The sequence below is a fragment of the Camelus dromedarius genome, chromosome 34 (genome assembly GCF_036321535.1).
Source record: "Camelus dromedarius isolate mCamDro1 chromosome 34, mCamDro1.pat, whole genome shotgun sequence".
Lineage (NCBI taxonomy): Eukaryota > Metazoa > Chordata > Mammalia > Artiodactyla > Camelidae > Camelus > Camelus dromedarius.
The window spans coordinates 17,201,394-17,449,006 of record NC_087469.1 but is presented as its reverse complement, the minus strand read 5'-3'; the positions used below and the strand labels follow the sequence as shown (position 1 = coordinate 17,449,006).

The 247,613-nt window shown below is 46.4% G+C and overlaps 3 protein-coding genes, 2 long non-coding RNA genes and 4 other non-coding genes across 14 annotated transcripts; 3 read left to right on the top strand and 6 right to left on the bottom strand.

Moving 5' to 3' along the window:
* Positions 1-23,688: 23,688 nt before the first annotated feature.
* LOC116150163 (uncharacterized) lies at positions 23,689-34,099 on the bottom strand. The gene is made up of 3 exons (XR_010378981.1): positions 34,039-34,099; positions 33,651-33,829; positions 23,689-25,689 (listed from the first exon to the last, which is right to left on the bottom strand). It is a non-coding gene; the product is annotated as an uncharacterized LOC116150163 (long non-coding RNA).
* On the top strand, positions 32,189-106,759 carry PRDM10 (PR/SET domain 10). The gene is made up of 23 exons (XM_031443376.2): positions 32,189-32,493; positions 37,807-37,880; positions 54,166-54,350; positions 56,726-56,890; positions 58,567-58,626; positions 66,035-66,260; positions 68,061-68,302; positions 69,667-69,870; positions 73,168-73,240; positions 75,446-75,563; positions 78,189-78,318; positions 79,060-79,302; positions 84,331-84,678; positions 86,122-86,277; positions 90,750-90,929; positions 91,836-91,946; positions 92,946-93,146; positions 93,772-93,915; positions 94,595-94,765; positions 96,004-96,144; positions 98,451-98,607; positions 101,616-101,719; positions 103,783-106,759. The coding sequence occupies exons 3-23, from the start codon at positions 54,282-54,284 to the stop codon at positions 103,978-103,980; spliced, it is 3,441 nt and encodes a 1,146-aa protein (XP_031299236.1). The 5' UTR covers positions 32,189-32,493; positions 37,807-37,880; positions 54,166-54,281; the 3' UTR covers positions 103,981-106,759.
* LOC116150262 (U6 spliceosomal RNA) lies at positions 36,506-36,612 on the bottom strand. Its single transcript, XR_004133978.1, has one exon. It is a non-coding gene; the product is annotated as a U6 spliceosomal RNA (small nuclear RNA).
* On the bottom strand, positions 89,665-89,771 carry LOC116150264 (U6 spliceosomal RNA). Its single transcript, XR_004133980.1, has one exon. It is a non-coding gene; the product is annotated as a U6 spliceosomal RNA (small nuclear RNA).
* Positions 106,760-107,733: 974 nt separating the features above from the next.
* Positions 107,734-147,932, top strand: NFRKB (nuclear factor related to kappaB binding protein). Of its 5 annotated transcripts, none has more exons than XM_031443380.2 (27): positions 107,734-107,807; positions 110,060-110,215; positions 112,584-112,785; positions 114,770-114,897; positions 115,543-115,717; positions 116,153-116,290; positions 116,858-116,931; positions 117,681-117,765; positions 118,124-118,304; positions 118,544-118,652; positions 118,881-119,007; positions 119,233-119,298; positions 122,541-122,620; positions 122,710-122,756; positions 123,986-124,046; positions 124,477-124,651; positions 125,524-125,630; positions 125,996-126,119; positions 126,298-126,377; positions 126,499-126,719; positions 126,819-127,071; positions 127,490-127,702; positions 130,661-131,428; positions 134,255-134,361; positions 135,524-135,659; positions 135,753-142,966; positions 146,226-147,932. In XM_031443380.2, the coding sequence occupies exons 2-26, from the start codon at positions 110,081-110,083 to the stop codon at positions 135,876-135,878; spliced, it is 3,918 nt and encodes a 1,305-aa protein (XP_031299240.2). In that variant the 5' UTR covers positions 107,734-107,807; positions 110,060-110,080; the 3' UTR covers positions 135,879-142,966; positions 146,226-147,932. The 5 variants fall into 5 exon arrangements, with proteins under 5 accessions (XP_031299240.2, XP_064338292.1, XP_064338291.1 ...); XM_064482222.1 differs by having other exon boundaries at positions 135,753-146,295; positions 147,763-147,932; XM_064482221.1 differs by having other exon boundaries at positions 135,753-146,295; positions 146,449-147,932.
* LOC135319915 (uncharacterized) lies at positions 133,578-135,799 on the bottom strand. The gene is made up of 2 exons (XR_010378980.1): positions 135,735-135,799; positions 133,578-134,303 (listed from the first exon to the last, which is right to left on the bottom strand). It is a non-coding gene; the product is annotated as an uncharacterized LOC135319915 (long non-coding RNA).
* On the bottom strand, positions 139,404-145,239 carry TMEM45B (transmembrane protein 45B). 2 transcript variants are annotated; one of them, XM_010986277.3, is made up of 5 exons: positions 144,963-145,143; positions 142,903-143,109; positions 141,917-142,101; positions 141,285-141,430; positions 139,404-140,278 (listed from the first exon to the last, which is right to left on the bottom strand). In XM_010986277.3, exons 1-5 carry the CDS (start codon positions 145,141-145,143, stop codon positions 140,167-140,169), a joined length of 831 nt encoding a protein of 276 aa, XP_010984579.3. In that variant the 3' UTR covers positions 139,404-140,166. The 2 variants fall into 2 exon arrangements, with proteins under 2 accessions (XP_010984579.3, XP_064338293.1); XM_064482223.1 differs by lacking the exon at positions 142,903-143,109 and having other exon boundaries at positions 144,963-145,239.
* A 35,997-nt stretch (positions 147,933-183,929) lies between the features above and the next one.
* Positions 183,930-184,002, bottom strand: TRNAT-AGU (transfer RNA threonine (anticodon AGU)). Its single transcript has one exon. It is a non-coding gene; the product is annotated as a tRNA-Thr (tRNA).
* Positions 184,003-204,968: 20,966 nt separating this feature from the next.
* LOC116150270 (U7 small nuclear RNA) lies at positions 204,969-205,030 on the top strand. Its single transcript, XR_004133986.1, has one exon. It is a non-coding gene; the product is annotated as a U7 small nuclear RNA (small nuclear RNA).
* Positions 205,031-247,613: the final 42,583 nt, after the last annotated feature.

The following is a 247,613-nucleotide window of genomic DNA, read 5'->3' as shown; positions in this document are numbered from 1 at the left end:
AATATTTACTCTTTGAAAACATTTTTATCTTCCTCTACTCGCCTGAAGGTAAAGTCTTCTGCTTCTGAATCCCCGGAATGTCGTTTTCCATTGTGCGCTTGATCCCCTGTTTATTTCTATAGCTCTCTTCTGCCACTGACCAGACATGAATTTGTCGTACTGCAGGGCCCTTCGCCCTGGAGACCCCAGCATGTGTGTGTGCAGAGTCACTGAAACCAGTTCTGCTGAGTTCTGGTCCTAGTTCTGAAACTGTTGCTATGGACTGAATTGTGTCCTCCCCATCTTACGTGTATGAAGTCCTGTCTCCCCAGTGGGATGGTATTTGGAGATGCAACCTTTAGGAAGTAATTAGGGTTAGATGAGTTCATGAGGATGGGGCCTTCAAGAGGGGATTAGTGCCCTGATAAGAAGAGACCAGAGAGCTTGGCTCCCATCCCATCCCCACCCGTGTGAGGAGACAGTTCTCATCATGGGGAAACCAAGTTGGCCAGCCACGCTCTTGGACTTCCCAGACTCCAGAACTGTAAGAAAGAAATTCCTGCTGTTTAAACCACCCAGTCTGGGATATTTCATTACGGCCGCCCAAGCTGACTAGTGCAGCTCATGACCATGGGCAAGCACTTCATCATTTGGACTGCCTTTCCTTCTCTGTCAAGTGTCAATATTAAAAACCTGTGTTATTTCACCAGTTTCTGTGACTCAGTGAAAAATGAATGTATAGAAGTGAAAAGCATGAAGTGCAAGTTTCTGGGAAGATATGTGTGGAAACAGTGCCAAGTGACTGGAAGTCCTAATTCTGTTGTGGAGCCTTGGATGAGTCCTACAGACCCTCTGGAACCTGTTTCTGACCCACAAAGTCAGGGACTCAAACTCAGGGGCGTGTAAGTTTCTATGAATCTAAATGCTAAGAGAAAAGCAAATGAAATTCCTTCAGTTCAGCACGGTGGCCTCAGTATTCACACTTTGGGGACTGTATTTTCAAGGCTGGGCTCTGACATCATGAGACAGGGCAGGGAAATATAGAAAAATGATTTAGGGTGTTTTCTGCCTAAAATTAATTAGGTCCTGAAAGAAGTTTATTTGCATTTTCAGTTCACTGAAGGAGCATTAATAAGTTCGTTGCCCTGTTCATCAATGTTCTTGACTTTAAACTGCTACCCTCTTTTTGTTAAGTGACAATCACAGGAACATGCCTCATCTTGCAATTCTCAAAGAATAATTTTTCATCCTAAATATGCTCATGTCAGTGAGCAAGTCCTTTGAAGAGTACTGTTTTCAGTTTATTACCCTTTGTGCACAAAAGTAAAAAGCCTAAAATAACCCCTTGCTTCCTATCTTCTTAAGAATCACACTCTCACTTAAGTTATCTTTCATGTACACTTAAGATATGCATGTTTCATTTTGGGGGGGAAAAGCAGTTTATATCCTTAAGTGTATCTTTATATGAGCAGCATCTGCTCATCCACTTGACACTTACTCATCCAACACCTATTCAGGTAAAGTAAATCCGGCTAGAGTAGTTGCTCCCAAATCAGGATGCTTTTCCAAATCAACCAAGAAGTTTTATGAAAAGGCAAATTCCTCAGCTCCTACCTCAGAAATTTTGAATCACTAAGGCTAGTGGCATAAGGAACTCAATTTCTTTTTTTTTTTTTTTTTTTTTTTTAAGTTCTCCAGGGAATTCCAATTCCAAGACTGAGAAAGGATCACTGAACTTGGAGGCCATTGAACTTGGGCACTGGTCATTTCTTTGTACATTTAAAAGCTACGTGCGGGAAGTGAAGGTCTCAGTGGCTGGGGAGGGAGAGCTAACAAGTACGGCCGTCTCCTCCAAGAGGTTTCCCATTGAGAGAATGAACTAGCAGCCCTCGTGCGGTTGTGGTGGAGGGTTTTGTTGTTGTGCTGTTGTTGCTGTTTATCATTGATGAGAAGCCACTGGGGAAGGGGAGAAACTGATCATGCAAGAGAGACCATTCAGATTTGTGAGATGAATATTACACTCATTTTGCCCACGAGGAAACCGAGGCTCAGAGAGGTTAAATAACTCACCCACAACCAAAACCAGTCACCAACAAAGAAGGAAACTGAGTGTTGGTTTGTGCTACTCAGAGACTTCAGGTTTCCTGCTGGAATCATGCTAACCAGCTCACTACCAGATACCAGTAAGCATTCACCTAATAAATCCCTCGATGGATACAAGGAAAATGTATCCACGGCTGGCCATCCTTTTTGGCTTGCATTTGTGATGGTCTGTAAAATCACACTTCTATTAATAAACAGAGAAGCCACTCTATAAAAATGTGACTCGAGAGGGATTAGAAATTTACCTAGCCATCCACCTTTCTCTCCTGCTTAGAAGGCTTCTGTGTTCCCTCTGCCACTGACACTGAGCAGGTGGAATCTCTTCTCAGAAGGATGCTCTTCTAGAAGAAGAACAGATTTAACTTTACATGAGTTTCACCTTCATCAGATGAGTAGGCAATTAAAATTTAAATATTTTGATTTATAAAGCCTTTCTTATACCTCTTACTGGTCTAAACTAAAATGAGATCTGATTTTTAAGCAAGTCAAACAGACAAAAATATGAAGTACTTCAAATCAACACAGGGCCCCCAAATTTCAATAATGCCAAAGCAGGATCTAGACATAAAAAAGAACCTGGCCCTGGAGGATTCATGGAAAACATTTTTTGTTTTCAAAAATAATATTGACTTAACTGATTACAACCTGGGTATGTAGGTGTGGCTGAAGTACAAGGTTTGAAAAAATAACTTTACACACACGACAAATGTGCTGCATTTTGTTTTGCTGGTAAAGTGGCTTACCAGCTTGGAGGAAACAAGTTCTGTAAGGTCTAAAACGTATACAATCTTGGGTGCCCCCGTAAGGACAAACATGAAAATTTTAGGGTCCCTGCAGGAGCCTGGGAGGACACTGGGGCAAAAAAGTGGTCCTGGAGTTTAATCTTCATTAGCTCTGCAGAAAAGCTGCCTCTAGCTGCAAATCACTTTTGGAGGAGTTGTTATTGCATGTGGCCCTGCCTGTTTGTTTACCTTCCTTTATTTGTTGTTGGCCCTGAGTCTTCATCTGAAAGGCGTCACCCCGTCCCTTGGGCTGTTCTGCCCCTACACTGTGGCTATGAAGCCGCATTTTTTTCAGAGTTGTTGTTTGGTGCTTCTTTGAGTGATTTCCTCTGCCTTCAGCCCAGAAAATACAAAATGATGATAAAAAACCTCAGTGCTGGGAACTGCTTGCACTAAAACTTCTTATTGTTGGTGATTTCTATATAGTACTTGCTTTTCAGAAAAGTGGATGTGAAATTTCTCAGCTTGAGAGGCTTGAAGTGTGTGAATATATTTGGGTAACTTTCTACTTTGTACCGAACTCCTTTCTATGATGTCTGTAACAGAAGGATGGAGAAACTCACAGTTCTGTGATTAGACATTTTGACTTTATTGAGCTAATCTTCATCACGTATGTGAAGAGGGTTGTCATTACCCATCCTGCCCTCCTCATTCTAAATTCTTTAATGTAAAGAGACTCATTTCTGTAACCATTTTCCATGCAACATTGTTACCAGACCTTGTTACCTTCTTTATACATCTGTGTGCATACCAGTTTACCAATCAGCCTCTAAAAATGCAGACTCCAGAACTGAGTACAATATTTCACATGCTATATAGGCCACAATGTTGTTTTTCTGCACAGTGTGCATTTTATTAATACATCCTAACATTTCCTGGTGAGACATCAATACCAAAGTCACTTAAGAATTCGTCTGGCAGATATTTATTTAGCACTTACAGCATACCATGTCCTTTGCTTGAGATATAAAGTGAAATAAGGTCTACTTCTCGTTTTCAATTTGCTTAATAAATAAAGGCTCTTTGTTCAATGTCAAAAAGTGTGATGATAACAGGAAACACTTTCCAGAGAAAAAGATGCTTTAACTGAGTTGGGAAAGATAGGAATCACCTGAGCAAAGTAGGCAGCTATGGCTAGTCTTGGGTCTGGGCGTGGACAGGAAAGTGTGAAGCAGCCTGACACCATATGGGAACAACAGAGAGAGGAGGGATCATGAGAAGAAAGGATGCTCACTAACGATTATGAACTTTATCTTGACAGATACGGGGAAGCACTAAATGATGGTCAGATTTGCATCTTCGGAAAATCACTCTGCCAGCAGGAGGACAGACTGGGGATTCATCAGAGCAGGAGACTGTTGAAATCATCCAGGGAAGACACAATGAGAGCCTGAACCAGGGCAGAAGAAGTAGAAACGCAGAGAAGGATGACACAGGGGTCAGAAAGTGCCCCACTCAGTGACTTGAGGGATACAGAAATGCATACTGGGGAAAAGGCAGGGCCTGATGGCAGATAACAAGTGGTTAAAGCAGGGACTTTCGACTCAGATGAATTTTAGGATTCGAATTCCTGCTCTACAGTTTCTGGTTGTGTGACCTTAAATGATTCAGCTTCATCAAAGCTCAGAATTCTCTTTGTAAAAAAGGATAATGTCACCTCTTTAGCAGGGATCTTACAAAGATGAAAAGGAATAATGGATGAAGTAGTCACAGGTTTAGCCCAATGCATAGCGTATGATAAGTACTCAATACAAGGCAGTAGGTAATTGCGGCTGGTTGTTTATGGAGGCAGCCATCACACTAGTACAATTCAGCAAGATAGAGGATTCAGACCGGGAGCAAGTTTAGGCAAAGGGATAATGATATTACAATAATAGCTCATATTTGTATAGTGCTGTTCAATTTTCAAATGTCTTTTGGATCCATTATCTCATTTCATGTTCAAAAGAACCCTATAAATCTCACTTATTTCATTTCTAGGACTCCATCCTAGGGAAATAACCCAAAATGAGAGTGAAAGATGGAAAAATGCTTATGGGATATGGTAAAATTTTTAAAAGCAGAGAATGCAAATTTGTATATATAGAATAATTTCAATTAGACCTTTAAATAGACTTAGAGAAAATAAACCAAAGTATCAGTTTTTTTCTAGAGAATAGGATTGTAAATGATGTTTGTAGTCTTCTTAATGTATTTCTGTGTTTCCCAATTTTCTGTAGTGGATGTGTATTACTTTTACAGTGGAGGGAGGAACGATGCTCTCCTCTTTCATTTTCCTTTTGTTAACAGTGCAACCTAAATGTCCATCAACAGATGACTGGATAAAGAAATTGTGGTATATGTATGCAATGGAATACCACTTAGCCATAAAAAATAATAAGATAATCCCATTTGCAGCAATGGATGGACCTGGAGATCATTGTTCTAAGTGATATAAGCCAGAAAGAGAAAGAAAAATACCATATGATATCACTTACATGTGAAATCTAAAAAGAAAAGAAAAGAAAAGAAAAGAAAGAAAGAAAGAGAGAGAGAGAAAGAAAGAGAGAGAGAAAGAAAAAGTACGTAAATGAACTTACTTACAAAATGGAAACAGACTCACAGACATAGAAAACAAACTTATGGTTACCAAAGGGGAAAGGGGGCAGGACATGATAAATTGGGAGTTGAAGGTTTGCAGATACTAATGACTGTATATAAAATAGATAAACAACAAGCTTCTACTGTGCAGCACAGAGAACTATATTCAATACCTTGCAGTAGCCTGCAATGAAAAAGAACATGAAAAGGAACATACGTATGTGTACATATGACTGAAGCATTATGCTGCACACCAGGAATTGATACAACATTGTACACTGGCTATACGTCAATTAAAAAAACTAAAAACAAAACAAAACGATGCTTTGTTAAGTTGATAAGTTACTCATTATTATTTTCTCTGCTTTGTGATACTAACACTTCCACAGTAATAATAACTATAACTACATTTCTATAGCTTACTACACGTCAGGCATGGTCCTACGCATCTTAATAAACATTAAGCTTCAATTTGAGTTTAGAATTTATTAGAATTGTCTCATTTTTATGTTTTTGGCTGTAAATAATAGAAATGTCTACTCAATCTGGTTTAAACAAAAATGGTAATTACTGGCTTATGTAACTGGGAAAAATCTAGAGGTGACAATGTAGAGCTCAGGCGTGCCTCCAGTCAGTACTGCAGCTCAGATCTCTGTGAGTCTCCTGGTCCTCCTCCTCTCCTCATCCACAGACTAACAATGAGTTGTCTGCGACCGTTGGCTTCCGTCCTACATCCGCTCAGGAAATCGTCCAGGGGGAAAGACAGCTCTGCCCCGGCCCTCCAAACAAGTGTCTTGAGATACTCTGGCTAAACAACTTAGGTCACATCCCCACTCCTGAATCAATAAGGGGGGGGGGTGGGATGGGAAGAAGGGCAGAAATAAAATGTGCTGAGTGTCTTAAGTCAACCAGCACCTCCCGAGGAATTGAAGGGCTGGGAGATGGGGGAGAGTGATAACTGAATGAAAATCAAATAGGAAGGGAGAACTGGGGAGAGAGAGTTCGTAGGAAATAGACAGTGGCAATTATTCTGTGTCTCAACTTTCAGTTTAGGTTGGATCTTACTGCCAAGGTAGCTACAAATCTCATCCCTTCCCAGCTGTCCTTCCTGGGATCCTTATTTTGGTTCCCTATTTGTTATTCTGTGCATTATTAAATATACGTTGACTAAGTAGTCTGTGAACCCCTTGGCTTTAAATTACTTAAAAACCTTTGAGTTAAAGGTAAGATGTAGAACAAACTAATATGCCATTTTTCCCCCTTTGGCTTATATTGACAATGTTTGCCTGTTGTTTCAATTAAGAAATGCCGAAGAGGTTAGCCCCTATATATAAAAATAGATTTAAAGGGGGAGGGTATAGCTCAAGTGATAGAGTGCATGCTTAGCATGCACAAGGTCCTGGGTTCAATCCCCAGTACCTCCTCTAAAAATAAAGAAATAAATAAACCTAATTGCCTCCCTCACCCCCTCCAAAAAAAAAAAAACCTAAATAAATAAGTTACTAAAAAAAAAGAGTTAAAAAAATTTCTTCCATATAGTACAGGGAACTATATTCAATATCTTATAATAACCTTTAATGGAAAGAATATGAAAATGAATATATGTATGTACATGCATGACTGGGACATTGTGCTGTACACCAGAAATGGACCCATTATAACTGACTGTACTTCAATTAGAAAAACAGAAGTTCAAAAAAATAAAATAAAATAAAATTGATGATACCTAAAAAAAAGAAGAAAGAACTGTGGAAGAGTGAGCCCAGCCAGCTTCTCAGGTGGAGCCTCACAGGGTGAGAGGGCCTGGGTGGGACCCCAAGGTCTGTTTCAGGTTTTTTGCTTGTTGTTTTGTTCTATTTTTATATATAACATCTTTGAGATATAGTTCACATTCCATACAATTCAGCCACTTGGAGTGTACAATTAAATGGTTTTTAGTATAGTCACAGAGTCGTGCAACCATTTTCACAATCAGTTTTAGAGCATCTTCATTTATGCCAAAAAAAAAAAAAAAAAAACCCCACCGTACTTAGTAGTTACTCTCGGTTTCCCCCACCCTATTCCTCCCAGCCTGAGGCAACTCCTAGTTTCCTTTCTGGGATCTCAAGATTCGCCTTTCTAGACATTGCCCATAAAGGGGATCATAAAATATATGGTCGTTTGTGACTGGCTTCTTTCTCTAAGCTTTATGTTTTCAGACTTAGGCTAACCACGTTGCAGCATTTAATTAGTACTTTATTCCTTCTTTGTGCCAGATAATATTCCATTACATGGACAGAGACCATGTGTAATTTATCCAGCCATCAGCTGATGGAGACTTAGGCTGTTTTCACTTTTGGACTATTACGAATAACACTTTCATGGACGTTTGTGCACAAGTTTTTGTGTGGACACGCTTTTCTTTCTCTTGGGTATATACTTAAAAGTAGAAATTCTGGGTCATATGGTAGCCCACTGTTTTGCAGTTCAGAAACTTGATCTTAACAGAAACTTTAAAGGACTATCTTAAGGTCACCAAGCTCAGAGGAGAGTGCCACGCAGAACCAGAAGACAACACATCAGTTGACAACAGGGTTACTGTTTTCAGGAGACCCGCATCCTCATGCTAGCTATTTGGGGAACATCCTTTCCAACTTCGAGGTATATGAGAAGCTGGAAATTACTCTATTTAATTTTTAACTTAGTACTCACAACAACTCTCTGAGGTTTAGAGAGACTAGGTAACTTGTTTCAGGTTACATAGAAAATAGGTGGAAACAACAGAGTTTGAACCCGAAGCTTGCCTCTTTCCAGAGGTCTCTCTGAAGAACAAGACTGGACATACACTGCTCAACGCCACCAAATATTTGTCCAGTTGTTGAAAATGAGTTGTTTCCAGTGTTTTCCCTCGCAACACTATTCTTTCCGCAAATGGCTGCTTGAGATAAGTGTACACTAACGCTCAGTACTTTTATTCTCAGAAGGTGAGCTGGTAAGCCGAATTCTGAAGGTGTCTGCGTGGCTCTCTCCCTGCCGACTTTTTATGAGAAGCTGTTCCCGATCACATTTTCTGGCACATCTTAAAAGCACAGTTAGCAGCATTCAACACAGGTCCTGGATGCCTGCCCTACAGGGACCTTTGATGATGTCTGTACAATTTTGAGGTAAAAAGGGTTCTGCGTCCAGCAGTCCAGAAACGAGGTCCAAATCACCTTTTAAATCCCTCATTTCATTTAACATGAAGGAGGTTGCTGGAGACTTGACATATTTCCAGACCTGCCATAGTAGCTCACTCTGGGTCCCACTCCTTTTGAGGGGATGGGTTGCAGACCAGACAGGGTGCTGATCACGGTGTGGTGACTAACCCCACCATCACGGCATCAGCAGTTGCTCATCTCGGAATGACCAGATTTACTGATTATTTGGGGAAACCAAGGATGTATCACCTACACTTTGCTGGAACTCACACATTGAATTACAGAGCCACAGTAAAATATTATGAAATGAAGGCTCACTTGGAGAAGCTTTGTTAAATTTGTTTGATGGGACAATGGTATTGTGATTAGGTGAGAAAAAATTGTCTTCTTTTGAGATGCATGCTAAAACATATATTTATATATATATATAATGGTGAAACTGAAGAATAAGAGGTTGCCCCAAAATGGAGAGCCTGTAGGAGACAGACAGAATTGAGTATTTGATAAAAGTAAATTTTTAAAAATGCGTAACTGTGATTCAAATCATTGAGATTGGACTATGGATGCAGCCTTTCAGATCTGATAGAAATTATTTACACCCAAGTGCTCAGAGAACATTAAAGATAAACAATAAGGCAAACATATCAATTGACAAATTTGGTGAGGATAAGTGATAACTCGTGTATCGTGAGATCGAGTTAACATCCCCAAATAAAAAGTTTGCAACCGTCTCAAGCAGTAAAGACTGACGTATGGGGCAATAACCTATCCTTGCAGGAGAAGTGATTCTTGTACGGGTTGTTTTTCATCTTTTGCTCTTGGCTGCTGCCCTCGATAGATCGAGGTTGACACTTCCAGGATCTATGAGGTTGAATTTAGAGACAAAAGGTACAGATGGGGTAAAGGAGTCTTACCTTTGAGAAAAGGTGAGAATGACTTTCTAATTCTTCATCATGCCATTTTGCTTAGTTCTTTATAAAACATTTTTGGGTGTTCAGTCCTGCCTTCCGCTATTTTCTATCAGCCAGCTATAAGTAAATACCTTGAAACTTTCTTATAGTTAGTGGCTATTTCTGCCTGCTGCTCAGTCACTTTGAATCATTGAGCATTAACAAATGTTAAAGAAAACTGGAAATTCTTCAGCCATTGCTGACGCCTGCAACACTAACAGGCTATAGCTACTGAATTCCTGGGCTGATGACGTTCTATATTTTTGTGGTGATTATATTTCTAAAGCAAAGGCATATGATCCGATAGTACGACCAACTATTTCAAGTCAGAAGAGTTAGCCCCATACATACTTGACAGTTAAAATAATATTTTCCCAAGCTGCCCCTGTTCATTATTGCTTTCCTTGTTGTGTATTGGGCAGCCTTGACCTTAATCAAACCCTTGCATAAAGATAGAAACCAAAACAAAGAACATGCGTTAAAGAGGGAAAAAAAGCAAATAGCAGTCAAATAACTAGAAATCATGGTGCTTAGATATTTAATATTCTTCAGCAGTTAGATCATTATATTTAATAAACTACTTTTTAGAGCTGTTGTTAGACCGTTTTTGAAAACTGGCTTATAATTTTGGCAGATCTGATTTGCAAGAACAAAAGAGAGAAAAGCGATCTTGCTATATTCAGCACTGGCAAAATTATTCTCAGCGTATTGTGTACAATTTTGGTTTCCCTAATTGAAGAAAGATGTGTACAACTTGGGAATAGTCCCAAAAAATCAACCAAAACATTCAGAGGCTGGAAAAGAAGCCATATGGAATTTATCTTCCAGACATACTCACACAAATGGAAAATAACGAATGTTCAGGTTTATTCACTACAGTATTATTTATAATGACAAAAGATTGGAATCCACCTAAAATTTTATCACAGTGAGACTGGTTAGATGAATTATAGCTCAGCTATTCAATGGAATTTACTGCAGTTGTGAGAAAGATCGAGGAAACTCTTTATCCTGTGTTAGGGACAGATCTCCAGGATCTATTGTTAAGTGAAGCATGCAAAGCACAGAGCCGTGTATGGAGTCTGCTGCCGTAGTGCGGAAAAGCGAAGGAGGGATGGTACAGATTTACACTTGCTTGTGTACGCGTGAGAGCCATCTCCGGAAGTATACACAGGAAATCAGTGACAGCAACTGCTTACCAAGGTGGGTGGGGATTATATGGGTGGGAGATGGAAGTTTAAAGAGACCTGTGGGGAGGGGATAGCTCAGTGGCAGAGCGCATGCTTAGCATGCATGAGGTCCTGGGTTAAATCCCCAGTACCCCCATTAAAAAAAAAAAAAGAATATCATTAAAAAAAAATCATGAAGTTAAAGAGACTTTTTATACCTTTTGATTTTTGATTCTTACAAATGTATTACTTATTTTAAAACTAAATAGATAACTTAGTTTTTTAAATTTTATTTTTGATTGAAGTGTAGTTGATTTACAATGTTAGTTTCAGGCGTTCAGCAAAGCGATTCAGTTATCCATATGCATACATACATATACACGTATTTTCAGATTTTTTTCCATTATAGCTTGTTACAAGAAATTGAATATAATTCCTTGTGCTGTACAGTAGTCCTTGTTGTTTATTTTACATATAGTAGTGCGTGTCCATTAATCCCAAACTCCTAATTTATCCCTCCCCTGCGCCCTTATCCCTTTGGCAACTACAGTTTGTTTTCTATGTCAGTGAATCTTAAACAGATAATTTCAGATGCACGGCAGAAAAGAGACAAAATAAAGGACGCTGAGAGGGATGAAGATTTGGATTGTGTCTACATTTGTGAAGAGCCCTCAGTAACACATCTTATCTGAGTGTCTCCACAATCAGTGTAAATTACCACATGTTAACTCAATTGCAAAGACAAACAATGAATGAACTGATTGTGCCATAATATAGTTCACTCATGATCCAAAGACATAGCCCTAATTCACGGAAGAGAAGATTGAATTAGTAACTGATTTTCCCAAAATGATGAAAAATTAGCCAATGAAAAAATAATACAATTCACTATTCCCTGGACCTCATCATGTTTGTAAAGCACTTTATAGTTTGCAAACTGCTTTCACATGTCTCATTCGATCCATCTCTCCATCTTTACAAAAACATTATGTGGTACACAAGACAGGAATTTCTATTTCTCACTTTACAAATGAGAAATGGAAAGAAAGAGAAGACAAATGCTTGCTGGTGAAAAGATATCTGAACATGGAGCTGGCTTGGAAAATGAGGGACAGAGGATGACCAAGGGCTTGCCAAGTCACTGAACTCCTTAAAAGTATTTATAGCTTTAAAATTCTTCTGCTTCCGCTTTTTGCCCAGAGTTATTTCTCAATTATTAATTTTCCTTTGTTCTGGTTCAGAGATTTAGCTGCATTTCTGAGTCATCTTGTTTCTTCATAGCAAAAGGCATAGAAACCCTCTTTATCTTCCATCCATTCTGTCTCAAATTTGCAAGAAGCTCATGGAAGACAGCCGATTAGAATGCAGATTCCTGGCACCTATCTCCAGAGATTCTGAGCCTCTGGGTCTCAGGTGGAGCCTGGGAACATGCTTTTTTATAAGCATGTGACTGTACTTAGTCAGGTGGTCTGAGCCCCGCCCTGAATAATATGCTCAACAAGAAGTGAGGTTATTTGTAACCAGTTACTTTGAGTGGCTGATTAAAACCAAAGAGGCTTCTCAGAGCCTCTCTTTCCGAGCTCATTATTGTTACAGCAAAGAGGCGAAGGCGAGGACCTAGGAAAGGTGATGAGCCTGTAGTGAGCTGCAGGGAAATCAGTGGTGACAACACACGATGCTAATGTTTGCCTGGCATTCAGGGAAATGAAAACTCATCAGATTTGTTTTCCTCACCTCTGAAACTCTCAAAATATGAGATTGAACTCGTCTTGGAGAGTCTGAATAAGCTGCCAATTGCTTCTACGGAGAATTGTAAGTGTTGACCATGCCTGTAAAGTCCCCAGTGGCTTGAGATCGGGTTACCCTAGTGACTGCCTCTCTCCCTCTGCAGCACTGCAGCAGTTTGAGCTCCGGCGGGGCACGCCTACTTACAGGTCCCAGATGCCACCTGGAGAAGAGGGACCTGGAAGCCGCAGAGGCCTCTTCATGGAAAACTCTTGTTCAGATTAATCAGTCCTTCTGCACTTCAGTCCTGGTGAAGGCCCTAGTTTGGCTTCCTTCAGAAGATGTTGTACCAACAACTCTCTTTCTTCAGCTGAACTCTCCGTAAGAGGGTATTTTGTAAAAGCTGCTTTAAAATTACTTAAAATGGCTTAATGCCTAAGGAGAACATTTGTCATTGGCTGAAGGCTTTTATAGTTTTATATAACTTTCTGAGTGTTTTAACTTTGTAGTCATGCCCCAAAGCAATCAGTGAAAAGGATATACTTTTATTAATTGAAATAATGAACACTTTATAAGACGTTCTAATAAAATGGGGTGATTTAAGGTTAAAATGGTATATGGAATTATTTTAGAAAAAGCTATAGTGCTCAATTCTGTAAAAACCAAATGGAAAAATACAGAGGGAGAAGAAACCCAATGAAAAGTTGAATCACAGTGCAGTAGGTGCATAGAAACAATGGGGAAAATTTTAAGAAAAATCTCCTTATTGGTTTTGGAAAGCTGCTTCCATGAGAAGTTTCATTTGCTAACTCTTTTTCCTCAATTCAAAGATTTACAGGTGTTAGCTTATCTTGTTGCCTTATTTGTCAGTAGAGTTTGTCCTCTGCAAAAATAAGAGTGTTCCTGAGCTGGGACCATTTATTGACCTCATGGAGTCACTGGATGCATACTGGCCAACTTCCTGCCCGCTGTACGCTGTTAGTTGACCAGTAGTCTGCCCTCCAAGAAGGAAGCAGTGACTTAGAAATTTGTCTAAAGACAAAACTGGATTACCTATTACATTTGCCTCAAATCCTTAAACTTTGCTTCATAAATAAACACAATAGGTGAGTAGATCCACTTCTGTCTCTTGGTAAGATCTCTCTCTGAAAATCTTACAACTCAGAGATGTGGGTCAGGACAGAAGCCTGAGTCGCGGACGAGAAGTAGTCTCCAGGGAAGAGTGAGAATTCTAATTAGCGACTTCTGTCTCCATCATTTGTGTCTTGTCCGCAGCTTCCTCATCCAGAGTTGCACCCGCACAGGTTTTTCAAAGTTAGGAAGATGACGGCGGGGAGTTTGGAAAGTGTGGGCAACGATACAACTGCTGGCCTGGGATTCTAGACCGGCACCGCGTAACTGCTCTTTCTGGGACACGGACGTGTTCTACATCTGGGCTTCCAGCTTGGAAGCCCCGGCCACGTGTGGCTTTTGATTAGATGGAAATGTGCCTAGTGTGATTGAAGAACTGAATTTTAAATTTTATTTAGTTTTAATGAATTTAAACCTAAAGAGCCACATATTCCTAGTTGTCCTATATCGGACAGTGCAGTTCTAGAATTTCAGGTGATTTTCCCAGCTAGGAGAGGCCAAATTCAGATTTCCTGACTGGTTGGGTATTGAAACCTTGATCTTAACCAACTCCTGAGTTTGATTCAAACTCAGAGAAGTAGGTGGTTGAAAAGTAAAAGCATGGAGAGAAAAAAACACCTTCATCTATTATTGGAGCACAAGAAGAACATGTAAACAATTCTAGCCCAATTTGACAGCAAAATTCAGTTGATCACCTAAATATTTGGTATTTATACAACACCAAAAAGCTATTGTGCTTTTTCCCCCCCTAAATTGAATGGAGTGAATTGGCAGATGAATTTGGCATTATGTAACACGGTGAAATAGAAATGAAAAACAAACACCAGGCAGGCCTAAGTGGATGTGGATTAAATTAAATATTTACACCCTACACAACAGATCTTTTGTAAAGAACAATTTTATAAACCAGAAACTTCAATGATAAAAGGGTGGTGGTTGATAATGGTGCAGATGGTGAGTGGATATGCAAAAAACAGTTGAAAGTGGTATTTGAAAGACTAAAGTTTGTGAAGTTAAGAAATGTGCCTTAGAAATAAATGTTACCTGTAATGAAAAAGAATATGAAAATGAATATATGTATGTACATGTATGACTGAACTATGCTGTACACCAGAAATTGACACAACATTGTAAACTATACTTTAATTAAGAAATAAAATAAAATAAAAAGAAAGAAATGAGTTAAATTGAGTGACGGCAGGTAATGTGTTTAAAGTAGCTTTCCAATAAATGCTTATTAAATGTTGGTGATTTGCTATAGTATTGAGTATCTACCACATGCCTGGTGGGTTTTAAAAAACAGCTTTATGGAGGTAAGATTTAGATATAAATTTCCACTATTTTAAGTGTATATTCAGTGACTTTTAGTAAATTTACAGTTGTGTTCATCCATCCCCACAATCCAATTTCAGAGCATTTCCATCACCCCGGAAAGCTCCCTCCTGCCCGTCTTCAGTTCCTCTCCCCCACCCCCACCCCACCCCCCGCCCCCAGTGGCGCTCAGCCCCAGGCAACTCTAACCTACTTCAAGTCTCTATAGATTTGTCTTTTCTTGGTTTGCCTTTCTTCGTGTAAATGGACTCATCCAACATGTGATCTTTTCTGTCTGGCTTCCTTCACTTGGCATAATGTTTCTGCGGTTCACTCATGAATAATGCTGCTATGAACACTCACACATAAGTCTTTGTGTGGACATATGTTTTCATTTCCCTTAGGGAGATGCCTAGGAGTAGAATTGCTGGATTGTATGGTAAATTTATGTTTAACTTTTTAAGAAACTGCCCAACAGTTTTCCAAAGAGGCAGCACCATTTTACATTCCTACCAGCAAAGTCTCAGAGTGCCAGGTGTTGTGAAATTATTTTGCTAAGGTATGTGCAGTCAAAACATAATCACCGTTTTATAGGTGGGAAACCTGAGGCTGAGAGAGCTTAACTGACTTAGAGGAAGTCACACAGCCTTGACAGAGCCAGTGTTCAGCCAGGTCTGATTAGACAGCCCAGCCTTTTTCTACTGGGGAGCTGGGCTCTGTGCAAGGCGTTCGCTTTCCCAGGGGAGTTGGGGGAGGGTGGGGCAGTCACTTTGCTCTGGGTTCCCTCTAAGGAGCCAGGTGAGTAATGAGGCCTCAGGCCGGGGAAGGTGTCTGGTCTTTTTGCCACCTGGCCCTGGACACCAAGCCCCGGAAATGACTGACGTGACTCACTGACTTCTTGAAGTTGAGAGTGAAACTTCTGTCCTGCTTAATGAATGACCCAGCAAATGAGGAAGCTGGGAGAAAGAAGGAGGGCCCCATCCCTGTGAACTTTGACAGTCTCATAATCGCTTGGCTGGCGCAGGCACGGGGAGAGGAGAGTTTGGCTCTCCCCTTGTCTCCGAGCCGGCAAGTCGTTAGTTACTGAAATCACAGCCAATAACAAGTCCAGGCAACTGCTGACTGCATTGTTCCTGGTGCCTTGTTTTGTATGGTTGGTCAAAGCCCAAACAGCAGGGTGTGTAAAGTGATTACATAAAGACGTGGGAGACAACACAGTCAAACTGAGGAGATTAAGCAAGAATGATTGCTTTCGTATACATATATATTTTTATTGAAGTCGAGCCAGTTTACAATGTGTCAGTTTCTGGTGCACAGCATAATGCTTCAGTCATACACGAACACACACAAATCCAGATTCGTTTTCATATTCTTTTCCACCATAGGTGACCACAAGATGTTGAATATCACTCCCTGTGCCAAGAATGATTGCTCTCAAGCTTGGAGTTTTCTTGGGCGTGAGCCACCCCGTCCACCTTGCTCAGCCCTGCCTTAAAGCTTCCTCTGCTCCAAACAAAAACCAAACAGACAATTATTGCTTTCTATAATCTTTACCTTCAGCAGAATTTTAATAGAAGTCCATCTTTTCTTATTCATAGCTTTCTACCTGACCCACTCCTGGGGCCTCATGTTCGGGGAAATGAGCATGGGGCTTGGCATTTCCCTCCGTCCCTCCTCCCCAGCAGGGGCCGTGTCTTGTTCTGCTTCTGTTCCCTGCAGTGCTAAATGTGATGTCTTGTAACCTCAGACCTTCATCTTCTCTCACCTGGACTATTGCAATCCGCCTCCCGGTGGTCACCCTCCATCTGTATCTCCTCTCTATGGCCCATTTTCCACTGTCTCCTGAATTATCTTTCTAAAACACATCTTTTCATTCAAAGAGAAATGCTGACTTGTTATTATTGAATGAGATTCATGGTGCTGCAAATACGGCCAAGGCAGCACACCATGCGTGTCTGTGCATTTAAAGATGCCCACTGATTTATGGAATGGTCAAAATAAAAGAAAAAATAGATTTTTTTTAAAGGTTTTTTTTTTGGGGGGGTTAGTTAGTTTTATTTAGTTATTTTTAGAGGAGGTACTGGGGATTAAACCCAGGACCTCCTGCATGCTAAGCATGAGCTCTGCCACTTGAGCTACACCCACCCTCCCCAAAATAGAAGTTTAAAGGCAGCCAATTGCTGGCAATCCATATTCTTCAGCAGGTTGTAAAAGACGGTCTGCATCCTGGCGCAGGAACTCACTTCTCCCTACTCTCTCCCCGCTCCTGCTCTACCTAAAAGGACATCTTACTCACCCTCCTTGTGTTTTCTAGCACCTGTGGCGGGCCTGGGCATAAAGCAGTGTTCACTAAATACCGCGTGGTATTATTAAATGTTGGTGATAATAGATGACAGTTGTGTTGACCTGTTAAGGGCTGTATTCATTTCACAAGTCTTCAAAGGAGACATCTACGAGTTCCTAGGAATTTATTCATACCAGAGGAGGTATAAGAATGGTATATAAATGACATTTAGTTTTTCTTCCCCTCAGAGTGAAACCACTAAATCTTTCAACCTGAGTCTTCAAAAATGTTAAAGGCCAAATCTTTATTTTAAAATTGCAGAAATACCCACCCCTCAAAGTAGACAAAGCTTATAAAAGAAAGAGCGGGGTGCTAAGTTTCCTCAGGTTAGACAGTGTGGTGAAACGTAATTAGAAAGGATTTAATGGTCATTTAAACTTGACCTGCGAGCTGTTTTCTTAGGAAAACAAAAATAAATAAATAAAGGAAAAAAGAATAAGTGAAAGGTCTCGATAGGATATCAAAGTTTGCTCAGGCTTACAGGCTACTTGGGAGTTGGCATTCCACAGTTCCATCAGTGCTGTTCTGGGAAATGGATGAGTTAAAAGACCACCAAGATAATCTTAAAATTTAGCTAATTTCAGATTAGTATATACTTTGTAAATTTAATGGTATATTAATGATTTTATCATGAAAATGTTTTATTCAGTTACGTGTATGACCACCCGCATTAGCAAGTTGACATTATAATAGAACTAAGTATTAAACCCTTTCATTGTTTATTGACAGGCATTATTTACAAACTAAACTGTGGACCCCCAAAAACTAGAAAAAAGTTGTAGCAAATTTGACAACAAATTAATATATTGTTATATCAAAAGCTATTAAGATGGGATAAAACACTGTCTCAAAAGGTGTTGTTGGGCGAAAGTCATGAAAGACAGATCACAAAGGAGATAATATGTTTAATTGATAATATGGAAAAATTAACCAATTCCAACTTCCCCAGAAATCAGGGTGCCACCTTTTGCCGAGCAAACTAACTGAAGTTAAAGAAAAATGTAGCAATATCCACAGCTGGTAAAATGTGTGATAAAACAAGGAGCTAATATATTTCTGGTGGCAATATGAAATTGGCACAATCCTTTTGTAATGCTGTTTGGTAATATATGTCAAGAATCTTAAAAATCTTCATGCTTTTTTGGTAATTTCACTTTGGGGATTTATACAAAGGGAATAATCCTACATGAAGAAAAAGATAAAAAATGCAGAAAGATACTTGTCAAAATATTATAGGTGCAAATTAGTGCAAATCACTTAAATAGTCAACACAAGAGATACTATTGTATATTTATTTGATGAAATATGATATAGCAAATATGACTTGACGTGGATGACTCCCAAAACAATATCGAGAAGGAAATAAAAGCAAGTTGTAGAATATATACTGTGTGATACTAACTACGCAAATTTTGAATCATGCAAATATCACTACATGTGACTTTGGGATACATACATTTGTGGTACAAGTATACAGACACGCAAGAACTGAACAGTCACCAGATTTAAGAAAGTAGTTAGTATACTAGAGAGAGGAAGCTGCAAATGAGGAAGATTACACAGAAGGTATCAATTGTATTGTATGTTCTTTTAATTCATTCTTAAGCTCCAGGAGGTTATGTGGACTTTCATTCTATTATTCTTTATGTTTTTGTATGTCTGAAATATTTCATGATACATTTAAAATATTATGTAACTATCAGAAAGTTACACATAAAGCCCATATAATAACATGGGAAATAGGTGTGCTATAACTTTACATTAAATTCAAAATGATTATGACTATGTTCAAGCCACCAAAAAACCTGGCAAAGGAAGACGCCCCCAAAATGAACTCTTTTCCCTCCAGATGGTGGTGTTAATACTTCCTTATTTAAAAATGTTTTCGTCTATTTTTCTTTTATGACCAGAATTGTACTATAATTTAAAAATAGTAAACCTGTTTTTAAAAACAAGCACAACATTTTAATTGGGTATTAAACCATCTGGAGTATTATAGTGCCTCTGATTTGTAAATTAATGTGCTGCTTAGCTTGGAATCTAGCATCACGTGTGAGCCGTAGAAGGATGGAGAAAGCAGAGATGAGGTTCACAGGTACCCATGTTTGTTGACAAAGGTGTGTGAAGCCGGGTGGACCAAGGGTTGCTCTAGGGGTCCGTGAAGTTTATGCGGATTATTCTGACGGTTGTGGCTAGCTGAAGTTGGCTTCCAGTGAGACTTGAAGTAGCAGCAAGTTTCCTCACACCCAAAATGTGCAACATAAATTAACTCTGTTGCAAGAAAGAATAAATGAATAAGAATAGGTCAGGGCTGACATTGAAATTGAGGCTCTGAGCTCAAGCTTAGATATTAGAACCTTTTCGTAATTCCCAATGACTTTGAGAACTCTAGAATGCTCACAGGTCTTTGAGAGCATCTGCTTTAACTTGCTCATGTGACAACTGAGCAAACTAAATGCCAGCCAAGTAAGCAAAGGAATCAACTACTCTTGACTTTAATCGTATTAGTTCCAGTGTCAAATCAAGAACAAACAGTGCCCTAACATTTTCACAGAGAAATATGCTACAAATTCCTTGGCCTGCTCTTTGCCAGTCACTGAAAACCCTTGACAATCTGGCTCCAACCTGTTTTTCTACCTTATCTCACACTAATTCTTCAGAGAAGCAAGGAGTTTCTGTTACACTCTGCTTCCCAGCCTCCCCGCTCTGTGTTGACACTGTTTTCCCCCTCTCAGTAAAGCCCTCATCCCTTTTCTCTGCCTATTTCAAACAATCCATCTTTGAAGGTACAACTAAAACCCTTGGTGGGTTGGTTATTAGCCAGATGTAACATAATGAGTGTCTTGATTTGGCTGATGGGTGTGGAAACAGAGTATAATGCAAAACGCTTGTGAAAGATGGAGAAGAATGAAGGAGCCATGGGAAATAATAATTAAAAAAATAATAATGGTGAATGCTAATTACTAACATTGATGGCATGCTTACTATGTGCTAGACCCTGTGTTAACCATTTACAGATTCATTATCACACTTAATAATAATCTCAGTAACTCTGAAATGGTGTATCAGTTGGGATTGCGTTACAGGTTACACATAACCAAGAGTTTAAAGAAGTCAGGTTGTGGGGTTTTTTTTAATTGAGTAATAGTCAGCTTACAATATCGTGTCAATATCCAATGTAGAGCACAATTTTTCATACATATATTCATCATCGCATTCTTTTTCACCGTGAGCTACCACAAGATCTTGTATATATTTCCCTGTGCTACACAGTATGATCTTGTTTATCTATTCTGCATATGCCTTTAGTATCTACAAATTTCAAACTCCCAGTCTGTCCCTTCCCACCCCCCTCCTTCCTGGCAACCACAAGTTTGTGTTCTATGTCTATGAGTCTGTTTCTGTTCTGTATTTACGGTTTTTTTTTTTTTTTTTTTGGATTCCATATATGAGCAATCTCATATGGTATTTTTTTTTTTCTCTTTCTGGCTTACTTCACTTAGAATGACATTCTCCAGGGACATCCATGTTGCTGCAAATGGAGTTATGTTGTTGTTTTTTTTATAGCTGAGTAGTATTCCATTGTATAAATATACTGCATCTTCTTTATACAGTCATCTGTTGATGGACATTTAGGCTGTTCATTTTGTTTTTTTGGGTTTTTTTTTTTTTTTGCTTCTTCCATTTAATAAGGAGCCCAGTCCAGTTTTATGTGTGACTCAGTGATGTCACCAAGAATCCAGGCTTGTTCTGTCTTCTTTCTTCTCAAGGACCTCCAGCAACATCTTTTTGGTCAGAACTATGTTTCATAATTACCTCTAGCGGCAAGGGAGGCTGTGAGATCGCCAAATACAATTTCATTAATAAGGAAGGAGGAGGCTATTTTGGTAGGCAATCTGCAATGTCATCTTCTTTCTACAGATAAGGGAAGTGAGTAGAAGAATGCTGAGAAATAGTGTTGGAAGTAGGTCTGACAGTGGAGCCCAAATTATTAACCATTTACATTACATGGCACTATTTAAAAAATGGCTTTAAAAAAAATTAAAAATAAAATCAAATAAAAAATGGCTTTGGCCCTGCTCTCCGCTTAAGATGGGGTGTGAACAACTGGAACACACTTCGTGCTACCTTTTCCTCCTTTGGTACCTTCCCTTCCCCTTCGCCGCTTTCTTTTCCCCTGGAATCTCAGAGGGGAGGCTGCAGTTCTTGGTAAGGGCTGGAGGGAAGAAAACCTGTGTAGTTCTTTATTTTCTTTCCCATTTGAAATCCTTGATAATTGTTTTAGTAAACAAGAGAAGGTGACTTAATAGGATTTGGTAAATGATTAAGTGTGGAGCTTGACATAGAGTCAAATGAAACCTTAAGATTTGATCACAAGTTGTTTGGATCATGGAAAATGCATATGAATAAGACAGGGGGAGGGTAGGGGTGGGAAGGGATAAATTTGGGAGTTTGAGATTTGCAAATGTTAGCCACTATATATAAAAACAGATTTAAAAAGCAAATTTCTTCTGTATAGCACAGGGAACTATATTCAATATCTTGTAATAACCTTTAATGTAGAAGAATATGAAAACAAATATATGTTATGTACATGCATGACTGGGACATTGTGCTGTGCAGCAGACATGGACACATTGTAACTAACTATACTTCAATTAAAAAAAAGAAAAGAAACTCTAAAAAAAAAAAAAGAAAGGAGGGATGGTAGAAGTCAGTGGCAGAGTACATGCTTAGCATGCACGAGGTCCTGGGTTTCAAAAAACTAAATAAGTAAATAAATAAACCTAATTACCTCCCCCAAAACAATTTTAAAAATAGTGTTAAACAAAAGAAAGGGGAATTATTAGTTTAATTTCTTGCGTTAAGCTTCAGGTGTTGGCAAAGCTTCCAGATAGGTATTGATCATCGAGGGTGAGTCAATCGTAAAAAGCAGATGAGAAGAAAAGATGAACGTTCCAGAAAGAGATGATCCTGTCCCCACTGGAATAATACAGTATATTTGTTTTGCTGATTTCTACACCTGTTTGTATCAAGGCTTTGTATGCCTGAGGATGAAAAAAGAGAGGGCAATGATTCACAGCCATGAAGACAGTGAAACAATAACAATCTTTTCCTTTTTAATGACCAGAAGCATCCATTTATATCTATGTCTGCTCTTTGGGAACAGACAGCATCTTATGAAACTCTTTCTATGAACCAATTCTGTGGATGGGGGGAGGGATGGAAGAAACACAAAAATAGGGAATTCAATCAGAGAGCTCCCATGAGCTATGACATCTGCAAAAATCAGCTTCAGACCTCGCAGCAGTGGGAAAGGGTGTGACTCATCATCTCATGAATATATTCTTTACTCCAAGGATGGTAAAAGTCAGCGCTGTGTTTACTCTCCTGTCTTTGTCAGACACTGGGTGTTCTGACACACATGGTGTTAGAATCTTCTCAATGGGTGAGACTTCTGAACTCTCTGGCCATGTCCTATTTTTTGCTGTTACTTAAAGTAACAGCAGCAGCAGCATCACCTTAAATTTTGTTAGAAATGCAGAATCTCAGACCCCACCCAGACCTTCTGAATTCTAATCTGCATTTTAAACAGGATCCCCACGTGATCTGTATGTTTTGAATTAAAATTTCCGAAGTGCTGATGCAGCCAGTTAAGAAAGTGTATGGAATGCAATGTGAGGTCCCTGGGTTTTCAGTAATTGTCATAAGACAGTGATCGTTGGTCTTAATGGAATCGTGGGCTCCCTGGAATGTGCTGGAAGCCATGAAATCTCCTCTCACAAGAGATGCACATAAGAACTTGAACGTGGTTCTTTACCTGAAGGTTTTTAGAGGGATTCATAGTCTCAAGGCTAAAAGCCAGGATCTAACTTTCCTTGTCTAACCTGGGGGAACACTTTCCAACAACTGGCATGTGAGAGGGCTGACTGAGGCATGAACACAACTGTATTGTTGAGATGCTTTCATGTGTGTGCGACTTTTGTGAAAAGAAACAAAACTAAAAAGTATTTTTCCTGGAAACCTAGTCACTAGCAACTGACTGCATTTGTAGGTATTAGTGGTTCATGTTACTTCCTGGTGAGGAAATAAAAACATTTAAATGTAAAATAATTTGATTTGGTCTGGACTAAAATGAAAAGAAATTTGATACCAGACTAGAATTTGAAAGCAGCCTTGAGGGAAAAGACTCCAGCTTAATTCTCAAGCTCTTGGTTGGTTATTTTAATGTGATAAGAAAGAGAAGTTGAGAGAATATTTACATTCCATGACCACAGGAGTAGAGTAAATAAAAAACACTGTGAAGAAACAGAAAAGGTCTTACTTAAATTTAAATCTGTGCAGGACCTGTCTCTTGTTAATATTTTCTGAGAAGGAACAAAAATCTTAAGCACCTTAAAATCCACACATCATGGTCGGCATTTGAGCACAATGGAGTTTCCCCCTCTTTTTTTTTTTTTTTTTTTTTTTACTGTCTCCTACTTTTAATCATCAGAGAAACGTGGTCCTCACTAACAGAGGATTATTTCTCTAACCAATGGCACTCGCTTAGTTTCCTCTCAGTCTTCAAAATTATTCATCCATGGCCCTGGTAACAGTATCACTGTATTTTACTCTTCTTTATTGCCATATGTGCTGGAAAAATCCACCCCAATTTTTTTTCATCTGATTTGCATCAGCAATATCTATTTCTGAGGATTATTCATGGATTACCCATAAATATTCAGAAGAGTGTTTCTGTGGATCTTAATCTTTGCTACATTAGGCTTAGGGTTTTGTTTTCTAAAAACATTTCCATTTCCCTTCTCCCACTCAGCATAAGACTAACCCCAGTTTGCTGTCTGGTCAGCCAGTATATCTGCAATCCACATAAAAGGCTCAGCAAGCCGAAGTGCACATGCGAAAAGAAGGGCTTAACTCAAAATAGAAATTGCCCTGCATTTATTTTTAAAAATTAAGCTTGAAGTAAACCTAAAAGGGTGCTCTGAAGGTTTCTTTGTGAAAATTCTTAGAGAGTGTTTTCTTTCATGTTTTCTGGGAGCTATCTTTTTGGTCATTCACATCTCCTTGGCTTATGCTAGTGAAATTTTTGTTACCATCATTATTTGTTTTGTTTTTTTGTGTGTTTTTCTCCCCTTTTCCTCCCCAATTCTTTTTCCCCATCAAAATCCGCAGATGTCTGTCTCCTCTACCCAGTGCCATGTCCTTCTGTGATTTTCGCCCATGATTGTTCAGCTGGAGGTGAAGCCAAATCACAAACAGGAGGAAAAAGTTGGCAGAAGGCCACGATGTGTTTAAAACGGCTACATTTAACACTGCTCTTGGCTTCTGCCTAGAAAATGACCTTCTCTCATGAACAACCAGGAATCCAGCTACTCCAGCGGGCTAGTGACAAGTGAAAGCATCCAGGGGGCTTCTGGGCTGCTACCTACCCAGCACCTTGGAACTGAACAGAAGAGATGGGACAAAGGAGAGTCATAGATGGCCCCGCTGTGTTTCCTGCTGTCAGTGAGGAGGCCAGAGAGGATCCAAAGTCATCTTGGCAAGTGAGCAGACCACAGGCAACGTGGTAAAGCAGGTCAGGTGTGCCTGGAGCAGAAACCTCGGTCCCTGGGATCCAGAAAATCCTTCTTAATTACTGAGTCATCTCACTTTTAAAAAATTTTTTTGTTTGTTTTTTTGTTTCTGGTTCATCTTTCTGAGTCATCTCACTTCTTCAAGGACAAAGCTAAATGTGTAGCAGGCTCCCCACACCTGCGTATTTTTCTATGGTGCTTCCAATGATCTTAGTTACTATTAAGGAAAACTGTTGATTTGTATTCAATTATTCTGTGTGTGGTCACCATTTCAAACTCTCTTACAGACTTAGTTGTATAGCAACACATATTCTCTGGATTTCTGCACACAATGCTGATCCCGGCCCAACCCTTTCCAATAATTATGTCTTATTTTAGTTTTATATTTCCTTGCATTGGTTTGAACTTTTGGGGTAGTGTTAAATAGCTGTAATAAATGTGGCATTGTTGTTATCTCCTTTTAATAGGAATGTCTTAGTCGATGATCGTAAGTTGTACACTATAGTGGGTTGAATTGTGTCCCTCCAAAAGATGTGTTACGTCCTAACCTTCAGTTCCATGAATATTAATTTTGGGGGGGAATAGAGTCCCTGCCGATGTAATCAAGTTAAGGTGCGCCCTAAATGCAGCGATCTTTGTCCTTTTAGGAGAAGGAGATTTGGAGACACGCACACACAGAGAGAAGACAGTCACGTGATGGCTGAGGCAGAAATTGGAGTGATGACTCTACAGGCCAACGAATGCCAAGGGTTGCTGACCACCAGCGGGAGCTAGCACAAGGCAAGGAAGGACTCCTCCCCAGAGCCTTCAGAGGGAACATGATCTTGCCAGTATCTCGTCTTCGAACTTCTGGCCTCGAGAACTGTGAGAGAACAGATGTCTATTATTTCAGGCCATCCAGGTTATGGTAATTTGTTCCTAGGAAAGTGATACAGATACCGTTTGTATTTTAATATAGATATTTAAGAAGAAGAACACTTCTTTGATTACATTTTAGAAAATTAACAATGAGTATTCTATTGAATATTTGCTAAATATGTATTTATTTATATAGTTTTTAAATCTCTCTCTCTCTATATATATATATATACACTCATTTTTTGGTTGGGTGGGGAGAGATAATCAGGTTTATTTGTTTATTTTTAATGGAGGTCCTGGGTCCTGAACCCAGGACCTTGTGCATGCTAAGCATGCGCTCTACCACTGAGCTATATACCCTCCCCACTGAATGTCTTTATATTTTTTTATGCACAGAGATTATTTTATGTTTTTTATACTGCAGTCTTTTTCTTTTTCTTTTTTTGCTTGGCACTCTCCTCCGTTTTCCCGTTCCTCCCTGACTCACATACCCGAGTAACTGTTCAATATTTTTTCTCCATGCTCAACCATATGCACAACACATAGACATGTATTCATAAAGGTACAGTTATTCACATACACATAAACACACGTAAACATACCGGGGTTTTGCCATTATTTGTTTTTTTCAAAAATGAGCTATGACACATGTGACAGTCTGTTATATGTGTCACCTTGGTTACTCCGTCAAACACTAACCTAGGCGTTGCTGCAAAGGTATTTTGTAAATGTGATTGAAATCCATAATCAGTGACTCAGTAACACGGGTGGGGCCCCCCCAGCTGAAAAACCTGAAGAGCAGAGCTGGAACTTCAGGGGAAGAGAAGAAATTCCACCCTGGAGAGCAGCTTCAACCGGGGTCAGGGGCTTCCAGCGGCCCCTCTGGACAGCCTGCCCTCTGGACTCTGGACCTGTCTAGACAGCCCCCACCGCTGTGAAAGCAAATCCTGCAATAAATTCCTTAACATATGTCCCTGCTTGTTCCGTTTCTCTAGCTGAGTCCTGACTGATACAAAACACTCTTCTCATTTTGCCTTCCTAGTTCGACGATACTCGCTCCCAGACCATTGATTCAGTTATAGCTCATTCTTATCTAAAAAAATTTTTTTTAGGGGGGAATTAGACTTATTTATTTTTGTAATGGAGGTACTGGGGATTGAACCCAGGACCTTGTGCATGCTAAGCATGCATTCTACCACTGAGCTACACCCTCCCCCACTGTAGTTCATTCTATTTAACAGCTATATACTGTTCTATGGTGTGGATGTACCATTATGTTTTAACTATTGCCAGTTTTTTTTTTTTTTTTGTCACTACAGAAAATGCTACATTAAACATCTTATATTGGTGATTTTCTTTCCTGTAGATAGAATCCAAAGATGGTGAGTGCTGAGGTACGTAATTATGTAGGTATCTCCTGTCACTGGTCTATACGTATATACACAATTTTAATTGATGCTACTACCTTGCTTTCCAAACAGACTGGAACAACTCACAACAGTACCACATTGTGTGGAGGCACTCTAACAATAGAGTTAATTTTAATTTAATTTTTTTCTGATGAATATAAGGTAATATCCAATAATTACTTTAATTTCCATTCCTCTGATGCCTGTCTTCATATACCCCCCACCCCACCCCCATGCCCGTGTCTCTACTTTCTCTTCTTTTAAGGACACCAGCCACTGGGTTAGGGCCCAGCCTATCCAGAGTGACCTCATCTTAACTAATTATTTCTGCAAAGACCCTACTTCCAGATAAGCTCACAGTCACAGGTCCCAGATACGGACTTGGGGAAACACTACTCAACCCATGACTAGTGTCAAACACCCAGTAACACTCCCAGTCACCCACACCGGCCCCCCCTCATGTTCCTCCTGCCCCAGCCCTAAGCGTGAAGCTCTGAACTACTCCGGCCGGGTCACAAACTCCCTATTTCTCTGCAGCCCACCCCGTTCCAGCACCAGACATCCCCCTTCCTCAAAGTGCAGACCTGAAGCCAAATGACTGGCCTTTTGCTTTTTATGGACTGTTGTTTTGTTTTATTATTTTGAACTTACACAGAAAAGATGCAAAAATTGCACCTGCATTCCCACACACCTCTCATGCAGGTTTCCCATATGCTGACATCTTAGCCGTACATGCACATATATTTTCTTTCTGAACTGTTTGAGAAAACAGTGCAGATACACTTCCCCTTTACTCAGTGTATATTTCCTAAGAGCAAGGATATACTTTTATATATCCACGGGACTGGGTACTGGGCAAAATCAGGACATTGATATTTATATAGTATTATTATGTAACCTACAGATTTTATTCCAACATGACCAGTGATTCCACTGGTGTTCTTTATATATGTAAACAAATAAATTTTTTTTTTCCTGGTCCAGGATCCAGCCCAGGGCACACGTTGCATTTAGCTTTAGTCTCCTTCAGTCTGGAGCAGTTCCTTAGGGTTTGTCTTTCATGACATTAACTTTTTTTAAGGTGAGTACAGGCCAGTTATTTTGTAGAATGTCGCTCAGCTGGGGTTCGCCCATGGTTTCCTTACAGCTAGAGTCAGGAGACAAACTTCTGGCAGGCGTACTGCAGAGCGGCATCCTTCTCAGGGCACCACATGCAGAAGCACATGGTCTCCATGGTTCTATTCCTGAGGACAGTGACTTTGATCACAATGATGGTATCTGCCAAATTTCTCCACTGTAAAGTCATTATTTTTTCCTTTGTAATTAATAAGCACCTTTTGTGGAGATATTTTGAGGCCATGTTGATATCAAACCATCAAATTTTCATCCATTAGGTTTAGCCCCCATGGCTCTTGAACAGCTTGAAAAAATTTAATAATTGTTAACGTTGCTGCCAAATGATGTTTTCTTTTTCCAGCATTCCTTTTTCTTTGATTAGTTTGCTTCTTTCTGTAATGATGAGCTTTCCCTTTTTACTCATTGACTTTGTTTTCAGCCTTTGTAGAGTCCTCCTGCGTTGCCAGCTCTGTGATGCATTCAGAAAAAGTCTTTCACAAATAGCGCATGGGGCATTTTCGTTGTTTTTATTGGCCTGTCTGATCTGTTATACTGTTGGCAACACACGTCACTCTTTCCCTCTCGTTCTTTCTTCACACTGTTCTTACTAGGCTTCCTAACCCTCCCCTGAAGCTGCTGCTGACCAATGACTGGCTACGTCCACCTCCATCTTTCCAGGCCCACAGGTTACCTGCCTTTATCTTTCTTTACCTCTCAGCATCATTAGCTGCAGCTGACAACTGCATCCTTCAAACACTCGCTTCCCTGACTTCTCTGACACCGTCGTCTTCTGCTCCCCTCCTGTTTTACTGGCCTTCACTATCTCTGCTTGGCTCCCCTCCTGTCTCTCACCTCTAAATTCAACAGCTCCCAAGAGCTTAGTCCTGGACCCTCTCATCTTCTCTATACGCTCTCTCCCTCATCTCATTAGGTGACCTTATCTAACTAGACTTCATATAATCCTGTGTATTTGAGTACAATTTATAGTGTGGTGAATTCTAAAGTTGTATTGCAGCCCCGATCTCTCCTTGAATTCCAGTTGCCTCTACAGTATGTCCAATTGGATTCCTAAAAGATATCTCAAATTTGACAGGACACAATAGAACTCTTAGTCCTGTCTTCCCAACCTCAGTTAAGCCATCCACATTTACTTGGTCACTTGAGTCTCAACTTTATAAGTCATTCTTTTTGTTTAATTGAAGTTTAGTTGATTCACAATGTTGTGTTAGTTTCTGGTGTAGAGCATAGCGATTCATGTAAGTGATTCTTGATCACTCTCTTTTCACTAGAAACCCTGACTCTGTTCCATTATCTTATCTATTTGCAAGTTCTTTGGCTTTGCCTCCAACAGATACCTGCTGTCCACACGAATCCCCCCTTTACACGGGTCCTATTGTAGTCAAGATCACCGTCATTTCTTGCTTAAAGCATACTGCATCAGACCCTTAACTATCCTCCTTGCCTCTTGTTTCTCATCCCCTCCTCCAACTGGATAAGCTTCCTAGAGCAGGGGAGTTATCTTTAAACAAAATAAAACAAAACATTGTATCACACCCTTGCCTAAAACCTCCAACTATTTTAAATTACACTTAAAATACAATAACAACTCTCATACTATGGCCTCCAAAGCTGCTTAAGATCTGGCCCTTGCCTGTTTCCCCAAGTTTCCTTGAATCACCGTTATTTCTTGTCCTGTGTTCCAGGGACTCAGGCCTTCTCACGTTTTCCAGTGTGTTGGAGCGAAAACTTCATAAAGGCAGGATTCTTACGTGCTGTGTTTTCCCTTGTGTCTATGGTGTTAGCTGTCAAATCTCAAAGCACCTAGGACAGTGCCTGGCATAGCATAAGCATTCAATGAACATTCATTCACTGGAAGAAGGAATGAATATATGCATGCTTTTTTTTTTCTCCCCATGCGTTTACATTTGCTGGTCTCAGACTGGAATGTTCTTCAAGATCTTAGCATGGAGGGCGTTTTTTTTTTTCCCATCAAGTCTCAGCTCAAATGTTAGCATCTTAGAAAGGATTTCTTTGACACCCATATTTAGATTGCCAGCACTCTCCTCCCCTTTGCGTTTTCTTGCTTTATTTTCTTCATAGAACTTATCATCACCTGAAATTATCTTATTTATTTATCAATTTTCTTCTGTTACCTCCAGTAGACTGTAAGCTTCGTGAAAACGGGGGCTTTTTGTTTTGTGCTGTTTCGTTTTTTGGTTCCCCATCCCAGCCTCATTGTTTAGAACAGCGCCTGGTACAATAAATTCTTGTTGTATACCAAAAGATGTGAATTTTGCTGTGTGCAAATTAAGAAACTTACATAAAAGGCAGATTCCTGATTCTCATTCCAAATCTTATGAATAAAAAAAAAAAAAAAACAAAAAAAAAACCCTGGGGTGGTGTCTGCCTGTCGTAGTCATGCCCTCTGAAGTTTTAGACAATTTCTCCAAGTCCATGAGGGTAACTTGTTCTCTTTAGTCCAGACAGCCTCATTCCTCATGGCAGTTTCCCCTTTTGAAAGGGTTCCTTGGTGTCATTTCTGGTCAGCAGATCTGTTGTGAGGATCCTAACCCATTAGAGAGGATTTAATAATGTTAAATCTCAAAAAGGGAGTTCTCTCTTGAGGCCGGGGGTAGGGAAATAGATCTGTCCATCTCTGGCATCGTTTGCCTGCTCCCAGTGACCCTTAACCGGTATCATCTTTCCCAAGGCAACTGACTTCCATGAGTCTATACATCCAGTGAAAAGGTAATAGCATCGCTCACTATAAAGTCTGCCTCATCAGGCCCCAATTTATGCTTTCTCTTCAGTTCGATTCAACAAGTGTTTACTGACAGCCTGCACAGAGCCTGCGGACTAACAAGACACAGGCTAGTCATCAAGTTGCTTACAAGGCAGTCAACTGCCTTGAAGTTTGAAAATCATAGTGTTCTCCCAAATTTTCAACTTTGTTTCCAGTTTTTAAAATAAACGAAACAGTAAAGAGGATATTGTTGAAAGACTATTAGACCCCGCCCTCCGCCCTGGGTCTTTTCTATTCTTAAGTCTTTTACTTAGCTGTACTTTTTTCCTTGGTTAGCTAACAGTTTGGAAATTTTGTATGTTTTACCGTCATTAATACTTTTATCTGTTTAAATTCTAGTGTGCTAAGTATTTTACACGTAAATCTCACTTAATCTTCAAAACAAGGTAGCAAGGGAGACGTCACACGGACGGGATAACCGTCCCCTGAAGGTCCAAAGGCTCAAGGTCTCAAGGCCTAGTTGCCATTCGTATCAGGGGTGGGGACCTGGAGCTGGTTGTCTTGCTGCAAAACCTGACCTCGTTTGTCTGCATCTGGCTGCTTTGCGAAGGCAGTTTTAAGGGATGGGAGGATGTGGAAGCCTGAGGTTAAGAAATGAGTGAGTCAAGCACTTGGTTAACCAGTGTTGATTAACACTTAATGTTCCTGAAAATCGCTCCCTTTCAGCACGGTAAAGGGAAAAGGAGGACGCGCGCGGCGCTCCGGGGTTCTGCAGGGGCTGAGCTCAGACACTGAGGGCCGGGCCGCAGGGGCGTGAGGCCGCGCTGCGCTGGGGCTCCGAGCGCGGCGTGGGTTCTGCGGGGCGCTCCGCGGGCGGCCTCCCGCAGGGGCCCGCCCCACCCCAAGCCGGAGCCTGCTCGGTCCGCGGGCTCCCGGGCGCAGCCCTCAGGACGCGGGTCTCCCGGGGCTGTGCGGGGCTGGCGGGGCACCCGAGCAGCAGCCCCTCCTCCGCACCTGCGGCTCAGAGGCTGCGAGTCTCCCCACCTGGGCCGCCGCCGGTCCAGCCCAGCGGTCTCGACCCTGAATCCGAAGAGTCGGCTTCTCTGATTGGCTTAGAGCACAAACGCAGGTCCGCGCTGCCTGAGACCCGCTCTTTGATTGGATTTTCAACGAACATCAGAGCACGAAATAAAGAGGCCTTCAGTCATTGGGCCATTGTGTGAATCTCCTTTTGGCTTCTCCGCCGACTGAATAAGCGTCTCAGGATCTTCGTCATGAGTCTTAAATCTGGGCCTGTCAGTTCGCCCCAGAGTTACTTGTCTCTAGGCAGGGCATGGAGTTTACAGAGTCCAACCAATCATAAAGCGCCAAGATCAGGTTGCCAGGCAGGTTATGCTAATAAGGCCCCGCCTTTTATGCTGCTCCCACTCTGCGGCGGGAAGAACCACCTGGAGGTGGCGGGGGGGTTTGATTTCCATCACCCCTAGGGAGAGAGGATCGGGGACCCGCTGATCTTCCAGCTCCCCTCACCCAACGTCGTGTAAGTACCTAAAGGATTAAGGGAACCGGATAAGCCAGCGGCCAGAGTACCCCATCGACTGGGAGGGTGTTTCGTCTTTGCTTAGTCCCACCCAAAATGGCGCCAAGCTCTTTCCGCGTCTCAGAGCCCGGCCGGGGCCAACCGACCGCGGACCCGGGTGGGGGGGGAATTGATGGTGGTGGTGGTGGGGAGAAATCCCGGCGGCACCGCCCGATGGTACAGTCCAGCCGGGGCTGGGACAAGGCACCTCCGTCGGGGTGGGGGGTCAAACCATCTGCACCTTCCAAGGGGAAAGGGGCAAAATGCCCTGCAGGAGCCCGTCCTGGCGCTGCGTGCAGCCATGGCCCCGGCGCCGCTTCGCCCTGCCTGCCTCGCGCGCAGCCTCCCCCTGCGACCCCCGAGCGGCTCGCACGCTCCGCCGGCCGCGCGCGCCTCTCCTCCCCTGCCCGCGTTGGTTGGGCCGGGACGGCAGTTGGGCGCCCTGCGCGCTCCTGCGGCGGCGGTTGGGCCGGCGCTCGGGGTGCGGAGGGCGCTCGGGGTGCGGCGAGCCGTCTCCGCCGGCGGGCGCGGGGGCGGCGGCGCGGCCCGGGCTCGGGGCGCCCTGCTTTGTCTCGGGAGGCCGCGCCGCGGTCCTGCCATTGATTGCTGGTCCCCCATCCCTTACGCACGAGTTGGCGCCCCGGGACCCCGCGAGGCCCAGCTCGGAGGGGTTGGGGGTGGCATGTCTGGATCAGTCTCGGTGGACAGTGTCCGCGGAGCGCAGGGCGCAGGCCGAGGTCAACCTCGCTGGGGTCGCGAGCCGAGGCCTTTAGGGAGCCGGCTGGCAGTGCATGGTTGCCGGCCGATCTCGGCCCTCCTTAAGCACTTTTTAGCCTGTGGCCAGGTATTAGGTGCTCTATTAAGTACGGTGAACGCAGCGCTGCTGAATTTTGTACGCGCGCGTGCTTAGCCTTGCCTGGCAGATTTGCTGGGTTTCGATCAATTTTCAGTGTTTTGCTTACGTTTAAGCACTAGGTGGGCTGGTTCTGGGTCTGAAGTTGAGGGTTAGACGTGTGAGGAGTCCCACCCAGCTCGGCCTGTGCCACCAGCGCCGAAGCCTGTTCGGATCGTGTCCGGCTTATCGCCCCCCAAAGTTCTTTAAACTCAAAAGCACTTACCTTCATTAAAAACAAAAAAATCCCTCGTGACGGTTTGTGGTCTCTTTTTCTGATCCGTTTCTTTGTTTATCACTCCACCTTTTGCTGTAAGGTCTTTGAAGGCAGGAAGGTGTACGTGTGTTTTTAGTATCCCCCTCACTCCACCCCCAGCACTGCAATAAAGCTACTTGTATGAGGCTCTAGAATTGAAAAAAAAAAAAAAAAAAAAAAGAAAGGATTAGTTAGGGCAAAGCCATGCTTAAAGCAGTGCTTACTCAATCTGACATATTTAGAAAGTAAATAAACTTAAGGGTTTACGTTTAAAGTGAAGTGAAATTGACATAAAACCAACCAACACTTTAGAAGTAGATGCACGTTTAAAAATTCTGGACCAAGACGTTTATCCCACCTTGCGACTCTTTCGTATTCCTTGAGCACCTACTCTTGGCTCTGCTCTGCTATGTGTTTTGTGAGGGCGCTAAACTGCTGTTTGTTTTTCTAAATAAGCTATTTATAGTTTCTAATGTTTTGCTACGTGCTCGGCCAGGCTTTCATGTGTGCGCCGTGTATTGTACGTGTGAATGTAGTCGAGTGTGTGTTACAGAGGCAAAGTCCACGTCTTCAAGGGCCCGCCGGGCTTTTTACTAAGAGATTACGGTGGTATGCGGGATAGTGTATCGATTTAGTGTAATCCTAAATTGGTTGGCACTGCCTCAGTTTCCATTTGTCCAAATTTATTTTTTTCTTCTAGTTTTAACAGTAAAACTTGATCATAGTAGAAAGCATAGAAAATATAGAAACAGTATAAAAAGTAAAAGTTAGCTGATGTACAATTACCAGAGATAATTTCTACTGATGTTTGGACGTCTGTTTTGTGTGTGCATATGAAACATTTTTACAAACTTGACATCGTGGTACGGTTTTCAAGTCTAGGTCTTTTTGTTTGGTTGGTTGAATTTTTTGCTTTTAAAAAAAGGTAAATAGGTACCTAGTGACTCTACTGATGATCTGTCAATTTCAGTAGTTTTCCCCATTACTTGAAGGGGCATGTCATAAAATCCTCTGAACTAAAAGAATTACAGTATTTGATTCCTTCTGTTTTTCACAAGCAGAATTTATTGATTACTGTTTAAATTTAGCATAGGTGACCCAATGGGATAGTTTCTGAATAACAAGCAGAATTGTTCTAAGTGTTGAGACATATTGAACTGTAATTTTGATTTCCTTAACAATTTTTACATATTAAGCATGTGGTTACCACATAATTTCATTTGGTACAAATGATAAACTGTTAAAACATCCTGTCATTGCAATGTTGCAATTGTTTAGCCAGAGTCTGTTTTAAAATTGAAGTGCTGACGTACTTTGACCTATTACCACTAAAATACACAGTCTTCCCCCAGCCACCTCCATCCCAGAGAGTGTGGACACACCCTGTCCAGCCATTTGTGTGATTTTCACAAATAATTTATTGATTACTGTTTAAATTTATCATTGGTGTTTTAATAGATTAGCAAATGTGAGAATTTTGTTTGGTGTCTAGGAAGAGACAGTGAGTTAAGAAAAAGGAAGTGTTTGCTACAACTGAATCTTTGCAGAGTGGTCCCACTGGAATTCTCCTGGAGTATTGGCTGAGGGCAGGAAGATGAGAGAGAGCTTTTCTGACTCTGTTATTTTGGTCATTCTCGTTGAAGCATTCATCTCCCTCTCTGACATTATACTGTTTACATGAATTACTGCTAAAGGGTATCTGGCCTCTGGCCTTTTTTTTTTTCATTCTTAAAGTTATAACCTTAGTTCAGAACTTAAGCGGAACATTCTGAGCTGGTGCCTTTCTAGTTAATTTTTTGCAGCCTCTTCTGTGACACTAATGCTTCACTGTTAGTACTGAAACTTCATTTCCACTCCCTCTCCAAAGTCCTTCAGTGGCTTCCCACTGCCCAGACCTGTATAGGTTTTTAATTTGTTTGGGTTGTAGGAAGCAGCTGGAAGTGGGTTCTTTTTGGATGACTTTGAAATATTTTGGAGAATTGGCGTTGGGGAAATTGAGAGGGAGGAGAGTGGCTATAGATAGTCCCAAGTCACAATTACAGCAAGACTAGTTAAAATGTGGAAAAACACTCATTATAGAATTGTAAAATCAATACTGGGCAATGCTTTAAGAACCCCAAACATATAGATGGCTGAAAGGTTACTACCTGTGAAAATAGTCTGTATCATTATCCATGTCTTAGCTGAACTCTCATTTCAGCATCAGAACACTGGGGCCAAGCACTCGCTTTTGTTACCCACATGCTTCACTCTAAGGTCTGGCTCTCTGGTTGCTACCACAGCCTCTTTCCTGCCATCCCTGAGATCTGTGTTATCCAGTATGGTTACCAGTAGCCACGTGTGGCTGTGGAGCACTTGGAGCATGGCTGTGAGTGTGAAATACATGCCAGATTTTGGGATGTAGAATGAAAAAAACCAAGAAATATTTCCATTTCTGAAATACTGATTACATGTTGAAACGATACTATGTTGCATATACCAGGTTACATAAAATACATCATTGCAATTAATTTCGTGTTTCTACTTTTAAAAAATGTGGCTGCTAAAATTTAAAATTATGTATGTGTCTTGCCTGATACATCCACTGAACAATGCGGCCTTGGGCTTAGTCCCTGGGGCGGGGCCTTCCCAAGTGGTAGTATCTCTGTACAATGTATCATCTTTTTGTTTCCACAGTTTCAATAAACAGATGCTGCTAATATGTAGGTGTGTCTGTTTCTTTTTTAGATCTTATGATAGCTCTCACAGAAACATTCTTATTCTTTTATAATTTTTTTATTTATTGAAGTACAGCCAGTTACAGCATGTCAGTTTCTGATGTACAGGAAAATATGGAATGCTTCACAAATTTGCATGTCACCCTTGCGCAGGGGCCATGCTAATCTTCTCTGTATCATTCCAATTTTAGTATATGTGCTGCTGAAGTGAGCACCTTATTCTTTTGAAGAATACCTTAATCTTTAAACCACTTCCAGGTAATTGAGTTAACTGTTACTGAATTAATACATTCAATTAATCATTTGAACTTAAAATAATGAAATGATATCTGTTAAGCACATAATCCATTAAAAAAAAGTTGAGCTAAGCATAATCAGCTGAATTTTCCCACACTTGGTTGGCTACTTATTCATTGTTTTTTTTTTTTAATAATGTACTATTTTTCAAAGATTTAAGAAATATTTCTGGGAGGAACTTGAAGTTGAGAAACTCAAGCTCACAATTTTTTTCTCTCCTGTGATTAAAGAAAAGACCACAATAGTTTGCTTCTAAGTGTGGAACACTTTGGTGCAGCTCATGGGACAACTATCCTTTTAAACACAGAATTGTAACCTACAGATAAAATCATGTTCTTTTTATACCAGTATTTGATAACATTCACTGTGTTGCCCTCCCTTACCTTTGTGGATGTATTTCCCTTTGCTGCCCTGCACTGGGGCTTCGTACTGGGTAGCACTGGTAACGGCTGGGCCTGGGGGGCAAAAGATCCTAGATTCAGAGCCCATCTCAGTCCTAGAGGCCAGCATCTGGGGCCCGTTACTTAACTTCTGTAAGCCTTAGTTTCTTTATCAAATTATTAAATGAATTTCTTGATTATTAATGGGGATGATAATAGTGCCGACCTCAGCACTCGGTGTGAGGGTACCTGTGATCACTTACCATGGTCGTATTATTGGCTCAATAACAGAGCAGATAGTCCTCAGTAGCTCAGTAATTGTTTATTGATTTTGGAACTTCTGCTTCAGCCAAACCCATCTTCCCACTCCCTGCAAGATTCTGGAGCTTTCCTTCATGTTTTCATACCTTGATTTCTCAAATAGGATGTTTGTTCCTTTCTCCCCCAGTTCTGCCCACCAGAATCCCTTTCATCCTTCTGGAGCAGTGGTCAGTAAACTTTTTTTTGGTAAAGAACCAGATAGTAACCATTTGCCGCTTTGGGGGCCACCTGGTCCCTGTCACACACTACTCTCCACCCCTTGTGGGAAAGCATCCCGGGTTCCAATGAAACTTTATGGATCCTGAAACTGGAAGTAATATAATTTCCATGTGTCATGAAATATTCTTGAGTCTTTTCAACCATTTAATTTAAATTTAATTTAATTTTTCTTGATTATGCTTTAATTTGCAGAATTTAAAGCAAGAAAGTATAAAGAGTAACGAAAACAGAGCATCGTGGACCCATGATCCCAAATTGAACCATTGGTAACCTTTCTTTTTTTTCATGTTTGCTTTAGATTTTTAATGAAATAAATAAAACATTCCAGATTAATATGACCCTTTGTCTTAACATCCCCTTCCTATTCTGCTTTATCTCCTTTCTGAGGTAAGAACTATTGTGACTCTTCTGTGAATGCATTTTATATTTTCTATACTTTTATGTATAAATATATGTATCAATCCATATATAGGTGGAGTTAACAAACTGTAGCCCATGGGACAAATTCAACCTGTGGCCTGCTTCTCTAAAAACTCCACACTAAGAATGGTTTTTATATGTAAAGAATTGTTAAAAAAAAAAAAAAGACAACAGAAAAAAATACGTGACAGATATCATATATGGCCTGAAAAACCTAAAATATTGACTGTCTTTTGCAGAAGAAGTTTGCTAACTCCTGATACACAATATTGTCTTTGTTTTATGTTATAAAAGGGTCCTATATCCTAAAATCATTCTGATAAAGTTTCAATCATTTTAGAATGTAAAAACCATTCTTAGTTCATGGGCCATACACCGACAGGTGTCTGGGGCAGCCCTGTCCTGGAGCAAGGTGAAGTCACACGTTCCTTGCTGGACTGGGTGGGTTGTAAGTGATCCCTGTTGTCTCTGAATGTGCTCCAGGAGTTTTGTACTGCTTTGTAATAATTGTAAGTTTTCTGAGTATTTAATTAGTATCGTGGAGGAACTGTTTGTGCTTATTTCTTGCTTCCTAAACATATTATAGGTTCCTAGAAGCTTTGGATACCAGTTAGTCCTCTCATGTAGAATGCAGGACAAAAATGCCGTTCGCTTGTTGGGATGCTAAGATGTTCAGAGGGATAAAGGAGTGAATACAGTTAACTTTAGACATTCAAAGTGATTTCTGAAATTTTCCTCCTTTCCTTCAAAATTCTTATTTTTTGTGTGAAAATCTCACCTTCTTGTTGGCATGGCTTGAAGGTTTTGGGGCCAATTTGTTGGGGGTTATTATCAGTCTTGCCACAAGCCATGATTATAGACAACGTTATAGTAATGTTCTTCTGAGAGAGGACTAGCTATAATCCTGTGACTAATTATTGCTTTGTGTTTGACTGACTTTTTAAGTGTCCTTTCTAAGGCATCTGTTTACATTTAATCCTTACTGTGTGATAGTGACAGAACAGTGTTGTAACTACTTTACAAATGAGAAAAAGGAGGCAGAAGTTTAGTGAATTATGTGAGAGAGGCGGGAGCAAGGTGCCTGGGCAGGTGCCTGGGCCGTCCCAGGCAGTGGTGTATACATTTATAAGATTTTAGCCTCTTACTCATCATTTATTCATCTTCTCTTTTATTCTTCTTCTCTTGAAGTTGATGAATTGAAATTATTCTGGATTTCCAGGACTTCATAACTTGACAGATACAAGGACCTCTGACCAATAGATTTTTAGGACACTTGTTATGTGACACACAAGTTTTCTCAAGTATGTTAAACCACTGCAGTGATGTAACCACAAAACAATGATTCTAGAAGTAAAACCAAGTTATGGAGCAGTCACTGTGCTCTGATGAACTTTGTTTCATTTAAAAAATTTAAGAAAGTTGATATTCATATTTATATATACTTTCCCCAAACCTTAGGTATTGTATCAAAAGATTATATATATTTGTACATCATTTAAAAAATCATGGCTCTTTCAGATTCATGGTTTTTCAACAGTTATAAGATGTAGGCGATGTATTTTAAATCTAAAAAATATGCATAAGACCTTTACAGAAAAAAATTCTAGAGCTTTATTGAGTGACTTTAAATAAAATCTAAATAAATGGAGAGACACACTGGGTCGAGGATTGGAAGATTTAATATTGTAAGGCATAAATTTTTTGGAAACTGACTTATGGATTTAATGTAATCCCAGCAAATTAAAAAAAAAAAACTAGACAAGCTGATAACAATTTTTGCCGAGGCCAAAGAAAAGGCAAAGCACTCTTGACAAAGAAAAAGAAGTTGGAAAAACTAGTGTCCTAGGGCTCAGGAAGAGCTACAATAATTAAGATAGTGTGGAGAACTGTATTCAGTGTCTTGTCATAGTCTGTAAGGGAAAAGAATGTGAAAGGGAACATACGTGTATAACTGAATCAGTGTGCTGTACACCAGAAATTAACATAACATTGTCAATCTACTATACCTCAATAAAAAAGGTAAGACAGTGTGATACTGGCACAAAGATAGAGGAATAGACCAATAGAGCACCACAAGGAGTCCGGACAGTCTCACACATACTCAAACACTTGATTTATAATCTAGGAGGCATGGAAGATAAAGGCCAAATAATAAAACATTTAGAAGTTGACACAGGAGTGTAAGTTCATGACTCAGTGGAGAGAAAGGTTTTTTTGGGGGGGGGCAGGAAGGAGGTAAATTAGGTTTATTTACTTTTTAGAGGAGGTACTGGGGGTTGAACCCAGGACCTCTTGCATGCTAAGCACACGCTCTACCACTGAGCTGTACCCTCCGCCTTAGAGAAAGGTCTGTGATGTAAGATGTTACATGCCCTAAGAGTAATGGGCAAAACTCTTGAACAGGCACTTCAGAAGAGGAGAAATCCAAAACTCTGATAAACATATGAGAAGGTGTTCAACCTTGTTAATAACCAAGGAAGTGCAAATTACAACCACAGTGCCGTGTTACTGTGCCCCTGAATTACAGCTGGCAATAGCAAGTTCTGAAGCTGGTGAGCGATAGAGCGGTCACACCGCTACTGTATAGCACAGGGAGCTATATTCAGTTTCTTGTTAATGAGCTATAATGGAAAAGAATCTTGAAAAAAAAAGTTATGTCTATGTATAACTGAATCACTTTGCTGTACACCTGAAACTAACATTGTGAATCAACTACACTTCAATAAAAAAATAAGAATTAAAAAAAAAAAAAGAACATAGTCATAGCTGGCTGGTAGGAATAGAAACTGGTATGACTACTTAGGAAGCAGCTTGGCATTGCCTAGAAAGTCAAAGATGCTCAGACTCTACAGCCTGGCGATTGCTCTGTTAGAGAACTGCATACGCACGAGAGAACCAGGAAGAGTATCTGGAGTAATTAATTTTCCTGATATGAGCTGATTTAGTTAACATTTGAGGGCTGCTGTGTTCTGTACACAAACAGCTTTCTTTTTTTCAGTGCAATGGTAAATAAATGTTATTTATATATTTTCTCATTCTGCTGAATATGTTAATAAAATCTTCCATCCAGTCTGTTCTTCATTTCCCAAAACAATGCTGGGCACAGAATAGGCATTTGATAAATACATTGTGTTGAAAAAAAATTGTTATATGGATTTTTAGAGGGAATACCCTTCACCATAGCTTTCTAGTTAGTTACCTCAGCTCTCTGGCTATTGAATCCTTTGCTTAATTAAATCTGTTTGTGGGTCTGGGAGATTACAACCTCTCCTGGTTCCTTTGAGATCAAGCCTCGCCCAGTGATTGCATCATCTGGTAGGAGGCCGAGCCGGCAGCCGGTGCAGCCGGCTTGGTTCTGGCAGCTTTGCCTCAGAGGAAAGGTGCGCAGCAGAGAAGGAAAGAGACGTTTACGCTTTCTCTGTAGTACAGGGGGCCTGGGGTCACATCCCACTTCTCAGCGCTATGACCTTGGAAAGTAATAACTTTTGGTTGTTGTGAGGATTCAGGGAAACTGAGTATTTAAAGGCCACCTCACGACGCCTGGCGTGTGATAGGTGCTCAGTGAGGGGCAGTCACCACAGTTATTACTGTGCTGCTGGTTACGTCCTTCAGTGACGTTGAATATCCACGGTGTGTGTTTTCTGTCAGATGAACTGTGATTATGCTGATTTCTAAACTAAAGAGCTGCATCTGTTAAGGGATTCTAATTTTGTGGTCTCCCTTATCTCCTCTGGATTTGCAAAGAGTCCAACATGTGTAGCCTACACCTGAAGGAAGTGGTCCAGTAAGTGTTCGCAGAGTAGGTATGACTGATGGTTCCAAACAGGAATAAAATTCTGGATATTTTTGTTTATTTGTTTTTTTGGGGGAGGAGGGTAATTAGGTTTATTTATTGGTTTATTTATTTAATGGAGGTACTGGGGACTGAACCCGGGACCTCATGCATGCTAAGCACGCACCCTGCTGCTGAGCTACACCCTCCCTGCTCTAAACAGGAATAGGATGCCACTGTTTTGTCTCTCCTTATGGAAGAAAGTGCTAATCACATAGTTTTAAAATTCTATCAAAATTTTAAGTTGAAATATGCATATTATCTAGTGAAATACGTCAGTTGAGAGAACCCTCGCGTACAGTTAAGACATATTTATTCTCTAATTAATTATTTAATAATGAAAATGTATTAAGTCATTCTTCTACTTGGAAATAAGACTTTTCTGGATTACAGTGCCTTTATGATCTAATACTCAGCTTCATAAGTTAAATAGTTACTAACACTGGGAATACACCCTTTACCACTGTAGTAACTGTAACCAACATCCCGCTCCCTCTCATCGGTGGGCCTGGGAGCAGGTAAATCAGCTGTTACTATTCCAGCTGTCAAGATAAAGAACTTTCACTTGCCTTCGCTTCCAGTATTTTCCCACTACTCTGTACTGAGAAAACACTTTAAGAAACGTCCTGGCTTGTAGAAGACATCTCTGAGTACTAGGCCAGTGGATTGCTGGCCTTTTGTAGTAGTTTTATTAAGATGGAGGAGGTTGAAATTAGATCACAATTGTTGATTATATGCCATTAATACAGAGTTTTTATGAAGGCAGTAACTGCCTCATTGTGTCGTCTGTCTGGGCTCACCACCTTGTTCATTAAATGCTTGCTTTTGACCATCCTATGTTTCATATTTAACTTTGCAGACAAGTGACTGAGGTTGAGGAATGAGAATTTGGAAATGAACAGGAGGTCAAGGCCCAAATTACCTGTTCACAGGGGAACTGAATTGGATATAAAGGCAGTTACTTCAAACACTGTCACTTTGCTTCTTAGTCCCGGGCAGGGCCATGGTCCAAGTCTCTTTGAAAAGAGGCTGTGCACGTTTCAGGAGCTGTATTATAGACTCTTACATTTTAAAAATTGTGCTCTAGAATAGTTTCCTCTAAGCAATCTTAATTTTAAATTTCTTTTTTTTCCAGTTAAAACATTTTAAAGCCCTTGAATTTACTGAGGAAATAGCTTAGTACTTGAGATTATGCCTCTTTACATTATCAAATATTTTATCCTAATCTGGATTTGTGATTGTCGAGTCAGTTACCACCCAGAACCATCTGTGAGAAAGGCTTTCAGGGCCCCAGAAGACCCACCTGCAAGTCTCCTATTTAGTTACTGCAATTGCTAGTTCAACAAAAGAGCTGGAGATAAGTGGGCCAGATAGCCTTCTGCGTAACCCCTTCTTAAGGGGTGCCCGGGCCGCAGCTCGAATTTGTACCCCCGCCAGCTCTCTTGTGAACAAACACGACTGTGGAAAAAGGGGGCTGGAGGGACTGTGCTCAGGGCTACACAATCTGTTACTTACAGCCGGAAAACATGGGTGCTTAGTGTTACGTGATGAGTCATTTGTATCAATCTTTCAGTCTTCAACTGTTCCTCATAAATCCATATTTGCATACAAAGCTTATTTCAAATATTCCTGGTTAAGTGCACGGGACAGATTTGCTTGTTATCATGTGGCGAAGGGAAGCTAAAAAATCAAATGTGCTTGAGACTAATCTGATTGGCGAGGAAGACCACCCTGAATGAACAACCACCCAGTCTTTTCAGAATTCTGAGACGTACGTAGCACACGCATATTAGAGAAGCTGGTAAGTTGCATGTTTTGAAGAAAGCTGTAAGGATTCTTGCTAAAGTTCTGTTCAGTAATTTTAGAAAGTCTCTTTTTTAAAAGGTGACTTTGAGCACTGAGAGTCTGTGTGTTAATAGCTGTTAGTATCATGAAGTTGGAGTAAGAATTCAGTGTTCACCTTTGTACCCTGCTTCCTAAAGGCAGTTTGTGGCCTTGATATAATCAGTTCCTCATACTGCTTCTAGAATGATTTTCTAAGAAGTGTTACTGCCATGATAAAAACATTCTTCTTACCCTGTTGTGAAAGGTTAGCCCGGTCTGACTGACTTCAGATCATCTGGAGAGGTTTGTAAACAAGGATTCCTGCTCTCCCCTCTGCCTCTGCAATTGATGGAATACAAAATTCCAGGGTGAGAGTCTGGAATTTGCTGATTTTTTTTTTTTTTTTTTTTTGCCTAGGTTCTTAGGTGAATGTGATAAAACCAGTTCATAAACTTTGGGAGCTGGACTTCTTCACCTTGAAGTCTTCTGTAGGCCTGTCCTAACTGTCGTTTGAGGCTTTTCTCTCTTATGGTTACTAGTGCCTGAGCACGTTCTCAGTTTTCCTTGCCTCTGGAACTTTCTCAAGCTGCTTTCATCAGAAATGCCCAAATATTATTCTCCCTTTCTCTCTGTCTGTCTCTCTATATATTAAGTTCTTGATGTTTATCACCAAATTGCTTCCTAGAAGGTTTGCATTGATTTAAATGCCCATCTTTTTTTTTCCTAAATGCCCATCTTTTTTTTCCTTTTAAAAAACAGCTTGAGATTTAATCCACATACCATACAATTCACTCATTTAAAGCAAACAATTCAGTGGCTTTAGTATACTCACTGTTATGCAGCTGTTGGCACAATCAATTTTAAAATATTTTCATAACCCCCACAGAAACTCCACACCTCTTAGCCATCACCCCTTAACTCCCCATTTCATCCCAACCCCTGGGCGACCGCTTACCCACTTTCTATCGCTGTTGATTTGTTTTTCTGCATATTTCATGTAAATGGAATCATTCAGCATGTGCTCCTTTGTGACCAGCTTCTTTCGCTTAGAGTTTTCAAGGCTCATTCTTGCCGTAGCATGTAGCAGTTTCATGCCCTTTTTTGCTGAGTGGTATTCCATTACATGGATACTGCATTTTCTCTCTGTGTTCATCAGTTGATGGATATTTAGGTTGTTTCCATTTTATAGCTGTTATGAGTTGTGCTGCCATGAACATTCAGGCACAAGTTGTAATGTGGACATGTGTTTTTATTTACTTTGGGTTTATTATACCTTGGTGACAAACTGCTGGGTCATTTGATAACTCTGTTTAGCCTTTAGAAATTGCCAGACTGTTTTCCACAGCAGCTGCACTATTTTGCACTCTCACCAGCAGGGTGTGAAGGTTCCAGTTTTCCTTCTCACTCAGCGACACTCGCTAGTGGTCGCTATGCCACTGGAATAGCATTAACAAAGGCGGCTTGGTGCGGTTAGCTGACATGGCGTGAAAGATGTTGCCGCTGTTAAGCAGATTAGTATTTTGCTGAGAGTGAGGCCATGTAAGTTATGTTCAGCTATAATTCTGAAGCTACGATGTACGTTTCCTTAGCAGGAAGAACCTTTACTGGGAGTGGAGAGCTTACCCTCTGTGTGAGTTGAAGTCCAGGAATGTGCTGCTTACATAGTAGCAGGGCAAGAGCCAGAGGCGCCCCTTCCTGTCCGCCGTAGGAGTGGACACGAACTGTTAGGGCGCATTAATGATTAATATCAGTAACCAGAACAACCGCAGCAATGAGCATTTCCAAGTGTTTCCCAGACGCCAGGTGTGGTGTTTCATGTCACTGATTTCATGGTTTCATTGCTGTTGTTCCTGTTTTATAAATGAGGGAGTTAAGGCCCGAGAAGTAAAGTGACTTGTCCCCGGTCTTGCAGTGAGCAGGTGGAGGCTGAGGAGCCTGCATCCCGGCCGCCTGACTGTGGGGCTCTGTTCCTCTCGTGCGAATTCATGCAGCGGCATTGGAGGTGGGGGAGGAGGGAGTGGGTGGATGGCAGGCAGCGGAGGGTCAGGGTGAGGCACCAGGTATTGTGTAAGGACCTACGTGGGGGAATACTGTTGACGTGTGACTGCCGACACTTCTGACTGTCATCCCTGGATTGCTGTCCATCCTGTTAACTAAGGCAGGTTGCACGAGGCCGTGGGGAAGGCGTGAGATGTACATTCTAGTCCCGGAACTGCCCTCCCCCTGGCCTTGGCCATGCCAGCTTGAGCCTGGGTTTTAACCACTGTAAGGTCGGCTCCTCCAAGTGTGATGGGGATGGTGGCATCTGAACTAATCTCACGGTGCTGTCGTGATCATGACCCAGGTCGGGGATACAGACATTTCAGACACTGTACAGTCACCCGGCAAGATGAACATCTTAGGTTATAATGAGTGGGCTTCTCAGAGAATTCCTTTAACTACCATGTTTGGCTTGCACTGTACTCTGTGCATTTACAAGGACTGATTTTGATTTTGTGTAACATGAGAGCAGCTGAGTTCCACGTACCTTTGTAGTCATATAGTTGGCATGAATATTTGTATTTGCTCGTTTACAGTACTGGATGATGTCATGAGTCGTTTGCTTTTTCTCCTCTTTGTGTTTTTTTTCCTTCCTGCTCATTCAAGTTCAGTTATAAGCATTGATATTATATGTGTAGTTAGTTACTCACCCTTGTAAGCAGTAGTGCACTGTCATTTTTAATGATAATACACTTTTTATTGATGAGAATTCATCCTTAAAGAGTTTTCATTCAGCAGCAGATTCCCTCCTAAGGCAGGACTGTTCCATGTGTTCATTTAAGAACTAGCTGTGGGGAGGGGTGGGTGTAGCTCAGTGATAGGGTGCGTGCTTAGCAAGCACTAGGTCCTGGGTTCAATCCCCAGTACTGCCATTAAAAAAATTTAAAAATAAATAAACCTAATTGCCCCCCCCCAAAAAAAAGAAAGAAAAAAAAGGTGGAAAAAACAAGTGCAGCCTGGGGTGGTGGGTGGAAGGCCAGCTGGGGAGGGAATGTGGGGGAGGGAATGTGGGGGAGGAAGTGGAGGTGGCCGTGTGTGAGAAGGAGCAGAGAGAGGTGGAGGTCGGTGCGCAGGTCAGTGGGCTCAAGGGAAAGTTTGTTTAACATAAACATTTTATTGAAATATAACCCGTGCATAATAAAGATGGGGGGTGCCGTGCACATGTGCCGATGTGAATGGTCCTACAGGGAGGTTCTACAGGGAGTGCAGAGGGCGGGGTGTGCAGCCCTGGAGGGACCAGCCGGACCAGCACAGAGCAGCCCGAGCCGAGAGCTTGGTCTTGGGTGGGACTGGGGACCTTTCCTCCATTGCAGTGCATGTGGAGGCGTGTTTACTTTCAAAGTGGGGAGAATCACATTTTAATAACAACACGGTGTTTTAAGATCCCGCTGATATTCCAAAGCTTTCTCATTGCTTTCTGCTCCTTGATAAAGCAATGACCTGTTTAGTGATTCTGTTATATCTTGATGACACTGTCATATTAGACATGCCCCATGACAGTGCTCTTCTTACCAGGGTCTACCCGTAACCGGTGCCCACAAGTTCTCAAAGTTTGATAAACAGAGACACAAGGTCAAAGGGGGCACGTTTCCCACCGTCTCATCCCCTAGGATTGCCCTCAGTTTCCTACCAAGGCAGCCAGTTCTGAGAGGTCAGATTCTGGAGAGAGGGGATGCTTTCTGAAATAAGCCCAGTGTTTTGCACCTGACTTTCCCCTTGGAGCATTTTCTGACTCCCAGGAGGCCGGGAAGCTGGTAGGAAAGGGCGCTATGAGGGGCTGGGGAGATCAGACATTTCGGGTGAAGAGCTGCGAAGGCTGTCAGAACAGAGCAGCCAGCACCCCCGAGGCAAGGAGGGAGCCTGAGGTCCAGCCAATTTTCCCCTAGAGCTCTTGCTGCCTAGGCTGTGCCGGTCAGGAGGCTGGCGGTCCAGCCAAGAGCAGCTGGCTAGCAGAGTGGGATTTAGGGAGTCTCACTTTGCTGGGAAGAAAACAATGGAATTCAGGGCCCACCATAGAAGAGGTTCCCTAAGAAGCACCTCAAAATTTCTGCTGCCATCCCTGGAAGTTCAAACCTTGGAGCAGGCTCTGGCTTAGAGTCCTACAGAGGCGCAGACCAGCCTGAAGTCATCTTGGTGGGATGGGGGACCCTGCCTTCTGCAGCCCGCTGGCGGGTGGGGGCGGATGGCGGCAGTGTCTTTGGGAGACCGTGGTGCTCTGTTCCTTGGTCCGTGTGCGTTTACTCTGTGAACATCCCTCAAGTCGGATGCTAATGGTCTGCAGTCTGTGATAGACCGCTGTTTGTGGTTTCCCCCTGAAATCTTGTAAGAGCAGAAGGGGGGACTCCTGTTAGATTTCTCTTTGAAACTGCTGCCACATTTTACCAGCCAACCAGCTGTTCTCTGTAAAAAGGGAAGAGGCAAACATCAAGGCTTCTCTCTCTTTAGAACTCACACTGAGTGCTGGTTCCTTTTGAACTCTCAAGGATATTCATGTGGGATCGTCAGGCTCAGACCCCCAGCATGTCCTTAGCCTGGGCTTCTCCTTGAGGGAATGGTGAGAGTTATTTTGAATGACCTGATGGGGTTCTGGTGCGTTGCTGCCAAACTGTCAGACGGGATGGGAGGATCAGTCTTTGTCTTTTGGTGCGTGCAAAGGTCTTACCTGAACTAGGAAAATAAAGCCCACGTTTCTTGGGTGGTCATGAGGAAAGATTTGCTTGTGTGCCTCTTGTGAGGCATGAAGAAAGGAGTACCACAACCTTGGCTGGAAAAAACAACCTTTCAAAGAAGAGGACCCTTAGCTGATAGTCTCTGAAGCCCTTTTTGTGCGCAGGAAAAGTCGGAGGAATCATCACCTGATGTGCAGACTTCCCAGCGGCTGGTGCCCATTCTGGGAGTTCTGATCCCGGTGTTTTCTCACTTGGCCTGTGGCAGGCCCGTCTTCCCACGTGGCTCAGAAATCACAGCGCCCAATACCAGCACCATTCGCACTGCCGTCTCTTGTACCCGAGTCCCATAGGTTTGGTTGGCAATGTCATTTTTCCAGTGGTGGATGTCTGCTTCCCTAATCAAATTCATGCCCAGCTCCTGTTCCCATGCCTTTCAGTTTTAATGGCAAATTATCATGTCATCTTTTCGAAGACATTTAAAATGGCAGTTACACTCAGAGTGTCTGCTGCCGACAACACACGTGATTCAGCGAAGCAGGGGCTGAAGTCATGAAGGGCCGTGAGCAAGGTCACACACAGGCGGGCGGTGCATCCACATCCTGACCGCCCCTGGGTGACAGCGACCGCGGGACCCAGTGTTGTAGAACAGACCTCGTTCAGAGATGTTAACATGTGAGAAAAGTGCGTTAGAGACTTGATGAGATGCAGACTGTTAATTCTTACAGCAGCCACGCTGGGCAGATAATTTGGATTTCCCAGTGAGACCGAGCATCCGTTTGTGGCTGACTGACATCAGGCCTACTAAGCACATGGTAGATTTGGAGGCATAGAACCCAGACTTATCTGATTCTAAAGCTCATACTTTCAACTGTCTAACACTATTCATTCATATGTGCGTGTGTGTGTAAAATGCATATATAATACATATATATGAATATGTTTCCTAACATACATATATATGTGTTTCTTAAGGACCCAGGACAGTACCTGGCACATACTAAGTATTTAATAAATATTTGTGAATAAAATCCCTAGAGAGGATAGAAATGCTTCTCTTCCTGGAGATGAAGTCTCTAACATTTTGGACAGTGGGTAAAAGGAGGGAAGATGGACGACCATTTTCCAGACAAGGTAGAGCCTGAGGTTCTGGGTTCTCTCAAGTCTGTGGCAGAGGAGTGGAAGGAGGCCTGCCCCTCGCTAACGGAGCCTGTCAGCACCTGCCTGTTGGACAGCGCTGGAGTCGCTCCTGGACTCCTCCCTCCCCGTCTCCTATAAACCAGGATCAACGGGGCTCTATAAATTGTGCCATTAAAAAATAAAAAAGGAAAACAAATATGACAAGCTTTGCTATAAAGGAAGTTCAGGTCCGGGGCATTTGTTATTTGATGAATTACTAGGCTTGAAAAATATGACATGTTTTGAAAATTTTGAAGCTCTTACAGCTCATCTGTAAAATACGGAAGCTGACGTACTGGAGCACTGCTGTGTGCTGGTCTGGGCCTAGATCTTTCTGTGTGTCATGTCGCCCTCTCGGTGTCACCAGGACGTGATTATTATCTCCGTTTTGCACAGACTGCTGTTGAGGCTCGGGGAGTTTTAGTGGTTACACCAGGGGGTGTGACTGCTGAGCCCTGGGCCAGTCGGGAAGCCGGGACGTTCACTTCAGAGCCTGTGGACTTCCTGCTGTGCTCTGCTGCTTCCTGTCTAAGCTTAAGGCTCGAATAGACTTTAGAAACCGCTTCATACTCTCATTTTACAGACGAGGTCTCTGATGCGAGAGGATTTAGAGCCACTTATGTAGTAGTCGAGTCATGACTGGAGTGCCGTTTCCTTCAACAATGTATTATACAGTAAATAAATGCAGAATGTCACACTGGTGTTTCAAGTAGTTTCATAGTTACAGAAGCTCCATGGGTCTTGCGATTCTGTCCTAAAGAACAAGATCTGGGTATTTGGTATCGCTGTTTTAGATTCCAGGCACTTTTTGAATTAAAGAGTTTTCACATCTCAGGCTTCTTTATTTGCTAACGGTATTCTGAAATTACTGGGCACTGCCATTGTGGGCCGTGTTTCACCCCTATTTAGCTAATTTTACCTGCAGACTTTCCGTGTGGATTAACTGTTCTGTAATTTTTCTCCACATCTGCTGAGCAGTTATTTCCTTTTTTCTCCCCCTTTATCCTTCCCTTATGCAGTTTCTGCTATTTTATGTCTTGTAATGCCTATTTCCTTATTTTGGCAAGATTAGAAAAAAGGTATTTCAGTCTGGAGTAAATATGCTGTCCCTTCCCACCTCTGCTTGCTTCTTCCTCTTCCTCCTCCAAGTGTCACCTTCTCCGAGAAGCCATGCCTGGACACCCCCGTTGGGATCAGATGTCTTCTGTCTTCCCACTGCACTCTGTGGTGTCTTTCAGCCAATCCATACAAATCACTGAGGATCTTCCACTAATCTAGATGCCAGGTCTAGAGTTACTCACTTTCCTTGACCTGAAGGAACTTAGAGTTGAGATGGGAGGCAGACAAACAGAACCATGTGGTATGATTGAGTACTTTTTTTTTTTAAAGCTAATATGTGAGGGCTTATTCTGTAGCAGGCATTGTGTTAAGCATTTTACGTGTGTTATTTCATGCTGTCTCAATAACCTTATGGTCCTCATTTTACAGAGAAGCAGAGGACTTTAGAGAACTTCCAGGTTTTGCCGAAGGTCAGTTAAGTCACAGAACTGCTGCCCCACCCCAGGTGCAGAGCCTGAGCTCCTAACCACTGTGCCTCTTGTACCGAGTGCTGCCTCTGCACAGGTCAGAGCACGCGCTTTCCCCCCGTGTCCCCCGGCCTCACGCTCTGGGCACAGGGAGAGGAGCGCCCCGGTGCCGGAGTTCAGAGACTGACAGTTGCTGAACAGTCATTCAGCCACTGTAACTCACTGTGTCATCCCTCAGAGACTTGGCAAGAATTCAAGATGTAACACATTGTATGTCCAAACTTATTCATCACAAAAGATTAAAAATAACCTAAATGTTTATCAACACAAGATTGATTAAATACATTATGACGTGTTCATGTAATGAAGTGATGCAGTTGTAGTAAAGAATGAAGAAATGATACATAGTATGAACAACTTAAAAGGGGTGGTATCATGGGGCATAAATCAGGTTTAAAAGAGACGCTACTTTGTATAGAATCAATAGTACGCTGCTGTTTGTGGTCGGAGAGGCAGAGAGTGTTCATATTTTTGCCTGTATATGCATAAAATATCTTTGGAAGAACAGATGGAAAATCGGTGATATAGGGTGCTTCTAAGGAGTGGCTGAGAGATTCCAGGTGGAGAGATTGCCCGCTAAATACCTTTTTGTACCTTCTGAATTTTCAGCCAGCTGAATTTACCAACTACCAGAAAATACATAAATAAAATTAAAATGAAAGAAATAATAAGCACCTTTAAGAAAGGTGCTCTGGGCTGGTGTGTTTCCTGCATGCGTGGGGAAGCCTGCCTTGACCCTCGCTGCATCCCAGTGCCTGGACACTGTGCACTTGAGTATTTGTGTGATCAGTAAACCAAGCTGAAAAAAAAAAAAAACCCATCAAATTCCTGTATGGGAAAAGAAGAGCATCTCTCTTGTGGTATTAATTCCTGCTAAAAATACGTGTCCCAAATCTAACCATGAGGAAACATCAGACAAACTCAAGTTGAGGGACATTCTGAAGAACAAATGGCCTGCGCATTTCAGAAATGTCAAGGTTGTGGAGAACTAGGAAAGACTAGGGACTGTTTCTGATCAGAGGGCACTGTCGGGATGTGACAGTGGGACGCACCGTGTGCGATGCCCGATTGCATCCTGGGCCAGAAAAGAGGTGTTTCCTTCTCGACAAAGGACGGTAATCAGACAATTGGCAAAATTTGAATGTGGTCTATAAATGAGGGAATAGTACTGTTTCAATGCTAATGTCCTGATTTTGATAGTAGGACTGGCTATGTGAGAAAATGGCCTGTTTTTAGGAAACAGGCACTGAAGAATTTAGTAGTAAAGGGGCTTTGTGCCTGCAACTCACTCTCAAATAGTTCAAGGTTAAAAAAAAGGAGAGAGGGAGAGAGAAAGAGAGAATTATAAGGTAAACATGGTAAAATGGTAACATTCGGGGAACTTGAGTGAAGAAACACAGAAATTCTTTGTACTATTTTTGCTGCTTTTCTGTCTGAAATTATTTCAAAATACAGAATTAAAAAAACAGTTCTGATTTGGAACATTTTATGATTTTGTGATACTGAGCCCTTCGTGTTTTTGTCAGTTTTGTGTTTTTCTTCCTACAGATCTTTGTATTATTGTTGATATTTATTCCTAGGTTTCTTAATATTTTTGTTCCTTTTAAAAAATATATAACCGCTTTGTTGGGATATAATTCACATATGAGACAACTCACCCTGCCTTTTACGTGTGCTTAAATTGTACTACTAGATAAGCATAGTATGCTTAAAAAAACAACAACTGTATTAGGGTATAATTTATACAGGAAAAAATTCACATATTTTAATTGAATAGGTTGATCACTTTTGACAATGAATTCCCCATGTGACCACCACCCCAATCTAGATACAAGATGTAGAAGATTTCCATTTCTCCAGAAAGTGCCCCCGTGGCCCTTTGTTTCTGTGTTCACCTGTTGATGGCGTGGGCATTGTTTCCAGCACCCTCTGAATGGAGGGGAGAGGGCAGGGTGTGTGCAGGGCAAGTGTGTGTGTGTGTGTGTGTGTGTGTGTGTGTGTGTGTGTGTGTGTGTGTGTGTTGGGGGTGAGGGTGGCAGCATTGAGGCCGACCAGGAGCAGGGGCCTCAGTGTCTCAGAAGAAGCTCCCAGGCGATTTGGACACAGCTCTACTGTGTTCCAGACGTAGGCCCAGAGATTAGGTGTTCCAGTTGCTTTTCTGTCTTCTTCGGCCCCTATTCTTTTTGGAACATGCACAGTCTAAGAATGTTGCTCAGCTTATTTCCATTAATAATGGAGGAAATTCTGGCTGGGTCCTGGGCAGTGCTCTTTCTTACCCCCAGCTGAGTGGTGTTCCCATCTGTGTGCTCCTTCAGGGCGGTACGGGAGGAGGTGATCAGGCATGGCTGCCCCGTCTGCAGCAGGTCTCATGTGACCTTTAAAATGCCAGTGTTTTACCATCACTGAAGGGGAAGGTTGAGTAAAATGCCTATTTGGAAAGCAGTGATGTTCCCAGATGCGGATTTTGTGCATGTCGGTGTTTCGTAGGGCTTTTGATTTGTTCACTGATCACTCCTGTATTGACCAAATGGGAAAGCGAAGTTTATGTTTGTTTTCACCAAGTTGTGGCCCAGAAAATTCATCCACTTTCCTTTGCTATGTGGCTTTTCTCCTTCTGCTATTCATTTCGAGTAGGTGGTACAGGAAGTCAGTGTCTAAACAAGTGTGCAAGGGAGGGGTGAGCTGGCCCTGCAGCAGTGAGACGTGGTGTGAACCCGTCCCTCACCTGCACTGAGCGTTGGGGGCCTCGTCCTCCTCATCAGGAGAATTAAGAGGACTGTTGTTAGCGTTCACGATGAGGGGTACATCCACCTAAGGTGCGCCCAGAACTGGCAAGCGCGCACTCCACTGTATCATTATTACACGTGATTTCTCCATTTCTACCTTCTGCCCAGGTGTGTTATCTTTTACAAAGCTCCCCCCCCCCTTTTTGTGGATGAAACTGTAATTTATTAAAATGTATTCATTCATGGGAAGTCTTGGTTCCTGTTCTCTCTTTTTACAGGCACGTTGCAGAGAGGCCTGTTTGTCCTTCGCGAACATGCACGTGTAGACAGATGACTGTCCCCCAGCCCGCGCGGCTCTAGGTGCCCGGCCCTGGAGCGGTCCAGCAGGGAAGGGATGGATTCCAAAGACGATAGCTCACACGTGTGGCCTCCGTCTGCAGATCACGAGGAGAGCGCTGCACAGGTGAAGGGTGGTCTTCTAGCTTGGCGCTGGTGGCAGTTTTCAGCTGGGCTCAGTTTGCTGACAGCTAGAGAAATGGTGCCTCTGTACATGGGAGGAAGCTGACGTGCGGAACTGGTGTGTAAGGAAAGGGCAGCGTTTCAGCACTTTGAAAGCTCCGAACACAGTCACTGCCGTTTAGTGGGGTTACTTCCTACCCACAGACTTCCCTGCCTTCCCCCCACCTTGTTGTCATCAATTGTTTCACTTCCAGTTTTATTTCCTGGTATTGGTGCTGAAAGCCTTGAGCTGCAGTGTTTCCTTTATGTTATCCAGGAAAGGGCTTTGGTTCTTCCTGGGTGAGGAAGTACAACTCTGTCTATAAAGTGAGTGGCTTTCCCTTTTCTTTCCAAACGCAGAACATAAACCTCTAACTGAAAGTTGTCCCACTGAGTCAACAGCTCTGGAGGTTAGTCACCTATTGAAAGCTGTGGTATTGGGTGATCTCTGCCTTTCAAATGGCTATCGTAACAAGCTACACACTCTTCTGTCTGTTCTTGGCAAAGGCCAACCTCTACATTTTGGATATTGATTTGGATTTTGGGAAGAGTCAGCAGTCCTATGGAGCCATGCTTTATATGGGACCAAAGTATAAAACTTCCTTTTAAAGCATTATAATACAAATGTCATTGTAATTTAATTTTCATCAAATTATATAACCATAGTATTATTATCAAAATCAGGAAGTTAACATTGAAACCTTTAAATATATACATTTTATTTAACTTAAGCAATATAATAAATATTAACAATAAATAAAATCAGTCATCAGGTCTGATTTTAAAGTCTGAGTCTGAATATTGGGAAAAAAAATTCCAGAGATGATACTGTCAGAAGAACTAGAGATGCTGTTTTTGTTCTCATGGAAACTGTTTGGAAGTCTGTTTTCATGTATATTTTTCTATATATTTTGGTGCATTTTGTTTATAAACAAAAATGTAGTCCATTAATAAACAGGGCCCGCATTTGTGGGCAGCCAGGCGGTGGACAGTAGAGCTCAGCACCCCCCCTTCTCCATGTTCCTCCTCCCAACGAGGAGTTCTGATTTACTAGAAAGCAAGGTGATGCCAACCAAGCTGGAAAGCGTGGATAACTCTGTTCTTGAGCAGACATTTTTTCCCCTTTTCTAAGCACTGAAACTAGTCCAAGATTTTAATGTTAATGGACAAGCCTAAACTCACAAAATTATCTTGCAGCACTCGAAACAGCACAAATACCTTATAAGCCTCCGTCTTCTGATTTCCAAACCATGTCTCCACGGGCAGACGAGATCTGCGTAGGAGCTGGACGCAGCCCTTCGCACAGAGTGGGAGTTGACTTTACTCCTGGGGCTCTTGGCCGTGTTTGGCCTCTGGTTTTCTTTCTGGGGATTGAATTAACTTATGTCCTTCTGGGGACTGAATTAGCTTATGTCATCTTTGGGATCTACTGTTCCCCACTGGAAAAAACTGAAATGGAAAGTTAGGTGTTACGCCAAGACAGAAGAAGAGATCCCACCCTAAGCGGGCCTAACTTCAATATCAGCACAGAAATCATTTTTCTCCCAAACGTGGACTTTGGCCATCAGCTTCCACACCTTCAACATCAGACGTCAGACTGCGTGCCAGACTCGCCTTCAAGAACTCAGCCTCCAAAGCCGACTATTCAGAAAGCATTTCACAAAGTCCAGTTTCTGCTTTAGTTCTTGGTAGATAGAAAATTATTTCCCCTGGTGACAAGTGAAATAGTTGTCCAAAACCCCTCAAAAGTACTTTCTTAAAATTTTTTGTATCTTCACCTAGTTGGCAAGGTCACTGAGTCCAGCAAATGGTCACCGATACCCCTCCAGAACGGCCTTGAGCGTGAAATAATTTGTCAGAAAGTGACCTTGTTTATTTTAATGTTTGCCAAAAGGCACTGTTAGTTATAAAGCAGAATTTTTATGATGTGTTGCAAGCAACTGGCTTTTGAGTCTTGACATATTTTTTTTTCACATTACAGGACAATTGGTATTTTGTATTCCGATAATGTCAACCAGGAACCTTCTGTCACATTTCCAGCATCAGTGAACCTCTCCCTCATTATTCCTCCGCAGAGATACCTGTACTGGACATTGGAGGCAGAAGGGAATTGAAATCGGTTGCCTCATATTAAGCAGTGAATCAGTCACGGGGTCCTTGGATCCCATCCCCCAGTCACTGACTTGCTGTAGACAGAGGTGTATCCGTTGCATCCTCCTTTTACTGGGGATCATTTAAAAATGCAAGTGTGTAGTGTTCTCAGTCACTTACGCACCTTTGTGAGACAGGTGTCACTCCACCAGGATGGTTGCTACATACATGCTGGCTTTTTTTCCCCAGGTGCACTTTGTTCCAGACGCTGGCACTGTAGCCCAGATCGTCTACGCCGATGACCAGGTCCGCCCCCCGCAGCAGGTGGTGTACACGGCAGATGGTGCCTCCTACGCGTCAGTGGATGGGCCGGAGCACACGCTGGTCTACATCCATCCCGTGGAAGCCGCGCAGGCACGTGGAGCACTGCTGCTCATAGCTTGTTAGTCAATTAATTCACCAGCTATTTAGGTTTATTCTGTAGTCATGGTGCTGTTTGCTGTTGATGATGCAGAAAATGGTCAGATAAGGTCTGTGCTGTCAAGGAGCTGATAACCAACTTGGCAGAGGAAGACGTGGCTTGTTTATTTAAATTTAAGTGCAGTAAGGAGTTAGTGCACCAGGCTCGAATGAGTTCTCTTCCCCACTGACTATTGACTGACTAGATGATCAGCTTGGTGCTTTTCCTGAGTTACCAAGAGCCAGGCCAAAAGTGGCATTTAGTTCTGTATAGTGTTATCATAGACAGCCCCGTGAAAACATACGGATCATTTCCCTTAAACGTGTAAACATGGGGTCCTGCCAACTGCTCTTAACTGACAACTGGCTGGTCTGTAGGACTGTGTGGAAGCACAGCTAAAAGTTACAGCTCCTTTTTTTTTCCCAGTGACTCTGAGTGTTAGTTTCCAAATGCATGACATGAATATTCCCCAGTATATAAATGTTAGTTCGTTATTGTTAGCACTTTACAGTGTACAAAGCACTTTTAAACATATTTAAAGAGAAATCCGTTCCATGCTTTTATAGTAGCGTCCTGGTAATGAAAATGTGCCCTCACGTAATATTTAATCAAGAGACTCAAATCACTCTCAAGAAGAAAGGGGACCCAGCTAATAAGTACCTTTCAAGTCTATACAGAGGTGAAGTCGCCTAATAGTCAGCTGGTACTTTTGGAATGTCCCTTCTCCGTTTTTAATCCCCTACCAATATTAGCAGAGATTATGTAAAGGGTGACCTGTGCTTAGCTTTTAGTTCTTTCCTACGTTACTAAGTGTCCGAATTATGATAATTTCTTAATGCCAAATATAAGAAATCTGACACTGGGCTGAAATTCCCTTTTACAACCTTCTGGAATCAACACTTAAACTATAGTTCTTAAGCCCATGGGTTTGCTAAAGCCTTGGACAAATTAATCTTTTAAAAGCTTTAGAGAAAAGAATATTTTTCTGGATTGGAGATACTCTGTGGTACCCTGGCTAAAATAATTCTGAAGATTTTCCTTCCTCTAGTTAGCTTTGCTGCATCATTACCCAAATTATGTGTTTATAATGAGAACTTTTAAAATTATGATTTTACTGGCTTTGTCCAAAAAATAATCTCGGGACGTTCAATTCAATTCATCTTCCTTCTACTTCTCTTCGGTTAACGAGTGTGCATTTGTGTTTGAAACAGTTGTAGTCCTTGGGCACAGAGTACTCTTCTGCTGGTGTACCTCCAGCCACCCTCATTTAATTACAAGTCTCCCCCTGTGATACAGGGTTACGTGTGAACGCATGCACCCTCATTCATGGATGCCTTTGTCATTGGCTGCGACGTTCAGTCTCAGGAGAGACTTCGCTTTAGAGTAAAATCGTGAAGTAGGAAGTATGTTCGCCAGTTGGGGTGGTTAGCTTACGCAATCTCTTTGGAGCCACCTGAATGAAAGGCTTTTAATGTATGATTACTCTTTGTTTCTTCTTTATTAATGAAAGTGTTACTAGTTATGTGGGAATTAACTCTCTCAAGACTTGGTGCTTAGCAGTAGGATAATTTTTTCCGTGTAGACAAGTTGTCTAAAGATCTATTGATAATTTTTTGTTTTTTCGCTCTAGACTCTGTTTACAGACCCAGGCCAGGTAGCTTATGTCCAGCAGGATGCTACAGCTCAGCAGGTAAGGAGTTGCTTTTTTGCCTTTTTGTTGTTTGGTGATGCTGTGAAGTTACCCTTCCCTGGAATGCCCCAGCCCTCTGCACTGTGCGTTCTCTGGGTGTCTGTTTCTCATGTATTTAGAATATTCTCTAGTTCCATTAGTGAAAACAAAGCAGAACAGGACACTTAACACACTTCAGTCAGGATATATTGAGATAGCCTGGCATTGCAAAATGGTTTGTCAGGGAAATTAAAAAATAAGCATATCAACTTGATATTGGTTCAGGTTCCAAAGAATAATCCCGAGTGTTAAAAGTGTCACTTTGTGGAAATTTGGAAACATTTTAGTACTTGTTCTATTTTTGAATGTTGGGGGGAAATTCCTGCTTAACTTGCAAAGGCATGTGGCGGCAGCCTTCCTCATTGTAGTTTCTGAAGCTGAGGTTCTTCTTGATTTCCTTTTAAAACGTTTCTTCCCTTTTATCCATGTTTCTAATCTACCCTATTTGACTTGGAGGGACTCGTTCCTTACTTCCCTCCACGCTGTGAACGTGTTCCCGAAGGTGCAGAAGCTGCGTGCTGTCGGTCTCACCCTGGAGGGGACGTGAATCCAGATACTTTTATTTTCATGTTGGCTGGTGTGATTGCTGTTTGGCCGCACCACTGAGTGTCACGAGTGATTATCAAGTAAATTCGCATTAGTAAGCGCTTCCTGCTTTTTAAATTTTTTAGAAGAGGATTCGGATACTTCTATTTTAAAATTTGAAAAATGAAAATAGTTGTGTTAGTGTCATTTATGAAATCTAGAGAGAATTAGGGCTCCTTGTCATGTCAGTTATGGTTGCATTTATTCCTGGTGGGTAGTGATCTACAATTTGGGGGGGAGGTCAGTGTATCAGCTAGTCCATCCGGGCTGCTATCACAGAACGCCAAACACTGGGTGGCTTATAAACAACAGAAGGTTATTTCTCAGAGGTCTGGAGGCTGGGAAGTCCAAGACCAAGGTGCCAACAGGGTTGTTGTCTGGTGAGGGCCCTCCTCCCGTTCACAGACGGCTGCCTCCCGCTGTGCTGTCCCAGGGCAGGAGGCGTGCGGCTGCTCTCTGGGTCTTGTATGAGGGCACCAACCCCATTCTTGTTGAGGGAAATTTCATTACAGAAGCATCCAAGTAATAAATAAAGGAGGGGGATGATTGGCTTAGAGCATCACCATTTTTCATCTCCTGCTGTCAGGAAAAAGCTGATGAGGCACTTTGTAATGAATAGATCAGCTCACCCCTCTGCACGTTGGAGAGCATTCATCACAGGCCTCCTGGTGTAATGAACCTCCTCCTGCATATTAACCACGTAAAAAGTGTTCCTCCCCCAAAACTGAACCTGAATCTGACTGAGTCTGTAGCTTTCACTGCCACCTCGTAGGAAGCACAGACAAAGTGGGACAAGTTACAAGACGTGCAGGGATGCATCCAGCACAGCCAGACTGTGGGATACCCTACAGGACAAATGGCCTGGTTTCGCCCACAGACAAATTGTGGAGAAAAAGAAGAGAAGTGGGAGCTTACAGATTAAAGGAGACTTTAGAGATGTATCAGTCAGATGCAGTATGCGGACCTTGTGTGGGTCCTTATTTGAACAAACCAACTGTAAAAAAAAAAAAAGTTATGAGACAGTTGGGGAAATCCTAACAACAACTGGATATTGGTGATATTAAGGAATGACTATTTTTTAGGTGCGACAGTATATGAAGTCTAGAAATCCTTTTCTTTTAGACAGAGCTACTGAACTACCTAGAAATGAAAATGTATAACGTTTAAGGTTTGTTTCAAAACAGTGTCGTGAGGGGGACAGTGGCTGGGAGGACAGGTGAAGTAAGGTGAGCCATGAGTTGACCATTGTTGGGGCTGAGTGATGGGTACGTAACATTTATTCTACTGTTCTCTCTATTTGAGGCACATGTGAAATTTGTCATTATACATGGAAGAGTTATTTTGATATTCTAAATAGCTTTTCAGATGCTGAAAAAATTTATATGAGACCGCCTACTTCCACATGCCCTTGCCACATTGGGCATTTGCTTTCTTTTAAAATTTTGCCAATCTGATGAGCAAAATGGTATTTTGTTGCTTTAATATTAAGGCATCGTTTTAATGAGAGGTTTTGTCACCTTTTGCACCTCAAAGGGCCCTTCATCTTCCCCAGTCTCCAGAAACCATCTACCTATTTCATGTTTGTACAGAAGGAAAGTTGCCCTCAGATGGCTCCGTGAACCCGGCACCCCAGGCGGTGTAACTGTGGGCTTAGCCTCTGTCTCCGCTGCAGCTTCCTCTCAGCTGGCACGGTTTCATTTCTGGCTGTGGCACTTCGGTGACTGTCAGTTTATTCCATGACCTGGATAAATTCTGGATAGAAGTTGGCATGGGAGTTTAACCTAGATGACAGGGGCTTTTTCTTTTTCTTTTTCTTTTTCTTTTTCTTTTTCTTTTTCTTTTGCAAGAAGGTTCCTATTTTCAATTATTTTAAGTGGTGGCAAAAATCCATTGGAAGCCTTTTTCATATATGCGTTCCCCCGTCCGTAAGGAAGGCCCCGGTTCTCTCCAGACCTAGAAGCACGGTCTCCGCTTTGTTTCTGAAAAGGAGCATGTGTGACTCCCCACACACTGGGAGGAAAATATGCTGCCCTCAGCACTGGTCTCAGCAGGGATCCAGAGCATTCTGTTGTGTTCGCCGCCGTCTGGTGTAGTCTCATATTTCACTCTCAGATAAATTGTATCCGGAAATGCATTATGCAGTTCAGAAATAATTACAGAGAATGATGTTAAGTGGGAAGGAGAAAATGTACCGTGAGTCTAACAAATTCCTTTTCCTCTCGCCACGTTTTATTGTCTGTGACAAAATGCACAGGAGTAAACTAATTTCTGTTACCGTTCTCTTCCTTTAAGTAGAACTGCTCACCGCCCTGCTGCCTGGCGGTTGCCCCAGGAGCAGGTGTGTTGCCTGGTTGCTCTGGTACTCAAGGTGTGTGTGGTATTCACCTCCTCCCTGAATAGACTGGCCTCTGCGGGGGCAATTGTGATGGACTTGAAAAGCAGGGCAGAGTCAGTATGTGAGTTTCATCTCTGCCACCCAGGAGCTGTGTGGTCAAGTTATCTGGCCTCAGAGGAATTTAGAGAATTTAGATACATGCCTGGCACTCAGGAAATGTCAGTTGAATTTGAATTGTTAGTTTAAAAAATCGGTAATGCATACCTACCGTGTGCTATGGTCTATGCCATCTGGAATTCCCAGTTCTTACCTAGAAACGATTATCACCCACACTCTCCATGCCTTTTCAATGGTAGTTTGCATAATGCAGGTATACCTTCAGCTTGTGCTTTAGCTGCAGTGCCTCTAGGTGATGCTGGCGTGTTCCAGCCTGTGCCTTGCCACAGCCTCTGAGGAGGGTTCCAGCCCGGGGACGAGGAGGTTGTCGGTCTGTTTTAATGTCAGCTTTCTCAACAGTGGCCAGGAGCCAGACTTGCCCGACCACAGTCTTTCCAGCAGCATCTGTTGGTAGAAAATACAGTGCAGCTTCTTGGGAGTAACTCTGAGTTGCTGAATTCATTCTTTCAGGTTGGCTCTGCAAGGAGATAGAGAATGTATGCGGATAGCGGTTGGATCTACGCTTTGGTTTGTTCAGTGTGTGATAACATTCGTCACTAATGCTGGTGTAAAACTGAAGTGGCGTAGAGTAAAGTGTGATATCGAAGCTGCGCTCCGACGCAGCCCGTGGGAGCCGAGGGTCAGTGTGGATGCAGAGTGGGGCAAACACAGTTTCATCACCAGAGGTCCCTGCTCGTTTCCTTGTCGAGTCCTCACCTCAGTGGGCATTTTATTCTGTTGTGGTTGAAGTTGAAGCAGAAGCATCTCCCCGAACGTTGTCCTCCTGTATAGACTTCTGAAAGGCCCTGAGCTACAGGTGGAATGTCACGTAAGAGTCTGGGCTCCTAGGTCACAGGAATGCATGTTAAAACATGCACATGCGATATGAGGTAACTGGTTTTATCTGCTTTCCGGAGCCTGAGGGTTTCAGGTGTTGGGCAGTGACCTTTAACTGCCATAGCAGGTCAGATCCTGTAAACACACACATACTGTTTCTCTGTAGAATTTAAGTTCTTAGATGCAAAACGTAGATTCATGGATGTTTCTGTGAATAGCCCCAGAGTTCCTTTAGATGCCTAAAGGGATTGATGTCATTTCCCAGAGGGCCAAATATATTTCCACATAGTACTTTTCATTGAATACATGCTACCTGCCCAGCGGCCTTTTTTTTTTAATTGAAATATAGTTGATTTACAATATTGTGTTGGTTTCAAGTGTACAACAAAGTGATTCAGTTATACATATATTTAGTTTTTCAGATTCTTTTCCATTATAGGTTATTACAAGATATTGAATATAGTTCCCTGTGCTCTACAGCAAACCATTATTGTTTATCTGTTTTATAAATAGTGGTGTATGTCTGTTAATCCCAAACTCCTAATTTATCCCTCCCCTGCTTTCCCCTTTGGTCATCATAATTTTTTCTATGTCTGTTTTGTAAATAAGTTCATTTGTATCACACTTTAGATTCTACAAAGAAGTGGTATCATATGGTATTTGTCTTTCTCTGTTTTACTTCGACTCAGTAGGATAATGTCTAGGTCCATCCATGCTGCTGCAAATGGCAGTATGTCATTTTTTATGTCTGAGTATTATTCCTTTGTGTATATAGACCACATCTTCTTTATCTATTCATCTGTCCGTGGACATTTAGGTTGCTTCCATGTCTTGGCTGTTGTGAATAGTGCTGCTGTGAACATTGGGGTGCATGTATCTTTTCAAATTAGAGTTTTTGTCCTTTCCAGATATGTGCCCAGGAGTGGAATTGCTCGATCATATGGCAACTCTATTTTTAGTTTTTTGAGGAATCTCCATATTGTTTTCCATAGTGGCTGCACCAATTTAAGTTCCCACCAGCAGTGTAGGAGGGTTCCCTTTTCTCCACATCCTCTCAAGCATTTATTATTTGTAGACTTTTTGGTGATGGCCATTCTGACTGGTGTGAGGTGATACCTCATTGTAGTTTTGATTTGCATTTCTCTAATAAATGGCGATGTTGAGCATCTTTTCATGTACCTGTTGGCCATCTGTATGTCTCCTTTGGAGAGATGTCTGTTTAGGTCTTCTGCCAATTTTTTTGACTAGGCTGTTTGTTTTTTTGATATTGAATTGTATGAGCTGTTTGTATATTTTGGAAATTAACCCCTTTGTCAAATGCATTGTTTCTGAATATTTTCTCCCATTCTGTAGGTTGTCTTCTCATTTTATTTTGTTTTGCTGTGCAAGAGCTTTTAAGTTTGATTAGGTCCCATTTGTTTATTTTTGCTTTTGATTCTTTTGCCTTGAGAGACTGACCTAGGAAAATATTGTTACAATTTATGCCAGAGAATGTTTTGACTATGGTTCTCTTCTAGGAGTTTTATGGTCTCATGTCTTATATTTAAGTCTTTAAACCCAGCAGCCTCTTAAGGTTGTAGATTAAATACATGATGTCACCTCAGTCCTTTGAAGAACTTACGATGAAGACAACGATGATGATAATAATAAAAATAAATATTACGCACTTACTCAATGCCAGGCATTCTACTACTGGTCTCATATACACATTGTTCCATTTAATCCTCACAACAACCTATGAGGTAAGTTGTGCCCATTTTACAGATAAAGAAACACAGGTTCAGAGAAGTTTATTAACTTGCTAAGTAGTGGAGCCAAGATTCTGAGCCAAATCTGACTCCAAAGCGCATGGTCTACTTCCCTGAGTGCAGTTGGAGAGGCAAGCCGGGCTCAAGTGAAAATGCACTGTGATTGAAGAGTAGATGTGGTTTGGCAGTAGGTACAAAGCCATGAGGGATAGCTAAGGTGTGAGATGTCAGAACCGAGATTCAAAAGGATCTTGGCAGACGGGAAGGACGGAAAATGCAGTAAAATGAAACTTACTGGAGGTAAATGCCCATTTAAGTAAAAACCAGCTATCTAAGTCTTGAGGAGGAGACACATGGTTCAGTACGCTCTTTGAGAGGACACGAGGACTCAGGGGTTTCAGTTACCTGCACCCGCAGAACGGGTCTGCAGTAGAACATGGCAGTTGTCAGCACAAAGCAAGGTTGGCCATGTGAGAAATGATTCAGTGAATTAGAGGTTTTGGTCTTGACATATTGGAGGAACTGTCTTCACGTGGCAGAGGGTAGACTGGCTTTGTCTAACCTGAGTGGAAAGTCGGGGAGGGCTTGACCCCACCTGAACCACCCGTGAGCTAGTCCAAAGCCATGGGGCTGCCTGCTGGGTGCAGCGGTGAACTGCGAAGCCAGGCTGCACGGTGTCGTGGAGCGGGAGGTCAGAGCAGAGAACAGAGATGGTTCAGGAGAAAGCGGAGGATGACGGGGTTTATTTAGAAGATTGCTGAGGGGAGAGCATTCTAGGTGGGCAAAGATAAAGAAAAAGGGAGTAGACATTTGGAGACATGTGTCTTATTTATTGAACAGGAAGGGGACATGGCTTGAGTATGACTAATTATGCTAACGGGGCAGGGGAAATTGGCTGCGTAAGAGGAATCTGGGCGGTATACAGCCCCTGACACTTATTTAGGAGGAGAGAGACCTTTTTAAGGTGCCATTTATTTTCTGCCAGTGTATTTGGTAAAGTTGCATTAATCCAATGCATGACCCAAACCGTGACTTATTTGCAAAAGACCACCTTCAGCGTGATGAAACAAACAGGCATCTCTGTCCTTCTTACTTACAAACCTCTGCCTCTGGAGTGTGTGAAAGGAGAGCCGTTACCCATTGAATCTCACCAGCTGCATCCTGGACCACGTGTTCAGTTTAAAGCCACGTGGTTGATGGTGGGTCAGGTCTCTCTACCTGCGCTATGTTGTGGCCACCCTGCAAAGGCAGGAGGGACCCCCCCCCACCCAAAACCGAGTGCCACTGTGGAGACTAGTGATGGCACCTGTGTTCTAAGAGGTCATGGAAAGGGTGACTTCCATATTCAGAGTCTCTGGGGGGACAGGGCAGGCCTGTCAAGCAGGTTTGGAAGAGCTTGAGAGAGCAAGGAAATGGGACTTGAGGTGAAGGGGTGGGGTCAGCATGTGGGTCCCGAGCACATGGCCAGGGCCTTGTGGGGTTTGAATCTCTCGCTGGCACCAGAGGAGCCCAGATGTGGGACTGAAACAGCGAAGATGAGCACAGACTGCTCATTACCACCCAGGATGGGAATGGTGATGATTTCTCCAGGGCCTGGAAGGGAGCTGGTGTGCAGAGCCTCTTCCACCGAGACCTGGGTTCTGTGTGCACGGGCGCCCGCTGACTCAGACGGACAGTGCTAATGGCTTTACGATTAATCGTTGTCCAGGCCTCATTGCCAGTGCACAACCAGGTCTTGCCTTCAATTGAGGGTGTGGACGGCTCAGACCCTCTGGCAACCCTGCAGAACCCCATGGGTAGACTGGAGGCCAAGGAGGAGGAGGAGGAGGAAGAGGATGAGGATTCTGAGGATGATGAGGAGGAAGACGGTGAAGACACTGACCTGGACGACTGGGAACCTGATCCCCCCCGGCCCTTCGACCCGCATGACCTGTGTAAGTACGAGCTGCTCCCTGTGAGAGTCTGCACCCGGGAGCAGGCGGGCTGACCTTTGCCAAGGGCACCCTGTGTGCAGTCATTGCCCCTCGGCGTGCATCGCCTCCCCCCGTCCTCAGGCAGCAGGTCACGCTGGAGTTGTGACTTCACTGATGAGCAGACTGAAGCCCGGAGGAAGCCAGGCAGCCTGCTCTGTGGCCCAGGGGTGGGGGCTGGGGGGTCAGGCATGTGCCTCAGCCTCTGATCCCAGAGCTCCAGCTACTGAACCATGACTCTGTCGCATCCAGGAGATCCAGCCATTTCCGCTTTCACAAGTTCCTCTGCTACCGAACTCTCTTTGTAACAACCTTTAAAAACTGTTATAAAAAGAAGCCTGTGAAACTCCGGGCACTAGCATTCTACATTTTTTCTTTTCACTTTGTTTATTTTTTTAATGGAGGTGTTGGGGATCAAACCCAGGACCTCATGCATACTAAGCATGTGCTCGACCACTGAGCTACCCCAGCGCTCTGCATTTTTTAACTCGAGTAATGCTCTCTATGGTCTTGTGAAGCCAGCAGCTTTCCTGAGGTCATGCTTGGCGGTTGTACGGATCAGGATTCAAACTCAGGTGGTCTGGCTCCAGGTGCCGACGGTCATCCTGTCTGTCCATACTGCCTGCTTGTGGGGTCCTGCTCCCACCTGCCAAGTCATTGCTGCTGGCCATCAGTTTTCACACATATGTGGCAAAGTCCTTATCTCCTCTTTTGTGTTACTGTGGCTCTGCCGAGCTTTGTGGCCTCACCATATTTCTCCCGGGACCGTCTGTGTGGTGGTGGTGAGCCAGTGTGTATGGGGCTGGTGTTCATCTCCACGCCCCATAGAGAACTTCCTCATTCCGTTTTTCTTTGAATTCGTAAATTTTCAAGGCAGCGCCTTAGTCAAACATACATAAAGTTACTTTGTCCTGTAAGTATTAATACAAAGGAGCTCTCCATTGTCAGAGAACCGTAGAAACTGAAAATACCTCTCCCTAAGCTGGGTCATCACGTGGCTAGGGTTGGGTAAAACATGTTTGGTTCATTAGCTTTGTTAAGGGTCACGAGTGTGATCTCTGTGTGGGCCAGGCACTCTTCTTGTTTTGCAGCTTTACATGTCTCGTCCTGGTGGTCAGCTGACAGAGGGGTGACATGGGGAGAGAGGGGCTGTGTGGGGGTGCGAGGCTGGCTGATCACTCCCAGGATGAGCTGCAGATGCGTGTCAGGGCTGGGCTGACTGTGCCATCCAAGTGGACGAAGCATTGTCTGGCTTCACCCAAAATGCATGGGAGTCTCAAACTCCACGGCACTTTTCCTGTGTGATTTAGACCCCCAGGCAACACGGCTTCCACTCTCCTTTTGAGGAAACTGATTAGAAGTGTTGTCAGGTTTCCTAAAAACCGCTTTACTGAGATATAATTTATGTACTATAAAATGCACCTATTTCGTCTCATCGGAGTTTGCAACATTTAGCCGAATAAGCTCTTCTTTTCTGACATGTTATGATTGGTTTGTAAATTTGGTGCCCACTCTTCCAGTGAATATCTGGTGCAGAAATAAGCCACGGCCTGCGTATGATTTCTGACAGGCCATGAGCTGGTTCCGCCTGGCTTGAGAGGAAAACCGCAGGATTTTACGGGTCTCTGCAGAGTCACGTGTTACAACTGAGCTGGCAGGGCCGTCACAGGCGTTAATGAATTTTGGCTTGAAAACGCAGATTTGGGGATTTTTCCGCTTCGGGCTCCCCGAGGCCGCCCCGCTGAGGATGTCTCTGTCGTGCAGGGTGCGAGGAGTGCAACAACGCCCACTCTTCCGTGTGCCCGAAGCACGGCCCGCTGCACCCGATCCCCAACCGGCCGGTGCTGACGCGCGCGCGGGCCAGCCTGCCCCTGGTGCTCTACATCGACCGCTTCCTGGGGGGCGTGTTCTCCAAGAGGCGCATCCCCAAGCGCACCCAGTTCGGCCCCGTGGAGGGGCCGCTGGTCAGGGAGGCCGAGCTGAAGGACTGTTACATCCACCTCAAGGTAATCTGGGCTGCGCCCGAGTTCACCCTTGTTCTCGTGATCTGTGCGGGGCGCACGCTTCCCCACCTCATAGCTGTTCTTGGCTGCTGCTTTTCTTTCCAGGCTTGACTTGTTTTGAGTGGAGACGTTTTCTGTCTCTCGATAGAGCGGAGGTTGTAGTTTAAGCCCCCTAAGCATTCTGTGAATAATTCTGGGAGGTGTGGTTCTTAGGAGCTGGGTCCTCTGCGGGGGCTGCCTTAACCAAATCCACAGACTGGTAGGCAGACCATGGTTTTCTCAGTCCTGGAGGCTGGAAGTCTCAGAGCAAGGTGCAGGCATGGATGGCCCCCTCTGGGGCCACTCTCCTTGGCCTGCAGGTGGCTGCCCCCTGGCTGCCTTGGCACATGGTTGTCCCTGTCTGCAAGGTGCCTCTGATGCGTCTCTGTGTGTCCTGATCTCTCCTGTGAGGACACCGGTCAGATGGGGTTGGGACCCACTCTAATGATGTAATCACCCACGTCAAAATCCTCCCTCCAAAAACAGTCACATTCTGAGCTCCTGGGGGCTTAGGGCTTCAACATTTGAATTTTGGGGGACACAATTCAGCCCATAATAGGGGCTTTGACAGCTTTTTTTTTTTTTTCCAAATTAACTTTGGAATATAAAGAGAATTGCAGAGACTCATGTTACCTGTTAAGTGCCCACAAAGTTTTCAGGAAAAGCTCTTTTCAATTTTTGAAACAGGTCTGTCTTGCTGAATCTTTTGTTAAAAAATAGTTTGCGGTATTTACACTGATGCCCATTCCTTATATGTGATGCTTTTGCTTCTGTCCAACCCCTCTGCTGTCTGCTTCCTGGAGAGCCAGGAAGCGGAGTGGGAAGGGAGAACACCTGGGGTGTTTTTTGAGAAATCAGCAGCTGTTGTGGGGAGATTTCCTTGGTGAGTGCTCAAGATGGCCAAGAACGACAATTCTTCTGTAAAGAGGAAGACCTGCCACCAGGCTGCACCTTGTAAATGAATGCAGTTGAATCCCTAAGGGAAGCAACTTGCAATGAACTAGAGAGCAGGTTGCTTGCATTTTCTGGCTTGTTAGTAGCTTTTTTTTCTTTTTTGACGTGTTAGTTGATGACGAAATACCAACCAAAGCTATAGTCAGCGTTAACTTTTAGATTTTGCTGGGTAATCCTCCTGCAAGTTTGTCTTCAGAAAGTGTCCTTTCCCTTTTACATTTGGCAAGACACAGTTCCAGTATCTTTCTAGACACGAAGGGAAGAAGCAGCGTATACAGCTAATTCAGGGAGCAATGTCCTGTGTGGTATTTCGTGAGTGTGTATCGTATTAAAGCTTTTGTGTGTGTGGCTTTTTATTTCCCCTTTGGCTGCAGGTTTCTCTTGATAAAGGGGACAGAAAGGACAGGGATTTGCACGAGGACCTGTGGTTCGAGCTGTCCGACGAGACCCTGTGCAACTGGATGATGTTTGTGCGCCCGGCCCAGAACCACCTGGAGCAGAACCTGGTGGCCTACCAGTACGGCCACCACGTGTACTACACGACCATCAAGAATGTGGAGCCCAAGCAGGAGCTCAAGGTGCGGTGCGGGGCCGGCGGGGCCTCTGCGGGGAGTAGCGATCGCTTCATGCTTTTCATACTTTTAATTTTTTTCCTTGAAGTGGGATTCTTAAAAAAAAACCAGTCCTTTTCTTATAATTCACTTGCTTGTTGAGGACCTGCTGTGTGCTGTACACTTCTGATAATGCCACAAATAAAACAGGGAGAGAAGTATTTGACTCTTGGGTCTGTCAGAGGCCTTCCTGAGGCATTAGGCCCAGCGGTAAGGAAGTCCTTGCTCTGTGGAGCAGACGTGCATGTGGATAGCGTGGTTACAGGTGGGGTCACGTACCACCTTTACACTCTAGAGGGGAATTAGCTGGGAAACAGGAGAGCCTGTAAAATGGAATTCAGATGTATGAGTAAGTTTCTTTTCTTTATCTGAACACTCATTTTACCCCCAAAATTCTGTGCACTGACTTCTGACTTGAGGAATATGTTTTTCAAGGATAGCTCTCTGTAGGAGTTTGTCTGAGTATTAACTCTTGATGATATAATGGAAGTTCTGCTATGATTCTAAGGGAACATTCCCCATCCTCTTTAAAGCTATGTTAGGAACATGGTCAAAAGAAGGGGTCAAAATATAAAAGATGTAAACGAAAAATATGTGAGATATGATTGCTTTGGTGCACGGACACTATTAGCACCGTGCCTCGGTGTTGCAAAGTGAGAAATGGGTGCCTCTTTAGGGGAGAACAAAGACCTGGACTTCGTTAAAAAGTTGTACAAAACCTGTGTCTTTGAAACCGCCTGGTAGTCAATCTATAAACCCCAAAGAAGATATGTGGGAGATCCACTTCTCACACCTGGATCCCAGCAGATTCTTAACACTTCCCAGCTGGAGGGGAGAATGTTTTCTCTTTTAAAGCAGGAGGTAGAATCGTAGAGGTCCAGACAGATAGAAACAATTAAATAAGGATGTAATATCTCAGTATAGTGAACAACCCAAACAAGAAAGCAGCAGAATGGGGGAAATATTTGTAATATACATTAGAAGGTTTGAGTATAAAAACAGAGAGGGTTGTCTGTCTCTAACCTCACCACATCCAAAGGAGGAACAGACAAATGTGGAGAATAGACTTTATGTGGAGGAGGAATCAAATAGTAAAGAAATGTTAACATTAAAAAAAAGTCGATAATTTAAAAACCCTTAAAACAACTGTGAGTTAGTTTTTTTGTTAATTTAAATTAGCGAAAATAAACATATAGTACAAGGAATGTGAGGGTTTGAAAAATAGAGATATTTGTTACAGAATTGCAACATTTTATAGAATATTTCTGACAGTAGGCAGCAAAAATGTTCTTGACACAGAAACCCAATCCTTGGAAATTAGTCTGAGGAAATAATTATAAGCAAAGATAGAGCTAGATGTGTTAGAATTTTGTGCTGTCACGTTTTACAGACTCAGACATTAAGATGCACCATTATTTTACACACCATTAAGGAAAGAAAACGCTGCCAGTGAAGCTATGTTCCAGTGCTTATTTTAATCACCAGAAGTAGTTATTTTATATTTATTGCAGGAGCTGTTTTGGAATTATTTAGACATAATTTTGAAATCACATTACACATATGCATACGTAAAAAAGCACATTATAGGCAAAATAAATTGGTTAAGGTGTAACTGCTTTGCACGCAGCCTGACTTTTTTCTTTGACTGAATCCTGTTTTACTTTGTCATGGATGTTAACGCTTCTGTAAATCTGTCACCTCTGCCATCAAGGTCTTGATGATGACGCAGTGTTTTTAAAGTGAGTGCCCCGCTGTTGCCTCTGGGCTGTTTTTCCAAGCCCCTGATAGCCTTTCTACAGGTTTTCATGTTGTGCCTTCCCTTTGACTGAGCCCATTATGTGTCTTTTTGCTCAACTGAAACATATGACCTTGGAAGTTAACTGTTTTTCAATTAAGTCAGTAGGAAGTTTCTGAGCACCTGATGTTTGATACCTTAATGAGAGGTCCTGCAGGGTGATCACACCAGCCTTGCACTGCTCTGAAATGAAGGAGCAGATAACCGGAGAGGCACCTGTTTAGCTGGGACGATAGGGGAGGCCTTGCTGAAGAGGTGACGGTGGGGCTGAGAACTGGGACATGAGGGTGCTGGCAGCAGGGAAGGATGGGGGGAGGACCCAACACTCCTGCAGTGGAACAGCCAGAGCAGAGGCTGGGGTGGGAAAGAACTTGGCACGTTTGAGGAACTGAAGGCGAGCCCTCCCGGCTGAAGGTGGTTCAGGGAGAGCAGGGGGAGCCCTTGGACCTCACGGAGCCCTTGGGAGACCAGGATCGAGCATGTCAGGTTTTTTACCAAACAAGAAGCTGTCGCAGGCTGTCAGGCACGGGAGGGACGAAATCAGATTGTGGTTTAAGGAGACCACTCGGGCTCCTGTGTGGGGAACGGAATGGAGGGAGCAAGAGTCGGGAGAGAGGCACGTTAGAAAGCCAGGTCAGAGCTGTCCTGGCCTGCATCTCGGTGCGTGCATCTGAGCAGACCTCGGTTCTTACTAGAGGACCATGGGAGAGAACTGAGAAAGAAAAGAGCCACTGGGTGGGAGGTAGGCTCTTTACTGAGATGGGGAAGGTGGGTGGGGGTGGGTGAGAAGTCAGTTCTGGACACGATGCATCAGGCAGGCAGTAGAGTCTGGGATGGCGTGGTGATTTGGGGGTCATTAGCATAGAGCTGGTTGCAAATGGATGTGCTGACCGTAGGGAGAAATAAGAAGGCCCTGGACTTGGACTGTTGAGAAGTGAGGGCAAGGAAGGAGGGGCAGCCCAGGAGACTGAGCAGAAGCAGCAGGGGCAGGGAGAAGGGGGGCAGGACGGGACAGAGCCTCAGGAGGGCAGGGTAGCGCTGGCAGTGGTCATTGGTGATCCCGGCGAGAGCCGTCCGGTGACGTGTCACATGGGAGCCTCGATGATCACAGCTGTGTAAAACCTGTGTTTAAATACAGAGAAGAAAATCTGAAGAGGCTATGTTTTGTTTAGATCAAGAGACTATTAATATTATTATCCCCTGTGAAGTTGTTCTAATAACAAAAACCATTTTTTAAAAAGGAAAAAGAAAACACGCAGTGCATCGTGGCGAGTGCACCGCACCGACCGTCCATCTGCAGCAGGCGCTAACGGGGTGGGCTCACAGGGCGGTTTTTTTTGTTGTTGTTGTTTTTTTCACGGGCTGTGAAAAAGCCTGAACTGTTTTATGTGAGCAGCAGAAAGAATTTCAGCCCGTGAAGCACGTCCCGTGACGTCCTTGGTCCTTGATGCCGTCCTTGGTTCTTGCAGGTGTGGTATGCGGCGTCCTACGCTGAGTTTGTGAACCAGAAAATTCACGACATTTCTGAGGAAGAGAGGAAAGGTGCTGCGACTTTTTAATACTTTGTATTTTATATATTGGTTCTAAATTGTGTGTATTACGTCTTGATGCAGTCTCTAGTCTATCTATCTATGTGTACTTAAGATACTCCAGTAGGTTTTTCAGACCTACACATCCCTGTCTAATTCTAGGGTCAAATGACAATGACGTATTTACATTTCTCTCATGGGGAGCTGGAAAGTAGTATTTAATATAATGAAAACCTCCAAATACTAAATTAGGACCTAGATCAAAGGACGATCCCTGTCTAGACTGAATCATCTCTGAGGACATGGCAGGGTAGACATTGACTTCGTTTTCAAAGTAAATGTCACAGAAGTACAATCTATGCACAGAAAAGTGCACCCATCACAAGTAACAGCCCAGTGAACCTTCACAGCATGGGCACACCTGGGTAGCCCACCCAGCTCCAGATCCAGAGCATGGCTGCGGCCCCAGGAGTCCCCCACACCTTCCTCCGACTGCTCCTCACTCCCCAAGTATAACTAATCTCCTGGCTTCCAACACCACAGGTAGGATATGCGTGTTACTGACCCCTGTACAAATGGAATTATATGACACGTACACTTCTGGTGTCTGGGAATCTTTTGTTCGTTTGATTCTTCCATGCTGTTGTGTGTGACTGTAATTTGTTCATTCTCATTGCCATTTGGTGTCCTAGTGTACCACAATCCATTTATCTATTTTACCGTAGAAATTTGGGTTGCACAATGCAGTTCTGACACTGACTGCCTGGAGTTAGGTTGCATTTCATGGGTCAAGGGTAGAATCCCCCACAAGATTCTCCCTACTTCAGACACCAGCCTCAAGCTGGTCCTGTGCCCCCGGCACTTCTGACCAACTAGCTATAATTTAGGGAGTTCCCACCACCCCCTTCGGTGTGATAATTCACTGGAATGACTCACAGAGCTCAGAGAAGTTCTACACTTATGACCATCTTATAAAGGACAGGTATTAGGACCAGCAAATCACTTAGGGCAAGGTTTGAGAGGGTCCCAAACGTGAGGCTCCCCTGCCCTCAGGCTGAGTCACACCCCTGGAGCATTGATGTGGGCCTACCAACCGGGGAGGCTCCCCCGAGCTCCTGTGTCTGGAGCTTTTACCTAGGGTATCTTCACACAGGCATGGTTGATTGGATCGCTGGCTGGTGACTGAATTTGCTCTCCACCCCCGCTCCCCTCCCTGCAGACACCACCTGGTGCAAAGCCCCAACCCTGCAATCAGGCAGGTGGTCTGTCTGGGACAGCCAGCCCTGTCCTGAGTTGTCTCATTGGCATGAACTTGGACGTGGTCACTGATCACCAGATCACCAGGAGTAACAAAAGACACACCTATCACTTGGGAAATCCCAAAGATTTAGAGGAGGCTCCCTGCCCCCGTGCTAGGACAAAAGTCAGCAAAATTCTTTTTTTTTTTTTTTCCTCTTGATGGGTAACTTTATTGAATCAAAAACCAAATGAGAAACAATTGTCGCTCTTATAAGCAGCCCTACAAATTGCCAAAGCTATAACCATCAAGAGAATCTCTAATTTTTTTTTCATTTTTTGAAAATATGACAGCATCCCTACCTACATAGTATCTTTATCCACTCTTAAAATTCTTTATTATGCAACAAGTCGTTTGCAGTTTGGGGATATTTTGAGGGTGCCACTGTGAACATTCTTACATGTCTTTAGCGAATTTGTGTGCGCATTTATATTGGGTGTACACGTGGGAGTGGAACCTGCTGGTCATAGGGTTTGCATATAATCAGCCTGAATAGGTACTTCTGAACATTTCCTGAAAGTGATTATACTGGGCATTAATTTTCGAGTTATTTGTGATAAAATCTACCCTCTGATTATGAAACTTAGATCTGAATCACTAGGCTCTTTGAATACAGGTTTCCAGTGTAGCATTTTGTCTTTCGTGTGTGTGTGTGTGTGTGTTGGGGATGGGAGAGAGGGTACAGGAGGGTGTTTGTTCCCTTGATGTCTTATGTGAATATATCAGAAAGGAAGATCCTAAAAACTGCTGTCTGTCAAGCTCTAGCCTTTGAGTTTTTAACGACGCAGCAATGCGAACAGCGGACTTTGGGTGTTTGCGAGCACTGGGCTGTGTGAGATGAGAGTCGGGGAGACCGGGCTTTGGAGCTTTATTGGTGCCTGTTGGTCACCAGCCTTCATGGTTCCTCCCCTGTGACTGCAGTTCTTCGAGAGCAGGAGAAGAACTGGCCCTGCTACGAGTGTAACCGCCGCTTTATCAGCTCGGAGCAGCTGCAGCAGCATCTCAACTCTCACGACGAGAAACTGGATGTGTTTAGCAGGTACGACGAGCGAGGAGGGGTCACAAACCCCGTCTTTAAAGGGCCGCAGCCATTTCCGGATTATCGATGAGCTGATGCGCGCGCATGCATGTGCGTGCACGTGTGCATGCGTGCGTATACATGTGCGTGTGTGTTTATGTGTGCGTGCATGTGCGCGCGTGTGCATGTACATGTGCGTGCGTGCACGCGTGGTGCGTGCGTGTGTATGGACAGGTAACCGGGTCGGCTGCTGGGGGCCTTTGTCACCCGTCATTTCCCCGTGTCCCTCTGGTCCTCATTACTGCTCCCGTCTTCTCCGGCATAACCGGCACCCAGCCATGGGAGATCTTTCCACCGCAGTAAGATCTCCCCTGGCTAGAGATTCTGAAATAGGAACTTGTGAAACGGTGTACCCCTTTGACATAATCTGCATTTCGGATTTTCAAAGTCTTTACAGAAGTAGGACTCCTTCATCAGACTAAGTCATGTTTGATTTCCACTGTGTGAGAAAGATGGAGGAAGGAGAACCCGGCAGGCGGGGTAGGCGGCAGCTAGGTCAGGCAGGCCTGGTGGGTAATGGCAAGAAATCTGGACGTCGTTCTGTGTCTTCAGAGGGTGCTGATCGAATCCTGCTGTGCTGTCGATTGAATATTTCTAAATGTCACTGTGGACGAACAGCTTATCTTGGAGCAAAAGTGAAGACAGGGAGTCCAGCTAGAAGCTACTTGAGCAGTTCAGATGAACAATGAGAGTGGTTTGGGATGGGGTGGTACCAACAGGACAGATGTGGGGTTGCTGGCTTTTACAGGATTTGAAAAGAGAGGAGACGGTGTGAAATGGTGCTGAGGAATGTGGGAGGGTAGATGTTCCAGGCAAGTCCCGTGTGATCGCCTGTGACATTAAGAGCTCCCTTGAGGCTCATGGTCCTGAAACAAAAGCTAGTCCCTGAGCACTGCTGTTGCCCAGTGTCTTTCCCTGAGAGGGTGCCAGTGCAGAGTGGCGGGGGGCTGGATGGCATGGGGGTGTGGGCTCACCAAGTGTGATGAAGCAGCGGTGGGGCAGCTAGGAGTGACTGCAGTAAGTGACTTTGGAGTTTATGAGTGGAAGGAGGGAGAGAAGATGTGCACAGGATGCAAATAGGTGACAGAGGATCGGATTGGAGATGGGAGCGAGGAGGAAGGATTGTTGAGTCCAGTGTCGGGGGCGTGAGCTGGGAAGTCTGGAGGCGGCATCAGAGTGTCAGGGCGTGGGGCCGGGGGACTGGGGGTTCTGTATGCACCGGGGATGACGCAGTCTGGGGTGTGAGCCGGGAACCAGTGTCTGGGGTGGGTGGAGGACGTGATGAGGGTCCCGTCACTCCCTCCTGGGCACCCCTAAAACTCTGGCACGGCTCTATTAGAACACTTTGTATATTATGTTGTGGGTTTGGTTTATATGCCTGCTGCCTCTGCCGGACTTCTGAGGGTAAAAACTGCTGCATTTAACTGGCCGTCGTTAGCACCTAGCACAGTGCATGATACGCAGTAGATAAAAATGTTTGTTAGCCAACTGTTAAAAGAAACTTGAGGCAATTAGGAAAGCATGAACCTTGACTAGATTTAACAATAGTGAGCAACTGTTAGTTATTTTTTAGGTGTGATCGTGGTATTGTGTGTGTGTATATATATATATATATATATATATATATATATATATATATATACACCCTTATGTTTTAGAGATACATACTGGAATATTAACAGATGAAATGATGTCTGGGATTTACTTCAAGATAGTCTAATGGGTATGTGTGTGGGAGAAGTGGTGCAGATATAGATGGAATGAAACTGCCTGTGAGTTGATAAGGACTGAAATGAGGGGTAGTGGGTACGCTGGGCTCGTTATAGTATTCTCCATATTTGTGTAGGTTCAGAATTCCCTGTGATACAGAATCTTTTAAAAGTTCTTGGAAAAATACATAACTTTTGTTTAATTGTTAAATGGGTGAGCGGAAGAGTAAAGCACAGTTCTGATTGAGTTTATACACATCTCACACACACGCGTCTTCTAAAAGAGGTTTTAATGACACACTCTCTGAATCCCTTTTATTAAGGAGTTTTTGTATGTTAGACATCTGTTAAAGGGCATAAAACTTATCTGGTTGTTTATGAGACATGCTATGGAACCTTTGAATTAGGAATTTGTTCTGACCTTCCAGAAGCTTCTAGTAAAGCAAGAAAGTTTCTTTGACTCCAGCCACATTCCGTGCAAGGGATCTGAAGTGAGCAAGGGGAAAGAAGGAATTGGAAGACTGGAATCTTGTCTCTGGGATACACCAGGCTCAGCGTGTTCTGTCCTGTCTGCATTGCTCACAGAATTTCAGAGATGCGTTCGAGCCTTCAGAATTTTCAGTAGCAAAATACTGTCAAGTGCTCTGAATTCTTAAAGCTCCTTTTTTTTTTTCTCAATAATTTAAGACATCTTTTTGAGCTGTACAGACTGCAAAGATGAGAAATTTAGAGAACATACACTGGCAAAACAGAACCAGGAAGAGAAATAAAGTGAGAGGAAATCAAGATTTGGTGTCAGTGACGGTCATTTCTGGAAATATTTGTTGTGGAGTATTATGTAACCGTGACTGTTTCTAATCCAATCTCTTGTCCCCAGAACGAGAGGCAGAGGAAGGGGACGAGGAAAGAGGCGGTTTGGCCCAGGTCGACGGCCAGGGCGCCCTCCAAAATTTATCCGCTTGGAAATAACCAGCGAAAACGGGGAGAAGTGTGATGATGGGGCCCAGGTAACGGGGGATGGGAAGGAAGGTGCTACTCTGGATGCTGGCTTCCAGGAGACAGGGTTTAAATACAGATACCTTTAGGGGTTGATAGCGCATCTTGCGAGTGCTTTGCTGCCTTGTAATTAAATCTGACTAGAGGACAAAAAAGAATGTATTTTTAAATGTTACTTAGAGCAAACACCCAACTCTGCTGCCCTAAAGATTTGAAAATCCTTAAATTTCTAATTATTTTTGATTTATGTGTTTGTTTCACAGCTTATGTGCATTGAGGTTTATTATCATTATGTTTTCATTATACATCTTGACATTATTATGGGTATAATATATTTATATATTTTTTCTGCTTGTATTATTGTTCTTGGTTTGAACTTCCATTTGCCTGACATTATTATTAATATCTGCATTCTGACTTTATTTGCCCCACCTCCCCAAGAAAATTAATACAAAAAAAAAAAAAGATTTGAAACTGTCCATAGATAGTTTTGGGAGACTTCGTTTAATTAGTTTAAACAATTAAAATCATGCTATTCCAGAAGAGTCCTGTCAGTCATTTCCTCACGAAGAGATCTGGACTGTGTCACAGTTTTTACGCCCTGTGGGTGGTTGGTGGTTTGACTTCCTCAGGTGGAGGATGTTTTTACTGAGCGTGACGGCCCCAGCCACTGAGCACACGCGCAGCGGGCCTAGAGCCTAGCGCGCACCTCTGTCTGGCAGGGACGCGACTCCCGGTTGTTGAACTTTCAGGACTTGCTCCATTTTCCCACCAAGGAGCAGCTTGACGAGGCTGAGCCGGCGACCCTGAACGGGCTGGATCAGCCGGAGCCGCCCGCCCTCCCCATCCCGCCCCTGCCGCAGGACCCCCAGGCTTCGCTGGAGCCCGAGCCGGAAGTGCACAGCCTGCAGCTGCAGCCCCAGCACGAGGAGAGCGTGCTGCCCGCCCAGAGCACGCTGACGGCCGACGACATGCGCAGGGCCAAGCGCATCCGAGTAAGTGGGGAGCGCGCCCCCCCCCCGGACCCCGGGCGGGTTCTGCCCCTGCTGCAGGCGGCCAGCCCGTCGGTGCCCTGCTGCCCACCCTCCGCTTCCACATCGCACATCTAGCCTAGCACACGCTCAAGCCCCTTAACTTTGGAAGAAAGTGTGAACATTTCTTGGGGTCTTTGTGTCCCGTGGCGGGTCCTAGGTTTGGTCCGTTTAGTAATGACACAGAAGCCGGGCTCCTGGCCGCTTCTGGACCAGTGTAGTTAGAGTGGACAGCCCTCCGGATCCCTCAACTTACAGATTGGAAGTGGAGAGATGAGTACATTGAGTTATAACAGTTATTTACATGTAAGCCAGGCTAACCTGTGCCTAATCAGAGCCCTCAAGTTAATTATGGGTTTTGAATTTGGTTATCGACAGTTTCCAAGGGGAGACTGGCAGATGCCTTTCCTCATCCGAGCAGAGGGACCAGTGTCCAAGTTGATGTGGCAAGTGCAGCCCGCACACCAGGGAGAGTGGAGCTAAGCACCAGGTTCACAGGGCGGGCAGTGGCTCACCTGCCTGACCTGCGCATTGACTTTGGGCCTCGACTTTGGGCCTCACGGCTGCAGGGCCCTGTGGCTGCCGGCTCGAGTGTTTCATCCCCGTGTCACAGATGGTGCTGGGGTAGCGCCTGGCCCGCCGGGGACACACGTGGAGAGCAGCGTGGTTTTGTGGGAAAAGTGCTGGTGCTGACAGCTTATATCTAGAAACGTTACTTAAACCCGAGGTCATGGCAGCAGGGTGTTCAAAGGCTTCTCTTCTTAGTTCCTTACGTGCAGGTGAAGAGACTTTTTGTACAACTTCCCAGGTGTTACAGTTGCTAAATGGATGATCATTTTAGCTTATGTTTCTTTTGGTCTTATTTGCCTGTAGGCTAGAAGGGACCTTGAAAAATAGCCTAGCCTGTGCCTTCCTGTAAAAATACATTTAAATGTTTGGACCATGTGACAGCTTTAGACGGACTCTGAGGCTAAATAGGCTTCATGAAAGTTCTGCTTATGGAAACTTATAAAACTGGTGGCTCCATGCATACTGTTTTAGAAGGATGAGTAAACATACGTAAATACAGACCAGAAAGGCAGAAAGCTACGCGTACCTTTCGTCCATCATGCTACATGATTCCCCAATCTTGCATTCCACTCTCTTGCTCAGTGACTGTCTTTTCTGCTTTGGCCACTTGGATTTTTCACTAAGTCCAGAGAAATGCTTCCTAGATTTAATTGTTCTGAAGGAAGAAACTAGAGCCCACATGTCCAGTGAGGTGTGTGGGTGCAGACTCAGCGCGGCCGTGCTCGTACTTGTGTGGAATGAGCTGGGTGACTGGTTTTGGTACAAGATTCCTTGTGTCCAAGTGAGAGCCCTGTGCAGGTGGCTGTTGGAGGTCAGTCATAGCTGAGCTATTTTTTTTTCCTCTCACATATTCTAAAAAGCAGGGCTATGTATTTTTTTCATCTTTTCTATCCAGATTGGTAATGACCAACTGAAGGGAAGCCTTCCAACCCCATTGGTAATGTAACTATTTTTCTCTCCTCTAATGCTGCCTGCTCAGTTGGAGCTGCAGGTACGTTTGTTTCCTGTGTTTCACTCACATAACAGAATGTTATTTAAGTGTTTTCCTGACCTGCTGTTCTTTGCAACCTGTACTTACTAAGTCCTGGTAGAAACGACAATTTGGTTGCTACAGTCAATGCAAATTAGTTAATGCATAGTGATCATTTATTTTCCAACAGTCAGTGAGTAAACTCTGCTCATGCACAGAATGAGGGGCAGGACTAAGTGATGTCCAAGGTCCCTTCTGGCTCCGAAACAGCTGAGTGACCTCTGCAGTGGCACTGAGCTCTAGCCGTACGTTCAGCGCTGCGCCTGGTACACAATAGAGTTTTCACCTGTGTCCTGTCCTCCGGGATCTTACCATCTAATTAGGGCGACGATGTTCGGGTAAGGTGGGTCCCAGTGAAGTGCTCAATTTAAAGGGATAGCCTGTAGCTGCTCCAATAAGTTGGAAGAGTAAAATGCCAAAGAAAGAGGAAGTCAGGGACTAGTTCACAGATGAAGTGAGACTTCAGCTGGTCCTTGAAAGAGAGGCAGGAGGAAGGGAGACTGTCTGAGAGGAAGGCCGCCACAGCACAGAGGGCCGAGACACGGGACTGTGCTTGGTGCAGTCATGGGACGGGGCACACGTGAGCATGACCCCAGCACGGGCGCCGACTGGAGGACAGTGGAGAGCGAGATACACTGTGCAGGGTACGCCAAGAAGGGTTTTGAAAACAAAACAGTCCACAGAAAAGTTCAAAAGGAAAAAAGGCCAACAAACGGACATGATTGATTTCCTTTTAGTGTCAGGGTTCAAATAATATGAAGATTGGTCAGTAATTTAGGTGCCTTGAGCTATTAATGTCAAACTTGTGAAACATTTTGTGGTTTTTGTCTGCAGAGAATCTGTTGTGTCAGAATTCACTTCAGTTTGAGCCGAGCCCCTTGCCGCAGGTGTTAGCAGCTCTACCACTTGAGCAGCTTCAGGGTAGCGCGTGTGCCATCTAGGGCTGAGTGGCTGGCCGAGTGCAGCCCCGGGGCCTGTCTGTGCTGCTTCCTCCCTTCCTCGTGGTTTCTGCTAGAAAATGTGTACCGACTGCTGCTCTGAACCGCAGAAGATACTGGAGCGCAGAGGTGGCCCGCAGGCAGGTCGGGGGTGGGGACAGTTTCAGCGGGCCCACCGCCTTGTCCCGAGAGGGTTACGTGAGGACCACGAGGTCAGAGAAACACCATCTAGCTTTTGATACCCAGTGTTCGGGGCTCCGAGGAAATCAAAGAGAGATAAGAGCACGGTTTGTCTGTAGAGCTGGGAAAGTGGAGCCCGGTGGCTGCTGGGTTCAGATCAAGTGTCTGAGGACACTCACCCCAATCAGAGCTGACAGAAGACTTACTAGCATCATGGAGCAAAACAAAACCGAGTTCTAGGTTTGCCACCCGAGGGGAAGCAGGTCCCAGATCAGTGTGAGCGTTGTGTCTGCCCGTGGAAACGTCACTGAACTTGGGTAAAGGAAATGGTGTTTACACTCCCAAGAACTCTCAGTCCTGAGTCTCGGAGCCTCGCGGTAGCGTTTGTCCATTTGCAAATATTTGTAGCCAGGATAGTGAGAGCTTTTATGTAAAATGAGTATCTGTCCGGATAGAGTGAAAAGATCAGGGGACTGCCAAGCAGTATGATGAAGTGAAAGAAAGCTCTGCGGCTGATCTGAAAAAAGTTCCGTTCTGTACGATCTCTTCCGATGCTACAGAAAAGATCTTGAACTAATTCTTTTTGATTTTCATATGAAATGCATTTCATTAATTTGCAAACTTTTATTGACCATTTCCTCTGAGCTAATTAAGCTTATTTTTTTGAGCTATTTTTTAAGAGATCTAGATACAAAAGAGAAGAAAATATGTTGCAACCTCAGTCAACTTGGAAAGACAACAGAATTGTTAAATTTATCTACTCAGAATGAATGAGTAGGTAAAAGATCTTCCCCAGCCCTATTAGAGAAGCCGCAAGAAAGATGTTTTCTGTTATACAGAAACTATGTTTAGAATTTTCACTAAATCAAAAATAATTATTTTTGCTTTTCCTCTGAAATGATTGTTTCATATTAAATTTAGTTCAGAAATTGCTGCTCGTAAGTAATTTGAAATTAAGGGTTTAAGCATTGTTCGTTGTGCTTTTTTCATTGCACAGATAATGCACTAAGATCTGCATTAGACCTTTAATTGCTATTCTCTTGCAGTTCCCTAAGCAGACCCACTCACAGATGGGATTTTTTTTTTCCCCTCATAGCTTTCTAGAGCTTTCCCCCGGGTGTTTTGAGGAATTTATGAATGCATCTTCATTATAGTAGAGCTGAAATACTGATTATGATTCTCTGTGTGAAAGATGATTCTGTTGATTTGCTCTCAGTGGAGCATGAGTTGCCTTCCCAGCAGTAGTGATGAATTTGCGCTGAGTATCCATACGCTGTCACTTGAGTTCCCTGTAACAATTGCATGAATTTACAAGGTGGCTGATCACCATCAGAAGTGCAATTTGTGACTGAAAAAAAAAAAAAAAAGAAAGAAAGAGAGCAAAATTGATGGGTTTAGTCAGGAAACAAAGAGAGAAGCTTAACCGTGTCAGCATGGCATTCTAACCAATGGAACTAACTGCCTTTGCTGAGAACCTGTCCTCTGCTTTCCTGAGTAGGGAGTGATCAGTGCTCCTATTCCACCGACAACGTGTGCTTTTATACCTTGTCTCAGCCGCAAACATGTTCGCGTAAAACCGTATCCTTTGTTCTCTTTCAGTTCTTTTTCACAGATTGAGACACAACTCACATACCATAGAATTCACCCTTTCACAGTGGTTTTTAGAATACTCCCAAAGTGTTACAACCATCACCTGTACCTAATTCCAGAACATTCTCATCACCCTCCAACGAAGCCGCACATCCACTGCCTCCTTACCCCAGCCCCTGGCAAGTGCTACGCTTCAGTTCTTTCTGTTATCTTTATTTTTGCTAAATGTTTTAATCAAGCTTCAAGTCCCTCTTCCTGAGGACTTCGGCAAGTAACATTTGGCTGACTCACTCCAACCTCATCATGCATACATGATTTATCCCAAGTCATTTCTTCCCAATCTTTGATTTTTATCCTATATTTCACTCTGGGATTTGTTTTATTATATAAGTCCTCTGTTGGGAATACTTTATTGAACATTACCTAGATCCTTTCAAAAGAAAATACACATACATAGACATAAAGCGAAACACAAACGTTTGTCTTTTCCAGATGAGCTTCTTTGGGGATGGCTTCATTTTTAATGTCTTCACCAGAAAAATCTTCTTTCAACTGTGTGTCCTGAAGTTCAATGTCTATGGAAAGTCTGTGATGGCAGAGAGCACCCTCTTTCCCTGTCGATGCGTGAGCTGCCTGCACACTCGGTTTACTCACTAAGTAGTCTCATTTGTGTGTGTCTTTCAGAATGCAGCTCTCCAGCACCTGTTTATCCGGAAGTCCTTCCGGCCTTTTAAATGTTTGCAGTGTGGGAAGGCCTTCCGCGAAAAGGACAAACTGGACCAGCACTTGCGCTTCCACGGGCGGGAAGGGAACTGCCCGTTGACCTGTGACCTCTGTAACAAGGGCTTCATCAGCAGCGCGTCGCTGGAGAGCCACATGAAGCTGCACTCGGACCAGAAGACTTACTCTTGCATTTTTTGCCCAGAATCCTTTGACCGCCTTGATTTGTTGAAAGATCACGTGGCCGTTCACATCAGTGATGGCTACTTCACCTGCCCCACTTGCAAGAAACGGTTCCCAGATTTTATCCAGGTGAGTGTCTCCTACTCAGGTGCCTGTATACTTTTTTTTTTTTTTTTTTTGGTGGAAGAAATTTCGATTTTTGGAAAATTAAGACTGCCTATCTGCATTTTCATCCCTTCTTTGAAGCGACTTTATAATTGAGAATGATATGTCTTCACTCAAACTACTTATGATAAACAAAAGTTATTATGATTAACTGTCCAGATAAGACATTAGCATTTAAACATTTAAGTTGTATTACAGGTGATAAACACCCAGATCTGGTTATAATTTTTAAAGAAGTCTTTCTTAATCCTTGCCACTACCCACTACTCACAAAATATATAGAGCCTAGAGAAGACATCCTCCCATCTCCTGGCCTGGAAACATTGTCTCCTGCTGCTGCGGTTTGCTGTCTTGTGCTACTAAGGTGATGCATTTTAAAGGGAGAGACAGAAAGCTGGTGTATGATACACTTTTGTATTAAGCACTGACCTCTTCCCCTGTATTATATTCTACAGCAAAATGAATGAGGATAAATTCTAGAATGTTCATGATTTCATTTGGATTTCAAGTGATATTATTATATGCTAGTGAATGAATAATGAAATCTAAATATCTAGTAAAAATATTCTCTTTTTTAATTACCAAAGGAAAAGGAGACGAGGGTTTAATCGTAGTTCTGCTAGTGTTGGGAGCCTTGGTGATTTTTCTCACTTCACACAAACAATTAGAAAAGTTGCTTTAAGGCAGAACTTAACGGCAAAAGAGACTCCAAAGATGATGAAGGAAAATGTCTTACAGGAAGGGTTGGATGTGACTCACTGCTTAGCGCCCATCTCTTCTTCACTGGATGTTTATGGCTAAGAGAGTTCAGAGGCTATATCCCTTTGTTTAAGTTATCTGAAACAGGAGATAAATCCCAATTAAAGGGAAATGACGCTGGTGTTGTATTGTTCTCATAAGTGGGTAATGTATTTTATATTGTCTAATTCAAGTCTTTAATTCTTCAGAACCTGATTTTATAGAGTGATGTAAAAGGACCAGTTACTTCAGGGGGCTAAATTGCTTCTATACATGTTGGAGGCAGGAAAAAGTGAGAAAGGATTTTTTTTTTTTTTTTGTCTTCTGATAGATAATTTTTACCACGATTCATTTAAATCCAAAGGAACTGTTGCTTTTAATCTTAAAAAAAAAAAAGAGAGAGAAATGAGTTCCATGTGATCAGGGCCTGGGCCAGGCAAGCACGTTCTCCCTCCTCTTCAAGGCCGGCGGGGTCGGGGTTTCTAAGGCTTTGTGGTCCCTCGCCTGTTTCTCCGAGACGTGAGGGGGTGGTGTTGCCCTGGCCCCTGATGGGTCCGCAGGCCAGGTGAGCGGGGTGCACGGCCGTGCGTCTGGCGCCCTCTAGCGTCCAGGGGCTGCCCTCCGTCTGTTGGTGGTGCCCGCGCCCTGACGCCGCTCCTTCACTGCCAGGTAAAGAAACACGTGCGAAGCTTCCACTCAGAGAAGATCTACCAGTGCACCGAGTGCGACAAGGCTTTCTGCCGTCCCGACAAGCTGCGGCTGCACATGCTTCGGCACTCGGACCGCAAGGATTTCCTGTGTTCCACGTGCGGGAAGCAGTTCAAGGTACGTAACCAGCAAGCAGGCCGGGTGCTCTGGGGCCCCTGGAGTTGTCGCTCTGAGGGTGAACACCTGCTCAGGTCACCTGTTACCTGCACTCCAAGAGTCGACTGGACTTGAAGTTTGTGCCTCATGGTTGATTTAGTTATGATAATAAAATTAAGGGGAAAGCTCACTTTAATTTCCCAAAATAATGACTTCACATCCCCAGAGTAGTAATGCATCTCCTACAAGAGTCCAAGTGTATAATGAATAGAACTACATCGCTATCGAGGAATTCCTAAGAGGACGGTACGTTTACCTACCAGATCAAGAGATTTTTATTGAGCACTTATTAAATACAAGAGCCTGATAAATGGAGCCCTGGGGCGTCAGGACTGTCATTCAACAGTGGAATGTTGAGAGGGGTTAGACTACTCTGGGGAATGTTAATGACTTCCAGGATTAAGATAACAAGTAATAAGTATCAGTAACATGCCTGGAATTTAGAAGGAAGCAAAGGAAAAACCCACGGGAGACTCGGGAATCAGAGTTAAACAAATAAATGTGAGAATGGTAAAATTCACTTCACTGGGAAACCAGCTGATCCTGCAGAGATGTCACCAAGAGACACTCCAGAACGTGAGGGCAGGTCAGGCTGTCACAGAAACTGGCAAAGAGGCAGAAGTGGGTTCGGGGGGAGAACTAATTTTAAAAGGATGCATTTGTATAGAATGTGGAGACCTTAAAAGAAATAGAAAGTAATTGTCAAGGCTTCAGTTTTGCAGTGTGTGCGTTGTGGAATATAATCTCCATCTCCATGACTTGCAGTACATAGTAGCATGATTTAGATCTCCGTAGAGAACTCCAGTGTGAAAAGTATAAATGGAGCTACTTTTTTTTTTTCCTGTTTCTTAATTAAAAGCAGCAACAATAGCAGTGTGTCGGAAAGCATCCCTGTCTTGTGATGCTGGCTGGCCTTTTATCCTGTTCATTCAGCACTTTTTGATGGTCTGTTCTGTGCCAGATATCATTTTAGCTACAAGGCACATAAAAAATCTTTCTGCTTTCGTTTTCTCCTCTACATTCTCCCAATATATTAGACAGGATTCAATCAGGGAAGCAAACCCACCAGGAGTATTGTGGAATGAGGGATTTCTCACAGGAAATGTAGGATTTCTTACAGAAACTTAGTGACAGGAGAAGATGGAGAAGGGTCTGAGAGGACAAGTTGGAGGATCAGAGAAAGGTCTCCCATGTGAAGCCCTGGTCAGGGTGGACAAGTGGGACTGACCCAGGGTCTGGGAACGCAGGCACCTCCCTGTGTAGGGGGCCCTTGATGGCGAGCTGCTGTGTCGCCGCATGTGGTGGTGGACGTGGAGCTGGCCAAGGGCTGGCCGTCGGGAAGAGGGCAAGCAAGGGTGGAGGGGTGTCCTGCGCCTCTGCATCTGACCCACCTCCCGGCTGAGTCCAAGCTGGGACCACGCTGGGAAGGAGACCTGTGTCAGGGTGGTTCCCTGAGCCAAGTGGACAAGGTACCAAATCACCGCAAACCTTCAGTCCATTTTCAGACGATAACCAGAGTGATTCTTCCAGAGAACAAACCTGGTGTCGTGTCCTTCATGAAAGACCTTCCAACAGCCCTTCGCATAGATGGGCTCCACAGTGCTTATCTCTGAAAGACACGGCAAGAGCCGGCATGAGTAACGCTGCGGTGCCCTCCGCTTTGTGCTCGGGCTGCCCTGTACCGTCCTGAGCGCCCTGTGCCCGGCCTGCCGTCTGTCCTGGGCGCATTTGCTCTCCTTTCCACCCCCTGTTGAAATGAACTTTCATGCCCTTTTGTCATCCTACCTGGCTGATGTCACTTTGTGTGGGGCATTTCTTGTCCACCCCCCTCCAACTCACACTGGATTAAGTGCTGCTCCTGTGGTTCCCACCTGGCCTGTTACCCATGATCCCATCACAGCGCTGGTCCTGCTGCATCGTAGCTGTCCTGCTAAGGGAGCCCCACATGGGCAGTGCATGTAAAGACACCCTGACGTTCAGGAGCTCACAGCTTTATGGGAAAGCGAGACCTGTGCATTAAAAAGTTATTGCTGTTGTCACAGAGAAAAGGAGAAAATGTCATGAAAGGATTACCTTTGATTTGGGGTGAAGGGGAGACTTCATGGGTAGGGCGATGCTTTTGAATGCACCACAGGCTGGGGCAGTTAGCCCGCTAGACACAGGGCCAGGATGAGGGCCGAGGGAGGGGCATCGAGACAGACAGAGAGGGTGAGAGGTGGGGTGGATGGAGGGTGGGCAAGAGGCCCGTGGCGAGACGAGGCCACAGAAGCAGGTTTAGCCAGCTTCTCCCGCTGAGTGATTAGACTTCTGGTGCCGTGAACCCGTGGGCATCCTGGAGCGGCCTGACCGAGGCTCAGGCGGTGGGCGTGGGGAAGGGCCCGAATCCCAGACAGGCGCTGAGGGAGAGCTGTTGGGACCGTGTGTCTGGATGAAAGAGTGGAGGGTGGACCGCGAGGAACCGAGACTCGTAGGTGGGCAGGACTGCGGATGCAGGCACAGGCCTGCGGCAGGAGGGGAGAGGGGAGGCGAATTTGGTTTTGGAGCTGGCAGGGTTGAAGGGCCTTCTGGAGAGCTGGCGTTCAGCAGACTGCATGCGTAGCACAGTGCAGGATTAGTATTAGGCTTTGGGATTCAAGTAGTGATTCATTTAAAATAGATCCATCTGTTTAAGGAGAATGGGGGGTGGTAAATCAGTGAAGACTGATGCGTAGGAAAAAGTGGAAATGGAGCGGAGGTCTGAGATGGCAGTGAGCTTTGTTGCTATATCTGGACTAAGGAGAAATGCTGTTATTTATCACGGTGTTTTATGTATTTTGTTTTTAATTGAAGTATAGTTGATTTACAATGTTGTTATTTTCTGTTATACAGCATAGTGATTCAGTTATACACATATATATTTTTTCACATTCTTTTCCATTATAGGTTATTACAAGATATTGAATATAGTTCCCTGTGCTATACAGTAGGACCTTGTTATTTTTCTAGTTTATATATAGTACTTTGTATCTGCTAATCCCAGCCTCCTAATTTATCCCTCCATCCCCGCTCCTTTTTGGTAACTAATTTTCTTTTCAGTATCTGTGAGTCTGTCTCTGTTTTGTAAATAAGTTCACTTGTGTCATATTTTAGATTCCACATATAAGTGATATCATATGTTATTTGTCTTTCTCTGACTTACTTCACTCAATATGTTAATATCTGGGTCCACCCATGTTGCTGCAAATGGCATTAATTTGTTCTTTTCTATGACTGAGCAGTATTCCATTGTATGAATATACCATAACTTGTTTATCCAGTCATCTGTTGATGGACATTTAGGTTGGTTCCACGTCTTGGCTATTGTAAAAAAAAAATATGGAATGCTTCACAAATGTGCATGTCATCTTTTTGCAGGGGCCTGGCTAATCTTCTCTGTATCATTCCAATTTTAGTATGTGTGCTGCTGAAGTGAGCATAGGGCGATGTTTTTAATCCAAATTTTATTGCAGGTGAGGAACTGTGAAGTTCCAGGGATGAGGGTGGGTGGGACAGGAAGAAAAGCAGTTGGGTCACATCCACTGTAGCAGAAGAGAGAGGAGGTGGGGAGCTGAGCATTGCCCCTCTGAACTTAGCATGGTTCTCAATGCCTGGTGGGTGTTCAGGAAATGTTGTTAAATAAATGTGTTGAACAGTGAAGTGGTTACAGGAAAGTCCCCATACCAAAATGTGGAAAGAACTGGTCTGGTGGAAAGGTTCAAAATCTTTATATGACCAGTAACAGTTTAATGATATGTCCAAGAGCAGAGCCTCACTGGATGAGGGAGCTGGCATTTTTGGAATTTGTTTTTATTCGTGATGGGCTCTGCCTCGTTTTTCTCCCTGTGGAGTCACATCTACGTGCACCATAGATTAGATCATCAGACTGAGAGCTGTGACCCAGACCGTGTACCCTACCCAGAGCCGGCAGTGTGACAGCTTGCCTGAACATCTAAATCCGTATGATGAGAGAGACTTCCTCGAATTCATTTGGGGTTTAGAGGAATGTCATGATGTGTGTTAAAATGTGTGGGGACTGAGTATACACACAGCTCTGTAAATCCAGTCTTACCTGCCATTCATTATCAACTTGTCTTGCGGTTCTTAATACCAGACTTACCCCTTGTGCCCTGAAATCTCTTCTATATAAATGCAAAGTCTTCTTAGAAATCTGTGCGTAGCCTTCAAACCGAAAGGTCCTTTTAAACCAAGGCCCGCGGGGACGCACTCATCTGCTAGCGCACAGGGCAATTCCCGGCCACTGTGGCTGCGTCCTTGTGTTCAGCCCTCCAGCAGCTCCCATGCCTCCTAGTGGGTTGTGTTATTATGCACTTGTATGGGTTTTTTTAACCCCTTCAATTAAAAATGTTTCTACCCCCACCTCCCCACCCCTCTGCCTTCTCAAAAACTCCAAATAGCGAAAAGACAAACTACGGGAGCACATGCAAAGGATGCACAACCCGGAGAGGGAGGCCAAGAAAGCCGACCGCATCAGCCGCTCCAAGACGTTCAAGCCTCGCATCACCTCCACCGACTACGACAGCTTCACGTTCAAGTGCCGTCTGTGCATGATGGGCTTCCGGAGACGCGGCATGCTGGTCAGTGCCCCGCGCCCCCAGGCCCGCCGCGTCTGCTGGGCCGTGGTTCAGCACAGCACTGGCCCCCACACCTGCCACTGGGCTTCACCGCTGGCCGGGGACAAGGCGGAGGCGGGCGGCTCCCCGCGTGGGGCTCCTCTCTGTCCCAGTCTCCCCTTGTCCCCCTTTGCCCCAGTTCATTTCCAGTGGCCTCTTGGAAGAGGTCTTTTGTGATCACTTTTCAGTCCTCGTTCTGCTTTGCTTCACCCTTCCCAGTCTCTGCTCTGTGCTTTCTTCCCCTGTCTTTGTCTGTGTTCCTGACATACTTTCTGGTGGGAACTCTGCCCCTCAGCCCCCCCACACCAATGGTTCCCGTCAGTGCCTCTCTTTTCCAGACACCACACAGCAAGAGAAGGGAACTTTCCATCCAGGCAGGGCATGTGAACCAAGTTAGCGGGGACACCAGGACAGCCAGCCAGTCCTCTGCTCGCAATCTGTTCTGACTTGATGACAGTTTCTGCAGAATATGTTTCTGCCAGGAGCTAAAGGCACAGAGCGTTGCTTATAATTCAGAACCTCACTTTGTGTCATTCACTGTCCTCAGTAAGGCGAGTTTGCATCAGGAGAATTCACAAAAGAAATTCCTCCTGGTGTAATTACCCTTGTCCCACCAGCACTTCCTTCAGTCCAAGACTGTTGGTGACTCCACAGTGGCCGGCTCACCTGCAGCAATCTGCTGAATTACCGTTAACTCCTGTCAACACTCTGGTGTCAGATGCACTTGGTCGTTCTGGTTCTGGCCAAACCCCTTATGTTTTGGGGCGTTGCTTAAGGAATTTCAGCTTCCAGCCGCCAGTACCACGGGTATCTGTTCACCTTCAGCTTGTAATGGGGTCTCTTTTTCTCATTTGCCTTTTTTCCCTTTAGGTAAATCACTTATCAAAGAGGCACCCGGACATGAAGATAGAGGAGGTGCCAGAACTGACTCTGCCCATCATAAAGCCCAACCGGGACTATTTTTGTCAGTACTGTGATAAGGTAAACGGAACTGCCCGCCCGAGGACACCTGCCTCTGTGCGAGCCCTGCCCGGGGCCACCTTGTTTTCTGCGGGTATAAACATCCTAGGATCTCGTGGTTTCTCTTAGCAGATGGTCCCCTGTCTCTCAGAGTTTTCCATCCAGACAAGAAAGGGCTGAAGTGTCGCCTCACTCGAAGCCAAAAGTTTCTATCCTAAGAATTAGTTGACTTTGTTTTCCTTGTGGTTCCTTCTCTCTGTGAGTTTTGCTGTAAAAGAAGAGGCTTATTGCCAAGAGCTTAGTATATGAATTTTTTTCAAGTTCCTCGGCTCTAAAGTGAGAGTGTTTATCATCCGACTTGTAAACTACACAGTAGATTTTGGGCTTCTGGAAGAGTGAGGAGGACGTGAAGACGTTTTGAGGTGAAATACTCTATTGGTGCTGTTCCATTCTTGATTATTGTGCAGTCACAGAAAAGACAGGACTAGAACGTCCATTTATTGTTTCATTGTAAGATTGTTTCCTTATATGATGGCAGCTATATAAGGTATAAGCTGTGTTTAAGTAGCGTCAACCTAAAAGTAAGAAACATTTTCTTAAGGACAGATTCACCACTATTGGTACTAGTTGCTGTTAGACTTGATGTTTTGGAAGAGTCTTTGGCACCTCGTGGCCAGCTGCATACATCATACGAGAGCTTCACAGGAAGGCTAAAGGGTGAACTGGCCTGAGAAGCAGTTCTTTCTGTGACTATATATATATCCACCTCTTAAACTCTGGGGTAAAGGGTATTTTTTACTATTCCTGTCTTGCATACATAAGTTCAAGGAAGACGCCTTGCCTGTTTGTATCATGTTCTTACTTCATTCTAATTTGTGTCATATCCTTCAATGTATCTGTTAACACATTTTATTTTGGGCTACATACATACTTTTTCTCATTTCCTTGTAATGAAAGTGTTAGTTTGCTTTAGGCAAGAAAGTGGAACTCTGTTTCATGGCAAAGCTTTTGAATTTGCAGGTTTATAAAAGTGCCAGCAAGCGAAAAGCCCACATTCTGAAGAACCACCCTGGGGCTGAGCTCCCGCCAAGCATTCGAAAGCTTCGCCCTGCGGGCCCTGGAGAACCAGACCCCATGCTGAGCACTCACACCCAGCTCACAGGCACCATAGCCACCCCGCCCGTCTGCTGCCCTCACTGCTCCAAACAGTACAGCAGCAAGGTATGGGGAAGGCTTCAGACCACGTCGGAAGCAAGGGCATCGTTGACGGGAACATTGCGTAAGAGGAGACAGCTTTTCGTCCAAATGCAGTGATGGCTGCTTCTGAATTGATGGGGGCCTCAAGGAGCTGTTCCCTGAGAACAGGGACCAGAGCACAGAGTGGGAAGGGAACACGGCGGACTCTCCCCGGCAGTAGGGCCATCTGAGAGCGTCAGCATTCGATGGGTTTCCTTGTCCCTTGGCCCCTGGCGGTGCTCCTATTTGAACATTCTCTGCTCCTGGTGTATGAGCTCAGGCTTACGGCAGGGACCACATAGGAACCTCAATGATGGTTTTTGAAAAGGGTCATTTTTGCTGGGGGGCTTGCCATTGAGTGCTGCAGGTATTGGTGGGCTCGGGGGATGCTGCGAGGTCACGTGACTCTTCACTTTGATTTCAGCCTCTTCTTTTTCCCCTTTCATACCATTGTCTCACTTCAGGAAGGGCAGGCAGAGCCAGGGTCGCTTGGATTTTTTTTAAGGCATAACACGAAAGACTTTAGGACCATTGGCGGGTTTGCATTTGAGAAAGACTGAAAAACAACTAATTCTAGTCCTTCTTCTTGGTTTTTGCCACAATTCTTCAGACCAAAATGGTACAGCACATTCGAAAGAAGCATCCAGAGTACGCCCAGCTCCCTAACACCATCCACACCCCGCTGACCACGGCTGTGATCAGCGCGGCTCCAGCCGTCTTAACCACGGACAGTGCTACTGGAGAGACAGTGGTGGTAAGTGTGTGACCCGTGACAGCGTCTCCTCCGCAGCCCTGCCCATCACAGCCTCCACGCCAAGGCTGTGCCTGCTTTGTTATTTCATGGGCTGCAAATGGAGCCCACCCGCCTTCAGTTTTCTACACGAGGCACTACGCTTACCATTGGGTCTCCTTGTCGGTGCTTCCCAAAGCTCTCCGTAAAAGGAGCAGCAGGAAGTTTCAGTGCTGCGTGTTCACCGCAAGGTTGTTGGAAGCTCCGGGGTAGCTCCCTGGGGCCGACACAGACAGGTATATATGGGTCTAGAGGTAATCTTCCAACATCTTTTTTTTCAAACGTGATCAGATTTCCTTTTTTTTTCTTTTGTGTATATATATTTTTATTGAAGTATAGTCAGTTTACAATGTTGTGTCAGTTGCTGGTGTACAGCACCATGCTTCAGTCACACATGAACGTACATCTATTCCTTTTCATATTCTTTTTCATCATAAGTTACTACAAGATATTGACTAAGTTCCCTGTGCTGCACAGTGTGAACTTGTCTTAACTTTGGATTTTTTTCTGTCTGAGCTCAGGGCTGATTTGTGGTCCCATGACCCACCAGTGAGATAGACCAAATTTTTGTAGGATTTGAGAGCACTGGAGTAGCCACCAGCAGCAGTCTTACCAACTGATGTGCTTTTGGTGATTTCCCTAGACAACAGACCTGCTCACCCAGGCCATGACAGAGCTGTCCCAGACCTTGACGACGGATTACCGGACACCGCAAGGGGACTACCAGCGAATTCAGTACATTCCGGTGTCGCAGTCCGCGTCGGGCCTGCAGCAGCCTCAGCATATCCAGCTGCAAGTGGTGCAGGTGGCCCCGGTACTGTCCTGCGGGTCTTTCCCTCTACCTGCGTGAATGGCGTGTTGCCACCAGCCGGTACGGGGTCCCTAGCTGGGGTCAACTAAAGCACCCAATTTTCAGAGCTGGACCCGAACCCTACCTCATGAGCACGTAAGCTTGGAGTCTAAGGCATTTGCAAAGCCCCAGCTGTCGAGGGCTCTGGACTCAGCAGTGTAAGAGATTTCTGTCAACAGAACCCAGAAATTTTAGGCCCCAGCGTGTCCCGTCACCCTGCACTGTGGCAGGACAGTGCCGAGCCTCCCCCGAGTCTCTGCCCCGGGCACCCAGGTTGGCTGCTTGGTGAAGAGCCTGTTTGATCAGCCTCTACCCAGGCATCTAGTGACGTCCATCAGTGGGCGGTTATAAGGAATAATCGTGAATTTTGAGTATCAGTGAGTACCTTAAGAGCAAAGAAGTAGAGCTGTTCCTTCTACCAAGTAATTAGTAGCTCATTCTTACTGATTCAGGAGCTAAAAGAAAAAAATCCTCCCAGGGCTATTGTTTCACTTAATTATGCTGAGGAAGTGCACTCAGGGCACAAAGGAACAAACTTTTTCCTTTGAAATGAATTGGTCTCTGAAAATTTAAACCTGACATGAAAGCAGGAAGCTGACAGCTGCCACTGTCATTGATCATTCTTCATCTTGTGTTTTTGTTTGTTTTTAACGGGAGGGTTCTTGATTTCGGGCTTTGGAGGAATCTGAATCCCTGGAGTTGCCTGTAAAATGTGACATATGTGTACATTCTTTTGGAAAAAGCATCTGTACTTTAGCCAGATTTTCAAAGATGTCTGTCCGCATAAAAGGTTAGGAAGGTTCTGTTCTTGTGGTTAATATTGACAAGCTGAATTCTCTTCTTCTATCTCTTTTAACTAATAAAGTAAATGCCATTAAATTCAATTGAAATTTAAGGGGAAAAGATTTTTAATTCTCAAGAAATTCTCAAGCTCTCACTAGGAGCTATGTTCTCTCTGTCGCCTTCTCTTCCAGAATTAAATAGCACTGCTGTCTTACAGTTAATAAGCATCGTTTTGAAAACTGTCTCTCACACATCTGCCAGCTTGGCTTAGGTGTGGGCCCTTTGGGATCTGCCATCCCGTCTGTTCTTCTGTTGGGATCTTGTTTTAGCTGAACCTTCTCTCTGGAAGGCTGAGGAAGGCCGTGGAAGGCCGACCCGTCACCTTGATCTGTGCACATCTGGTTTTCTCCTCCCTGCAGGCCACTTCCCCTCACCAGTCTCAGCAGTCCACGGTGGACGTCGGCCAGCTCCATGACCCTCAGACCTACACGCAGCACGCCATCCAGGTGCAGCACATCCACGTCACGGAGCCGCCCGCCCCGGCTGCACCCACGTCCCAGGTACGCTGCTCTGGGGACTAGTTCCAAGCGTTACTGTGGCCTCAGGGACCCTGAAGACGTAATAAGAGCGAGGAGACGTTATCCTCAGCCCTCGTTGTCTCCTTGACTATTGAAATGACATCATTATTTCTGGACCTTTAAAGAGTCTTACTTTGCCTCCAATTTTTTTGTTGGTGTCAGGGACACACTTCCATTAAGTGCCAAGCTTCTCCGGTCCAGATGGAGCCCTGAGCTCTGATCGCCCGGAGACAGCACTGGCCTTGGCTTCCTGTTCTCAGTGGCTGCATGAGAGCCTGCCCCTGCTGGGTTGTTTCTAAAATAACTTTGGGACACTGCGTCTGTGGAGTAGTGCTGTGCTCGTGTGGTAGAGTCTAGCACTGAGATAGCACGGCTGCGTCCATTAAAAAAAAACATTGATTAAAGTCTTACTCTCTGCACGAAGCCTTTCAAGGTCTGGCTTTCAAGGAGCTCAGAATCTAGCAGGGGCATAACACATGGATATGAGTAAACAGGACATACTCTGAACTATGAAGGATGCCTGTGGACCCAGCCCTGGCATTTCCAGGTTCCAGGGCAAGAGCACACAGGAAGGCCTGCACGCCATAACCCTGAGTAGTAACAAGTTTCAAGTCAAGCTCACGCACCATAAAGTAAATCGGTTCTATCTTCCTCCTTGACCGAGGTACTTTCATAATGATAACACTGAGAAATATACGTAAAGTGACGGTTGAAACTAAATAACATGGACAGCATCAGTTCAAAATTAAATGCATTTTTCTGCCGAAAGTGCATTCGGACGGCCCTGGCAGCTGCCGGGCGTGGGTGGGGAACGTGGGAGAAAGGATTTTCCTCTCTTTCGCTGGCTCCATTGCTGTGCAAATCCAGAGGAGAAAAATGCTCTCTCTCTGCCTTCCTATTCATTGGGGTAGTGGGGATGGAGGGGTAGGGGGCTCTGCTGCTTGCTGTCTGATTGCTCTCCCCTCCCAACCCCCCACCCTCTAGTGTACGGTTCAGTGGCTGTGAGGTTTCTGGTGACTTCTCCCAGCCCAGGACAGGCAGCCTCTATCCACGAAGGGCCGCAAGCTTCCCACAGCCACTGGCATCATACTTCTAAGTTTCTCAAAGGAACCTGAGGCTGGAGGGCCAGGAGAGACGCCGCAGCATTCCTTGTCAGAATGAGGTGGCCCAGGGACAGCCTTCCCCACGCCTGCGTCCCCTTCTCCTCACCCAGTCTCCACCCTGCACCTCACAGGGCCTTGTGTACCACGTAGACCCCTGACCTACGTGCCTCAGCTCCACCAGCACCCCTGCAAGGGGCGATCCCATGGCCACCCCCTTGGTCCCAGGTCCCCGATTACCATTAGAAGAGCCCACATCCAGGTGACAAGCCCCCTGCAGGAGGACAGGCCCAGGGAAGAGGCTTGTGCAGGTCCCAGAAGTGGGTGTAGGGCCGTCTCCAAGGTCCACGTGGCCTCACGGGAGGAGGGGCATAGCTGGAGAAGGGCTGGCTGAGATCCTGGTGGGGGCGCCCTTGCCCGGGTCTGAGGACGATGCGGATGTGAAGTTAGGCTACAGAGTCCAGATGAAGGGAAGATACTTAGCAGGGGATCAAGGACATGTCTGTAGAAGTGGCGTTTGAAGTAGTTCTTGAAGGAGGGGTAGGATTTTATCATGGTGGTTGGGGAAGGCACCATGATCTGAATGTGCTCTGTTGTGAGTAAAGACACAGGGGTGGGCAGTTGTGGTGTAGTTATAAACGCTGTTAGGGAGTGACAGGAAATGGGGTTTGGAAGCAAAGCTGGGAAGGCGGCTTGGAGCTGGAGTGTGGGGGGCTTGAATGGCAGACAGTGGGGCGAGGGCTTTGTCCTGGAGGCGGGGTGGGCCCCTCCGCTGGGGGCTGGCGTGTGTACCCGGGTTCACCCCAACTCCCTGGGGGAGTCTCCAGAGCACGCCAGTGGAAATTCTGACTTCTGGGCTGCCCTTCAAGTTGTGTTCGATTAGCTTCATGACACAGGCAAGTTATTGGGCTTCTCCGTGTTTTTCAGCCCGAGTCATGAAGATAATTATACTTCCATTCATTTACTTTTCTAACAAACTTACTGAAATTAAGCTTTGGATACTCTTGTAGATCACCCTTTGAAAACTCATTAGGGTTTCACAGTTATGATTGCTTTTCATTAATTCTGTTCTTATTTAAAACGTTACTCTCTAAGCAGCGGCACCTCCAGTGTCATATTCCATGCCCGCCCGATCTGTTTTCTTGGGTTACTCGAGAGTTCACCAGGCCCCACTCCTGCTCTTTCTAGGTGGCGGGGCAGCCGCTGAGCCCCTCCCCGCAGCCGTCTCAGCAGGGGCTCAGCCCCGCACACATCCCGGGCGGCTCCTCGGCGCAGGGCCAGCCCCAGGGCTCCACCGTCCAGCACACGTACCTCCCCAACACCTGGAATTCCTTCCGTGGCTACTGTAAGTGAGGGGGGTGCCCCAGGGCACGGGTGGGGAGTCTGCAGCCCCGGGGCGGAATTCCATCAGCTTTATGATCAACGTTCCGGATGAAAGGGTCATTGGTCATTTTCTACACTCTGTAGAGCATGTACTTGAAATGAGTTTCACCACAAAATTCAAGGCGGCGTCTGGTCTCGGGGCCGCCCCGATGGGACGTTTTCTGGAGACATCGGGAATATTGCTGGAGGCAGGTGGTTTAAATAGTAGAATAGGTGGAGGTAGGTATGTTGGTGGTAATGATTCACCTGTTCCACCCGTATCTATCGATGCCTGTACGTCCACCCCTGTGCTAGATGCTGCAAATACAGAAGGTTAACACTGACGTTCGTGTAACACCACACAATAAGGTTAGCCAGCTTTCCTTAAGCTCTTACTATGTGCCAGGGATGATTCTAAACCACATCTATCTCACATCCAGTATTCACAGCAACCTCCCACGTAAGTACAGTTGTCACTTGCACTTCACACAGTAATTTGTCCAAGGAACAGAGCTAGTGAAGGGAGGACTGGAACCCAGGCAACCTGGCTCCAGAGTTCACACTGTAAACCAGCTGCCCCTCCTAATGAGGGTGTTTTGGGCTCAAAGAGACCATCATCTCAGAGATAGATGAATGAGTAGTTGATTTCAAACCCTGAGGTTAGTGCTACCGGGAGCAGTTTAGGCTGGCTGCCAAAAGTCAGACCAGGCGAATCTTGGTGGGGACAACGGCCTTGGGCACGAGCTGGAAAATAGGAGACCTTCATCACTGATGATGTGGGAGGAGCAGGAGGAGTGGCAGCTTGGCAGTAGGGACAAGGAGGAATGGGCTGTGTTGATCTTTCTCCCACCACGGATGTCTTCTTTGGGGCCCCTCTCTGTTGTGATCGGTCTTCGGCTGTGTTAGGTGGCTTTAGCACGGAGATAGGCTCAAACGCTACCGTTTCGTTATTTTCACAATCTATTCTCTTAAATTCGGGTGGCCACAATGACAGCTGAGTCTCCTTCCTGTCAAGGAAGGTCCCCCACTCCTGAGAAGCCCTGGTGGAGTCCTGGTAAGCAGACTGACATTTATACTCAGTTTAATTCCTGTGAGAGGAGTGGAATGATGCTGACAGCCATGGGAAAACTAGTAAGAACCAGCATTCTCACCTGATGACAAGATCTGAAGCTGAAGTTTTTTGTTAGGGAAAAAGTTTAAAATGCACATAAATAGAAGTGTCATGAACGCCCTGCACCCATCATCCAGCTTCAGCGGTTTTCAGCTCGTGGTCAGTCCTGGCTGACGTCGACCTGCTGCCATTCTTTCCCACGGAGCTGTGCTTTTTCTTTCTTTCTTTTTTTTTAAACAAAACACAACTCTAGTGCTGGTATCACACCTCAAAATAAATGACAGTACTTCTTTACTACCATCAAATATCCAGTGTTCCAGTGTTCATATTTCCATGATTGTCTTGTAAATGTTTTTTTAATAGTCAGTTTTTCAAATTGGGTTCCAAATAACGGCCATACATTGTAATTACATCTTTTGAGTTTCTTTTAATATATGTGCTTTCTCTCTCTCTCTCTCTTTCTCTCAAGTTCCAATTTATGTGTTGAAGAAACTGGGTCATTTGTCCAGTAGACGTCCCCACATTCTGGATTTTGTTGTTGACATCCCTGTATTGTCATTTGAGATGCTGTTCCTCTGTCCCTTGTGTTTCCTGTAGGCTGGCAATGAGACCAGAGGCTTGATCAGATTCAGACTCAGTCCTCTCCCCCCGAGACACTCCACAGCTGGCCGTGTGTGCCTCCACCAGGAGACACCTAATGTTTGCCTGGCCCCCTTTCCCTTTGCTCCACTGTTTCACTAGGGATCACAGAGCTGTCGTATTCTGAGTCTTTCATTCTTTATTCACTTATTGCTAGAAAACCTCTGTAAAAAACAGTTTTATCGGGGAAGGGTATAGCTCAAGTGGTAGAGTGCATGCCCAGCACACAAGAGGTCCTGGTTTCAATCCCCAGTACCTCCTCCAAGCAGAAATAAATGAATAAACCTAATTACCTCCCCTTCATAAAACAAAACAAAAAGAACCATTTTATCTTATCAGGTTACTCTGAGGTACGGTCTGTACAGGAATGCTGGGATAGATGCTTTAAGTACTCAGCTCATCTCCTTTATTTACCAGTTTTCAAAACAGTGGGTTGTTTGCTAGTGTTACCCGGGGTGACCAATGACGGGTGTGTGTGTGTCTCAATATCGCTGGGTACGCATGGACCTCTACACACCTGACGTGGTTCAAACCATTGCAGCCGCCATCCTGGTTGATGCTCAGGTCACCCCATCTTTGTCTAATGGGAACATCTTCACATTGGCCCCTGTATCTTCTCCACATGACCCTGCAGCTTTTTATAATGTCTTACATGCTGGTATGACACCATATTCCAGGCTCACCTGACACATTTTCTGCCCCAGGTCTGGAATCAGCCATTTCCCCAAGAAGCTCTAGTTCCTTTTAGTAGAGAATATTATTTAGAGACTGTCAGCTGGGTGCTAGGGTGAACTCTGTTGTTAATCATCTTTAATAACGCAGTAGTGAGATAAAATTCATGTTAGACTAACTAGTGATTGCTAGGCAGTAGTGGATACATTGTGCCACTATTCAAATGTGAATATAAAAGATAAAAATATTGAGCTAACAGGTAAGTCTTTGTAACTTATCCCAAGGTTTTAAAATTTCGGATATTTGTCTTTGTGGATATTCCAAAGCCACGTTTGGAGGAGATGCATTGATTGTTTCTGACTTTGGTAACTTCTACTAACCTCGTATGATCAAATCTCAGTCAGAGGTGCTTTCACTGTATCAAGGAATTATATCCACATAAGACGCTAAGAGCAAGCAGACCCATGGAAATGACTCAATGGGGAATGTGGTCACTGGTTAGGTATCTGTTTCCACAACTTGTAGTAAAATCTAAGACCCCTGAACTGTGGCTGTTTCCTGTTTTTCAGCATCTGAGATTCAGATGATGACACTTCCCCCAGGTCAGTTTGTGATCACAGACAGTGGCGTGGCAACTCCTGTCACCACCGGCCAAGTGAAGGCGGTTACTCCGGTAAGCTGCCCTGCTTGCAGGGTTTCCCTGTTCACCGCACTGCACCACCCTCGCCTTCCCCTGCCTTCTTCTCCCAGGCTTTTCCTGAGTCAGAAGTGCCTCCTCTGTATTCCTGTTAGACCTTGTGGTGCTACATTATAGCACAGTTTATTTTAATTATTGGTTCACTGCCTGTCTTTTCCCAGTGGGCAATGAATGCCTTGAAAGCTAGGTCTTGGTCTTGTTCTCTTTACCCTCAGTGCCTTGCACAGGAGGCTGGGCTACAGCAAATGCTCAATAAAGATCTACTTTGTTAATAACTGTAATGAACCTCCATAGACGTGTAGCTACGTATCAGTAACTGGCCACCTTTTCATGTGCTTCTTGGAAAGTAGATGAGTCTTGATGACTACTGGTCCTCAACTGAGTTGTGGGAGAATAAGATAATGACTCTATTATGAAACTCTTTTATGTTATTTTAAACAGTCCACCCACCCCAGGGTGAAAAACATAGCCATAAATTATCTTGTTATGTTTAGGTTAGGCAGGTCAGTGTTGATTATATCTGCTACCTCTTGTTTTTATCTTCACTCTGCCTCTAAGTTGTTAGAAGACAGAGTCTGTAAATTTAAATTAAGAAAAATACTCTTTAGTGGCTAGGGATACTGAGATGTTCCCAGAGGAAGACTATTTCCCAAGAGGCCTCAAAGAGTAGCAGGGCAGTCTAGTGGCCTGTTTTTTTGTTTTGTTTTTTTTTCAAAGCGTACTGAGTGCTTACCAATTTTTCAGTGCACATTAACTAGACTTGATTCACATTAAGTAGATTTAATTAACTAGACTTAATTCACATTAATTAGGCTTAAGAGAGACGTATACATCCAGAGTAACACTGTTGTCAGTGAAAACAACAACTAATGTAAAATGAGTAGTCTCATTGGCATGATCAGTGAGATTTTCGCTCTCTGTGGGACTCACTGACTGTTTACCCTTTTCTGGCTGGGAACCCATTATATAGCCGAGGATGTTCCCTCCTCCCTGCCGCGGCACACATACATACAAATTTAATGTACAGTTTTGTTCATGGCTTCTCTGAAGGCCACCTCTGGACCACCTAGGCATCCATGGACTCCAGGTAGAGAACCAGCCCCCTCCTGCTAAAGACTCACACGGGAAGTGAAACCCTGATCAGAGAGTTGCTTGATGAGCACGGACTCAGAACATCCAGCCTGAGATAAACCAAATGGGTGTCTGGCTGTGGCTTTCTCTCTGGACAGCACTAGGCAAGGCTACTGCCTTAGTTTTCCTCCGTGACTTCTTTGTTTCTCAGCCTATGCCGCTAGCCAGCCCTCCTTCTGATGGACACATTCTCTCTTTGAAGATGCCGACAGAGGGACAGAGCTGGCTGTAGGTCCATGGAGGCATTTTCATGATCAGAGGGAAAATTAAGACAATGTATGTTTTCATAAAATTGACTTTATTCAACGCAAATGGCTTTATTCTAAGATTGTGTCTTACTATGCTTTTGAGTGTTGAAATGTCTCACTTGACAGTAGCGTTTAAAAAATGATTCTACTTGGGGAAAATAAAATTTGGGAATACGGATTATTTAATTTTGCTGACCTTTGAAATTCTGAAGTCTGAGAACCTTTGATCTTGACTTGGGGGCCTTTCTGCCTCTTCAAGGAGACTTTAAATATCTCTTCTTTGATCCACTTTGTATTAAACATTCATTGAAAGATAGTGACCTTATTTTATGAATTTCTAAATTCTTAGGGACAGCACAATAACACATTTCCTTTGCCAGGTAGGTTACCATCATGATGTAAATTTCTGTACCTGAAGTTCCTCACTGTATCACTTGGTAGGACTACTAGGATGCTGTCTTAAATTACCTTGATGGCTTGTGTTTATGACTGACCCATCCTTTCTGAAGGATGTGGGTGAAGCATCTCCCATAGGTACTTATTTTGGTTCCCCTTGTAACATTTCTTTGCATATTCCTTCTTCCTCCTCCCCCTCCCCCTACCCGACCCTGACCTTTAGGCCTTAGATTTATAAAGATCTTTTTCTTCCCCCTGCTCTAGGGTCATTACGTGTTATCAGAAAGTCAACCAGAATTGGAGGAGAAGCAAGCTACTGCTCTCTCCGGGGGGGTCCAGGTTCAGCCAGCTGCGCACAGTGACTTGGACCCCCAGACCACCAGCCAGCAGCCCACACAGTACATCATTACAACCACCACCAATGGGAATGGGAGCAGCGAAGTGCACATCTCTAAACCTTAACTTCCATCCTTGAGCCAGAATCAAGCAGTCACATCATGTCTTTTCTCATTCATCAGTTTGGAAGCTTCTGACACTTAGAACTCCTTTTTCAGATTTATCATTCACTCAAGAGTTTGGAAATCACGGTTTTGATGCTCATACATACCCTGGGGCTTGTTTTATCAAGGTCACCTTTACCAAACTGACTCTCCAAAGCCTAGCAGTTTCTGCCACGGAATGGAGATCTTTCAGGGGAAAGTAGATTTCAAGACGGAGAAACTTTGCCTTGCTCTTGAGTTGGTTTTTCAACACATGGATAAGCCTTACTTTTCCTTTGTGGAAATATTAAGTGGTGTATCGTGTTTGTGCCAAAGGTGGAGAAGGGATGTGCCAAGTCCATGGCCACTGGACTTCTTGATTCCAAGCCACGGCTCCAAAGGAGAAGGGGCATCTTATGGGCGTGTGCTAGGTCAGGACTGCTTCATCTTGTTTGCATTTCAGTCATTTAACAGAGGGAGTCTATTGAATATGAAAATTAAAATGATGAAACAAAGGTTTGGCAGTGACGGTCTGAAGGACAAGCTGTCATCTCAATTTTTCTTACTGCTGATGTTTTTTTAAACTTGCCTTTTTTAGAAAGTGGTTGTTGGGCTGTTGGTAGTGCTTTCCACAGACGCTGGCCCTCAGCAGGTTAGGCTGGAACCTTGTGTTCTGCTCAGTCTCCTGTTATGACTCCATGACTGTGGACTCCCTGTACGAGAAAAGGTTGCTTGATGTCAGCAGATTTTAAACTTCCACGTGCAAGCTTGGCCTCCCACCCGCTGGTTGTGCTTGTATGGAGAAGACAGTGGAGATAACGGTACCAAGAAAAATTACTAAAACAATTGTACTGAGAGACTAAGAAGCACTGAGACCATGTCCTGCCCGTTCTGCAGGACCCACTTACCCGTCAGTGGTGAAGGGTGAATTTCCGCTCTTACCAGCTATATAGTCAACCCTCGCTTGTGCATTCAGTGTATTTTAGTACTTCTAATGCTGTCTTAAAATGAACATTCTTTAAGGTTGGGTAGAAAGGTGGTCCTCATTTTTTTTTTTAACACTTTTAACTTTAAAACATATTGCTACTCATCTGGGCCTTTTGGTAAGATGAGCAACTTCACATCTAAGGGGAAAATAAAAATGTGGGGACCATTTATAATATGTTAAGGTAACTATAAGGGATCTGGAAGAAATCCAGTCTTAACATTGCACAGTCAGTTGGGAGAGGGAGAAAAATCTGCCTCAATGATGGTTTTTCTCATTTGTATTCCTATTTGGGAGTCCTGTTAGGTATGAATTCAGTGGGGGAAGATATTCCCCTTCTTTTTACTGTACATTCCAGTGGTACACACAAAACATTGCAGAAATCAGTATGTATTTTAACAACTCTTTGTGACATACTAATACATTTTTAGAATAATTATGGCATGATAGAATTTATCACTCCAGAACAGAAAGACCTACCTACCTTCAGTTTCAAATGAAGTTAACTGATTTATTTTATTTACATTTCTGGGTAAAAACTGGTTCTGTAAATTAAGAAGTATAGTAACTTCTTTGTGGTGAAGACACCTTTCTGAAAAGTAAACAATTCTATTGAAGTAACTTTACTAATGTGTAGATTTTGCACTTTATTTTTGGGACCTTGTTCATTTAGTTATCCCTGAAAACTTAGGCACTAAGAGAACTTGAGAGTTACTTGGTAATTGTGTAGAAAATGAAAATGCACTCTATATCTTTGGTAACAAAGACTTAATGCTGACGTTTTCAATAGAAAATATTGACTCTGTGTCACAATATAGAGATTTTGAGTCCCAAAGTCCTACAATGCATTGATTATAAATATCCTAGTGTCCAGTCTAGAAAGACTTGCTAGGTGAAGAATATTAGACTTTCCCAAAGGTCCAGTTTAGTTTTTATAACTTAAATCTGGCCCTGTTGGGTCTTTTTAAATTTGAACCAGCAAGGTACCTCCCTCCCCTCAGGAATAACTTATTGATTAACATTGAAAACTATCACTGAATGGAATGTTCATTTTATGCCAGTTATTTCAAGTTTTAAAATACACAGAAGACAAAAAAATATTGTGGAAGGACATCTGTTTCTTTCCCCTCTAAGTTCTTTTTTTCTCCCTTTTTGTTTTTTGTCCTTATGTGGAGTAAGTAAAGATGCTAATTAAAACTAACTGGTATGTTGTCAACCAGAGATGCAGGTGTGGCAGTCAAGCCAAACAACATTGCTTTAAGATTAGGTATTCTGCACATCTATTCTAAGGTAACAGATTCTCGAAAGGACTTGGATTTGAAGAGATGGAAGATTATAAGCCATCTAAAGACCCAATTTGGAAAAAAATGTGTGTAGCCAACGTCTATGTTGTGGCCTCTCCTAAAACACATTGGCACTGTAGACTTAAATCAGCGTGGTGTGAAAATTTTGGAGGTTACATATAGATTTTACATTTTTATTGTTTGATTTGTGCCCACATAAATAGACATTTCATCATGTAAAATTCTGGAAAAACCTATTGTTTTGATCTTCTTGAATTGTTTTCTGACTTGGAAATATCCTTTCAAAAAACTTAAGATACGTAGGGCTAAAAAGCACTTCATGAGAAGCTAAAGCTGACCCACAGGTTGAAAATGTTGACCCTATCCTGTTATTTAAATGTGAACATTTATTGTACATTCAGTGAGTTATAGTGTTAATAGTCTTGTGCTACTCAGCAGGTGTAAAAATTAATAAATATTTTTTTTAATAAACACCTTCCTTGTTTGTATGTGTACAAGGTACAAGAGGTACTGAGATCATTACTTTTTTTTTTATGTTACAACTTACTTGTTTTGAGTCTGGTGTGGTCAGAGACGCAAGGTAAGGGAATTTATAGATGACAACTGTGGAATGATGTTCCTCTGTCCTTGCACTTGATGGTTTCTAATTTGAGACCCCTCCCAACAGTCTCACGGGAACTAGGGGCAGGCACGCAGCCAGCAGGGGAACAGAGATTGGTCTTTATTGGGAAACCACTATTTTCCAACAAGGGAGGAACATTAGTTTGGCTCACCAGTTTGACGTATTTTCATCCAATCTAGAGAACTGATGGTCTCTGCATGGCTGGTTGGCAGTAGTTGTGGAATAAGCGGTTTGAAGCTGTTCTAAGTAAAAATTAATGAAGAAGAAAGGGCCCTAGATTCTCAACAAGAGGAAGGCTATTGAGCTTGATTTAACATATATTTCTTCGATGTCTGTACTTTATTTCCAGACCGCGAGGGTCCAGGGCCACAAGAGAGAAATGGGCTATGCTGGGGCTGGGGGTGGGTGGTGGGCACAGGCTTTCTCCTCTATGAAACTCAAGAAACCGCAAAATGGGAACTAATAGTGCACCCAGCTGTGGTATCATACTGGGTGGAAAGTACTCAGCATAGTGCCTGGAGCAGGGTATGCGCTCTGCAAACGTTAGTTAATAAAATTGCATTCACTCACTCACTCTTGGGCTCCGGAGCCTCAATTCGCGGCCGGGTAAAGACTAGCGACACCGTCTTTGCCCTCCGAGAGCTTCTAAACCAGGTGAAACCAACAGGATAACTGCAGACTGCATCCCAAGCCTCAGCCAAGCGGGTTTCTGCAGCTCTAGGCTCCGCCCCACATGCCCCGCCCCCGGCGCCCCCAAGCCCCGCCCCGCGCAGCCCCGCCTCTTCCGCCGCCCGCGCCCGGAGCGTGCACGCACCCAGACGCCTTGCGGGAGCGAGCGCGTCCGGGAGCCCACGGGCCGAGAAGCGCCGCGGGTGAGGAGACCCGCGCCCGCGGCGCGGGTAAGTGCGGGCCAGGGGCGCCGGAAGGGTCAAAGTGTTTCCGGGGAGCGGAGGGAGGGAGCAAGCGGTGGGTCTCCGAGGGTCGCTGTCCCCGGGGGCGCGGGGCCGGGGAGCCGGCGGGAGCCGGGGGCCCGCTGGGTGGGGGTTAGGGTTAGGCGCGGTGTGGGGGAGGGGCCGCGGGCGCGGAGGTGCAGTTCAGGGGGGCGGACCTGGGCCTTGGGCCCGGGCGGGGCTGGCTGGGTGGGCTGTGCAGCAGGGGCGACCGATTTGGAGCCGGCGGTTGTTCCGGAAGGACCCGGGGTGTTAGCTTCTGCGTTGGGGAGGGTCCAGAAGGAAGGTTATCCCCGGTGCAGAGGAGAGGCCATTGGGGGAGACCTTCCTGGTCTGCTAATGAGGTCCAGGCCGCCACAAGACTTAGAAATCCTCGGCTTCCGGGGTTCCAACCCTTTGGCTGCTGTCTGATTTTTGTATTTTGAGGTCCTCTTCAGAATTGTAGCAGGGCAAAGGTTGACACTCCAATAGGTTAAATTTAGCTACACATCCACCTTAGTTGAAGAAACTTGGGAGCAAGTTGTGGAACAGGTGTTCGTCCTAAGAATCAGGTAGAGCACTGGCTTTGCAGCTGTTACCTATTCTGTGCCAGTTCTGTTCAGCGGGCTTTATTCTGAGCATCAAGTTGCATCTACATTTTTCTTTTTTTAAGTTTTGTTAACTGCGAATGTCACATGCTTTCTCACCTGCTTCAGTCATTTAGGCACCAGGAGTATTCAGGATGCGCAGTTCACCATGTGCTGAAGGGTGATGGTGCCCAGTGGCTTGGGGGCCGTGCAGCTGCTTTGAACACTCATCTTTCTGCTGTATCTTTACTTAGATCTGACGTCTCTTCCAGATAACTTGAAATAATTAGTGGAAAGGTGCTTATTTTAGCAATAGTTATTACAGGTCTGCCCTTTATCATTTGAGAGTTTCAGTATGAGATGTCGTTAGGTGACTACGTTAAGTTATACGAATGCATCCACCTGGAGATTATTCATTGCATGATTCTAGGATTGGAAATAACAGTAGAGAGGACCTGGTCCAGCTCCTCTTCATCTTATAGATAAGGAGATTGACACCTGGTGAGGTAAGATTTGCCCAAGGTCCCTGAGATCAGGCTAGAAGTTTGGTGTTTTAACTGTTAAATCTTTTTTTTTTCCTTTCCATTTGGTAGGAATCAGAGATAGAGAATGGATTTAGCATGTTTGTAGAGAGATTGAGTAGCAGCTCCCTGTGGGCCTGTTAACTTTGTTCAATCCCGTGGTCTCAGCTTTATGAGCTGTTCTCTGAAAGTATCTTCATGTGCACTTTTCTAAAGGTGGTCAGCAGTGTTCAGTTATTACAGGAGGGAGAAAAATATCCTCACATTTACATGGTTATAAATATCAAATGGACCAACTAAAGAGGGGTTGGCCACTGACTTTGCTGGCTGTCGGTGTCATGTCTTGGAGCCTCCAGAGTTTATGTGGATGAATAAAGTCCTATTAAGGTACTTCTTTTTCCTGATTTAAATTGAGAGTTTATCCAGGAGGTATTGTGCATATGTTAAGAACATGGGTTTGCCATCATGCAGACCTGAGTTTCAGTCCTACCTTTGGGGTTAGGCAAGTTACTTATCTACTTTGGTCCTGGGTTTTCCTGTCTGTAATAGATGTAATACCCCTGTCTTGCACGCTTGTAAGGATTGAATGAGGTATACGAAAGGCCTGGCACTTAGAATACCCTCGTTAAGTAATGTAGTGTTACTGTCTGGACTTTACTAGTCTATGTGGATTTTCATTGAATTTTCTTTTGTGAAGGAACAACAAAGAATTAATTGCTAAAACAGAACTCTACAGTATTAAATAAATTGTGTTATAGTAGATTATTGGCCTGGGAAGTCTAAATTACGGACTCTGATGTATTGATCATTTAATCTTTGAGTCTCATTTTGTTTGTGTGTAAAATGAAGGCATAAGAAATTTTATACATTTGGGAGTTACTGTAGAAGCATTCTGAGTAGCGAGAGATCCTCCTAGAAAAGATCTGAAATTCAGAGGAGGATTCAGTGGTAGAAGGGCAGGCGAGCCGTTGAGCTGTAGTTAGGGTGTGAGAATAAGGTGTGAGAATGGATTTGAGATCCAGTATTCTGGTCCAGAATATTTTTTGACGTCAATCAGATCCCTGGGATTTCTGCTTTTCTGTCTCAAGGTGTGACTGCATTTTTTTTTGTCTAGGTTACCCGTGGAACATAAGCAATGGATTCCTTGGACCACATGCTGACGGACCCCTTGGAACTGGGCCCGTGTGGGGATGGCCATGGCACGCGGATCATGGAGGACTGCCTCCTGGGGGGCACCAGGGTGAGCCTGCCGGAGGACCTTCTGGAGGATGTGAGTAGTGACATCGACACTCTTCTCCTCTCTGTTGTTCTTAGCCTTTTCCACACTCGGCAACTTTTCAGTCCTTTGTACTCCCTTCTGTTTAATTTTCTACATTGTAGCCCAAATGATCTCTCTCTTTTTTTTTTAAAGTGTAGAGTCTATTTAATACTCTGACTAAGGAAGAAAGTGTAAGCTACATCCTGTTGTATGTTTAATAACATGTTAACTTGATAATGGGGCATAAGGCATATTTTAATAGGATGATTTTTAGCAATTAACAAGAAGTTTTATACTTAAGGGCAGAATTATATATATGTTTATCTTAGAATGCTCACTTACGTTGCGAATCAGGAAACAAAGCCCAAACATATTATCTCTGTCCATAAGGTAAGCAGCCCTCTAGTCAGTTAATAGTATGGGCCCTGGGATAGCATATCAGTGTGCTTTTGATCATGGCAGACAGCTGTGCGGGCATCATTGTTATTAAGGTGGCTGCCATTAATAGGTGCTTATTATGTACAAGGCACTGGGTATGCTAAATCCTGTATTTGTTATAATTTTTTTTTTGGAAGGGGAGGTAATTTGATTGATTGATTGATTGATTTTAATGGAGGTACGGGGTGTTGAACTCAGAACCTCATGTATGCTAAGCACACACTCTACCACTGAGCTATACCCTCCCCCTAAATCTTGCATTAATTTATTTTTAAAAAAATTTTTGGGAGGGGAGGTAATTAGGTTTATTTATTTATTTTTAATGGAGATACTGGGGATTGAACCCAGGACCTTGTGCATGCTAGGCATGCACTGTATCACTGAGCTATACCCTCCCTCCCTAAATCGTGCATTTATTTATCTTATTTATTTGGCCGTAGTTCAAACATACAGATAGGTGTAGAGTATCATGCAGCAAACATCTGTGCATCATTCAATTTTGGGTAATTTCATTTAGTCATAACTGGTTCAGGTTTTTCTTTCATGGTGTGTTAAACATTGTAGATGAAATTTTGCCCTCATCTTAGTCTCTCTCCCACCTGAAGTAACAGCTACTGAAATTGGTATATAGCTTTCCCATCCATGTTTTCTTTGCACACTCTTTCAAGTAAATCTCTGTATGTCATTCATTCAGTCAGTAAACACTTATTTAAGTCCCTACTTTGTGCCAGACACTGAGATGCCAGGAATAAAGTCATGTGCAGAAATAGGTTTGCAGGGGAAGGTCTTGGATGAGCAGGGAGCCAGAGGTGCTTTGTTGCATGTGTGCTGCTGACAAGCCTGGTAGGTGGTTGGATTTCTGGGTTGTCTCCTGCTTAAACCCCTCAGTGTCCCCTTGGTGCTCTTAGGAGGAGTCACGAGTACTCAGCATGTGTCCAGCTCCCTTGCTCCTCCTCACCGTCTGCTGCTTCCCTTTCGCTCCCTGTCGTTGTGCTAGCCAAATGTTGCCTAAACTCTTCTTTTAATTAAAAATTGGAAGGTAGCACACATGATGCACATACGTACAGCTTAAGCAGTAATGAAATACCCATGTAGCCACCACTTGGTTTGAGAAATAGAATGCCACCAGTACCGCTCAAGCCCCGGACCCCTCCCCGTCTCCTCCCCCTCCATTCCCTCCACAGGTGGTTGCTCTCCTTTGTTGTGTGTTAATTCTTCTCTTTTTATGGCTTTGCTCTGGATTTTTAACCCTCCTGCCTCAGCATGTTTTTCCCTTTCCTTATCCCTTGCTGTCTTAAATGTTACTCCGTCTGGAAGGTGTTCTCTGGGATGTGTGCTTCTCCTGTGTACTTACAGGTAAACTGCATTGTGATGGCTTGTTTAACTGTTCTTCCTTCCTCCAGTCAGCCTCTGCGCTAGTGCATCTGAGCCCTCGGCTCGCAGGTGTCCCGCACGCGATTGCTGAGAGTGAAGCAGTGACAGTAAACTCAGCAGGTGTCCTCGGCTGCCCAACTTCTCTCCTGCCATGTTGACTTTTTCTGCCACTCATTTTAAGCTGAACCAAGGTGTCCTCCATCTTAACCCTTGTCAGCAGAACTGGTTTCCACATGGACTTGTATCTGCTGGGCTCATTTTCCTGTTGTTATTTACTGTTGAGGGTAAGAGTGTGGCTTACATGTAATCTTTACTAATCTCTTAAGTTTTGAGAGTTGAGTAAAGATCAATGGAATTTTAGTTTGTTTAAAAAAATGTGAAAACCTGGATGATAGTGATGGTTGCCCAACAGTGTGAGAGCGCTTAATGCCGCTGAACCAACCGTACGTGCAGTAATGGACAAAATGGTAAATTTTATGTCGTGTATGTTTTACCACTTATGTACGAAAAACTGAAAAACTTAAATTTTTTCTTATTTACTTTCCTCCTGCTTTTCCTGATTCTCCAGCCTGAGATATTCTTTGATGTGGTCAGTCTCTCAACGTGGCGGGAAGTCCTAAGTGACTGTCAGCGTGAGCACCTCCAGCAGTTTCTGCCCCACTTTCCTGAAGATGGAATCCAGCAGCAAAACCAGCTCATCCTCGCCCTGTTCAGTGGGGAGAACTTCCGCTTTGGGAACCCTCTGCACATTGCACAGAAGCTTTTCCGAGGTGTGTAGCAGAGAATTCTCTTTTTGAGAGGGGTGGAGGGTGGGAACACACCCAGTTACACTTTGTTCTCATGCACAGACACCGATCCGGAGCGGTTTCCGTGCAACACTTTGCTGCCTGGGCTGTTCTTTTTTTAATGAAAATGTTTAACTTATGCTGGAAACACATGAATCATAATTGTATTGTTCATTGATTTGTTATAATATGAACTCAACTGTGTAGCCACCACGCTGGCTTACCCTTTGTTCTACCGCATGTACATGTGTGTGTGTGTGTGATGCACATGCACACACTTCCTGCAGAAATCCTGACCCTTAACCACCAAGCACTTCAGCAGGATGTATGTCCTAATGGGACATCCTTCCACATAACTGCAGTCTTGCTCTCACACCCAAGAAACTTTACATTGAACAAACAATATCCTGAAATACCCCATATTCAGATTTTCTCAATTGTTCCCAAATGTCATTTGTAGTTGGCTTTTAAATCCAGGATCCAGTCCAGTATAATGTATGTTTGGATCTCGTGTCTTGTAGCCCCATGAATCTATGGCCCTCTGCCTCTTTCCCTTGTTTTTCAAAATAGTGACATTTGTGATTTACAAAACATCCTGCTTTCTGGGGTATTCTTGCTGCTTCATCATTAGGTTTGGGTTAAATGTTTTGCCATGAGTACAAGAGGGGAAATGTCATTTCTTTCCCACCCCACCTCAGGGGGCGTGTGATGTCAGTCTTTGCATTGCTGGTTATGACGTTTTTGACCACTGGGTTATGTGGTGGCTGCCAGGCCTGCTGACGGCAGAGGTGCTTTTTTCCCTTTATAATTAAGAAGCAATCTGTAGGATGATACCTAGAGACCATGTGATAATTTATTTCCCAAAAGCCTTTGTTTTACCCAGTGGTTTAGCTTCCACTGGTCCTTCCCTGAATCGGTTATTACATTGGGGATTCCACAGTGGTTTGGGACCACTCTTTTAAGTCACAGTTTGCTCTCCATCCTGTGGAGAGGAACAGAGGAAGCTCTTCCCTGGCCCCTTCCTGGAGTGACTTTGCTGTGGCAGAAGGCCCTGAAAGACAGCACATCTTGAGTTTTGGACCACTTGACAGCTGCAGGAGGACCGGAGGGAACAGGCTGTCTCAAACCTCATTACCCTAGGGCTTTAAAAGAGCATTTCCTCTTTTGGTGGGTTATTAAGGAGGATTCCCCTGGCCACTTTCCTTTTTTTCTTTTTTTTTTTTTTTTTAATAATACACCAAAAAAAGTTTTAATGGTCCCCAATATATATACGTAACAACTAAGCATACACTTGGGAGAAAAAAAAAATCAAAAACCAAAATGAAACAAAAAAATTAGGACACAAATGACCACATCTAGAATTCCACTCTCTCTCTGGCCACTTTTCTTGGCTGTCAGACGTCCCGTTTCCCTACAACAGGCCGCGTAACGTGGTTAGAAGTTGGGCTCTGGAGCTGGACCACCTGGGTTCAAATCTGGTTGCCCCTTCTATTAGCTGTGTGACCTTGGGCCAGTTACTTAAGTTCTCTATGCCTTGGGCTGTGCACCTGTAAGTAAGATGGGCATGTGGAAGTGCTGTCTTTATGGGCTGTGGGAGGATGAGGTGAGTTAATGACACAGGGCCCTCACACAGTGCCAGCTGGTTGCCAGGTCCTGCTCTGGTGTTGGCTGTCACTGCTTACCTTGGAATGGTCACTTCTTTCTCTTATTCTTCAGTGACCCCTTCCCCCACGTAGCTTCTCACTCTTCACAGTCGTCCCAGGTTTTCCTCAGAGCACTCGGGAGAGTTGAGTCTCATTTTCGGGCTGGCTCGGTGGTTTCCTGTCTCTCCCGCTGGGCGGCAGGCTCCACGTGGACACGATCCCCCTGCCCCGCGCGCTGTGCTCTCGTCAGCACAGAGCTGACTGCGTTTCCAGGGCGTGTGACGTGTTTGTTGACAGCGTGTCCGCGGTGGCCTCTGCTCTTTCAGACGGACACTTCAACCCCGAGGTGGTCAAGTACCGGCAGCTGTGCTTCAAGTCTCAGTACAAGCGCTACCTGAGCTCCCAGCAGCAGTATTTCCACCGGCTGCTGCGGCAGATCCTGGCCTCTCGGAACGTGAGTGCAGCGGGGCGGGGGCCGTGCCCCGGTGGCGGGAGAGGCGGGGCGGGGAGGGGCAGAACAGAAGAATGCCACCTGTGAGGCCCTGACACAGCTCAGTGTATCTGTCTTTCTCACGACCCGTTCTGAGATGTGTCCTAATTTTAGAGGTGAACGTGAGAAAAAAGACTACATCGTAAAATCGATGAAGTGTAGCTTCAGCGTTTACCAAGAAAGAGAGGCGGCTGCTGGCTCCGTGGTGGGTTGTGAGGGAGAACCAGGTCGCTCTGAGGCTGCCAGGGCAGGGTGGCGGGGGTGCCCGACGGGGACGAAGTGCACCAGGCTCGGCACCCCCGGATCTGGACCTGTCTTGGGATTCTTCGGGGCGAAGTTGTTCTGGATCTAAGTGGTTCTTTAAGCTTCTTTATGAAAATATTTGGGTGTCTGGTGTAGGTATTCATTCTTGATGGAGCAGTCCAACACGCAGATTTGGGATTTTTCGTCGTTTAGTAATAACACAAACCCTTTGTCTTTGGGCATGTTCATGTGCGAGCCTCTTTGTGACGGGGAGGGAGTTGAGCTTGCGACACAGTGACGAGAACCAGGTGTAGACTTGGGAATGTGCCAGAGCAGGCTTTGGCTGAGGCCTGTCCGCTCTTCCAGGACCTCCTGGAGATGGCCCGGCGCAGCGGCCCCGCCCCGCCCTGCCGGCAGAAGCGCCCGTCCCCATCCCGCACACCCGAGGAGCGGGAGTGGCGCACCCAGCAGCGCTACTTGAAGGTGTTGCGGGAAGTAAAGGAGGAGTGCGGGGACACGGCCCTGTCCTCTGATGAAGAGGGTGAGTGTCCTTGGGCTCTGGCGGGCTGGGCACCCGTCCACACCCACAGCCTGTTGTCTGGTTGGAGCCAGTGGTAGCGTTTCCTCCCAGCAAGGAGGTGTCCCCGCGGTCTGTGGGTGGAGGGTCGGGGCTCAACCCGGAGACACTCCCGTCAGGTGTCAGGTGGGGGCGCTCTCAGCAGGCTCTCTGGTCCCGCGGTGCCACTTGAGGGACTGCTTTTCCCCTCACAGGAGAGGAGTAGTGCCTGTCGGCCCCGCAGTGCAGCCCCACCGCTCTTGAAGTCTCTCTTCCTGGAAGAGCCGTTTAAGTGACCTGAGTGCTCCAGCCGTCTGGGGAGGGTCAGGAAGGACGGGGGAGCCCAGCCTCCCTCTTGTTGGCTTAGCCTTCTTGAACCCAAATGGCCACTTATTCAGTCTCCCCTATTGGAGTCCACAGCCACGTTGGATTTACAAGAAAAATTTTCTTTTGAAGATCTCAGCTCGTGGCTTCCGAGCTCTCCAGCACGCTCTCCTAGCCCCGCGGTGCCCCTGAGGGTGGTGCCCACACTCTGCACCACGGACATGAAAACCGCAGGTGAGCATGAGCGGCTGCCGTGGGTTCCTCCCGCCAGGGGAGCGGAGCGGGGTTCCTGAGAGTTAGGAGATTTGGAGCAGGTTTTGTGTGGTTCCACTTTTTCACAAGTAGCTAGGCCAGCCGGCCTTCCTGCCTTTGCTTTGAAATTTACCCCAGGAACTGATCAGCTGGCATTTTGGCCTAAAGAAAGCAGAATCCTCAGTCAAAATAACAATACTAAGAGACGATTCAATAGTAGAACAGAAGGGGTACCAGAGCCAGAGCGGTTTCTTGGCATGTCTGTGGAATTAGAGAACGTTTTAATCAGGAGATGAATCCAAGAAGAATGTTAAGAAACTTGCAGGTGTTTTAGGAGTAGCTAAGGGTCGTCTCTGAGGTCACTGTTACTGACCAACGTACAGAAGAGCTGCAGAGTGAGCCTGTGGCTGTCGGTCCTTGCAGCACCGAGGTCAGAAGGGAAACTCAGGAAATACCTTACTTTCGAATATTGCAAGTGACCAGAAAGCAGTGAATTTGAGTGTTGTGGGAGTGAACAACCATTGTGTGGCTTGGTTCCTCTTCTCTCAGATAAGCTAGAGCTGGGGGAGAGTGACCTGAAGGTCATGCTGAGGAAGCACCACGAGAAACGGAAATACCAGCCGGTAAGACGGGGACTGGGGTCTGATCTCTCCAGATCTGGTGTCCCCTTTCCTTATCCTTGGGGGCAGGAGCAGCATGGGAGGCCCGTTTCCATCAGGGATGTGAGGAGAAGACTGATGCTTTGATTGCATAGGGCGTCTTAGCGCGCCGTCGGGTCCACTCTTTAGGACGGCGCTGCTGTGTGAGGCTCATGGAGCTCGTCTCCAGTCCTGTGGCTGCTGAGCAGCAGAGCCAGGCGTCGGGCCTGGGTTCCTCCCGCTTGTTCCGTTCCTGCCCCTCCAGTCCACCACATTGAGGTGGCGCCAAGCCAGAGCATAGTGGAGGAGGAGAGGCAGGCAGTCGGTCTCCTGTGGAGCGGCGAGCTGGGAAGAGCCCCATGCTGGAGTTAGAACTGAGTTCTGTCTCTGTCCTTGCCACTTACTGTGATGGGCAAATCCCTGATGTCTCTGAACCCCACTTTCAGTCTTTGTAAACTACACTGCTACTTAACCAGACAGTTAGAAGAGCATGTGAGGTGAGAGGTGCGAAAGAGCTCTGTCAGCTTTAAGTGCCGGGTGTGAGCAGTTGGAGCTGGGCTCTCCCTGCCCTGTCATGAGGAGCAAATAGTTCTTAACTCTGTCCGTTTAAGTTCAGTATGATTTCCTCAAGTGCACCTGACGTCTCATTGTATCTGTTAGGTAAGCTGGCAAAATGATCAACAGTTGTAGCTCCTTTTCGGGGCCTCCGTGACGAATCTCACTCTCATGTCTAGGATCACCCGGATCTTTTGACGGGGGACCTGACTCTCAGTGACATCATGATGCGAGTCAATGCTGGCAGGAAGGGCTCTCTGGCAGGTAAATGGTGGCCCCCAGAGGAGGCTGTTGTCTGGCTGTGGTGTTGCATTACACCCGTCGGCATGTTGCAAAAAAAGATGAAACCACCGCATCCTTCTTACTGGTGACCTTTGTTTTGTTATTGCCTCTTTCAGATTTATAGGTAGACAGTGAGTATAAAACCAGTACAACAGATCATTGAGTCTTTAAATCACTCATTGGGTTTGGTTTAAAATCAAAACAGAACAAAACTACATGTCTTCTTACTGAGATTTTTCTTTTACTTCTCAGCTTCGGCAAAATAATACGCAGATAATACTCGTCGTTTCCTGGTGTAGAAAATGCAGTTCTGTGACTTGTGTTGCTTTTTTCTCTCCAGCCCTGTATGACTTGGCTGTCCTTAAAAAAAAGGTTAAGGAAAAAGAAGAAAGGAAGAAGAAAAAAATAAAAATGATCAAATCAGAGACAGAGGATCTGGTTGAACCCCTGAGCAGCGCTGAAGGGCTTCCACCCCTCTCCCAGGCTCCATCCCCACTGGCCATACCTGTTATCAAAGAGGAGTAAGTGAGCGACAGGGGTGACCAGTCAGGCATGCTCCCAGGGCTGGTGCTCGCTGTGCGAGCTGTGAGCTGGGCTGGGTTGACCCTGTGAGCCTTGAGTCCCAGGGGTCCTGGGGAAAGTGTATATTGTGGTCCTCTACTGAACTTTCTTATGACTGCTAGGAGGCTCGGAGGGCCTAAAGCAACCTGGGGGTGTCTTGGTCTTTTTGGTGGTTCTCAGATTTTTCTTCCCTCGTTAGGCCTCTTGAAGACCTCAAGCCTTGCCTTGGAATCAATGAGATATCTTCCAGCTTCTTCTCTCTTCTGTTGGAGATCTTGCTGCTGGAGGGGCAGACCAGTCTCCCTATGGTAAGCCTTTTTGGAAAAGTCAGGTATACATCGAAGTTTCAGGTTGTGGACATCTTCAGTGGTCTGTGGCTCGAGAAGCAGAGCTCTGGGTCCCCCCTGAGCTCCGCAGCAGACTGAGTCTATGACCTGGGCACACTGGACGAACACAGCCAGCTTGTTCCGGCGCAGCCGTGGGATGGCTGGTGTAGAGTAGAACTCTGACTGGCTTCTGCCTTTACTTTCCCTCAGTTGGAGGAGCGAGTTTTGGACTGGCAGTCCTCTCCGGCCAGCTCCCTTAATAGCTGGTTCTCTGCGGCCCCCAACTGGGCAGAGTTGGTGTTACCAGCCCTGCAGTGTCTTGCTGGAGAAAGCCGCGGTAAGGTACTTCTTTCTGGGGAGTCAGTATCCCCTCCCCGCCCACCTCCCAGTCTAAGAAATCCTCGTAGTAAGCTGAAGCTGGGCTGGTGAAATCATCCTGGCTTTGCAGGGTGCTGTCCTGAGGGCCATTAGCGTGGGGAGGTCGGAGCCGGGTTGCCTGTTGCTCTCGGTTTAGCGTTCTCTCGGACCTGCGCGGCTTGTTTATGGGCTCCGTTTCTTGCAGCTATGCCTTCCGGTTTCTCTCCCTTTGTTGAGTTCAAAGAGAAGACTCAGCAGTGGAAGTTGCTTGGTGAGTAACGCACGCCACTACCTGTAACAGATTGTCCTTCTGTTTCCTCCCCTGAGCTGCTTGTGCCTTCCAGTCAGTACAGGCCAGGGGAGTGTTGAATAGGGCGGTAGTAACCCTTGTTTTGCTCAGTAGAAGAATCCTTCAGGACCCCTCTGGGGCTCACGAGGTCTGCATTCACCCCATCGGGTGTGGCTGCGGTGGCCTTGCCCTTCGCTGTGACGCCCGCTGGGGCTGGTGGAGTTGAAACCTGCAGGGGTGTTCTACGGCAGCTCCTGCGTTTCCGTCAGCCACGTCTACGGTTTTAGATTAACTTGTAGCAAAGAAATTACTTTCCTTCCTAAGGTGGGCTTTGCTACTGAGGACGACGTGTTGGGCAGCCCCGAGCAAGCTGTTTCTGAAGAACAGGCTCCCTTTGTTGCAAATGTGGGAGGTCCCAAGTGCAGTGTAAGTTGTGGTGACGTGCGCCTAAAATAACTTGGTGACGGTTACCTGGGCAGGGGGTGATCAGAGGAAGACGCAGTGTTGGTCTGGGGAAGCACACATGCCTGTCCAGTGTCTGTGAGGAAAGCAGAAGGTTCATTCATTCTTTGCAGCGTGTATTCAGCCTCTGGGTGTCAGGCACCGTGGTACGTGCTGGGCATGTAATGGTTTGTAAGTTAGACAGTGTGCTCCCCTCTTGGAGTTTAAGGTTTGTTTGGGGGACAAATACTCATTTAAATGAAATAAGCTTATACATTCTGTGAGGGAAAATGCTAGAAGGCGTGCGCGTCTGTGATGAGGCATTGGTGTGTGCAGAGTCAGCGCTTTCCTGAGAAAGGTGATTTGAGCAGAGGTGTCAGCGGTGACCCGGGATGAGCTGGGTGGGGGGTTGGAAGCACTCCCTGTGGAGGGAGCAGTGTGGGTCGGGGATGCCAGGGAGACGGGATTTAAGGTCACACAAGCTTGCGTAGAGATGATGCTAATCTGGACCCAGACAGGGAGAATGGGTGAATTTGGGAAAGTTTTAGGTGGTGAGAGCCAGAGGACCGGGTTATGGATTGGACATGGTGAGTGAAGGAGGAGGGCTGACAGGCATCACTTCTGCTAGATTGGTACGTGGTGGGCAGGGGTCCTGCCAGCAGCAGAGGTGGCCTTGGAGGACGTCCAGGCTTGGGTGAGGGGGACAGTCATGAGTGTGGTCTTGGACAAGCTGCCTTTGAAGTACTGAGGTGGAGAAGCTGACTAGGCAGTGGGATGGGTGGGTTGAGGGTCCAGACCAGAGGGTCAGGGTGGAGAGCTGTGGGCACACACCGAGTGCTTGGAGCCGGAGGCCTGGGGGGAAAGTGTTAGGAGAGAAGAGGGCCTCGGACTAAACCTTGAGAAGCTCCGCGGTGGAGGAGGCGGAGTGAGGACACGTGGAGAGGCAGTGACTGCAGAGTCAGGAGGTAGGGAGTGGTCACTGGCCTTGACTGTTCCTGGAAGGTTTAGGAAGATGAAGACGGGGTTTGTGGACATGGAAGAAGTGATGAGTTTTTTGGAGGAGTCATTCGTTAGTGGGGTGACGAGGGTTAGGTTGCTGGCAAGCTGATGGCTGTTCGTGAGGCCAATTCGTAGTGTCTTCAGCTTGTGGGCCAGGAGCTTTTGGCTGCAGCCGCTCAGCTCTGCCCTGTGCAGCACAGCCGCAGACAGTGTGAACCAGTGGCCACGCAGCTCTGTTTACAGAGCAATTCGCTGACCTTCGTGTCCCCGGTGGAGACCTGTACACACATATCGGGGCTCCCTTTCCTGCAGCCACGTGAATGCTTCCCAGCACCCCCCGTTACAGAGCCAGTGAATCGACTGCATTTTCTAGCGGCTTAGCGGGGGAGGGGAGGTCAGGAAGGGGGCCTGGTGGCCAAGAGAGGACTTTCTAAAATTTTATTATTTTTTTAAATTTCAACAATATTTTATTGTTTAATGGAAGTACTGGGGGTTGAACCCAGGACTGTGTGTGTGCTAAGCATGCACTCTACCCCTGAGCTCTACCCTCCCCCACCACAAGAGGACTTTTTTTTAAAACTGAGAGAAACTTAGAGTGTGTCTAAGTGTTGATGGAGATGATACGAAGCGGAGAAGGGAAAGTCAATCGTACAAATTCTGATGCCAGTGGGTCAGCCTCAGATGGCAGGAGGCGGCTCCTCTGTTTTCGTTGCGGGGGAGAGACTTGGTGCACAGCAGTGGGCTTGTAGGTTTTATTTGCGGGAAGTTTGAGGGGGTTTGGTCAGACGGCTTTTCTGTGTGAAGTGGGAGGGAGAGCGGCGAGCTCAGCTGTGAGCGGGAAGGGAGGTTGACAAGAGTGGGGACAGTTGTTCTAGAGCGAGTGGGGAACCAGCTTGTCAGAGATGTGGTTAGCTCGCTGGGCAGACGGAGGGCCCATGGGGGCTGCTCACACTCGTGTATAGAGGTGTCCTTTGCTTTCCTCTGGGTTTTCTTTCTGGCAGCCCTCAGCTGCCTGAGTTGAAACTTGGAGAAGGTGGATAGTGCAGAATTTGAGCTTTGCTCGAGGGCAGTGGTGCAGATGGGAGAGAGGGGCCTTAGGTGTTACTGTGCCTGTTATTGAGATGGTGGGCGTGGACCCAGAGCTGAATTGGGGAAGACAGGGCTGATGGGAGCAGGGAACTGGGGTGTTTGGACTGGCAGTTGAGACCGGGTAGCATGTCGATGGGAGAGGTAAACACGCAGCAAGCGGAGGGGAGGCTGTTGTGGCTGGAGAGCAGGATGTGTGAAGGTTCTCGGCCCTGAGTGTGTGCTGCAGCTGTTTGGGAATCTTCTCAAAAAATGCTGATGCCTGGACTTCACCCACAGGGTTTTCGATTAACTGCCTGAGTAGGGCCCTGGCATTCATTGTAAAACGTTTCTGGGTAATTCTCATGCACAGCTAGAGTTGAGAAACACTGGATTAGGCGTTTTGAAGGTGGAGCAGCTTTGGGCAATGACAGTCCGGTTGTGGTTGTGGGAGTGAGTGGCTGGGGTGCAGTGGAGGGAGGGGGGCCCTGGGGTCACATGACTGAGCCTTGAGGATGCTGGGTGGACCGTGTTCCATGCGGACATTTCAGGTTAATTTTCGTGAGTGGTGTCACATGGGATCCCGAAGCCCTTCTGCATGTGGACGCCCAGGCGGAGGGTCGTCCGTGCGCAGGACCGTTGCTGCAGGTCCCGGCAAGTTACAGCAAGCGAGGAGAAAGGGAATCTTACTATTTTTTGCCTTTTTGCTTTTTTAATAGGCCAGTCCCAAGATAATGAAAAGGAGTTAGCTGCCCTCTTCCAGCTGTGGCTAGAAACCAAAGACCAGGCCTTCTGTAAGGTACAGTTTTCAGGAAATACCAGCTCTCTCTGTTGGGCTTCCAGAACCCTTGAGTCCATCCACCTGTGCCTGTTTTCCTTTTTCTCCAGCAAGAAAATGAAGACAGCTCAGATGCCACGATGCCTGTTCCTCGGGTGTGAGTATAATGCTGTGATGGGGGGTGGTTAGTGTGTCAGAGCTGTCGTGGGCTTGAGAGGTGCCGGGGGTCCATGGACCCTTCCCTGCCTCAGCCTCCCCAGGGGGGCAGCACACTCCCACCGGTAGAGTTGCCCAAGGGGCCTTTGAGGGGTGCTGTCCGCCTGTAGGTGCCTGCTTTTTCCCGAGCCCCTTCCTCAGTTCCCGCTGGAGAATGGTTCATCCAGCCCATCTTCCTCATTTTCCCTGTGAAGTGGAGGCAGGAGTCTGGGTGACTCTCTGAAGGTTAGTGACAGGACCCAGGCAGGGTTCAGGTCCCCCAGCCTCTCTTCCTGGGCTCTGTGGGTCACCCCAGGCGACGATGTCCAGCCTGTCGTGGCCCCTTTCTCCCTCAGCTTTGTTGAGATGGAATTGTGTGAGTCTAAGTGTGCAGTGTGAGTCTAAGTATGCAGTGTGTTGACTTTATGCATGCATGTAGTGAGGTGATGGCCACAGTAAGGGTAGTTAGCACATCTGCCACCTCACGTAATTATCAGGTTCTTTTCTTGCAGCGAGAACATGTAAGGTCTTTGTTAGCACCTTTCAGTGTGTGATGCAGTATTGCTGACTGCAGTCACCATGCTGTGCGTGAGGTCCCCAGGACTTTTTATAATTGGAAATCTGTACCCTTTGACCAGTATCTCCCCATTCCCCCCACCCCCAGCCCCCGGTAACTACCATTTTAGTCTCTGTTTCTGTGAGTTAGGTTTTTTTAGATTTCACATGGAAGTGATACCATACAGTAATTGTCTTTCTATGGGATTTATCTCACTTAGCCTAATACCCTCTAGATCCATCCATGTTGTTTCAAATGTCAGGATTTCCTTCTTTTTTTATGGCTGAGTAACACTCCACTGTGTGTGTGTGTGTGTGTGTTATGTGTATGTTTTCTCTATCCATTCGTCCACTGATAGACCTCTGTCATGATTGTTCCCATGTCTTGGCTCTTATAAATAATACAGTGAACATGGGGGTACAGCTATCTCCTCGAGATAGTGATTTCCTTTGGAAATATTCCCAGAAGTAGGGTTGTCGGATTGTGTGGTGGTTTTGTTCTCAGTTTTCTGAGGACCCTCCATACTGCTTTCCAGAAATAGAAAAAACAGTTGTAAAAAGAGGGCACTCGTGTTGCAGAGGGAGTGGCTCTGGCTGCTGGAAGGGGTGATAGATCCAGAATTCTTTGTGTTCCAGAAGAACTGACTATGTGGTGCGGCCCAGCACAGGAGAGGAGAAGCGAGCTTTTCAGGAGCAGGTAAGAAAAAGCTGGAATCTGGTGTAAATCTCTGCATCTTTGAGGCCACGTGGAGAGCTCTGAGCCTGGCTGTCCTTGCGTCCAGATTCTTGGAGGACACTCACACCCTTAACCTTAGCTGTTCTGTTGGGATTGTTTTGAGGGGGTAGTGATGGTGTGAGAAGGCAAATGAAAAAGGTTTTGATGCTTTTTCTTCCAGATACAAAACACACATTTACCGCTTGGTCCCTTTGCTAGTGACTGGCTTTTGGGGACCATCCTTTTCCCACTGTGGTCGGCTTGGTATTCCTCATGGAATAGCCTGTTTCCTTCCTGTTCTGAGGCCCCTTGCTGTTTGGGGGCTCTAGAGAGGACCCCCTTAATTCTGACTCGGGAGCCTTGCCCCTTCTCTTGCAGGAGCGTTACAGGAGCCTTGCCCCTTCTCTTGCAGGAGCGTTACAGGTACAGCCAGCCCCACAAGGCCTTCACCTTCCGCATGCACGGCTTCGAGTCTGTGGTGGGGCCTGTGAAGGGCGTGTTCGACAAGGAGACCTCGCTCAACAAGGCGCGAGAACACTCCCTGCTGCGGTCCGACCGGCCCGCCTACGTCACCATCCTGTCCCTGGGTGCGTGCCTGCCTTCGGTCTGCTGTACCCCTAGTCCCTGGGCGTGCCCCCGCCCCCATGGCGGAGGCTGGGAGGGTCAGTGCAGCTTCAGGAAGCTTTGGGGTTTGGGACACGGAGGGGCAGTTCTGCCTCCAGAGATGTGTGCCAGGAACCCGTGTTTCTTCCCTGGAGTCTAGGCCCACGTTTACATTCATTCAGGAGTTGTTCACAGGCTGCTGAACAGTTAGCTTAAGTACAGGAGTTTGCTTCCTCCAGACTAGGATTCCTTTAAAGAGGTTTTTAACCTTTTTTATGCCATGAATCTCTTAGGCAGTCTGGTGAAACCTCTGGACAGAATATCTTTCAATGCCTAAAATGCACAGAGTTGCAGAAGAAACCAATCATACTGAAATCATTATCAAAATATCCAAACAAATTTAGGGTGCAGAAATACGTGCGTTTTTGTTGCACTGTAAAGTGACAAGCCCTAGGAGCAGGTCTGATGGCTCCTGTGACCCCAGCCATTGTGAGTGGAAGTGAGACTTCGAGTTGCCTGTGGCTGTGCTAAGAAAATACCTAATTTCTGCTACGGCGTCGCAGCGCTGCCAGCTTGTGTTTTGTTACCTTTGTTCCTAATTGAAGGAAGTGCTGAATTTCAGTGAAAGTGGTCACTTTCTCCTGCCTGAGTTCCCGCACCCGCTGAATTCTCAGGGACCTTCAGCCTTGGCTGAGTGTGCAGGATGTGTGGGAGACTGTCCCCGGGGGCAGCGTCCGCCTGGTGGTGGGAGACTGTCCCCGGGGGCAGCATCCGCCTGGTGCTGGGTTGGCGTTGGGCATGGAGGCCCTCCCTGGGGAGCCCTGCTGACACTCGGCTTTGTGTTTTCCGGTGTCAGTCCGCGACGCCGCGGCCCGGCTGCCCAATGGCGAGGGCACACGGGCAGAGATCTGCGAGCTGCTCAAGGACTCCCAATTCCTGGCGCCGGACGTCACTAGCACTCAGGTAGGAGCAGACAAGAGCTTGAGTTTTCTTCCAGGATGGACGTGAGGTTGCTTATGGGGAAATACAAAGAACCTAAATTACATCAAACTGCCGGGGGAGGCGGAGGGAGGGCGTCTTGAACGGGAGCAGCTCTGACCCTGACCTCGCTGTCGGCAGCGTTTCTTTTTCAGCTTCTGCTGGAGGTTGCCTGCTCACATCCTGGGGGTGACAGCGCCCCATCTCCTGGGCCTTGTAGTGTCTCGTTTTGCCAAGTGACAGGGTGACCATGGGGGATGGGCCCTGTGTGTCAGCCGTGCCTCACACCCAGTGCTTTTCCGCTGGAATCCACGTCTGCCTTGCCCTCACCACTTTGCTCTGGGCTCCAGGTGAACACGGTAGTGAGCGGAGCCCTGGACCGGCTGCACTATGAGAAAGACCCGTGCGTGAAGTACGACATTGGGCGGAAGCTGTGGATCTACCTGCATCGCGACCGGAGCGAGGAGGAGTTCGGTGTGTGAGCTGCGGGCGATGTGCCCGCTAGACCAGGGCTGCCTCTGACTTGGTGCCCCACTTGCGTCCTTCTCGGTGGCATTTGGGCAGGACGTGGTTGTAGCCCTGGCTCTTAGAGGAGCCACTCCTGACTGTGCTGAGGTTAAGCCTTTACTGAAGCTTCCACTTTTGTTTGCAGAGCGGATCCACCAGGCCCAAGCAGCTGCAGCTAAAGCCAGAAAAGCCCTTCAGCAAAAGCCCAAGCCCCCGTCCAAGGTGGTAGGTGCCTCCTGGGGCGATGGCGGCCAGACCTTCCCTTAACACAGTGCGGCAGGAACCGCGGGGGCCGAGCCGGCCCTCCTCCCACCTGCGTGTGAATCCTCTTCTCTTCCGCTCACAGAAGTCCAGCAGCAAGGAGAGTTCGGTGAAGGTCCTCGGCGGTGGCCCTTCCGAGCAGAGCCAGATGAGCCTCAGTGACTCCAGCATGCCGCCCACCCCGGTCACGCCTGTGACCCCCACCACCCCCGCTTTGCCCGCCACCCCTATCTCCCCTCCGCCTGTGTCCTCAGTGAACAAAAGCGGCCCGACTGCTGTCTCAGAGCCAGCCAAATCTAGTTCAGGGTAAGTGCTTCCGTTCCCCTCCAGCTTTCTCCCTCCAGAGTCCTGTGAGTCCGCCTCCTGAGTTGTCTGTCTCCTGCTTCTTCTTGGTGTTCCCCACAGGGTTCTTCTCGTATCTTCCCCGACGATGCCACAGCTGGGGACCATGCTTTCCCCAGCTTCCAGCCAGACTCCACCAAGTTCTCAGGCAGCTGCCCGGGTTGTGAGCCACACTGGCTCGGCTGGGCTCCCCCAGGTGCGGGTGATGGCCCAGCCCGGCCTTCCTGCTGTGAATCAGCAGTCAGCGGGGCCAGCGCCCACCCTGCCACAGATTCGCGTTCCAGCCACTGCCACACAGACCAAAGTCGTGCCCCAGGTAAAGAGGGGCAGCAGGTGGGCCCGGGCTGGTCTGTGAGTCTAGCAGGCAGTCAGGACCTCCAGACCCGTGACTCTCAGTCTCAGGCTCCTTCCACTGTGCCTCTAGTCTTAGCCATGCCACTCACTGGCGTGATCTTAGAGAAGATCTCCTGCCTCAGTCTCCTTTACTTTAAAAGGGATGTAATACTTGTTCTCCGTGTGTAGGAATAAAATGCGATGTTAAATGTGAAAATGTTTCTGAAAATTAAGGTGTTCTACCCAAATATAAAGAAGTTAACTCTTAGAGAGCGTTGAGCCCTGGGCACTGTTAGGTTAGCAGTGCCTCAGAGGAACGCTTCTGGGTGGTGACAGGCTGGAGGCTCTGCGGTCTGCGTCTCAGTGTCTAATTAAGCTCCTGGCCTCCTGCCCCGAACCAGACAGTAATGGCCACCGTGCCGGTCAAAGCCCAGACTGCGGCGTCCACGGTGCAGCGGCCTGGACCCGGGCCGGCGGGGCTCACGGTGACGAGTCTCCCTGCAGCAGCCAACCCTGTGAGCAAGCCAGCCACCAGTTCCCCTGGGAGCTCCGCTCAGGGTGCTCCCACAGCTGCGGTCATTCAGAACGTCACGGGACAGAACATCATCAAGCAGGTAGGGGGGCGTCTCTCTGGGTGGGTCTGACTCCTTTGTCTGAAGAAATCAAAGGACGGTTGGACAGCGATGTAGTGATTTGTGATCTTTGGTCCTTAGGTCATAGGTATATTTATTTTATTTTATTTTGTCTTTAATTGAAGCGTAGTTGACTGACAGTGCTAGTTTCAGGTGTACAGCAAAGTGGTTCCCTTATACACACACGTACATCTATGTATTTTCAGATTCTTTTGTGTTATAGCTTATTATGAGAAATTGAAATTGTTCCCTGTGCTCTACAGTAGCAGGTCCTTGAGTTCATAAGTGTTTCAAGTGTGAGTTTCTACCAAGGGCAGTGCAAGTTTGGTAGATCCCAAAGGAATTTTTTGTGTGTTTCTTTTCATATAATTCAGCGTTTATTAGCTGAGTTTCTCGACTCAGCTAATGACTTTAACTTACTTAGTTAAAACCCTGTGGAGTAACCTGATAGACTTAATTGGCATTTCAGTTTACATCCATACAACTAGAGTATGTTTGTGCTTTCTTGGTTGTGAAAACGCAAGGGTAAGTGGTGAACTTGGAGGAATTGTCAGGTAGAAAAGCAGTGGAATGGTGATGGGAGCGCTTCCTGTGCATCTGCACCTGTCCCACCTGTTACAGATGCTAAACGTTGTGGTCCTTAAGATACCACAGGGTGCGCGCTTCTCTTGTCCCCGTTTTATACATGAAGCAGTGGAACCACTACTGATAAAGTGTCTTTTTTTTTTTTCATCAGACAAGTATTTATTGAGTGCTTTTTGTGTGCCCGGCACTGTCCAGCAGGGGCTTGCACAGGCTGGGGCTCAGAGTGTCACAGAGTCCGGGGACAGATAGGTACCTCGGGGTCAGCCGCAGCCAGGGCTGTGGGGATTGGTGAGCAGGAGGGTGGAGGGGCCAGAGGAGGTCTCTCCGGGGAGATGGCTGGCGAGAGAGATGAGGGAGGCGGGAGCGGGTGCTGAGCTGGGGTGCTCAGGGGTTCTCAGGGCACAGGAGCAGCAGGGAAGGGCCTTGCATCTGGAGCATGTTGCAGAAACAGCAGGAGGGCTGTGTGGCTGAAGCTCGGTGAGCAGGTGTGTTTGTGTGAGAAGGCGAGGTTGCCAGTGGTTAAATGGTGTCAGACTTCCCCTTTTAAACGTGGGAGACTGTGAGCCAGGGTGATGACCTCGCTTACATTAAAGGAACCTTGCCTTTGCGTGGAGTGGAAGCAGGGAGGCCAGGTGGGAGGCATCGCAGCCCTGCAAGTGGGGGTGGCTGCCTCCGCCATGGTCGTGGGAGGTGGAAGCAGGGCTGGGAATAGCCCCACGGCTCTTGGGTGTTGCTGTGGTTTCCTGAGACAGAAGAAAGCACTGAGGTATGGGACCTGTAGGACAGATTGAGACAAAAACACTGAAGCCAGCGCCTGCGTCAGTGTGTGAAGGGGAGATGAGGCTGGAGAATTGCCCACTCAGTGGACGCAGGTAACAAGTGAACTTGCCAGGGTTCAGAGGGCTGTGGCTTTTGGGAATGGATTCAGCAGAGACTATGAGGCGAGAAAGTGGAGACAGTGAGTGTGGGTGATTGTCAGTCTTGCGTTTGAAAAGAGCAGAGAACTGGGGCTGGAGTCGGTGTGGGGTGAGCAAGGGTTCACGGTGTTTCAGGAAGGGAACTGCGTTCTGATGGCAGGGAGTGGCCCGGTAGAGGGGGTGGCTCATGAGATACAGTCCCCCAGGCTGGAAGGGTAGTATGTGTTCCACAAGGAGGTCGGCCTTAGGTGGGAGTCGGCGTGTGACCCTGGAAAGTCTGGCTTGTCACCACCGTGACGTACTCTCAGAGTGGAGGTTGGCGCAGCCATAAATAGGTGTTTTCTTTTTTTTCTCCCTAGGAGAATAGTAAAGGAGTTTTATTAGGGGAGCAGTGCTGTAGACAAGAGCGGGCCACACAGACGAGGGCCAGGTGTTTGGGGTGCTCTGTAAGGTCGGGTCACAAGGTGCCTGATAGGCTTGTGCGCAGGTCTCTGGATGGTTGCAGGTGAGGTAAGAGGTTTAGGGTCCTTGGGGTTTATGACTGATAAGGTGGGCTGAAACAAGCCATCCTGAGCTACTGTGAGATTAGGCATCGTTACCTGGGACTGTTATTTCGTTAGGGCAAACACACGCCGTGAGGAATGTAGTTTATTTGTTGAGGGATCCCAGGCAGACATCTGAGAGCCCAGGAATGGGAGTCGTTGGACTTGGAAGGACACTAGTGGGCCCCGCCTTCCCCCTGACAGATGGGCAGTGGCAGATCTTTGGAGCAGGAGCAAAGGTTTCATCTCCATGTCTGCTTCCTGCTGAGCGGGGGGTGGGGCACTGTCCCTGCCTGTCTTGCCAATCTGCATAAATGGGCATTTTTGAGACAGTGGGGGAAATGCGAATGTATGTTGTACTATTTGTAGGTGATTACTAGGTAATGACAGGTGATTATTTTTTAACTTCGAGTCTTTCTCGAGGTTAGAGACATGTACAGAGGTGCAGTCAGCCCTCTCCTTCCTCCGGTTCTGCGTCCATAGGTTGAACCAACTGCCGATCGAGCCTGCAGGTGCAGAGGGCTGACTGTCCTGCTCCATTTCATGTAAGGGACTGGAGCAGCCGTGGATACCGAGGAACGACCGTATTTCTCAGTGAAATGATACTTCTTGGTTTACTTTAAAGTACTCCAATGCCCTTCCACCCCAGCACTCCGGAGAGTGGGGAAGGGTAGAGAAAACACAGCTGCCACGTGATCGGTTTTGAAGCTGGGTGATGGTACATGGATTTGTTAGACTGTTCTCTACTTTGTGAATGTTTTCCAGAAGTTTTCAGAGTAAAATGTGAGAATGATTTATGGAACACCCATTTCCCACGGTGGAGCTTTCCCCAGTCCTGCTCTGTAGCCCATCCCGCCATGTGGCCCCCTTCATCAGCGCTCTCCCTTCCCCTCCAGGTGGCAATCACTGGGCAGCTTGGCGTGAAGCCCCAGGCGGGCAGCAGCGTGCCACTCACAGCCGCTAACTTCCGTATCCAGGGTAAGGACGTGCTGCGCCTGCCGCCCTCATCCATCACCACGGATGCCAAAGGCCAGACGGTTCTGCGAATCACTCCAGACATGATGGCCACGTTGGCCAAGTCCCAGGTCACCACAGTTAAACTGACCCAGGACCTCTTTGGGACAGGAAGTGGCACTGCGGGCAAAGGCATCTCCGCTACCTTACACGTCACTTCCAATCCCGTCCACGCGGCTGACAGCCCTGCCAAGGCCAGTCCGGCCAGCGTCCCTTCATCCACCCCAACAGGGACCACCGTGGTCAAGGTGACTCCTGACCTCAAGCCAACAGAAGCCTCAGGTTCAGCTTTCCGCTTAATGCCAGCGCTTGGTGTGAGCGTGGCTGACCAGAAGGGGAAAACTACAGTGGCCTCTTCCGAAGCCAAGCCGGCAGCCACCATCCGCATCGTGCAGGGCCTGGGAGTGATGCCTCCCAAAGCGGGCCAGACCATCACGGTTGCGGCCCATGCCAAGCAGGGGTCGTCAGTGGCCAGTGGGTCCGGCACTGTTCATACCTCTGCAGTGTCCTTGCCCAGCGTGAATGCTGCCACGTCCAAGACTGTGGCCGTGGCTTCTGGCTCAGCCAGCTCCCCCATCAGCATTGGGACCGGAGCCCCTGCTGTGCGGCAGGTCCCTGTCAGCACCACCGTGGTCTCCACGTCGCAGGCTGTGAGTAACGGTGGTGGTGAGGAGTAGCCTTTCCTCTCGGGAAGCGTTTGTTAGGGGTGCAGACTAGACGCCCTGTCTGTCACCTCCTTGGACCCAAACAGGCTTATTTATTGTAAGACTTAGTTATTTAATTTTGAAACATGTGTATGAAGGTGTAGTGCAGGCGTACATTCTTAAACAAATACCAAATAGAGCAGAGGTATGTAAACAGGAAACTCCTCTCACTGCCCTCTGATTCCCCTCCGTGAGGCTCGTTACTGGTGGTGGTTTGGCATTTATCCTTCTCCTTTCTCTGAGCATCTTCGTACACGTAGTTAAAAAAAATCCCTGAGAGATCTCAGTCTGTATATTGTTCCATGATTTGCTTTATTTACTTAAAAATGTCTTGGGGGTTGTTCTGGATCCCACACAGACACTGAATGTGTCCTTTTAGTGATACCATGGTGTCATGAACCAGGGCCACAGTGAACGTTCGTGTTGTGCACGCGAGCACGTGTAAGTTTCAGAAATGGAGGCTCCAGAAGGGGCCAGGGAGACCCCCGTGTTCAAAGTCTTGCCGTTCCAGTCGCATTACCACAAAGGCCATCTTACGCTCCCATCAGCCAGTTCCCTGTTTCCCCCGTTTCCTACCCAGGCTGGATATCTTGTATTTTTCAGACTTTATATACCCATCTTACTGCCAAGAAGAGTTTCTCCCCGCCTCCCTGATCTTTGGTGCGGTTGGGCATCCCTGCGTGCAGGGGTTGTTCCAGGCCCTCCAGGGGTGGATAAATCCTCGCCAGTTTTCTTCTGGGGTGTTTGGCCTTGCCATGTTGTCTGAGCTGCCACCAGGTTTCTGTCTTCCGGCTGTTAGTACTTGTACGTTAGAAAATGCTTTCTTCCAGTCTGTCACTGTTTAACCTTGCACACGAAGAGTTCTGCTCTGCAGGTATTTTATCTGATTGAATCTACCAGCATTTTCTTTTATGGCTCCTAGGTTTTGTGTCTTGTGCCTTTTTTACCCCAGGGTTATGAAGATGTCAGCCTTCATTTTCATAAATTATTTTTAGAGTTTTGAAGGAGGTATAATTCATAAATCCATTTAAAGTATATTTTTGTGAACGGCACATGGTAGAGATGGCATTTTGTATTTTTCAAATTATTCCAACATCGTTGACAAGTAAATTTTTTCCCCACTAAGTTGGAACAGCACCTTTATCACAAACCAGATCCCCAGATCAGCAGGTGTGTTCCTGGGTGCACGTGCTTATTCTTTAGCCTCTGGATGGAGGGTGCTGCTCGGCGTGGCAGTGCATACGGGCAGTATAAAACTCAGTTCTACTTTTCCAAGCGAGCTGTATAGTAAAACCTCACTAATTTGGATAAAGTCCAGGATAATGGAGGGAGGAAAATATGCACATTAGTAAAACCAACCCTGAAATACAGTGTGGCTTTAAAGGGAATGTTTGTTAAGTCCTCACATCACAGGAGTGAAATAAGGAAGCAAGGGAACACTGCCTTGGTCCACTTCTGTTTCTCTTGAGCCATCTGACACAGAAATGTGTATCCAGTGGCACCTACCCTGTTCTCCTCAGTATGGATAAATGTAGCCAGAGAGCATTTGATGGGCCAGGAAGTGTTGAATGGAGCTTTTTTCCCCTATCTAGTTGCCTGGCTGGTTGGGTTTGCTCACGAAAGGCCAGCTCCAGCTAGTGGACTGCTGGCCTGAAATGTTTCAAGCGTCTAAGGCATTCTTAACAAGAAGATGCAACCATAAGTAAATCCTGGAGGCACCGTCTCGCCGTGTTTGCTTGCCTGCGGGCTTTTTTCAGTGCTTTTAGGACTACAGGGCGAGTCAGCTGTGGAGCTCGGTGTGGGGCCCTCTGGCTTTCCTCCTGAACACCCGGCTTTTTTTAGAACCGGCTTGCCCGCGGGAAGTGTCGAGTCCTTTTCTGTGCATCTTGTCAGCCACCCCTCTTGAATCTTTTTTTTTTTAAAGCAATAACTTTTTTTTTTTTTTTGGCTGGGAGAGGTAACCTGGTTTATTTATGTTTAGAAGAGGGACTGGGGATTGAACCCAGGACCTTGTGCGTGCTAAGCATGTGCTCTACCACTGAGCTATATACCCTCCCCCTCTTGAATAATTTTTAAAAGTCAGATTTACACAAGATTTTACTGTATATAAATTTTATTATCAACCAAGGGTTAAAAACTAGGCAACCTAAAAGCAAGCTGATGTAGTGACCTAACCCCAGCCGTGCTGAAATCCCAAAGACACCAGGCTTTTCCAGCTCCTTTCGTGTTTCTCCTGGGCCTTCCTGTTAGCTGTGGGGCTGGACTTTTCACTTGGTTGAGTTTGTTATTAGTGTCCCCTGACTAACCTCCCTTATCTCTGGGAGAAACAGAAAGCGCCTGGAGAATGTGCCCTTTGTGGGCACCCCAGGTGAGCCTGCCCGCTGGAGCAGGAGTATGCACCTGCTGTATTAACTCTCGAGTGCCTGTGTCCCCCTGAGTTACTGTGAGCAGGTCCTGTGTGCCATGTCAGGGGCGCAGTCCGACTGTGCTCAGGTGAGCACACACTTCCTTTGCGATTCAGGCCCACGTTTCATCCTGATGCCAGCAGGTACATTTGCGGCTCTGCTTAGGAAAGAGGAGGATGACTCCTCAGTAGTGTCCTTGAGCAGTAAGCACAGGTGTGAGTGAGTCTGCGAGGGCCGCCTGAGCCCCGCAGGGCACGGGGAGCAGAGGGTCGGGCGCTTGCTCCGGGCGCTCACGGCCCTCCGGGTGACGCTGGGTGGCGTTCCTTATCTCTTCTGTCCCGTGAGCCTGGCTGACTTTTCTCCATAGGGGAAGCTCCCAGCGCGGATCACGGTTCCACTCTCTGTCATCAGCCAGCCTGTGAAGGGCAAGAGTGTGGTCACAGCTCCCATCATCAAAGGCAACCTTGGAGCCAAGTGAGTGCTGGAGTGAGGGGTGGGCAGGGCTGCTGGAGGCTCCTGACCACAGGGTGGGGTGGCAGCCGGGTTCCTGGGCTACTCTGTGGTGCTCAGCAGTGTTTCTGGGGCACCTCGCGTTGTCTTAGGTGCTGGGGACATGGCGATTCACAGAGACAAGCGTCTGCTGTCCTCAGGCTTTGACTTTAGAGTAAACGGGGGGAGAGGGAGTGAATGAAGATACTGTCTGGGGTGGTGATACGTGCTGTTGAGGGGAGAAGCCAGGGAGGGGACAGGAGGTACTGGGATGGGCTGGGTGCTGACGTGGCTCTGGTGGCAGATCCCAATGTGGGTGTTAGGGATGTCTGGGCCCTTTGGTTCAGAGGATGAGGGCTTGCTTGGAAGCAGGGGCTTCCTGTGGCTCTGACTTACACGAGGGTGAAGGAGCGATGTCTGCCCGTCTCAGGGCAGCTGCTCGCGGAGGGTCTCTGTTTGGAGTGCACACCCCCCCGGGTGCTGTTCTGTTCTGCTGATCACGGTGTGGATGCAGGGCCCCTACACTTTTTTTAATCCATCAAAGTGACCTTCTTTTTTGACAGTATGGAATTCGACAGTCCTAAACATCAATTTATTTTAATTAATAGGAATGAAACCTGGGATGAAGTCCATTTAACTTCTCACAGCCAGGACAGAAAGCAGGTGTACACACACAAATCCTAAAATGCAATGATCTGTCCTTGTTTAGAACAGTGTTTCTGCCGGAGCAAGGCTGATGTGTTGTGTTGAAGTGAAATGCTCCCTGAAATAGCTCTAGCTGGGAGCCCCCCCATTTCCCTACACGGTGCCCGCCAAGGGGGTCCACAGACCTGCAGAAATGGTCCCCCCGCCCCCGCCGTCGTTCAGTTCTCCTGTGGTGCTGATGAGAAGACTAGGCCCTATCGCGGGGACCACCCGACGCTGGGCCATTTTATCCATGGCACTGGGGGCCTTGCTTCTTCTCTGACCCGGGAAACACAGGAGCTAGGAGAAAGGTGGCCTCACCGGCTCATCCCCATTTCAGTCCAGAAGGCTGGGGTTTTCCCTGGGCACCAGACTCCCTATTTTCCCCCAGCCTTGGGCATGGGCTGGGCCAGGAGGACACCAGCCCCGTCGCAGGCCTCACTCAGGCTTCCCCTCCCTCCAGCCTCAGCGGGCTGGGCCGCAACATCATCCTCACCACGATGCCGGCGGGGACGAAGCTCATCGCCGGCAACAAGCCCGTGAGCTTCCTCACTGCGCAGCAGCTGCAGCAGCTCCAGCAGCAAGGGCAGGCCACGCAGGTAAGGCCTGGCTGCCCTGTGTCGGCCGCTCTCTGCTGCTGTCCTCCACTCATGAGCCCTTCGCAGCCTACTGACCGGACTCTCTGCAAACAGGTGCGCATCCAGACGGTCCCTGCGTCCCACCTCCAGCCAGGAACGGCTTCTGGTTCCTCCAAAGCAGTCTCCACCGTCGTCGTGACCACAGCTCCGTCTCCGAAACAGGCACCTGATCAGCAGTGATTCTGAGCGAGGAAGGCGGCCACCGTGGACGCCACGCCCGGTCGGCCTCTCGGGCCGGGAGGCGGGAGCGGGCGGCCGCAGTGTCCCCTGAGCGTGTCCGTCTGAGGCAGGCCCGCGGTGGGGCGGGGCGGCGCGAGGGTTGCCGGGGTCCCGCGCGGTCTGTTCTGTCTGGCCCAGGAGGGGCTTCTCCGTGGGGCTGCGTGAGCTCGTGGTGGTCACAAAGCCGGGCACTCTGCTGGGAGCTCGGCGCCAAGGCAGGCGGAAGGGCGCGAGGAGTGTGGGCGGCGGATGAGTCCCGCCCTGTGCTGGGCTTGTGCCTCTCAGCGTCTGCTCTTCCCTGTGACTGGTGTCTGGGTAGGAGTTTTGTGTCTGGATGTTTTCATGTAACTTATTTTTTACAGACCCTGTTGTACATGTTTATTGAGTAGAAACTTGGGCTTCAGCTTGGCACCCCGACCCCACCCCAACCGATTACTTACTCTTTTGACCAGAATGAGAGAAGATCAAGGTGCTTAGTAAGTTGGTGGCTGACTTGATGACTCACGGTAACTGGGGGCAGGAAGAGGGGAAAGGAACGAAGGACGTGGACGGCGTGTGTCCCTGAAGCGCAATGAGTTGGCGCGATCTTACAGGCAAGGTGTCAGGATCTTGATGGTGGTCGGGACCTGCGCCTGCTGGCTCTGCCCTCGTCAGGCCCGCTCACGCGCAGGTCCAGGGCCAGTGGACAGAGTGGGCGGAAGCCCGCAGGGACTGCTCACAGGGAGGCTGCAGCACAAGCTTCGCTGCGGTTTGGAGACAATACGTTTTGCTTTGTTCCAGAGCTAAAGTCAACAAACCGTTCCCCTGGGGCTGGCTACCTGCTTTTTTTGTAAATAAAGTTTTATTGGAACACAGCCCATGCCCATTCATTTATGAGTATCTATGGCTGCTTTCGGTTAGAGGGCAGACCTGAGTAGTTGTCATAGAGACTGTGGCCTCAAGCCTGAAATTTTTCTTCTGTGACTGTTAAGTGACACTCTGCTCCAGAGTGGAGGCGGCAGGAGAGGAGTGGTGTGGCCACGAGGTAGACCTGGCCACGCAGGAGGCAGGTGTGGGGGTACAGTTACGTGATCCCGGCTCCTCCACACTTCTCAGGCTCCATCAAGCTATAGGCAGAGCTCAGAACGGTATTTTAAAATGTAATTAAAAGCACTGATTGTCAGTAATAATCAACACCTCTTTTGTGTTGGAGCAGGTGTTGGATGGTAAAGCTTTTCTGCAGTGACACGGCTTTCCTGCTCTCCTGAAAGTGTCCAGATTAAAAACGTGTTTCTAAGCCATGGAAACTTAGCGATGACCTTTAATGGGGTCTGGCTGAAAAAGTGGAGCTAGAGGGTGAAGAATTAGAATGGCCTTGTTTAGAGGAGGGGAATCCTGGGTGGAAGGTGAGCGATTAGGCAAGTTGCAGACGTGCGGACAAGGTTAGAGTGGCCTGTTGGATACGCAGTGGTCTTACTGAAGTTTGATTCTTACAGCAGTTCTGTGAAATGGACATTATCCTCCCTGTTTTAACTGGGAAGGTGCGGGTCTGAGCTGAAGTTAAAGGGAACCAAGGTGTAAGTGCAGTCTTCTGGTTGTAAGTCAGGTGACCTGCTGCTACCTTCCAGTGGGAAGGATGGCTGTGGTGCGTCCTGGTGACATGGGACTGTCCAGAGCTGGGGGTGGTGAGGCTGGCTTACAGAGAGCAGAGGTGAATTGGCTGAGGTCGGATGGAGCTTTTGATGGGTAGTCGAGGTGGGTAAGATTGGTGGTGGGGAGAGGAGGAGAGTGCAGGGATGGAAGGAGGCTTGTCTTCCGCCTGAGGAGAGGGGCGGTGTCTGTGTTTTATGATAACTGGGGTGTTTGCATGGCGTTATTTCCTAGAGCCACAGTTCACGTGACAGTTCTGTGTGACGGTTTCCAAATGAGAAAAAGGTAGAAATTTGAGGGATCCTGTCTCTGGTATTTACTGCTGGTTAAAACAAACCCCTTCTGAATTTACTTAACAAATGATTGCATAATTTGTTCAGCCTCAACCCTACCCCACACGTTTATTTGCTAAAGTCACCTGATTACCTGTCTCCTTGGTGCCCGCAGACATTTATTTACATCCTAGCAGACAGGTATGTTTCAGGACGCCAGTGTAGGATTGACGCCCAGGTAAGTGTGATCTGGTACTTCGTGCCCAGCCTGCCATTGGGTACCATGCAACAGGGCCCCCCCCGTTGGAGCTGCTCAAATGATGTCACCGGCATTTGCATCAGTCATGGTGCCTTGGACGCAGACCTCAGGGTGCTTGTAGAGATGTGGTAGCTATCATGGGTGTTTTGAGGGAACAAGTCCAGAAGAACTTGGCTGAGAGGCTCGCAGGCTGGTAAGATTGCACAGACCGTGCTTCTGACGCTAGGTTTGGTGAGTGGCATTATGATGTGTTTGTGCTTTACTGCTGCAGCTGAGAATGTTTATATGGGCTGATCACTTCCATGAAGGTGTCTCAGACCCTGGCATGGGAGGAGCAGCAAAACAGATTTTAATCCTTTGTATCTGATCTTCACACCTCAGTGCCCCACTCTGGAGAGCATGCTACATTTCCTTAAAGTTTCCCCCACCCCCACTTTTCAAGTTTAAAATGGAGACCTTGCTGTGAGAGTGAAACTGGGAATAGCTTCCTTCTTCCCACCTCTGGTCTTAAGGAAAGAGCATGTTTTATACCAGGTGCCAACAATAGATTCTCCAGAACTTGCTGAGTGAAGGCTTGGGTCCCACTCAGCAGGCAAAGCAAAGTGGGTCCTGAAAGGGGACCCCCAGGCTCTCCTCATAATTCAGTCAGTGTTTTAACCCCTGAGATGTGCCTTCAGCTCTGGGGTGGTGGCGGTCCGTGGGAGGTTGCCTTTCTTGCAAGTACAGCATTTCTTCTTCCCAAGAGCATGAGTGTTTCGCACAGATGGTCTGTGCCGCACTGGGTTGGGTGGCGGAGGGAGTGGCGAGAGGAGCTGGCTTTGAGTCCTCCCAAGGACTGGCTTGAGGGCTGAGCCGGTTCTCCGAAGTGCCTGGCGTACCTGCAGTGCAGGTGGTCGTGAGAATCACACGAGCTTCAGCGCGTTTCGGAGTCTGAGAGGTGCTGTGCGGGTGAGCGGCACTGCCGGTCCAGATGCCCTCTCCGCTGTGTCCCGACCCACCCCTGCCGGTTTCCAGGACTTGAACTCTCCGGGTTCCTTTGTGCTCTTGTTGTCTCCGTGCGTGCGGGCTTCTGGGCCTGGGGTGTGCTTTTCCTGTAGGGCAGACTCCCCGTTTCTCCCTGCTCATCTCCCACGGCCGTTGTCCTTACGCCTGAGGGCACCAGTCACCCTGCCCGAGGCTGCTTGTACCTCTCCCTTTAGACCGAATCCTTGCTGGACACGTATTTCGTTAATCCGTACGACCATTTCAGTACTGGTACAAAGCAGATGTTTAATAAATATTTGTTGAAAGAAGTTTAAAAAAGAAAGAACAGATCCAGAACCAAGATTCGAGTATCAAGACTTTGTATTACTCATTCAAGATTCACGTCCTTCACAGGGTTCTTATCCTTTGCTTTCAGCTAAATTCAGGGCGTTCCATAACGTGACGCTTTTCTCTCTACCTCATTACAGGGATTTCCTCTTAGGAAATCCTATTAGGGTACTTCTGAGGAGTCAGACCATCTGAGTTCCAGCTCTCAGCTGGGCCACTAACTAGCTTCCTGATTAAAAAAAATCACCTTTGGCCCAAGTTTGTTATTTATTGGCAGTGAGTGGTACTGCACGACTGGAATGTTACGATTATTTTGAAGATGTTTAACAAGTAATATTTAAAACACCAAAGCGTATGAATTATTTTACTTCAAAAAATACATACTGGAATTAAATGTCTAAAATAAACTCTGTCAGTCATTTACTTTCTGAAAGTACTTGATTTCTGGAGAGGAAAAGGGCTAAATTATTAAAAGCAGTAAGTTCTGCTGGATTCATACCCTGAAATCATCCAGAAGGTCACTTCCTGTTCAGAAACTTTCAGGGTCCGATTTCTCTTCACACTGAGATGCAGTTAAAGGCTTGCTTCAGTTTTCTTTACAAAGGATACCACACCAACCAGATTTTAGTCGGTTAGATGAGGAGGTGCAAATATACAGACCCAGAGAGGACCACAGTGAGGACTGAAGTGGAGGAGGTGAGCCACACGGTTGACCGCCAGCTGAGGGCGTGCAGGGGACACATCCATCCTCCACTGGCCGATGGGTGACCGGCCACCTCTAGTCCTCATCCGAGCCACCCAGGAGGGCTGTCTGGTAGGTGTGATCTGACTTCAGCTTCTGAATCCCAATGATTTCTCTTTCTCCGTGTCTCTTGACTCGTGTCAGAAAGCTGTAACAGAAACAGTGAGAGCAACTGAGGGTAGCCCCCAGGTCCCCACATTCCCTCGGCTGAGGATGCGGGGGCCTCTGCTGGTGCTTAAAGCATTCTCTCTCTCTGTTTATCAAATACTGTGATTACTTGTCCTGACTTCCCAGACAGTATTCTTTGGTGGATAAAAGAACTCATGATCGGTATTATTTAATGGTTAGTGTCGTAACTGAGATTAAGCTCAGGTCTCTTGTCCGCGGTTTGTTTCACAGACCAGGCAGTGGACCAAAAGGAAACCATGAGCTCGCTTCCCTTCTGTTTGGTCCCCGTGGAACTCCTTCTGGGTGAAGTGTCTGCCTTGAGTAGGGAAGTCAGGGACTAGGAGGGAGCAGGGGGCGGCTCTGATGACACAGAGCTCAGCGAACCAGGGCTGAGAGCCTGGAACGCGGTTGCAGTCTCGAGCTCTGCGTTTGCTCCCTGGGCCACCCTGATCCCATGCTTCAGTCTTTCCAAGCCTTGTTTTCCCCATCTCTACACATCACGTGCACGCTTCATCAGGTGAGCGTCACGTGGGGTAATTTAATACGCATCACGTGCTGACCGCATCGCGGGGACACGGTCGGTGCCTGGGAATCACTGTTTGCTCTGGTAAGCCCTGGGAACGCTCGGAGAGTGCTTGCTGCCCCGGCGTTTATCTGCTGACCGCATGTCTGTGAGAAGTCAGGCAAACCAAGAAATGGTGGGATGGGCTCGGAATGAACCAGGGACAGCAGGCACTGCGATCCAGGACCAATGCCTATTCAGAGTTTCTCCCATCACACCGCTGTGACCAGACAGGCCCTTTAACTTCTCAAGCCCTGGCACCCTTGTTTGCAGGCGTAGAGTACCTTGCACAGGACTTGGCGCTCACTGAGAGGTGGAAGTTAGCACTGCTTGGTTGTGAAAGGCAGGTCAGTGGAGGTAACAGTGATGCAGTGCAGTGCATTTCAGGGCAGGGGGCTGGTTAGGAGGATGACCTTGGACGTACCAGTGAACAAGTGAGTAGCTGATGGCCACTGTGCAGAGGGCGGCCAGGTAGTGCCAGCTGAAGCACATGGTGATGAACATGATGTTGTTGTGGTCACTCTGGTCCCATTCGGGTCCTCCGAAAGGCGGAAACAGCACGAACCCGATCTGGTGGGTGATGCAGAGCAGCCGCCTTGTCATCCGTGGGGGCCAAGACACCCCTGGCCCCCTGTGGCTGCCCGAGTTGTCAGCAGCTCCCCACCACCTCACCCCCATACCCTGTTAGTATCAGAAGGCCTCTTTGCACAGGAAATGTTTCTAAGTTAATCCCGAGTTTAGTGTAGCCTTACTTAAAACAGTATCAGAGCCCTTGTCTATTGTGAAGTTTAGCAAGTGGAGCCTGTAAGTGGCGTCAGTCCCTCCCCTGGGGAGAGCAGACGGGGCGGTCCCCTGCCTGCTGGCGGCGCGTGCTCCGGAGGCACAGCGCCAGCAGCAGGATGTTAATGGGAGAAGCCATGCAGGTCAGGGGTGGGCACAGGCAGGGCAGCGGCTTCTGACCCCTCCGCATGGCACCTAGTGCTGCGTCTCCTGGACACGCTCGGTGAGGCTGTTTCATCCATGTACAGGGTGAGAGGCATGGTTGGGGGTAATTACCTGCCAGAACCAGGTGCCCTGAAGGATAGCGAGGCTGGTTCGGAAGAGTTCCAGCACAATGTTGTCCCGAAGGATCACTTCCAAGGCGATGCTGAGAGCCCCTCCAAATACTGCGTACAGCAGGAGGGAGTGGATGTGCTGGTCCAGCGGCGGCCGGTTGTGGACGTGGTAGTAGAAGAGAAAGCCTGCAGCGCAAGGACGGCCGTCAGCCCCCATTTCCACCCAGAGGACTCATCCCTGCTTTAGCCTCGTTAGGACACGTCTGTCTCCAAGTTAGATTTTCCACCCCTAAGGAATCACTTTATGTAACGCTGGAGCAGCAGACTGATGCAGTTAAATCATTGCATGAGCGTGTGCCTCGTGTGAGAGCAGGTGTGAGCAGCGAAGGATGCGTCTTATATCTCTTTACAGAATCCGTGGCAGGTTCTGTGGGATGGGCTGGTGAGACACGTTGCTGATGTGTGACAGTTTTCGTGTGTGTGTACTTTCAGTTTAGTCTTATCCTCATTTCAACCTTTTTTCACCGCTTCCTGAGGTACAGATGTAAATAAGGTGGTTGGAGTACAGAATGCTCCTTTTAACCTAGCTAACATGAGTTACACTGGGAGGTCTGTCCTAGCTGCCGGGCGGGCTTCCTGGGACATGTGACGGAGTCCAGACAGTCATACCCAGGGTGTGGTGGGGGCAGTCTCTCCCTTAACCAGGTGGGCACCCCCAGTCTCCTGTGAGGGGCGAGGCGTTTGTGCGCTGTCAGCCGGAGCTCGGGCTAAAAGCCTCGTGCTTTCATGTGCTGCTTTAGGGGATGTGTCGTCTGAACCATCCACAGCATAGGACCGGGTCCTGTGCAGGTTTCTGATGCTCAAGGATTGGGGTTTTCTGGGGAAGGTTATTAAATTAGTGGTATTTCTGGTGGTTTGTCCTCCGATCCCTCTCAGCACAGCTTGGCAGTCTCCGTTTCCATTTCTCCATCCAGACCACCCAGTTACCTTCATTGAACACCGCCACAGCCATGACCAGCCTGTCCAGCCCCACGGGGGTGTGGGCGCTGAGGTAGGTGAGCATGTCCGCGACTCCCGAGGCAGCGAAGAACAGGTACATGGTGCTGTGCTGCCAGTTCATCAGCTTCACCCAGTGGCTCTCCTGGGACAGGTGGAGGTGGGGCCCGTCTGGAACAAACTGCTCTGCCAGGACCCCTGCAGGGAGACGGGGGTGCAGGTTGGGGGAAGAGCAGCTCCAGGACAAGCAGCCAAGTACCCCAAGTCATGCGTGGGGGGCTGCGGTTCCGGGGACCTGCTTTGCTGCCTCAGATGCAGCCATTTCGGTGTAAAATAAGTGTTTGCTGGGGAACCCGTAGGGCCGTGTTGTCTTTGTTGTGGTTCCTTTAGGGGAGAAGCGGGGGTAGGAGCAGCGATAGAAACGCAGCCACTTGGGTCCCCGGGATGTTTGTCCAGCAGCTGAGATGACGGAAGGACACTGTCACTTAAGTGAGAGTTTGGGTGATACGTCCACCTGTGGGTTCCCCCGCCAAGTGAGCCCTGAAAGATCTGGAAGGAAGCAACTCGGTTTAAAATGAAAGGACCCCAGTGAGACACACTGGTGGTGGACAGACCCTTGCTCCCAGGTGTGTTCGCTTCCTACGAGCTTGGAGGTGGGGGTCCTTCCCACTGCGCCGGGTCTCCCAGACGCCGGGAGAACAGGGCTGTTACCCTGGTGTTTCTGGCCTCACTGAAGCTCAGGACACAGGCGCAGCAGAGCCACGGGGCCTTGCTCACTTCTTACTCCTTCTACCTTCATCACCTCTTTTGGAAGCAGGAGACTGGCCTTTCATCAGGTGCCTAAAGTGTTCTTGGAGCCTAGAATAAATTCTCTGTGATGACACTCTGGACCCTATTTCCCAAACCGGTCTCTTCCTGAATTCACGTGTCAAGGCTGTACGTGTTGGTGGAGATGTCCCAGTGACAGGCAAGCAGGAGCCGTCCGAGAGCGGGGACTGCCTGGCTCCCCGGCTGCATCCCCGACACTGAGACGGCGAGCTCCAGGCACGCAGTAGGAGCCCAGGAGATAATTGTTGGATGAGTAGTATTTCCACCCGGCAGAGAGGTCTAATACTATTTTCCTAGCTTTATTGAGGCCAGCCCAGTGCTGTCCTTACCATGTAAGTCACTTGGGCCCTATCACGTCTCAGCTTCAGAGAGAGAACCGGGTGCCCGGTGAATGGGAAGGTGCAGTGGACTCTGCTCACTCCAAGAGGAGCCACTGCCCTTGCTTTAGTTCCTCAGTGGGACTGTGGGCCACAGGGGACAGGTGGCCAGATGCCACCGCAGGCTGAGATCCCTCACTGCCCGCGTGATGGGCTGCTGGCACTGCTTGTTCCCTGAGGGCCACCAGTGGGGTGGAGAGGCCGACTGGTGACAGTGGAAGGGGGTGGGCTTTGTTGGAATGGGGCTCAGCGAAGGAGAAACCCTTGGACTGACCCTCTGCTCAGTGGCCTTTTTCACCCTCACACCGCCTCTTGCCAGCCTCCAGCATGAATTCCCCATCTCTGAGTGCCTGCGTGTGGGTGTGGGGGACGTGCTGTGAGGGGGTGTTAACTACGACTGCAATTCTGGTGGAGGGACAACTGGGGGGAGAAAGGTGTTTTTCCTAAAACTAAGCTCCATTTAGTACTTACAATTCGTGCATGAGTTTAAGCTGATTTGTTCTCTTTTTTTTTTCTATTTTTGTTTTATCTTTTTCATAAAGTATGTCTTCTGTTTATACAACTTATGTCATGTTCCTACAAATTATACCTACATCCTTCTGTGGTAAAGGATGCAGTTTATTTGGTAGTTTCTCACAGTGTACTGTGATGTCGGGTGCTAGTAACTGTCATTGGTACACAGCTCGGTACACAGTAGATGCTGTGATAAAATACTTAGTACTTAACTGAACATCCATGTTCTATTATTCCTGCCAGTGGGGACATCCATTTCACAGGGTCCAGAAAATGAATTACAGGCTCTGGGTATGACAGGGAGATGCCCTGGGCCAGATCAACCATCCTTACCAATGACCGAAAATAAAGTTCTGATTGCAGCTTCAGTGATCTCCAGACGCTGATAGTAATGAGTCAGTTGGCTGCTTTTCCCCTTTCGGTGAAAGTACTTCAGCGGGTACTTCACTGACCACCACAGTCCAACTATCAAGAAGAAGCTCCCCGGGAGAGCGTGGCCCTTGAAGTTTGCCATCACGGTCCAAGGACACCTAAACAATAAGGAGACAATTGTTAGGTGGCTGAATGGAGGAAAAAACATGTGGATATTTCGGCAGGAAACACAATACATGACTGACAATTCCAAGTTGTAAGTCGTATTAAGAAGGAGTTCCTCATTCTCATTGAATAAGCCTGTGTTACGTCTTTGGAATCTTGTCTGCTAAGTGAGTTACAAGCCCAAGAACCACTGGCCCCGAAGCCTTAAAATCGTGGGTAAAATAGATGAGAAAAGGAGGATGGGTGAATATTTCATGATCTTAGGGTGGAAAGCCTTCCTAAACGTAAGGAGGGAACTAGAAAGGAAAAACCGTCACCTGTATGAGCATTTTACATATCAAACACGTCAGAAGGCGAACAGTTTGGGGAAAACGTTTGCAGTAGCTGTGATGAGCGGATAGTCCATTGAAGAGCCTTTACAAATGAGTAAGAAAATGACCACAGAAGAATGGGCGAAGCATGAGCCGTGCAATTCACAAAATAACAAACTGATGATAAACTTCACTTTAAAGATACGCAAATGAAAGCACTACTGTATTTCATCTAATCTGAAGAATTAAGAGTTTTGGTGCCGCCCTCTAAGTGTAAATGAACACGGTCATTCAAACTTGGTAAAATGAGAGCCTGCCGTTCAGCCCGAGGTGCGTGCGGAGAGGGGAGCCTCAGCCCTTCCGTGACTCACTCCTCTGGTTTTCCCTGTTAAATTCCCAGTTGGTCTGCTGCTCACCCAGCTGGTCCTGTGACCTCAGGCTCACAAACAGGGCGTGTCCTTGCTCAGTCCTGAGTGCTCGGTCCATGCTAGTCCGGAAAGCCAAGGATTTCCAACTCCCCATCACCGCCCTGAACTGTGTCTGTTTCCTGGGAGCAGAGCAAGTGCCACCTTACATAAAAGTCATTGACTGAGTGAGGGGGACCCTGTTAGGGTGCTGCTGAAAAGGTCGTGGTTTCCCACCATTCTTACCTGAAGTTCTGATAGTTTCTCAAGAATAAATGCTTCTGTTGAGGATTTAGTGGAACTACTCTGTAATATCACTGCCTTGGTCCCCTTTTATGTGGCAGGTGACCTGCAGGGCTTTGAACTGACACTCCCTCCTGTGAGCGTGCCCTGGACACGGCTGCAGAGTCCCAGGTGAATGTGATAAACAGTCTCCACGTCCCAGGCCTTCCCCCCTTGGATAAGACCCCTGCAAAGCTTACCAAAACCCTGCTCTTTCTGGTTTGAATTGCCCAATCTGGCTTACCCGGGAACCCTAAAGCACTCCATCTGTGGACCCTGATAAAGGCTTGAATACCCGGTCCTGCCTGTTTCTCTGCTGGCACCCTGCCTTGACCTCCCCGCGTGGCCCTCGAGGCATGCTCTGTACTTCTCCAGGACCTGTAAGTAGTGAACTCAGTTTCAGCTCTCTTGTGGGCTTTGGTTGAACTGAGGCTCACCATCCAGCACCCAGCATTCCAAGATACTATTTTATAAGTGTTAGTTTAACAGTCACCACAGCTTCCCAACTTGTTGACCTTTGGTCAGTTTCCAGTTTCCTGAAGTGGTTGGTTTGGATAATGTTGCCTGGTTTTACACTTATTTAGGAGGCGGGGTATGTATGTGCTTTGTTTCTTTACAGAAGGAACTGCATCTCTTCATGCTGTCATAACTGGAAGAACCTCTTCTCTCTCTTTTTTTTTTTAACCCTCTACTGATCAACGTTTAACGAATCTCCAGTTTCGTTTAATGTTTAACACAGGTCCCTTTCTAAAGATCAAGCCTGTTACACGCCTTTGTTTTCCTGGCCAGAAGTGCGGGAAAACCAGCTCTGCAAACCCTCCCTGCCCCTCCCCATTTTTCTGAGAGGCAGAACCCAAACAGAGGCAGAGTCCCTTGTCTGCTTCTGTGGCGTCCACACCATTTGTCAAGCCTCACCCTTCCCTTTCACCTGGTTTAAAGTTCACACCAGTGGATACCAGGGCCTGCAGTACATTTGGAGAAGCTACTACTGCAAGGTTGAGTACCTTGATTTGATGGAGGAGAGGAGCAAGGAGGTAGATCTCTTCCATTAACAAATTAATAGATTAGCTTATTAGGTTAGCTACATTATAGAGCATGTAAAGAGGATGAGTCCAGTTTTAATGAGAAGGAAGGCAGTAACTTAAACAGGATGATAAAAATTTAGACCTTTAATAATTTGGATAGCGCCATTCAAATAGAAAGGAAAAAGCAAATGTTTAAGGGATGAGCTCCCTTGAATACACAGAAAGGTGTAGCCTTTATGCTATAAAATATTTCAATCTAAGGAAAACCCACAGGTAGGAAAACATTAGAAAGTGCTTCCACAAAGACAAATTCCCTCATTATTAATACTTTTACTCTTTTGATATCACATGAGATAGGATGGGAGTGTGAAGGGATGGTTAATCGTTTTGAGAGGTAGTAACTTTGAGTTAAAGCTAGAAACCAGGAAGGCTAGAGGTCTGGGCTACTTTTCATTTCATATCTAGAAAGATCACTGGGAAAGGAACGTCGTTTGAGTAAGGTTTCGCCTGCTTTCCTTTTACTCCTGGTTTTAAGCCATTTCCCCCAATCTACATTCCCTCTTTTTCATTTAAGGTATTCAAGGTGGAAGACAGGTGTCAAGAAGAGAAGAAGGCCGAGTGGGGAGCGAGGGAAGGACGTACCTGGGAGCGGTGGGGAGAAGTGCAGAGGAGAGGAGAAGCGCAGTTAATGCCATTTGCCGGTGGTTTCAAATAAAACTTGCCCTGATGGCTTTTCTCAGTAAATCTGACGTTTCCCCTATTTCAGACAGGGTGAGTAGGAGTAGTGAAGGAACGGGTGTGTGTGGACGGGCAAGAGGATCAGAAAAAGAAGCAAGAAAAGTGAATTTTGTTTTCTTCCTCAAGTGCTTAGGGTTTACAACCTCCAAGACGAGCAGAACCGAGGCCTTGGCATTCACAGCAGGGGAAGGATTAAAACCAGTTTTCCTGAATTTGTGACGACAGGATACAAATACATAGACTACCAGCTGTCACAGCCTGGGCCTCTGCTTAGCTCCATTTGCGCCTTTTATGCTTCCTGTGTTCACCACGGGGTTGCCTTCACCATGGAGTGTTGTGGAACCGTTAACAGAAATGAACTAGCGCTGTTACAACCCGCTGTTCTGTAAGGTTTTCCACGAGGTGGTGTTGGGGGAGACAGGCAAGATGGAAAAGACTACTTGTAATACGACCTCATTTTGTGCAGCAGTGATAACGTCCCTTAATGCTGCTCATTTCTGGCTCTGTCTTCTAGACATGGTATGGTTGCACTTTTTGGTCCCCTGGTAGTTGGACGGCATCTTGTGAGTCTTGAGTAGAGGTGACGTGTTACTTCTGGGCTGAGACACGTAATTGCCAGTTCAAGACCCCAGAACACGAGCCTCTCCCTCATCACTATCCGTATTCATCACGGTAGTTTCTCTGACAGCCTAGATCCCAGAGTGGGGAGACATGGAGCCGAGCCCCAAACCCACCACGGTGAACACATGGCATGAGAAGTCAACAGGATGTGCCACTCAGCTTTGTGGGCTGTTTTTTATCAGCATAACCTAACCGGTTCTGAATCAAACAGCTATATACCAGGTTAACACGTTACAAGTGGGACACAGGCTTTTGTAGGTTTTTTTTTTTTTTTTAAGTATTGAAAAGTGATTAAATCCAAGGAAGAAGTAGTTGTGGTACCATAGGAACAGCAGAAATTGTACCCAAAATGTGCCGAGGGCAGTTTTGGCAAATTCTCTCTGGAGCTGCCCTGACTCCCCACCTCCCTACCTGACATCAGATAGATGCATTTTCTCTTTTGAAATGGTGCGTGAGTTCTTCCACCCCCAGGCTGTGGCCCTGCCTTGAAGACATCGTTAGAATTCAGGTGGCCAGCGGCCTGTCATGTTGCAGGGCTAAGCGCAGGTCCATTGCTCGAGTGCAGCAGTTCTCAGTGGGGGACCATTTGGAGATATTTTTGGTTGTCACAGTGGGGGTGAGGGGTGGTGGTGTTACTGGCATCCAGTAGGAAGAGCCCAGCAGTGCTGTGGAACATCTGATGTTCAGGACAGTCCCTCTCAGCACAGGATTCTGCAGCCCCAAATCTCCTAGTGCTGAGACTGACACCCTGCTCTTCTGAGCCAGCTTCCTGGTTTTCTTTTTCTATAGGAAACAGAAAACAGGCTGCCTGCCTTTCTTTGTTATTCATATCGGTGCTCTCCTCCCTTGAAAACTCTGTGGATTATAAGCCTCCTTCCCTAGCAGATTTTTCCTTGCTGTCCATACCCTTAAAAAAAAAAAAAAAAACCCTGCTTTATCAAAATATTAATTCATATACCATATAGTTTACCTAAAGTGTAAAATTCAGTGGTTCTTGTAATCATCACCACAGTCGATTTCATAACATTTTCATCACCCCCAAGAGAAACCTCTTACTGATCAGTTACTCCTCCATTTCCCCCAATCCTCCTCTGGCCCCCCAGCCCTAGGCAGCCACTAATCTACTTTACATTGCTATAAATTTGCCTATTCTGGACATTTCATATAAATTGAATCATAAATAAGTGGTCTTCTGTGCTGGCCTCTTAGCAGCATGTTTTCAAGTTTCATCCATGTTGTAGCATGTATCACTACTTCATTCCTTTTTATTGCTGAGTAATATTCCATTGTATGGATATATCACATTTTGTTTATCCATTCACCTGTTGATGGACAATTGGGTTGTTAAGAATAATGATGCTATGAACATGTGTGTACATATTTTTGTGTGTACCTGTGTTTTCACTTTTCTTGGGCATATTCCTAGAAGTGGAATTGCTTTGGTCATATGGTAACTCTGTGTCTCACATTTTGAGGAACTACCAGACCGTCTTCCAAAGTGGCTGCACCATTTCACAGTCCCACCAGCCATGTATGAAGTTTCCAACTTTTCTACTTCCTTGTCAACACTTATTATGTCCATCTCTTTAATTTTAGCATCCTCGTGGGTGTAAAGGGGTAGCTCATTGTTTTGTTTCATTTTGCTTCCCTAATGATTCCCTAATGTGGAGCATCTTTTCATGCACTTAGTGGGCATTTGTTTATCTTCCTTGGAGAATTGCCTATTCAAATCCATTGCCCATTTTAAGTTGGGTTGTCTTTTTTTATTGTTGGGTTATATTAGTTCTTTATATATTATAGATAAAAGTCCTGTATTAGATACATGATTTCAAAATATTTTCTCCCTTTGTGTGGGTTGTCTTTTTACTTTCTTGATTGTGTCCTTTAAAGCTCAGAAGCTTTGAATTTTGATGAAATCCAGTTTACCTTTTTTTGTGCTTTCTGTGTCGTATCTAGGAAATCATTGCTTAATTCATGGTCATGAAGATACACTCCTAAGTTTTCTTCTAAGATTTTTACAATTTTAGCTCTTACGTTTATGTCTGTGATCCACTTTAATTTTTGTATATGGTATGAGGTAGGGATCCAGTATTACTCTCTTGCAAACTTAGATATCCCAGCCATTTGTTGAAAGGACTCTTCTTTCCCCCACTGAATTGTCTTGGTGCCTTTGTCTGCCCTTTTACTCTTGAAAATGGATTTCACCAATCTTCTGGGAAGGGCTTTGTCCGTAGTAAGGTCAAACTGCGGTGAAGAATTTAATTATTACAACACAAGAGTGTACAGAGTGTTATGACAGTAAAGGGAGGACTCCAATTCAGTCTCTGGGGAAGAGGAGAAAAACTTTAGAGGCAAATGTCACTGCAGTGTCCTTGAAAAAGAAGTGAACGCAGGTAGTGTGGGTAGAGTTCTGGGCAGAGCAAATAGCACATACAAAGGCAAAGAGGCAGTTGAAGCCAGTCATCCCAGTGGGTGGATAACGTTGCTTACTCTCTCTGCCCTACCATTCCCGAAAGACCATGGGACATTCTCTTCCATGGGCAGAATGCACAGCCTTGAAATCATCTTAGGTTAGTTTCCTTAAAAGTCAAACCAACAAGACATTGTGGTCCTCTGTGCCCAGGAGTCTCTGGGAAAGCATATAAACCAACTCACAAAAGGGTCTGAGCCAGGTTGAGTTCAAAAAGATGTAAGTCAAATATTGTATTAGTTTGAGTGCCTTCAATTTCCCAGATTCCCCTGAAGAAACTGGGTTCCTACACTTTCCTTTTAAGGGGAAATATAGTCCTGTAGTAGAAAGCACATGAACTGTGGAGAGTCACGCCTAAGTCCAATCCTGGTTTGGCCACTGCTAGTGAAAAGACCTTGGACAACTCCCGTAAGTTCTCTGAACCTCAGTGCCCCTCCTTCTAAGCAGGGACACTAACAAACAGGGATCTTGAGAGGACTAACTGAAAATGTCTGGCAGCTAACTGGAGTGAGGGTGTTATAAACACTTGCTCCCTCTCATCTCCCACAGTCAGTGCAGGGGGAGTGGGCTGCTCTCTTGGGAGAAGTGTAATGACTGAACTAAGGCTGCTGTGTTTTGCTGGCGCAGCTGATCCCAAGGCTGGGGAGGTCACTGCTGAACCTTTGCCTGATCTTAGGGCAGTGGTTGAGTGTAGTTTTTGACAGAAATATGAAGTGTGTTTGGTGAGTAGGGAGTAGGTTATAGGAAGAATATAGCATAGTTGGAATAGCATGTTATTTTATTGTAGAACATGGCTTTTATACTTTCTGAACATGTGCTTGCGAACAGAAACACTCACGTGGTTTCTGGTCTGCGTTTACTTTGGAATGCAACCAGCCATGCCTTTCAGCCTTCTGCTAATCTGCAAATAGCAAGGTTCACACCCGCCCTTGTCCTGTGTACTGCTTAGTAACAGGGCGCAGAGGAAGCACAAGGTAGTGTTGAAAGTCCTCTGTTGCCAACAAGCTGATGACACTGGCTTAGCCCTAAACTTTAGGCACAGTGGACCCCTGCTCTACGCTAGTCTGAGAGGCCTTGAGTAGCTCTGAAGTCCATCACTCTTCTCCAGAATCTGACAGCTGTGATTGTCGCTGTTATGTTCTCTGTACGTGGGTCCCTCAGACAACATGGTTGGAACGAGTAAGACCAGAATGAGCCTGAACCTTGTTCTGGCGTGTGTCTGATGTTGTGGAACAAAATTACCGTGAACAGGGGCTCAGTTACCTCCCAGCTCTGGTTCCTAAGCAAAAGTTTGTTTCATTCCTGCTTTTTTTCCCTTCTTCTTCTTCACGTGAGCCTGTGAAATACAAGCCTCTGCTGGGTGCTGAGGAAGTAAATGAAACAGAAACGATCCCCACCTTCAAGGAGTTCATAATCTAACAGGGAGCTGTATGTACTTGTGAGAAGTGGGATGTCACGAGATACACTGCTAGTAGTCCTTGGAGGCATGGAGTAGAATCTGAGGAGGCTTCCCGGGGGGGCTGGCTTTGGAGCTGGGCCTTTCTTGATTGCATCTTTCAAACTTTCATGAAAATTAGTCTTACTGGAATCTTGAATTAAGGACGGAAGAACACATCTGGGCTAAGTTCAGTTATTTCACAAGCTCTAATAAAGAACATTGGCCTCTGAGTCAGAAGACCTGGGTTCTAGTTGAAGTTTTGCTATGAACTTACTCTGTGATCTTAAGCAAGACATGTGACCTCTCGGGACCACAATTTCCTTGTTCGCTAATCGGGTATAGTTTGGAAGAGGTAATTTCCGTGGCCCTTCCTAGTTCTACAATCCCTTTCTGTCTTTGCTTCGAACTAAGACATCACAAGAATGAAATGCACTGAAATGAAAAGTGAAACGGCATCAGAGCAAGTTCAGTCATGGTGAGGGAAGTTGGAACCAGTTATGCATGTCGCCAACAGAGAAGCAGTTACCAGCTGCCACGTCAGCACACGTTAGAGTGAAAGGGGCGTCTCTGGACTTTAAAGGTTGGCTTATTTTCCAAGCAACAAGGGAAAAAAGGTTAAATTACATATTTCCTTCCTTCCCTACGTCCAGTGGATTTGTTCCTCACGCCAGTGAACAAGGTGGCTGCCGGGCCTTCCGCGTCACCCTGCGGCCCTTGTCACGGGCAAGCTCTTCCTCCCGTTTCCCGCAGACTGGTTTTTGAAAACTCATAGCTCCCCTCAAACCTGAGTGCAGCCAGTCGTGCGTAACCCTGTCCTCTCACTCCATTCACACGATTGAGACTTCAGGCATCAGTCATCTCAGTGTCTCTAATTCACCCACTTCCACACCCAGTCTCCTCCTCAGACTCGCCCTCCTCTTGTAGGCCAGGCCCTTACCTACGCTTTAGATCGCATCCTCACCTGTGCCCCCCGGGCCCTCGTCTGTCGGCTACCAGCTGCCCGCGCCCTCTAATCGCCCCCCCCCCCCCACTATGACCAGGCTCAAGACCTCTTCACACAAAGTAACAACAGAAAAAGGAGAAAGAAACAGCTGTGTATCCCTCTTCCTATTTACTGTTTTGGCCACGAGAATAGTATAACTAATGTATGTAAAAGGCACAAAGAATAACTTAACTGTGTCCCGTGACCCAGCTTAAGAAGCAGAACATGACTAACACCGGGGCTTCCCAGGGACTCCCCACCTCCCCGCCCCGAGAAGCAGCCAGCATCCTGAGTTGTGTGTTTGGCATCCACTTGCTTCTGTGCGTACCACATACATTTACTAGGAGCACCGTCTCCAAACAACACACAGTCTTGCAAAATTTTAAACTTTGTATACGGTGCCAAAGCATGTGGAGCTTTTCCACGCCATCAGTAGCCAGTAAACACCTTTGATAATAGGTCTATTTATAGATAATTAAAAATAATTTTCACGTTAAATTTATTTGAAAAATTGTTATTCAACTCAGTTACTACTTAAATGAAGTTTTCTTTGTCTAGAAAGGGATTTTGGTAGTTTAGTGCAATCAGACATTGTCAAAATCAGTTAAGTTTCTTGAAAAAAAACTGGAAAGACAATTGCTGACTCCATGTGGTCCTGCCTCCTCCCCACCCCACTGAAACTGTACTTCCAGACGTCACCAGATGCCCTCCAGATTTGCCTAACAGGCTTATGCTCCTCTGTAGTTGACACCGTTATCTAGTCACTTCTCTTTGAGATGACCTAGTCCTTTGGCTTTTGTGACTCTTCTTTCGTGGTCTCTTCATCTTCCATAATCATCTTCCTCTCCTTTAGCACAAGCAGTGTCTGCTCCACTGTTCCTTTATATGTCTTGCGAGAGCCCACCCACATCTGTGGTTCACTTCCCATGTGCATGCTGATGACTCTGTGACCTTGCCTCTGGCCCTGACCTCTACAGCTTTAGACATCTCAAAGTCATCTGTCCCAAACTGAAGTCGTCATCTTCCTTCCCCACCAAATCGGCTTCTCAGCTGTCTCCCAAACTCAGGTAATGGCTTAGAATTGAGTCACTCTTAAAGCCAGAATCCTGGAGTCTTTCCTGGACTCTTCATCCTTCACGCTGCCCTGCCATGTCTTAGTTCCCCCAAAACCTAAAAATGCTGCTTATTTTTGCTTCCCCAAATGTCCTGGTGTTCTGTCTTTTTCTTTCTGTTCCTACGACGGCGATCTTGTGTAGGCTTCCGTTGTCTTGTGCCTGGACTACTGCACGGCCTCCATAAATCCTTCTTCTCTGAAGCCACCGTCACCTACCTGCAAGGTGACCACGATGACATCGTGATTGAATGATAGAATTTAAAACGTTCCATAGACTAACCGCCTGGCGGGTGTAGTCCGTGCCCCTTTGCGCTGAGTAGCCCTGGACTGGGCTCTCTGCCTGTCTCTCCAGCCTCATCTCACGTTTCTTCCCGCAGTGTCTCTTTACAGTATATACTTGGCTGTTCCTTTCACCTAGTGTATAATTCTCATTAAAAAAAATTTGGCTTACCTTCACTCAGTTTTCAATAGGTGGGCTTATCTCCTCTAGAAAGCCTCTGTGAACCTCCAGACTGGGCTGTGTGTGCCCCCCCGGCCCCGCCCCAGGTGACCATACTGCCATAGAGACATCTTGATTGTTATCGCTGACTGACTGTGTCATACTAAAATGACACATGTACAGGTCTTACTCAGTGGACTTTTGCTCCTCAAGAGCAGAGACCTTACCTGCTTCATGTTCCACTTCCCATGGCTTAGCACAAGGTATGGCGTGGAATAATGGTTCTTGATCTGAACTGAATTGATGCAACCGAACTTTAATCCTGAATCATGGAGAGGAGGGTGGATCAAGATGGCAGAATAGACAGACACAGAGGTCACCTCCTCCCACAGATACGTCAAAAATACATTACGCGTGGAGCAGTTCTCACAGAGTATCTGCTGAACTCGGGCAGAAGGTCTTAAACGCATTCAAGGCTATGGGGAAGAGCTCCATGTAACCAGGTAGAGAAAAGAAAGAAAGAAAGTATTGGGATGGTACTGTTGCCCCTGGGAGGGAGCTGTGAAAGAGGAAAGGTTCCTTGACCCTGGGAAGCCCCTTCGTCAGTGGGGAGATCAGCCCGGAGAGAAGGGGGCTCCAGAGGATGCGAGGACTGCGGCGGGCAGGACAGAGGGGCACCAGGCAGAGCACGCCCCAGCCCGAGGCGCACGTCTGCTGGCACACGGTGGCTGGGGGCTGAAACTCGGGCTTCAGAGAGACCTCGGCGGGGAGGACTGGGGCTGGCTGCAGGGACACAGCCTGAGGGGTCTGCAGTGTGGTTTGGGCCACAACTGGGAGTGTGTGCAACGGAGCTTGGGTCCACCATAGAAAACCCCCACTGTTAATGCATGCGAAGGGAAGGGTGCGACCCTGCCAGAGCAGCCTCTTTCTCATGCTCGCAGCTGGCACGGCCCTGCCTCTGAGAGCTGTGGGAGCGCATGAGCACTGGCGCGTTGCCCCCAGGCACAGGCGAGGTGGAATCTGAGCTCATTTCCAGGGTTTGCGGGACTCGGGAAGCGGGGCTGAAATCTGAGCTGTGTCCCAGGTGGCTTTGGCAGATTTACACCGCCAGTGCCTTTGTAAGCTCAGCGTCTGCGGGACATCTGAGTGCAAGGCTGGGACAGGTCTGGTGTTAGCAGTGGGTGCGCGCAAACGGAGGCAGGGCTGAGGTCTGGGCTGATCCCATGGCGGATCCAGGTGCGCGACTGCATGTGACTACAGCTGGGTCCTGGTGCCTGACTTCAGCAGATCTGCCCTGGTGACTGTGTGAGCACAGCACCTGAGGGACACCAGAGCCGACTGCCTGCCTTCTCACAGCTGAGGCAGGGCTGAGGGTAGTGCCACCAACAGTGCCCTTTGTGAGCCTGCACAGTGGGTGACAGGTGACACCACAGAGTGCACTTCCTGGTGGATGGCTCCTGCAGAGGAATACTCAGGGGATTCTCTCCCAGCTGACGAGCTTCAGTCCCACCTGCCTCACACCGCGGTTCAGAAATGGATCTGGGGGCTTCTGCTGTAGCAGCCTGGGAGCAGACTCAAATTAACCACCTAACTTACCGCCTGAAAGAACTAGAAAAGGAGGAACAAACAAAACCTGAAGTCAGCAGAAGGAAACAACTAATAAAGAACAGGGAGGAAATAAATAAAACAGATTTTTAAAATATAGAAAAAAAAATCAATAAAACCAAGAGCTGATTTTTTGAAAGAGTAAACAAAATCAACAAGCCTCTGGCCAGGCTCACCAAGAAAAAAAGAGAGAGGACCCAAATAAATAAAATAACTGAATCATGGGGAAACTATCTCCTAAGTCAGTCCGTAGTATGGTTGCTCATATCATTATTTTTCCATGTAATTTTTCACCCTAGATAAGTCCTTACAAGAGCATCTTACAAGTGCTGTGCCCTTCCTTCCAAAGGAATATCTGAACTCATAGGACCAACACAGTGTCCCACCCTGAAGTGTCAATTTCACCTACAGAATTGGGGGGAAATGATTTTCATGTTAAAATGGATGGAGATGTGTTTTGGGGTAGCATACACTTTTTGGTATTGAGAGAGGCTTCAGCTTAGCAAAGGAAACCATAAACAAAACAAAGAGACAACTTACAGAATGCGAGAAAATATTTGCAAATGATGTGACCGACAAGGGGTTAATTTCCAAAATATACGAACAGCTCATACAACTCAATACGTATATTAAAAAAACAGTAAAAAAATGTGCAGAAGACATAAATAGGTATTTCTCCAAAGAAGACATACCAATGGACAACAGGCACAGGAAAAGATGCTCAACGTCACTAATTATTAGAGAAGTGCACATCAAAACTGCAATTAGGTATCACCTCACACCAGTCAGAATGGACACCATCAAAAAGTCTACAAATAATAAATACTGGAGAGGGAGTGGAGAAAAAGGAACCCTGCTACATTGTTGGTGGGAATGTAAATTGGTACAGCTGTTATGGAGAACAGTATGGCGGTTCCTTAAAAACTAAAAAAGAGAGTACCATATGATCCAGCAATCTCACTCCTGCAGACATATCCAGAAAAGATGAAAACTTCAAAAGGATACATGCAAGAGGGAGGATATAGCTCAATGGTAGAGTGCATGCCTAGCATGCATAAGGTCCTGGGTTCAATCCTCAGTAAATGATACATGCACCTCAATGTTCACAGCAACACTATTTATAATAGCCAAGACATGACAGATGATTGGATAAAGAAGATGTGGTCTGTATGTAGAATGGAATATTACTCAGCCTTAAAAAAGGATGAAATAATGCTACTTGCAGCAACATGGGTGGACATAGAGATTATCATACTAAGTGAAGTAAGTCAGAGAAAAACAAAAATCATATGATATCACTTATATGTGGAATCTATAACTTATTTACAAAACAGAAACAGAGTCATAGACAAAAATTTATGGTTACCAAAGGGGAAAGAGGGGGAGGGGTAAATTAGGAGTTTGGGATTAACAGATCACACTACTACATATAAAATAGATAAACAGCAGGGCCTAATGTAGAGCACAGGGAACTAGATTCAATACCTTGTAATACCCTATAGTGGAAAAAAATGCAAAAGAATATATGTATATATAACTGAACCACTATGCCGTACACCAGAAACGGACACAACATTGTAAATCTACTATACTTCAATTTTAAAAAGAGAGAGTCTTCAGCTTATGCCAGGTTGTTCCCAGACAAGCCTCCATGACATGAGAGTCCGTGTTCTGTGGCAAGTGGTAGAGTTTAGGAAACACTAATCTGCAGATCACTGTATTATACTGAGCCTAGTTCTTGTTCTAGAGCTTTCCATATAAAAACAAAGAACTCCAGTGAGACCAAAGCATAGAAATGATGTCAAAAACAGCCAGAAGAGAGAGAGTTTTCATCCTGGGCCTGAGTGAGGTTTGAAAAGGTGTCTGATAGGCAGGGTACGTCTTCAGATATGAGTGCATCACAGTGCTTTGCACACAACATGCCAGACAGCGGATAAAGGCAGGGGCAAAGGGGCAGGAAAACAGTGTTAGAACAGAACAAAGAGAAGGTTTGGATCAAAGCGGGGACCAATCAACAAGAGAGGAGGGAAGTGGACAGGACCGTGAGGCACCGAGCACGAGGAGAGACAAGAATCAGAACTGCGGCCACAGGTGGGCTGCAGGTGGGGTGTCGCTGATGACCCAGGACATTATGACATCTTTAGTAAGATAATATGGGGAGTTTTCACCTCTGGAAATTCTACCTGGAGTCCTGACAGTCTGAGGTCTTCCCAGTCTGTGTTCTGATAAGCTGTTCCACACATCAAATCTGAGAATGAGGTAGCATCATCCAAGTGGGAGTGATATAAAAAGATGCAAAAGCAACAGAGGATACAGCAAAGGGACGAGTAAGGAGGGCTAATTTAGGATGGGTACTGCGGTCAATTTAACTCAAACCACAGGCTTTGTTCTAGGTGATGGAGGAACAGACAAGACTGGGCACCAGCCTTCAAGGAGTTGGCAGTCTTCTCTGAAGGTGCCTGGGAAGGAAAAGCCAGCAGTAGGAAATCCAGCATCTAATGCCCACCCCTTCCAGTTAAGAGGTCTTCGAGAGCTAAACCAGGTATCATTCCTGTAACACGTTATCTGGTTCCTTCATGAGATCTAAAGCTTTCCCAGCAAAAAAAGAGTGATGAATCTGTCCCACGATTTAATTATCACACATTGGGCTGCACAAGGGGAAACATGGTATGGATTTGGAGAATGACCTTCAAGGGCAGAAATTCTCTCCCATAGCCTATCGCTAAGACATTCTCTAGAGATATTAGGAGAATATTTTCGCAATATAACCTCTTAAATAAAAATACTAGGCTAACTGTCCTTTTCCCTCATAATTAAATCTTCTCCCAAACGACCTGTTAAGGCAAACACTGGCCTGATACAGAGCTTCTCTGAAGACTCTCATTTATTCCGGATTAATCAGTATTTCACTGTAGGTGGGTAATGGATGTTTTGCAAATGGTTATTACAAAACAATTAGTTGTACATGTGTTCACAGAACTTTCATTATCCTAGGATCTTGGAGCTTTTTATTTTTTAATAGAAAAGAGCTCAAACCTGCTCTAGAGGATAAAATTCAAAAGGAATTTCAACCTGCAAGCAGAAGTTTTAGGGTATGGTAAGCTTGAAAAATAAAGGTTCATTTTGTTGGGGGAAAAAAAAAAGAAAGAGCTCAGTCTCTCGGGAAGCCCTCTGATCATCTTTGTGCTGCAGATGGAGGACAAGGCACGTTGCAGCCCAGGGGTACACGGAGGCACTGGCGCTGCAGGGTGGGGTGGAGTCAGGAGCAATTCTGATTCTGAATCCTGGACTTGAGCACCTCTACCATTAAGCAAGTTACATAATAAGTCAGTGTATGTTATTAGTGGCCTTTTCTCAAACAAGAATAAACGGCTTTCTAATGAGAAGTGACTGTACTAGAAATCCGCTAGAGATGTGATTCTAAGTCCTCAAAATAACCTGCCCTGCCTCGTTACCCTGCCATGGGCTCGCCCGCCTGCATGCCACACGCACCAGTCTTAATCACGGATATTTGAATACAGCAGAACCAAAAAAACAGAAAGGGGGCTTTGAAAATAAACACAGCACCTTGCTGGCAGCTGAAGAAAACTCTTAAAATGTAGAAAATATACAGAGTTAACGTTCTGAGAGAAATATGAGAACATACTGCATGCATGAAATAAGATCAAGATGTTATTAAAAAAAATTGGAAGTCTCCCCCTCAAAGACCTTGGGAGTTAAAAATATGATGGTATAAATGCAAAAATTTAATAGAAGGGTTGGAAGATTTGTCAGAACTAGATGACAAGAGATATTTTTAAAAATAGAAAAGATAAGATTTGAGGATGGGTCCCAGAGACCCAACATCTAAGTATGAATGTAAATTTCAGAGAGATAGAACACAGGAGATTATTTAACAGAAGAAAGCCACCCAGAACTGAGGAACATGATTTTTAGATCGAGAAGTTCTTTACCTAAAACAATGACCAAACAAAACAACCTCATCGGCAACCAACAGTATCATGAAACATCAACATGAAGAAGAAAGAAAAAACCCACGAACGTCCGGAGAGAGAAACAGAACACACGGGGTCAGAAGTCAGAAGGGCATACCTTCTTCACACAGCACCATGAGAAGCTAGAAGAAAATGGAGCAACGCTTTCAAAATTCTGAGAGGAAATTATTTCCAATTCAAATCCCGTATCTAGGCAAACCTTCAAGCAAGTGTGAAGGAAGAAGGAGGACACTGGAAACGTGCAAGCTCTCAAAAAGCAGCCACATCTCGTGGTGCCTGAATCTTACCTGCTTTAGGAAGAAGTCCTTAAATTACAGATACAAAGTTGGGTGTGCAAGTGAATATTTACTTTCATTGAGAAAAGGCATCAGAACAAACTGGAGCCATGGAGGGACACACAGGGCTCTGTCTTTTAAAATCTCTTTAGAAAACGGACCAGAATTGCTTCCTGATGGCAGCCTGGCTTTTCCCGCCTGCCCCTCCCACCCTTGGCAACTTGCAGCCACCTGCACCCTCTCAGGGGCCTGGGGCTCTGCCAGCTCCAGACTAAACCTGCCTCTGCCTCCGTGTGCCCTTTCTCAGGAGGCTATGCTCCAGCAAAACTGAGGAATGAGAAGGCATGGACCCCAAGGAACAGGCATCCAGTACAATTCACAGGGTGCAGCAAGGGGGCTCGCAGTCTAACAATGGGCTCAGAGAGTAACCAGGTCCAGAGAATGGGGGCGCCGGCTAAGCAGGGATGTTTCCAAGAAAAAAAAAATCAGACTGCCTCCTTACTTGATGTTTATCAACTCCGTTGAGAGGAATTTTACCATCCTGTCAAAGGGTAGGCAAGAATGGGTAGTGAGTGACTCAGAACACTACAGCAATTGTGTAAGATGTAGCCATGACTAACTGCAGGGGGTAGAAGAAGGCTGCACAGAAAGGAAGTGTAAAAATCATGGTTTTCCACGGGGCTCAGTTGAGAATATTTACATAGCGTAATGTAAACACTCAGCATTGCCGTATCAAGTAATACTAGGATATAACTATATTAGGACCTTGCAAGAAAGGAAAGTGGATGTGAGGTGGAATAATGCGGACATAAGAGCCAAATCCTCATCCTCCACGATAGGGTGTCAATAGTATTGTCTAGAACTGGGGGAAAAAGAGAGACAGCCAACATGTGCGTGCTGTGCGGGAATATGACAGCAAGTATGAGAACAGCGTAGCCCAAAACGTTGAAAGCGGTCGCCTCTAGGGAGGCAGCTTAGTATAGACTCAGTAAAACCTTGCAGACCTTAGGACTTTAAAGGCTATATATGCATGTCTGTTTATTGGAATAGAAAATTAAGAAAGTAGTGAACGTCAAGAGGAGTGAGACAGAAAGCTGTTGAGGACAAAATGAAGGTGCCTCTGCTTAAACTACCCCAAATTCAGTGTTTTTCAGTTTGTGGTCTTGTGACCACCTGCATTCGAATTACCAGCAGAGCCGGTTTATAATTCAGATGGATAGGCCCATCCCAGATCTAAATAATCAGCATTTCTCAGGATCTACAATTTCAGAAGGTTTCCCTCCACCCACTATGTTATCTATTGCTTTTCAGTAAAACAAACCACAAGAAATAAATAAAATGAAAAACAACAAAAGAAGTGTAGAAACAAAGAGTCAGGGACCCATAAGCTAAACCATGGCGGACCCTGCTAGTTGCCAACCCAACATCCATCCTCCCCTTCTTCCTTATTAACGGAATTGCTATTCTGTTGTATTGGCAACATGTCCATCTAACACACTAGTTGTCCTCAGGCTCCTAACAGGAGTGGTTATGTGACATAGCTTTTGTATCAGTAAGATGTAAGAAGTCTACTGGGCAGAGCTTGCAGGGAAGATCTTAATATTATGATTTAAAGAGAAAAAGGGACAGACTCAGCTGGTACATGCCTTCTGCCCTTCTTGCTGTTAAGCACGGAAGAGGTACCTGTCCTTCAGTAAGGACGAAAGCTGGGTGCTAAGGATGGTGGTGCAGGAAGACAGACGGAGCCTGTCCCAACCCTGGACTTCCTACCTCCATATACCTGGTTACATGAGAAGAATAGATTCTTTACGTATTAAGCCCCTGCAGGAGGGTCTTCTGTTACTTGTAGCTGCATGAAGTCCTAATGACATCTCACACTTGTTCAGCTGTTGATTTGATATGCTGTATACCGAATATGTATTTTGAGTGCTTTGTTTGGGCATCATGCTAGTAATAACACAATGTTGGACAAAGAAGGCTCTTTCCATCATGGAATGTAGAATACAGTCCAGGTAGAAGAATCTACAGGGATTTGGGTCCAGGCTTCAGAGAGGCAGGCGATGGTTTGCTGTCACAGATCCTAGAGCGCTAGAGTGAATCAAAATAAACTGCTTGATTTATGTGTGTAGGAAATCCTCGGGGCACCACATGCCAGAGAGAGCAATCGTCTAGACATTGGGAGACCTAGATTTTAGCAAAGTACATCTGGGGAAGCAGCACTGGGGGGTTTGCTTAATTCTTCCCACATCTACTTTTCTTCTTTGAAAAACAAGAAGACTGGGCTGAATAATCTTTAAGGCTATCCTCAGCCCTAAAATATTTTGTGATGACCTTGAACAAAGATGACCATGAAATGTACCAAACAAGAATGTTTCTAAATTTAGACTCTTAAGAGTTCAAGTGCCAAACAACCTCCCCCCCCCCACCCCAAACTCAAATTTAACAAAGAGAAAAATACCCACACGGAGGGAGCCGTGTTATTGTGGAAGTTCTGGTTTGTGATTCGGCTTCGCCACATCACAGCTGCGCCACCCTGGGCCAGATACTCACGTCTCTAAGTCTCAATTTCCTCATTTATGAAATAGGGCTATTACTCTGACCTCACAGTGCTGCTTATCAAAGAAATTGCCTGGTACTCTGGAAGGCCCCATTATGATTTGGCACCAGCAAGACAGTGATAATGGCTTAGAATATCGAAATCCTGCCCGGGAAGTACATGCTTGTGCTTTAATGTCTTCGGTTTTAATTCTTCATCTCACAAGGCTGGTAGATCTTTTGAGTCTCCTTCTCCCTCCCATAGTGTACTTTGTGACTCATTTTATTTTTACACAAGTGAAACAAAAACGGCTAAAATTGAAATAATCTCTGTCTGCTTCTAGCCCCAGTAAAGGTTTGGGGGAGAGGGCTGGCTGCTTCAAAGGGAAGCTGGGTTCAAATGCAGTGGGAATTACATCGCTTACCTATAACTTCTAATTGTCCATATTCAGTATTTTATGGTATTGTGAATAGCCCAGTTTTTGTCTTATAACCTGTCTATAGATACAAGTGTAGATCGGAAGCTTGTCTACGTGTGCAGCTATTAGCTGATGACACAGTAATGACTTCCATTCTCTTTACCACAAGTATAAAATGTTTTGCAATAACAGGAACTTTTGCTATGGGAGTGGCTCTACATATGAGAAAATTGCCCTTGTCCATTTTCAACAAGCAGATGCATTTGAGGAGAAGAGATAATAATCCTCTGGTTACAACCCACATAGGTAACATTGTACTTTGACCAACTAAGCATGGCAGCCAAAGTTAACTTGAAGGTGATGGGGAGATAAGAAAGCAGAAGTCTTTCTTTCTCTTTACCCTCCCCACCCCAAGCCCTTGCCAAATCCGGACAATTTCGAAGGGCGACTTGCTAAGTTTAAGCGGGGGAGACCGCAAATAAAGTAACTGGCGCCAGACGTGAGACTCGGTAGCTTCACCTAGTCCACCCCTACCAACATCCCCCGGAAGGGTCGGGGAGGAACCCACAGAATATAAGGAAAATTGCAGAGGATGAGATAAGCGGGTGGTGGTACTCTTTCCACCTCCCATGGAAGAAGTGACAGGAAGTCAAAGGTCTTTAAAAGGAAATGTGAATGTTTGCCTCCTGCGGTACCAGAACAAATAATGCATAACCATGACTTATTGTCTGCTTGTGTCTGATGGTCTCTCCTTGTAAAATCAAGGGGCCATATTCAACAAAGTCCTCAAATCAATTCCATAGCTTTTCCAGAAACTCTAGGGACAGAGGACTCTCAGTCATGAAGAGCTAAGTCTGTAGCAGCACTGGCCCCTTACCTCACTGTGTACAACGATTCTCCCCTACAGTGTTCTACATGGTACAAAGCCCAGATTATATTGAATATGTTGCACCTGTGGTTAAAACAACATGTCTTTCCTTTGACAATTAGCCATACTACCTATTAAAATGAATGTAAAAATACAGGTAAAATTTGTACACCGCTTTATGAGCTAAGCAGAGCGGTGGGTGGGGCAACCGGGGGACGCGTCAGGGATGCAGAGGAAAATGGCAGACGCTGAGCGCAGTGGCGCAGGAGAATGTGAAGTGGTCATTTTTGTGACTTCTGGAGAGATGCCTGGCTAAAATTTTTAAGTGATTTATTTCATAAAGCGATGGATTTCCCTTGCTGAAACGTAGATCTCTCTTACATCTAGGGCTAGCTCCTATCCCAGAGGTTATCTCTGTGGACCCAGACAGCTACACCTAAAGCTATTTTTAGAGCCCACATGAACCTCTCCGACCACCGCTAATCTCGCCGCTTTGCTCCTGGACATTCCTTTCCGCCCACTGGCCGAATCCTGACAACTGGACTAAGTAATGGCCCCAGAGACGTTATCAATCAATCATCTCTTACTAGATTACAGGCTTTCCGGCCTAAGGAAAGTAAGTGCTGGTGCGTTTGTGGAGCGGTGCTAACCCGGAGGGGGTCGGGGTGCAAGTGCGCACCGCCACCTGCCGCGGACTCCAAACAGCTCGGGTCTCCGGGCCGGCTACGAGCCGTCACCGCGGGTGTCCTCCTATCCTCGGGGCGGACTGGAGGGCAGAGGCTTCACACTTGGAAGCTCCTCTCGCCCAGCGACACGGTCTCCCTGCCCGGCCGGGGTCGCCGCAATATTCACTCTGCTGCCGCCGGCGATCGGACACAGGTGCGCGGGCGCGGTGGGAACCGCCACCCAGCCCCGAGGGGGCCCCCAGCGCCTCCCGCCCCTCCGCAGTCGAGCCCCCCTCCCCAGCCGAGCCCCCTCCCCTGGCCGAGCCCCTCCGCGTCCGAACCGCTCCGGGTCCGAGCCCCCTGCCCGCAGCCCGCGTCTCACCTGCGCCGAGCGCCTCCGAGCCGTCCGCCCGCCGCCGCGTTGCGCGCCGAGTGCCGCCGCCACCCAGCAGGTGCGAGCGCCCCTCCCGGCCCCGGGCGTCAGCGGCCGGCCCTCCCCGCTCCTCCCTCCCTGCCCGCACCTGCCCGCGTCGCAAAGTCCGCACTGCCCTCCACGCCCCTGACCCTCCCGCTGAGGTGTTCCCTGGTTCCAGACACTCCCTAAGGTGTGTGCGCCACCGGGGCCGCTTCCCGGGCAGCCAGGGTGGGCTGTGACCAACCTTGACCTATGATGCAAAGCAGTTACAGAGCCTGGCAGGTGACAGCGCAGGCTGTCGTAAGGAAGACTGTTTATCAAGCCAAGCAATCACGGTGAACACGCCAGCGAATTAGTCACCACCGGACACCCTCTAGCAAAGGAAGGTTCTGGGGTCATATCCCAGACCAGAATCCGGTTTTCTGGTTTAAGTTTGGTGTCTTATGAATTGATTGACTGATTGATTGACTGATTGATTGACTGGTTGATTGATTGATTGATTCATTCATTCATTCAACAAATCTGCGTACTACCTAGACTAAGTTCTAGGCACTGGAGACAGCTGCAGAGGAGGTAAAGTCCCTTCCTTGAAGAAGCTGCTGCTGGGAAGGCATGCATGACTCTTTGTGGTGCCATGTGGTCTCCATGCCTTCCTCTCTAAGTTAAGGGGTTGGTCATCTGTTGCTCATAATCCCTTGTGGAAGTTAAAAGAATACAGAGCTAAGTAAGGCGCCATCTCAGACCCACTAATCAGAGTCTTGGGGAAGAGTGCTGGCAGATGCTCCTGTTAAAAGCTTCTCAGGTGACCAGAGGAGGTCAGGGTTGAGAATCCAACCTTGAGGTCTCTAAGATGCCTTCCAGCTTATCCCATTGTTGCAGGCACTGGGAACTAAGAAGGCTTCGTGCAAGAGATGCCGTATTTAGGTTTTAGAGAAAGGCAAAAGATACACTCTAGCAGGGTAGAAAGGAGCCAGTATCCTAAATGGAGCTTCTTTTGATCAAGTAGCTTTTCCTTTTTCTAAAGTCAAAGTCAAAGGAAGGCACTTTTGAGGATAAGGCATAAACTTGAGCAGAATTTTCCTCTATAAACAAAGTGAGTGGAATTTTCCACTCTCCTGGTGGAAGGAGATAATGGCAGAGGCGCTGCTGTTGGTTAAAAGGCTAATTGTAGATAAAAACAAGTTTCTTCTGTATAGCACAAGACATTCAATATCTTGTAATAACCTTTAATGAAAAAGAATATGAAAATGAATATATGTGTGTATATACATGACTGGGACATTGTGCTGCACACTGATTGTACTTCAGTTAAAAAAAGAAAAAAGCTAATTGAACCACACACTTGAGATGGACGGCGTTCATCGAGGAGCTGGAGTGCACCTCTTTAATTTCCCTTCAACGTGGGGATTGACTGAACCATCAGGCTCATCCTGGCATTTGCTCACACCCACTGTTTGTGCAGTGGATGGAAAGGTGAAGTCCTGGGTGCCTGTTACCCTGGGAAATGCTGTTCCTGTCAGCTGACCCCTGCTGTAATCAGGCTTTCTCTTGGGCAGTGGTTTCTTCTCCTCTAAGGCTGTAATGATGATACAAATACGTGAGCGACCTCTTAGCTGTCATTACATTACTGGCCTCTTTGCTGGGTAGAGATGCTCCTTAACATTGAAAATCCAGAACTAAGAAAATTACCTCTGCCTCAAATGATAATGTCCAGGTGCCAAGACAAGCCAGTTTTTACAAAATGAGTTTGACCATCTTTAACTTGATCTATGAGAATAATATAAATCAAATAGCTTAAGTCAGTTGCAAAAGATAAATGACTAATACATCAACAACTATTAATTGATACAGTAAGAGCAGTTAACTATTATAAAACTGTTTTAATATAAAAGTGGAACAGATGAGCATTTAGAAACAGATCCAATTGTTTGTTTTCCTAAATAAGCACAAGGATGGCATATTAATTAAATGGGAAATGGCTTATTTTATAAATATTGCTGACATCATTGACTATTCTTTTGGAAGATCTTATTGAGGTTACCCACTGTAGCATCTCCCTTTGGCCATCATGGTGCTAGCTGGGCACCTGGCCACCCAGCATGAGTAGGATTTTTCCCAGCCTCCCTTGTAGGAATGATGAGTCACGGGAGTGGAAGTGGTATGGGCAACTTCCGGTGGAGTCCTAGAAGGAATAGCTTGTGCCTGTCTTCTCCCTGCCCCACTCCTGGTGACTGGAATGTGGACATGGCAGTGAGCCATTGGAGACCACGAAAATGAAAGGTAAGAGGATAAAAAGAGGCTGGATCCTTGGGCGAGCTCAGAATGCAGTCTCCGTACCAGTCCTGGAATGCCTGTCTCCAGACTATAACCTGAAAGAGAAATAAAATTATGTCTTGTGTAAGTCACAGCTATTGGAGGTTTTTGTTACATGCAGCCAAGTCGTAACCTAACTACTGCAGAACATCTCCCCTCCTGCTTTTCCCGTGAACAAACAAAAATTGAGAATGGATCGAATATAGGTCTAAATATACCAGTTACCAGTAATCACAGTTTGGAGACTCCATTGCGCAGAACTAGTACATCATAAGAACCTTAACGATTCTGACTGCAGCATTATTTATTAATTTGTTTATTAAAATTTTTATTTATTTATTTTTATTTTATTTCTTTATTTTGGTAGGGGGAGGGAGGTAATTATTTATCTATTTACTTATTTACTTTTGGGGGAGGTACTGGGGATTGAACCCAGGACCTTGTGCATGCTGAGCATGCGCTCCACCACTTGAGCTATAACCTCCCCCTTGTAGCATTGTTTATAATAGCAAATGTTTGTCAGCGTGGGAGTCGTATTGTTTTTCACAGCAGCTGGACCACTTTACATTCCCACGAGCAGAGCAGGGTTCCAGTTTCTCTGCATCTTCCACAACACTGGGTTTCTGTTTTTGGAGAATAGCCGTCCTAGTGAGTGTGAGGTGGTATCTCACTGTGGTTCTGACTTGCGTTTCTCTGACGATTAGTGCTGCTGAGCATCTTTCATGTGCTAATATTGGGCGTTTGTGTATCTTCTTCGGAGAAATGTCTGTTTGACTGCTTTGCCCATTTTTGAATTGGGTATTTCAACTTTTGTTGTTGAGTTTTAGGAAATCTCTACATATTCTGGATATTAATCTCTTATCAGATATGTGATTTGCAGATATTTTCTCCCATTCTGTGTGTTGCCTTTTTACTCTGATAGTATCCTTTGGTGCAAAAAGACTTTGATTTTGATAAAATCCAACTTGCTATTTTTGCTTTTTGTTCCTGTGATTTTGATGTCATCTCCAAGAAACCATTGTTAAATCCAGTGTCATGAAGATTTCCCCCTATGTTTTCTTCTAGGAGTTTTATAGTTTAGCTCTTATGTTTAGATTTTTTAAAATCCATTTTGAATAAATTTTTGTATATGGTGTTAGGTAAGGGTCCAACTTCATCATTTAGAATGTGTATATCCAATTTTCCCAGCACTATTTGTTGAAAACACTGTCCTTTCCCCGTTGAATGGTCTTGGCACCCTTGTAAAAACTCATTTGACCATATATATTCAACAGCTCATTTCTGGGATTCCTGTTTTATTACATTGACCTATATGGCTGTCTTACCAGAACCACACTGTTTTGATTATTATAGCTTTATAGTAAATTTTGAAGTGAGGAAGTGCAAGTCTTCCACATTTATTTTTCTTTTTCAAGATTGTTTTGGCTGTGTGAGTTTCTTTGAGATTCCATATGAATTTTAGGATGGATTTTTCCATTTCTGAAAAAAATAATCTTTGGGGTTTAGATAGGGATTGCGTTGACTCTGTAGATTGCTTTGGATAGTATTAACATCTTAAAATTAAGTCTCCCAATCCCTGAACATGAGGTGTTTTTTCATTTATTTATTTCTTCTTTAATTTTTTCCAGCACTGTTTTGCAGTTTTCAGTGTACAAGTCTTTCACCCCCTTGGTTAATTCCTAAGTGTTTTATTTTTTCTGATGCTGTTGTAAATGGAATTATTTTCTTAATTCCAGATTTTTGTTGTTCGTGTGTAGAAACGCAACTGACTTTTGAATCTTGAGTTTGTATTCTGCTACTTTGCTGAATTTGTTTATTACTTCTGTGTGTGTGTATAATAGGATTGTCTACATATAAAGTCATGTAGTTGATGAGTAAAGATCATTTTATTTCTTCCTTTTTACTTAGATGCCTTTTATTTCTTTTTCTTGCCTAATTGCTCTGGCTAGAACTGTAATACTGTGTTGAATAAAATTGGAAAAAATGAGCATCCTTGACTAGTGCTGTTTTTAGAGAAACAGCTTTTAGTCTTTCACCACTGAGTATCATATAAGCTGTAGGTTTCTCATTTATGGACTTTATTATGTTGAGGTAGTTTCTTTCTATTTGTTGTTTCTTGAGTGTTATTTCTATGAAAGGCTGTTGAATTTTTTCAAATATTTTTTCTGCATTGATTTAGATAATCGTACAACTTGCCCCCAACTTTCATTCTGCTAATGTAATATATTACATTAATTGATTTTCATATGTTGAACTGTCCTTGCATTCTAGGAATAAATTCCATTTAGTCATGGTGTATAATCTTTTGGACATGCTGTTGAATTCTATTTACTAGTATTTTGTTAAGAATTTTTGTATCTATATGCAAAAAGAATACTGGTCTGTAGTTTTCTTGTAATGTTTTTAAGACTTTAGGATCAGGGCATGCTAGCCTCATAGAATGAATTAGGAGGTATTCCTTTCTCTTCAGTTTTTGGGAGATGTTTGAAAAAGATTGGTGTTAGTTCTTTAAATGTTTGGTAGAATTAACCAATGAACTCATTAGGTCAGGAGCTGTTCTTTGTCAGGAGGTTTTTGATTACTGACTCCATCTCCTTACCAGTTATGGGTCTGTTCAGATTTTCTGTTTCATCATGATTTGGCCTTGGTAGGCTGTGTGTTTCTAGGACTTTGTTCATTTCATCTCGGTTATCTGATTCGTTGATATTCAGCTGTTCATAGAGCCGTTGTTCTCTTATAATCCTGTTGCTTCTATAGAATTGGTAGTAGTGCCTCTGCTTACATTCAGATTTTAATCATTTGAATCTTCTCTCTTTTTAAAATTAGTCAATCTAGCTAAAGATTTCTCAATCTTGTTCATGTTTTTCAAGAACAAACTTTTAGTTTCATTCGTTTTCTCCATTGTTTTTCTGTTCTAGATTTTACTTATCTTTGCGATAACTTTTATTATTTCCTTTCTTCTGCTACCATTGGGTTTAGTTTTTTCTTCTTTTTCTGGTTCCTTGAGTTGTGAAGATGGATGGTTAATTTGAGATCTTTCTTGATTTTAGTGTAAGTGTTCACAACTATAAATTTTTCTCTTAATACTGCTGTTGTTGGACCTCATAAGTTTTAGTAAGTTGTATTTTCGTTTTCATTCGTCTTTGAGTATTTTAAAATTTTGCTTGTGACTTCTTCTTTGACCCATTGATTGTTTAAGTGTGTGTTATTTAATATGCCTCGAATTTGTGAATTTTCAAGTTTTCCTTTCATTGTTGATTCCTGACTTCATTCTGTTGTGGTCAGAGAAGGTACTTTGTGTAACATCCATCTTTTCAAATATCCTAAGATGTGGTTTGTGGCCTGACATATCTGTCCTGGAGAATGTCCGGTGTGCACTTGAGAAGAATTCATATTCTGTTGTTGTTGAGTGGAATGTTCTGTGAGTGTCTGTTAGATCTAGTTTGTTTTTCTTTTCTTCTTGTTTGTTCTTTTGTTTCACAGTAATGAGATCATGTTATATACAAACACAAGTGTGTGGCATGTGGTCCATGTATGTGTAAAGGAAGATATGGAAAACCACCTTGGTTACCTCCTGGGAATAACACTGGACAGGAGGGAGGCGGGGGAGAGGTTGTTAACTCCATTTCAGAAGTGTGTTCCAAGCTGAAGTGCTGGTGAGGGAGAGAGAGTCTGGATTGGGTTCTATCTGATGACTATCTTTTTTTTTTTTATCCGATTGAAGTATAGTCAGTTTACAATGTTGTGTCCATTTCTGGTGTACAGCACAATGCTTCAGTCATACATGAATACAGATATATTCATTTTCATATTCTTTTTCACCATAAGCTACTACAAGATATTGAATATATTCCCCTGTGCTATACAGTATAAACTTGTTTATCAGTTTTATATATACCAGTCAGTACTTGTAAATCTCAAATTCCCAGTTTATCCCTTCCCACCCCCTCACTCCTGGTAACCACAAGTCTGTATTCTGTGTGATGACTATCTTAATTGTGGTCTCAGGACAAGCTGAGCAGTGAGGACTGTAGATTTCGCCACTAAGCCTCTTACATGGAGTCCTCTCAGAAGCTGTGATTGGCCACTACATGGAAGAAGGCTCCATGATGAACTGGATTTAAGAGAGGCACGAGTGGCTCTAGTGAGCAGCGCTGGACACGCCTTGTGCAGCGCTGCCGAAGCCGCTCAGTCCCACCTCTTATTTACGTCCTGGCTGTGGTGAGCAGTTCGTGTAAACTCTGACAGGCTTCGTGCGGCTGCCCTCAGAGCGTGCTTGCCTGGCTGCTTCTGCTGTGATCTCTTCCTCCTGACTGGGGACTTTTCTGAGGCTCGCCAGCCGTAGAACCTTGGCAGGAACCCACTTAGTGGTCATGCATACGCAACTAGGAATCTGGGGGGAATAAATGCCCATGAGGCCACATCCATGAATGGGGAATATTAGGCAATTTGTAAATGCTTCCCTTTTGTCCCATGGGCAGATAGGTCTGGGACGAATTTCAAAAGACTCCTCAAACGATACCAGTCACGTAAAAAGCCCTGGTAGCCAACTGGTCCCTTCTTCCTGGTGACGCTCCCCGTGTCTTTCACTTCTGCCCCCTGGGATCACCTTCCCAAACATGCTCCCTGCGCACAAACGTCTTCTCAGGCTCTGACTTGGGGAAACCTAGGTAAAGACAGGAACTTTGTTAAAAGGACACGGAAGCTAGCTTGAAGGAACATTCTAAAGATGGGAAAACTTGAAAAACTAGTAGAATACCAATAGTATGAAAACATACTGAATGTATTAAAAACCATTCGTTCACAATGATATTCAGAAGAGAAAGATGAGTAAAAGTGTTGAGTGGACCACGGGACATTGGTCCCCAGTCCCGGGGAGGACTCCAGCTACGTGGAGGGGAGCAAAGCCCATCGCACCACCAGCCACCAGGAGTGGAAGCCCAGACGTGCTGCCCACTACGTCCTGGTCAGAACTGCTCTTCCAGTGAGTGTGTCTGGTGACTGCCTCCGGCAACTTACGGGTCCCAAGTCCAAGAGGCCAGCACATCCTAGAGGCAGTTTCTTGTTGCCACACCACCTGTTGGCATGAGTGGAGGTTGTGTCCATCCTGGTAATAGGCTCCAAAGGTCACAAAGGCAGTGACTGGGCCGTGGCTTGTTGAACAACTCTGAGATTTTCTGCTGCAAAGGACCGCATTGAAAACTGGTGCCTTTGTGGGGTCCCCTTAACAGAGAGCCAGAAGAACACCCGAGTGCTGTCTCTAGTGCCCAGAGAGCCCTACCATAGAGGTTGGATCTGCTTTTTATTGGTGGGGGCCTGCTGGGGCAACAATTTTTATTTTACTATATCTGGGGTGCATCTTTGGCTTCTTGCCCACAGGGCCCTTAGGACTTGCACCTGCCATGCCGGGCCCTGCACTTTATCTGGGTTTATAGCCCAACGGCTGCCAGTCCTCGTATCAGTGACTAACTGCGTAGCCACCTCCTCCTGTTCTTTGGGGGACCCTGCTCTCAGGATGAACGAAACCCAGGCATGACCTGGGCTTGTGTAAGTCATGCCCCGCCCACTGATGGCACCCTGGGGGAGCTGAGGTTTCCCCGTGGGGGCACATTGAAAAGTGTGCTGCAGGCCATTCCATGTGACTGGTCCTGACCTTCATGCTGTAGGGCAATTGAGAAATAAGCGTGAGCCAAGTCAGTAAGAGCGTGCAGCCCGAGATATCACCATCTTAGTGGCAGTGATGCCTGGAGCTGCTGGGGCCAAGAGCGGGAACCTCATGACTCGGACCGCGATAGTCCACTGTCAGCCTCTACGCACTTGAGGCCTTTTCGACTGGCCAACCAGGCTGTTAAATTGTGACAGAGTAGTTTGTAACATTCCTGTCTCCAGCGAGTCCTGGGTTAGCAAAGCGATGTCCTTTTCCCCACCTGGTATTCGGAATTGTTTCTGTTGGATAATGTGCCAGGGTCTGGACAGTGCTGGGGGACAGGAATGCACCTGGTCTACTACAATGGCTTCAATCTGTCTTTTTTGGGGTACATTCCCCTTGAGATGGTGATGGTGTTCGGGGCAGCAAGTGGCCAAAATGCCGGTGCCTACTCGGCCCTCTGCAGCAGGAACCATGGGTACTGCTGCTGGAAGCACCTGTCTGCTGTGGGTCACTGTGTTCACCCCAACCCCCCAGAGTCCTCAGTTCAGTTTTACCCCTTTAGGGACCCGGAAATATTGTCATGTGGACACCAGTATCCAAGAGCCACGTGAAGGTCTGAATTTCCCTCTTGTCCCCTTTTATCCTCCAGGGGTGCAGGGCAACTGCTCTGCACTGGGGACTGGAGACCTTGGCCCTGTCCCCAGCTGTGCCATTCAGCCTGAGACATTTGGGCCTACAGTGTTCTTTTATCAAACGATGCATCGGCCAGGCTGCAGAGGCCCCTGGCACCCGTCCGTGTCTGCCCTCACCTTCCCTATTTCACTCTCAGAGAAGGGCCTCACTTCAACAGTTTTGTTTCCAGCAATGCCATCAGTGATTTTGCACTGAGTGAGAACAGGTCATATTTGAGACCTAAGACTGACCCAGACTGGGTGGAGCTCCCTGCGCAGGACCCTTGGACAACCCTTGTGATGCCTGGGACAGCATGGGAGTCGGCAGGTGGCGTGGGAGTGCTCGGCGGTCAAGAGCGGGGCATTGTTTTCCTACTCGTCTTAGGACTTGACCTCTTGTGTCTCCATCCTCATCTGCGGCAGCTCATCCTTGTTAACAGGGAGATTATCTACATCCTGTTATCCCCATGTGGCCAGAGGGAGCCAGCACCTCGGGGAGCTGGCACTGCCCTGGGGCAGTGAGGCCGACGAGCCCTGCTGTCTCCACCGTGCCCTGGTCGGCAACCCTGCCCCGTACACCAGACTGCCAAGCGAAACACAGCGCAACTGTTCCCAGTCCCAGGGAGAACTCTGGCCACAGGGAGGAGAGCAAAGCCCATCACAACATCAGCCACCAGGACTGGAGGTCCAGACACGCTGCCCACTGCGTCTTGGTATGAGAATCTCCAAGGAAAACAGCACAGAAGAGCTCTGGGTGGGACATCGCTGGGCTCACAAGAGAAGAGGCAGAGCAAGGTCAGATCTGATAGTGCGCCCCGGTCCCCCATGGCCCAGCAGCTGTCACGGGGCAGTTGGTCTACAAGCACCCTCTTGTGCTGGAGGAGAAGGACCTGACTCCTCCCCTGTGGAGTCTGAGATACCGAAAGCTGGGGGCGTGCCTGAGGGCCACCGATGCGCACGTGCAAGCAGGGCAAGGAGCACACACTGAGAGTGAATCCAGGAAGGGCGCGCCCGCACAGGCCCTTGGCCGCACCACTGGGCGGGCTCCCCGTCTCTCGGTAACCTTGGTAACTGTGTTCCAGGCCCACGGCCCCTTCTTACGTGGCCAAGTAGGGCTGAAAGACTGTACCCGAGACCGCCCTTCCCAACCAAACCAAAACCAGTTGGATGGTTTGGGGGTTTGCCGAGGAACCAACTCTAAAAATTAATAGCCTAAGGGAGAGAATTAAGCATTTATCCTGCCTTTCTGGTGTGAACTGTGCATCGGGGGAACTAGACAGACTTAGAGGTTGGAGGAAGGTATTTGTAGAAAACTTGTAGCTAAGTGCATAATGAGTGGTAGAATTGGAAAGCCACCATTTGACAATTTCCAATAAAATAATTGATTCAGGTAACGATGATTAATAAGTAAATCTAACAAAATAGGTCTAAGACTTCTACACTGAAACCTATAAAGCAATGCTGAGAGAATTTAAAGAAGACCCGTGTGAAAGGGGACATACCACGTTGGCATGTTGAAAGACTCAGCCTACTGATGGTTTAAGCCTCTCCAAACTGGCCTGTTGATCCAGTGCAGTCTCAATCACTGCAACATTTTTTCGTGTGTGTGTGAAAAACAATAAACTGATGTAAAAACAAAGACGGAAATGCAAAAAGGGTAATAACAGCTGAGACAAACCTGAAAAACAAAGCTGAGGGACTTGCATCATCAGATACCAAGGTTTATTATGACCTATAAGCACGAAAGTATGGAAACTGGTACAAGAATAGACCAATTAACAGAAAGAACAGAAAACAGAGTCCAGACACTGACCCACACGTATACGGTCGCTTGATTTGTGCCAAGTCTGCAGGGCAGTGAAGCGGGAGGTGGGTAGGAGGGTAGTCTCTGAATAGACAGACCTGTGTCATTTGTACGCCCATATGTATATAGACGTGTTTTTATATTGACCTCTGCTCACTGTGCACAAACTCAGTTCCAGTGGATCCTGGGTCTGATCGTGAAAGGCAAAACAGCGAAGCTTTTAGAAAACAATATCGAAGAATATAACCCAGGGAATAAAAATATTTCCTTCAAAGGTCATAAAAAAGCACTAGTCATAAAGGAAAAAGATCGATAAATAAGACTTTACTATAATTAAGAACTTCTGTTTGTACCAGGGCAACACGAAGAAACTGAAAAGGCAAGCCACAGACTGGGAGAAGGTGTTTGTGATATAGATCTGATACAGGTTTATATACAGAATATACGAATGACCCCTACAAACCAGAAGGAAGTAGGCAGACCATACGTTTAAAATATAAGCACATGAGGTATTCTTTAAATAGCCACTTAAAGAAGAGGAATATAGCCAGTGAAATAGGTACAAATTCTCAATTTTTTCCCCAGCTCTTGTGAGATGTGATTGACATACAACATGGCGTTAAGTTTGCGGTGTGAAATGGGATGATTTGATATATGTACATAGTGTGAAACGTTCACCACAGTAAGGTTAGTTAACACATTCTTCACCTAATTACCGTTTTTTGTTTCTGTTTTTGGTTGTTATAGTGAGAATATTTAAGATCTACTCTCTTAGGTATACAATGCAGTGTTGTTAACTGTCGTCACCATTCTGACATTGGAGTCCCAGAACTTACTCACCTTTTAACTGAAAGTTTGTGCCCACTGCCAAAGTCTCCTCGCTTCCCCCTGCCCCACCTGCCCGTCCCTGGCAACCGCCAGTTTCCTCTGCTGCGTGAGTTTGGATTCTGCATGTAAGTGAGAACGTACAGTATTTCTCTTTTGACTTATTTCACTTAGCAGAATGCTGTCAAAGTTCATCCTTGTCTGTCTCACAGGGCAGGATTTCCTCCTTTTTTTTATGGCTGAATTACTTTCTGTCTGCATTTATTCATCAGGAATTTGCTTCCATGTCTTGGCTATTGTGAATAAAGCTGCAGTGAACGTGCCGGTGCACATACCTCAACAAGATGGTGATTTCATTTCTTTTGGATCTATACACAGAAGTGGGGTTGCTGGATCACATCGTAGTTCCACTTTTAATTTTTTGAGGGACCTTTATAATGATTCCTGTAGGAGCTATACCAATTTGCATTCCCACCAGCAGCGCACAAAGTTTCCTCTCCCGCCCCCACCACGTCCTCGCCAACATTTATCTGTTGTCTTTTTGATAGTAGTGGTCCTCACAGATGTGATGTGATAGCTCGCTGTGGTTTTGACTTGCGTTTCTCCGATGATGAGTCATGTTGAGCATCTCTTCATGTGCACGTTGGCCCTTTGTATGTCCTCTTTGGAAAAATATCTATTCAAGGTCTTCGCCCACTTTAAAATCACATTGTTCTTCATTTTTGCTGTTGAGTTGTATGTGTTCCTTGAATGTTTTGGATATGAACCCCTTACCAGATACATGATGCAAATATTTTCTTCCGTTCTGGGGGTTGCCTTTTCATTTTGTTGATGATTTCTTTTGCTGTGCAGAAAGTTTTAAGTTTGATGTCGTCCCACTTATTAATTGTTACTTTTGGTGTCATGTCCAGAAAATTGTTGCCATGACCAATGTCTAGGAACTTTTCCTCTATGTTTTCTTCTAGGCATTTTATAGTTTCAGTTCTTATTTTTAATTCTATTTAGTTCCTCTGTCATTTTTGCATTTCGAGTTGATTTTTGTGAGTGATATAAAGTAGTGGTCACATTTCATTCTTTTGCATGTGAATATCTGATTTTCCCAACACCATTTATTGAAGAGACTATCCTTTCCCCATTGAGTATTTTTAATTCCTTTGTCAAATATTAGCTGACCATATATTTCTGGGCTCTTGATTCTGTTCCACCATATATGTGTTTACTTTTATGCATTTTATTTTTATCACTTAACTGTAGTTGCTGGTGTAATCACTATAGCTTTGTAGTATAATTTGAAATCAGGAAGTGTGATGCCGACAGCTTTGTTATGCTTCCTCAAGATTGCTTTGACTATTCAGAGTCTTTTGTGATTCCATATACGTTTTAGAATTGTTTTCTCTATTTCTATGAAAAATGCCACTGGAATTTGGATAGAAATTGCACTGAATCTATGCATGGCTTTGGGTAGTATGGACATTTAAACAACATTTAATCTTCCAATCTACGAACATTAGATAGCTTTCTATTTATTTGTGTCTTCTTCAGTTTCTTCAATCAAAGTCTTGTAGTTTTCTGTATGCATCTTTTATCTCCTCAGTTAAATTCACAGGCAGACCTCATTTTATTGCAATTTTAAAAACTGCGCTTCCCAGGTACCGTGTTTTTTACATATTGAAGGCTTGTGGCAGCCCTGCATTGAGCAAGTCTATTGGTCTTGTCTTCCCCAAAATTAAGGTATATACCTTTTTTTTAAAAAAGACATAATGCTCTATGCACTGGGAAACCAAATAATTCTTGCTACTCACTTTGTTGGGATATTCGATTTATTGCGGTGGTCTGGAACTGATCCTGCAGTAGTTCCGAGACATGCCTGTGTTCCTAAGTATTTTGTTGTTTTTGATATCATTTTGAGTAAGACTGTGTTCTTTACTACTTTTTCAGATACTTTGTTGTTAGTACATAGAGATGCAGCTGTCATCCGCATGTTGGTTTTGTATCCTGCAATTTTACTCAATTTGTTCATAAGGAGTCTTTAGAATTTTCTGTAAGAACGTGTCATCTGCAAACAAAGACAGTTTTACTTCTTCTTTTCTGATTTGATACCTTTTATTTCTTTTTCTTGCCTGATTGCTCTGGCTAATGCTTCCGGTACTGTGTTGAATAAGAGTGGTGAGAGTGGGCACCCTTGTCTGGTTCCTGATCTTAGAGGAAAAACTTCATTTTGTCTGCATCATCCTATCCCCAAGCCAGCATTGCTCAGTGCCAGGAGGGAATTCTCACCCCCAAAATAAACTCTAAAACTGGACTACATTGTCAAAAACATCCATTTTAAGGTTCTGGAAATTGACCAAAGGCATTAATACCACCTGGGTATTAATGAAACACTGAACTCTGAATAAAAACAGTAGGTTCTCTGGCAGTCTTACCTGGGGCTGCTCCCATTTCCCCACCCTCCACCCCAGTTTGAAGGTCATACCAGGGTATTCAAGCTGTGAAAACCCACCACTTCACTGCTAGACGGATCTCAGCTGATTTAGAATGAGCAGGGAAACCCCACGCCAGCAGTATTGTGGGTCACAGTTGTGATCTCACTGGCAAACAAACATGTGAAACCACCGCCTCAGCTAGCCTGAGGCTGCAGTCCTGCCGGGGACAAGCAATCAGTTGGGGGACTGGCCAAAAATTTAACAGGAAGATTTAGAATATGAGCTAGCCATAGGGTCTGGATAAGTTTCCACCCATCTGCCCAGGATAGACTGGAGCAGAACTAAGCTATCTACATCAACAGAATCATCCATGAAAGAAAAACTTGATAAATTGTGTCAGTTTAAGAGCAGACTGTCCGGATTGGTGAGAATGCGTCATAAAGATTTAGTGGGTCTGGGCATCAAATATGAATTTTTTTCTCCAATAAAGCTACAGACAGTCCCTGACTTACAATGGTTTGTTACCATTTCTTGGGTTTAGGAGGATGCTAAAGCGATAATGCATTTAGTAGAAACCATTCTTTGCATTTTGATCCTTTGCAGAGCTAGCATGCATGGTAGGGTACTACCTCCCTGGTGAGGCTGGGCAGGGCAGTGAGCCGCCACGGGGGTGAACTACTGACATTCAATCGTTAGGTTTTTCACTTTCAGTACAGTATTCAATTACATGAGACTCTCAACACTTTATTATCAAATGGGCTTTGTGTGAGATGATTTCACCCAAATGCAGGCTAATGTAAGTACTCTGAGCATGTTCAAGGGGGCCAGGCTAAGCTGTGTTGTTCAGTAGCTTAGATGTATTAAATGCATTATCAGCTTACCATATTTTCAATTTGTGATGGGTTTATTAGGATGTAAGACATTGTAAGACAAGGAAGATCTGTATTTTAAAATTCTGATGGGCTCTCTGGAATTTTAGAGGATTCCTTTTTACATTTGGAAGCTTTGCAGTGTCTTTCTTTTCATATATTGGACTGCTTGAGACCATCCTACAGTGCACGGCTACTCTTTCCATGTTTTTCAGTGTTTTTTCCCCTTCTCTGTATTTCATTGTGGAAGGTTTACACTGCTGTGCGTTCAAGTTCACTGATCTTTTCTTTTTCATTGTCTAAATTGCTGTTAATCTCATCCACATATTTTCATTTCAGACACTGTAGTTTCATTCTTAGAAGTTTAACTTAGGTATTTTTAAAATATCTTCCACGTCTCTACCAACATGTTCTGTCTTTCCTCTCTTCTGGAACACATAGGATATAGTTATAATAACTGTTTTAATGTCCTTGCCAACTGATTTTATAATCTGTGTCATTTCTGAGTTGGTTTCATGTTTGCTTTTGCTCTTCATTATGAATGGTATTTTCCTGGCTTTTTTTTTTTTTTTTTTTTGGCACGTGTGATGATTTTTTGACTGGATGCATGACATTGTAGATTTTACCTTGTTGGGTTCTGCACCTGAAAGGGTAGAACAGCAGGTGTCTGGGTGGCGGCCACCCTGGCTGGAGGAGCTGGCACGAGGCTCCCTCTTGTGGAAGGAGAGGAACAAGGAGAGAAGTGGCCCTGGCCCCTGGGGCAGCACCTCCCGTCCCCGCTCTGGACCGAGGCTCCCACTCTCACGTTATGGCTTCACTGAGGGTCAGCAGCTCAGGCCAGAAGCAGTGATGTGACTGGAAGAGTCGGTGGGAAAGGAAGTGGTCCCAGTCTCAGGACCCTGGAGAGCTCAAGTGTGCTGAGGGGAGAGATTTAGTATCAGTAAAGTGCGCCAGAGAGAGAAAAGCAGCTTTAGCAAAGTGGGGAGGAACTGACCAGAGGAGGGGAGCTGCTTGCAGAGAAGTAGGTCATGTCTGCAGTTGCAGGGATCAATCTCGAGCCACCCAGGGACTGGCAAGGTTGGGAGGGACCTGGAATTCCACTCTCTGCTAGGGGGAGCTCAAGAAATGCTTTTTTTTTTTTTTTTAATGCTATTATTCTTGTCAACCATATTCTTTGATATTAACCCTCTAAGGTTAATGAACTTAGAAAATTTCAGTTTTGATGAAATCAAATCCTGAAAAGTTAAGGCTTGAGAGACATAGCTGAAACCTTCATGATGCCAGAAAAGTTACTACTTACGCCTGGAAGTTCATTGGACACACAGGAGGTCCTTTATTGTTATTTTTTAAAAATTAATTAACTGTGTTTATTTCATGGCAAAGAAATCACCTATAATGTTATTTTTTTTTTTTTTGGAGGGGGGAAGTGATTAGGTTTATTTATTTATTCAATGGAGGTACTGAGGATTGAACCCAGGACCTTGTGCATGTGCTCTACCACTAAGCTATACCCTACCCCCTTATTATTTTAGTATGTACTTATTTTTTTGCTGAGATCAGAGAAATTTACCACATTTTGCCCAAAGGTCACTTGTAAGATCAATGTTTGCTCTGATCTTTGTCTATGTGGATGACTATCCATGGAAACAAATTCTGTTTCATTATTTGTGATGCATTTTCTCTGTTGCATTTACTTGTCTGTCTCCCCACAAGAAGGTCAGCCCTTCAGGGGGTAGTGCCTTGTAGTCACCACGTGTGGAGTGATTACTAAGTTGGTAAACATTGACATGCCTTCCGCTGCTTAACTTACACCCTCCTGAGAAATAGGAGTTTCTTCCTTTTATCTCCACTTTCAGGTTAAGGAAATTGAGGCAAGTGATGTAAAATAAGTTGCCCAAAGCCATATGGTGATGAAAGCTTGAACCCTGAAACTGCCTTTCTCATTCTTAACGTCCTGCAGCCAAGGCAAAGCGTGAGGCGTGGTGCATGCTGGATACTCAACACCGAGCAATAGACCGTGTGTAAGAAAGGCAGCTGCCTCGCCGCGAACACCAGGTGGCGCTGCGGGCCTGGCCACGCTGCCCTGCGGGGTGGAGCGCCCAGCCCGCCCCGCCTGGTTCCCAGGGTGGGTCCTTTGGTTCCTGGGGCAGAACTTCCAGGACGGCTGACTAAAACTGAACCTAGAAAATGCAGACTCCCTCGGGATTTTGTTTTTCTGCTTTTTAAAGTAGGAAGACTAATTCTGTCGCTTACAAGAGAGGGCGAATGACATCGGTATTTTGCAAGTCTCAGTGAGGGGATCTGATGGCATTGATACAGTAGTTTGCTCGCGCACAGCAGGAGGGCCCAGGACAGAATGGAATGGGCAGGGAATCTTCTTTCCTTAGGATGACGGAATCTCACTGGCCTCTTTACCTCCGTCCAAGATTATACAAAGCTCCCAGGGCAGAGTTTTCAGAGCCCGTGTGCACACATCGTGCCTCCCCCAGCCCCGTTGGTCTCCTTTTCCAGGGACTCAGGCTCTCACTGTCACAAAGTTCTGCACGTGAGAATGAGGAATAACTATGTGACGTCGCACAGGTCCTCTGGAGGCAGTGGCTGGCCCTGCCCTTCAGCCTTGTTTATCTGAATGATTCTCGCATCTCTTCTCAGAGCTCCTTCCCCTCATTTTAAATAAATCTGGTGACTCTCAGGGCAATCCCCCTGAGGTCTGCATGTCTCCCAGTATCATAGTTGTCCTTTAAGAGCACACTCCATCCACCGCCCATGACCGGTTTGGGTCCTCTGCTGTCATGGAATCCATTTCAAGTTTATATCAAACTTGAATTTGTTTTCTTTGACATATGTTTCTAAGAACTGTAGTCCCACTCCAAGAACTGCATGTGTATACTTACCAAAAGACACGTTCTAGAATGTTTGCAAACACTTTATCACGAATGTCTCCAAACTGGAAGCTGCCCAAATGCCCAGCGGGAGGATGGATGAACGGACTGGGATCTGTTTATTCTGTGTAATACTGCACAGCAGTAAGACTGAGTTAACTACCTTACACAGAAGGATGAACTGCAGAGACCCATGTTGAGCGAAAAAAGCCAGGCTCTATAGTGTGCACATTCTGTGATTTTACTTCATAAAGCTCAAAACACAGGAAAACTGCTCTACTCTTCTCTACTTCTGTTAGAAGTCAGGACAGGGTTTGCCCTGGGGGTGGAGGTGGAGTTGTGACTGGAAGTGTGGTTGGGAGCTTCCGGGGATTTTGTAATATTCTGTTTCTTGACTTAGGTGCTGTTTTTATTTTTTTAATCGGAGTATAGTTGATTTACAAGATTGTGTTTGAGGTTTTACAGCAAAGTGATTCAGTTATATATATTATTTTTTCAGATTCTTTTCCATTATAGGTTATTATATGATACTGAATATAATTCCCAGTGCTATACAGTAAACCCTTGTTGTTTATCAGTTTTATTGCTGTGTGTCTGTTGATCCCAAACTCCTAATTTATCCCTTCCTCCCCTTTGCCTTTGGTAACCGTAAGTTTGTTTTCTATGTCTGTCAGTCTGTTTCTCTTTTGTAAATAAATTAATTTGTATTATTTATTTATTTTTAGTGGAGGTACTGGGGATTGAACCCAGGACCTTGTGCATACTAAGCACATACTCTACCACTGAGCCATACCCTCCCCCTGTATAATTTTTTAGATTATACATATAAGTTATATCATATAATAGTCGTCTTTGACTTACTTCACTCAATATAATAATCTCTAGGTCCATCCATGTTGCTGCAAATGGTGATATTTCATTCTTTTTAATGGCTGAGTAATATTCCATAATATATATAGACCACATCTTCTTTATCCATTCATCTGTTGATGGGTGTCTAGGTTGCTTCCATGTCTTGGTTATTGTACATAGTGCTGTTATGAACATTGGGGTGCATGTATCTTTTCAAATTAGAGTCTTCATCTTTTCTGGGTATTTGCCCAGGAATGGGATTGCTGGATCATATATTTGCTCTACTTTTAGTTTTTTAAGGCATGCCCATACTGCTTTCCATGGAGGCTTGGGTACTAGGTTTTACAGATGTGTTCACTGGTGAAAATGCATTGAGCTATGAACTTCGTGACTTATGTATGTTTCTGTATGTATGTTTAACAAAACTTGCAAAAAATAAATAAGAAACATATTGCCAGATATAATTGAATTTCATTCTGGGCAATTTTGAAAGCCTTGGAAACAGTCTGAAGAGTGCTGGTGCTTAGAACAGGCCCTGACCGACTGTGGTCCAGGCCCCGGATTCTGGTCATCCGTGAGAACAGTGCAGCATTTTAAAGGAAGCGGTCGCTCTGTCTTCACAGCCCTTGTGTATTTAAGGGACGGGAGTGGTAGGGACCTGGTTTCAGTTTTATCCTTAGTTCCCATCCATCCCCTGGTCGTCCTTAGGAGGCGTGCAGGCTTTCGAATTCATTGCACACACGGGGCTGGCGGTGTTCCCCTCCCCTGCTCGCTGCCCCGCCGTCTCTTCTCATTGTTCTGGGTCTCGGCCACACAGGCCTTCCAAAATAACTGCACAGTTGTCATCATTGTTTGGGAGGCTGTTTTGGAACATTGGCTTAGCTGGTGATGCGAGGGGATCCAGGAAGGGCCCAGCTGTCGGGAGGCCCGGGGACTCGGGGAGCTGGGGGCGGAGAGGCGGTCACAGCGCCGGGGCACAGGAGCTTCGGGGTGGGGGGAGTGCCCAGAGGTAGCACGGTTTTGGCAAGTGTTCAGTCTTGGGGAGGGGAATTGGGAAAGAGGGAGGAGAAAGGATGAGAGGTGGGTGTAGCTTGGAGGGAAGCTATTACTGAAGCTGGAGGAAGATGCCAAGAGGACAGTGGTTCGCAGAGGAAGGGAGGGAAGAGCCGGTGGGTGCCGAGGGCCCCATTGGTGCTTTGGCATGTTGTTTAGAGAGTAATTTCTGTGGCCTGGAGAACTCGCCCACGGGCTGATAGAAAAGTAAGTGGAGCAGAGGGACGTGAGGACTAACGGGCAGCTTGGTGTCGAGTCGGGACACCCTGACGTCCTCAGCTCTGTGGCTGGGGGTCAGACAGCTCCCCAGCCTCCAGCTATGCGGAGACGGGGAGAGGGTGGACACATCTCAGTAGGTGTTAGGATGGAGCAGGGGGGCAGGTGAGTGTGAAAGGGGCAAAGGTGAAATTCTCCTTTCTGTTTAAGTGGTCTCTTGATTTCACAGGCTGGTAGAAACAGCCTATCATGAGTTAAAAACTCTGTTTCGCTGGTTCTTGCACGCCGTGATCTCACCAAGTCTCTGGGCCCCCTCCAATCCTGCTTCAAGCATCTGAGGTCCCGTGACATGTGATTTATAATAAGAAACATGTATTTGGTATTTCTCGCCTTGTCTGGCACAGAGCTCCGAAAACTTGGAATTTCCCATGACCAGAGTGAGGGTGTCTTCTGTTATGTTAATGACGTGACTTTTGGACAGCTCCTAGGTCACCTGGGGGGGTGGGGGCTGGTTGCCAGGGGACCCACCCACGTGCTTAGAAGGTTGGCCCTTTCAGTCCCACCCCCACCCCGGGGAGGGCAGAGAGGCTAGAGGTGGATATCAGTCACCAGTGGTGCGTGAGGTAACCCACGTGCCTCTGTCATGAAGCCTCCACCCAAACCTAGAAAGGATGGGGTCGGAGGTGCCGGGGAGCGTGGGGAGCGCGCCCCCGTCCCACATGCCTTGCCTTTGCCTCTCCTCCACCCGGCTGTCCCGGAGTTACACGCATTTACAGTAAACCAGTGATTAGTAAGTAAAATGTTTCTCTGAGTTCTGTGAGCCATTCTGTGGTATAAACACTTTCACCACAGAGCATTCCAAGCAAGTAAGGTGATCGTGGGTTGGCTTGTAGACTTCCTCAAAAGTTAATAGTGAGTACTCTTGGGGGTTCCAGCTGGCTGCAGCGCATCCCTGCCTGTGTACACCTGTGTGTCCATCACCCAAATCAAGACTTAGAACATTTCCGTCATTCCAGCAGCTAGTTACCTGGTGCCCCCTTGCAGTCAGTCCTCACCCCCTGTCCTGAGTAAACTTCTATTCTGATTTCTATCACCACTGATTAGATTTTCATATTCTAGAACTTCATAAAAATACTGTGTGTGTGTATATATATATATATATATGTATTTTTTTTTTGGTCTGGATTTTTTGGGATGGCTGAGATTTGAGATTAACGCCCATATTGCTGTGTTTATCTGGTGGTTTGTCTTTTCTATTGTGTGACTGTATTTGTAGGTATGTTGTATGGATTGACTACAGTCCTTCCCTCTGTTGATGGACATTTGGGTTGTTTCCAGTGTTGGGGTTTTCTGAGTAATTTTGAAAGTACTTGAAAGAGTATGAAAGCAGGAAGTTCTAATATTCTTGGCATAGACTTTCTGGTGGAAAGAAGGGTTGAGTCTTAAAAAAAATTTTTTTTATTGAAGTTTAGTTGACCTACAGTGAGAAGGGAGGGGCCTTGATGCTTTAGATTTTACTGCTGAAAATAAAGGAGTTTCTCTGAAAGTGTTGAGCACGTGGCTGGTATTCAGTAAATGTTAGTGGAATCTCAATTTGGTGAAATTCTGTTTCTAGGCCCAGTGACCAGAAATAAATTATTTCTTTGAGCAGGGTCAGAATTAACCTTTCTAGAGAAAGGACAATCTGGACTATTAAAACAAAAACCCTCAGAGATTCTGTCGTCTCATTTGATACAGCCACTTCGGGAATATTTCACAATTTTAACAGTTGGGGGAAATTTTCTATGTTAAAATTTTATATTATACATCTAAAATCTAGTTATTATACATATTAAGTGGTTTACTTTATACACATTTCCTTTTTAATTTACATACATTATCTCATTTAAATTGTACTGTAATGTTGCAAGGTCAACCCCTCCCCGCCTTTAAAGATAAGGAAGACTGACGCTCAGAGATGTTAAGTGACTTTCCCAAGTTCACGAAGCCAGTGGGAATTTGACCTCAGTTGTCTGACTCCAAAATTCTTGCCTTTTTTCACTGCAAGGTGTTGGCTCCGCACGCATCTCCGGACAGACGGGCAGCATTTATTATTGAAATAATTGCTGCCCAGTTTCCTTGGTTCCCTTTGAACGGTAAGCAAACCATACTGTATTTTCACTTTTTAAAAAAGATTTCACCAGTACACTTCCAACAGGCTCAATACTGCCTAATTTAGGTCAGCAAATTGAAAATACCTGCAGTAAAGTTTGGAGTTGGCAAGTCGACATGCTACAGAGTGATCAGCAGGTGGCGCAGTTTCCACGCTATTGAGATGACGCGCACACCCATCCGGCCACCAGGGGGTGCTGTGCTGCCCCTGGAGACGTGTTAATGCAGAGAGAGCTCAGTGCGCGCTTAGACCCTGCAGCCTGCACCAGAGCCGTGAAGCAATCTCAGTGCTTTCTTTCCCTCCAGCGTGGGCCCCTGCAGCCCCATTTCCCCGTGTCTCCATCCAGCCAGAGCTCTTACGTTAAGAGGCTTCTTTCGGGCCAAGTTTAATGCAGGAGTCAGGCTTACGTTCAGTTCTGCTTGAAAAGTACGAAACTGTGCAGACCTCCCCGCGCTGGCCTCTGGGTCCATCTCCTCTCTTCCTTCCTGCTACCTTTCAGGATGCACTTCTGATCCTACACATCCCAGGTCCAAGACAGTTTCACAGAGGTGTTGTTTCTTGGCTTCCTAGGCTGGTAGCCCTCTGAACAGTGAGAGGCATGAACAGGTATCCTGAGCAAGCCGGACACAGTGATGGGAGAGCGTCCCAGCGCCATCCTGGCTTCATCCGTCAGCAGAAGCCCGTGGCTGAGACACAAAACTGGGTTCTGTTAACACGCCATCACTTAAGGCAAACGTGAATTTCTTTGGCAGAATCTCTAGGGCAGAAGGAGCGCACGTCCTTGACCCTGTTCTCGCCATGTTTCCAGTCCCTGGGGGTTTCATCAGAGCGAGGTGGGAACGTGAGACCTGGGAGGCTGCGTGACCTCGGCTGGAGGCGAAGGCTGCACACCTGCCTTCTCCTTTCCAAAGCCGTCCTCCCAGCCGGCCCTGGGCCCAGAGCAGATGGCTGCAGGCTTCCGGGGCCTTCCCTTCTCAGCTGTGACGCCAGCACGTCCTGGAGTCCAGAAGTCTTTCATTGAGCTGCACAAGGTTGGACTTCTAGGAAGTGCATCTCTCTCAGGCAGGGGCAGGAGGGAAGAGGGAAAAACCCGAAGCTGGAGACGGAAGAATGTGAATCTGGTAGGAACTGGGCCCATCTGACTGTCACTGAGGGACTGGGTGAAATTGTGGATGGCGAGGAACCTAAGGCCGTAGTGTCTGACTCAAACCTTTGCCCCGTCTCCAGGGGTGATGTCAGAAGGCAGGGAGGGAAAGGATGCAGTCTTCACTGAGCTCAGTTCTTAGACACTTGGCTAAAAGCTTCTGTGCCCTATGTGAGCCCTAGGCCAGCCTAGGGTGTAGGTAACGGGACAGAGCCCAGGTCAAGCAGATCTGAGTTTGAATTCCACCACTTATGGAGGTTTTAACTGCAGACTGGGGCTGGCTTCCTCTTGCGCGGAGTGTGGACAGCAATTCTGCCTCGTGAATTTGCTGTGAGTGTTAAACTGGATAAGTAAACATAAAAGCTGTTGGTACGGGGCCTGGCCGGTGCCTGACACACAGTACGTAGTGGTGACCACTGTATTTCACTCCCTCTGGCAGTACCCTCGCTCAACCTTATAGAACAAATTCAGAAAAAACATGCCCTACTCTCCAAAAGTGCTCACTGAAATCACCAAACTTTTGTTTGGCCAGCTGAGATCGATGGTATGAGAAGTACTGAAAATCCTTGAACTTCAGGCAGAATCAGGGGTGGGAAGCAGCCAGGACCACGAGGGGAGCCTGCTCCCCTGCGGAGGGCGGGGAGCCGGCTGCCGGCTCCTTCCTGCCACACCCTGTTGTCCCCTGGGGCCAGCCCGCCGTGGCCAGGCTTCCCTTTGTTGTGGGGGTGGAAGGCTGTTTCCACCCTTGAAGAAGTCCAAGTGACTGAGACGAAAGAAGGGGGACTTGAGTCAGGTCCAAGTTCACGCTCACATGTGCCCGCTGATGCCCACACACCAGTCAGGAGTTCGGCGGGAGACAGCGGTGTGCGCTGAAGGCTTCATGGAGGAAGCTGCACTGGATTTGGCTGGAAGGAGGGCAGAGGATGGAGAACTGGCTTTGGAACTCTACACCCTGCCACGCGTCCGCATCTCTCTGCACGGTTCTTGCTTCCACGTCAGCCGGGCAGCATCCACGCTTACCTGCTGCTCAGCTCAGGGAGGGTCCCGTGAGGCCAGTTTACCCCGTAGCTTCATCATGGGCTTCAGCCACTGCTGTCTTTTTACCCGTGGGAAAAGGCAGAGGTTCAGGGGCTTGGCCCTTCCCCCGAATGCTCGGATTCTGGGGCTCAGCCTCCCTCGGGCCCCCCACACCACGGCTGCAGGGGACTGGCGTCCACGTGGGTAATCCCACGCCTCTGAGCTGCCCTGGTTCCCTCCTGAGGTCTGCAGGGCATTACGTGCTATATTGAAAGGAACCCGCCTGCCACTGACCGGAGGAAGGGGATTGTCACCCCGGGGGACACTCAGCTGCTGTTCCCCTTGGAGCCACGGACACACAGGCCGGGGGTTTTCATCTCCTTCTGGCTCTGTCTTCAGCTTTTGGGTAGGCTCAGGCACAGCTGAGGGCATGGTGGTGGGAGTCGTGGTGGGGGCCCCGCGGCAGGTCCCAAACTCCAGGGCGCGTGAGGATTGTGTGAGGAGCTTGCGAAGCTGCACGTGACACGGAGCCATGCCCAGTGTCCTGAGTCAGGAGGCTGGGGCTGCTGCCCGGGAGCCTGCGTCTTTAGCAGGCAGACCAGTAGTTCTGATGAGGGTGGGCCGTGGGCCACACTTGGTGAAAGACAGTTGGAGACTGCAGCTCGTGGGCACTTTGTCAAAGGAGGCAAAGGAAGTCAAACAGCCAGAGGTGGACCCTGTAGCAGAGGAGTGATTTTGAACAGAGTGAAGAGGATGTTGGTTAAGGAAAACTGTCACCTCACGGGCTCAAGAATGCTAAGCACAGGGATTTCCAGCTGTATTTCAAGGAGACCTCCAGTCCTCTGGAATCACTGATGTGGGGACCCTGAAGTTGGGGATGATGGTGATTTGGGATCAACTCTACTTCACCCAGAGCATCTTCACGCTGATCCACTTTTATCTATGCGGGTTCCACGTAAGACTTCATTTGCTGGGCACTGCTGAAAGAAGGTGGAAAATCACTAACCTAGAGAAAAAGTTTCAGTCCTTGGAAACACCTTGATCTCCTTGGGTAACTTTTGGAGCAGGAGGCCATCAGGTCTGGATTGTTCTATCTGCAAAAGCAGAACAACTTTGGACAGGATGCTTCTGTCTTCTCGTTTCCTTTCTCCCTTTAAGCCACTTGTTCTGCAATTTTTGGGTATTCCAGATCCATCTGAGAATCAGACAAAAGCTTTTGATCTTTCCTTAGAAAAATGTGCACATACCTGCAAACTTGGGCATCCAATTTCAGTGGGGTTCGTGGGCTCCATGAAGCCCATCTGGAAACTCGGTGATCACTTCCTCCTCTAAACTTTTATTTTATTATATATATATTTGTTCTATAAGTTTCAGTGTTATTTTTTTTTCAGGTCTTCTCAACCAGACCGTAAGTCTTTTGATTGCAGAACCTGTGTATCCCCTGCACCAGTGGCTTCTAAAGTGGGAGAGCAAGGTGATCTGCTGCAGTGTAAGAAGAAAACATTAGAACCTCTGCTTATTTTTAATCTTACCTCTTCTGATTTCTGCTTTTCTGTATGTTCTATAATGCTCCTTTCATTATCAGAATAGGTAATATTATTTAAATAAACCTACCTATTATATATTATATATTATATAGGTAGGTTTACTTAGGGATGCCTGTTGAAAACTTACTGACAAAGATACGTGATTGCAAAAGTTAGGAACGCCCTGCCTAACTGAACTTCTCTGCTTGGTTGTTGCGGGCACTGAGCATTCTGCTGGGCGTTGGAGGTTCACCCCAAATCCGTGTGGTTCCGTCTCTCCAGGAGGGAGCTTACAGCGTACACTTGCACATGGTCGGTGCTTCGTTGTGAATGGAGGAGCTGAGCTTGTGTCTGGGTTCTTTGACTCCAAGCCAGTAACTATGCGACGAGCTTGTTTTTAAAAAGAAGGGTCTCTCAATGAATATTTGAAAAGAACCTCCTCACGCCCTTGGCCGACGTTCCTGGGACTCCTGGCTTCCAGGGCGAGTTCCTTGCAGGGATGCGTGAGCTGGTGTGAGGTGTTGGGGAGAGCGTCTAGGTGGAGAGGCACTCTCGGCAGGACCTGCAGGCGAAGCTCAGGGGTCATACAGCAGTTCCACTCCTGTTACTTAGATTTTGTTCGACTGGGTCTCAGGGAGATGCTGGAGATCACGGGGTAGAGGTGGGTGTACAGCTAGCCCAAGCCGCTTCATAGTGCTGCCTCAGGGTATCCTGAGCAAGTGAAGTAAAGACTGGGCGGGGGAGGCGAGATGAGAACGCAGCAGGAGAGCCAGGGTCCCAGCAGCTCTGCTGAGGACCCTGCAGTGGGCAGAGGATCAGACCCAAAGAGAGAATGTGTCTCGTAGCAACTGCCAGACTGCACCCATCTCTCAACAGCTGTCAACCATTTATTAGTGGGACTCTGCTGAAGCCAAGGGAAGGCGGAGGGAGAGCAGACAAATGGAGGAAATAAAATTGTGTTAATTACCAGTCCATTTCCATGATGCAGAGGTGACCTGGTCTGTCATCTCCCGCCCCGGGGCTGGGGTTTTGTTGAGTCTGACATTTGCGGGCCAGCGCTCCCAGCCGGGCATCTGTTGGCCCCGTTGCCATGGAGACAGCAGCTGCAGCAGCGTCTCCTTTGAGAATGTGCCGCCCAAGATTTCGGGAACCATTTTGGAAGCATTTGTCCCGACAGTGCGGGCTAATCTCCCTTTCATTTGTAATTATTGTATCGCCTTGATTCTCTGCTTTGGCATCGTTCCCAAAGCTAGCTCTGCTCCCCGACACTGGGGTCCGTGGGGAGGTGTCAGCGCCCCGGCCCCGTCTGGGTGGAGATGAAAGGGCCGTAGAAGGCAGAGCCGTCCGGGGAGCGCTGCAGTCTTCAAACAGGCCCTGTCTCCTGTGCACAGCCCTGGGAGGGCCTGGGCCGATTGAAGTGGCCCGAATTATGAAGCCCAAAGCCTTTGAGGCAAGCCGCCCCATCCAGGCCAAGAATAATTGAACAAATAGTTTATCTGGCTAACCAACAGCTGTAGAGCCCGGGCGATTTGGAGAGGATTAGGGGAGAGCCGTGAGAGGATACTCCCACAGGGCCCTTCAAATCCTCATCCTGAATTCTACCAGCGAAGAACACATGTTGAAACCCTGGAACTGCTTTTTAAGTCCATTTCTCTCATTTTCCAAGTGACTCTGTTCAGTACTTCCAAGAATTTTTACTGGCTAAGGCAACCAACTTTGGGGTCCCTGCTGTTGGGTTCCTTTAGTTGCCCCCTTCAATCCCCCCAAACTTAGTTTCATCCCAGACAGCTCGGATACATGTGGAAACTCTGATCCCTCTGGGAGGTGCCTAAGGGCGGCTGCCTTCTCCCCACGTCTGCATTGCTGGCAGCTGCTGTAATGTCTAAAGGTAGTGCCAGGGCCAAGTTCAGGTTCGGAGAGAAAAGGAGCCCAGGGGGGCTGAATGGAGAGAGAGGACGCAAGGAATCCTCTTCCCTGTGCAAGAAGAAATTGAAAAAAAAAAGGCTCCAAACGGACCAAAGATTTAAATGTTTAAAAAAATCCATGTAAGTACAAATGAGATCTTGGGAGGACGTGCGTTAAAACCTTTATAACCCTGAGGTGACGAATATGTTTCTAACTCTGATTCAAAATCCAGAAATCATAAAACCATAGAAATCACAGAAGATTGATAAATTTAACAATATGAAAAAGTCTGCATGGCAAAACATCACAGGCGAGTAGGATAAACTAGGAAAAGTATTTGCAGCTCACTTCACAGATACCCATCAGCAAAAGACCAGAAACCCCAAAGGGAATTGGGCAAAGACTGTGGGCAGATGGTTCACAGGGTGGAAAAAAGAAATGGCCCCAAATACGTAACAACGGTGTTCAACCTCACTCGCGTGATAGGAGCAACGCAAATTAGAACTATGCTGAAATACTATTTTTAACCTATCAGATTGGAAAAAGTCCAAAAATTTGACAATGTGCTGTGTTGGTGTACCTGTGAGGAAACCAAACTTTCCTTCCATTAATGCTGGCAGGTAGAATGGGGAGTCATTTGGCAATATCTGTCAAAGTTACACGTGCACGTAATCTTTGACCCAGCAAAATAACTCTCTTGGGGACTGACGTAATAGAATTGCACGTGTCCATGATGACCTGCAAGATTTGTTAACTGACACTGGTTTTTACTAGTAAACAATTGGGGGGGATGGTTAAAAATAAATTCATCAAGAGGCGAGTGTTTAAATAAATCATGGTACCTCCCCACATGGGAATACTATGTAGCCATAAAAAAGAACGAGGCTGCTATCTAGGAACTGATTTCCCAGGAATATTAAGTGAAAAAAGTCCAGATGCAGTGGGGTGTATAAAATATGCTGCCTTTCCTATAAATAAGAGTGAAAGTAAGAAGACTGCTGAATTTTTGTCACTTTACAGAGACTCTGGGGAAGGTAGAAGAGGCTGGTGAAATGGGTTAGCTGTGGAGTGGGGAGGAGGTAACTGGGGTGGGAGTGAGACCGCATGTGTACCTGTTTGTGTGAGTTGATTTGGGGGTAATGGAACACCGATTCTGAAAAATAAAACCACTTCATGCAAGAGACAAAAACAGAACATAGTGAAAACAGGACCCCAGACACAACAATGAGGTCATCTTCTGCTGCCTGAGTGGGGCTGGAGGACAGCAGAGATGCCCGCCACCCAGTCTTGTCACAGGTGTGGGCCGTCTGCCTGGGAGTTGGGGGCCAGTGCCCTGGACAGTGTGGCCCTCCACGGCCTCCTGTCCTAAGCGGCCTGGGAGGGGGGCCGGAACAGGGGGACCCCGGCCTCCTCGTGGATGCCAGCCTGGGAAATGTATGTCTCTAAGTCTGACTGTGTGGCTCCTCCAGGGCTCCCTCCCTTTTCTTCACGGGAATCTCACCAGTCCTTAAAAGGAAGGCGCAGCCCAGAGAGCCCCGCACCCTAAGGTGTCTGAGATTTTGGGTCCCCACTGGACGGTCTCATTCTTTTCACTGCGTGAGAATCTCTGGACAAGGAAGAGTGACCTGGATGAGCTGTCCAGCCTCTGCAGGAAGACAGACAATAAACACGGACGTAAAAACAGTAAACGAGGTGATTTCAAGGAGTCCCAGGGCCACGCGTAGACGCTGCTTTGGCTGAGGGCTGGTGGAGGGCCCTGAGGCAGTGGTGGTGGCTGCACAGGGCCCAGGCCGCCTTGGACGGGTTTGGATAAGTAAGTGCAAAGGCAAGAAGTGAGAGCAGCTGGAGGTGCCCTGGAAAATGGGGCGGGGGCTGCGCTGGAGCACGGGGTGGGGGCCCTGATGACGGCGGAGGCTGGCCTGGGTCTCGATTAGTGCCTCGCTGGCTGCAGGAGAGGGCTTGGATTGTATTCTAATTGCAGTGGGAATCCGCTGAAGGATTTTAAGTAGGGGAGTGATACAGCTTGATTTAGTTACAGATGCTGTGGAGATAAGCATGAGAGAGAGAGAGACAGACGGAGAGAAGATACTTTTGTCCATATATGTTAGAAATGCAAACTGAGAAGTTTTAAAAAGTGTAATTAAAAATAACATCGATACAGCACAGGGAACTATATTCAGTATCTTACAATAACCTTTAATGAAAAAGAATATGAGAACGGATATATGTATGCACATGCGTGACTGGGACACTGTGCTGTGCAGCAGAGATTTTGACACCTTGTAACCGACTGTACTTCAATAAAAAAATAACATCAATAAACCCATCATATGTTAACATAACACAATTTTAATTAAAAAAACCCTATACTTTCCAAAGCAAAGAAATTTTAAGGAGAGTGGCATTGCTTTACATGTTTACCGCTCTTTCTAATGTTTGGTTTAAGAGAAGACAGCTGATTTCTCACATTTGCTTCTGAATAAAATGTGTTGGGATGTGTTGTTTACGCTGAAATATTTGGAGAAAGTCTGGCTTCACACAAATATGTAGTTGTAAAAAGGAGAAATATTTAAATAATCGGGGATATTTTTCTACTTGAAAAATTGACAATCGTTTCTTAAAGGTTAGTTGCGATGTGGCCTCTGAAGCCTCATCAGTGAAATTCGTACTCTGTTAGATCAAAATCCACTGGTCAGTCCAGAGCTTGAGTGGGTCTTCACGCCTGTGTGACTTAATGACATCATGCACCGGTCACTTGGAAAACAGTGACTCACGGAGTTTCACAGATCTTTCAAATGCTGGCGAATTTCACTCGACCAGATAAAAACCATCGCATTTGTTAGTAACACCACTGACGTCACTGGAAAAGTCTGCAAGGGCTGGGAAGCCGTCTAGTTTACAGCGGTGGACACAAGTTTTCCGAAACTCTATTTTTGCTTGAAAGGTCAAGTTTGATCACTGGCACACGTGTTGTCAGCTGCTTCCATTGAAGTGACAGGCTCATTTTATTTATTTTTGCGAGAACGTCTCTAGATATCCGTGTCTGAATAAGCCCAGTTTGTCAGTCACCCTTTCAAGGGACAGTAGTGTCCCACAAAAGAAGCGGCTCATGCAGCTTGAATTCAAATAGCCCACAGTTGCATATTTTCTGGACAGGGTTGTGCTCCGAGTGCAACGCAAGTGCTCAATGTGTAACTTTTTAAAAAGGTGTGTAACCGAAGACTGAGACTTAATAAGATTCTTGTTTTTTAACTGTTTCAATGAGGACTTTTTTTTTAATTGAAGTATAGTTGATTTATAATATTGTGTTAGTTACAGATATACAGCAAAGAGAATCAGTTGTCTATGTATGTATATATATATATTTCAGATTATTTTCCATTATAGGTTATTACAAGATATTGAATATAGTTCCCTGCATTATGCAGTAAATCCTTGTTGCTTATCTATTTTATATATAGTAGTTTGTTATCTATTAATCTGTTACTTCTTTATTCCTCCCCCTCCTCCCTTTCCCCTTTGGTAACCAAAAGTGTGTTTTCTATGTCTGCGAGTCTATTTCTGTTTTGTAAATAAGTTCATTTGTATCACTTTTTTTAGATTCCACATACAAGAGATATCATACGATATTTGTCTTTCTCTGTCTGGCTTCATTTAGTGTGATAATTGCTAGGTCCATCCATGTTGCGGCAAAATGGCGATACATCATTCTTTTTTATGGCTGAGTAATATGTATGTATGTGTATGTGTGTGTGTGTATGTGTATATACACGACAACTTCTTTATCCAGTCATCTGTCAGTGGACATTTTGGTTGCTTCCATGTCTTGGCTGTTATAAAGAGTGCTGCTGTGAACACAGGGGTGCATGTATGTTTTCGAATTAGAGCTTTTGTTTTTGCCAGATATATGCTCAGGAGTGGGATTGCTGGATCCTGTGGTAAGTCTATTTTTAGTTTTTTAAGGAACCTCCATATTGTTTACTGTAGTGGCTGCACCAGTTACATTCCCACCAGCAGTGCAGGAGGGCTCCCTTTCCTCACCGCCTCTCCAGCATTTACCATTTGTGGGCTTTCTGATGATGACCATTCTGACTGGTGTAAGGTGATACCTCATTTTGGTTTTGATTTACATTTCTCTAATACTTAGCAATATTGAGCATCTTTTCATGTATCTGTTCCCTATCTGTATGTCTTCTTTGGAGAAATGTCTGTTCAGATCTTCTGCCCAGTTTTAAATTGGGTTGTGTGTTTTTTTGATATTGAGTTGTATGAGCTGTTTATATATTTTGGAAATTAATCCCTTGTTAGTAGCATTGTTTGCAAATATTTTATCCTATTCTGTAGGTTGTCTTTTTGTTTTGTTGATGGTTTCTTTTGCTGTGCAAAAGCTTTTAAGTTTGATTAGGTCTCATTTGTTTATTTTTGCTTTTAATGCTTTTGCCTTGGGTGACTGACTTAAGAAAGCATTGCTATGATCTATGTCAGAGAATATTTTGCCTGTGTTCTCTTCTAGGAACTTTATGGTGTCATGTCTTATGTTTAGGTCTTTAAACCATTTTGAGTTTATTTTTGTGTATGTTGTGAGGGAGTGTTCTCATTTCACTGACTTACACGAGGCTGTCCAGCTTTCCTGGCACCACTTGCTGAAGAGACTGTCTTTTCTCCATTGTCTATTCTTGCCTCCTTTGTCGAAGATCAATTCACCATAAATATGTAGGTTTCTTTCTGGGCTCTCTATTCAGTTCCATTGATCTGTCTGTCTGTTTTTGTGCTGGTACCATGCTGTTTTGATGACTGTAGCTCTGTAGTATTGTCTAAAGTCTGGGAGGGGTATGCCTCCAGCTTCCTTCTTTTTATCATCAAGGACATTTTTAAGTGAAACCGGATTTTTCATTTTCCATGAGTGCATGCAAAGATTATGGTGTCTGCTGGTGAAGTTTGGTGTCACCACCTTGATTCGTGCTAGGCACCAGCAGTTTTATCCACCAGTGCAACTGTGAACGCGATGAAAAAGAAAAATAATATCTCAGTACTATCTTGAAAGTAGTTTTGACCTCGTAAACCTCCAGAAGTGTTTGGGAGACCCCTCAGTGGCCTGTAGATCACACTTTAAGAAACATGGTTATAGGTTACTGAGTGTTCAAAATATATAAGCATTTAAAGTCTTGTCTCACAGCTGCATTGTGATAGAAAAAACAATCTGGTACATCTAGCATGTGCCACCTGTGATAAAGGGATGGTCTTTCCCTGTGGGGACGTCTCTTGCCCACGGATACCACCCACATCTACTCTCCTTGAACAGACACCATTTAGCTACATCATAACATCTGTGTTAAATCCACGGCTCCCCCGTCACCTTCCCCAAACCCTAATATCTCCCCAGAGTAATGATGGTGAGAGAGGTTCATCTCATTTCAGGCTCGGCAGGCGTTGGGTAGAGCTGCATCTGATTTAAGGGAAAAAAAAAACCTAAAATGTCACTCATTTTATCATGCATGCACCGCAGAAGGTCTGTGAGTAAATATTTCCCGCTTCATATGATTACTAAATTCGACCAGAGCGCCCCAGGTGTTTTGCTTTATGGGTGATTGAGCTCTGTTAGAACAAGGCTTTGGATTGTCTCGGATAATTCTAGGAGAGAGATCAAGAAACCGCGTTCCTGGATAAGCTCCCACACCAAGGGCCCGCCTCTCACTTGGTGCTTTAGAGCTCTGTGTCCCTGGCCGTAAAACACACTCTCCTATGGACAGTTACACTTTTTCACTCAGTCAGAGAGGGAAGGAATGAAGCCGGTGTCCACCCCCAGGTGCCTGTGTCTGCCGACTCTCTGAATTTATAGTGGGTGGGCCTAAAATGCTGGAGGAGGAGGGGGCTGGGAGGGGCAAGGAGGGACCGCAGACCGGCATTTTCACCATCTTTCTTCTTTGAGATCTTATGGGTCGAGTTTTCATCTGTAAATGTTGGCAGCTGGGCTGGAGGACTCCTACTGGTCCTTCTGGATTTGCACTTAGCAATTCTGGGGATTCTGGAAATTACTGATGGGGATGGTGGTGTGAGGGTGGGCCCAGGTGACTTTACACAAGTTCTCACTGTCACCTCTAGGGGGCGGGCCAACCCGCCCCACAGCCTCGAAAAGTTAAGCAGCCAATTCTTCAGCACTTCTCAAAGTTTCCAGGAACTTCTGAGGTCCTTGGTGGGGTGGGCTGTCCTGACTAGGGGAGGAATATGAGGCTGAGTCAGTGAGGGGGCAGCGAAAAGTAACAACAGGAGTTACGTTACAGGGAAATAGAACAGGGAAGCTGGCGTCGTGTGATTGAATATAAAAGGAGGAGCCCAGAGCTGGAAGCGCATGTTGGGCAGGAGTTTGGGAGGTAGCAGAGAGGTTGGGCATCATGGCTGTTCTGGAATGAGTCTGTGTTTTCATCCAGCCCACATTTACTGATGCAGGAACGTTTGGAGAGCCATGGGGAGCCAACAAGCCAGGCAGGGACTGGCTCTCGGGCACGTGGGAAGCCTGCCATCACAGAGTGTTAATGAGGGTTAAGACGGGCTCAGTTCAGACAGATGATGGTGCAGAGCAGGGGCAGGTAACCGGGTCTGGGGAGCAGAAATCTACAGGCAGCAGGCTTGGATGAATAGAGTTGGTGGGTAAAGAGATGGGCTGAAAGCAGCGGGGAGGGAGGGAGGAAGATGAGTGTGGGAGATGAGAGTGCTGCCATGAAGGATGGAGGGTCCTGGACAACCTGGAAGGGATGGAGGCGTGGTGTCTTGGAAGAATGGAAGGGAGCTGAGTAGGGCTCTTTTGTTGAGTAAGAGATGGAGGAGTGGGAGTGGCTGGGAGGAGTCGGATCATGGTAAGGAGCCTGAACTCAGCCCTAAGGACAATGGAAACTACTGGAAGGTTTCAGGGAAGGGATTCAGGGGGAGATGATTCCAGCTGGAGGGGCGAATGAACGGGAAGGGAGCACAGTTTCAGGGACGCCAGCTCGGGGTGGCTGCAGTCAGCCAGGTCCGGGTGCATGTGGACTGGGGTGGGGGAGAGATGCTGAGGGGTTGAGATGTATCAGGAGGTAGTCATGTGGGTTTTAGCAGAAGAACTTAGGGGGATTTTTTTCAAACTTTTGGCTTCACTGACAAACAAGCACAGTTAATGATGTTCTGTTCCCCTGAAGCAGCGCAGATAAACTGGAGAGATACTTGCTTCCAGTGGGACCTCCTCCCCCGGAATCAGACTGCTGCCTCCGTGTGGACAGGTAACTGGAGAGACCTGCCGGTCTCCCATGGGCCCTGTCTGCTTCACAGCTGAAATATTCTGGCACTTTCAGCCTCATTAAGGAAAGGGATGAAACTCCAGTTGGCCAGTAACCAGAGACCTGGATTAACGTGATGGTGTCTGTTACCAGGGAATGGTTGCGGACGGCTCTCAGCTCCATTTAAGAAGCATTTTCTTCTGTGATCTGTCGATATTTTGCAGTCCAGCTGCTTCCACTAGAGATCGTGGCGGAGCACGCGTGTCCTCGGAGCCTTGACCTGGGAGTATGAGGGCGTGTGCCTCCAGCCCAGAGGCGGGAGCAGCCTCAGAGGTGGACCCGGGGCACTGGGAGGACTGGAGACCAGGAGCTGGGCCGTGTCCAAGGGCCAGTGATTGGGATTCTAACAAATGGTGTGGCACTGAACACGCTGCTCACTGCCTTTCTGCAGTGCAAGGTTAGCTGGCCGGTGCTAGGAACGCCCAGGGCCTCGGTAGTGCAAACGTGAGTTTGCTAGCGATGTGGTCCTAGGACCCCCAGCATGGGGCTGCGTGCATGTGCTGTAAGTCTCAGCTCCTCACAGGCTCTGCCAAGTTCACAAGGTCTTTGAGCCACCACACAGGCTAGGATGGTACAAAGGCTGCCCCGTCTCCCCTCTCCTTCCCCGCAGATACCGCTGCAGTAGGTGGCCGGGGTGGCCGAGAGGAAGCATGTGCCCCTGCACTCAGGTGCTGTGTCATCCTAGCGTCCCACAGAACTGTACGACATCCTCCTGAAATGTTATCGCCGTGACCTTTTCACTGTGCGCGTCAACAAAGTGTTTACTGAGTGTCTACATGTGCCAAGCACCGTCCGGGTTCAGGGGCTGCGTCTGTCCACAAGACGGAGCTCCCTTGCAGCCCCTCTCCACAGTGGGAGCTGACAAGGGATAAACACTCCCTGCAGGCCATCCAGGAGGAGGCCGTGTTCTCTCTGCCTGCCAGGTTCTCAGAGCCCACGGTGAAACCTGGCCTCCTGTTGGATGAGCTGTGTGGCCGCTGAGTGAGGAGGGTGGGTTCTGTTCGGGACCCGGGGAGGGAGGGAGCAGAGCCAGTGGGTGGAGAAGTAATTACAGAGCAGGTGAGCAGGTGCGTGAGATGGGAAAAGAAGGAAAAGCAGAGCTGGCTGAGTGCAAGGTATCGTCCCTTAACAACCGTCTGTAAGGTTTTATCCAGAAGCCCTTCACATTTAGTCCAGATGAGGGGGACGGATGGAGGGGGCTGGGGGAGCCCCCCTCCAGAGCGGGGAAGTGCTGCTTGGAAGACACCAGCTGAGGTGTGGCCTGGCTGTCACAGGATGGCTGTCCCTATTTCTGCTTCCCCAGCAAAATGTAGGGAGAAGCTTGTGGTTCTTCCTCTCAGGGGCTGGAATTCTAACTGACCGAAGGACGGAGGGGCTTTAAAAATTCTCAAACAGGTGAAATGATCAGGCAAAGGGCTGAGCCAGGGCTGCCACCTCGTGTGGTGCCACTGGGCGCCACTGTTTCCTTCTCCTTTTTTTGGAGGTCGAGTCGGTTTACAATGTTATGTTAATTTCCGGTGTACAGCATGGCGATTCAGTCGTGCATGTTCATATATGTTCTTTTCCATATTCTTTTTCATTACAGGCTATGAAAAGGTATTGAATACAGTTCCTTGTGCTGTACAGTAGGACCTTATTTATCCGTTTTATATATAGTGGTTTGTATCTGCTAATCCCAAACTCCCAATTCACCCCTCCCCACCTTCCCCTTTGGTAACTGTAAGTCTGTTTTCTATGTCTGTGACTCTGTCTCTGTCTTATAAATAAGTGCATTTACACTATTTCCTTCCGACCTTTAGACGCATGGGTTTCAGGGTTTAGCTCATCATCAGGGAAGCGGGAATCAGGGGCACTTACTAAACCTTTTCCGTGTTTGCTGATAATTACCACCCAGCTCCCGATGGGCCCACGTGCTCCCTCTTCCTTTAATTAATTTGCCCTGTATTAATTATTGGGGTATTTTATTTTATAAGGATGATGACCCACCCAGCCGGCAGGTTCAGAACCGCCCTGTTGGCGCTTGACTGACAAGGGCTCGGTCCCCCAGTTCAGCCCAGTCCATCCCGGAGGAGGCATCATTCTCTAGACACGAGGCGTGGCGTGGGGCCGCGCCTGCCAGGGACCCGGGCCTCCTGGGGCAGAGAGCTTGTCAGAGCTGCCGAGCTGGGAAGCACAGCTCTGTTCCTGACCCGTGTGGAGAGCCGGCCGAGCCAGCCAGGGACAGCTCCCCGTGTGCTGGGGTCCCACAGAGGAGTGGATTCAAGGCAAAGTAGTAGGTGACCTTCAGACTGGAGGCCCCTCTACCAGAGCCTCCTTAAAACTCAGATACTTGAGGCTCCTGAAGTGCTCGTTTAGAATTCAGCTCCAAGCTCTTTGTGGAGTGGGAGGGGTGTCTCTGTCTGGCTGCTTCTTGGTTCCCCTAAGTTCTTTGCTAAAGCCGCTCTTTGTCCGTCTGAGGCTACTGTGCGGTAGCGACATGCAATTTTTTCCCCTGGAGTTTCTGCATTTTTATTCCAATTTTATTCCCAATGCCTACTTGAAATCCAGGAAGTTAAAGATCGTTGGATTCACAATTGCGATGGACGATGAAGGTGTGTGATGCATTGCTGATCTCCAGTACGGGGTGGACTCCAACATACAGCCCTCCCCCACCCAGACTGCTGCAGGAGTCTCCTGACTTCTCTGCCCTCCCCCACACACACTCAGCTCTCCTCCTCTCGGTCCACTTTTCACAGGGTGATTTTTCCAGATCCCAATTCAGTTGTGGCCCTCCTCTCCTTCAGGTTCTCTGGTGGATTCCTGTCACCTACATAACAAACCTGTATGTCTTTATCTTGGGGCACAGGCTCCCCGGGACCTTGCCCCTGCATCGGCTCCTGCTACTCTCCCACTGTTACTCAGTCACAGAGGGGACTTTTTGGAATATGTGATGGTGGCTCAGCCTCCACACTTCCGCGCATTTTGTTTGCTCCAGGGACTGTCAGGTCCCAAGCTCGTCCTCTGCTTGAGCTCCCTGTGAACTTGCTCAGATGTTCTTACCTCTGTGAAGGCTTCCCGACTTGTGCCAGGTCCAGTGGACCCCGCCATCCTCTCCCCACATGCCCTGCACCCCGGGGCCCACCCGAGTGTAGCGCTGCTCTCACGCCTGCTCCTCCTGTTACCTTGTGGCCTCCTCGGGGCAGGGCCTGGGTCTTCCTCGTCTTTCTCATTCCGGGCCCAGCAGAGTGCTTTGTCCACAGTGGGGAAGTGAGTTTCTGTTTCTTGTAGGAATAAACACATTAAGGAATGAATAAAGCAGGAATCTCAATCCCTCAGTTCATCCTCTGCTCCAATAAAGATGTGTCTCCTCTGAGAAACAGGAATCTCCACCCTTTCTTTAATGTCATTGAGGTTTCAAAACAAGTCAAATATTGTTAAGCCAAATCAAAGCGGTGGAGGTTTGATGTGCTTAAACCGATCTACACGTGCTGTACTCTGCGGGGACCGTGGTCCTCCCTCCTGCCTTGACAGGCACTGTCCTGCTGAGACCCCCCGACTCTGTGGCTCAAGGTCAGGTCCCTGGAAGTCAGAAGGTCGATTGGGTTTTGGCACTTTGGCCATTTGGTGGTTTGCCTCCAGCAAGGTGGCCCGCTGCCCCATCACAGGTGAGCGCACCCCGGTGTCGGGAGGGGACCAGGAAGGCCCTGGCCAGGCTTCTCCAGACCTGGCATACCTCTTCCACAGTCACGCGGAAGAGGCACCTTCAGAAAGTCTTGAGGCCCGGATTGTACAGCTTCACGAGCCAGAGGCTAGTTCGCGTGTCCACCTTCACTCCTTCAGGCTCTGCTCCAGGTCATTTCCCTCCTGTTCTGCCTGAGAAGGTGGAAGAAACCCGCATCCTTCTGTGCCCAGCAGGCTATTGCTTCAGGGGGTGAACCCTGTAGATGGAATTTGCTCTCAGCGTCAAGTGCGTGTGTGCTTGGGGTGGGGGTGCAGGCGGGGGTTCAGTCCACCCCAGGGGTCACTTCACGTGTCCCTCTTTATGAGGGAGGGGTTGGAAGGAAGGAAGGAGAGGTGAGCCCTGAAAGCAAAGTTAATCAAGAGAGTTAAGACCGTGCGATGTGAAATGACAGTGATTGGACAAGTACAGGCAGTGGAAGACGACGGGGGAGGCGTCGCTGAGTGTGGGCGCATAGCGAGGCGGCAGGAGGAGGTGGGGGTCAGCCGTGCCCTCCTGCAGCCACAGAGGGCAGCTATGGAGGTCGTGTCTGAAGCAGACCCCAGGGCTGGGAATCTGGGGGAGAGTGGCAGGCGCTGATGTAGTGGATGTGGGCAAAGGGGTAATGGTTAGACCCAGGGAGTTCTGCATCAGGCTGGGTTTAAAGGTGCACTTCAGTCTCTTCCAGGTGGATCTCAGACCCTGTGCTAGAACATTTTCTAGAAAATCCTTTGGCCTGGGTCAGACATTTGAAGTCTGGACCTCCTTCCCTTCTTCCCTCCCTCACCTGCTGGCCTCTGAGTAGCCCTGGCCTCTAGGCAGTCCTGTGTCCCCTTCTCCCCACCATTCCCGTTTGCCTGACTTTCTCCTGATTAAGACTCAAAACAAAGTGAAATGTGACAGCTTTTGTAGAATTTGTCTAGCAGGTTTTCTGGTCCACATAGGAAGGCCCCCTTGAAAACAAACCAACAAACCAACAAAAAACAGAGTGAGAGGAGCCTGGACTCCTGGGTCCGGTCACTGGCTCTGCCTTCCCGGCCCCCTGAGTTCTGCCCGGCCTTGGTTTTTCCCTCTGCCATGTGGGCAGCCTGCCCTGTCACCTCCCTCGAGCTGCCCAGGTGATGATCACTCTGGGTTCTCAGCGAGTGCAACGCCCTGCAGCTCTCCAGGATGCAAATCTGCACTTTTTGTTTTTGGCCAAGCCTCTCACATTAGCTCCAGTTTCATAACGTCGGTCACCCTGCCCCTTCCCTCCCTTCCTGCACGTACAGAACCCTCCCCTCTAGCCCAGATGCACACCTGCAGGAAAAATTGGCTCAGACTCCTTTCCATCTGTCACCGCTTCAAATAGCTTGAGTGTGCTGATGACAGATAAAGTAATTGCAGAGCATACGAATGACTTAATATTTGATGTGTTAAAATAATTTTTTAATGCTGAGCATCTGTACAATTTATAGCTGGAATCCACAGTTTTCATCTTGTTTCCCACTTCTCCCCTGGTCGCTCCCGCGTCAGAGTGGCAGGTACGTTGGCCCCGTGGCTCCCGTTTGTGCTCAGTGTGTCACCGGGAGGAGGCAGGACCTGCCACAGCATCCACAATGCCTGCCGACTTCTGAATCTCTGGGGCCTCATTCAGTTCTTAGCATGTTGAGTTTCTTACAAATGTTGGATGGATGCATTATTAAACAGAAGTGGGGGATTCCTTTGACAACTATTTACTGAGTGCTTCTATGTGCCAAACACCGTTCTAGGCAGTGGAGCACCACAGTGACAAGACAGACAGGTCCCTGCCCCCGGGGAGCGTTTCGTTTGGTGGGGAGCCACAGCAGCAGTGCAGGTGGAGTCTACCGTGGGGGACACAGGGAACCCCGGTGGCATGCACATCAAGGTCTCATCTCAGAGGTCAGGGAAGTGAAGTGAGTGGCAGACCGGGTAGGGAGTTTGGGGCAGTCGGGGAGGGAGGCAAAGAGAGTCCCAGGTAGAAAGAACAGCCCGTGGGAAGGTAGGAAGCTGGGACAGAGAATGGTTAGTTTGAGCAGCTGGAAGACATTCATTACGAGTAGAATTTAGGTCGAAAGAGAGAAGCGAGGCTTTGGAGGGGGAATGGGACAGACCACGAGTCACCTTCTCAGTCGTGGTGGAGAGACAGGGAGGGACGGAAGCATTTGAAGCAGGACAGTGACATGATTAGGTTTTTCTATTAGGAAGAGTCCCAGGCTGAGTCCGGCAGGGGAGGGTGGCCCGGGGATAGGGCCAGCCATAGGAGGTGGATGGAGGTCTCCATCATGTCAGCACTTGGAGCTCACTGGGCTCAGGGTTAGGCTTGGGGGTCAGGAAATACAAGGAGAGAAGTCAAACACTCTCTTTAAAAAGGGCTTTCGAACGAGGAGAGCATTCTCAGCGAGCTTCCTTTGGCCCCCACACTCCTTACTTCTGTTCCTTAGATGCCTCATCACCTACGGGTGTGCGTGGTCTTGCCCGCAGAGTGAAGAAGGACAGATGAGAAGCAGATGGGAGATACTAGACGCTAATTCCTCCTCCCTGCGGTGTCCCGTCCGCTTCCCTGGTCCAGGGTCCTCCCAGCCTGTGCGGGAGCCACCTGCACCGGGGGACCAGGGTGTGTGTCTCTTCCCCACCCCACCGCCAGTGACATCACATTAGAGTTCGAAATTTACAACGTGGAAATCCAGCAAGTGCCGCTCCTTCTCGGGGCTTTTATTTTTCCCGGAGCACTGGTTGTCGAGCATCTAGCAGCCCGCCCCTGCCCGCGACCCCGGAGTGAATCTGCAGTCCGGCAGCCTCACGCCCTGACGGGGAGGGGCTTGTGTCGCAGCCGTGGGGAGCACTGAAGGGGTGAATTCCTTTCTTGCTGAAGCGTGATTTCTCCCCACCTCGGCATGGTTGGTTTTGAACGTGTCTCTGAGTTTGAATCAGTTGCTTTTTCCTACCCACCTCAGCTCGCTGATTCTATAGGCAGCACCAGTGAGGGCTGGAATGGCGAGAGGATGTGTCTGTTCCGACAGCCTCCCTGCTGCACACTGTCCAGTCAGTGCCCTTCACGGGGGCAGATATGCTCTCTGGGCCGTTCTTCCGTGTCGGCTGACTTTCCCACCCTTCCTCTGGTTCCTTCTCCGTTGCTCCCTGGAGATGCTCACTTACTGGAACAGAGAAATGTGGAAAGCAAAACAAATTAGTTTTGCTCGTTATCTATCACTTGGAAGATGGTGAACCGATTATGTAATCACTTCGTGGTGATGGAAAGTGTTCTGGATGTGGGGTCACGCTTTCCCACTTACCAGCCACGTGACTTCTCCAAGTCCCCTCCTGTCTTTGAAGTTCAGTTTTCCTTGTTTGTCAGCGGGGATGGTGGTAATAACCTAACACAGAAGGTTATTCGGAGGATGGCATGTGGATGCTCATTAATATGTGCACATTTCTCTCCTTATGTAAATATTTTCTAAATCTAGAGTGACTTTTTAACGTGTGAAGTTCTCATGTTTGTTCTGAAGAAATAATCGAGTGTTCGCTATGGGGACACAATCCCAAATTTGCCGGGAATGGCTCAGAAACAATGCCAAGGTCACTGTCCGAGCTCCTGCCTCAGCTGCAGTCCAAGGAGAACTGGCCATACAGTGCGAGAGCCAGTCCCGGGGCCTCTGAAAAGGCTCTGAGGGAAGGGGACCGCACGGGGCTGGGTGGAGCTTTTCCGAACGCCGCGAGGGATCAGGGTTGGTGGGACTGTGGGCGGGACTGTGGGAATTTTCTTGTTGCTCAATTTTTAAATTTTCTGTAATCCTGGTACAGCTTGTACAGCGGGGTCCTTCTGTCCTGCAGGGGGTCCTTCTGTCCTGCAGGACGTGGTCCTTTACTGGCTTCTGGGGGGGCACAGGGAGGAGGATGTGGACGGGGGCTCCAGGCCTCTGAAGCTAACGGAGTTCTGTCAGATCTGTCATCTCTGCCACAGGGGAAGGGCTGATGCTTGCTTAGGCTGGGTACTGCCCCCTTGTCCCAAATACCACCATGCTGTCTCTCCAATGTCAAGTGCATCATTGCCTAGAGGGCTCCAAGACTGTCACAAAGCAACACATCTTCAGAGAATGAGTGACATGATTTAGCCACTCATCCACTGCCATCCAGTAGTGGGTGGGGGAAGAGGAGGGGGATAAGACCTCATCACTCAGGGCTTTGCCAAGTGTCCTGTGACAGAACTCGGGCACATCTACTCATTCCCAACGTGTCTCCAGTCCCTCATCGTGTTCCTCCACACCCCCCCCCCCACATAACACCCTCATCTTTCACGTGGGACACCCATCCCAGGTGAGAATCTTACCTCCTTGGGCCTTCCAGAGCCAGCTGCCTCCACCAGTAGCTGAATGACAGAGGAGTCCCCTTTTACGAGGCTCTGAAGGGGACCACAGTTCACAGTTGGTTAGAAGGATGTGGGTTCTTCACCTTCTGTTTGGGAAGATTTATGAGAGACGTGCGCTTTTACTGTGGCCCCGTCAGAGCCAGATCAGGCATGAGAAATGTCGGTTCTGCTCTGGGCTGATGCAGTGGGAGGTCGGAGTCAGTGGTGGTAAAGATAAAAGGGCTGTAGAAGTGGAAGGCTGGGGAGGGGGCGGCTTACTAAGGGCATCTGAGCGTATAGGCAAGAAATTCACAGAAGGAAAGCAAAGTGCCCACCAGCAGATGAAAATAGTCCAGCCGCACTAATCGTCACAGAAAGCAAAATAAAATGGGTTAACGAGAGTTCCTGGAAAGGAACCTGTGAAAAAAGAGACGTACAGAAAGATATGTGCACAAAGATGTTTACTGCAGTGTTGTTTGCAGTGGTGAGTAATTGGAAACAACTTGAGTGTACATCAGTAGGGGAGTGATGAAACACATTACAGGACATCTTTGCAATGAACGCCGGAGCAACCACTTAGGCAACGCGTTAGCTTTTACGTCCTGCATAGGAATGTGTCCTTGCAACACTGGGAAAAGCAAAGCGTAACAGTTTGTATAAAACGTTCCTGTTCATGTGAAAGAATACTTTGTGCGGTGTGTGTGTGTGTGTAAAAGTGGAAGGATACACACCAAACTGTGGAGAGTAGATTCTTCTGGGGATTGAGATTAAGGAGGGGGAGTGTGGGGGGAGCCGTTAATTTTTTATTGAGGTATAATTGGCATATAATATATTAGTTATAATGTATTAGGTGTACAATGTAATGATTCAGACATTTGTGTGTATTGTGACATGATCACCACAGTAAGTCTAGTTAACATCCGTCACCACACATTGTTAGAGAATTTTTTTTCTGATGAGAACTTTCAAGATCTACTCGCTTAGCAACTTCCAAATATACAACACAGTATTGTTAACTGCAGTCCCCAGGGCTGCTCATGTTTTATAACTGGAAAATTTGTACCTTTTGACCCCCTTCGCCCACTTCGGAGCTATGACTTTTTCCTTTGTACACATTTCATTGTTTGAATTTTTTTGTATTAAAACTGAAAAAAGATATTTACAAAACAGGTCTCTTGGAGCTAGGGAACTCAGACCTAAAACGTTATCTTGGAACATGGTCTGTCAGACTAGGACCTGGAACTACTTCTGCTCCTGGGGTGGGGACAACGTGTGAGCACAGGACGCGGCCCCGCAGGTCCGGGGGCGCAGAGCGCTCTGTCAGGTGGGTGGAGCTCCACGGCGGTCTGGTCGGGGTGATCCGCTGTGGGACTCAGTGGGCATGTCAGCAGGGGCGTGTTACTCCGAGGCCTAAGAATGCAGGCAGTAAGCACTTGGGGGCTTGTCAAGATGTCACGAGCCTTAGACACCAGCGACAAGGCTGACACCTGAGTCTGGAAGAGCCAGACTAGAGAAATAAGGGTTCCCTGGAGGGATCAGTACCTTGTGTCCAGCAGGAGCAAGGAGACGGGTCCCTGGTACAAGGGCAGCTGGGTGCTTACTCCCAGGGGGTTCCCACTAATTCCGGGGGCGGGTGGCCTGCGCGTGGGAGGCAGACGGCCCCAGCTGCGGGGAGTCTCAGAAGGAGACTGGGGCCTGGGATGGAAGCTGCCCGCTGACCCCACTTTGAAGCGGGGCAGGGCTCTGGCCCAGAGGTGCCCCTTCTGAGCTTGTGTGCACGGAGCCTGCTCCCCGGGCTGGCCGTCCGGGTCCTGCTGTGGCTCTGGCCCCAAGAGGCTCTAGCGGTTGGAGAAGGCACGGCTAGGGGGCTGCCCAGGGTGCCTTCTGTTCATTGTCTCCTAGTCGCAGGCCTGGAGGAGTCAGCTGGGTGGAAAGTCAATAAAACAAGCTGGCGGTTCTCCCCTGGCGCCCTGACCGCCTCCACACCGTGGGAAGCCGGGGCCAGCAGGCTCTTTTCCGAGGGCCCCCCTGCAGGTGCTCAGGGCCAGGCCGCCGCCCACGGGTCCTGCTCGGCAAGTTCTGGGCTCACTGGGTGGGGAGGGAGGTGTGGGAGCTGCGGTGACAGCAGCTTCTCTGGGGTGAGCCCCTCCGGGCGTCTTACGACAGCTGGTCTCCCCTGCCCTCCTGGTTTTTTTTGGAGGGGCAGGGAGAGTAATGGAAGCACACATGGGTTTTGTGCTGCTGATCGGCGAACCCAGGGCTCACATTGGTCTCACCCTCAAGACCCTGAGAGGAAGGAGGTGGTGGTGACCCCGCGGCAGAGACGGTGTGGGTGTGGACCCGGGCTGTGAGAGGCCGGAGCCGGCGCCCCCAGCCGCGAAGGCCCGAGTAGGGCTGTGGGGGTGGGGGCTCCTGCAGAGGCAGGGAGAGAGCACCGGTGTGGGAGTCAGAACAGGACCCAGTCCTGGCGTGGCCTGTGCTCGCTGTGTGGCCCTGGGTGGGGCCTGAGCCTCTCTGAGCCCAGGTGGCGCACCTGTAAAATGCAGGTTGTAAGTCTGTCCACCACGCAGGGCTGCTGGGAGGCGGGAGTAATGACGGCTGGTGTTTGCCCCATGCTTGGGAGGTGCCAGGCACCACAGTCCCACCCACCTGCTCAGTTTTGTTCATATCTTGCATCACCTCCTAACATACAGTCCAGTACACTCACTCACGGGGTCAATTTTCTGTCCCTCCCACTGGAGAGAACGTTTCACAAGAAGAAAGTTTTTGGTGTAATTTGTTCCTGGTGTTTAGAACAGAGCTTGGCATGTGGGAGCTGCTTGAAGCTGTTTGATGAAGGAAGGAAGGAAGGAAGGAAATAAATGAAAGAACGGGTATCGCATTTAGTCCCCGTAACTTCCCTGCGGGCAAAGTGTTATTAACATCTCCATTCTACAGGCGGAAACCTGAGATGCAGGGAAGAGGACCGTCTTTGTAAAGTCACAGAAGAGCAGGAGGTGGGGCTGACGTTCCAGCTGGGCAGCTCAGCCCCAGGGCCTGGACTGTTCGTTCTCCAAGTAAAACGATGTATGTGAGTGTTGAGTAAACTGTAAAGTGCTGCAGACGCGTAAGGGGTTAGAGCAGCTTCACCTTTCGCTTACTTACTCGAACGTGCCTTTTGCGCAGTGTCTGGCGCCCAGCCCTCCCTCAGCCCACGCGCCCCTTGTCTTGGGCGGCAGGGCCAGCTCCTGACTGTCTGCTGTCTTTATCTCGTGCATTGTCTGTAGCCGATCCTGAATCCAGCGCTGAGCCACCCAGGCCACCCAGCATGTTCTCTGCCAGGTCTGGCCCCGTCGCAGGTGGGGAGCCCCGGGGAGGTGACACTGCATCTTACTGGAGCCTGAGCCAACCTCCGATAGACGCTGGTCCTGTAGGAGACGTGCTGCCTTCCAGAGCCAGCCGGACGGACCTTTGAGGTGTATTTTGCGAAGATCCGTTCCCACGTCTCATTACCCTTGTTCCCTGAGAATTGCTCGTTGATCTTTAAAGTGGGTTTGGGAACATCCTGCCCCCGTGGGCATGCCGCATGCTCCTGTTCACCTGCACTGGGTCCCGCCCTCCGCTGGGTCCCGCAGCCGTGCTGACTCCTTCCTGCTGTGTTTGCCCCACTGCTCCTGCCTCTGCCCCTCACATTTTCCGAGTCACACGCCAGAGCGTGCTTTTCCCTTGGCTGTCAGGGCGTGGGGGTCCTGGCTGGGAGTTGTGGGGCTGAGGGAGGAGGGAGCAGGGAGGGTGATCAGGGACACAGCAGTACAAACACAGGAAGGAGGAAGGTCAGAGCCAGCCTCCTCTGACCTGCGTCCCCCGTAGCTTGTTTCCTGTGGCTCCGGAGAACGGCCTTTGGGAGACTGGAGACTGGCTGCTCCCGTGGTGATGGGAGCACTGGGTTCCCCTGGGGACGGGGTGGTGCGGAAGCAGGGTCTTCACCCTCCTGGCAGGGAGAGGGCAGCTGCCAACGTCCCCCTGGAGCAGGTGTTCATCTGGGACCAGCCTTGGGATGGAGGGGGCTTCAGCCTTGGAGACCAAGGGGCGAGTGGTGGAAGGAAAACACAACTTTGAATTTGAGTGCTGTTCTCTCCCAGGGGTGTAGCGGTGCTCATGTCCCATCTCCCAGCCTCTGTTTCCCCATCTGTAAGATCACTCTTCTCAGGGCTGTCATGAGGGTGGAATAAGATGGCTTGTAACTGGCCCCATGAGCAAAGTGCGTCAGTGTAAATTATGGCTGATGAGATGGAGTTTGTTCACCAGCTTCTCCAGCTGGATTGCTGGGGAGATACTTCGGTCTGTGCCTTAGGACAGAAGCTGGAATTTAGGGGGACCTGGGCCAGGCAGCATGGGGAGGTCTGGGGGTGTGTGGAGGCTGTGAGGTGCATGAAGGGACCGCACTCCATGGCCCCTCCCCCATATTCACTTTCCCCAGTTCAGAATGTGCTCGTACGTAAGTGCATTTTTCGTGGCATTCAGGCAGGCAGATACCTGGGTTGACGTGGGGCAGGGTGGAGGTAACATGTACATACGAGGTGCCCGGAGGCAGGAGAACCGTGAAGAGGTGAGCCCAGGAATTTACGGGAACTGTGGGGAGGGCTGTGGACTGCGGTAGGCTGAGGAATTGGGGTCTAGACCAGGTTTGACAGGGTTTTCATGGAGGCCGTCTTGTGACTTCCCAGCCCGTCACCCTCACCACCCTTCTTTAGGGGAGAGAGAGAAACAGGTTCAAATTAACTGCTTTCTCAGTCAAGGTCACGTAGCACCAAAGGTGACAAAACTGGTTTTAAATTTCCCTGTCGCCTGCTTCCAGCCCACGGCTGTACCTTCTGAGCCAGACCACCTGTCCGTCACCAAAGGCTGCGGTCTCAGGGAACAGACGAGGGAATTAACCTCAAGCAGTCACACAGTCTGCCCAAGGTCAGACGTGGGCTTCTCGCAGGGTGTTCACAGCCGGCAGGAGAAGCCAGCGTGAACCAGGCCACTGGCCGGGCCTTCAGGGCCGCGGGGAGCAGTTTTCCTTTCAGACAAATCACTTCACTTATCTGGGATGATCACCCCTACTAACCCTGTCTGCTGATTGTCCTGAAAGTTCTCCTCTGTACAGTGGATTAGGGTTAACGTGACAGCACCGGGCACAGAACCCAGCAGGCCTCTCCCACACCCCTGCGCTGACTTCACGGCCGCACCTGTTTCATTCTCGCAGAGCCGGGTTTCATTTGGTCACACTTCAAACCGTAATCTCACATACAAAGGCTAAATTTAGCTTTAATCAAATAATTGCTGAACACTAAAGCATCCAGTGATCATTACCAGCTCCAATGATTGGTGACTACGGAAGAATAATCTTAGGAAGAGAAGAATCAATCAGATAATTAAGCCTTCACGGAGGTTTAAAAAAAAAATCCTGCATGCAGACAATGTTTTCTTATTTCAGAAAGCTTAACATTTATATCAGATGACCTCCTAGAAGCTGTGGAAGCCCTGCTGGCAATGGAGAGAAAGAGGGTGACCCCAGGATGGTTGAGGAGGGGCTGAGTGGGGTGGGGGTCAAAGTAAGAGAAGAGAGAAGGCACAGGGCAGGACGTGGCCACGTGCGAAGAAACCATTTTAGATGACGCGGGGGACCAGATTCTAGAGACTGGAAGGTCTGCTGTGGCACCAAGCATGAAGGAAAATGACTTAGTGATTGTCACGTACCCACCTGCCACCCTTCGCGTCTTTGTCAGTAAGACAGAAGTTAGCCTAGTTAAGCTTGGGTTCTGCAGAGGAAGCTGCTTACAGGATTTTCCCACTCTGAGTACCAGGACGTCAACCATTAGTGATCAAGTAGTGGTCACCAGTCTAGGAAGGTGACAGATGGGTTTGTCGAGAATGGTTAAGCCCATCTCTGTCCCGAGCGTCTGTACGGGCAGGGGAGCTGCAGTCAGCACACACCTGGTGCATCTCCTCCCGACTCTGAATCCAGTGACATCGCTTTGGTTGCTTAAATTGGCCATGGTTGGGAGTATTTACACTGTGAACATCAGCAAACAATTCAGGGCTTTCCCTTGGCTGGAGAGCTGCTATGAAAAATCTACCAGCAAAACACCTATGAGAACGGCTAAAATCAGCAACACCGGCAGCACCGAACGCCGGTGAGGCTGTGGAGCGACAGGGTCTCCCGTTCGTTGCTGGTGGGAAGGCAGGACGGTACAGCCCCTGTGGAAGACAGCGCGGTGGCTTCTTACAAAGCTAGACGTAGTCTTACCATGTGATCCAGAAATTGCTGGTTATTTACTCAAATGAGTTGAAAACTTTTGTGCACATTAAAACTTTAGTGCAAATGTTCATGGTAGCTTTTTTCATAATGACCAAAACTTGGAAGCAGCAAGGGTGTCTTTCGGTAGGTGACTGGATAAACAAACTGGAATACCATAAGCTTCTTGGCCGTAAACATGATTTCTGCAAACATTTTCACTGCATAACTAATTGGCAATAAGCAATTTTGCCATAAAATATAAAATAACTGGTTGACAGTCTTTGGGTTGACAGTTTGGACTGGTTGAAATGTGGTATCGAAATGCGGTGGCTTTATTGAACTGACAGATGGCGATGATTTGCCCCAAGAGTTGCTTTCTTATTTTGAAACATACTACACCAGAGGAGAAAGAGGCAAGGGTCTCAAAGGTGCAGAGTTGGTCCCACATTTCCCGTAGAACTTTGGACCGTCTATCTGTGGACATGTGACAATACGCCAGGAGCACAGAGAAGCGTAGATGCTCCCTCAACGCGGTACAGAGCTCAGATACAAATTTGCATCCTCGTATCTATCTGGAAACAGATAACTCGTTTACTGAGGAAGGAATTTTAGCTTAAAAAACAACCCGTCCGATGCCAAAGGAGGAGATGAATCAACAAGCCAAAAAAAAAAAAAGACTATAAAATACTGTGAATGAAAGACCCAGAAGACAAATGCTCAGTGCTTCAACAAATACAACCCACAAAATAAAATCAGTTATTTGCGAAGTACTGCCGTGAATCTACACATATTTTAAATGTATTCAAGTCTTTTGTATTTTGCAACAAAGTGTTTTAAATTTTGTTATTCATTTCCCATGTTTCACTACATCCTTTTGAATGTCCCTCTTTTGTTTTTTGTTATTTTATCTTTTACAGGAAAATTGCCTTAAGGCCACTTAGCTGTGCGGTGAAAATGTCTCAGGTAAAAATGCTTGTTGCAAATGTGTTTATGGCAAAGATATTTATGGTGAAAGAACCCAGAACTGTGGAATGCAAAATTTGGAAGACATATGATGGAATATTATTCAATGATAAAAAGAAATGAGCTATCAAGCCGTGAAGGACATGGAAGAACTTTAAATGCGTGTTACTGAGAGAAGCCAGTCTGAAAAGGCTATGGACTGTATGACTCCAACCATGCGGCGTTCTGGAAAGGGCGACCCTGTGAGAAAGCATAAACATGAGTGGTTGCGGGGGGCTGGGGGGAGGTGGGGAGGGAGAGATAGGTGGAGCACAGAGGAGCTTCAGGGCAGTGACACTGTTCTGTATGACACAGTAATGGTGTAGCGCCATCCCTATACACTTGTCAAAACCCAGAGAGCTGCACAGCACAAAGAATGAACCCTCGTGTAAACTGTGGGTTCTGGTCAATGACAGTGTGTCAGGTTTGGCCCACCAGTTCCCACCCCTGCAGGTGCATCACACGGGTGGAAGATGTGGGTAATGGGGCCATGATGGGCGGTTGCGTGAGGGGAGGACGTAGTGGACACTCTCTGTACTTTCTGCTCACTTTTTCTGTAAACCTAATGCTGCTCTTAAAAAGCCTATTAATTAAAAAAAAAAATTCTCCAGCAGCTTGTGTATATATGCAGTGACTTAGTTAACTGTGTGTTGAGGGCAAGCAGCCTGATTCTGTCCCACAATGGCCTCTGTGCCCCTTTTCTTCTCCCCGCTGACATCATCGGCAGAGCCCACCGCTTTCCTGGTCCCTCTCAAATATTAAGAAATCTTGTTTTGGAGGGATGACAGCGTCGGCTCCGCTGACTTGTTCAAGCTCGAGTCTGGCTGCTCCCAGCTTGTCCCCTCCCAGCGGGGGCCTGCCGCAGCTGGGAGACTGGGTGTGAGGATGGAGGGAGGTGGGGGTCCCCTCTCTCCCTTCCCTTCCCCGCTTCCTTCGAGATTCACAAGCCAGCCCTTGGCTCCTCTGAGAAGGAGGACGGAGAGTGGGTTTTGGTGGCCTCGGGAGGGCAGAGCTCCTGGGGTTTCCTGGAGGTCAGCGTGCCGGGCTCCTGGGTTCAGGTGAGCCCACCTGCATCTGGGCCCTTTGCCGCCCCTCAGCGCCCTCTCCAGGCTGTGCCTCGTGGGCCCCTTTGCCCTGAAGGTGGTTCTTGTGCTCCGGGCTGTCTCTGCTCCTGGGGCGGGGGGGCGCACCAGCTCTTTCAGTCCCTTCCTCCCCGTCTCTGCCGCCGGCCCGCCGGCCCGCCTCTCTGAGGTTCCCATCCTGGGACGCTGTCATGTTTGTGGCTGCAGGTGAGGGGGAAGCACCCCACCCCCGTGAGGAAATCCTGACTCCCGCCCTTGCCTGTCCGCCTTCAAGCCGCGGCAGGGGTTAAGGGTCCCTGGACTGGACTTGGCTCAGGCTTAGCAGGTTCTGTCGATGCCCTGTCGCGCTCAGAGCCAAGCCGTGTTCTGCTCCTACTGGGTGTACACACTGCTGTGAGACTGCTCTGATGCCACGATGAGCCAAAGCCAGGCCCCTCATCACCGTGTCTGAGCACAGACAGAGCAAGTCGTGGCTTCACAGAGAACGCCAGACACCCCCTCTCTTGGCGGAGAGAAGCGCGGGCTGCTTCTCCCCCGACCTCAGCTCCCTCCTCCTTCTAGCCCTGTAGACGCGGTTTATTAAGATGCCAGGTCACAGAATTGCACCTGATCTGGAGTGAACCCCTCCCAGCCAGACCCTCCCCCAAAGCACAGATGAACGCCTCCGTCCTACAACAGCTCCTTCTAACACCCGCTTACTGAGACCCCTCGCAGTTCCCTCCCTGCACGAGTAATGAGCCCAGGTGGTATGTCCAGTGGCTTTTGAAGAGCCTTGACAGAAAGACAGCAGATTTGGACTTCCTCTCACATATAATTTGCCCTCAGCATTCCTTCCAGGACTTTTGTGTTCCACCCAGATTATAAATATTTCTTTCTTCCCCCCTCCCCTCCTTCCCTCCCTCCCTTCCTTTCTTCCTCCCTTCCTCCCTTCCTTCCCACCTTCCTTCCTTCCTCCCTCCCTCCCTCTCTTTCTCTAATCACAAAGTTTTGTCCATAAAGCCTCATTTTTATTTAAAACCTTTGGGAGCAGATGCCTTGGAGCTCAGACACTTTGGGATTTTAGAATGATACCTACAGTGGCTATTCTGCAGTACCTCCAGGAGCTCTGGGGCAGCATCCTTCGGGGCAGAGAAGTACTCGGCGTGTCCACAGTAAATGGGATAATTACAGCCAACATGAAGACTGATAGTTACAGACGACGGAAAGGCTCGTGGTAGTTCAGGCTAGGTTTTTGTTGCTAAACAAGTTTTCACTAACTTTATGAAAAACTTTCATTCCAAAAGCTTTTTTTGTGATTTCTGAACTATAGGCAGGGGATGAGGGGTTTATACAGACACATATATACATGTACACAATTGGAGAAAAGCTGGAAAATACAGAAAACCACCAAAAAAGCATTCACAGTCCTACCATTCAGAAGTAAAAACCATCCACATTCTGGTGTATTTATGTACATAAAAAACACACGCATATATTAAAAACACAGACACATACATTTGTTTATTTCCCTCTCCAGAGAAATGAGTCATATTCATACTTTTTTTCCGCTTAAAACATATAGTGAATATTTCCCCATGACATTAAATACTCCACAATAATCTAATGTTTATTTGAAGTTTTATTGTCCTGTTACACCATAGTTTGTCAGACGTTTAGATGGATTATAATTCTTTGCATTATAAATAACATCGTAGTGAACATACTTATGTGTATATCTTTGGGTGTGTCTGTATTTCATTCCCAGGATAAATTACTAGATGCAAAATGATTGGGTCAAAGAGTGTATAAGAGTTTTTTGAAGAGTGTATTTGAAGAATATTTTTTTTGTCATGAAGTTTACAAGAGAAATTACTAAACGTTTTCCATGCACGTATGACTTTGCATTAAATCATTGATTTTACATGTCATCCTTGTTTTAGAAACTTTGTTACTATTTATATTAAAAATCTGGATTCAGAATATAATCCCATTTATTAAACATTATAAAAATATTCTAAGAAAATAAAATTCACCTTCTTAATTTAATAAAAATATTTAGAGAGTTTTAAAAAATATCATTCTAATTTTACATTTTTGAATCTAGGATGAATATCTTGATTTAAAAATCCTGTTCCTGTTTTCCTTTAAACAACACTTTGGAAGACGGGGCATTAGACCTCTGTAGAGTATTGCTTTCTTCACATGGTGAATCCAGGGATGCCAAAGATTTTAACAGGTTTATTGAAGTGTAGTTTGCACTTAATTAACCATGCATATTTAAAATGTACATTTTGATACGTTGTGACATATGAATGTATCCATCACCCCCAAAGTTTCCTTGTGCCCCCTTATAATTCCTCTGTCACACTCCTGTTCACACCCTATGCAACCATTGAGCTGCTTCCTGTCACAGTGGATTCAGAGTGTGTGTCTCTGTGTGTTTGCGCATCTTCTCCACTGAGGGGTCCTGGGAACAGTGACACTCCAGTAGCGGTAGGCAGACTTAGTGCTCAGATCTCCATTTCTTTTTTTTAATTGAAATACAGCCAATTTACCATGTTGCATTAGTTTCTGGTGTACAGCATAGTAATCCAGTTATACATATATACACATACGTATACCCTATTTTTCATATTCTTTTTCACTGTGGGTTAGTACAAGGTATTGAATGTAGTTCCCTGTGCTGTACAGTAGGACCTTCTTGTCTATCTGTTCTTATATTAGTAGCTTGTATCTGCTAATCCCAAACTCCCAATTTATCCCTCCCCCCTTTCCCCTTTGAGAACCGAATGTTTGTTTTCTTTGTGAATCTGTTTCTGTTTTGTAAATAAATTCATTTGTATCACATATAAGTGATACCATATGATATTTGTCTTTCTCTGTCTGACTTACTTCACTTAGTATGATCATCTCTAGGTCCATCCATGTTGCTGCAAGTGGCATTATTTCACTCTTTTTTATGGCTGAGTAGTAGTCCATTGTGTGTATATGTATGTGTGTGTGTGTATGTATATATATATATACACATACCCCAGAGCTTCTTTATCCAGTCATCTGTCGATGGGCATTTATAGGTTGCTTCCCTGTCTATTGTAAATAGTGCTGCTGTGAGCATTCGGGGTCCATGTATCAGATCTTAGTTTCTAAATACCCCTGTCCACTAAAAGGATTCAGGGCTCCTTGGAGAAATGGGCTGAGTCCATGAAGGGTGGCAGGGCAAGGACATCATGACCCTGGAATGTTCTCTTGTGCAGGGAGTGCTCAGAGAATTACAGAGACAGGTCTCAAGGACATAGAAGCCAGCCTGCAGGAGCTCCCCTGACCAAATCTGGTAGAATCTGAACATGAAAATGATGTTAGTAACCATTTATGTCCCACTGAATAAAATAGAATCTGTGAGTCTGTACTGATGTAAACACGCAAGTGAATAAATAAATGAAGAGAAGAGACAGCTTTCCCTGCAGTGGACGGCCAACTCATGTACTGTGAAGGAACGATAAAATTAGAAAATCACCGCTTGGCAACGATCGTAATAGTTAATTCAGCCAAGAAACATCAATGAATGTTAGAACCAGTGGGTGACAGTTTGATGAGGGTTGGTGTGTTTTCTTAGTCTCAAATAGTATCATACCGACAGAGAGAAAAGGGGCGAATGTACATTGGAAAAACCCAGCCGACACCACCTGCTGGAGTGGTGAAGGTAACGTCAGATGCCATAAGGCAAACTGTGACCGTGTGCTGCCTAATAGGATGCAGGGGGAACTCGGCATCACTCCTGTGGCATTCCTGCCCCAAACACATCACCCGAGGCAAATCCTGAGGCAGCGTCACACGAATGCCGAAGGAGGGACATTCGGCAAAATAACTGTCATGTAATCCCCGAAGGTGCCCAGTCGTGAAGGTCAAGGACGGACTGAGGAAGTGTTCCGGATTAAAGAGGACCACAGAGCCTGACACCGAAGCGATGTGTGATCCTGGGCGTAACTGGGGCGGTCAGCAGCGCTGGCGTTGGATGTGGATTCCATGATGGAAGGGTACCTAAGTGAATGGCCTGGTTTTCAGATTGCGTTGTTATCAGGTAGGAAGGTGTCCTTGTTTGTATAAAACACACACTGAATTGTCATTGCCCTTCTTGGAAGTGAATCGACCATTGTTTGACTCAGTTGCCTCCAGATTCTAGTGTTGGGGGATCGCTAGCCCCCTTGAAGGGGCCTGATCCCTCCCTTCTGCAGATCCCTTCTAAGATTCTGTGAAGGTCCTTGGGAGCAAGCCTGGCTTCTCAAGGCGTGGATGCCAAGGGCTGCTTAAGGGCAGCATGGAAGCGGGAAGTAAAGCACGTGAACTTTGTCCTATGCCTGGGACCTCCCCGGCTCCTGCCGGCGTGCTGAAACCGGGAAACCTATTCATGGGACCTCTGTCATATCAACATGGGGTTGATAGTAATAACTTGTGCGGACGCTGGACTGAGTTAACTCTGGGAGTTCCCCCCTTGCCATAGGCGTTGTCCCTGGGCTCGAAGGTGATTGAAGCCATAGTCTGCACCTGCACCGGTGGATTTTCCGCAATCAGATTCCTGCTTCTCAAAGCTGCACAAAATCTATCTATATCTGTTTTGTATTTAGCAATTTCTTTATCATATTGTATAGAAACTAACCGAGCATCAAACACCAGAAGCTGGAATTTGTTGAAACCGAGCACTTTCACATGGGTAGGACAGATGATGCTCCCAACCCTGCTTACCCAGCACGGCTCCCTGCCCCCGGGGCCCCCCTCCCTGCCCACAGCAGCCCTCAGAACCCTTCCTACCAGTGATGTCCCTGCCCCAGGTGAGTAGGCAGCGACCTCATTCCTGACATTTCACCCTGTCCCTTGATTTTCTTATTGGTTAACTGCAGGCCATTGGACCTGGTCCCTGAGCTGGGTGGGCAGTCCCTGGCCCTTATCTCCCAAATCATCTGCAGAAAATGACTCCCTTCCTCCCCCCACCCACACCCACCCCCTCCTGCATCCTGCCCTCAGTCACGTCCCCTACCGCCCCTCCAGGAATGGCAGCCACATTCTGGCTCCAAAACAGTGTTTTTGGCTCTGTCTTGCTTGTTTGCACTCTTCCAGCCCCATCAGGCTGACAGTGGCCAGACCCAGTGCTTCGAGAGACGCACTGCATTTTTTCACTAGACAGCACTTGGGGGGTGATTGTAGTTCTGCTTCCAGAGTCTGCAAGTGAGTCCTTCTTTCACGACCGACCTGGAACCAGAGCCCCCAGACCCATGTTCATTCCACGACATCGCACCCTCCTCCCCAGCTCACGTGCCCCTCCCTGGGGTGCCCAGAAGGTCGCTGACCCCGCGGAGAGGTCAGATGGTCCCCCCCCCCCCCAGCTTTAGAGGGCTTGCTGTACTCAAGGCTTTGGGGCATATGACTGAGCAAATGCCAGCTCAGCAAATCTCATGCCCACAGTCGCTCTAGATGAGTGAAAAGGGGTGATGGCAGTGGGACAGACAAGGGCAGAGCACGGCGTCCCAGGGCTGGGGGTAACCCTGCCCTAACGGCAGAGGATGAAGAGCCAAAAGGGATGAATAGGGGATTGTGCGTCTCCCTGCCTGTGAACACTCCTCCCCCCGCCGCCTCCGCCTGGCTCCCCGTAAAAAGTGATTTGGGATAAGTGCTGGAAAACAGCCTGTGTGCACTTGGGGAAAGAAACTTCATGACATAATGATTTTGGATACAATCCCATTAAGCTGTGCCCTGTGGCTGTTTTTTCCATTAAGGCATTTCACAACCTGTGATCTCCTTGGGAGAGAGAGAGACTTGGTCACGGGGGTCGAGTGGAGAGAAGGACAAGACCTGACTTGGTTTTCTTTCAGCACAGAGGTCTGTCAAGGGTCTCCCTTCACGTGGGCTTCCCCGGAGGAAGCACTGGGAGGTCCTTGGCTTGGCCCCGTGGGGTTAGCCGTCCTGGGCTCCCAACCAGTCGGTTCTGGATGGAATGTGAGAGCCTTAATGGGCTGCAGAAATAATAGCCCACTGGGAGCCATGGCACCAGCCATGGACAAAGGAAGGGCACAACCCAGACTCACCAGGAAGGATTTATTTCTGTTACAGTTCTGCTGGCTCTGCAGTTTGGGGTGAGAGGAAAACACTTGGGTTGGGATGAAGGTGTTTCCCGCGGGGTGTGGGAGTCCTGTGTTCAGGGCTGGGGGCCCCGGAGAGAGTCACAGATGCCTCTTCATGTTGACTCAGATGGATGGGGCAGTGAGCCGACGTCACCTGGAGGGACCAGCCCTGATTCACAGAGGGGTCCTGCGGAAAGAAGCAGAGGTGGCCGGCCTGCCGAGGGCAAGAGGCAGGAAAGAAAGGAGGACGGTGTCTAACAGGAGCGCGCCGTGGCTCTCCCTGCTTGGCAGGGCACCGTGGGTGTTGCCACAAACCTGGGAGGTTGGCCGGACAGACATTCTGTCTCCAGCCGATGGATGAGGACTGCGGGGCTCACAGGTGCTAAGAGGCCTGTCCACCAGCACGCAGCAGGCGAGGGGCGGAGCCAGGGCTGGAACTCAGGTCTCCGGACCCAAGTGCAGGTGGATACGCTGGCTGACACTTGAGGGGCGTTAACGGGCTAACCGTGCGCTCTCTGCCTCCACTCCGCTGCCCCGGAGCCCCGGATTCCCTCCGCGAACTTGTTCTTTAGGTTAAGGTCTCCAGCCAAGTCCCAATGAGAGGCAAATGCAGGTATGAGAGATTACAGATTTCACAAGCCCCTGGCCCTGGTAGTTCCCTGCAGGATGTCTCCGTGACTTGTGTATGCCGTGCCGCGCTGTCATCTCCCCGAGGTGCAGTGTGTGTCAGGCGCTCGGCCTCTCGGCTCCTCATTGCGGTCCCTCTCAGGGCTGCACAGAGAGGTCCTGTGCGCTGCCCTGTTCTTGCCAGCTTGGACTCCTCATCTGTTGTTTCGCAGATATATCTTCACCTTCTGAGCGTCATGCCTTTTTGTTCAAGTGCCTCTGTCTGCCTTCCTTGTAGTCCTCTTCGTTTTGAGTAGGATGAGAGTGCTCTGTAAGCCATAAAAGACCATCTCAAAATCCCATCTCTGAATATTCTGAAGCCCGTGGCTCCTGACCGGTAGTGGATGCCCAGCAAATAGCTCTGGAAGGAAGTTTGGGTGGCACTTGTTGGACACCATTCCGTCCTCTTTAGTGTCACCAGTTAGACTTGAGCAGCTGTGGGCTGTTGGTGATTTTCTTAGGGGTGGGCAGGTGTCTCAGGCAACAGACAGAGTTGAATTCTGCTAATGGTGTGGAATGAGGGTTTCAGGCCTGCAAGGGCCATGCAACATTTTTGAATTGTTCACTCAGGTTTTCTCACATCTGAAACCAGGGGTTCTGTGCTCCAGCCTGGGGTCATCCTGACCTTCGGGGGGATGCCCAACTCATAGTGAGACCCAGTGGTTGGTGGAAGAGCTCAGACAGAGAGAGCGCCTATCAGGAGCTAGTGGAGCACATCAGAGCACGCGCTCTGGCTTTGACACACTTAGTTGGTGCCGTCAGTGCCTCCGTTGCCCTGTCTGTATAGTAAGGATAGTAATTGTCCCGACCCCGCAGAGTTGTGTGAGGACTGAATTGGATAATTCATGTAAAGTGCTTAGCAGAGAGCCTGGCATGAGGTGAGTATGCAAAAAAAAGATGCGCTCACTAAGGCGTGCCCTGCCCAGCAGGATGACTCGGGGCCGCGGGGTTGGGACAGGGCTGCCCTGAGGACGTACAAGCCCACCTTTGGACTTTGGTATTCCTGCTGTGAAATGGGGAGCTGGCTGACCTGAAGGGGCCCTTCTGGCTCTGACATTCTAGCATTCTGCCACCAAACTACCTTAAGAAACCAGAAGGGCAGGATGGTGAACCAGCCTGGAACCAGGCTGTTTGCAAGGTGAGCACAGGATGGTGTCTCTGAAGATGGTTCTAGGACAGGGTGGGGAGTGAGAGGACCACACAGACGATGCAAACAATAAACCCTCATGCTTGGTGCTCCACGGTCTGCAAACATTGTCCACAGTCATCACCTCACGCCATCCCTACAGCAGCCTTATGAGAGAGGCATTTTTTTCAGATGAGGTCCTGGGGCGGGGAGAGGTGAAGGGACATCACTCCTAAGTAGCAGAGGTAGCAGGGCTGGGACGCTGAGTGAGCCCCTGACAGTGCTTGTCCCTTGGATCCACACACAACTGAGTGGCTTTTCCAAGAGGGACAGTTCCAAGTGCTGACTCATGGTCCACTTTTACTGAACTTCTCCCTGGTTACTCCAGATGACGCCCCTAGCTCTTCCAAAAGACTCTTTGCAGCCCCACAAGTGCTTGGTATATTTGATCCAGAGCAAACAGGACTACTGCCCTACCAGGGCTTAAATCCTAATATGAGAGACAAAGAAGACAAACTAGTCATCAACAGACTTTGTCATTAAAATAATCACCAAAGGGCACCGAGGGGGAAAGGCAAGTCAGGCATTGGGTGGGGGCAGTCAGACTGGTTTAATCTAGGAGGACTTCCTAGAGGTGGCGGCACAATTGATTTATGATTTAGAAGAGGGAAAAATGTAGTAGTTGAGGTTAGGGGAACCAAGCGATCTACCGAGTCTTCCCTCCCTTCCTGACCCTCCCCATCTTGCCACCTGTGGATCTGAGAGTTTTGTGCAGGCAAACTGAGGCACAGCTCAGTGGGAAAAGCCAGAAAGAGATCCCAGGACCTCTGATGACCCTAGTCGGAGGCCTGGAGGGAGATGGGGTGCTGCTCCCCCACCCCATCATTAATCTTTCTCAACCTCTTTTGCAAAATGGGAGTCTCAGCAACTACAGAAGAGATGGGAGGAAGAGTGCTTGCAAACTCCCCGAGCTTTCTGAAAGAAAGGGGCAGTGTTGGTGGAGGCGCTTCTGCCTGGAGGTGCTGCGGCCGCGCTGAGCACTCCCATTCATGCCCTGAACCCGGGGGCTGGGCACGACTGCTGCTGTCACTGCCACACACCAGCGGGCATCAGGAGGAGCAAGTTTCAGCAGGTGGTGGACAGGAGCCAAATACCTCTAGGTTACAATGCAATAGATGATGGAAGGCCAATTAATTTTTTTACAACAGGAGAAATAGCTAAAAGATTAACAAGCATTAATTATTTATTGAACTGCTGCCTATGTAAAAAAACAAAAAAAGGGAGTGGGGTTGGAAATTGCTCTGTATGGGGAAATTAATCTCTTCAATAATCTCAGCTCTCAGTTGCTATCTGCCTTTGCTTGGAGGTCATGGAATCATCCCCAGGCCATGGAGTGAGCTCACTCAGGAAGCACGGAGTCACTTGTAAGTCTTTTTCAGGATTGTCAAAGAAAGTAGTGAGAAATCTCGGGGCTTTTCAGTTTTCCATCTTTTACTCTTTCCAGCCCCTGTACAGAAAGAGCTCGCTACCTGGAACCCGACCTCCCTCCCAGGGCTGAAGTTCTGACCCCCAGAAGAGGCAGGTGGAGACAAACACCTGCACATCACAGGTGGGCCTGGGCAGCCAGCAAGCCCAGGGCACGTGGGCTCAAAGCCGGGGTAGGAGGCGCCGAGGACAAACCGGTTAGTCAGCGGCTGTCTTAGGATAACTTGTGAATAATTCGTTCCTTCCTTCCTTCATTCACTCACTCAAGTGTATTTTTTAAGAGCCTCTTACTGCCCTCTGCAGTACTGTTACCAATAAGACACTAGCTTACGCTAGGGTTTCTGCAGTATCTTTCTTTGCCAGAGGCAATCACACGGCAGCACTGTGCCGTCTTGCAAGAGGAAGGCCCCAGCATAGTCCAGCCAGAGGTCTCCCAACGGAGCGACATTAATGCGACTTGGTGTTCCTTAGGTTATGGGTTCAGTTCCCGAGATGGGAGGAACTGTCAGTGCTGGAACCCACCCATCCTGCAAATAACGCTCTGACCACCAGGGGGCCTAGTTGAGACCGGCCTGGCACAAGCGGGGCCCTCCCAGAAAAACCTTGCAGTATCTGCCCCCTGTCAGTGCCTGCAGGTGCCAACGTCTGCCTCCAGAGGTGAAGGCCACCTTGAGGGTACATGGTGCCTGTCCCTCCATCAGGGAGTCTGGGCCAGTCCTGGATTTCATGAAGGGCAGGCATGTTTTAAATGGTTTCCTGGGCCAGGGTTTGCGAGCTGTGGCGTGTGAGGGCATCGCTCAGTGTTTTGGGGGCAGTGGCCCAGCACCCCATCAGTCTGGGGCACCCAGATCTCTCTCTCCTGGCTACAGAGAGTACCAAAAACTACTTTGTTCTTCTTTTTTAAATTGAGGTATAGTTGACATGTAACACTATATTAGTTTCAGGTGTACAACCTAATGATTCTATATTTGTATATATTGTGACATGATCTCCACGATAAGTCTAGTTAACACTCATCACCATACACCATTCTTTCAAGATTCACTGTGTTAGCAACTTTCAACTATGCAATACAACATTGTTAACTTATAGTCACCATGCTGTACGTCGCATCCCCAGGACTGGAGTATTTTATAACTGGGAGTTGGTACCTTTTGACTTCCTTCAGGGGTTTCTCCCCCTACCTACCCGCCACCTCTGGCAACCGCCAGCCTCTTCTCTGTATCTATGAGCTTAGCTTTTGCTTGTTTAGGTTCCACATATAAAGAGATCATTGCTGTGTGTCTCTCTCCGTCTGACTTACTTCACTGAGCACAATGCCCTTCAAGGTCTATCCGAGTCGTTGCAAATGACAAGATTTCATTCTTTTTATGGCTGAGTAGTACCCCGTTGCATTTATATACCATGTCTTCTTCATCCAGTCTTCCATCAGTGGACACTTAGGCTGCTTCCATAACTTGGCTACTGTGAAAAGTGCTGCAGTGAACATGGGAGTGCAGGTATCTTTTTAAATTAGTGTTTTCATTTTCTGCAGATAAATACCCCCAAATGGAATTGCTGGATCATGTGGTGGTTCTAGTTTTAATGTTTTGAAGACCCTCCGTACTGTTTTCCATAGTGACTGTGCCGTTTATGTTCCCACCAGCAGCGCACAAGGGGTCCCTTTTCCCCATGTCCTTGCCAGCTCGTCCTTGCCAGACGGGAGAGATCCTGTCTTTCTGATGAGAGCCGTTCTGATAGGCATGAGGTGGTAGCTCACTGTGGTTCTGATTTGCATTTCCCCGATGATTTACTGATGTTGATCGTTTTTTTCATGTACCTGTGGCCATTTATATGTCTTCTTTGGAAAAATAGCTATTCAGATCCTCTGCCCATTTTTAAAATCAGATTTTTTTTTTTTTGGCTATTAAGTTGTATGAGTTCTTTATATATGTTGGCGATTAATCTCTTACCAGATACATGATTTACAAACATTTTCTCCCCTGTGGTAGGTTGCTTTTTCATTCTCTTGAGGGCTTCCTTTGCTGTGTAGACACGTTCCAGCTTGATGTTGTCCCACTTGTTTATTTTTGCTGTTGTTGCGTTTGCTTTTGGAGTCAGACCCAAAAATTCATTGCCAAGACCAATGTCAACGAGCTTACTGACTACGTTTAGTTCCAGGAGTTTTAGGGTTTCAAGTCTTATGTTGTTGTTAATGCATTTTAAGTAAATCTCTGTGTGTGGTGTCAGGTAGTGGTTTAATTTCATTCTTTTGCACGTGGCGGTCAGTTTTCCCAACACCACTTACTGAAAAGACTGTCCTTTCCCTGTGGTATATTCTTGGCTCTTTTGCAGGAAAGTAATTGGCCGTATAAGTGTGGGTTTGTTTCTGGGCTCTCAGTTCTCCTGCATTGATCTTTGCATCTGTTTTTAAGCCACTGACAAACCGTTTTGATTACCGTAGTTTGGGGTCATACGGCTTGAAATCAGGGAGTGTGAGGCATCCAGCCACGTTCTTCCTTCTCAAGATTGCTTTGGCTATTTGGGGCCTCTGGTAGTTCCATCCAAATTTTAGGACTGTTTCTTCTATTTCTGTGAAAAATGCTATGGGAATGTTGATAGGGATTGCATTGAATCTGTGGATTGCTTTGCACAATGTGAACATTTTACCAAAATTAACTGTTCCAATCCACAAGCGTGAAACAGCTTTCCATTTTTTTGTGTCTTCTTCAGTTTCCTCAGTCTCCCTGTCTTCAGTGTGCAGGTCTCCCACCACCAGGAGCTGTTTTCTTTCCTTGTGGCGCCTCCCTCAGCTGTGGTGCCAGCTCCTGGCGGGGACTGGTTGCCCACTGGGCTGCAGGGCGTCTCCACCACCTCCTAAGCAGGGAGTTGGGAATAGATGCTGCCCTCAGCCCCCACCTGGAGGCTGGAGGGACCAGGCTCTGGGACCAGTACACAAGCCACCTGGCAGAGGCCTTTGGGCACTGATGCCCCACGGTATCGGCAGCTGAGCCGGGGGCTGGAAGATCTTGTGCACAGTGCCAGGAGTTTATATGTCAAAACATCTTAGTTATATTAGTGTCCCTCCCTGGGCCCCTCTTCCTCTGATCCTGGCTACCGCTTGTTACAATGAGACATGATTCTCTTCATTTAGGAAGGGTAGTAACACTGGGCTTGGGGACCACAAGACTTGGACAGAGCCCTGGAGCTGCCACTAAATTGGTTGTGTGACCTCCAGCAAGTTCTTTGGCCTCCGTGAGCCTCAGTTTTCTCGTTCGTGAAATGAGGCAGACACCACCACCCCGCAGAATTGGTCTGAGGCCGTAGGAAGGGAGCGGGCAGAAAGCATCTGAGAGCCACGGAAAGCAGCAGGTGTGCGAGACGAGGTGCTGCCGTTCTCAGCGGAGAGGTGAGCAGGATGGCCGCAAGGACGGATGGGCTACAGCCATGTCCCCCCTCGCTCCTCTGCACCTGCTCCTCGTCAGCACCTCCTACCAGCGGCCTTGACGTGTGCCCTCAACAGACCTGGTCTCGATGCTCTGGCCTTTCCTTTACCCCTCCTCTCTCTTCAAACGTCCGTATTCTTTGCTTCAGTCCTGTAGAGTCATGTGCCTTCAGTTATTTATTCCTGTAGTAAGTGTGGATTGGGTCCCCCATAGAAGGAAGCCTGGTGTATTACAAAGAAATTGACTTTGCATCCTTTGCCTTCACCCTCACCAGCCATGACTCCAGGGAGTCCCTCACCTTCTCTGAGCTTCAGTTTCCTAAAACAGAAAACGGAGCTGACACCTGCACTGCAGGGTTGTTAGGAGGGTGATGGGTGACAACGCGTGTAAAACCCAGGGCCAGGTGCTCAGCAAACGGGACTCCCTCCACAGACTGCTGGCTGTCAGTTGGATAAACTTACCGAGTATTGGGCGGCAGTGGGACGATGAGGACTTCCGAGGCTGCTCCTTTAGAAATCAAAGCAAAACAAACTCCCATGCATTTTAATGGGCTCCTGGGACCCGCCACAAATCCTGGCCTGACAGTAGCTGCTTGAATATGTGACTGAGCCCCCAATGCCACGTCCAACAGGAGTGCATGTGGGAGGGAGGCATTCTGAGTCCCAGGCAGGGCCACTGGGGCTCAGCTGCCCTGGCACCTCGTTGCCCGGAGGTGTTTAGTCCCGTGCCAGTCCTTTCTAACTCAAAAACACAGTATCTCTTCATCCAACTGAGGTCCCGGACAGGGATTGTCAGGGCGTGGAGGGGACTTCAGTTTTAGACATCCCTTTTTGGGGGGGTAAATTAAAAAAGCAGGTGTATCATTTGGTAAGTGTGATAGTAAGCCTCTGGGGGTGGGTATTTAGAAAGACCAGTAAATATATAGCACCTTGCACTTTAAAGAGCTCATTTAATCATTGATTCATCAAATGCCGGTAGAGTTGGAACTCCCTGTGGTTGCTGGGGTCACAGCAGTGAATAAAACAGGCGGCACCCTGCCCTGAGAAGCTGGCCTTCTGGGGGCAGGGGAGACAGTAACACGAAACACAATAAATACGGACTCTGAAGGGTGAGTTAGGAGTGGGAGGTGCTGAGAAAGAAGAAAAAGTAGGTTGTGGGGAGGGGGATCAGAGCGCCAGAAGGGCAAGGGGCCGGCTGGACTGTGCAACGGGATGTTCAGAGACACCTCACTGAAAAGGCGAGACTTGCAGGAGTGAGGTTGGGGAGGGGCTGGCGACTCTGATGTCGAGGGGCACAGGGTGGAGCTGCCTGTGGAGCTTGGGGACCAGCCAGGGCAGGGGGGTGGAGGGAGCAAGGGGAAGGGGCAGATCACGTGGGCCGGGAGGCCACCTTAAGGACTTCAGCTTCTACTCTGGGGGAAAAGGGAGCCACCGGGGGATTTCATGTGAGCCGAGATCCTCCAGGAGAACTCACTCCAGTCCTGGCTCTGCCATGCACCTGCTGTGACACTTTGGGCAAATCAGGTCACCCCTCTGGGCCACATGTGCTTCAGGAGCAAGAGGACATGGGGGGATGGTTCGCTGGGGTTGTTTCAAAGGTCCCTGCTGAACCCTGTGGTGCGAGATGCTGACCAAGGCGGGCAAACACTGGGTCAGTGTCTGTGCCCACCCCCGAAAGTGCCGGCTTCTTGCTCATGTTCCTCACTGTCCCTTCCCAGTTTGCCCAGAGCCACGCCAGGCCCCCAGGTGCATCTGGAAGTGAGAGCCCACGGCACTGGGAGAGTCAGCCGAGTTTCCTGCCACGCCCGAGGGAGCCGAGGACAACAGTTAACCTTTCCAGCAATTACCTTCCTGGCTGGGACCAGCAGGGGAGCAGTTTCCCATGGCGGCGGGGCAAGCGCCTGGCCGGCCCCCAACTACCCCTGCTGGGCTGGAGCGGTTAGGAGAGGAAACCACGGCAGGCCTGGACGGGCCCTCAGGAGGGGAGTGGGCCCTGCAGGCCGTGCACGTCCCTGGGCAGTGTGGTGGGTGACGGGCCTGCCACCAGAAGTGCATCTGTTTCGCTCCAAGGGCATCAGGCGAGGAGCCCCTAAGCCTGTAGAGACCAAGCTCCCATGCCCGACTCCAGGGAGCAGCTGCCACAGGCTTTTGAGGCAGGATTGTCAAAAAGGAGGAGTTTCCCCTTTTTTGGCAGAGGGAATATGAAAGGAAGGATGGGGTGGCGGGGGTGGTGGGGGTGGTGCTCAGGGCCCGTTGCCCTCCTGTCTCCCTCCCCAGCTCCGCCTTTGGTTCCCTGCACTCCAGGCCTCCAACCAACCATCACCTCCACTTCTCCATCACCAGCCAGTGGGTCCCCACTTGCCAAGTTTCCAAGTTGGAAATGACCCCAACCTAGAGACTTGTTGGAAATAAAAAAATGTCATCCAGCCAAGAGCTCTCAGACTCATGGCACTCGGCGGGCTGCTGCTGGGGCTGCACCAGAAGAGAGCTGCAAGGACAGGTTAACTGCTGAGACCCGACGGGGAGTCCGCGGGTTTCCACCTGCACAGGCCAACATCTCTGCCAGCGGCATTAAAAACCCAGATTATGGAGGTATAATTTACATAGAGCATAATGAATTCTTTTAGATGTGCAGTTCAGTGTGGTTTGACAAATGTAAGTAGTCATGTGACCCCCACCACAAACAAAACAGAAAGCAGCTTCATCGCCCCTGCGAGTTCCCTCGTGCTCCTGTGTGCTCAGCCCCTCCCCACCCACAGCCTCCGCCAGCAGTATTTTTCCCGAATCATACTGAATCATATTCTCTCTTCTCCCGAGACGTCTGTCTCCTCTCAGTTAACATTATGTTTTTGAGATTCATCCAAGTCATTTTGTGTATCAGCAGTTCCTTCCTCCTTATTGCAGTGGAGGACGATCACTTCGTTTATTTTAATTTTTATTGTGGTAATATAACGTAAAACTTGCCTTTTGAACCATTTTTAATGGTACCATTTAGTGGCATTAATCATATTCACGTGTTGTGAAACCATCACTAGTATCTATTTGTAAATATTTCTAAAACTCTTTATCATCCCAAACAGAAACTCTGTACCTATTAAGCAGTAACTCCCACCCCTCCTTCCCACAGCCCCTGGTCTCCTCGAATGTACTTTCTGTCTCTGTGAATTTCCCTGTTCTATATACTTCATGTAAGTGAAGTCAGGTAGTGTTTGTCCTTTTGTGTCCAGCTCAGTTCACCTAGCATAATCACTTCAGGGTTCATCCAGGCTGTAACATGTATAAGAATTCCATCCTTTTTTATGGTTGAGTAATACTCTATTGTAAGTATATTCCACATCCTGTTTATCAGTTCATCAGTTGATGGACAGATGGACCGTTTCCACCTTTTAGCTATTCTGAGTAATCCTGCTATGAACAGATGAACATTAGCAGACAAGTATCTGAGTCCCTCTTTTTTTTTTTTTCCCCAGTATATACCTAGGAGTGGAATTGCCAGGTCATACGTTTCCATGTTTACCTTTCTGAGTAACCGCCAGATGTTTTCCACAGTGGCTGCATCATGTAACATCCCCACCAGCAGTGCGTAGAATTGTTCCAATTTCTCTACATCCTTGCCAGCCCTTGTTACTTTCTGTCTTTTTAAAAAATTACGGCTATCCTACTGGATGCAAAGTGGTATCTCGTTGTGGTTTTGATTGCATCCTAACGACTGGTAATGCTGAGTATCTCGTAATGTGCTTATTTGCCATTTGTTTATCTTCTTTGGAGACATGTTTGCGTCTTTTGTCCATTTTTGAACTGAGCTGTCATTTTGTTACTCAGTGGTAGGCGCTTTTTACGTGCTCTGGGTGCGAAACTCGTACCAGGGGTGATTTACAAATGTTTTCTCCCTTTCCGTGGGTTCTCTCTTCACGCTCTTCATAGTATCCTTGGCCACACAAGACTTTTTTTTTAAATTTTGGTGAAGTCCAGGTGACCTAGGTTGTTCATGGTGGGTGAATAATCTTTTTAATGTGCTGCTGAATTCGGTCTGATAGCATTTTGTGAAGAATTTTTGCATCTATATTGCATCTGTATTCTCTTCTTATGATACCTTTATTTGCCTTGATAACGCTGGTCTCATAGAGTGAATTAGGAAGTGTCCCTTCGCTTCAACTTTTTTGAAGAGTTTGAGGACAGTTAGTATTTATTCTTTTTTAAATGTTTGAGAGGATTCACCAGTGAAGCCTTCGGGTCTAGGACTTTTTTATTTGGAGGTTTTTGACGACCGATTCAGTCTCCTGACCAGTTATTGGTCTGTTTAGATTTTCTGTCTTTTCATTCAGTCTCAGGAGTGTTTCTAGAAACTTGCCCATTTAATGTAGGTTATCCCCAATTTGTTGCTGTAATTATTCATAATGCACTCTTACAGTCCTTTTTATTTCTGTATAATTGGTAGTAATACCCCACTTCCAGTTTTGATTTCAGTAATTTGAGTGTTTTCTAGTTTTCAGTCAGTCTAGCTAGAAGTTTGTCATTCTTCTTGACCTTTTGAAGAGCCAGCTTGGCGTCATTGATTTTCTCTGTTTTTCTATTCTCTATTTCATCTCTGCTCTAACCTTTTATTATTTATTTCCTTCTAAAGCTTCTTAAGCTTTGGGTTTAGTTTCTTCTTTTCCTAGTTCCTTCAGTTGTAAGGTTAGGCTTTTGAGATCTTTCTTCTTTTTCAATGTAAGTATTTATAGCCATAAACTTCCTTTTTAGCACACGTTTCTCTGCATATCATAAGTTTTGGTGTTTTTGTTTTAATTTTCCTTGAGATATTTCCTAATTTCTCTTGTGATTTCTTCTTTGACCCATTGGTTGTTTAAGACTGTTTTATCTAATATCCACATATTTGTGAATTTTCCAGTTTACTCCTGTAACTTTTTTTTATTATTTCATTCCCTTGTGATTGGAAAAGATACTTTGAATGATTTTGGTCTTTTAAAATGTATTAGGACTTGTTTTATGGCTTAATATTATGCTCAACTCTGGAGACTGTTCCATATGCACTTGAGGAACACGTGCAGCTTGCTGTTGCTGAGTGTTCTCTGTGGCTGTCAGGTACAGCTGGTTTACAGCATTGTTCAAGTCTGCTCTGGTGTTATCGACCCTTTGTCTGGTTATCCTCTCCATTACTGCAAGAAGGGTGCTGAAGTCTCAAATTGTTGTTGTAGAGATGCCTATTCTGCCTTCAGTTCTGCCAACGTCCACTTCGTGTATTTAGGAGCTCTGGTATGTGGTGCGTATACACTTACAATTGCTGTGTCTTCTTAGGGAATCAGTTTTGTCTCTGTCTCTTGCAACCGTTTTTTGACTTAAAAATCTATTTTGTCTGATAGTAGTATAGCCACACATAAAGAGGAAACTTGATTTATTTGAACACATAACATGAAACATTTCTGTTCAAAAAGGATGCCACGAGACATTAGCAGAAAGCTGATGAAGTGGAAGGTATTTGCTGTAACTAAAAGTAAGACGGGATTAGTAACACGGGCACTCAAAAGAAAACTAGGAGTAGCCTGAGCAGGCAATGCACAGAAAAGGAAACGTGACTAGTTCACGTGTTAACAGTTAATAACGATTATTAACCTTCACCTTTCTAGTCATCAGAGAGATGCAAACCTAAAAGACAGATTAAGACGATGCTTTACATTCATTTGACTGGCAAATCTACGAAGCCACATAACGGTACGTGCTGGCAAGGACGTGGAGGAATGGGAATCCCCACGTGCGGCTGGTGGAGGGTAAGCTGGCGCAGCCTTTTTGCAGAGCTGTACTTGATGAACATACATGTGCATTTGCCCTGTGACCAGGCAACACCACAGGACAAAAGACTCACACGTGACTGCAGGAGACATCAAAAGAGTGTCCATCATAGCACTGACTGTGGTAGCAAAGAGATGGACGTGTCTTAGGGGTCCGTCGTGGGGAACCTACTAGTAATAAAATGTACTCTATGTACCTGATGGAATACTGTCTAGTATTTGGAAGGAATGAACTTGAAATATATGTAATGATGTGAATAGTTCTCAAAAATAGAACGTTGAGTAAAAAAAGGAACAGAATAAGACAAAATGGGGTCTTGCAATGGACCAATAACAATAGTGTCTCATAAAACGAAGAGTTCATCTACTGTGTGTGCACTTAAGATAAAAATATACAAACATACATACAAACAGGAGAGTTTAAAAAGTTGTGTATGTGAGCATGTGTGTATATGGGTGTGTGTAATAGCCTGATTAAAAGTCCAGGGAGAAAGAGAGGAGAGTTTTAGCAATTTAAATAATTTCAAATGGAACATTTGACATCCCCATTTCAAATGATCATTTTGCTGACTAGCCACCAGGAAATTTGATCCAGATAGATTTCCATTTTAAAAGCATGTCACTGAGTCTTTCATAGTCTTGTCCACCAATGTGGAATGAATGATGACCCCCAAAAGGTATGTGGGTGTTCCAACCTTGGTGGAAGTTGTGAACTTGACTTTATTTGGGAAAAAGCACGTAAGATGTAATTAAGTAGCAGGTATAAGTAAGGATCTTGAGACGAGATTGTTCTGGACTTGGGGTGGACCCTAATCCAATGACAAGTGTCCTTATAAGAGACCCGTAGGAAGAAGGGAGAGATGTCATGTGAAGACCGAGGCAGAGATCAGTCGTGCAGCCACAACCCAGGGCTGGAAGAAGCCAGGAAGGAATTTTCGTTTGAGCCTTTGCAGGGGATGTGGCTCTGCCAGCCCCTCGCTTTGGATTTCTGACTTGCAGAACTGCAGGAAAACAAATTTCTATCGTTTTACGACAGCAAGTTTGTGGTTGCTTGTCATGGCCGTCCTAGGAATGAATACACCCGTCTCTCTCTTTCCCTTCATGTCTTCTCATCTCTTCTTAGGAGAAGCAAAAATAGATTCCTCTTAAGTCCCAAGCAGGATGGTTTCCCACTTGCTGTGTTCACAAGGATCTCGTCCTCCTTCACCTGTGTTTCCCAGAGTGAGAGATTTAGGTGATAGAAGGACATGGCATCAAATTAAATTGAGTCACACGAGGAGACATTACACTCTGTTTATTAGCAAGGTCAATAGTCAAAGAGAAAGTCTCAGTATGGTGGGGATAGGCACGTAGCATTCAACACCAATCTCCTTTTTTATCAAAGAGACAACAGCCTCAGCTCTTTGAAAGCTGGCAACAGTTTCTGGCTAGATAGGCATTAATAACATTGTTTTGGTTTTGTTGAATTTATTTTTATGCTTGGCTGTCTTACATTTATTGTAAGTGATGCCAATTTTTCTTTTAGGCTTGTAATAGCAAGTTTCCTTTTTAAACAAATAAATCTAAATGAAAAACTGAGTTATTTTAAAGAAACATATAAAGTAAAAAACAGTGGCGATATTATACAGATATGGAAAAGTCTGTGAAGATGGAAAATACTATCTACCCCATAACTTTATCAAAGTGTTTTTTTCCTAAGGAAAGTTCCTTCTAGAAAGAGGAATTCTGGTGCCAGAACGAGTCCATTTCTGAACTCTTTTGATTCATCTCTTGGTTGAGTATGTTTCATTTTTATTTACAAGAAGGGTTCATGGATATTGTGTTCCCTGAGTTTTTATGTGTTTGACGTCGTCTCCTGCCTCTGTATTAACAATGACTTGTGTGGTGCAAAGATCTTGAGTCCCGCTTTCCTTTCTTCAGAGCTTTAAGGATGTCACTGTATCATCTTCTTACATTAAATGCCTCCTGATTCTCTGTGTCCCCTCCCACCCGCGCCTCCACCCGCATTGTGAGTTAGCTTTTGTCCTTGGGTACATGAGACCTTTTCCTCTGATTTTGAAGTGTGCCAGATTCATCAAGACACATCTCAGGATTAAGCAATTAGCATCGCTTTCTCCCCGAACACAAGGTACCTTTTCAGTTTCCTGATACAGCCCTTTCTTCCTTTTCTTCCATTTTAGTAAATATTTTTTCTTTTTCCTGTTTTGTAGTATCTCCTTTGGGGACACAAGGACCCACCTGCTGGGTGACTTTCTATTCTCCGTATCTTTACCTTCCTCCCAGTCACTTCAGCTTTGTCTTTTCCCTACGCATTTTCTGTGAATTCCGTCGTTTTCCTGAATATGATGAATTTAGTATTTACGTATGTTAATTTTGTGTCTTGCTATTTCAAAATTATATAACTCCATAATTGTTATTTTGCTCCTCAGGTTTTCCTTCACTTTATAATGACCATTTTTCATATCATTTTATTGTCTCATCCAATCATATTTGTTTCATTGAATTCATGTGTCTCTTCTTTTTTTCCCCCTAAATACAAAACACTTGTTTTGGACACCCCCTCCCCCCCTGTATCTTGGGGTTATGTTATCTTCCAGAATAGACCCTTCACTTGTCCACATACACTATGTTTCTTCCTTTCTATTTTTGCTTTAACATCCTTGCATAGTCGCCATGAAATTTATTCTTGAAAGAAGTTTAACATAAGCAGCTCTGTCAGCACATCCCCCCTGCCTGCACACAGTGTGGGTCAGTTTTGCCTGGCTTTCGTCTTAGCGCATCTGAGTCCTGCTGTCTTCCCTTCTATAGTCTTTGTTTCTTTTCTTTTTTCTTTTTTAATTGAATGACGGTCATTTTACAATGTTGTGTCAATCTTTGTTTCTATTCTTACAATATTTCTTGCCCTTAGCAAGTTACTGAAACGTTCTGCCTCAGTTTTAACAGTCTGCTATATGGAATAGTAATAGTACTTACCTTAATTTGCAGGTCGGGCATTAAGTGATCTATAAAGTGCTTGTCACAGTGCCTGGCAGACACTAAGCGCTAATGTCCCACGGGCTGCCCCAGCTTCTACGTGTCAGGTCCTGAGACCTCTTCACTCCCTGGATGGTCTCACCCTCTATTGTGTTGTTCGTATCATTCAGAAGCTGATGACTTTCAAATTTCTGTTTTCACCTTGGACTTCTTCCTCTGGACTTGTCTCTCTAACTGCCTACGTCACATTTCCGCTTCAGCATCTAACAGACACCTACACTTGACATGTTCAGAATCGACCTTGTGACCTCCAGGACCCCTCCTCCCTTGAACCCGCTCCTCTTGTGGTCCTCGTCATCGTATGATGCTAACATCACACTTTCATTGCTCAGGACTGACTCACCTCTTTTTTTATAGCTTGTGTTCAACTCAGTCCTTCAAAATAGAATCCAGAACCCTAGCAGTTCTTACTGCCTTCCCCACCGCTGCTGTTGTCCAAACCACGGCCATCTGTACACGCCTCTGCTTCTGTCCTGACCCCTCCGAGTCTGTCCCCAATGCAGCAGTGCGATCTGGTTAACAGTGTCACTCCTCACCTTAATTACCCCCAGGGACATTTCATGTCACTGAGGGAAAGAAAATGTCACAGTTTTTATAAGATCCTGTATGGTCTTCCCCTGTCCCCTCTCCAACCCCCACCTGCTCTCTCCCTCACTCCTTCCCACCAGCCCACTGACCTCGCTGTTCTCCACGCATCGGAAAGACCCCCAATAGTTAGGAATAGATGCTGGATTTCATAAAATTTTTCTCCTGCGTATATTGAGATAATCATGTGGTTTTTAAAAACACACATCAATGTATTAAATTCCACTGATTGATTTTTCTAGTGTTAACCTTGCCTTCCTGGGTTAAATTCCACCTAATCATGATCTATTTTCTACACTGCTGGGTTCCACTTGCTCCAATGCTGTTGAGGATTTTTGCACTGTGGTCGTGCGGGATGCTGCTCTGCGGTGTCCTGTTCTTGCAGTGTCTTAGGTTTTGATGTCAGGATTATGCTCACCTCCAGGAAGGCGTCCAGAAGCATCTCCTCCTCTTCAGTTTTCTGGAAGTTTGGGTAGAATTTGTGTTATCTCCTTTTTAAATGTTTGATACAATTTAACTAGTGAAGTCATCTGAATCTGCAGATTTCTTTGAAGTAAAGTTTTTTTTATTAAAAATTCAGTTTCTTCAGCCGATATATATGGTTATTTAGATTCTTCCTTCTTGAGTGAGTTGAGGTAATTTGTTTCTTTCAATGCATGTGTCCGTTTTTTTAAAATTGCAAATGTACTGACAAAAAGTTATTCATAATATTCCCTTTTTATCGTTTTGAAATCGAAAAAAACCTGTGACGAAGTCACTGCCTTCATTCTGGATATTGGTCATTTGCAACATGTTTGTTTTTTTTTTAACCCTGACCAGTCTAGCTAGCGGTTTATCAATTTTATTGATCTTCTCAAAGAACCAACTGTTGGTTTCATTGATTTTTTTCCCTGCTGTTTCCTGTTTTATTTCATTAATTTCTGTTCTGATACTTATTATTTTTTCTTTCCTTACTTTGGGTTTCACTTGCTCTCCTTTTTCTAGTTTCTTAGAGTAGCAGCTGAAGGCATTGACTGGAGACTCGTTTTCCTCCGAGTATTGCTTTAGCTGCCTCTCTCTGTCTCATTCCTTTTTGCTTTATTACCCGTGGGTCACTTAGAAGTCCATGAGTTAGTTTCCAAATATTGGGGGATTTTCCAGAGAACTTTCTGTTACTGATTTCTAGTTTAATTCCATTGTGGTTAGACAGCATGGCATACTTCTCATGATTTGAACAATTTTAGATTTATTGATGGCTCAGAATATGGTGTAACGTGGTCTATGCTGTTGAGGAGAACGTGTGTTCTGCTGCTGTTGGACGGTAAGTGCCATAAATGCCACTTAGGGCAAGTTAGTCGCTGTGCTGTTCAGATCTTTTGCATTTTTACTGCCTACCTGTCTGCTTGTTCTGTCAGTTACAGAGAGAGGGTATTGGCATCTCCAGGTATAACTGTAGATTTGTTTATTTCTCTAGCAATTCAGTTTTTTATGCTGTCTTTTGAGCTAACCCCTTTACCATTGTGAAATGACCCTCATTGTTCCTGGTAAGACTTTCCTCTGAAACCTATTTTGTCTGATGTTAACATAGCTGCTTCAGCTTTACTTTGATGAGTCTCTTTTGTTATTCATTTACTTTGGACTCACTTGTGTTTCTGTCTGCAGGCATAGACTTGATGGAAATTCTCCTAGTTCTGCCCCCATAGGACACTCTAACGCATAAGGCAGGTAGCAACCAGACCTAGGGAGCCGCACCTGCTTTGTCCTGGATGCGGGACCAACATCCCATAGAGGAGGGGGAGATGGAGCCAGCTGACTCTGGGCTGTTGCCACTCCCTGCTGGCAGGAATCAGACATCTCCCCAGAGCACTGCTGTTCATCGGAGACAGCGCTCCCGGACAAAACGAAAGACAGCTGACACTTCTCATTCTGAGAATTCTGTCTGGACACAGAAGTCATTCTCGCCCCAAACCCTTCTTTACCAGAGAATTAGAAACTGTTGTTCCTGCTCTCACACCCCGGAGCCCTCCCCTTCACCTCCTAACTTTCCACACATTCAATGTTCAGAACACTTCTAGATGCAAATCTGGTTCACAAATTCCTTCTCTGTTGTTCCTGAAGAAGCTGCTGTGTGAGGGAAACAAGTGTCTGGTTCACAGACTGGCAAGACACAGAAAGTGAAAGAGAAACAATGCCAATGATGATGATGATAATAATAAAGAAAAAGCAGCCAGGAGGAGAATTGCCTGACACTGATATGTAACATAGTTAAATGCGAGAGCATGTGTGTGTGAGTGTGTGTCTAATTTCAGCAGAGTACAGGTGGGGAGGCTATCGATGTAGACAGGTGCTTTGACAATTCATTTTCCAGATGGACAACTGGATCCTGGCTGAACTTCCCCATCCTGGAAAACAAACCCAAACTCACCCCGAGGCTCACTCTTTGCTAACATACCCAGTGTCCTGCTGTGACTAGCTTCCCTAAAGATCTCCAGAGAGTTGATAGAGAAAAAGAGAAAAACATGAAAAGATTCACACATTTGGTCTTAGTACATTGATTTTAAAAAAATTCTATGAGAGAGAGGGGTTAAAAAAATCCCCAGGATAGCTGCTGAAGTTACATAATGGGTAATGAGTGTCCAATGACAGATGTTCCCCGTTTATAAATAGATTTATTATTATCACCAAAAGGTATTAAATTTGACACTCTGGAGAGCAGTACTGTCCAAGGAAACATAGTGAGCTGTATTCATAATTTAAAATTTTCTAGTAGCCTCATTAAAAAAGTAAAAAGAAACAGAAGAAATTCATTTTAATGTTAAATTTTAACCCAATATATAAAAGTACTGTCACTTCAAGATGCTATTAATATAAAGTTATTAAGCTGGTATTTTAAATATTTTTTTCAAGCTAAGTCTTAGATATCTGGTGTGAATTCCACGCTTATAGTACAGTTCAGTTAGGGCCAGCCAGAACTCAGGGGCTTAACAGACGCACAGCTTGTGGCTACCTCGTTAGAGAGTGCAGCTTGAGAGCGTCTTGGGTAATTTGACTTCCCCAAGGGGTCCTAACTCAGGGCCCGAGGAACCTGGGCTCACTTTCTGTGGGATTTTTTCCCACAAGTGCATGCACAGTCCCAGTGGGGCAAGTGCAGGCGTGGAGTGAGAGGAAAGGAGGAAGGAGACTCCGAGCCCAGTCCAGCCAGTCTCCAGCGATGCACTGGTGTCAACCTCAGCAGGTGCCTGGGTGAGGGCCTGCTGCCACAGATGTTGTTGACCCAAGATCATTAGGACGAGGAAGCCTGCGTTGCATTGGGGCAGGTCAGGCCCCATTCATCACCCTGCTCTGGTGGCCCCGTAGCATTTTTGTAGCTGGTGGTCAGAACGTGTCTAGTTCACATTCCCGCCTATTTACGTGTGATGATCCTTCAGAAGAATCCACAACCTCATAGAAGGTTAGGACTGGGAGGGGCTGATACGCTTTAGAATCACTCCTAGATGTCTGAGTTTGCATTCGTTTTTATTTATCCTGTTTGGAACTTGGTGTTATTTCTTCAGCCTACGGTCTTGTGTCTTTCTTCAATTCTGGAAAAATTCTCAGCCACAATCTCTTTGAACATTTCCTCTCTCCCTTTATTCTTCATTTTATGCTCCTGGAATGCCTAACAGGTGTGTGACGTATCTACGTACATCGTTCTGGCCGCCATATCTCAGCTGCCTGTGCTGTATTTTCACCTTTTTATTTTGCTCTTTATCTCTGTTTCATCTCTTTATCTCCAAATGCGTCATTTCAATGATCCTTCTTTAGCTTTTTCTAATCAGCTACAGATTTTAGAAATCTCAGGTGCACAGAATCGGATTGACGTTAGTCCTACATTCGTTAAATGCTATCATCATTTGTTAACGCATAGTCCTCTTTTGTTTGTTTAGAGATATGTCTATTCACTAATAATATGAAAAATGAAGGCACTGGAATGTTAACAGTAACTTAAAACTCCCTGCGTGCTTCCTCCCATCTCATCCCAGTGCTTCCTCTCGTCCAAGGTAGCCCCTCTGACCCTTGTGTGTGTTGTTTCTTTACTTTAAAAACTTAAAAATTAAAAAATTACATTTTAAGGATATACATGTTCCTAAAAAGCACATTATTTAGCTTTGGGTTTTTATTTTTTTATTTCCTTAATTTTTTTGGTGGGGGGGAGGTAATTAGGGGACTGAACCCAGGACCTCCCACATGCTAAGCATGTGCTCTACTGCTTGAGCTATACCCTCCCCCCAGCTTTTGATTTTTAACTTTAAAGAAACTTTGTAACTTTATAAAAATGATTCTATGCTGAAATCATCTTCTAGGACTTATTTTTTCAATCACAGTTACGTTGTTGAGGTCCCTGCACAGTGCAGCACGTGGCTGTAGTTCCTTTGTTTTGACTGCAGTGTAATGTTCCCTGTGTCTTCTGATGACTGCATATACCACAGTTTATTTATCCACTCTTCAGTCAGCGAGCGTTTGGGTCGTTTCCAGGTCTTTGCTACTATGAACAGCGCCACTATAAACATGGTTATTTATGCTTCTTGACTTTCCCTTGGTTATGTTCCAGGAAATGGAATTGCTGAGATATGGAGTATGTGAACGCGCAACTTTGAAAGTAATGGTGCACCCTTTTCCTAGGCGGTTGTACCAGACAAGCCCACCATTTCCTGTCTGTTGAGCTTTTAATTTTCAGTGACTATTTTTCACTTGTAAAATTATTATGGAGCTCCTTACTGAATTTGCTTTTATGTTTCTGAACTGTCTTCTCCTGTCATTGTAGCTTCCATTCCCTCATTTGTCTGTCTAATCAGTTTAAACATCTATATAGTATAGTCTGCCCGTAATTGAAATCGTGCAATTATCTCCAGTAATTGAGATGCTGAGTCTGTTTTTTGCATCTGCTTAACATTCATATACACTCCCTCACCCCCTGCTTGTTTGTTTCTTCATGTGGTTTATAAATTCTGGTTTTGAGCTTATCTTTAGCACAACGTTCTCCCCTCTGGGGAGATCCTATCCTGGTTTAAGTATCTCTACAAAGTGACTTTTCGGTTGACTGAAGCCACACGGATTTCAGTGGTCTAGGATGGCTCTCTATGTTGTGCTGATGTCTTGGTTTGGGGTTCCTGCATGTATGTATAGCCTACATCAAGACCCCACACCCTCACAGGGCACAGGGCTGGAGTTTTGCCTTCTCATAAATGACTTGGTTTTTTTCCACTCCATCAAAGCCTCACGTGGATGTCAAGATTCCTTGCCGCTTCCACAGGTTGGTGGGTGACGTTTTCCTAGTTCCCTTTCCAGGGACTGGGAAACCCTTCAAGTCACTTGGCTTTATGAAGGGGATTCATTACAGTTTCCAAATGTATGCATGCCCAAGGCCAGTTACACCAGTATAAACATGAAAATCAGCCCACAGCCCCTGGGACCCGTATGCAGGCCTGTTGAACCTCATTATAATATTAGCTCCCACTTTCCGTTCTCTCTGGGTTTGAGTTCTTTCCTTCGTTCCTTTGTTTAGCTAGTGTTTCTATGTGTAGATAAAATAAGGGGGGAAAGGTCAAGACACTGCAGGCAGGCTCGTTGCTAGAAAGTCTACTGATATATTTTTATCAGAGCACGTGTGTCATTGCTCCTTGAGTTTTTTGTTAGCTGGTTAACTCAGGTCTCTCACACTGAGGGCAAGTCCCTTGAGGGCAGGCACATTTTATTCATCTTTGTCTCCTGCTTATGTGTGATGTTTGCACCAACATATGAACACATAACGCACATCCAGATGCAAGTGTGAAATGCAGATGTAATGAATGAACGAATGAACAAATGAATGAATGGCTCTTGGCATCGTCATCTTCATACCCTAAGTTCACTTTCCAGCAGAACCCATTTCTACAGTTTATTCAAGGAACTCCCAAGGTATAAACAGCCAGAGACTTGGTCAAGCTCGTGGAAGATCAGTCAAGGAGTGGGGCAGCGGATCTGGGTGGGGATCCAGAGCCCCGGAGAGCTGACACCCGGCCGTCTCTGCTCTCCGCGGAGAGCCAGAGGCGGGCACAGCTGCCGGGCGGAGGCCCGTGCTGTGTGCTTTACTGATGTGCACACGTTTTTGTTTCAGGCTCAGTGAGCCAGGGCTCGGGACATTTCAGGAGTGAGAGCACATCTGAGAAAGTGCAGAACACAGGCAGCTTTCGCGCAAACTCTCCCAAGTCGGTGCTGCCAGAGCCTCTCTCTCTGCACCTGAGGTCCGCCTGCCATTCCTGTCCTGAGCGGGGACGCGCGGTGCTGGAGAGCTTCTGTCCTGGTGAGCGAGCGTGCGCGCGCGTGTGCGCGGGTGCTGTGTGCGCCGCTGCCGGTCCACGCCGGGGGCCGCTCAGCGCTGCCCGGGCACACTGAAGTTGTTTACGTGTCTCCTCCTCTTCGGAGCTGTGAGTTTCTCGAGGCGGGTACTATGTCAGCGTCATTTTTGCACCCTCAGTGCCAGCAGAGTACATCAGACTCTGAAAGATGGAGCCTGGGACCGGAGGCGCCCAGACAGCCCGGCTGCTTTCTGGGCCGGGGTGGTCTGTGTCTCCCAGGATCGCCTGGGCCTCTGGAGATGCCATGTGTGTCCCCCTTACTCCTCTCTCCTCCCTCCTTGCTTGCTGAACTCTCTACCAGCTTTGTACGTGGCTCATGAGCAGGCCTCTTCCTACCTGTGAGGGCTAGAGCCAGTTCGAGGCCTCGTTGTGAGGCGTGTGGCCGCGGTGTCCCCACATAGCTCGGGGTGGTGGAGGGAAGCGCCTCTGGAGAGACGGCTCCCTGTTTGTCCCCTGGGTCCTGGGGCCGGCCCCGACAGCTCCGCCCTCTCCCGGCCTCTCTCTGCCCAGGGCCACGAGGGCCTCCTCCGAGCTGCCGAGTTCTGAGTGTGTGAAAAGAGCAAAGGGAGTGTGAGTCAGAGAAATAACTCCTGGGCCAACCTCACCCTAAGATTGTTTCATTAAAATAGGGAGCTGGAGAGGGGAAGAGTCTTTTGCCAAAGTCTCCACACTGTTCCAACTTGCCTTTGATGTGAGGACTCAGCAAACACAGGGCTGACGAACCAAGAAGGCCTTGATCTCACAGAGCCGTTTTCTGTCCCAGGAGGATACCGAACAGTGTAAACTGAGGCTCTAAAGTGCTCATAAACAGCGTGAGCTGATCCGCACCTCGCTCTGCCTAGCACCCCAGAGGAAATTTCCAATAGGAGGCAGGACAGAGAAAAAGGTCCCTCTGTACAGAGGCCCCGAGGTCAGTCGGACGAAGAGCCGGGCTGGGCACTGGGTTCTTCACGGCGGGAATCTCGAGTTCACTGGGGGAGCTTCCTGCGCGCTCCTGCTCCGTGTCACCCCGCGTCAGGGGCCTTCCACCAGTGCTAGGGGCGTCCCGTTTAACATCAGAAACACGGAGGGGGCTCCAGTTGTCACGGCCTGGCCCGAATGGCACGAACAGCTGAGCTCCAGACTGTTCAGCCGGTCTTCTCAAGCAGTGTAGCCCAGGTCACTTCCCAGGGACCCTGCAGCGTGTCACGTGCTCCCTTACCGTTGTGCCTCCAGAAGTTCTATAGAAGAGGCTCTTAGCGGCCCCAGTATTGGAAACGGAGACCAGAGCGTTTGTCGTAAAGCTGGACTTTCATGAACCATGTGATCGGCCGGTTGGCGATGATCACAGAAAGGAAACAAACATAAAAGCATGATGATGAAAAACAGATGTGTAATTTGTTTACCTCAATGAGATACTCCCTTGGGTTTTATGGACATGAAATCTAGGCTTTATTTTTTCTTTCTTATAGTCAATCAGTTATTCCAGTTGTATTTTATAGCATTTGCTTTTGCTTAGTTTCTTCCTTCTAGATTTTTCTGTGACCTCATTGGCCTGGGAATTTAAAATATGTGCCTTGTGAATATTTATTTCACTGAAACTTACTTATTTATTTGCTGACTTAATTTGTTGGGACTTTGGGTGAAGGCGTGGAGTAGGCGGTATTGGGACCCTGGAATGAATGCTGTCGTTTTAAAATTAGCCTGACTACGTCTCTAGTAGAAGCAGAAAGGATCAGATTGAATCCCCAAAAAAGGGAGATTTTTGGTAGTGTAAGAGAGCAAGTGACTATTCCCCTCTGGACTGAAACCGCCTGTGAAATGAAGACATTGGCTTCAATGACAAGGTCTCATTCTGCTGACTCTGTCCCTCCAGCCAGCTGCCCTCTGTCCGCAGCAGGCTGGGTGATGGGGGCCTGTCACTCAGCTTGTTTTCATCTTTCCCATCTGTTGACTGTGATCCCAGAGTGAGTGTTTTTGTGTCTCCCCAACCTCACGTTCTGCAACTGCAAAGTAGGGACACTCACACTGGCCTCTTTTCTACCCACAAGCATTGGCCAGGAGTCCCAGCATCTCAGACAGGAAGGGTGATTGGCGCATCCCTTCCTGAAGACTCTCCAGACCACAGCCAGATCTAGGGAGGGAGACCCCCGCAAGCACAGGTGGACACTTCCTCCCTCTGGAGGAGGCAAACGAAGGAGAAGGAGAGTAGCCCAAACGTGGGGAAACCCCAGACCACGCGGAGCACTGGCAGCGTGGCTCCTCACACCTGTCCCCACGGGGACACTGGTCACTCTCCATTTAC

Excerpts from the sequence above, each read along its gene's own strand:
- PRDM10 (XM_031443376.2), top strand. The coding sequence starts at position 54,282 with ATGGATTCCAAAGACGATAGCTCACACGTGTGGCCTCCGTCTGCAGAT. Across the intron at positions 86,278-90,749 it reads CGTGCGGGAAGCAGTTCAAG|CGAAAAGACAAACTACGGGA; the intron begins GTACGTAACCAG and ends AACTCCAAATAG. Across the intron at positions 96,145-98,450 it reads CGGCTGCACCCACGTCCCAG|GTGGCGGGGCAGCCGCTGAG; the intron begins GTACGCTGCTCT and ends TGCTCTTTCTAG.
- NFRKB (XM_031443380.2), top strand. The coding sequence starts at position 110,081 with ATGGATTCCTTGGACCACATGCTGACGGACCCCTTGGAACTGGGCCCG. Across the intron at positions 118,305-118,543 it reads ATACCTGTTATCAAAGAGGA|GCCTCTTGAAGACCTCAAGC; the intron begins GTAAGTGAGCGA and ends TTCCCTCGTTAG. Across the intron at positions 127,072-127,489 it reads AGACCAAAGTCGTGCCCCAG|ACAGTAATGGCCACCGTGCC; the intron begins GTAAAGAGGGGC and ends GCCCCGAACCAG.
- TMEM45B (XM_010986277.3), bottom strand. The coding sequence starts at position 145,143 with ATGGCAAACTTCAAGGGCCACGCTCTCCCGGGGAGCTTCTTCTTGATA. Across the intron at positions 143,110-144,962 it reads AACTTTATTTTCGGTCATTG|GGGTCCTGGCAGAGCAGTTT; the intron begins GTAAGGATGGTT and ends GTCTCCCTGCAG. Across the intron at positions 142,102-142,902 it reads TGTGGCGGTGTTCAATGAAG|GCTTTCTCTTCTACTACCAC; the intron begins GTAACTGGGTGG and ends CTTGCGCTGCAG.